The sequence below is a fragment of the Helicoverpa zea genome, chromosome 18 (assembly GCF_022581195.2).
Source record: "Helicoverpa zea isolate HzStark_Cry1AcR chromosome 18, ilHelZeax1.1, whole genome shotgun sequence".
Taxonomy (NCBI): domain Eukaryota; kingdom Metazoa; phylum Arthropoda; class Insecta; order Lepidoptera; family Noctuidae; genus Helicoverpa; species Helicoverpa zea.
The window spans coordinates 7562881-7799553 of record NC_061469.1 but is presented as its reverse complement, the minus strand read 5'-3'; the positions used below and the strand labels follow the sequence as shown (position 1 = coordinate 7799553).

At 37.5% G+C, this 236673-nt stretch overlaps 13 protein-coding genes and 1 non-coding gene across 27 annotated transcripts; 9 read left to right on the top strand and 5 right to left on the bottom strand.

The window, feature by feature from the left end:
* Window positions 1-9659: 9659 nt before the first annotated feature.
* On the top strand, window positions 9660-24936 carry LOC124638764 (epidermal retinol dehydrogenase 2). 2 transcript variants are annotated; one of them, XM_047175845.1, is made up of 7 exons: window positions 9660-9756; window positions 21022-21301; window positions 22189-22304; window positions 22567-22686; window positions 22957-23118; window positions 23377-23576; window positions 24660-24936. In XM_047175845.1, the coding sequence occupies exons 1-7, from the start codon at window positions 9742-9744 to the stop codon at window positions 24760-24762; spliced, it is 996 nt and encodes a 331-aa protein (XP_047031801.1). In that variant the 5' UTR covers window positions 9660-9741; the 3' UTR covers window positions 24763-24936. The 2 variants fall into 2 exon arrangements, with proteins under 2 accessions (XP_047031801.1, XP_047031803.1); XM_047175847.1 differs by lacking the exon at window positions 9660-9756 and adding an exon at window positions 17155-17294.
* LOC124638763 (chitinase domain-containing protein 1) lies at window positions 24928-27843 on the bottom strand. The gene is made up of 6 exons (XM_047175844.1): window positions 27114-27843; window positions 26836-27016; window positions 26473-26679; window positions 26097-26258; window positions 25582-25819; window positions 24928-25178 (listed from the first exon to the last, which is right to left on the bottom strand). The coding sequence occupies exons 1-6, from the start codon at window positions 27366-27368 to the stop codon at window positions 25037-25039; spliced, it is 1185 nt and encodes a 394-aa protein (XP_047031800.1). The 5' UTR covers window positions 27369-27843; the 3' UTR covers window positions 24928-25036.
* A 303-nt stretch (window positions 27844-28146) lies between these two features.
* LOC124638761 (chitin deacetylase 1) lies at window positions 28147-39822 on the top strand. Of its 3 annotated transcripts, XM_047175841.1 has the most exons (11): window positions 28147-28645; window positions 28932-29107; window positions 29198-29270; window positions 35567-35739; window positions 36308-36444; window positions 36638-36763; window positions 36844-37052; window positions 37142-37261; window positions 37495-37652; window positions 38776-39020; window positions 39211-39822. In XM_047175841.1, the coding sequence occupies exons 2-11, from the start codon at window positions 28966-28968 to the stop codon at window positions 39487-39489; spliced, it is 1662 nt and encodes a 553-aa protein (XP_047031797.1). In that variant the 5' UTR covers window positions 28147-28645; window positions 28932-28965; the 3' UTR covers window positions 39490-39822. The 3 variants fall into 3 exon arrangements, with proteins under 3 accessions (XP_047031797.1, XP_047031798.1, XP_047031799.1); XM_047175842.1 differs by lacking the exon at window positions 28147-28645 and having other exon boundaries at window positions 28752-29107; XM_047175843.1 differs by lacking the exons at window positions 28147-28645; window positions 28932-29107; window positions 29198-29270 and adding an exon at window positions 29574-30226.
* On the top strand, window positions 28210-28312 carry Trnaq-cug. Its single transcript has one exon. It is a non-coding gene; the product is annotated as a tRNA-Gln (tRNA).
* Window positions 39818-40798, bottom strand: LOC124638765 (U6 snRNA-associated Sm-like protein LSm7). The gene is made up of 3 exons (XM_047175848.1): window positions 40538-40798; window positions 40264-40447; window positions 39818-40026 (listed from the first exon to the last, which is right to left on the bottom strand). The coding sequence occupies exons 1-3, from the start codon at window positions 40568-40570 to the stop codon at window positions 39887-39889; spliced, it is 357 nt and encodes a 118-aa protein (XP_047031804.1). The 5' UTR covers window positions 40571-40798; the 3' UTR covers window positions 39818-39886.
* Window positions 40799-40877: 79 nt separating this feature from the next.
* Window positions 40878-51514, top strand: LOC124638967 (protein brunelleschi). 2 transcript variants are annotated; one of them, XR_006985424.1, is made up of 19 exons: window positions 40878-41243; window positions 41442-41532; window positions 42460-42684; window positions 43004-43302; window positions 43537-43707; window positions 43796-44431; window positions 44615-44779; window positions 45143-45303; window positions 45657-45894; window positions 46237-46730; window positions 46935-47242; window positions 47341-47422; window positions 47497-47621; window positions 47898-48070; window positions 49549-49746; window positions 50049-50256; window positions 50535-51094; window positions 51130-51147; window positions 51297-51514. XR_006985424.1 is itself a non-coding variant. In XM_047176150.1 (17 exons), the coding sequence occupies exons 1-17, from the start codon at window positions 41054-41056 to the stop codon at window positions 50767-50769; spliced, it is 3999 nt and encodes a 1332-aa protein (XP_047032106.1). In that variant the 5' UTR covers window positions 40878-41053; the 3' UTR covers window positions 50770-51147. The 2 variants fall into 2 exon arrangements, 1 of the variants encoding a protein (XP_047032106.1); XM_047176150.1 differs by lacking the exon at window positions 51297-51514 and having other exon boundaries at window positions 50535-51147.
* Window positions 51515-52069: 555 nt separating this feature from the next.
* LOC124639136 lies at window positions 52070-53601 on the top strand. Its single transcript, XM_047176371.1, has 4 exons — window positions 52070-52293; window positions 52409-52613; window positions 52750-52920; window positions 53296-53601. The coding sequence occupies exons 1-4, from the start codon at window positions 52205-52207 to the stop codon at window positions 53599-53601; spliced, it is 771 nt and encodes a 256-aa protein (XP_047032327.1). The 5' UTR covers window positions 52070-52204.
* A 14696-nt stretch (window positions 53602-68297) lies between these two features.
* On the bottom strand, window positions 68298-71262 carry LOC124638956 (ATP-dependent DNA helicase PIF1). The gene is made up of 3 exons (XM_047176135.1): window positions 70404-71262; window positions 69587-69750; window positions 68298-69475 (listed from the first exon to the last, which is right to left on the bottom strand). Exons 1-3 carry the CDS (start codon window positions 71152-71154, stop codon window positions 68480-68482), a joined length of 1911 nt encoding a protein of 636 aa, XP_047032091.1. The 5' UTR covers window positions 71155-71262; the 3' UTR covers window positions 68298-68479.
* A 10545-nt stretch (window positions 71263-81807) lies between these two features.
* On the top strand, window positions 81808-83152 carry LOC124638670 (pancreas transcription factor 1 subunit alpha-like). Its single transcript, XM_047175673.1, has one exon. The coding sequence runs from the start codon at window positions 81939-81941 to the stop codon at window positions 82752-82754; it is 816 nt and encodes a 271-aa protein (XP_047031629.1). The 5' UTR covers window positions 81808-81938; the 3' UTR covers window positions 82755-83152.
* Window positions 82987-109672, bottom strand: LOC124638668 (zinc finger protein 431-like). 3 transcript variants are annotated; one of them, XM_047175670.1, is made up of 15 exons: window positions 109158-109672; window positions 107466-107723; window positions 107060-107214; window positions 101722-101908; window positions 92700-92819; window positions 91681-91821; window positions 91362-91448; window positions 90975-91080; window positions 90108-90330; window positions 88775-88880; window positions 87819-87939; window positions 86598-86756; window positions 86067-86238; window positions 85203-85268; window positions 82987-84803 (listed from the first exon to the last, which is right to left on the bottom strand). In XM_047175670.1, the coding sequence occupies exons 1-15, from the start codon at window positions 109429-109431 to the stop codon at window positions 84762-84764; spliced, it is 2217 nt and encodes a 738-aa protein (XP_047031626.1). In that variant the 5' UTR covers window positions 109432-109672; the 3' UTR covers window positions 82987-84761. The 3 variants fall into 3 exon arrangements, with proteins under 3 accessions (XP_047031626.1, XP_047031628.1, XP_047031627.1); XM_047175672.1 differs by lacking the exon at window positions 91681-91821; XM_047175671.1 differs by lacking the exon at window positions 92700-92819.
* A 3411-nt stretch (window positions 109673-113083) lies between these two features.
* On the top strand, window positions 113084-114823 carry LOC124639006 (transcriptional adapter 3). Its single transcript, XM_047176215.1, has one exon. The coding sequence runs from the start codon at window positions 113345-113347 to the stop codon at window positions 114731-114733; it is 1389 nt and encodes a 462-aa protein (XP_047032171.1). The 5' UTR covers window positions 113084-113344; the 3' UTR covers window positions 114734-114823.
* An 882-nt stretch (window positions 114824-115705) lies between these two features.
* LOC124638690 lies at window positions 115706-123259 on the top strand. 4 transcript variants are annotated; one of them, XM_047175706.1, is made up of 18 exons: window positions 115706-115914; window positions 115985-116073; window positions 116187-116230; window positions 116321-116503; window positions 116584-116678; window positions 116798-116916; window positions 117019-117447; window positions 117666-118091; window positions 118300-118422; window positions 118744-118788; window positions 118866-119504; window positions 119775-119918; window positions 120095-120281; window positions 120509-120869; window positions 121336-121501; window positions 121740-121935; window positions 122404-122536; window positions 122673-123259. In XM_047175706.1, exons 1-18 carry the CDS (start codon window positions 115805-115807, stop codon window positions 122805-122807), a joined length of 3624 nt encoding a protein of 1207 aa, XP_047031662.1. In that variant the 5' UTR covers window positions 115706-115804; the 3' UTR covers window positions 122808-123259. The 4 variants fall into 4 exon arrangements, with proteins under 4 accessions (XP_047031662.1, XP_047031663.1, XP_047031661.1 ...); XM_047175707.1 differs by having other exon boundaries at window positions 115707-115914; window positions 115985-116031; window positions 119772-119918; XM_047175705.1 differs by having other exon boundaries at window positions 115707-115914; window positions 119772-119918.
* LOC124638691 (protein gustavus) lies at window positions 123251-186051 on the bottom strand. 5 transcript variants are annotated; one of them, XM_047175711.1, is made up of 7 exons: window positions 174526-174674; window positions 173874-174087; window positions 127855-128047; window positions 127167-127288; window positions 126631-126892; window positions 126170-126425; window positions 123251-125870 (listed from the first exon to the last, which is right to left on the bottom strand). In XM_047175711.1, the coding sequence occupies exons 2-7, from the start codon at window positions 173939-173941 to the stop codon at window positions 125734-125736; spliced, it is 1038 nt and encodes a 345-aa protein (XP_047031667.1). In that variant the 5' UTR covers window positions 173942-174087; window positions 174526-174674; the 3' UTR covers window positions 123251-125733. The 5 variants fall into 5 exon arrangements, with proteins under 5 accessions (XP_047031667.1, XP_047031666.1, XP_047031670.1 ...); XM_047175710.1 differs by having other exon boundaries at window positions 173874-174155; window positions 174526-174669; XM_047175714.1 differs by lacking the exons at window positions 173874-174087; window positions 174526-174674 and adding an exon at window positions 185778-186051.
* LOC124638692 (histone-lysine N-methyltransferase SETMAR-like) lies at window positions 146353-147238 on the top strand. Its single transcript, XM_047175715.1, has one exon. The coding sequence runs from the start codon at window positions 146355-146357 to the stop codon at window positions 147168-147170; it is 816 nt and encodes a 271-aa protein (XP_047031671.1). The 5' UTR covers window positions 146353-146354; the 3' UTR covers window positions 147171-147238.
* Window positions 186052-236673: the final 50622 nt, after the last annotated feature.

Here is a 236673-nt window from a genome sequence, read left to right as displayed (position 1 = left end):
AGTACAGTTATTTTTACAGTATTTTCTAATCAAGATAGTGTTTAAATAAAATTCTCTCAACAGGTTCACAATAGCTGTGTTAATTGGCACGCTAAACTTACGACATTTTATTAACATCTGTGTTCTGCATAAAAATGCGTGGGTGAAATAGTAGCCTCTTGGTTAACTGTAATATGATTTCGACAACGAATGGAATATTATTTGTTTTGAAGGCTTCAAGAGTTTCGGCGTATGAAGGTGTAAGTAAACCCTTTCTCTTTGTTGAGAGATCACTTAGGCCTATTTGTGAAGAGAAAGTATTAAATAAAAATGTTTTTATTTTTACTATCCTTACAACGATATGGGTGCATGGCTTTAACGATGGCGCTGTATCTACTACCTACAATAGATAGAATGTTAGTTATCAATAATATTTTCCGTGTTTATTGAATAGTTATTGCATTGCTTTTATCAATTTAAGGTTTACTGTTTTGTTTTCTTAGATTTTATGTCTGACTGCGATAGGTATTCTATATACGGTTGTTAACCTCTGCCATCATTCTACGTATAGTTACTGGCGTTAATAGTTGTGGTGTGGCAGATATAATGATTTTCTGAGTAAGTAACTGAAATTAATTGCTCTCGTGTACGTACACGACATTAGTACAGTTAGCTGTTTTACGAGTAAGTTGTGTTATAGGTACCTACTTACACTACTTTTTAGGGTTCCGTAGCCAAAATGGCAAAAACGGAACCCTTATAGTTTCGTCATGTCCGTCTGTCCGTCTGTCCGTCTGTCCGTCTGTCACAGCCGATTTACTCGGAAACTATAAGTACTACAGTGATGAAATTTGATGGGAATATGTGTTGTATGAACCGCTACAAAAATATGACACTAAATAGTAAAAAAAAGAATTGGGGGTGGGGCCCCCCATACATGTAACTGAGGGATGAAATTTTTTTTTTCGATGTACATACCCGTGTGGGGTATCAATGGAAAGGTCTTTTAAAATGATATAAAGTTTTCTAAAAAACATTTTTCTTAAAGTGAACGGTTTTTTTTAGTATGAGACCGGTCTACGCAAGTCCAATGCTGTCGAAATTAAAACTGGATACATAGTTGATACAAATCTGGTTCAATATTAACTGACTGTCAATGTAAAAGAATTTAACTACATAGGTAGGAACTTATAGGTATGTTTTGTACACCTACGCACAACGGCTGTTTTTTTTTTCTTTATATTTTCGTAATAAAAGATTTTGCTTAGAATTATACTTCGGCCGTTCAGAGAATGCGTTCCTGACACCTATCAGTTAGTCACGACTAGTGATGGGCACAACATAACACTGAGTTCGTTACCGTTCCTTCAAAATGAACCGCCGCATTATTTTAAGATTATTTTCGTTTTAAATTGGCGGAATCATTTGTTTTATATTTTAGTTATTTAAGTGGAAACCAAAAAAAGGTAATATTCATATAATAAAATTGTTTTATTTATTCTTTGTTACAAGTACATTGAATTGAATGTGCGAACAGAATATTAATCAGACTCCGATTTGCTTGAGGAGGTGGTGTCTTCATCATCATCTTCGCCTACATGTATAATTATATTATTATCAATAACAGAATCAATCCTGATATCTCGGTCTAACAAAAGCCGGGTAATCAAATAAAAACAGATCGAAAACACTTGAAAAACGTGGTCTATGCGCACGAAACGACAACGGACGACTGTTTTAGCGTCACAAAATGGCGGCCCATAACGCCATTTGGGGTTACCATTTTTAATCTAAGTATAAAAATGCGGTTTGGTCATAGTTTTATTTTTATATTTCATAAAAGTAAAAAGAAAATCAAAAGGTATTATTTTATATTATAACTGTATAAGAACAGATTACGATACTTGCCTGTTATTTTTAGCACAGCACTACAAAATATAAACCGCTGACATAACCTTGTAATAGCGCAGTATAGATTTAGAAAAATATTGTTTACCAAGTTATTTGACACTCAGTTTGGCACAAAATTATAACATTCATTGATTATTGATATAATAATGTTGTTTTAATGCTCCTCAATTGTTAAAACGGTAAACAACCAGCAAAAATATTTTTATCGTAACTGCAACGCCATTGCAAAGTTACGTCGTCAGTTCAATCGCGACGTGTCAGGAACGCATTCTCTGAATGGCCGAACTATAGCTTCTTCCATTGGTTGACGCTACTGACTTCCTCGATAATTGGGCTACCCAAAAAAAACTAAAGGAGTTTTCCAATCGGACCAGTGGCTCCTGGATTAGTGCTGTAACCTAAGGTTTAAAGCTCTACTTCAGCGTGCAGGAACTCTAATAGGTAAGTATTATATGGATTACCATAAAAACCAATCTCTCGAGCGTACCTATAAGCTGATTGTGAAAAATCTTTAACCCATGGAAAAGTCATTCCCATTTCCCAGGTTCCTTCCTATAAGCAATATTGCTAGCGTGACAAACCTGATTCAAGAGAGTCATTAAGTTGTCTTTCTTTACTCGCAGTGCTCATTAGAGAGACAAAAGCTCACGCCAATTGATGTTCAATCAAGCTTTTTCTACAGCAGTTTAATTAGTTTTATTTTTATTTAATTAGTTCAGTAAAATGAAAATTTTATTGAATACTTCTTTATAACGATATTATATAAATATCTTAGAAAAATAATCTAAAATACATGCGTATTGAGGAAACATCAGCAACAATAAAAAAATACGGTTCTTCATTAAAAAAAATATTTGAGTGATTATTAAGTTCATTAAGTAATGAATGACGCTTTTGTAAACCTAATTGATATTTTAGCTAATTCCCAAGGTAGGCTCCTAATATGTAAATGCGTTTTGTTTTTTGTACATTATAATAGTAGGCGGATATTCGCAAGGTTTTTTATTGCCATTTAATAGATATTTTTTTACAAGTTGACCTCGCTTGAGGGCAGTATTATAAAAATAGCTGAGCCTATGAAGATACTTACTATGTACTATTGTTGTGCCCCGTTGTTTCACCCGCTAATGATCCCGTGGTTCTCGGCGAGCCCAAATACATAGTTACCTGGACAGCTTCTAAGGGGGATGCATAGGATATTCGTGATTCGTGTACCTGTACTCTCGAAAAAAACAACCGTCAGTTAAATCATTGAATTGTTTGAAAGAGCACCCCCTACAAACAAACTCTCCTGCTCTACATGCTATCTATTTAATTGACGCACAACCTGATAAGTATACGAATTAAAATAACAACAAGTCCTTTCAACATTACCTACATTAATATCACGGAGGCCTTCATCAATAAGGCTATTGATTGGTGATGGTTTCTATCTTTTGACTGGCCTGACATAGGAAGCCATAGACAGAACAGACGACTAATATCCGTTCAGCCTTTCGGAAGCTGACGAAATGTGCATGTGCAAGGCCTTATCTGTATATTATGTAAATGTAGATACCTATTTTTTTAAGAAATTGATTAAGAAATATTTAGGTATTATGTAGGTATTATTTTGCTGTCGCAAAGGTTTTCCACTCGAAGGGTATCAACATAGTATATATTTGCGACACGTAATAAACAACACATATTTTTTCTAGAAATGTCGAGGCAAGTATGTATGTAAATAAGCAATTAGACGGAGGTACAAAAAATATATTTATGTAAGTTATTTACCTGCCTACCTATAAGATATTTCTTGAGCCCAAAAAAATAACCTTTAATCTCTATGTAAATAAGATATTAAGTTTAAAATTAATAACAAGAACTGGTTTTATCTCAATAATTCTTATTTAAACTAGTGTTCGACCGCGACTTTGTCCGTATGGCTTTATACTTACAGGTACTTAGTTATTTCTATGCGTCAAAGCATTACAAACAAACTGACTTTCGCATTCACGAGTATGTATAAAAAGTATATTAGCAATGATGGATGATTAAGATAGTGGTTTGGAGTTAAAAAAATATCAGGCATCACTAACACTGTCATATATATATATATATGTTTTTGATTTTTTGCCTCCAGATATCCCAGAACCATTAATTGGTTCCATAAGTAAAGACTCATAAGTAAAGACCCATGTCCTTTTTTGAAGTCGGTTAAAAAAAAGATGATAGCAATACTGAGAGCACAAACATACAAAATTTTATAAGATTTCTCAGTACCTGCTTAGGGTCTGCAATTAGTACCTGCAAAGACATTAAACATATATTAAATGTCTTTGAATCAGTGAATGAGAAATAAAAGATTTTTGCAAGAATCATTCGCTACTTACAGATATAAATATAACTTTGATTAAACATTATCAAGTTATTCATAATTTACTTAGGTAAGCAGCGCCACCTATACTTTACAAGGAGAACTTCACCAGTCTCCACTTGCGCCAGTAACTCGCTCCACTAAGCTACTACACTATCACTTAACTACAACTTGTTCCAGTAACGAACCTACGTCTAGCCGCTAGGGGGCAGCACTATGAGATTAAAACCTTGTTTGGTAGGTACTCTTATAATATTTGAATCTTTGAATGCCAAGCATTGGGAATTCTACAAGGTACGACTACAATACTTAAAGATGTAATTTGAAAATCTCCAATTTGTAACTGTTTTTGGCGGTCAAAATCGCACTCAGATTTTCTAAAAAGAAAGTCATAATACACAGTTGTTTTAAGAAAACTGAAATTCAAGTTGTCGGTGAAAACGGGACTCTATGGGACAAAAAATCTGATGACCTCTTCGAAGTTACGCCATACTTAGTTACTTGAAATCCACTTTCCGCATCAACATACCATGGACACATTACTGTTTTATTCTCGTAATTCCTTTCTCTTGAGTGACTCATACATTTGAACGTCTTTCCAGTTCTGAAGCTGGTGAACATTAATGAAACATTAAAAAGCAGTTGATGATTCCTTTGGCGCCAGGAAGAGAAAGGTCTGGGTCATAAGTGGATAATATACTTAATCATATTCTTGTATTTGAAATATTGTTATTTAATAATTGAACAAACACTTATTTCAAAACACAGTCTACGCTGATACTGCGTTTACACCAAGAACTCTAGCATTTCGTCACAACGTCACTAAAAACAATGCCCAAAAACTAGACAGGTAGTCTAAGTTTAACCTTACAATTATAATTTTCCTGCAACAATTCGACCAGTTTTTAAGCCTACCTCAAAATTTTAAATAACTGTAAGCAAATAATAGCGAATTCGGTAAACAGGAAAACATTTATTTCCTCCGTTTTACCAAGTATTGTGACAATTAAGGACACGGATGTAGGATTCGCGAACTCGTAAACCCAATTTTAACACAACTGCACAATTTAACCTCCTTCGTAATGTTTGGTTATTATGGGCCATTGCCATGTCATGTCCTATTATCATTTCATAGAAGGAAGAAGACACTGTTACTATTCCGGGTACTTAGGGTGGATTAATGATTTCAGAATTATTCTAAGGCCAAAACTCAAGGCATGTTGGTTTAGAAGAAATAACTCATGTACGAAGGGTTTCAAACATACTTGCTTGAGAAGCGACCTCAAAAACTTCGTCACCTTCGCAAATGTAGGCATCTGTGGAAAATATCTCAATGACGGTAAATTATAATATTTATAATGCAATCTACAGGCTGCATTCAGTAATCATAGATTATTACATTGTATGACTTCAAAAACTACCATTTCGAATAATGATGTATTTAGTTGCAATGTAATGAGCTTGTGTGTCTGTCTTGAATAAGACATTCAAAAGGCTAGAACAGGCCAGGCAGTTGATGGAAGTTGATAGTTTAAAGTAGGATAACTGGGCAAGTAGACACCTCTCTAACAATAGTCTGATATACCTGAGTCATGGTTGAACAACATCATCATCTTTCATTGTCATGAATTCGCTGTTGGACATAGACTCTACTTTTATCCGCCATGCGCCAGTCGATTACTCCGGATACTCACATACGCATAATGTAATGATGGCAACATACGCTATCTGATGCTATTATGCATGTGATGTAAGAAAATATAAATACAACCAGTGTCGAAATAGATGTTTTATTTAATATGATCTATAAATAAACATCTGAAACCTTGAATAGTGCTCTAATCTGCACTACTTTCAAACTGCATTACCTGCATTTTGTTACGAAATTTTTATATTAGTTAGTGAATACTAGATTTTGTGCATTATTTATCAAAGTCAGCCATTCACTTGAAATAGGTGTACGAAGCTAATTTTTAGACTCACAAAAACATAAATATTTATGGGTCACCATATTTCAGCGAGCTTCGTCTGAGCGTTTGTTGTTTTCATAATGAAGTGGTGTGCAATTGTTAGCTAGTTTACATAACATAACACTGTGCTGACTGTGACAAAATTGCTGTGGCTAATACTTATGTTTTCCCATGTAATTTGTGGCACGAAGGTAACTCTTTGTAGTTGCTTGAAAGGCTATTTCAAAGTTACTGAGTTTCTTAGAAATTATTCTTTAAGGAAAAATAAAAATAAATAAATAATGGAGTTGTCATCAAGAAGTCAGAAAACCCCTTTGTCTCGAATTTTGAGGTAGATAAGCAGTACCAGTTCCGACATTAAAATTTTGTATTATGTTGCAAGCGCATACGATTGTCTGGATCATAAACCAGAATGACAAACGCAAAATTCTGCAGACCTTTGAATGAAAACCACAAATGTTGTGGTGTAAATTTTATTGCCTTTTTATACTTACTTACACCTAGGTACATATGAGTGCTTGATACTGGCGATCAAGATACAAGCCGCACAGTTTGAAGGCATTATAGTGGCGCGTGCGGCCTCAGGTAATGAGAATTCTACTGCTTCTGAATACAAATACACTGCTTCGGTGTTTGCTGTCCACTCCATACAAAATGTAACTCAGAAAAACTAAGTTTATCACGGACAGACTGGTCATTGAAATGATTATGTTTTCAGTACTTGGTTAATTTGATTTCAATTCATTTTTGTCAGGTACTTACATTTCCATTGTAAGATAAATGATCTAATTTTCAAAATTATCCTTTAATATAGAAATGAAGCTTATCAACTAATTAGAGTTTCGTGTAACTGTGCGTTCATTAAGAAATCTATATACATATAATAAATCTGTAAAAAAACTGTGTCTGTACATTGAATATATTTAAAAAATAATAATTGGGTGGGGTTTAGAAACAGTAATGGAGCACAAATCCAAAAAAAAAATTCTGTCTGTTTGTCTGTATGTCTGTATGTCTGTATGTCTGTATGTCTGTTTGTTTGTACACGCTAATCTTCGGAACTACTGAACGGATTTCAATGATTTTTTCTTTGTTGTATCAGTATTAAGCCTGGTCAACATATAGGCTATAATATATCTTCGAAACTTGAAGACCTGATGCAGAACTCCAACAGACCAACAAAACTATAAGAGATATAAAAATGGTGCCATGGCAAAAATTGTTTCATGTGATGAGCATTTTTAGTTGAGATAATAAATTTGAAGATCTGGAACACCTGATGTGGAACCCCAAGAGCCCAGCTTCTCTGTACCATATACAGGTATGGCGTTTTAGCAAAAGTTGTTCAATTTGATAAGCACTTTCTATTGACTTATACAAATTGAAGATCTAAAACACCTGATGTGGAACTCCAGGTGCCCAGCTAGACTATAGCATATAGAGGTATGACGTTTTAGCAAAAGTTGTTCAATCTGATAAGCACTCTCTGTTGACTTATACAAATTGAAGGTGTAAAACACCTGATGTGGAACTCCAGGAGTCCAGCTAGACTATAGCATATGAAGATATGACGTTTTAGCAAAAGTGGTTCAATCTGATAAGCACTCTCTATTGATGTATAAACATCGAAGATCTGGAACACCTGATATGAAACTTCAAGAGCAATACTACACTTGAAATGTATAGAAATGAATGTTATGAAATAGGTATGGTGAATCCTATCCTAAAATAATGGACACGTATTTTTCTTTTCTCTCTCTCTCACAAACAAATAATAACGAAGATACAACAACGCTTCGTTAAGTCACTGCTTAGTACAAATTTTACATACTTAGACGTGGCGTCACGAGCCCTCACTCTCCGACTTTGTTGCGTTATATCTCATTATTATTTTGTATGTCTCTTCCAGACCTCGGGACTACAGAGTTCCGAATTTTTGGGAGGCAAACGTGGGGCCGAAGCCAACACGCTGAAGCCCTTTTGAGACAACTTTAATGAAATGGTGACACAATACCGTCGATTATCCCTTTATACACTATAGAAATGAACCCAAGGACATTCACCGGTGGACGTCGTTAAAAAAAAGACAATCCCCGGTTCTGTGCTAAACTATTGCTAACTATTGAGGGAAACTACTTGGGCTATTTGTGATGGGATGTTAGTGGATGTCAATGGTACATGTAAAAATGGCAGGTGGAGACTCGCCACCTCACTTACTGGGCCCCCGGGAACCTGAAGCGTGAGGATACCTCGGCGGACTTTAAACACAGATTACGCGCTCCCTGTGCTTACCATGAGGCACCTACCCTCCGAGCAGGGCTACTAATCCTGCTCTAGCGACTCCACTCTGGACGGCCAAGCCAAGCCAGAGGCGTGAGACCTACCCCCGTCATGGTTCACTCCGACCGGCCGGAGATGGGGGATACTCTCCCTGGAGAACTCAGCATATAGTATAGCCCCGCGGGGTTGCTACTCCCCGTCATCAGCCTCAGATGTCCTGCGGTGCCTATATCTCATTATTATTGTCGTTATTATCTCAAGAGCCTTTGTCCCAATTATGTTATGGTCGACTTCCAGTCACGATGCAACTGAGTACCAGTGTTTTACAAGGAGCGACTGCCTATCTGACCTCCACAACCTGGTTACCCGCTCAACCCAACATACCTTGGTAAGACTTACTGGCTTCTGACTACCCATAACGACTGCCAAGAATGTTCAATGACAGCCGGACGGAACCTACAGTTTAACATCCCCTCCAAATAACGGTTATTGGTATCCAAAATATACGTAGAAAGTACATACGAACTTAGAAAAGTTGCATTGGCAGGCACTTGCCAGACCTGGAATCAAAGACGCACGCTCATACTTGAGAGATTGGTTCTCTACCCACTAAACCACCACGACTTCCACTAAGTCACCACGACTTTGTCATCTATTTAATGTTTTTTTACGTAATAATACGTGTAACATTTTTGCCACATAACTTAAATGCAGACTTATTAGAATCACTACTTTTATCCCTATGATCACGCCTATTGCGGTTCAGTTCTCAGCGTTTTGTTTAGTCCAATTTAATTAAATATATGGAACGTTTCTAATGTTTATCCGTATTCCGTTGTTTTCAAGTCAACGGGCCCTTAAAATTCAATATCAGACGGTTCAGATCTTTGATTTTGCTGACCCCGTAGTCGCTGGCATAAGGGACAGGATCCGCGTACGAAGTCGCGGGCAGAAGCTAGTTACTAATAAATCTCCTATCATTATTCTCATAATAGTGCAATTTTTGTGTAGCTTTAGAACATATGTATGGACTCGTCCACCAAACAATATGCCCTTAATCCATTGTTCGATGTCTCGGGGACGAATGCTATTAGTATTGAAGACACATAGGCAACAATCTAGTGGGCACTTTAGTACACTGTGTCTGTGTTAAAAGTCTATCGATTGGCACCAGAGTTTATCGTCTATCGAGAGTGAAACTTGACACACATTCTTTTCACGCGTATCTGTGGTTTATTGACACAAATGGCGATGAACCTAGTAAGTGCTTCCTGGTTGTTTATGTGATTTTTTATTCTGAAGATTTTTTTGTTATCATGACTGTAAACAGAACTAAAAATAATTCCAATTCTATTTTTAAGAAACTTAAGTTTAAAAAGTGAATGGCTCATTAACGTTTTCACGTCTATATATGTAAATACTGGTGGTGGTACCTAAGCAAATCGATCTGCTCGCTCACGGGCATTAAGGTTGAAAAGCCATACAAGTCCTCAATAGTAGGACAATGTCATAGGTGCCAGCTGTATGGTCACAGCCAAGGCAATTGTTTCGCCCCTCACAGGTGCGTTAAGTGCCTAGGGGCCCATTCCACGGCGGACTGCCCCCGCCCCAAAGATGTCACGCAATGCACGGAGCCTCCAAGCTGCGTGCTTTGCGGCCAAGCGGGTCACCCCGCCAATTACAGGGGCTGCCCGAAAGCCCCCAAGTTAGCCCAAAGGAGGCTCGCCAAACGCCACAGCGCGCGGCAACAGAGGGAGAGTCCTTCTGTGAAGACCTCCCAACCCCCCCCCGCCAGACTCAGCCCACAGAGACCGTCTCCATGGAACGCTCTCAATCACCAGGGAGCCTTCCCCTCCCTGCGCCCCACTGCAACCCCATCCATCCCGGGGTTAATGGACACCGCTGTCCCTCCCCCAGTTGCAGTAACAACTCCAACCTTGGTCGAGCGGAGAACCACCCCCGCCCCGACCCCCATTGCACAAGCCCCAGGCCCAGTGCGCAATTCCCCTGCCCCCCCCAACGGGGAACGGGCAATAGATGTTATTTTCAACGCCTACAGAGCGTTTTTCACCCCTGCCGCCGATCGCATGGCGGCGGAAGTCAAGGCCGCGGGCAACAATGCCCAAAAACTCCTCGAAATTCTGGGTAGATACCCAGACATAGAACGGGCCCTAGGGGCACTTAATTACGACTAATATGGATAGGTTCCATACAAGGTCGTGTTTCAAACCGCGTTCCCTAAAATTGGCCTACTTCAATGCAAATAGCATGAATGACAAGAAGGAGGAGATCGCAAACTTCCTTTGCGATCACCAAATTGACGTCTTCCTTATCCAGGAAACCTTTCTCAAACCTCATAACCGCGACCCCAGAATTGCTAACTACAGTCTAGTGCGCAATGATCGGTCGCGCGGCCCAGGCGGAGGCACTCTTGTCTACTACAAGAATTCTCTGCACTGCATTCGATTAGACCCACCAGTCCTAGAATCAACTCTAGAAGTATCTCTATGCCGGCTAGGCATGACGAACCACCCGCCAGTGACAATTGTCTCTGCGTACATGGCTCCAAAAAAAATGGGGGAAACGGAAAATCACTCCCTTCTCATAAAGGACCTCACCACTCTCTTCGGCCTGAGCAACTCTGTTATCATAGCAGGAGACCTCAACGCCAAACACCCTGCCTGGAACAGCAGACTATCAAACCCCAGAGGTAAAGTCATTTTCAACCATAGCGGTATACTCCACTTTGATCCGATAGCCCCAATGGAGCACACTCACTTCCCTCATCTAACGACGCATCAACCTGACGTTCTTGACATAGCTCTACTCAAGAACATTAACCTCAGGCTGAAGCAAATCGAAACCATTCACGAGCTTACTTCAGACCACAGGCCAGTATTAGTACACCTAGAGTCTCGAACGGGCCTAGACCCGGACGCTCCAAATCCTACCAGGGTGGTAACTGACTGGAAGAAAGTAAGCGAAAAGCTGGAATCTACCACGTCACCCCACCTTGATAAAATCCCCGATAATATTAGCTCAGTCGCGGACACGACGGTCGCAATCGACTCGCTAACAGAGCACGTGCAATCCATAATTGAGGATTGCTCACGGGAAGTCCCAGAGTTGAGTGATCAACGATGGAAACTGCCCGCCGACGTACGTGAATTGTTAACCGAGAAGAATGCAGCCACACGTGCCTACAGCGCCTTTCCCTGCGAGGAGAACAAAACCCACATGCGTAGATTGCAGCGTGCTGTAAAGACACGCATTGCGGAGTTACGTTCGAGCCGCTGGGACAAGACGTTGAGCGAACTTGAGCCTAATCACCTCGCCTTTTGGCAACTCCAAAGGAAGTTACGTTCCGTCGAGGACTATAACATTCCTCCCATCACCAGACCCGACAAAAGCATCGCCTTCGAAGATGACGAGAAAGCGGAATGCCTAGCCAACAGCCTAGAGTCCCAATGCTCTCCCAGCTCACAACCCTTCGACCAGCGCCACCTCGAAAAGGTGAACGCAGAGGTCGAACGTAGAGCAGCCCTCCCACCCATTGATGACCCAGATGACCCCCTACCCCCCGTCACTGTAGACGAGGTAGAGGACATCATCAAAAACCTTCAGCCGAGGAAAGCTCCCGGCAGGGACGGAATCACGAACAAAGTCATCAAACTTCTCCCCGCCCAAATGATTGTTCTATTGGTAGCCATCTTCAATGGCGCCTTGAACAATAACATCTTTCCCCAAGCCTGGAAAGAAGCCACAGTCATCGGCATACCCAAACCAGGCAAACCTAAATCGGAGCCTTCGAGCTACAGACCGATCAGCCTCCTCACCTCTCTCGGCAAAATCTATGAGAGACTTATTCATAAGCGTCTCAAAGATTATGTCGAGAGAAAGAGCCTTATTCCTAACGAGCAGTTTGGATTTAGAAACCAACACTCGTGTGTCCACCAAGTGCACCGTATCGTTGAGGACGTAAGCGTTGGGTTCCAACGTAAACTCCCAACGGGGGTGCTCTTCTTTGACATAGCGAAAGCCTTCGACAAGGTCTGGCACAATGGCTTAATATATAAGCTATACCAACTAGGAGTGCCGGATCGTCTCGTACTCATCCTGCGAGACTTTCTATCGAACCGCACCTTTCGTTACCGCATCGGCAAGTCACTATCTGACCCACACCCGATCACAGCGGGAGTCCCTCAGGGCTCTGTCATCTCCCCACTCGCCTTCTCGCTGTACACGAGCGATATTCCCAAGTCCCAAAAAGTAAAACTCGCACTCTTCGCTGATGACACGGCCATATACTATACAGGCCGTGACATTAAAACCATCGCCCGAACCCTCCAGGAGGCAGTCAATAACTTAGCTGACTGGTTCTGGAAGTGGAGAATCGAAGTGAACCCGGACAAAAGCCAGGCGGTGCTGTTCAGTAGACCACGCCACAAGCCTGGCACTCCCCCCCCTGTCACCATGAACGGCAAGCCTATCCCTTGGAAAGAGCAAGCCAAATATCTAGGAGTAATCCTAGATAAACATCTCACGTTCGCTCCACACATCAAAGCGGCCCGCGGCAGAGCCGCCTTCGCTATGAGCCGCCTCTACTTCCTGACCAATGCGTCAAGTAAGTTAGCTCTTAAAGCTAAACTGCGCCTTTACACAGGTGTGATCCGTCCCATCATGACGTATGCGGGAGCCATCTTTGCCCACGCAAAACCCTGCTTCATCCACAGAATGCAGACCCTGCAGAACAAGTATTTCCGTAGAATAACCGGTGCGCCCTTCTACGTTCGTAACGAAATGTTACACGTCGATCTTAAAGTGCCTACCGTGGCGCAATTTCTCAAACGCCTTACCAAGCGTGACTTCGACGGTGCAGTCAAGCACCGCAACCCACTGATCGTATCGGCCGTCCAATACGAACCTTCGCGGATGAGTAAACTCCGCCGGCCAAGGCACACCCTGACCCTTCCTGACGACCCCATCACAGTGCTCCAAGAGAGCCGTAGGGACACTAGCACTCTCAGGAAACACAGACACATCCGAAAACTTCCGAAACCTCGCCGCCGAGGTACGCGTACGCGTAGAAAGTCAAACTCCCCCCCCGACCCTTGCTTAGCCAGCCCGCGTAGCTGAGCGTTAAAGTTAAAACGCCCCTTAAACATGATCCAGCCTGTCCCTTTGCTGTAGTCAGCGACGCCCTAAGCCGAGGCTCGTACCCCACAGGGGGTGCCCTTAGCGCAGTCGCTTAGTTTGTAAGCTTTTTTGCCCCTGGCTGGAGGCCTTAAGCTCTAGGCATCCACAGGGATTTGACCGGTTAAGCAGTAAACAGCCTCCTAGGCTGAACTGCGAGATGCCATTCACAAAAAAAAAAAATGGTACCTAAGCAGCTCAAATGAAACATTTGACATTTTTGTTTTTATTTTATTTTTTTTATTTTTTAAGCCTTATGCTAGACACTTTATACATATACAATTCATAAAATATCAATTTACATTATGCAATTCACATTAAAATTTCACATTATACATTTCATAATTTCATTTTTCATACATTAATGTCTTGTTCCATTTTTGATAGTCTGCTTGCAAGGTGGCAAAGGCCTCCTCCAATCTTTTCCATTCTGGTCTTACCATGGCTACTCTCCCCCAAGTTATCCCCGCTACTTTCCTAATATCATCATCCCATCTTGTCTGAGGTTTGCCTCTGTTTCTTTTTCCGTTTCTTGGGTACCATTGAGTTGTTAATTTACTCCATTTATCTTTCCCGCGGATCATGTGGCCTGCCCATTTCCACTTTTGTCTTTTTATTTTGAGAGATATGTCTTGGACCTTCGTCTTACTTCTGGTGTTACTATTTCTTACTTTGTCTGTTCTTTTGAGTCCTAACATACTTCTTTCCATGGCATGTTGACATACGGAGAGTTTGCTTTCTATGTTTTTTGTCAATGCCCATGTTTCACTTCCATATGTCAATACTGGAAGGATGCATGTGTTGAACAGTATGCTTTTAGTTGTAATGTGTACGTTCTTATCTTTCATTAATTCTTTTAGACTCCAGTACTTCTTCCAACTATTAAGAACTCTTCTTTCGACCTCTCTTTTCGTGTTGTCTTTAGGTGATATTAGTTGACCAAGATAAATGTATTCATCAACATAAGAGATTTCTGTGCGTCCTACTATAATAGAGTCTTTGTTACCATTGGTCATGATTTTTGTCTTCTCTGGGTTTAAGTTTAGTCCGGCCGTTGAACTTTCTGATGCTAGATCGTTTATCATCTTGTTTAGGTCATCTGATGTTTTGGCAAATAACACAATATCATCTGCGAATCGTAAGTGTGTTAGTGTGTAACCATTAATATTTAAACCCAGGTCTCCCCAGTCAAGGTTTCTAAAGATTGACTCTAGTACAGCTAGAAAAAGCGTTGGAGAGAGGGGGTCCCCTTGTCTTACACCTTTTTGGATTTGAAACATATTTCCCTTCTTTTCCAATTGGATACACGCCGAACTGTGTCTATAAATGTTTCTAATAACCCTTATATATTTGTGTTCGACACCCTGCTCTTTTAAGGCTTCCCAGATTTTACAGTGTATCAAAGAATCAAAAGCTTTGCTATAATCTATGAAAGCTATATAATAAGTAAGCTGATATTCAGAGTATTTTTCTATAATTTGTCTTACAGTGTGGATGTGGTCCAATACAGAGAAGCCTTTACGGAATCCTGCTTGTTCAATTGGCTGATGTTCGTCCAGTTTACTTGCTATCCTATTCAAGATAATCTTTGCGAAGATTTTATAAATATTAGACATTAGGCTAATGGGCCGATAGTTTGCCATGTCGCAGTGATTCCCTTTCTTAAACAGGAGGATTACTTGAGATTCAGTCCATTGTTTTGGTATCCTTTCGGTGTCAATTACGTGATTGAAAATTTCTGTAAGAATTGGCACAATTGTCGATTTCGTTTGTTTGAGTATTTCGTTGTTAATGCCATCTGGACCTGGTGCTTTATTGTTTTTTTGCGTATCAATAGCTTTTTCCGTTTCCTCTGGTAAAATACTCGGTATAGTTTCGTTCTCTGGTAGGTCTATTTCTTCAATTGTATTGTTTTTGTATAGCTCACTGTAATACTCTGTAGCAATCGTGAGGATTTCCTTTCTGCTCCTTTTTTCAGTTCTTCTTCTATTTTCCATCTTCACAATCCATTCTGTTTTGTTTGTTAATTCTTTGTACGCCTTCTTTATGCCTCCTGTCTGTCTAATATGTCTCTCTATTGTTTCCAACCTTCGCTGCCTTCTATCTTTCTTTAAGCTTTCTCTGATATCCTTACTGAGTTCCGCTATTTTCTTTCTGTAATCTGTAGTTTTCGTACTCATTAGAGATACTTTTTGGTTCAGGAGATCAGTGGTCTTTTTTGTCAACCAATTCTTGTGGTTTTCCTTTTTGGTGTTATGTACTTTGGTGATGTTTGTGATTGTATTTTCTAGCCAGTTATATTTTTCTTGTATATCAGAATGTTTTGTTTCTATTTCATATTCGTTAAGTTTTAGATGTAGTGCGTTAGCTATTTCCTCGACTTGGAATTTGTTAAGATTTATATTTGTTGGGTTCAATTTCGGTCTGTTTCTTTTTGGTGTCGATAGGTTCAGTTTAGTTCTTACCATGCGGTGATTGGTATTGAAGTTTAGCTGGTTAATGACATCTATGTTTGGAAAATATTTGGGTTTATTGGTCATTATGAAGTCTATTTGGTTTTTTGACTTGCCATCAGGTGACAACCATGTCCACATCCTGTTTTTATTTTTCTTGAACATAGAGTTTAGTATGGTCAGGTTGTTTTCTGTTGCAAAGTCTACAAGTCGTTGTCCATTTTTGCTTCTAGGTTTTGTAGAGTATGTGTAAATACCTATACTTGTTTCTTCGCCCTGTTTCCTTTTTCCAATCTGGCCATTAAAATCGCCCATCACAATAATATTTTTATGAGCATATGTCTGCTAACAAAAATGTCTGCAATGAAGCATTGCAGACATTTTTGTTAGTTAATTTTAATTAGAAATAAGAGGAAATAAGATGTTTTCTTTCTAGTCGGATAAAGATTATCAGTCTAAAGTGAACATTGCAGGGCAAAGGATGATGATGATTAAATAAATAATTAATTATCCGCAATTACGATAATTACGAATTTTGTTCGAAAATATCCAGCTGTCAACTATACATATGTATATCCTTTGAATGATTTCTTACTTCCATATTTTTATCTAGGTATCTGAATCTTCCCTTCTATAAAACAAATTGCTTACATGCATTTTTTTCCATTTTAGTAAGGTAAATTTTTAAAATGCTGTTACCTGAGGTAACAAGAAGAGTTCCAAGGCCTTGACCGACAAACCCTTAGGCTCTATCGGTCAACGCTTTCTTCTTAGATGTAAACTTTCACAAAGATAGTCTCACATTATTTACATATCATTAACAAACGTGTAAGTACAATACCAGACATGGAAAAACCCATTATGTCATTTCAAAATTAGAAAAATGTGTGAAGATAACCTATTACCTAAAGCCGTGTTGTGCCTTGACTCTCAATGTTGACCAAAAGTAACCTAGAAATGCTTGTATGCACTTATTTGATCGTCACACGGTTAGGAAAAGCGGTGGATTTACCGTTATCGGAGAAAGCCGCAGAGTAGAGCAGCGCAGTCAGTGGTCGGCGGTCGCACGCGCATACACGCACGCAGCGCGGGAATTTTGTGTTCGAATTTTAAGTTGTGTTCTGTAGATTCTGTGGATTTTATATTAAAAAGGTATGGTGTTCTATTTATTTTTGTTTTTAGTGTGAGAAAATTATTTTAACATTATTTTCTTTTTTACCGAAGGTGATTTCATTTATTTATTTATAACAATTTTTGCACAAATAGTACAACGGCGGACTTAACGCCTTAGGCGTTTTCTCCCAGTCTACCTTTGGGTGGTGGGGAAATAGCAGTGGTAGGTGCAGTTTTTAATATAATCTACATGCAAAGAAAAAAATATATATATAGAATATATGGACAATAATACATAAACATAACATATATACATACATGCATGCCATGAGAGACAAAGGAATAAAAAAAAAATTATGGGGACCAAAACAAAGTAATAAGTATTAAATAAAAAAATAAGGTTCTATCAAAATAAATTAATTAGGACCTACTTTACGCACTCGAATAAAAATCCCCTTTAATTTATCAATCCCTTACCAAATTCGTTCAACATTTTATGCTGACAGCGTAAACGTAACAAATACCTAAACAAAACTCATATTCGTATTACAATGATGGACTAAATATTCATCAAAGAAACCGTTTTATAGTTTTCTATGCTAATATCTAGAAATCCAGTGTTGCTAATAGGTATCCCTAGTGTGATTAGGTACCGCTCAATGTTTATCCAATATCTCGATATCGACAAAAAGATGTAAACAGAAACATGATGGCTCAAGATAGTTACAGCACTAATCAATACCATAATCGTAAGGTGTTCTAGTATTTAGTGTCACTTACAAACGATAGTGGTAGAATTCATGCGGAAACAATGTTGTTTATAAGCTAAATAGGTTTGCAAAAACTATACTCACAGCATTTTTTCCATAATTAGAAAGGAGTTGTTTTCACAGAGGTAGGTATTGGTGTATTTTTTTTCATAAATCATATTGTATGTGTACTGCTACTTAATCCAAGCTTTACCTAAACAGTAGGTAGGTCTCCTTTTTAGATAAAACTTATAAAACTTAAATTGCAACAAAATTAGGAACAAACAATATGTTGCACACTAAGATTTTTCAAGCATAAAATAAAACATATTAAAATAGCTATAGCTAAACATACCTCTATATATGAACAAACAGAAAGTCTGTCGCGTGTTTCACACCAATACTTATTAATAAATAAACTTAGCAATATGTTAGCGAAACAACTTTCTTAAATCTATCTACTTTCTCAACGCACCTAGTTCTTATTTGTTTATTTGGTATAGGTACTATACAAAAAATCTGACCTTCTTCAAAGCTTTAAGTCTTCATCGTAATTTTAAATTAGGTCTTGATTTCTGATACATCAGAGAACCTACTTTCGAACTCAAACGGAACTTTCAATTAGTCAAAGCTCATTTAAAAACCTTTATTTTGATATAATCCTATTGAAAGAAATGTTAGCAGATATGGTATGATCACCTTATTTACATACATAACGTGGGTGCCTAGAAATGAAAGAAATATTCACAAAATAGTTTTAATTTTAAAATATAAGTAACTGAGGTAATTACTTAATTGCTTCATTACCTTTGCATCCAATATCGACATTGTTTTACCTAAGTTAAATAAAACTAACTACGAGTTACGACAGAAACCTAAGTGTCCACCAAACAGCTAGCCTAGATCTTTTACATCAATAAAACATGGTATCAGGTTGTTATTCAATCCGCGTAGCCAACCACTTCTCGCTTGCCAAGATCATTCACGGCCTAATAAGCTTAAGAATTGTATATCTAGGGACTTAAATGCAATAAAGGAATCAACAAAGTAAATTCGACTAGAGAAACAAACATTAAAACTCAACTTCTTTCAAGCGGCTAGCATGTTTACCCCAAAACTTGTTTTGGATGGTCGATTTTACGAGCACACATTTCTACGAGCAAATAAAAATTTAATTGAGTGAAACCAATCCAATATTTGGATTCTACAGCTACTTTGCCTTTTATGCTTTACGTTACTATGTCTTAGTAATTATATTCATATTTCTTTTTCTTCCACTAACAATTCTATCTTTAGTCCATTAGTGTTGATGTGCAACATTGTTATTTAGACACGCAACCTATTAAATGTTGCACCATCATAATTTAAGCCATCACTCTTCACATACAACAGTTTGTCTTGACTCTTTACAACGCTCGAGTGGAAACTTTTCAAAGTGTATGTTACTCTCCTTTGACCCCTCAAGAACTGCAATAGATAGCCACTCATAAATCCAATGAGGTAATTGAGATGACCTTAACAAATTGTAATATGCATCGAACACTTTATTTTTAAGTGCAATAATGTAATTCTCTAATCTATTTTTAAGCTCCGATTTTCGAAAGGTCGATGAACGTAACCAGTTTTAAACGTTGCTCTTGGCTGCATAAATAGGTAGGTACTTTGCTGTCGTGCCTAAATGCTAATAAGGCCCTATAAAGTGTATCCAACACAATAAACCATTGCGCAAACGTCGATAAAGCTCATTACGCATGTCCCCAATGGCAGCCATCGTCCCCAACGGGTGTTATAGAAATCTGTCAATTACACGAAGCACTGCAGCGCTGCGACGGCGCACAAACCGCAACAGAAGCAGTACCTACCTCTATCCGCTCACTGTAATGACGGGGAATTAGCTTTGCGAAACTTTAAAGAAATTATCCGTCTGCTGTGGCGTGCGTTCTTTGAGCTATTATTATAATAGCTGAGATATGAGATTGTAATAAGTTGCAAGCTTCTTCATGCAGAAAGTTATGCGACTTCTTATTCTTAAAAACATTTTACGGTCGTATATTCTGCTAGAGTTTTAGGATAGAATACATAGCATTTAGGTGCATAAATCTACTGCAATTACAACTTTAACTTAAAATTTCTTATCACGTACTCCTATAGGTAGATGCGACAAGATCAGTAGGTACATTTACAAATAACCGCAAGAGCATCCAATCGAATCAAAGTATCACAAAGTAAGTTGCTTTACTGCAACTAGAAGTCTAGAACTCGTTCAGAATAACAATCATGCTTAGGTAATTAACAGAATATTATGTATCTCGCGAGGGATTTGCTATATGTACATATAGGCTAGCTGAATACTAATAAAAATGAACAGGATAATATAGAAATAGTTTAACGATTTTATTTAAATGTATTTATTGCAACACAATAGCCAATCATCAGGGACTACAATACCTTTGCAATGAATATAAATAGCTTCAAATTTGGCCCCGTGAGTGCTAATAGACATTATTGCACACAGGTATATCAGTCGTTACCACCCAAGTAGTTGACCAAATTGATTCGGTATTTAGTCACTAAGAAAGGAAAATACTTCATGTCGAAAATATTAAGGTACGTAATTAGTCAACAAAAATGCATATAATGCAATCAATACAGCTAAAATATAACCCATATTGACAGTCGGGTAAAAAAGATCATAGCCTCGACTCGGACTGCAAATGACTGTCGTCTATGTAGGTACTGGGTAATTTAAACCCTAGATTAGAATCAAGGGCGAGTGAATGTTACTATGTTGTCTCATATTAGTAGCAGGACAGGGCTCGAACATTTAGGTTGTAATTATGATAATAAAGCTAGACATGTACAGGTAGATACCGAAAATTATTCGGTGAAGAATGAAATTTAAGTGAGCCTCTCACTGTGCAGATTCCCGGTTCCTTCCCCATTCTCTCTACCATCTTTCGGATAAAATACGAGGTTAATAGTTTCATAATGTTCTCACAACACTTATCTTGTTACAGGACCTCAAAATGTTAGAGGGAACGAAAATCAACTCTCCGTCACAAATGGCGAGCGTTTTCGACATCGCCAAGGACACAGTGCTGTTCCTCGTATTATCCTGTTACTACATCTTGGAATCCATGTTTTGGACCCTAGTTCCCAATGCCATAAGACCTATGAAGAGCCTCAGAGGGGACGTGGTCTTGGTAACGGGAGGTGGCGGCGGTGTTGGTCGCCAATTAGCCATGAAGTTGGCCAGGCTTGGCGCCAAGGTTGTCGTTTGGGACATAAGCAAAGAAGGTTAGTTCGCTGGGCAATTTAGCCTCCTTTTAAGGTTCGGTAGGTCGGCTGACAACCTTAGACTCGTTTCGTGTAAGGTGTAGCCCGCTGACTGGGACTGCGTTCATTGGTTTGGTAAATTCATAGATCAGGATATCATCTGAATAGAAATGCGGTTATTTTAGTTACAACATATTCGTGATAGTAATAATAGTAATATAATCAGAGTGGAGTCGCTAGAGTAGGGTTAGCAGCCCGCTCGGAGGGTAGGTGCCTCGTGGTAAGTGGCGAGTGGGCCGGTGATGCTGGACCCACAGGGAGCGCGTGATCTGCGTTTAAAGTCCGCCGAGGTATCCTCACCCTTCAGCCGCTCATGTCCCTGTTGCCCTCTTGTTGCTATTCAGTGATTGATTCCCGGGGGCCCAGTAAGTGAGTTGGCGAGTCTCCACCTGCCATTTTTACGTGTGCAAACATTGTTATCGGCAGGTGTCATAGTTCCTATAGTTATCCCCATTCCCAGTCTATTAGCATCCCATCCCAATAGCCCTAATAGTTTTATTCCATATTTAGCAATAGTTTAGCACAGAACCGGGGATTATCCTTGGGTACATTTCTATAGTGTATACAGGTATAATCGTCGGTTTTGTGTCACCATTTCATTAAAGTTGTCTCAAAAGGGCTTCAGCGTGTTGGCTTCGGCCCCACGTTCACCTCCCAAAAATCCGGGACTCTATAGTCCCGAGGTCTGGAAGAGACATACATTTATAGTAATATAATAAAAAGTATTACCTGAGCACTTTCACTAATTTTACTACAGGCAGGCAAAACTAGTAAATATTACTTAACTGGTCGTAAACACAATAAATCTAACTATAAATCAATTAAAAATATTGAATTAAAATACGCAGGTTTGCAAAAGACGTGCGCTGCGGTTCTCGACGAAGGCTACGAAATCGCGAGCTACGTTGTAGACCTAGCTGATCGTAGCGCTGTCTACGCCGCCGCGGAAAAAGTTAAGAAAGAGGTAACTTTAAAAATTGTACTTTAAATCTTAAAAAGATAATGCACAATGTTCGTTAGATAAATAATAATAATTGTAATAAGTTTGTCATTCTGTACCTATGTTATGTATGTAGGTACTAGGTCCCCGTATATTGAGGTATATTTTGTAGGTTAGTTACTGTTACTGCCTTTTTATCGTCCCACTGCTGGGCACAGGCCTCCTCTCACATGGAGAAGGATTTTGTAGGTACCTCAAATAAATTCTATCCCTTATTTGATTCCAGGTTGGCAAAGTAGATGTATTGATCAACAACGCAGGCACAGTGTTCGGAGAGACACTGCTGGATTTATCTGACTCAGCCATAGAAACTACATACAAAGTTAACATACTATCACATTATTGGGTAATTATTTTACTACTACATACGATTATTTTTTATTGAAAAATAGTATCTAGGCACCTACTTACCTACCTAGAACGTCGTAGTCGAAGTTGCGTATCAATTTTACATTTCATCGGTAAAAGCTTCTATGTACGAAAACATCTATCGACGTTGTGATAGGAATGGATAACACTAAGGAAAAAATATTTTGAACGACTTCCAAAATATGTCAAGGTATGTACCTAAGTATGTCAGATATATCAGTCATTAATGAACATACTTACATTTCAGACAGTGAAAGCCTTCCTACCCGACATGATCAGCTCAGGCAAGGGGCACATAGTGACGGTGGGCTCGGTAGCCGGCCTGCTGGGCACCTACCGCTGCACAGACTACAGCGCCACCAAGTTCGCGACCGTCGGCTTTCATGAGAGCCTGTACACTGAGTTGAGGGTATGTTGGTTTTATATGTAAGCATTTTGTAAAATGAGACTGGTTTTAAATAAAAATAAGACCTTTCTTTCGGCGTTCACATTCTTGTTTTGGCACCCAACACGGTACTTCACATTTTTGGCGTCCAACAGTAACTATGAAGGTGTTCTTTCGAAGTAGTGTCTTTTTTGAGACTTATAACTTTCCGTCCACCAGCCATGTCAAATTCCAGGCCAACTTTCTGTTTGCATATCCTGATTTCACATTGCATTTCCCCAGGCTCACGGCCACAACACGATCCATGCGACACTAGTGTGCCCGTACTACATAAACACAGGCATGTTCGACGGCGTCACCCCGAGGCTCATGCCTATGTTGGAGCCCGACTACGTGGCAGAAACAATGATAGACTCCATCAGGAAGAATGAGGTGAACTGTGTCATGCCAGGATCTGTGCGATACCTTCTGCCTCTTAAGTGGTTAGTATAAAATTGGCTAGAACTTAGTTATACCATTTTTTTATTTATAATCTGTTTTTTAAACAACTGATGACCGAGAGAGTTTATTAAAAATGCGAATATACTGCCCCTATCCGTATGATTAAAGGCTAACTTCTAATTCTAAGCTACTTCCCTACCAATTTTTAACCGACTTCCCAAAAAGGAGGAGGTTCTCAATTCGGCCGGTATGTTTTTTTTTTTTCTATGTATGTACATCGATTACTCCGAGATTTATAGACCGATTTACGTGATTCTTTTTTTGTTCGACGCGGAATAGCTGCCAGTTGGTCCCATAGTCATCAGGTCAGGATCTGATGATGGAAACCCTGAGAAATCGAGGGCAACCTTCGAAAGTTGTAGGCATACATAGGGTAAAAACTTGACACTCAGGTGTATACCTGAAAACACTTTTCATCAGTGAAGGTTTGGAGCTGACCTGATGATGGAGACCAGAGAAGGTCGAGGGAACTCGACAACTGAATATGTAAACTACCTCGTGTTTGGGCTTATATTATTTGTATTGACGAGACCTTTGCAACAGTGAAGGTTTGGAGCTGACCTGATGATGGAGACCAGAGAAGGTCGAGGGAACTCGACAACTGATTATGTAAAATACCTCGTATTTGGGCTTATATTCTTTGTATTGATGAGAACTTTCCACTTATATGGGTAGTGACAACTATTTATTCGTATCACTGAAAAGCTGTAAATAAAAAACTTTTTTACAAAAAAATTAAACCGACTTCCAAAAACACTAAAAAGTAAAAAAAAAACTAATTAGGTGCATCGGCCTAGAAGTCGGTGTCTAATGGATGTTACTAAGTTAATTTTGCCACCGACTTGTAGGCCGATGCACCTAATTAGTTTTTTTTTTACTTTTTAGTGTTTTTGGAAGTCGGTTTAATTTTTTTGTAAAAAAGTTTTTAGGTAAATTGGTTCAGCCGTACATAAATAGGTCCTAAGTCCTACTTTGTTCAATTTATACTTTTTCTAATGAATATTTTTGACTGCAAATTCCTACAATAAAAGAAAACTATATGGAATTGTATTTTATGATTTCAGCCTGCTCCCCGCGAAAATGTGCTGGGACCTGATGCACCGAGTCATGAAGGGGCCACAGTCTATGATGGAATTCAAGGGAAAGCCTAAAGCGGTATCCAGCTAGAACTGTACTTGTAGTTGCTCAATTTACTCTGTAAATAACGTTTACTATAATGGTTTACTTTTGTCGCTCCCCTGTCGATAGAGAGGACTGTTAGTTGAGATTAATTTATAAGACTGGATTTGCGTTCAGTAGAATTTAAGATAAGTTTTTTAGTAATAAAGAAAGTTTTAAACATATAAATATTTTATTGGTTTGTTTAATTAAAAAAACAATGATTCACGAATATCACAAACATAAATTGTGTATCGGTAAACTTAGATGGTAGGACACACAATCAGAAGAGATCGTAGAAGTAATCAAGGCCTTGCCCCAGTTCCCAGATGGCTATCCCAGTGCCGTACTCCCGCGCCATCTCAAGACGCTTCTGTATGGAGTATAATGTAGGATAGAATATCTTCTTTGTACCCTGCGATGTCCTAAAAGTGGAAAAAACAAAACATAAATAGGAACTTCGATTTTTTTATGAAACATAAAATTCAATCGTTAACAACCAGCTAATGGTGATTGTTAATCCGCAGCTATAAAAAAGTGACTAATCACAGCAAATTTCAATTTTACTATTTGAAATTGAAAGGTACTCAAACTGAGTTTCTGATAACGTGAAATGACAACGATAAAGGTTAACAGAAGTAGGCAGATTTGTTATTTTAATTGTGAAAGAATTTAAGACACTAGTACGCCTACCACATCTGATGACAGTGTAATAGTAGTCCTACATGAACACAAAGCTTTATTTATTTACTATTACATATAACAAATAAAATCTATTTATTTATTTTAGCTTTGATACATACAATCAAAAACTTTATATGTATTTACCTGATCTCCACATAATTCTCAGCTGTATTATTATTGTAGGACAATGCTTGGTTACTCTTAGCATTTTTCAGTAACTCTATGTATTCTGTGCCAACGATGGGCCCGCCACCATTGGCAGTATATGAGTTACCATAAAAGTTCAGTCCAATTAAGATCTTGGACCTCTTTGATGGATTCTCATCATTGTCTATGAGTTTTTCTATGCACAGCCTTACCCAATACAGTGGTGCATTAGGACCTGAAAATAAGGAATAAAGCTTAAAAACAATGATTGCATTTGTGAAAAATGATGACCAAGAGAATATTTTTACATTAGTTGGAGCCTGAAAATTCTGTAAATAGAACTTTGATAAGATTATAATTGATCCATTTGCTCTTTTCTCAACAATTACCCTAGACTCACACACTTATACATATACAGAAATCAAATAATACTAGCAGTAAGCATACTCAACACGATTCAAACATTTTCTTATTCCTATAAATATGTTAACCTACTATATATTGTAACTTGCCTGGCTTCTGAGGGGTTGAGAAGTCATAAGTCATAACAGACACGGCTTCCACATAAGGATAGATATCATTAAAGGCCTGTATGAAGAACTCATCAGTAGGATACCCTCTGTAGGGTGGGTAGACTAGAATTAGACTAAGATCCTCTTCACTCATCTCCAAACCTGAAATAAAGAGAGATATTTCAAGAACACTTACAAATACTACATACCAGAACAAAATTCTGTTTTAAATTTTTTTAAGTGTAGACAATATTTGTCTATTAATTCATTTATGGTAGGTAGACAGACAGTACTTTAATAAGTTTATGTCAACAATGTTGCACCACTGTGATCCTTAAGAATCCAGTATAACAGTAAAACAATTTGAACCCCTTACCAAACTGTTGTATAAACTTGACGGATTTATCAACATATTTCCCAATCTGTGACAGTACTTCTAGAACCACTCCGTCAAACTTCCACTGCTTGCAGGCTTTCTTTACCTCATCAATGAGAGCTTTCTGCTCTGTGAGGGACGAGGGCTCCATGAAGAATGCTTTCAGATCCGATGGCTGCCAATTTTCAAAGAGTATTCTTGGCAATACTAGAATTAAAAAAAAAGAAAGAAGATTGGTGAAACCTTTTTGATTTGTTGTCAGTTTATAAGTCTGGCATGAAAAGCAGCAAATGGCACAGAATTTTAGCCATGTTCAAGTTGTATATAGATGAAGAAATAACAATACAAAAAAATTATACATACATTTTAAATTAGTAGTCAAGCCTTTCTGTTTGACAGACTTCATCCAGGCATGGTCAACATCATGAAGGCCTGATATGATGTAAATGTTGGGGGACTGACGCCTGATTTGCAGCCATACTGGAGACACATAGTTGAACTTGGGAGCCCAAGTCTTGGCAACATCATAGCCTTTGTTATTCCACTGTAACATAGTGATAATGATGTTGCTTATTACATGAACTAATATACAGCCTCGGATAATATATGACACATTATAGTAAATTCTTTGTTATACTTACGGGAGTAACGTAACCCAAAACAGTGTTCCTGAAGTTGCGCGAATTTACGTCCTGGTGATAGGTGGCATGATATTTTATTATATCTTTCACTAAAGGCGTTTCATTCACTAACTTGCGATCTAATACATTATTCTTCCTAGCACCTTCCTGCGGTTTTACTCCCTTTTGTCCCTTCTTATCAGAGGGTGGCGATAATGTAGCCAGACAGACATTTAAAAGAAATATTATCTGCAATACTGTTTTAATACATCTCATTTTTCCTATTTAGATCACGGTTGAAGTAATTTTATCATATAATTCAGAGGAAATTGTAATTTACCACTTTTCACAACAATACATTACATTCGCCGGCTAAAGTTTAGAGTTGTCAAATACCAATGAATGTTGTTATAATATCGATTTTTTCTTTTTGACGTCTCTGCTGACAACGCATAGAGTTCCGAAACAAAAAAAACTTACTTGTAGGCACGTCACTAATTATCTTAGAGCATTTAACCAGCTGGCACCGCTCTAGGAGCACAAATCTCCTTGCGAAAAAGCGATTTTACGAGCAGGTGACGAAGTATGTCAACAAAAGCATATAAACTTGTACGTACGAATGTGAACGGCATGCGCTCTCTCTCGTACTTTTGGGGGTAAATTATATTCACACTCCCGATTTGCCGGTATAAATATAGATATCGATAACAGCACTATTATGTGATTTAACTTAGAAATGCTCGCATCCCTACTCATGACAACAGCAGACAGATAAAATAACAAAGACGTGGTCTTATCCACAGATAATTTAATCATACTGACGAACAGTTCAAGTGAATAAACCTGACTTGTTATAACAATAAGGCCTGCTTATTGACTTCAAAGCACGGCCCATCAACCAAAATTTACATTGCCACAATCTCCACAAGATGTTATAGGTGAAACAAACCAGGATGACAAAGTTTCTCCAACATATTTTTGAATAGTCAGAAAGTTACGGAGAACTAGCCCGTAGGCAGCTAATTCCTAAAATTAAAAACAAATTAATTCCTCTAGAATATCAAGTCTTTTTATTTTTTATTCGTTACGACTGTTTGTTAACTAGTTGCCAACAGGCGGTCCCATGGTGTAATGCTGCTAATAAAGGATTGAGTATTGAGTATTGGTTAGCACTTTGGACTCTGAATCCAACGATCCGAGTTCAAATCTCGGTGGGACCTATTTTTGTTTTCGAGCTTTAGCTGTAACTGTAACTGTATTTTAACATATAGATCAAAACTGGAACTAACTTATTGAAAGCCTTTTGATAGTTGAATACTAAATAAATAGGCTACAAAAGAAATAGAGCAAAAATATCGAGAAAAAATATCTTGTTGTGAACTTCGAAATACCTACTATAACAAGTCAAAGTCAAAATTTTGTTCAAATTACAATTACTACGCTTATTAAATAACCTCATTTTCACGTCAGTTCGTAAATTCTATTTTCGGGATACTGGACTTTCTCAGAATGTGCGTGCTTAGTCATATCGGCTGCTGTGCTGCGTGTCACAGGTTCGATTCCCATACGGAACAATTAACATTACTTATTCCGAGTCTGGATGCTATGTGCATGCAGTATGCGTGTGTGATGCATGATTCGGGAACTAAACTTATTACTTATTGATTTTATACTTCTAAGAAAAAAAAATATTTTATTTTTTATTTTTAATTTGTATGACCAGAAGTATGAAAATATAAAGAGCTTTGGTCCATATTTTGGACAGACAAAGTAGAAAAACATGCTTGACGGACATACCTACCCACAAAAAGTTGTTTTATTTTTGTTTCTTTTTTGCAGCGCTCAGTTCTGCGTCTACAAAAGAAAGTAAGCAATGTTCTCGAGTGACGATGTATCAGTTGTTGATAAGTCTCTGACTCAGTGCTTCCTCGGACACCGGGCTTACAACATGGCTCGACTCGCGCCGCAGCTTTCACGACTAATCATAACTTTCGTCGTAACTTATTTGTTTTTAGGTAAAGTTAATATTTGCGGTTCTGAGCGCTATCTACTCAAATATCATCTTATCAAAAAAAGTATTTTTTGAAAATATGGTAATGTTACAGGAGTGCATGGAAAACATAGAAGCAAAAGAAGTTTAACGGATGTTAAGTGCCTGGAAAATGGAAGGTTTTACAGGTAAGTTTTGTGCTATAATTTCAAACTTCGACCGCTTTTTCAAATATTTTGATTTACTGAATGCAATGCGCCTACTCCATTAACTCCTACCTAGTCAAGCTGAGCTAAATCCTATTCTACAAAAAAGAATCCATGAAATAAATATTAGTTTATACATACAGTACATACTATAAAACTCGAACGCGGGGTAGATGACACTAGTTTGTTTGTCTGTAGCGGCAAAAGAATAGGTAGGTATATACTTACCTGTGACAACTGTCTCAATGACACAGATAGGTACATCAGATACAGCCTGGGACTTCATAGCTAAACAAGCAATAGTAGATACTTATTCCATTTAAGTCTCCGGACTCTGTTTTTCAGTTAGTAAATTGAGATTTATTTGCCTACCGTACCGAGAAACTTTTGGAAAATTAGCTAACGATTGTAAGACGATATCTACTAATGGAAGCGGCCCTTATTTCTGTTTGTTCTTCTAATCTAAATGTCGAAAAATAAGAAAACTGTTGTTATATAGTCAAGTTCTGTATCCTATAACTTTATGACCATAAGCGAAAAATTAAAAGCGAAAGTTTTGTTCGAAATGTTGCCGCAAAAGTCTAAATGTAAAAAGATCTCGCTCGATATCTTATGTGTGGGGCACAAAATTACGTAATTCTATATGTATTTGAAGCTATTCTTTATAGGTCTCTAAACACCTGTCGGTAAAACATGTTTTGTAATAAACACTAAAGGCTTACAATGCAATAAATTGTGTAATCTCATTCACATACATACACCTAAGTAAAAGCTATAGAAAAAATTATTCCCAAGTTATGTGATACCGTCTAAGGTGAACTTTTACTTGTGTTCATACATCTTCACTACTATTCGTATCTAAGTAGTAGAGCAATTAAAAAATCTTCCCACGAAAGTCGACAAACGGAGAACACATGATGATCAAGTCACAATGGAAGGTAAATTCATCCATAGACGACGAGTGACATCTTCCATTGACTTACTATCGGCTGTCTTTTGGAGCACCAAGCTATAGGTCCACCTGCCAACATTATTATGAACCCTGTTGTACTTCGTCTGGTCTCTGTACAACCTGCATAATCTGAGTCACAATATGCATGCAATCTTGTAATATCTTTCCCAGCATTATACAAAATCCCTTTATCTCTCGTTCCATTCAAGTACTTCAACACCTTCTTTACTGCTAATATGTCTTGCCTTGATGGATTTTCTACCTTTTTACTTGCTTCATTCACAGCTTGACTGATATCTGGTCTTGACCTGGTTGACAAATACAATAATCCACCAACTAGTTCTCTGTATGGGAAATTTGACGTAGCCACCTTAGATTCATTTTCCTTTCCCACAATGCATGGAGTATCTGCAGCTTTGGAATCATACATATTATATTTTCTAAGTAATTTTTCTGTATAATTCTGCTGATGCAACAAGATGCCTTGTTCTGATCTTTTTATTTCAAAACCTATATAGTTTTGAGGTTGTTCATATGTTTTTAAGATAAATTCTTTTTCCAATTGATGCAAGATCTGTAATAACTTTTCCTTGTCTTTTGATATGGCCAAACCGTCATCAACATATATAGCCAATATTATAGTTTTGTCTTCATTAAAAAACACACACTGATCCGACTTTGAAGCTCTCAGTCCAAGTTTCCTTAAAGTTTCTGTAAATCTTTTATTCCATGTCATTGGTGCCTGTTTTAGCCCATATAGTCCTTTCTTTAAATGACAAATTTTATTAGGCTGTCTTTCATATCCTTCAGGAATATACATAAATATGTCTTCCTTTAACTCGCCATACAAAAATGCTGTTTTCACATCAAAAGTTATCATTTCATATTCCTTTGAAGCAGCAATTGCTATTAATGATTTTATTGCTGATTGACTTACTACTGGACTATATATTTCTTGATAGTCAATGCTTTGCTGTTCGAAGCCTCTTGCTACAAGTCTTGCTTTGTAAGTACCATTTTCTTTTATACAAAATACCCATTTACTTGACAATATCTTGTGTCCTTTTGCTCTTCCTACATCAACTATTTCCCATGTATTGTTACTTTCCAATGATTCCTTCTCCGAATTTATGGCCTTCTCCCAATTATTCTTTTCAGCAGACTTCATAACTTCATCATACGTAAGTAATACATAATCTTGCAGGTAAGCTGGTTTTTTCCGTTGTCGTTTTGTATTTATAGTTTCTATAGTTTCTATCTCTGCAGTATTACTTTCTTTATTTTCATCATTTTCTACTTCATCAATAATATCTGGGATGTTATCTTCTATTACATTACTTTGTTGTTCTAACTCTTCTATTTCATAATAACTGTCATCACTTTCTTCTTCTTGATTTATTTCTTCTTCATTATTACCTGGTATTATTTCTGTTATCACCGAACTTCCTGTTTCTTCATATTTTTCTCCAATTTTCTTATTATTATTAATTATAACAATATCCCTTGCTATTTCAATTCTTCTTTCTTCTTTATTCCACAATCTATATCCATTATTAGTATATCCAATCATGATTAACTTTTTGCTTCTTGGATCTAGTTTCTTAATATTCGAATGTAATTGTTTAGCATATACTATTGAACCAAACTTGCATATATTAGATATATTAGGCCTTTTACCATGCCACATCTCATAAGGTGTCTTATTCTTCAAAGATTCACTTGGTAATCTATTTATAATATAAGTAGAACAGTATACAGCTTCACCCCACATTTCTTTATCTAACCCTGAATCAAATAGTAATGCTCTGGTTTTATCTAATAATGTTCGATTTAGTCTTTCTGCTTTACCATTTAGTTGTGGTGAGTATGGTACTGTATAATCTAGTTTTATTCCCTTTTCAGTACACCATTTTTTAAAATCATTGCTTGTGTATTCACCTCCATTATCGCATCTTATGGTAGATACCTTTTCTGTTCTCTCTCTTTCTGTTTCTTCTATATAATGTTTTAAATTTTCTTTAACTTCATTTTTATATTTAAGCAAGTATATTTTTGTAAAATGAGTATAATCATCCATGACGGTTAAAACATAACTATAGCCATCATACGTTTTGTTTTCGAACGGTCCACATACATCAGTATGTAATAATTGAAGTGGTCTACTGGCTCTGTTTCTTACTGTGTTAAATGGAAGTCTTGTTTGTTTAGCTTGTGTACAGATTTCACATTCGTCTATTTGCCTTAATCCATTTATTTTTATTCCATCTGCCACATCTGGTAATATATCTAGTATTTTCTTTCCTGGATGTCCAAGTCTTTGATGCCATTCTAAGGCAGTGCCATTTTCTTTCATTAACAGTGTTTTTTCTTGCATATTATTATCATCCAAATTAATTTTATATAAACCGTTTTCTTTTTTTCCTGTTAATATTAATTCTGACTCCTTATATATTTTTACATTATCTTTGGTAAATATAACCACTCCTTGATTGTTTGTAACTGCATTAACCGATAATAAATTTTGTGATAAGTCAGGAACAAGCAGGGTATTATTAAGAGTACATTTTTTTCCAATGACTTTACCAGTCCCTTTCACCTCTATTGTTTCTTCATTTGCAGTCAAAACAGATGATGGTTTGCATTCAAAAAATTTTAGTATGTCTACATTTTTGGTCATGTGTGCAGTACACCCAGAGTCTACAACAAATTCTTTCAGTTTTGGTTCTTGAATTTCACCGTTTGTAAAAAATGCCTTTTCTATTCTTTTGTTACTTTTTTCTTCATTCTCATTCTTATTTTTGAAAAAACAATTTTCTTCTCTGTGATTAATTTTTTTACAGATTGAGCACTGTTTATTTTTAAACTTACAGTCTTTATCTTCATGGTTGTCCCTTTTGCAGATACTACAGGCTCTACAGTCTTTCTTCATGTGCCCTGTTTTGTTACATTTGAAACATTTTATTGCATTAAACTTTTTCTTTGATGTAGATGAAGATGTAGCTTGAAATGCTAGCTGCTTGTCACTTTCTTTTGCTTTCAACATTCGATTTTCTTCAGCCAGAAGTCTGTTTGTTAAATTTTGAAGGGTTTTCTTATCGTCTGCCATGCATTCCCAAGAAGTTATAAAATAGTTTAAATTATTTGGTAAACAGCTTAGTATTTTGGATATGACCATTTCATCATCTATTTTTGTTCCTAGCTGATTTATACGAAATTGTAAATTTTCTATTTCACTTATTAATTGGGAAAGCGATTGACTCTCTTGTTTCTTATATGTGAAAAACTCTTGTAATAATGCATCTTTGTTTCTTTGCTCAGAACCTTCGAATATTTCACATAATTTTACGTACATTTCACGTGCACTGTTACAATTAATTATGTGACCTTTTAGTTTCTTATCAATACTGCTTATGATAATTCTTTGCACCTGAGCATCTTTGATACTAAAGTCACTTTTCTTGTCATCTTCTTTTGTTTGTGCAATTGTTTTTGCAAGATTTGCCGCTTTTAAGTGTATATTGAATTCAAATTTCCACAATAAAAATGTTTCCGCATCTTTTAATTTTTCTATCTGTATTATCTCAGGTTTTTCCATTTTTTAGTTTTTCACCGTTTTTTATTTTCTTCCTTGTTATTACTGTTTTTTAGTTTTTTTTTCACTTGTTTTTTATGTTGGGTTTTTCATTACCCAATCCCGGTTTTTAATTTTTTCTTCTCGGGCGTTCTGGGCCCATAACCTATTGTAGGTATTCAAACTTCTGGTATTCTTGAAAGTCTTTATTAATAGTTAAAGAAATACAATCACATTTTGTTAGGAATTATAACATTGTTCTCACTGGTTTTTACATCATGACAATTCACACCACAGTCATTCTTTTTTTTCATAGACTAACAACCCTACATTTTTTAAATGTCATAGACTATAAATTCCTAACAGACATAACAACGCCATTTAGAAATATGAACACCACTGCCGTAGCGAATAAAATCCCTATCATTGCCAAGATAAGTTGTAAGTCAGTGATTTTGCTTGTATGCAAACCAAACACCACTACGGTATCGATAGGAAGTTTGACAACTTTGTCAGGTGGTTTCCCACTAGAACTTCCACCCGGCTTGTTCTCTGTAATCTCATCATTAGTTTTATCTTCTGTTGGCTCATTACCTTTGCTTTTGGACACACTTTTGATGTTTTCAGCCCTTATTCTAAGTTTTTTCATCAATGTAACACAATCTATTTTACACATATTGGCGTCAATTTGTACCCCACCACTGTCCTCCACCTGTGCTTTTGTCCGTTGGGGTTTATTTTGTGTATCATCTTCAGGCGTATAACCTTCCTCTTTATTAAGATTTTTGTCAGACATATCTAAACAGCAGAGAAAAGCATAACAATATTGCTGTGAATTTTGGGGTCTGTTGAACTGTAATGTCAATGTAACAATGTTTATGGTTGGTGAAGAGTAATGTAACGAGAGTTTAACCAAGGCGCAGGCGTAACCAAGAAGGACGATAGTAGGTGCTCAAGGGGTGTACCTTCTAACGAATTCTTATATATCATCATATTATAAAGCTGTCCTACCTATGTTTCAATAGGCGTAGAGATAATATTTATGATTGTGTGCAGATACACACTCGCATTTTGAGACACTCCTATCCTGTTCATCTTACTTGTGGAGGTTCTCCATAAATCTCCATAATAATTATCATCACAATTGTATCATCATCATGTACATCATTCATAAACATACAAAAAGGAGCGTTGCCCTACGTTTTTTTCCGTATCCTGTAGTCGATAACTAACTAAACTTTGACTAAGTACTTACTTAGTCACTTGTGATGTGATCCAATTCTAACTAACCTATTTTTTCTACTACATCATTAAATCGTAATACTAGACGATTTATACCGGGGAAACGGATACACTCAACTTTTTATCAGTTCCTAATGAAAATTGCATGATATGCACTGCTTCCTCTTTCTTCCGTAACGAGACTTGGAATATGAAACTTCAATAATGAGCGCGTGTGCGCTGCGTGCAGACATAATATTACAGAAGGATGATTTTTCCGCGATTTTCGTTGCGCGGGCGACGACCCCGGGCCACTTTCGCCGCAACCTTGACTCAGGCCCGTACGCTCGTATCAGCATTACCATTTCCTACTTCGAGTCTCGAGAAATTCACTTTCGCTATGCATTAAATCTGTATGACACACACCGAAATGAATTATGTATTTATTTGTTTACATCGAATGATGCGATGTGCTTTGTTGGTCTGTTATTTTCCAGTTTTTCGTAACTTGTTATCCTTACCCATGTTATTCAGGAACCCAGATAGAGCTGAGGACAAAATGTGGACAATAGACGAGTGTGCTAAATACTACCTGTGTTTGGACGGCGACGTGTTCGAGTTCCACTGCTCGCCCGGCTTAATGTTCGATGTCAACAGGCAACTGTGTGATATGCAACAGAATGTACACAATTGCGATCTCACTACGGGTTAGTAAACCAACAAATTCTTGAGTTTTCTGCATACTGAGGAACTGCTCCTATAATCTTCACCAGATTTCATATGTCGCCAGAACAATCAAATGAGTCTTCCAAAAAGAAACCCAATAAATATACCTACAAAAAAAACATCATTTAATTAGTTGATATAGAAAAGATACTATCATAAGTAATGTATGTAAAAACAGCTAGCTAGAATTATAATTGTTCATTTATGTAAATAGACACAAAGCGGGAAGACATAGTCCATTTAGGTAATTGCGAAATAGTCAGGAATGCCGGTTAAACAACTCACCTTTTCAGAAGTACTTCGGCTCGCTGCTGGCCTTTTCTTAGGTCTATACTAGGCAGAATGACCCGTGTTCGATAGATGTAGCTATGGATTACCCATAGCTACTACCTAGTCGTGATGTAAGAAATACGACAGTATTATAAAACGCTAAAAGTAACGGCAGAGTAAGTTTACCTACCCACTTATATGCGTGCTAGTAGGTAGGAGCATCCATCAAAGAAACATTATGACAATTAACCATTTGTTCTTTGGAATTGTTTATTTCAGAAACCAGGATCCCGAAGCCACTCCTAGACATGGCCGACTGTGCCAATGACACACACATTGGCTGTTCAAACGGCGACTGCATTCCCGCCGAATATTTCTGCGACGGTTCCATCGACTGCACGGACGCATCAGATGAAGTAATTACCTGCCTACATCTAAACTGAAACAAACTTAATTTCACAAGTATTCGCTACATTATGACTTGCAAATTGCCACCGTAAGCTGAATCGTTTTCTAATCGCCACCTTAATTCATGCTTTCACAGTGGCGTTAATGCCGTGTCATTAATCATAATTCTAGTTTTCTCTCAATTTATGTAATGCTGTTTAGGGCTGGTGCGACGTGAATTATGATCCTAATGCTGCGGAGCCATGTGACCCTACAGTGTGCGTCCTGCCTGATTGCTTTTGCTCGAAGCAAGGCAATGTTATCCCCGGAAACCTTGTTCCTAGTCAGGTAACAGTCCAAATCCTTCTTGAAAAAGCTAAAAACGTCTACATCATTATCAATTATTAAGAAGTTTATTATATTCACAGACTCCGCAAATGATCACACTAACATTCGATGGCGCAGTAAACCACGAAAATTGGGATGCTTACACGAAACACATATTTACCCCAGAACGAAAGAACCCTAACGGTTGTCCAATTAAAGCGACATTCTTCGTTTCACATCCGTATACAAATTACAGACACGTACAAAAGCTGTGGAATGACGGCCATGAGATTGCAGTAAACTCAATAACGTAAGTCGTAACGAATGTCAATAGAAATCTTTAGCACACCTATGTAACCACGATGTAATAATATATAATGACGGTTCCAAATGTTGTAGTCGTCGCGGTCCGGAAGATTGGTGGTCGAAGAATGCCACCGTTGAAGACTGGTTCGACGAAATGGTTGGTGAAGCGAATATGATTAACAGATTCAGCAGAGTTCATATGGAGGATTTCAGGTACATGCATAAAAAGCTTTTCAGTAAACATATTTTGCTGATATAGGAAAAGATTAGAGAAGTTAGGAGCTTGAAGAAGATCTAGATCAGATGTCGAACATTGACATCATTACGTCTATCGCTTACGGATAAATTGCACGTCAGTGTTACTAACCTCGTTAACGATTACTATACCTAGTTGTTACAAATCACCGATAACCATACCAATATGTATTTACTCTTTCATTTGACAGGGGCATGAGGGTGCCTTTCCTTTCAGTGGGTTGGAACCGACAATTCCTGATGATGCAGGAGTTTGGCTTCGTATACGACGCTACAGTCGTAGCCCCGCTGGCTGATCCTCCATTTTGGCCATACACACTTGACTACAAGATGCCACATCAGTGTACTGGTAAGATTCACGAACTGATGATAGAGCGGTTGGAAGCCTTTTGCACCGTTAAGGTAGAAAGAAGGTGTTTAGTTTAGTATGTGTGAAATAAAGATGTTTAGTATGTGCTAATTGCATTTTTAAAACCCACTATTTAACGATCATTCATCTCAGCACCTCGTAACTAGAGCGTGTGAGTGGTTAAGTAAGATGTTATGAGCTGTGATTGTCGATGACGACGGACGCGCACGCGCACCAGACGAGGAGAGATTGCGTTCTGCGCGCTATTGTTTGCGACAGTACGCATAACTACCTGGAATGCGGAATTACTGTTTTAAGAATCACGTTTCAATCAAATTAAGAGCTAGTAATGTTTATTTTAATAGTATTTAATTTTTTATTGGGCACGGGCTCTGTTAGTCATCTAGCTTAGGTAATTTCTCAACTAGGTACCTAAGTATGCACTTAGACAGGTTCATAAAAAATATGACCATGGAATTTCACTGCTCCTCTATTCTGACAAAATCATAACATTGTGGCTTGTGGTCATTTAAAAAAATATATAGATACACCTATCCGAGCCGATACAGTGACACTTAAATTGGAAACCAGTTGGTGGTGGCTCCAATGGGGACTGTCATGCTATCGTGACCTGTTTAATTACTGCACCATACATTTTAACGAAACTATCTTGTCTGTACAAATGACAATAGCATCTATAGGGAAACGACTGAACTGAACATTCAAACAGCTACAATGTGAACGATCTATATCTTCACGCAAGTTTTTTGCTGCGGGGTCAATATATTGACAAGAATCAAGTAGTGGAAGAGTTTGTATAGGTAGGCGATAATTGGTGTGGGGAACACGAACATGATAATTATGATCATGTTACGGATAATACCGAGATTGGCGATAGGCATTTGTTGAACGCGTTAATAGAAAATAAAGTTTTGAGCGTTACCAATCTTTACCTAATTAAAATGATAGATAGACTTGATTTTTAAGCGAGATGCCTCCATTTCACCTACAGCCTACTTTATAATAAGATAGACTTCATTAGAAATTGCAGATATTATTGTCGTAGCATATGGCCACCGGGGCTTTGACGATTCGATTAAAACCTTCATCTTTATATTTCCAGGGAACAACCAGTACTGCCCAACGCGTAGCTACGCAGGCATATGGGAGATGGTGATCAATCCTCTTTCGAACGGCGATCATACGTGTGCCACACTGGAGTATTGCCCATCCACTCTCACTGGTGAAGATGTGTACAACATTTTGGTGAACAACTTCAAACGACACTACTTGAAGAACAGAGCACCTTACGGAATTCATTTGAGCTCTACGTGGTTCAAAAATAATGAATATTTACTTGCTTTCAAGGTAAAAAGAACAAATGTATTCCACAGTTATTTTCACGATTAAGTGTTCGACGATTTTGGCGATTCTTTTTTAGTATTGGGATACTTTTTTAGTATAGTTAGTTTTTTTAATAACGATTAATTGAATTTCCAATAAATAATTGCAATACTGCATACTTAGCATACTCAGTAATCTGCAATTATTATTTCAGAAATTCCTGAGTGAGTTATTGAAAGTACCAGACGTGTATTTTGTAACATACAAAGAACTGATTGATTGGATTAAGAGGCCCACTCCTGCTATTCAGTTGAAGAAATTCCAGCCTTGGCAGTGCAAGGAGCGTCTCATTGAAGAGTCTGAAATCGCGTGTGTTAAGCCTAACACATGCAAACTGTCTTCTAAAGTGTTGGAACATGACAAATACATGATCACATGTACTGAATGTCCAAAGAGCTATCCCTGGATAAGAAACGAATTTGGATTTGATTGATATTCTGCAAATAAATAATTTATTCATAATTTTACAGTTACCAGCTTAATTGAGAGTTATTTGAGGGGACCTGACTTTTCAGTAATGTTATTTATTTAAGTTTTTTTATTAAAAATTATGATTTTTTGAGCTTATACGATTAAGCTTAATGACTCTAGCATTCCTTATGTGGATAATGTTATCTCTATAAGAACTCAAATATACTTAATCTGACAGTGATATCTTTAAGTTACAATTTATTTATGTGACAGAAATATAAAGTGTATTTGTGCAATAATTTATTAAGTAGCGTAGTAAAATGATCTTTTGTCTTTAATAAAAAAGGAAATTGTTTTAATATTGTTTACTTAATTTATAATTACACCTTAAACATAAATTGACAGTTAGTTTAAATGTTTTACCCTTCCTGGGTGATGAAGGGGTTAGGTATAGCTTCCATGCCGTCCATGGGACATATTAGAACAACTGAGGTCCCTCGGCAAACCACCAGGCCTAGTGCTCTGGTATCATCCAATAGTTTGTATGGGTCATCAGGATCTGTAATGAAAAGATGATTTATTTTAACAACGGAAGTAACTTAGCTCTTTACTCTGTCAGCGAGTTATATTAGAAATAAGTTTGATGACTAGTAAATATTACATACTGACGAATGGAAGCCTATAAGATCTATGGTTAATATTGTATACATAATTTATTATTGCAAGGGTATCTGGTATTAAGGGTTGTAACAGGCAACAAAAACTTTAATCAGAAAAAATAATAGTGACTATTTACCTCTTAGAAACTCTGTAGTATTGTCCAATACAAGATTCAAAAGAGGATCGTATCCCTTCAGAATTCCCGCCGCCTCGCGACCGCCAGCGAATTTTACACGAATGCTCTTCTCTAAGTATTTACTTAAATCTAGGATGGACTCCTTCCTTCTCTTCTCTTTATTGTCTCCCGCACCCTGAGAAGACTGGAATTTCCAAAAAATCAAAACATCACTTAGCGAACTTCACTCCAACCCATATGATTATTTCAAGCCAATTAGAAAAAAAAACTGTACCTTTCCTTTGTCGCCTCCTTCCTTTGAAGCCATTGTACTATATTTTAGCTAGCCTAATTATGTTTTCAAAGTAAATTCTATTATTTCGGTGTTTCAAAACAATACTACATTACATTAAACACAACTTTGAGTGAGGTTAGTTGATATACGTTTAGAAATTGCAACTAGTAGCCTCTTGCTGTCAAGTTGGAAATGCTACTCAGCTACTTTCACCAATGTATCGGTTTTGGGTTTTCGAACGGTACGTCAAAGGCAGCTGTCGTCTGACAATGTCAAAGTCCAGTACAAATATTGACATTGTCTGTCAGATTTTTTTGTCAGTCAATCAGTCAATGTCAAATACGCCTCCCGTTTAGGAAAGTCGCGACGTAAACAAATTAAAAAATTCAACAGAATAATAAATAATTCGTGATAATAAACACAGATTATAGTGGATCATTTTGTTTATCGGCGATGGATAGTGCATTTGTAGTAAGACCACTTAAATATCGTGATTGATAAGCAAATGAGATATCAATGCGCTCTTCGGTGAGCTACATTCTGTCTCACGCGCCAGGCGAGTCGGTGATGTCGCACCCTGACTACTCGCAGCATGCCCAGCACCATGCGTGCCTGCTGGTGCTCGTCAAAGGCATCGGCGGCATGCTCAAGAACTTCAACAAGCTCTGGGAGAGAATACAAAGGGTCAATAATATTAAAGTAACTGGTAAGCATCTAACGGCATTTAAGCCCGTTTGTAATACACCAATTAATTTGTATCACTTACTGTCTGAAAGTAAGAATACTAATAAAGACTTGCAATTGAGAAATTCACGCCATTACTCATTGGCTGTCATAAATTCTCAGAGTAATTAAATTGTCTTTGATGTAATACAAAGTATTCATATAAATCATTTGATTGTAGATTCTACTGGCCAAGTAAGAGATATATGGGTGAGATATGTCCGTGACTACCCAGTGGAAAACAATGATTGGGGTGACTTTCAAACTCACAGGTAATTATCATTTCACCCTTTTTTACAAACTTCTGATACATTTAAAGCACAATTTTATTGATTTTCTATTGCGTTTACTCTGTGAATTGTTATTTTATCATTATTTTATTGTAACTTAATCTATCTAAAGTGAAAAAAGGAATTTCAAAACCTTATAATAAAGAATCCTAATAAAAAGAAACTGCTACCACTAACACTAACACAAAAGGTGTTAATAAATTTCCTACTTTATACTCAAAAAAACAGCCAATTAGGTAACCAATTTCACCAATTGGTGTTGGGCAAATTGCTGGTAACAGCTATAAATATTAATGTCTTAATTTGCTAATGAGCTTACACTGTTTGTAAACATTATGAAATTAATATGCTTAATTAGGAAATAATAAAAATGATTTATTAGCTGTTACATGAACTTACATTTAATTTATTGTGTAGAATAATAAAATCTGTATTTCCTGGATTTAAAACTTTTTTGTATAATTAATAACCAACCTTATAAGGCAGAAAAAACCACAATTATGAAATCAAAATAAAGTTTCATGTGACCTACTTACTGAATGATAATTATCATTCATTCGCCCTACTCTAGCTACTAACGCCTCAGGTCAATAGCCATTGCCAAATCATGATTATACATACACCAGGACTTCATGCTACCAATATACCAATTTAAATAAAATCGATTTTCAACTTTATCTCCAATGGTGTAAAGTTCAGTGTTGATTGGGAAAATTTTATAGATTTGATTAGCTTGATGTGCTAGTGTCTACATAAGACAGTTTTTATTGAATGAAATAAAATAACAGGAAGGAAGTTTTTCTACACACTAATGCCGCTTTAATTACCAGTAGTAATTAAAAGTAATTATAGTTATAATTGTCAGTTTTATTCCCAGCCGCTACTTAAATTTTTACTTCCACTTTTCAGGCGATTGCTAGGCCTCATAACACTGAGTAAATTCACCAACCAAGTGGAGTTGAATGAAGTATGCAGGGTCCATGAGTCTCTCAAAGTGAAGTACTCTAACACCCTGTTTGACTCCCGTGCCTTCATGTTTGGGCCGGTCAGCAATATGAAGAAACCGGAACAAGAACCTGAGACTTACAGTTACTATGAAGAGGAAAGGCCTCTGAAAGATGGGATGAGTGATAGGTGAGGTATTTTGTAAAAATACAGCAGAGATTATTCTCCATAAAGTCAATCTCTGCTACCAACCATTTTGTATTAATATACAATTGATTTACACCATCATTTGGAAAATTACAGCTATTATTCTCTAATACCTTCATACTATTATTAAGATAAATAATAATAATTAAGTAGTCATACATCAACCATAAAATATACTTTTATTTTGACAATGACTCACATTACATCAAATCTAGTTAAGCCATATAGTGTGTTTATAAAACTACCTAATAGACTTAGATGGAACATTTTTAAAATAGTCAACATTTTTTGTCCATTACAGAGCATCCATACCCAGTGAACAAGCAGACAGCCTATCCTCTTTAGAAAGCTTTCCTCAATCCACTTCCTCGAACTCCTCATATCCTCTGCAAGAAGAAAACTTCACAATTCCCTCAAACTTCAAGACTCATGCCATGTTCCATGGTGAGAATGACCCAGTGCCAGACCTGGAACAGAATGTGGCTGATCTCATCAACTCACTGTTCTGGGTTGTGGAGTCCAAGAGGTTGGAAAGGTCTAAGGAGAAATTGGAAAAAGTGTCGTTATTGTTAGCGCCTTTTGAGAAGAAGGATTTTGTTGGTGAGCAATTTATCATGTTCACTATTCTAATATTTATAATAGTCTAACTTAAATATAGGTATAAAATGCTTTTTCAGTTCTAATACAATTTTGTCGCTTTTCTACTATGTCAAATGGACTATAATATCAGTAAAAAAAGATTACTATAATATATAATTTCTTTTACGAAACTATTGTATGTACTGACAAATAAACTATTTACTTTATTTTATTTCTTCTAATTTATAACTCCAGGTCTCGACATGGAGTCCCGTAACAACAAGAAGCGTTGCATGGGCCGCGTCACCAAGAACCTGGCAGATCTGACGTTGCAGGCCGGCTTGGTGGCTGAAAGTCTGTGCCTGTACAACTCCTCCGCTGAACTATTGAAGACTGACTGGCTTTGGTTGGCCGCAGCTAAAGAAGGTAAATACAAAAACATTTTTTTTTCGAAAACATTCCATCAACCTGTTAGTAAACTTACGTTAATTTATTTTATCTTCGCTTGTTTCAGGCCTCTGTACCGCCTCAGCAATACTCCTATACCCAAACCTCCGCAATCCCACCCCTCTACACAGAAACGCGAGTCTCCAAGAAAACTCGCCTAACAAGGCAAAACAGCTATCCTTATTCCAACCAACGTCAGACGCCTTCAGAAAGTTAAAACTCACTTCGTCTCCACTACGTACATCGAAAACTTCTAGTCCAGTCAATCCACCCAGTGAACTAACCCCTACTTCATCTGACAGTGTCGAAACTTCTTCTCGACAGTCAGAAACTGACAATGCAGACTCCGAATCTCTTGCGTCTTCAAGCGATATTGAGTACCAAAGCCACAAGTCGTTCTTAGGTCCTGATCTCCCTTCTATTCCTCGACAACCCCCTTCTCAGATCAACAATCAATATTTGCTGAATGGTGAAGAAATTGCGGAAAGGTACCGCGAAGCTATAATGGACTACAGTAAATATAAGAATGCTGGTGTAATTGAGACTGAAGCATGTTTTAAGGCAGCCCGCATTGCTGTGGAGCAAGCCAATAGTTTGCACGCGTCCAGTTTTCTGCAAAACGTCATATTTATTAACTTGACTTTGAGTGAACAAGAGAAGATACAGCGGTTCGAAACTCTGGCGGAACTTTATAAAGAGATTGGTGAGTGATTACAGCATAGCAAAATTCCATCCTTAACAGTACAATTCAAAACATGAAATAAAACTGCTTTTCTTTGTGCAACTAGGAGCAAAAAAATCCTGTTTGACGTAAAGTTTCCTCTTAAAACAGCTAAGCTATATGGAGGAACAATTATTCAAATATTATTATTATTTCCTTCTTCAGGCTTTCACCGTAAGGCGGGTTTCTGCCAGCGCTTAGCCGCGACCCGCCAAGTCAGCCCGAACAACCCGAGCCCAGACTGGCAGAAGTGTTATTACCTGATGCTGCACAGCTTCCCAGGGTATAAGCTTAGCTTGGATCCTAACTATGTTATACAGTATCAAGTTGGTGAGTTGATTTTTGTTCTTATTTAGTTCCCTTTGAGTAGGAAATCCCCCCCCCACCCCCCCTATCCAAACCTTTCATCAAGACGACCTATTTAAAAAAGTAAACGACATTCAAAGTGATTTATGAATAGAGTTCAAACTTTTTTCCCCCTCAGTTTTACTTCGGCGTAGTCTTATAGTGTTGTATATTCTCGTAGTTATATAAAATGTATTCTTACATCTTGAAATTACGCTAAGTAGTGGCTTTCATTTGAAGAACAAATGTTTTTATTTGCGACATAACTTTAATCTCCTAAAACCCTTAAAACTATAACTAGGTACAGAACAAAAACAAAATAATCAATATCAATTTCGTCGAACCAAGGTTGGCCGGCCCTTCAAATCCAGTTGCTCCAAGAGTTGGTAGTGGCCTCCCGTCGCATGGGGCACCCGGCGCTGGCCACCAGACACATGACCTTCCTACTGCAGACCATGTGGCCTCATCTCAGTAGGCAGGAGCATCGGGAACTCGCTATACAGTTGCAGGTAACATTAAGGCTAGCTAAATAGGAATTGTATATTACTTGTATGGGGCTAATGTCAAAATTACATCCATGTAAACAAATCAACTAATTGATAGTATATTGGGAAAGGCCGTTAAAGTGTTAAGTGAGAACGAAAAGAACACTCATGGCTTCTGCTTTGAAGGAATTTCTTAATATAATCCAATCTTCGCATATTTTAGTCACCTTCAAAATGTTTGCCCTAATTTTGCCATTTTACATTATTTTCCTGGAGGTCAGGGATAGTACTGAGAAAATATTTTGAATTCATTGCCAAACCCTCATCTACCAATTTTTACACGTACAAAATGATTCAAAATACACTTCAATTCTCAGGCGTTATCAGCCCAATGCGAAGGTGGTCCAGTCCCCCTAGTGCTGGAGACAGGGGAGGTGATTCCCCCCGCGAACCTGACGCACGTGCCGCAATGCTCGTGGTTCAGCGCGAGGCCGCTCCCGCCGGCGCGGGCGCCGCACCTGAGGCAGGCCAAGCCAACACACGGACCCTTCATATTTACGCCTATACACTTTGGCAGTTTGGAAAGGAATGCGAAGAAGGATGAGGGGAAAATGGGTAAGAGTTGTGTTACTTTTTTTATGTGTGCAATCGTACTGTGATACTCAATTCTTTGTTAGCATTCCATATATCGTAAAGACGGTTTATATACTATGATGTAGAAACAAAATGGACCCTATAAGCTATAAGCACAGCTAGGGCATAAGATATTTATATCGTGATTGCAAATGATATAACGCTCGCTTGTTCTTTAAAGATTGCTTGATTTGAAATGAATAATCATCCATCTTCACAGATACTAGACAATCTCGTAAGGCCTAGTTTAGTAAGAAATAGGACATAATTCTATTTATTTTCAGTGTCCTATTGAATAAATTAATATTTCACTTTATTTTCCAGAATACCTCTGGGTAGAAGACGACATATGCGAAGTCCAAATGAAGCTAACAAATCCTCTACCATTCGAACTGAAAGTATCAAACATGAGGCTTCTAACATCAGGCGTAGTATTCGAGTCCCTCCCCGAAACTATTATCCTTCCCCCCGACTCGCCCACAACTGTCAACCTTCACGGAACACCAAAAGAAGTGGGCGAGTTACAAATACTTGGATATTCAACCCATACCCTAGGTGTAAAGTCTAATTGTCGCCTAAAAAATATGCCTACTCCGCATAAATTCCCCGCTTCGTATACCATTGAGGTGATACCAAGTCTACCTACAATAACTATTGAAACGATTGTAACCCCCTCTGGTAATTCTAGCGGGTTGAATATAGAAAATGTTGGCAGCACCACGAATATATCCCTGTTTAATGGTGAAAGTACGGACTGTTCGATCAATATTACGAATACTAGTAACGTGCCGATTGAACATCTTGAGTTAGCTATACAGGTAAGAACTTCGATTTTTCTCTTATTATATTTCACTAACATAGTTAGAGATTAAGATTGCTGGCTGTTACTCAGTCACGGTGAACGATTAAAATGTAATATTTAACACAACAAAACTATTTATTGCGTCAGAGCCTTACCTATAATAAATATTTATCGAATACTTTTCAGTTATATTATTTAACCCTCAAATATTTTCTTCCAGTCAAACATGGACAGCCAGCTCCAATCAAAAGTGTTCCAATATTCAAACGAGGACATACAGTCTCTCCTACCCATCGCGCCAAACGCCACAGCTACAATAGCCATTAAATTGTACGGCGAGGCAGATTTCCTCGACCTGGGGGGAGTTGGAGGGGAGAATTTGTTCCCCAATAGCTTGAACTCGAATTACCCCTCAAGGGTGGGGTCGCCGGTACCAAATGCTCAGACTTCATTGCCCACACAAAGCTCTAATCCGCACACGTCTTTGAGTAGTGGCCTTATACCCAATAGGACTTCTGGAAGTTTCAGGTAACTTATGTTAATGGAAATTAGTCTTGTGTGATATAAAATTGTTTTTACTTTGACCAGGTTTTCATGTTTTGAGTCTATGTTATATTGTGTTTTAGATCAACAAACTCACATACAACGAGTTGGTCGGCACCCATTTCTGTTATGTCACCTTCTAGAGGACGCCAAATAGAAACTCAGGTATTTTGTTGTTAACTTTATTTATTCAATTATAATAAAAAATGAACCGTATTGATTAATTGTCATTTTTTCAGTTAATAATCAGGTATTCAGGCGGTGAAGGCAAAGATATGCATTGCCGTCAATCAACGCTTCAGATCAATTTGGAACTGCTGCCGAGCGTTTCTATAACTCACTGGGACGTTTTGCCAGCAGAAATGTAAGTAAAACATATATGTAATTTAATCAAGCTAATCAAGCAACATATTTTATTATGTAATGCTTTGTTACGTCCCTAGTGTCAACAATATATGTGCATTTATTTTTTGGCAACACCAGATAAAGTGTCAACTATTTTAGTCAGTGTTACCATTAAAAAACGTCATAAACTACCATTTCAGGATAAAATTTCAACGTTTTTCTTCGGCAGTTTTTATTCCGATTCTTTTGCTAACAAAAAATACTTGATTATTATTTTTCTTATATGTAAAACCAGCCCATCCCAACTGTACCTGGTGCTGGACGTGACAAACCTGACATCAGAGGAGATGGACTTCCACTACGCGCCGAGTAAACACATCCTCATTGAGAGCAAGGAGTCCTGTCGTGTGCCCGTACCCTTAGACCGCTGTCCTTTTAATACTACGCCTAGCAAGACGACTGATGAAGGTAATTTTTAACCCCCGACGCAAAAACGACGGGGTGTTATAAGTTTGACGTGTCTGTGTGTGTGTGTGTGTGTGTGTGTGTGTGTGTGTGTGTGTGTGTGTGTGTATGTGGCATCGTAGCTCCCAAACGGATGATCCGATTGTAATGCGGTTTTTTTTGTTTAAAAGGTATGTCAGTCGGGAGTGTTCTTAGCTATGTTTGGTGGAAATCGGTTCAGGTCTTCAAGGTCATCAGCTCGTTTGCTAGATGTGATAGGAATGTTACACGATCAGTTTACTTGCAAGTATATGTGGGATCTGAAATTTGAAACACTAATATCTTTTGGAACCACTGAGCTGGTCTGCTGTTAGGGCACGAAGGTAGGAGACGTAACCCTGAACTGCCTTTTAGTAAACCCATCGAGTTTGGGCTCGTTGAATTTGTCTTGACAAGTTCTCTTCATGTTTCTGATTGACGAGAACCTGATGCTGGAAATGGGATGTGGCGGATGAAACCCTGAAATGCCGGAATGAAACGGATAAACCGATTTATATTTTTGCTGAAAATCTAGAATGTCCAAATGTTTCTCAATCTGTGCAATTCTCCCAGAGCCAGTTTGTCATGAGGATTGTTAAACAGCTTCCTTTGGCCAAGATCGCATATAGCGACCCCATCTTAAGATAAAATAAATTAAATGAAAGAAGGAAAAATTAAGGAGCTCCTTTAAAAAGCATGAAATAAAATTAAATTATAAATTTAAAAAAAACCCCCGACCCAAAAAAGTACGCAATAATTATGACAAAAGGTTAAAAACGCTAAACCCTATAAAAAGCAAAAAATAACTTTTAACACTACGTAAACTAAATTTTGACGTGTCGGGGGACCGCTTTTTACCTTCATAAATACTTACATAAATCAAATGATACCTACCTAATTACAACATTCGTTATAAAAAAAAAAAAAACACGTATCTAAAGTAATGAATTAGAGCGGTCCCCCGACACGAAAAAATTTAGTTTACGTAGTGTTAAAAGTTATTTTTTGCTTTTTATAGGGTTTAGCGTTTTTAACCTTTTGTCATAATTATTGCGTACTTTTTTGGGTCGGGGTTTTTTTTTAATTTATAATTTATAATTAAAACATACTGAGTATAGACGTTTTATCTCATAAAAGCAGAGGAGCTATGCTTGTATGTGTAATGAGAAGGGAATGTCCCTATTCTGATTTAGGTCGTGTAATCAAATAATAAATAAATAAAAATAAACATGTTTATCGTCTTTGTATGACTCGGCGTCTCGGCTATTACTGAGCGCTCTTGTAAAATTATGTGTAGAGAGATGAGAGACGGCTACGAAAGGGCATGAACCTGTCAGAAATGAAGACACGCTTCCTTCTTATTTCATTGTTATTTTTAACTTCTATATGTATAAGAAACATATACTTTTCCTTTATTACCTTAACATTGACCAATACCGTCTAACTTTTACTCACGTCCACAGATCTCGTAGAATCCAAATCAACGAACACAGGCACATCAACAAACAGCTTGGAGCTGATGTGTTCGGAGCACATCACGAACAACACAGCACTGCGCTGGCATCTCATGCAGTCTGACACTCAGGGCAAAGCCTCCGTGAAGGGCATCACCTTGTCGCAAGCCATGATGGACATTGTCCGGATGTCGCCTTTGAATTGGGGTAATTATGCCTAATAAATATAAACTTTAAGGTCTGTAGTTCCTCAAATATGGTACGACATAACTAATCTATTCGCATCTAAATTCCTTTTCGGATATCCAGCTGCAATGGTCTCAAAATGAAAAAAAAAATACAATCAACGTTGAACCCTATACTCTAAAAATGAAGTTCAAAATCGATTAATGATTGTAGCAGCTTTCATTTATGCCGTCTTTACCATAAAAGCCTGCAACCAGATTTACTTTGTCCACATCATCAACTTCTGTCTTTATTAATATTCTTCTAACTTGTATCCTCAACAGAAGTAAGCGTAAACAGCCAATGTATAAAGCCGCAAGAGGAATACAACTGCACAGCCGGCGAGTGTCTGTCCCTCGGCGTGGCTGTGTGGAACCATCTGTCGCGACCTTTGCACAAGCTCTGTCTATCAGTGCAGTTCTACCAGGATTATAACAATGGAGTGCTCAGCTACAAGCTTGACAACCGCGTCGCTACCGCTGGGAATAATAAGTATGTATACTGTATTGTGACGTCACATACCGTCCTGTGGATGGTCTTTTCTCTTCTAGTAAAACCTGCCCAACTGTGTTAACGTTGCCTGTACGAATGTGTAAATAATTTCTACCTGAGAATTTTGAGGCAAAATATGAGTATTGGATAAAATTTTAAGATGTTCTTGCTTTTTAGACATTATACCGCAATATCCGTAATACATAATGTATCAAGTCACGCAAGCCCGATAAGGTCACTAACAGCCTTATAACAAAACATCAACTTACCATTTCCAGAGTGGTACTCACAACGTTACCAGAATCAGCGAAAGCATACCACGAATGCACCGTGGTGTTCTTAACCCCTGGTGAATACAAGATCGACATCCAGTGCTCCACAACAGAACCTATATTAGACGAAGTTTCCCTCATAAAGGAAACTGATCACCCATCCATTATACAGCCGTGTGCCGGCGAAGTTAGTCACATTTGGCGGTTCATACCACCCGTAGCTATAAGCGTTACTGATTAAATATAACAGTTATTATTTATTGGACGTAGTTACGGACGTAGGAAATATTGAATATTAAACCCGACTGCACCACTGCGCTAAATTGTAGTTGTACAATAAAACATAGTGAAGTACATTTATTAAAAACTTATTTAATGCAGAGTATTATGTTTTGCTATATATTAGCGACAGTTGTGCAATCCGGACTGCTTAAACTAAATTGTAATAGGTACATACATGCTAGACTTTTTTTTAATAAATCGTGCTAATTTACGAAAGCTTTTTCAAACTGAAACTGTTAGTCTAAAAAGTATTATGTAGCTTTGGTAAATAATTACATTTTGTTTGTTTGTGTAATTTCATTTCTATACAATGTTACACAAGCTAATAAATAAAGCTTTACCGTCTTACCACAAAAACTTTTAAACGTCAGTTTATGCCTTGTCTAAAAAAATGTCAAATTATGACGTTGACATACGGTTCATTTTGCAGCCAAAATTTTTTTAGACAAGTGTAAAACAGGGGTTTAAGTTTTTGTAGTAAGGCCATTAATGTTTAACATTAATTTGATCCTTGCTGTAACGGGCTTATATCTGCTGTCGCTGGATATTGCAATAAAATCATTTCTAAAGCCTAAGCAAGTCTCAAGTTAAGAGTAACAACGTCTTATAGTATCTGTTAACTCTTTAAACTTATTTATGAATGTATTACTCTCTATTTAAAAACTCATTTACTGTCAAAAAAATATATATTTTATATTATTTCATGACTCCCTTTTATTTCTATCCAACTTGTTCAAGATGTGTTTGCTGCAGTTCTCGTCAAATAAAATAACGTCATTCTCGAAGTTAGCTACTATCTATAATAGTGAAGTGATCATAATCTCATCAACACAAGCGCAACAGAGAAAATTCATAATCTTGTTACTGTGGGTGTTTGTGTGTGGAAGAAGAAAGGCAACAGTTCAGGCTGTATGATTAGCCAACACAAGAACTTTTTGCTTAAAAACAAGTTGCGAAAAAAATACGAGATCGCCATTAGAATTAAAAATAAACGAAATTATATTCTTAAATTAATATAAAGCATCGCTTTAAGTTTTAGTTAAACTGCCAGACTTGATTTTATTGATCATATTTTTATTTACAAATAGATTTTTGTTGAAGAACTCATAACACTTTACTTATTAATCATTCAATCTATTATTACCATTATAACTAATTAATGTCTTGTTTATTTTTTATTCTTCAAACATAAATAATATCAACAAGAGTTGGTAGCACTGCTGAGTTGCTATTAGAGATTGTTATGTCATGTCAGTGTCAATGTCAATTAATAATCTGTCACTTGTGTGTATTCAAGAAAGCATCGCAAATCGGTTTTTATTTTTGGTAAAACAGTGCTATTAACGATTACCTTCGAAGTTATTTGAATTAATACCGCAAGATCAACCACTGATATGCCGATGGCTGTGTCAGCGACTCATTGCGTCATTGAAAATTGCCGAACAACGATACTGAATAAACCGCCGGGAGTTTCGTTTCATTCGTAAGTTTAAATACCTACCTCACGCACTATACGAATTTGAGTACATCACTTATCATGTAAACAAAATGTAAATAATGTAATTCTGGATACCCTCTAACCCTGTATTGTTCTACAGATGCCCATCAAACAATGAAATGAGAAAACGATGGCTGAGAGTTTTAAAAAATAAGTGTACTATGCTGGACTGGTACAGGAGCCAGATATGCTCAAAACATTTCGAGTCCAAATGCTTTGATTCTAATAAAAAACTTAGAGAGAATGCTGTACCAACTGTTTTTGCGCCTGTTTTCCCAAGAATTGCACCAAAGCCTCCAGTCAAAGTAAGTCAAAAAATCAAATCATTTCAAAAATCAAGCCTCTGTGTTATTATACAATGCACATATTATTTATAAGTAGGCACTGGTCTGTTTCTAGTACTTATAATTATCTATATTATGCATTATTTTGTATGTTTAGTCACAGAATAAAAACTCGAAACTAGACACAGTAAATACACCATCAAGCAAAACAACTACCAAAGAGAAACCATCACACTCACAAAAAGATAAAAAGGAGTTGACTAATAAAAACAAAAAATCTGGGTTTATATCCCGTGTCCCTTGGAACTATGAGGCAGAGCCACAATATGTAAGTTTACAGAAATGCTCTCACTGTGTTAGCATTTACTATTAATGAGTGTGAACTATACTTTAGTCATTAATGTTACCTAATAAACATAGTTCTTAGTATGTCAACTAGTCAGTTAACCACCTTTACCTATTGTAATTTGCATCATAATTTGTGTCATTTATTCTTCCATTTTGAGCAGTTTATGTGCATTGCATGGAGCTTACAGTGTTTACATAGGCTAAAACCTAAGCAGCGTTAGGTTTTAACAACTTTAGAGCTTTATTGTGTATTTATTCTGTGATGTAGTTCATAAAATGTTATGTCATATTAAAATATGTATTCCGCATGTGTTAGGGAAAGTTGTAGTCATTTATACTTTCTATTTGTTTCCAGGGTGTGGAGCTGCCAAGATCCCGAGTAGACAGATTATTGAACAAGCTCAGTCAAGCTGAACTAACAGCTAATATAAAGATCAACATGAACAAACTGAAGGAGCCCTCTGACCTAGACCTATATGTTACTGATGACCTCAGATGTCGCCCTGAGGCGCCAAAAGAAGCAGCTCTTTGGCTCATGATTAAAAAGCAAGAAAATTTAAACAACAGGCTCATGGATCTGGTTGTTCAAACTAAGAAACATGTGGAAATCCTTCAGAATCATTCAGAGACAGCCAAGACTTCTAAACTAGAGAATGAATGAAATCGTTGGATTTTTGTACAATCTGAACCTGGCAAGTGTCATGTAACTTGTAATGATAAAGACATAAGTTCTGACGTTATTTTGTTTGGTACTGGTATCTTGTCTTTGCCTAGAAACTGTAAGGCTTTTTACAAGACGTTGCAATTCGCCGCTGTTGGCGAAACAGTTATTGGAAATGTAACCAATAAAATATCAAATTTCAACATCTTACAAGATGATTGTTGTGAGCGATCTAAGTTAAATAAAACTCTAGAACGATTACCTTACTCAAAGTTAAATAACTTAGATAATCTTGATTCTCTGCTGCAAGCCAGTATTCACTTGAACTCTTTTGAAGAAGAGATCAATAAGATAGAAAATCCATCTCATTTTCAAATGTATAGCACTCACTATTTGTCTTTTAGTTTATGCATCTCGATGTTAACCTTATTTTACATTTTATATAAGAGTCGTAAGTTACTTTGTCGTACTAATGCCCCATGTTGCATTCAAATATTTAACCAATGTCATAACACAAAAAATAACTCGGTTCCAACCTCTCAAACTGTATTTCATGGTGATACAATAGCACCCGTCAATAAGGACGAGTCAGAGTCTATAGAGGAGTTACGAGTGACGCCAACCCCTATTAAAAGGAATATTCTGTTTGGCAAGACTCATGATAATTAATTTGTAATGAATGCACATGGTTTGTAATTAAGTAATAATTTTCTTTCTTTTCATATTGTCATCTTGATTTATCTAGATTTTAATAATTGCTCTTATTAATCAATAATGTTTAATTGTTTAAATACTTTTATTGTTAACTCTAATCTGGATTTCCTTGCATCCTAAATAATGATAAATGTAGTTAATAATTATTATTTTTTAGTAACTTTTCTATCCTTAACAGTTGTATTGATGTCTTTTGAAATTAGTTGTTATTTTTGGTGTTTTAAATATGTTTCTTTTGTTTATTGTAATGTCCGACGTAAATCCACTTAAGCATACGCGATTTAGCATACATCAATCCTGACATCTCTCATCACTTTGAGATGTGATGATCGATCTTAACGGGGGGGTTGTTATATCGAAATAACCCCTGTTACCAATATAAAATTAAATTGCTGAGTTTCCCATTGCATTGACGTCAATGCAATAGGAAACCGATGTTATTTTAATTAGCGATAATAATATTTCTTCAGTTTTGGATTGGACTTCCGTCGGGTAACTTTCTTTCTATTTTCTTGTGATTCTAATTATTTTTCAATACATTTTTTATTTTAGCCAATTAAATAGTTTTTTTTAAAAACCATTTTCCGACCCACTCCGTAACAGTTCCTAGTGCTATGATAGCATATAATTCAAATATACATAGTACCACAGGTTACTCACCCCTGGAATTGCTTTTCGGGTTCAAACCCTACTTACCCTCAAGCATCGATACTCTTGATACAAACACCTATACGGATTACATCCGAGCCCTTAATCACCGACTATACTACAGTCGTCAGAAGGCTCTCCAAAATATTCAATCCTCAAAAGAGAAATCAAAAACTTATTATGATTCTCGTACGAAACCATTGTCCTATAAAACAGGAGACATGGTATATGTCCGTTGCCATCACAAGCAAAATAAGGCCTTATCCCCTGTGTGGAAAGGCCCTTTCAAAATAATAAAACTAAATGGCAACCATTCTGTTACGCTGCTTATTAATCGTAAACACGTACGTCACCACTACGACGAAATCAAGCCGGCCGGTGACGCAACAGTAGTAACGTAATACATGAGCGTTTCATTGTTATTTCAGATCGACGCTGTCATCGCCGATCACATGCGAATACGTTTCTTCTATCGTCAGCAGTCCTGGCGTCTACTTTGATAAGCTTCTAGACATTAAGTTTACTAATAGTGATTGGAATGTTATAGCATATGTTGATATAGGTCATGTACAACCTAATTTAGATAAGGTTGAATTTTTATTTGAAAAGCTCAATGTATTCTGCAACTCGTTAGCTTCTTCTAAGATACAGTCCGACTGTATCAATTCGTTGTCCGCTCTAAAAAATCGTCATATTCTTAACGTTAGTAAGTTTTCTTCCGTATCTTATTTATTGGTCGACGAAAAACCCCATATGCGTTTTAAAAGAGGTCTCATGGACTTCGGTGGCTCTCTCCTTAAAACTATTTTTGGCACTTTGGATTCTGAAGACGCGGTGAGATTTTCGAAAGCCATAGACGAAGTACAAACTGATGAGAAACGTCTCGCTCATCTCATGAAAGATAACATTCACGTAATTAAGTCGACCATATCATATTTCAATAACACGATATCTAAGGTCAACGAAAACGAAAACCACATTTTAAGGAACATGGAAACAATCCATAAAATACTAGAAACTGTTGTGAATAGTAACAACAAGCTAGAAATTAAATCTGAATTAAGTTCCTTATTAAATTCATTAGAGTCTATTATAATGACTTTGTCTTTTGATATCGAAGATATTAACAATGCCATTCTATTCGCAAAACTCAACGTGTTGCATCCCACTGTACTCAGTCCACACCAATTGTACAGTGAGTTAGATAAGCATAGGAATAATCTTCCTAGCCATTATGAACTTCCCGTTCCTTTAACGCTACAAAATATACACAATCTTATTGACATTTCACAACTTGTGTGCTTTTTCCATTTAAATAAGGTAATTATTGTTGTCAAGATCCCTCTCGTATTACCTCAGGTGTATGACCTGTATAGGATCATTCCCCTACCTGTTCCCTACGATATGTTGAAACCAGATACCTACGTTCTTATCGAGCCAACTAGCTCATATGTAGCAATCACAGCTGATCGCATGTTTTATTCACTTATCGCAGACATAGACAAGTGCAAGTTAATAAGTGATAAGTGTTACGTGTGTGTGTTAACTAATGTGTTTTCAGCAATCGCTAACCCTACGTGTGAAACGATTCTCTTAAGTGATGTGATTAACAAACTTCCTGACATTTGTGTTACAAAACTCATTCACGGTTCAATTGATCTATTTCATAAGTTAACTTTAAATCGTTGGATTTTTGTACAATCTGAACCTGGCAAGTGTCATGTAACTTGTAATGATAAAGACATAAGTTCTGACGTTATTTTGTTTGGTACTGGTATCTTGTCTTTGCCTAGAAACTGTAAGGCTTTTTACAAGACGTTGCAATTCGCCGCTGTTGGCGAAACAGTTATTGGAAATGTAACCAATAAAATATCAAATTTCAACATCTTACAAGATGATTGTTGTGAGCGATCTAAGTTAAATAAAACTCTAGAACGATTACCTTACTCAAAGTTAAATAACTTAGATAATCTTGATTCTCTGCTGCAAGCCAGTATTCACTTGAACTCTTTTGAAGAAGAGATCAATAAGATAGAAAATCCATCTCATTTTCAAATGTATAGCACTCACTATTTGTCTTTTAGTTTATGCATCTCGATGTTAACCTTATTTTACATTTTATATAAGAGTCGTAAGTTACTTTGTCGTACTAATGCCCCATGTTGCATTCAAATATTTAACCAATGTCATAACACAAAAAATAACTCGGTTCCAACCTCTCAAACTGTATTTCATGGTGATACAATAGCACCCGTCAATAAGGACGAGTCAGAGTCTATAGAGGAGTTACGAGTGACGCCAACCCCTATTAAAAGGAATATTCTGTTTGGCAAGACTCATGATAATTAATTTGTAATGAATGCACATGGTTTGTAATTAAGTAATAATTTTCTTTCTTTTCATATTGTCATCTTGATTTATCTAGATTTTAATAATTGCTCTTATTAATCAATAATGTTTAATTGTTTAAATACTTTTATTGTTAACTCTAATCTGGATTTCCTTGCATCCTAAATAATGATAAATGTAGTTAATAATTATTATTTTTTAGTAACTTTTCTATCCTTAACAGTTGTATTGATGTCTTTTGAAATTAGTTGTTATTTTTGGTGTTTTAAATATGTTTCTTTTGTTTATTGTAATGTCCGACGTAAATCCACTTAAGCATACGCGATTTAGCATACATCAATCCTGACATCTCTCATCACTTTGAGATGTGATGATCGATCTTAACGGGGGGGTTGTTATATCGAAATAACCCCTGTTACCAATATAAAATTAAATTGCTGAGTTTCCCATTGCATTGACGTCAATGCAATAGGAAACCGATGTTATTTTAATTAGCGATAATAATATTTCTTCAGTTTTGGATTGGACTTCCGTCGGGTAACTTTCTTTCTATTTTCTTGTGATTCTAATTATTTTTCAATACATTTTTTATTTTAGCCAATTAAATAGTTTTTTTTAAAAACCATTTTCCGACCCACTCCGTAACAGTGGTGTCAGAAGTGGGATACCAGTGTTGATATCGCCGTAATCGTTCCACTGGTATTCCATAACGGGTCGTGTGTGTCCTGAAAACTGAAAAGTTATCGTGTGTGAACTTCACGTTGCCGACGAGATAATCCAGCTCCGGGGTGTCTATATTTTCTCTAAGTGAAATCACACCTCGACAAACTCAGTGCCATCTCCAAAGACGAGTCGCGACAGTAAGCCTTACGAGTGTCCTGCGTAAGCCTGCCGATCGTCCCGAATTTCCAAATTCCATCTCCCAGAGCTCAATATACGCGAGCTCTGTCACCTTGATATCGCCGCAAGGAGCCGGTGATCGCCCTTGCCGCCCTGCCACGCGGAGCTGCCGCGTGGTGCTGCCACGTGTACGCGTTGTGCACGCGCGTGTGCCGTACATCGCCACCCCGCTGTTCCTGACGTTCCTGCTGCTGCTGGCCGCGACTTATCGCGCCGCAGTCCTCCTGTTCCAGTAATCGTGCTAATTCAGTGCCAGAAAATGCGTATCGAATTCTTCGTGTTCCTGTGTCTGTGAGTAGAACATATTATTTTGCTGTTATCGCTACAATATTCTTAATTCTTATTAGGTATTTTTATTACCTAGGGTATCACATATCGTAAACCTTATTCTATCATAATTATACGTGCTACTCGTCTACCTTTATAGTTTCCTTTCAAGTTCATAATGTCTACGGAAACAGCCGAAAATTCCTCTTCTAAGAAAATGTCGTTGAGCGAACAGTTTCCCATCAAGGTGCTCTGTGATTTTATTAGCCCTTATAAGGGAGAGCGCGAAACTCTTACCGCCTTTCTCACCAACTGCCAAAATGCCTTAGATTTAGCATCACCAAGTCAAATAGTTTTATTAAATAAATATATTCTATCACGCCTTGAAGGTAAAGCTCAGATTGCGTGCTCTAATAAAATATTTTCGGATTTTAATCAGTTGAAATGTTTTCTTAAGCAAAATTTCGGTGAGAGGAAGCATTATAATCATTTGTTGCTAGACTTACAATCGTGCAGGCAAACAACAAACGAAACTGTTGCGCAATTTGCCCTGCGTGTAGAAAGCTGCCTCACCGATCTTCAATCAGAAATTTATAATTCTGAATCCCTAAAGAAGGACATATCCGGTCGCATCGCTATGACCGAAGATTTGGCATTATTTACTTTTAGTTTAGGATTAAATCCACGACTGAGTAATAATGTCAGATGTAGGAACCCAAAATCACTTAATGATGCTATCAACGTGGCTCTCGAGGAGGAAAAGATACAAAACCTCCTGTATAAAACATCTATTAAGCCTAAATGTAGGATCTGTGGTAAACCCGGGCACTCGGATGCTGAATGCCGGGAGAAACAAAAGCGCACAGGTCCACCATTTACTCCTTCGGGGCCTCAACCATCAACATCATTTTATAACTCGGGGTCTCAACTTTTCTGCAAATATTGCAAAAACAGAGGTCACGATATTACTCAATGCCGCAAAAGAAAATATAATAGTGAACGGCGTAATACGTTTAATTCCGAGAATCGCGACCGTCCAGCTGCGATGCATCATGTTACATTCGAGCCGCCGACATCGTCGGCGCCGTCACCGACACCTTATTATGTTCCTTGTGAGAACGGTGACGACCCTGAAAACTCTTTAAACTAACACCACGGATTACGAAAATGTGCCGTCGTTATCCGGATAATTTAGGCACTCGTACCTTTATAAATAAATCGCATAAAAACGATATCTCATCTCAACACGCTCTCTCGAGAGTCCCTGAATCGTTGAGTCAAAAACGTATTTCATCTCAGCATGCTCCAAAGAGAGTCCCTGTTTCGCTGAGTCATTCTACTATTTCATCTCGACACGCTCCTCCGAGAGTCCCTGTTTCGTCGAGTCCAAATTCTATTTCATCTCAGCATGCTCCAAAGAGAGTCCCTGTTTCGCTGAGTCGTTCCACTGTTTCATCTCAACACACTCTTCCAAGAGCCTCTGAATCGTTGAGTCTAAAACCAAATTCATCTCAGCACGCTCCAAAAGGAGTCCCTGTTTCGCTGAGTCAAAACTATGTCTCATCTCGACACATTCCACAGAGAACCGCTGTTTCGTCGAGTCAAAATACCATTTCATCTCAACAAGCTCCTATTAGAGCCCCTGTATCGTTGAGTCCAAAATTTCCTTCTCATAATGAGTCCGCTATGCCGCATTATCCTAAAGAGGAAATTAAAATCAATCCCGAAATTCCTGTCTACGAGGTATCTTCATACTCTAAAAAGGTGTCATTGCCTCACGTATATGTGAGTACTTCCCTTTCCATTCATCCGTTGCGCCTTCTTATCGACACGGGAGCGAGTATTACTTTGGTCAAACTGTCAAGTTTAACTAAAGCGCCTGAGCTATCTCGTGAAATAGCTAAGATAAAAGGTTTTAATAATGTTAGCACCTATTCAGAAACTTTAGGCACGTGTCAGATATATTTTACATTGAATAATAATCGCCACGAGTTTAAGTTCCATGTAGTTGACGATAACATTAACCTAGAGTATGACGGTATCATTGGCAGCGACTTTTTAAATCATTTCAAAGCCAATATTGACTATACCTCACAATCAGTTCATATATGCGGACAGAGCCTGGACATAAACTATATTCAACCGACTTACGTCATTCCCGCACGTTCCGAAGCGGTCATCGAATGCGCAGTATCTAATTACTCACCTGAACATTATAAAAATAATGAGGGCCTATTATTAGATCATTCTATAAGCGAAGGCATTTATATCGCAAATTGTCTTGTTACTATAAAGCCTAATAAAAGGATTAACGTAACCGTTTTAAATACTACTAACTCTGATATCCAAGTTCGAGACTTTAAAGTCCAGTTAACGCCTCTTGAATATGATACTGCCACAGATATAAACGAATCCGTCAATGCTTTATCCTATTCAGAATCTGACAGACCTCAAAAGGTATTGAATCTAATACGTTGTTCTCATCTAAACTCCGAAGAAAAGGAGGCACTGCTAGAATGTTGTTCTGAGTACACAGATATTTTCCATTTAGAGGGCGAACCTCTATCATTTACGAACGCGATCGAGCACTCTATAGATTCGGGTGATTCAGCCCCTATTCACGTAAAGTCGTACCGTTTTCCTGAGTGCCACAAGGAAGAAGTGGACTCACAAATCCGCAAGATGCTCGATCAAAATATTATACGTCCGTCAGCGTCACCTTGGAGCGCCCCTGTTTGGGTAGTTCCCAAGAAGATGGACGCTTCAGGTAAAAAGAAATGGCGTATAGTAATAGACTATCGCCGTCTGAATGACGTCACTGTCTCTGAGAGTTACCCTTTGCCGCTTATTACTGATATATTAGATCAGTTAGGCCACTCAAAATATTTCAGCACATTAGATCTCTCCAGTGGCTTTCATCAGATCAGAATGAACTCCCAAGATGCACAAAAAACGGGGTTCTCAATAAACACTAATTCTAGCAGTACAGGGCATTACGAATTCTTGCGGATGCCTTTTGGGCTTAAAAACGCCCCTTCGACCTTCCAGAAATTAATGAACACTGTCCTTTCTGGTCTCCAAGGTCTCCATGCATATGTTTATCTTGATGACGTCATAATCTATAGTAGTAACTTGACATCTCATATGGACAAAATCAGGTTAGTCTTTGACCGCATCCGAAAGTTCAATTTAAAACTCCAACCTGACAAGTGTGAGTTTTTGCGACGCGAGGTCGCTTATCTTGGGCATATAATCACCGACAAAGGTGTATGTCCGAATCCCGAAAAGGTCAAGGCCGTTTCTCAATTCCCCACTCCTAAGAATCCGAAGGATATAAAATCGTTTCTAGGGCTAGTCGGCTACTATCGTCGTTTTATTAATAACTTCTCCAAGATCACTAAACCCCTGACTGCCCTTCTGAAAAAAGATGCCACATTTCAATGGTCGAACAGCCAAGAACAAGCGTTCACCACCCTCAAGGATAAATTAACTTCAGCGCCTCTGCTTCAGTATCCTGATTTTACACAACCCTTTCTTTTAACAACCGATGCCTCTAATTATGCGATAGGCGCTGTACTCTCTCAGGGCGCAATCGGGTCCGACAAACCCGTCTCGTACGCTTCGCGCACCCTTAATAAAGCCGAGGGCAACTATTCGACTATCGAAAAGGAGCTCCTAGCAATCTTATTTGGCGTGAAAACATTCCGCCCTTATTTGTATGGCCGTAAATTTAAGATAATTACAGACCACAAGCCTCTAGTGTGGCTTTTCAATGTCAAAGATCCAGGATCTAGACTCGTTAGATGGCGTCTTAAACTCGAAGAGTACGATTATGAAATCGTTTATAAAAAGGGTAAATTAAATGCAAACGCCGACGCTTTATCTCGTTTCCCCGTAAATGTATTAGAAAATAACGAAAGCTCCGATTCAGTTATCTGCAATCCGGCATCGACTTCTAACAACGAGGAAGACGCACGTAATTCACCATCCATATCAGAAACTTACGAGCAGTTTCTTAAAATTATAAAACAGCCTGATGTGTCATTCGACACCGTCATCCAGGAACATAACGAGTCATTGATGAAAGCAAAGTGTAAGCTTATTGCTTATCCGACGTCCATTGACTTAGATGAATCCGTGCCATACTGCAAGGATATCATGGACGCCTCCACTAGTGAACCTAAAATTTGCGACATAGAACGCGAATTAAACACTTACTATTCCACATCTAATGATAATCATTTATTTACACATTTATTTCTAAAACTTAACCACTATGATGAAATGAGTTACAAGGACATATTTAACCTCCTTCGTGATTATAGAGAAATGATAAAGTATTGGTATATGGAAGAAAAAGAATTCGCTATATCAGACTTTACAGATCCTTACACAAAATTATCTTACACAAAACTTTATAATATTTTATCATTTCTATTTCATAACACTAATATTAAAGTAAACATCTATCGTAATTCTATACGTTATCCGACCCCTGACGAGGTCAAAAGCATTCTTAGAGATAATCATGATTCACCTCTAGCTGGCCACCCGGGTATATCGCGCATGTTTGATAGAATCAAAACCCAATTCTGGTGGAAAAACATGCGGCAAGACATCGAAGATTATGTGAAAAATTGCCGCTCTTGCCAAATAAATAAACCTCTAAGACAAACGAATAAGGCCCCTATGATTATAACATCTACAGCATCTCGGCCTAACGAAAAACTTTATCTCGATTTAGTCGGTCCGCTTCCTGAAACACATGAACACAAATATAAGTTCTTACTTACCTTACAAGATGACTTGACTAAATTTTCTCAGGCTTATCCTATGCAATCTTGTTCCGCTGAAGAAACAGCGAAATCTTTAGTTCTATTCATATCCCATATGGGGATTCCTAAATTAATAATATCCGATCAAGGCACCAATTTCTGCTCTGATGTCTTCAAACAACTTGAGAAGTTGTTCAGCATCAAACATGTGTTCGCATCTCCTTACCACCCTCAGACATGTGGTAGCCTTGAACGAAGTCATTCTACTCTAAAGGAATACCTTAGATCATATATCGGTGAGAACCAACATACCTGGGACCTCTAACTCACTTCCGTACATTTGAAAATTTTATATTGGTAACTCCTTTTGTCATAATTATTGCGTACTTTTTTGGGTCGGGGTTTTTTTTTAATTTATAATTTATAATTAAAACATACTGAGTATAGACGTTTTATCTCATAAAAGCAGAGGAGCTATGCTTGTATGTGTAATGAGAAGGGAATGTCCCTATTCTGATTTAGGTCGTGTAATCAAATAATAAATAAATAAAAATAAACATGTTTATCGTCTTTGTATGACTCGGCGTCTCGGCTATTACTGAGCGCTCTTGTAAAATTATGTGTAGAGAGATGAGAGACGGCTACGAAAGGGCATGAACCTGTCAGAAATGAAGACACGCTTCCTTCTTATTTCATTGTTATTTTTAACTTCTATATGTATAAGAAACATATACTTTTCCTTTATTACCTTAACATTGACCAATACCGTCTAACTTTTACTCACGTCCACAGATCTCGTAGAATCCAAATCAACGAACACAGGCACATCAACAAACAGCTTGGAGCTGATGTGTTCGGAGCACATCACGAACAACACAGCACTGCGCTGGCATCTCATGCAGTCTGACACTCAGGGCAAAGCCTCCGTGAAGGGCATCACCTTGTCGCAAGCCATGATGGACATTGTCCGGATGTCGCCTTTGAATTGGGGTAATTATGCCTAATAAATATAAACTTTAAGGTCTGTAGTTCCTCAAATATGGTACGACATAACTAATCTATTCGCATCTAAATTCCTTTTCGGATATCCAGCTGCAATGGTCTCAAAATGAAAAAAAAAATACAATCAACGTTGAACCCTATACTCTAAAAATGAAGTTCAAAATCGATTAATGATTGTAGCAGCTTTCATTTATGCCGTCTTTACCATAAAAGCCTGCAACCAGATTTACTTTGTCCACATCATCAACTTCTGTCTTTATTAATATTCTTCTAACTTGTATCCTCAACAGAAGTAAGCGTAAACAGCCAATGTATAAAGCCGCAAGAGGAATACAACTGCACAGCCGGCGAGTGTCTGTCCCTCGGCGTGGCTGTGTGGAACCATCTGTCGCGACCTTTGCACAAGCTCTGTCTATCAGTGCAGTTCTACCAGGATTATAACAATGGAGTGCTCAGCTACAAGCTTGACAACCGCGTCGCTACCGCTGGGAATAATAAGTATGTATACTGTATTGTGACGTCACATACCGTCCTGTGGATGGTCTTTTCTCTTCTAGTAAAACCTGCCCAACTGTGTTAACGTTGCCTGTACGAATGTGTAAATAATTTCTACCTGAGAATTTTGAGGCAAAATATGAGTATTGGATAAAATTTTAAGATGTTCTTGCTTTTTAGACATTATACCGCAATATCCGTAATACATAATGTATCAAGTCACGCAAGCCCGATAAGGTCACTAACAGCCTTATAACAAAACATCAACTTACCATTTCCAGAGTGGTACTCACAACGTTACCAGAATCAGCGAAAGCATACCACGAATGCACCGTGGTGTTCTTAACCCCTGGTGAATACAAGATCGACATCCAGTGCTCCACAACAGAACCTATATTAGACGAAGTTTCCCTCATAAAGGAAACTGATCACCCATCCATTATACAGCCGTGTGCCGGCGAAGTTAGTCACATTTGGCGGTTCATACCACCCGTAGCTATAAGCGTTACTGATTAAATATAACAGTTATTATTTATTGGACGTAGTTACGGACGTAGGAAATATTGAATATTAAACCCGACTGCACCACTGCGCTAAATTGTAGTTGTACAATAAAACATAGTGAAGTACATTTATTAAAAACTTATTTAATGCAGAGTATTATGTTTTGCTATATATTAGCGACAGTTGTGCAATCCGGACTGCTTAAACTAAATTGTAATAGGTACATACATGCTAGACTTTTTTTTAATAAATCGTGCTAATTTACGAAAGCTTTTTCAAACTGAAACTGTTAGTCTAAAAAGTATTATGTAGCTTTGGTAAATAATTACATTTTGTTTGTTTGTGTAATTTCATTTCTATACAATGTTACACAAGCTAATAAATAAAGCTTTACCGTCTTACCACAAAAACTTTTAAACGTCAGTTTATGCCTTGTCTAAAAAAATGTCAAATTATGACGTTGACATACGGTTCATTTTGCAGCCAAAATTTTTTTAGACAAGTGTAAAACAGGGGTTTAAGTTTTTGTAGTAAGGCCATTAATGTTTAACATTAATTTGATCCTTGCTGTAACGGGCTTATATCTGCTGTCGCTGGATATTGCAATAAAATCATTTCTAAAGCCTAAGCAAGTCTCAAGTTAAGAGTAACAACGTCTTATAGTATCTGTTAACTCTTTAAACTTATTTATGAATGTATTACTCTCTATTTAAAAACTCATTTACTGTCAAAAAAATATATATTTTATATTATTTCATGACTCCCTTTTATTTCTATCCAACTTGTTCAAGATGTGTTTGCTGCAGTTCTCGTCAAATAAAATAACGTCATTCTCGAAGTTAGCTACTATCTATAATAGTGAAGTGATCATAATCTCATCAACACAAGCGCAACAGAGAAAATTCATAATCTTGTTACTGTGGGTGTTTGTGTGTGGAAGAAGAAAGGCAACAGTTCAGGCTGTATGATTAGCCAACACAAGAACTTTTTGCTTAAAAACAAGTTGCGAAAAAAATACGAGATCGCCATTAGAATTAAAAATAAACGAAATTATATTCTTAAATTAATATAAAGCATCGCTTTAAGTTTTAGTTAAACTGCCAGACTTGATTTTATTGATCATATTTTTATTTACAAATAGATTTTTGTTGAAGAACTCATAACACTTTACTTATTAATCATTCAATCTATTATTACCATTATAACTAATTAATGTCTTGTTTATTTTTTATTCTTCAAACATAAATAATATCAACAAGAGTTGGTAGCACTGCTGAGTTGCTATTAGAGATTGTTATGTCATGTCAGTGTCAATGTCAATTAATAATCTGTCACTTGTGTGTATTCAAGAAAGCATCGCAAATCGGTTTTTATTTTTGGTAAAACAGTGCTATTAACGATTACCTTCGAAGTTATTTGAATTAATACCGCAAGATCAACCACTGATATGCCGATGGCTGTGTCAGCGACTCATTGCGTCATTGAAAATTGCCGAACAACGATACTGAATAAACCGCCGGGAGTTTCGTTTCATTCGTAAGTTTAAATACCTACCTCACGCACTATACGAATTTGAGTACATCACTTATCATGTAAACAAAATGTAAATAATGTAATTCTGGATACCCTCTAACCCTGTATTGTTCTACAGATGCCCATCAAACAATGAAATGAGAAAACGATGGCTGAGAGTTTTAAAAAATAAGTGTACTATGCTGGACTGGTACAGGAGCCAGATATGCTCAAAACATTTCGAGTCCAAATGCTTTGATTCTAATAAAAAACTTAGAGAGAATGCTGTACCAACTGTTTTTGCGCCTGTTTTCCCAAGAATTGCACCAAAGCCTCCAGTCAAAGTAAGTCAAAAAATCAAATCATTTCAAAAATCAAGCCTCTGTGTTATTATACAATGCACATATTATTTATAAGTAGGCACTGGTCTGTTTCTAGTACTTATAATTATCTATATTATGCATTATTTTGTATGTTTAGTCACAGAATAAAAACTCGAAACTAGACACAGTAAATACACCATCAAGCAAAACAACTACCAAAGAGAAACCATCACACTCACAAAAAGATAAAAAGGAGTTGACTAATAAAAACAAAAAATCTGGGTTTATATCCCGTGTCCCTTGGAACTATGAGGCAGAGCCACAATATGTAAGTTTACAGAAATGCTCTCACTGTGTTAGCATTTACTATTAATGAGTGTGAACTATACTTTAGTCATTAATGTTACCTAATAAACATAGTTCTTAGTATGTCAACTAGTCAGTTAACCACCTTTACCTATTGTAATTTGCATCATAATTTGTGTCATTTATTCTTCCATTTTGAGCAGTTTATGTGCATTGCATGGAGCTTACAGTGTTTACATAGGCTAAAACCTAAGCAGCGTTAGGTTTTAACAACTTTAGAGCTTTATTGTGTATTTATTCTGTGATGTAGTTCATAAAATGTTATGTCATATTAAAATATGTATTCCGCATGTGTTAGGGAAAGTTGTAGTCATTTATACTTTCTATTTGTTTCCAGGGTGTGGAGCTGCCAAGATCCCGAGTAGACAGATTATTGAACAAGCTCAGTCAAGCTGAACTAACAGCTAATATAAAGATCAACATGAACAAACTGAAGGAGCCCTCTGACCTAGACCTATATGTTACTGATGACCTCAGATGTCGCCCTGAGGCGCCAAAAGAAGCAGCTCTTTGGCTCATGATTAAAAAGCAAGAAAATTTAAACAACAGGCTCATGGATCTGGTTGTTCAAACTAAGAAACATGTGGAAATCCTTCAGAATCATTCAGAGACAGCCAAGACTTCTAAACTAGAGAATGAGCAAACCATTGAGTCTCTCAAGTATGTAGTGAAATGTCTTCAAGAGAAACATGCCACACTTGAAGAACAAATTGAAATCCTGACATGTGTTGAATCCAGATAGTCTCGTGACTAAATTATTCTTCTAGAATTTAATGACCTAATAGTTTTAATAGTGTAATTTAAGCAATTTATTTTCACTTACTAAGCTAAATAAAACAGATTTTAAAATAATAATGCTTTTATTTGAAAATTAAATATACGTACAAAGTTATGAATAAAATTAAATATATTCAATGGTGATTGAATACATTCAGTCTCATTAGTAAAAGGATCATGATTATTAATTAAATTAATTATAAGTATTGACAATAAATAAACATTTTGCTACTTTGTATTTACTTATTATTTACGCCTTAATTGTTTTTCTAAAATTTCTCTTAATTTTAATTTCTTATTTGTCTTATCAGTCAGTGGTCTTCCAAGGGGAATTATTTCCATATGTTGCAAACGGCGCCTAAACCTTTGGTAGAATTCTAAAACATTTGGGTCAGCCCACACGTGACGCGAATCGAAGTCAAGAACCCTGAGAGTATCTAGACTTTGGGCTCTGCTTAGGGCTACATAGGCTTGGCCAGCTTCGAATATTTTGGACAATGACATTTCCACACAATCTAATGTCAAACCCTGAGATTTGTGTATAGAAAACGCCCAAGCCAGATTCAAAGGCACTTGTCTGCGACAAAGCAAAGATCCATTAGAGTTTTTTACAAACCAGCGTTCAGTTCTTGCTGTATACTCTTTTTTATTTTTAAATCTTACGACAGGGAAACCTTCCTCAAATCTCACGACTACCCCTCTAGCCCCGTTTACTAAGCCTGCATTTACATTAATATTTTTTAGCAGCATCACTTGAGCTCCTATTTTTAGCAGAAGTTTTGCAGGAGCAATAGTCTGCATGTCAAGCTGTTTTGTAGCATTATCACTGTCTTGTGAAGAGAAGAGCTTTTCTTCACCATCTAAATCATTCAATTTGGATTCATTTATCATTTTGGAGTCATTAGTATGAGAACACAACCTAGTTGCCAAAATACCATCACTCTCAATTTTCTGCCTAGATGTACCAGTAAGGCGGTCACTAATTTCTTTGGTAACTCTACCAATCCTAATACTGTTTAGAATAGAAATGAATTCAGAATCTTTTTGCCTATGAACTTGCTTCAGCTCAAAACAAAGTTCTATACATTTATCCCAGCAGGGTGACTGGAAGCAAAATCTTTTGCCTGTCTTGGCTTTATCAACAACAGGAGGTAACTGCAGAAAATCACCACACAGTATAAGTTGTATTCCACCAAAGGGTTTGTCATTTTTCCGAACATGTCTTGCTACTGCTTCCAATTTCTGTAAAGGACAGAAAATGTATTTATTGAAATGAGCATATGTTTGAAATTACATTGAAAAATTGATATCTAATAATAAAGTACACACATACACATAAAAAACTAGATTTACCTCAAAAAACCCTCCATCAACCATAGATATTTCATCTATAATGAGATGTTTACATTTCCTCCACTTCTGTGCCACTAATGGTAACTTCATGGCTTTCTCACAGAGATGTTCTAAGGTGCCGCTGCCATCTCCAATTCCAGCAAACGCATGGAGAGTTGTACCACCTGAAATCAATTAGTGAATTAACATTTGAACAGGCCCTCAGGGGTTCCATGGAAAATTCAAGATTTCCATATGGTAAATCGTTTCACTTATGAAAATATTAAATTATTATTCATTTTCAATTAAATTGTTTTAAAAAATCCGTTTAGGCACCATGTAGTTGGGTACCACTCGGGAGTGTAAGTACGAGTTCGTGACAAGTGGCGGAGGAAGGCCACGGTAGCAGATAATTTAATTCCGTTTCTTACAAATTGTAGATTAACTTAATACCTCCAGGTCTTCGGCAATTGGCAAAAGTAGGTAGCGAGTCGTCCAAAAATCATCCCATTTTTTGGGCTTATTCCATCGCCAGGATTACCTATACGTTTTCATACATTTGACAGGACGTGAAATGACACGGCATACAAGTATTTCCAGTGGCAATTTTTACCATGAATCAAAGTGTGACATTATTTCCAATTTTTGCAACTATGTGAATCCGAAAATTACGCGCTCGCTACACTCACGACTCCATGTTACATGTGATGCTGAAAAATGGTTAAACGAAAAGGGTTCCAAAGCCAAAACAATTCGGGAACCGCTGCTTTAAGTGACCAAAAAAATGATTGAAGAGAAAGTATAGATAGAGTAGGAATATTTGAATATTGGCACCTACCTACATGGCAAGCGGCTACACCAGTTGAGGCAGTAGGAACAGTGACATCTGGTGGTAAGGCTGCCACGATTCTCTTCAGGAGAAAACTCTTGCCTGTCCCTGCAGATCCAGTAAAAAATATGTTTTTCCCTCCAAGGCAGGCCTCCAACACTCTCTGCTGCTCCGGATTCAATGAACTTGTAGTGGTCAGTGGTGATGGGGAGTATAACTTCTTAGGAGCAGGACCGCGAGCTCCGTCCTCCATTTTACGCTTCTTTGAAGGAGGAGAAGGAGTTGTCAGAGTAGACTTAGGAATGCTTTTCTTAGCATTATTAACGTCAGCTACAGTGATTGGACTTATTTCTTCAAAAGCTTGAGCTTTCCCACTCAATAGCTTAGACCTCATAGTTTGTTTTGAAGGTGTCGTGTTGGCACCTTTTTCTTTATCTCCAGTCATTTTAATAAATATTGTTCTCAAAAAGCCCACGAGGTTAGTTGGCGGTGCATTCGATATGAACAAAGTGCAACCAGCATCTTGAAATTTAACGCTAGCCTTGCCTTCTGCCATGAATTTTTTGAACACGTTTATTCCTTTCAATGCTAGCCTGATAGCTGCATGTTTCTCACTTGTAATCTCCATAAACATTTCACGAAATTCATTTCGTATCAATCGAAGTGAAGCAGTTTTATAGCTTACTTTCCTTGTCACAGAACCTTGAGTAATCCATTCCAGAGTCACCGCACAACTTAAAAACGAATCTCCACCCTCCATTGTAATATTAGCTGCGCTTTTAATACATAAATTAATAATATTGATGCAAGTAAAACAAAAGGCGCGTAACGAAAAACTTCCTAAACAAACTTCACTGACAGTAAGATGACAGTTGATTTGAACTTTTGACAGAGCGTGTCATTGCATTGCAGTGCAGTGCACCAACATTCAGAAAAATTAAGGTATTTTGGGTACTTGTCTTTTTATTTAGTATACAAAAAAAAACTAGTTACATCTCTACCTTTAGTTTAGGGGATAAAGTGAAATGTTTATAAAAAAAATGATAGGGTCCCGTTTTACTCTTTGAGTACAGGGTACGGAACCCTAAAAAGGATATAGAATGGAATGGAATAAGACAGAAGTCTGCCCACAGTCGGGAATACCGGGAGGAGTGCATAAGTTTTTGATGATTTCCTACCTACCTTGAACTAAGGTAAAAATTCTATATTGTGCCTGTATTTTTTTATTTTAGAACCTAACCTTTTATAAGATGATATACTTAAGTAAGCGTGATTAAAAAGAAATAAATTAAACCTTTTTACAGTTGTTTCTGCTTAGGTAGGTACTCTACTCTTCTTGAGCGTATGCAACAGCAAGAGTTCCTATCAGAAAAGAAAAACGATTCAATGGACACAATTTTCTTTTCTAGTTAGAATAAAAATAGCAATCCAATTAGTTTAGGTATATACTAATAGGAACTATTGCATTTTCCGTCCATTTACTTATTTATGTACCCACACATTGTTATAGAACCCAATCCATTTATGCATTAGGTTGCCTACCTACCTACCCGGATATTTTAAATGTGGATTCTGTATTTTTACTGTCGGTACTTATAAAATAAAAAGAAAATATGCCTCCAGCCTACCTACTGTATTCATTGGCAAATCCGCCACTGATATACCTACATTGAGGCCACTGTGCAGAAATCGGTTCATCCTGCCTGACATGACGCAACCGCGTAGCAGACGCCCGCCGCCGCCGCCCGACAAGAGAATTTCATTACACATGCTATATTTCAAAAGCCTACTGTGACATTAACCATTGCTCGATGCCAAGCGATATGAGGTCATCAGTCAATCTCTTTGTAGTTTCGCTGAATTACACTGCACTTCACTTTCCACAGTCGCTAACAAAGCGATCTTAAAGTTAAGCAAATAAGAATCAAAGTTCCAAATCAACCTATTGGCACAGTACCTAAGAGTCTTCGTTTTACTGAAAATATTGAGACGTTCTTGATCTTATGGCGTAGTTAATAAATTATATGCAGTTATTATAACGGCTTCGCAAGTTACCTACTGGTTTAAAAGTGGCTGGTCATTAAGGATGTTTAGTATAGATTTGGTCCCTAAATAATGCGTATTAAAATAAAATGATGCGTCGATATCGCGTGGCACTGAACACTGAGATGAGACAGTGGCGTTACTTTAATGCCAACGGAAGCCGCCACTAAACGTATCAACGCCATTAAAATTCAAAGTAAACATGATGATTTTCGCAATCATTTCAAGATATTTACCGCTGATAGAAATAAAGCCAAAAGGCATCTCCGTCTCGTTAAAGATGATGACAAAAGTTTATGCTTACCTACGTATTGAAAATTCAACTTTCTCAGAAGAATGGTTATTAGAAAATTTTATTTGTATTTTAGTAGTCATAAGTTGACGTAAGCCATAAAATGCCGATAAAAATTAGTTTTATGGTCTATTTCTCATGCATAATAATTAAAATGTTACGGTCCAATTCTGTCCATGGGGTCTTAGGCCAAACCAAAAGTAGGTAGGACTTCCGTCTGGGTGGGACAAATTCAGAGAAAAATTTGCAAACATGTAGGTATGATAGGTATTTGTCGAGTTCGAATTAAAAAAAAAAAAAAAACATTGTAAGAATTATTATAATTTGGGAAGAATTTAACTAAAGGCCTGTCCTGCCTGTTAAGTAATGTAGGGAAGTGATGGACCATACAGATATGTAGTTTGTCTGTACAGCGCATCATTTCACAACTATAAAACAGACATTAAACATAGGCAGCTTTTAGTTCGTCCGCGGCTGACAGCATGACATGACATGCACAAGGAATCGATACAGGAAACAAGCCGCTCGCATATAACCCAGAATTAGCAATGTCCCCGTCACATCTGCCGACAAACGGCCACGTCGTAAACGGAACTGTATTACGAAAATTGTTTTAGCTAATGCGTCTGTTATTATAACACCTTTCCACGCGGAGCCAATAACATTTTATGGAATAACAACACTTCATACATACATATTTGCTTTCGAAGTTTCAATCACTTCAGAGATAGATTTGTGTTTTTGGAGATCTATAGAAGTTTTGTGCCGTCATGATCATCATCATAATCGTTAAGCTTTTTTTGTCTTGATCTTCCTCATTTAGGAAAGTACCAATAGGATAGATTGGATAAATTCATTTATAAAGTAATTAAGTAGGTACTTACTTTACTTATGTGAAAACATCTTTGATGTTAGGATAGATTTTTGCTATTAGGTAAGGAAGTTGCCCAAATAGGAAACGATTTCAAATAAAATAAAGAGTCATAATTTTACACTATGTTAACCTATGAGTAACAAGATAATACAGATAAATCAACTCATGCCTTACAGTCTTCACAGTTTATTAACTATATACTTAGGTACTTGATTAAGTTCATTTTCGTGCAACTTATCTATTAGATAAGTCGCACACTATTTAACATAGGCAGTCAACTGCGCCGACTTTTTTGAAAGATGTGTAGACATTAGGCAAACTGACTGTGATAAATTCATACATGACAGTCTAATCAGCAAAATATACTATTCAGACATTTTTTTAAATGTTGGCCTACAGCGAATACATTTAAAACGCATTCGTAAACTAGACATATCTATTTACATAGCAATAAATCATTTGTATAATTGAAAAAATAAATTCTGGCTTCATAAGACACTCCGATTCCACAACAGTAATGAAATGTTTATTTACGACTAGCTTCTGCCCGCGACTTCGTACGCGGATCCTGTCCCTTATACCAGCGACTACGGGGTTAGCAAAATCAAAGATCTGAATCGTCTGATGTTGAATTTAAAGGGCCCGTTGACGGGAAAACAACGGAATACGCAAAATCATTCGAAACGTTCTATATATTTAACTTTTGTACGTCAACGGCAAAAGCACAGCAGACTAAACAAAACGCTAAGAACTAAAGCGCAATAGGCGTGACCATAGGGATAAAAGTAGTGATTCTGATTAGTCCGCATTTAAGTGGTTTTTCTGAACGGACCCTTAAATAACAAAGTAGTGGTGACCTAGTGTTTAGAGAACCAATCTCTCAAGTATGAGTGTGTGACTGCGATTACAGGTCTGGCAAGTACTTGCTAATGCAACTTTTCTTAGTTCGTATGTACTTTCTTAGAATATTTTGGACACCAATGACCGGTTTTTGGAGGAGCTGTCATTTCTAGTGTGTCCCGGCTGTCAATGAACATCCTTGGCAGTCGTTATGGGCAGTCAGAAGCCAGTAAGTGTGACCAGTTTTACCAAGAGGTATTGGGTTGAGCGGGTAACCGGGTTGTGGAGGTCCGATAGGCAGTCGTTTCTTGTCGTTTCTTGTTGTGTACTCAGTTGCATCGAAGCCGACCTTAACATAGTTGGGGAAAAGGCCCTTGAAGTAATAACAATAATAACAATGAGATTTAACGCAACAAAGTCGGAGAGCTCGTGATGTCACGTCTATGTAAAATTTGTGCTAAGAAGTGACTTAATACAAAATTCAAGCGTTTTGTATCTTCCTTGTTCTTTGTTTGTGAAAGAAAAAAAAACAATACTTGTCCATTATTTTAGGGTTATCTAAAAGACGGACTATTACTTTCTTTGATTCACCATGCTTATTTTGTATAATTTGTATCAGTAAACGTGTCCGACTCGCGAGACAATGAGTAGCATATTCTTTACTTGAGAAGTTCTCTAGACATATGGATGTAGATGCGTAAATATGCCAATGACGGAAGCGCGCTTCGCGATCCGATGAGATTTCCTCGGAGCAAGTAGCAGACTGATGTTCTCGAACAGCATCAAGTCCTTCCAAACGCTCTTCGGTATATCTTTGGGATCTTATGATTCTCTCCTTAAGAACATTGGAAAAGATTCGACCCATGGTAATGGTTTTATTGTGAAGAAGATACCTGATCAATTAAAATCTAGCTGACTGCCCCCTCGCCCCCCGCGGTACTGAGTAGGCTACCCTGTCACGAAGATAAATGAAAAAGAATACAACACTCAAATAGCATTAAAACTCGAACATTCATTCTATAAAGTTTTGTAGTAAAAGAGTAAAATTGACGATGATATACCATCACCATTGAAAGTCTGTCCTAAACTATTACCGCCTTCACTGCTTGGAGGTACTTCCAGCTTATTATATCACTATACAGTGAAATTAGAGATAGCTTTCATTTCCACATCAGTTGTTTCTGATCTTCGATTCTCATAAGTCAACAGAAAATATACATCAGATCGAACAACTTTTGCTAAAACGTCATTTCAAGTGTAGTAGGGCACTTGGAGTTCAACTTGAGATGTTTTAGATCTTCGATTTTTGTAAGTCAACAGAGAGTGCTCATCAGATTGAACAACTTTTGCTAAAACGGTATTCCTATGTATGCTATTGTGTAACTGGGCTCTTGAAGTTCCACATCAGGTGTTCCAGATCTTCAATTTTTATAAGTCAATAGAGAGTGCTTATCAGATAGAACAACTTTTGCTAAAACGTCATACCCGTATATGCTACAGAGTAGCTGGGCTCTTGGGGTTCCACACCAGGTGTTTTAGATCTTCATTTTTTATAAGTCAACAGAGAGTGCTTATCAGATAGAACAACTTTTGCTAAAACGTCATACCCGTATATGCTACAGTGTAGCTGGGCTCTTGGGGTTCCACATCAGGTGTTCCAGATCTTCAAATTTATTCTCTCAACCGAGAATGCTCATCACGTGGAACAATTTTTGCCATGGCACCATTTTTGTATCTCTTATAGTTTTGTTGATCTGTTGCAGTTCTGCACCAGGTCTTCAAGTTTTGAAGATAAATTATAGCCTATATGTTGCCCAGACATTATACCGATACAACAAAGAAAAAATCATTGAAATCCGTCCAGTAGTTCCGAAGATTAGCGTGTACAAACAAACAGACATACAGACATACAGACATACAGACATACAGACAAACAGACAGATTTTTTTTTTTGGATTTGTGCTCGATTACTGTTTCTGAACTCCACTCAATTATAATTTTTTTATTATATTCAATGTACAGACAAAGTTTTTTTACAGATTTATTATATGTATAGATAGTAAAACAAAAACGCGATGTTTAGATTTGTTCATGTGTAATTAGTTGGCAGGGTTCCGAGTAGGTAGGAATGCACGGGGTTGCGTTACAGGCATATGCTGGAACAAAACAATTCGTGTGAAAGCCGGACAATGCCGGGGTGTGGTACGGTTAGCCACATATTGCCGTCTTCATTATGCACGGGGTATTTCATAATATCGCAGCTTTATGTTACTTTTGGGAACCAAAGCCGTAGGTATTTGGAGGGACTATCAGGGGGGCATCAAGTATTGATATAAAGATGACATTAAAATAACACCAAGTCATTCAACAATTAAAAGCACAACTAATTGAACAACTTTTAAGATGTCTTAGCAAATCTAGGGAACAGAAAATCTAAATCCTAATCTTGCAATTCCTGAAGAATGAGAATCCTAGCTGCATAGGTATTAGCAAAGTGATCTTTCTGAAAACACTATAGTTATACAATAAAAACATAATTTTATTATTTATAAGAATTGTCCTGAATGCGCGTGAGTTTGGAGTCGTTACCGAGGGCGGCGGGCGGCGGCGACGCGAGGAGATCGCCACACATGCGACGCATCTGTGCGCTGGAGGTGTACCCTTCCAACCTTAGCTATAGTGCAGCTTGTTTTAATTTTCATATTTTGTTCTAGAATATTTCGAACATTTATACGGATGTTGAGAGCTTACTGGCTTTTTTGAAGATCCAATTTATAAGTAACAGTCAACATATTTTTTGGGGTAAGGTTTTTGGAACGTTAGAACAAAAAAAAACGAAATTGAATTCTAAGATATACATAGGTACCTACCTCCTTACCTAAATATTGTGTTGGTTAGCCTATTGTTTTATGTCGCAGGTGTTCACACAATGTGTTAAGATCATTAGCGGATTAGCAAAACACAATAATGAAAGTTCTCGAAGTCTGAACTTTGCTAAATACCCAAGCCGGCTAAAGTTTGACAATGAAACAATGACATTTAGTCAAGTTCCAACTAGTTAGCAATACCTAACCATTTATCCGATGCAGGTGTGCAACGACGATTAAAGATGAATTTGCCGAATTTCGCACTAACAGACAATGGGCTCGTTATCAGTGTGCGCAGGTACTGCTGAAACTAGACTATAGATCGGGCACACGTGTGACGTATTTTCTTCTAAGCGCAGCTGTGGAGGCCTCCGCAGATGTTTTATGGCGCTGAACATTTCCAAGACGCTTTATTATTTATTACGATATTGCCGTTTAGAGCCTAATCTTCGTTTTTATTATCCAGAGAAACAATGGTCATCACTGGCCAGTACTATTTTTGGCATACGGTCTGCAGATGGGGTAACTCCGCGTGGGAAAGAATTATTTTCACTTTATTATTATTACCTACTTGTAATTTTGTCGGCTCCGGCTCACATGTTTCCTAGTTATAAAATTCCCAGTCTCAATAAAAAATATTAATCTTTATGTAAAGAAAACTATTGAGGTTGTACAATTAAATTATTGACCAGAGGCAAATGGTGTGATACGGATTATTGTAATACCTATTGTATTTTCTAGATTTAGGACCTAGGTGAGCTCATTCATACTAAGTGTTTTGTATGGCTTCACCGCAATCAGTTTTGGTAATTTTGCAAATCAACTGATCTCTCTGAAACTTCAGTACGCACGCGGACCCACCAGAGCGCCGCAAGTTTTCCCACAAGTGTTTACCACTCAAGTAGGTACTCTCTTCGTTATCTAAAGCAGGTGTCACTTACCAACAAAAAAACGTAGAAAATAAACCTCAGCGCCACCACAGCCGTAAAACTCTTAACTAAATAAACTCGCGAACGCGTTAATCTGCTTTAGTTAAAACATCTGTAGCCGGCAACTAGGGGATGACGTTCTATCATTATCCTGAATTAAGGGATGATGAATAAGGCAGGATAAGGTACCTACCTATCTGAATAAATAGAAAACTTTTACACAGGTATCACGCGTATAATATCAATACAATGAGGCTTAGCTAATCCTAAGGTACCTAGATTAGGTACGTACCTACCTGATTTGCAACTGAATTATTAAATCCGATTAAATACAAGCATTAAGTCAGATGTTGCAGCTTTATTCTATAAGTAGGGATACCATGAACATTATTAGGTCTAATTAGCTTTTCTGGGAAATGTTTTTAGGTGTATAATTGTGAACTAATTTCGCCAAAACATTATTTTAATTACAAACCTTAATTTTATTTTATTTTATCCATATAAACTTATTACTCTTGAAAGTGTGAGAATGCGCGTCGGTTGATCTCTGCTTAAATGACTGATAGTTGGAATCCTGGAATACCTACACTTTTTTTTTTTTATCTATGGATGACACGCCTTTTCGCGCGGTAAACCGCCATTTTCATTCATGCTCCGCCTTGCGTAGGTACTACTACTATGATCTCTTATCGGTGCTATCTTTTTCGTGAGAACTTTCAGATAACGGTAAGTGTAGGTACTTCGGCTTGTGAATGAAACTATCTTGCTCATTAGGGAATCCCATGGGCCGACACCAGATGCTGACTTGATTCATCTTGGGAAAAGACGAACCGGTATCTTTCGAAAAATATTTCTAACAAAAACAGTTCAGGTATTTTTTATGTTTTGCCTTGAAATGAATTGCGACACATGTTTTATTGCTTTGTTTAAATATAGTTAAAGAACAATAAAGGACATCACTAGAACTTTAGGGCAATATTGTCTGGATAAATGTAATGTTAACCTTAGGTAAACGTTTAGATAGCGGCTAAGAAGAAGTAAGTAGGTCTTAATCATTTCAGGGGCGGTAACTTACAATAAGAAAAATATAGATGTGTTCAAAGAGGAGAAATAGGTAGGCGATAATGAGTTCTCTTTCCGCGTTGGTGTCTGAACCTATAACTTAACCTAATTATACAGATTAGACATAAGATCATACATAATAATACTTTGACTCATCAATAGGCCTCTGAAAGTTGAAGTGCCTAAGTTGAAAGAGCGGTTTTACCCCGGATATTGAGTTTCGAACAAACCATACCTACCTATCTATTAATTATGTGTTTACTAAAACGTTACCTTTTCCACACTTTAATTAGCATGTAAGAGCAACAAAGAAAATAATCGTTGGAACGTACCTACGCCTAACAGTTTTATCCGTCACTGCCTATATTAAATCATGGGAGTAAAATGCATTTATCTTTGTAATAACTTGTTATATTTAGAGTTTGGATAATGAAGCTATTAATATTTTGTCGGGTAGGTACGTCACCAGTGTGGTAACTATTCCCGAAATATATTAAAACTCAGTCAACGGCTCGCGTCTCTTCCCGCCTTTTCGTCCTTTTGACAGTTGAAATTCAAAATTACCTATGTACGGAATAATTCGAATTCATTAGGCCAGTATAAATTTATCCATGTTTTATAAAGAAAATTGTTTTTTTATTAACTAAAAATTAGTATTTATTATTACCTACCGTATATGTATGAAGAAGACAGACAAAAATTAAACGCTTAAGATGTTAAAGTAGGTACCTACAATGTTTAATGTTTTTTTTTATAATGCCTAAGCTCTGACAGCTTCAAGATAATAATTATAATAGGCTGATGATTCAGAAAACATCCGCTCACAAATCCGCAAATTTTTCATCGCCATAATAAAGTTTTCAGTACCTAGGTATGTAGGTACACAACGAAGTTGTAATTTCGAGCTTTAATTCAGTAACGATATAGGCAAAGAAAACCTAAAAATACAAATGTTAATGGATTTATTATGTGTCATAATTAAATGGAAGAATGAAAGGGAACACCTACTGCCAGAACCAGAAAATCCAGGGGACCGATTCTCCTAATTTTACTTAAGCAACATACGATTCCCGTTCGACTGCGATCCAATCCCGACTCGATTACGATTGAAACGTATGTGGCATTCCGCTATTTTTTCTTTGAAATAAACGTTTTGTTTGCAAATGATTAACTATTGCAATATGATTATAGAGAAAACTACCGTATAGACCAAAATCACCAAAATAGCAGACCAATCGCACACCAATCAAATGTCAATCGAATACGATTGGTCTTTTATTAGTAGCAGAATGCCCGATATGGTAAAAACTGCTGTTACGATCATATTGCGATTCGATTTTTATTCGATTTTGACATTATTAACTTTGGAAAATCGGGCCCCAGAATGATTTGATGACGATGGAATGATCGACATTTAAAATGTAGCATTAAAATCCAAAGCATTACAAACAATTAGCGCAGCCGTTTATTTCAAATTGAGAAGACAATAATTTTAGATCTCTCTCTTCAAGTTTATATAGATCTCTAATACTTGCCAGTCAATCACTATAATTAGAAATGACGGTTATTTACGGTGAATTGACATCGCAGTTTCAGTGCCATAATGAAATCGGATAAACTAGAAATCTACCACCATATTTTGTAGATTATTGAAAATCATAAAATAAAAGCTTTGAACTCTGCTTTATTTTCGCCAAAATTATAACAGGAATACCTACACATCTACTTCTCGAGAGTATGAGCCAAAACATGGCACTTAAACAACCATGGTCGGCCTTTCACAGTCCACTTATGAACAAAGGCGCCACAAACTTTGATAAAAAAATATTCGATAATCTATCCTGTGTTTGATAAAGAGCAATCCCGAATGTCAGCTTCACCTAACACTGTGCAGGCTCCCTCACCATACCTATCCGAGCTAGCGAGATAGATAAATAAATTAAATATTTATGATATACCGAAGGCATCGCCTGCCATGGCCGTGGGACCGATCCTGGGAGCATTGCGTCATGGATATTTTTAGTAGCGGCGGGACGACGCGTCACAAAAAATCCTTACAGGGAAGGGTGGCGCCATATATCAAGCCATCAAGTTTTAGGATTGCAGCTACAATATTTAGGTGCCAACTGTTGATTAGAAAACTGCGAAGATACAACTTATTTGAAGACTTTTGTCATCAATGAAAATTATTACAATGTATACGAAACCTTCGATTACAAATAAGTTCTTTGGTAAATTTCAGAACATTGACTTGCTAATATAATGATACTGTGTAACTGAAGCATCGCGGCCCTCACAGGATGCGCGATCACCGATGCGATCGGTTATGGCGACCGAACACCATACATATACCTATGTATGCAGTAAATACAGTCCGGAGATGATGGACAAGATAAACAGAAAGCGATCAACACATCTTGCTATTGCCGTCTCTGTCTCGCGCAGGGCGGCGGGAGGGGCCGCCGCGCTGGGAGGCGCGGTGGAGATGGTTATTTTTTTGTATCTTGTCAATGAAGGGACGGGTAGGGGCGGCGCCGGCGCGGGCGCAGGACTCAGTCCGCGGCTGCAGTCTCGCTGCGCTTATCACACGCACATGTTTGTTCGGAACGCGCGAAACGATCCTCCAACTTACGCATTATGAACTACGAAAGTTGTGAAAATGCAACAGTGCCTATAAAACGCGAGGAAGATCTTGAGTACCCGGAAGATGACGACCACTACTACGGTTACGTGCCAGTAGAAATTGAGAGACACACGGAGGTTGCGGGATTCGCACCTTCCTCACCGACGCACCTCATGGACCTCAGCAATGGCTCCGAGCGGCCTATGCAACAGCACCATTGGCCTTCAAACGTCGTGTTTGATGGAGAAGACAGAGACTACCAACAGGCGCCTTATACAAACTTTGAACAGGAATTCATTGATCAGCGGCAAAGACAAATTCCCAGAAGTTACTATTTTGATGATTCCAATTCGCAAGATCGGGACCGAAGCTTTAACGAATCAGCTGAAATGCCAAAGATGGGTGACGTTGTTTACCGAGGGTCAGACGACCGAAGAGATGAAACAGAAGAACAAAGAAGATCGAGGTCGAAAAGATGGAAGTCTTCTACTCGAAAGAAGACGCAATCATTCGAAGAGATGCAGATACAGCGCTTGATGGCTAACGTGAGGGAACGACAGAGGACACAGAGCTTGAACGAAGCGTTCGCGAGCTTGCGACAGATCATACCGTCGTTGCCGAGCGACAAGTTGTCGAAGATACAAACTCTGCAGCTAGCGACGCAATACATAGAATTCTTGTATCAAATCCTGTCGAACAGCGACTCGGCGGGCAGCAGCGACGCCAGCAGCGACGCGGACAGCGAGCACGGCAAGTACCTCGCGCAGGACAAGCTCAGCTACGCCTTCTCCGTCTGGAGGATGGAGGGAGAGTGGAACGGACAGACGTGATCAATGTTCTGTTAGTGACGTTATCGCATAGTGAAAACGAAAAGACGCTTATCTTATTCCATACTGTTACGATTGATTATGTGTTAAGTGAGGTGTAAGTGATGAACGAATTAGATTATAAACAAAAGAAATTGAATATGTGATAGTTAATTAAGTAAGTACCTAGACATTAGAGACTAAACGAAAATATAAATTGTAGATAATTTATACGTCTAAAAACAAAGACAACAAGTAGTATTAAAGATTTATTTGATTATAAATACATAAATGTAGAGGCAACAAAACATACAGCTGTATACCAAAAATTTGAATAACAATGTGCCATTTCTAGTATTACGTAGGACATCTTTACCTACTGTTGATTATACTTCCAATAAAAATGATTATATTAAAAATAATATCGCATTTTCATTTTATATATACCGTACGAAGAGTACTAGGGTTTTACATTTTAACTGCTTTATCTACATTGACAGATTTTTTTGATAACTTTATACTTCCACTCCTGTTACAAAATTAAATACAAATACACTTCATGGTTCTTTAATATTCATACAAAATATTTGTTTTAACACGCACTGAACATCATTTAAATAATATAATAATTGTGCGCATTTCTGACAACTTCACAACTCATACAATATTGTCACAATTATTTATTTACACACATATATTTACATAAAAAAGAAACTTAAGAAAAAGGTAGAAAAGTTGGATATTATTGGTATCATTAGGAATTATAATTGGCAGAATATTTTATGAAGAAATATTTGAGAATTGCTTTTAAGAAGATATTTTAAATATTAGATAAAGATCATATTGTTAAAATGGCTTTTTTATATTAAGGTAGTCTAATATGAGGTCAACTATTCAAAAACCTACAGTCTAAGTCCATTAAACCTAATGAAAGAATTTCATAACATTCGTTGGTCAGTAAAGCTACCAGATAGATGGAAAAAAGTTTTCTATACAATGGAAAAACCGCTTTATTTGTACAGGGAATTATATTTTTGAAACTCTGATCGCTATAATTACTCTATGTTATTATTGCATTATGTATCACGAAATGCTTTGACATTACTGCATTTTAGAGTGAATATCTGGACCATTGCATTTTTTTTAATAGAGATTATGAGCATAATCTATGGCCTATTACTTTTTTTTTTACTGGGGGTCATTTTTTTATTGGTTATTTGATATTCAAAGCAGTTATAAGTCCTGAAAGTGTAAAGATTAGTTTAATCTTCTTTAAAAGCCGACACTTCTATACAATTTCTGAAACTGTAGACCAAGTCAGGTCTAATCAAATTTAAAAAAAACAATGATCCAAATAAACACCGTTTCACAATACAAACTAGCTGAATAAATCACGACTTAGATGATTCATTACACTCTACAAGCACCTGAAGTGTCATTGTTTTTCTGCTATTTTTGCTGAAAATTTGCTTAAATATTAACATATTTAATAACCTCATTGTATCTAAGGCTTCTCAAAGGAACTTTTGCTGTTACTTTGTAAATTGAATTCGAAGTTAATTGGAGTAAATGCGCCACCTCCCGTTATTGCCACATTATAGCAAAATTACAGTAGCAACATTAACTAAGGTTGCTGGGGAGTTTGTTGCGCCACTTCTTCTTCCCAGCAAAAACACATAGGAAGTGGTGAAGGTTGGGCGTTTTGGGGGCTGTCTTTTGTAGATTTCTGACGTTCGGAAAGTGCTGTCTTGCAGCTTAATTTGAATAAATGACTTTTGATTTTGATTTAGTTCTAGCTTGACTACAAAGTAGTTTTCAAACACATCCTTTGTACTTGAAGCGTTTTTTTTCTGTTTTCTAGCAATTCATTAAAGTCACATGGTACATAAATAGGGCATGTGATTGCTATAATTTTCGTATTCTTTCAATAGAAATTCGTCAAAAATAGATGAAACACAATAACACCACAAATCTAGAATATTTTGAAACTCAAACTAGTTATTTACAGTCTATCCACATTATAACGGAGATTTAAGGAACAATCATCTCGTTGGAACTAATACCCAGGTCGATCTGAAAATAAAAATGAATTGTTAGCTAACTAATTAGAATAATTCTTTATCGACAGAAAAGAACCGTCGCATTAACCCGTATTTATCGATAAGAACATTAAGTTTTAAATCTCTCCTCAGAAACGTAGTTCAAAAATAAGAGGATAAAATCGTCAACTGATTGTTCTACGATGTTGTATTAGCGGCCAAACCTACTTCTCGCTATTTCTAATCAATCATACAATGAAATTGTAAGTTTTTTTAATCCTTAAAATCGTCAGATGTCTCAAAGAATCCGAACGCTCGTGACTGTTCGTTTTGGTAATGCCCACCGAACGAATGTGAACTAGAAGCAAGCGCCTGATCTACCTGCATTATAAAATCTTCGATTATCTTTCTTTACTCAGTGGTTAATACTTACTTCATGCGTCAAATCTTTGTTAAGTGGATCTGTATCGGCGGTACTCCAATCTTCTTCCGTAGGAATCTGTAAAAAATATTACTGCTATCGTTATCGGCACGAATCTTGAGCTCTGACCTATATCTGCGCAGAAGTAATTTATTGGGTCCCTTTTGTGGTATGAAGTGAGGGGGCGCGGGTGCGGGAGTGGGCTAAAGCGATGATTGGCCCGCAGCGCATCGCGTCATAGCCGTCACTCGGGATTGGTTCTTTGCTAATAAATCACTTCTGCGCAGATGTAGGTCAGAGCTCAAGATTCGTGCCGATAACTATAAAACAATAATGTTCTTTATCTGTTCTTTTTAAGTAGCCGTAGAAACACATTCTACATTCAAATATTCATCAAAAAAATTGGGTTAGGCGACAATAATTTTAAAGAAAATTGTTGTCTATTATAGAATTAGTGAGAAGATCACTTGCTATCCAGTGGGCGCCCTAAGCCTAAAGCACTGGTACTTAGCTACATCCGTTTAGACTGGAAGGCTAGAAGGAGGATATAATATTAGTAAGTCAAAAGTCAAAAGTCAAGTCAAAAGTCAAAATCATTTATTAAAATAGGCTAATACGATTAGCACTTTTTAACGTCAAGATTTTACAAGAATGACAGCACCCCCAAAACGCCCCCCTTTCACCACTTCCTAGTGTTATGGCTGGAAAGAAGAAGCGGTGAAGAACAAACTTCCCAGCAACACAGCTGTCTATACAATTTAATTATTATTAATTTATTTTACAATTATACAATTCAATTTTATCAATTGTTAATTTAAAACACAGAAAGGTCAAGTTAAGGTCTTTATCAAGTTAAGGTCTTTATAATAAACTCACGGTTTGCGTAGGCGAGGGCGGCGGCTCCTGCTTGTGCGCCTGCTTCATGTGGTCCTTGAGGGCGAAGGCCCGCGCGTAGCTGGCGCCGCACAGCTCGCACGAGAACTTCAAATTGTTCTGTCGCGCGTGCGTCTCTGTGTGCACTCGCACCGCGTACAAGGACGCGAATGGCCTGGCCAAGGGGAATATGAATAATATGAGTTTTCTTTATATGTAAAAAGGAAAAGAATGCTACTAAGATAAGGGTTGAAATATGAATGTGGCGTCAATTAACAGTCTCTCTTAAAATGAAGGTATGAGAGCTAAGAGAGACGAATAGCAGAAAAACTGCATCAATCCCAAATATATAGGCTGAAAAAAAATCGACAAAAACTAAACAAGAATGTACATCTTTTTAACAAATTTGACGTTACAAAGCCACTTAATCTCTATGTAAATGAACTTCTAAAACAGGAATAATACCGTTTGAATTGTTATTAAAATCATATAAAAATGATGGCAGACGCATAACTTATCTCCAATTGAACTCACCTATTACAATGTTGGCACTGAAACGGTTTGGTATGAGAGTTCCTGTGTCCGGCCAGTTGTACCGACGTCTTGAACGCTTTGGGGCAGTAGGGACACTTGTAGGCGCGTACCTCTGAGTGAGTCAGCATATGATGGTTGTACACGCTGTGTGCTTTGAACCTGTGCCATAGAAAGAAATACAGTTTACAATAGTATAGAACTTACGGTATACATATTGACAGCATTTTCCAAACTTGCAAAAATAAACCTACTGCCGTGCCTACACTGTCTATCACCTGTCTATCACTCGAAAGTTTGTAGGATGTTGGTTTCTCCTTTTATATACGGGAAGGGAGTTGACGGAAGCTACTTATATAAAATAAATTGAACCAAACAAATGGCTCAAAATCAATGCTTAATATCAACTTTAAAGTAAAATGGCCCACAATTAACGCTCAAGATAAGATCAGATCAGAACTTTTGAATATCACTCGAATAATTTCTCCTTGAAATAAAGACTATTTTTGCGCACATCTCGCGTTAAGTGTCGAAGTAGTTCGTGGAATAGTGGCGTGATAAATAACTACAAAGCTTCCGCCACACAGGTGTACAAACCGCGCTCTACATTCGCTGTCAAATGAACGCATTTTCATTGATGTATATACCGCTGTGACGCAGATAGGGAAAATTATTTTTCCAAAACCCGCCATCAGATAGGATTTGAGATTAAATAATTTGTATTTTAGCAGGTTAGCAACCCTTGGCGCAGATCTTATAATGACGAGTTGCTCCGTGTTTCGAAAGGCACGTCAATCATTCAGTCATTTACACATCTTTGACAGAGGTTACAGGTGTAAGTCTGAAAACCAGTCATAACAAGGTTACTAAGGTTTATCTGGTTATATGTTATCGTCTCACCCAGGTCACTGGACTAAGGAGGTCAGATAGGCAGTCACTTCGTGTAAAACACCGGTCTGCCTATAAATAGTTGGGTAAATACTAGGCAGAGATATTTTCTTTATTTAATTATGGGTGCGTCTACACGGTGCGTGTAGGAGCAAGTTAACATGCGCAAGTGACCCTCGCAACGCAACAGAGCATGCGGGTGGGTATTTTTCTATGGTACATGCGCGAATCGCCGGACCCGCCCGTTTTTAAAATGCCTCAACATGTGCAAGCTATTTGCACCGCGTAGATGCACCCTATCTAACTAATGGAAAAAATATTTGCATTGGAACTGACCTCTTCCCGCACTGCTGGCAGGCGTAGGGGCGGGCGCCGGTGTGGGTCCGCATGTGCAGCGTGAGGCAGTACGACACGCGGAACGACTTGCCGCAGATCTCGCACGAGTGCGGCTTCTCTCCTACACACAACACAATATACACGTCACTTTATATTACTGGCTACAGCCCGCGGTTTCACCCGCGTCCCGATATCACTGTTTCCCGTAGCCGGATGTTGACGAAAACTTAAACGGTACAGCCATTCTTGAGTTTGAAATGACTACTAACACGAGTTTCTTTTATATATTTATAAAGATTCGATATTTTATTCCCGAAAACCTCATAATAGGTATCATGTGGAAAGCTCGTTTAGCATGTTAGTTCAACATCATCATCCTCCGAGCCTTTTCCCAACTATGTTGGGGTCGGCTTCCAGTCTTACCAGATTCAGCTGAGTACCAGTGCTTTACAAGAAGCGCCTATCTGACCTCTTCAACCCAGTTACCCGGGCAACCAGATACCCCTTGTTGGATCAACAAATTATGTGAAAAAAAAAAACAGCTGTTTCATACTTTATTGCCCGATAGAATTCTATTTTGTATGAAACAGCAGATTTTTTCGCTTATTTTGTTGATCTACGGTGCTAAACGAGCTTGCTATTGCGAGGTCTTTGGGATAAAAAAGTAACGGAGGGCACATCTAATGGCGGATTAGAACTTTTTTTTCTAAGCCTTCCTATGTAAAAAGGAAAGCGGAGAGGTGAAAATATTGGGAGTTGCAATAGAAGGTGGTGATAATCACCAAACATGAAAGATGATCTAGAATCACATGTGGGTGATCTCAATAGGGATGATACTTATTTCTCAAGAAGGTGAATTATATCAATATTTTGATGTTTTAAGTTTAGCTCAATAATAATTTGGCAACCGACTCCAACCAAAAACACAGTCTTAGTGAAAAAACTACATTTCATACCTGTATGTATCCTTTCGTGTTTAACTTTTTCGTGAGGCCTAGCAAACCTTCGGTTACAATATATACAGTTGTATGGTAAGTTCTTATCCTGTTTGTTCACTGGTGCCTGTAAATATGTTAAAGTTTATGACATGTGACAAATGGTGACGTCAAGGTACATACGTAGGGGAGTGTAAACAAGGGATATTCAATAGGTAATATAGGTGGAGTATGTAAGCGAGTATATACGGGCAGCAGATAAGGGATTACGTACATGGGGAGAATACATGAGGAAGTAAATTAAGGAGTCCCCTTATACGTCTATTTCCCTTAAGAGAGAACGTAATACAAACGGGAGTTTATAGGAGGCGTACATACAGGGAGTATATAACTGAGTAAACCGGGAAAGTATTTAAGGAAGTCAAAGGGTAGTACATTGGGGTATATACAGGGTGTGTCGTTCACAATCACATTAAATCCTATCGCATATACTTTATGATATTCAAAGGCGAATTGTAAAAAAAATAACCTAATCCATTCAGTGGTTTAACCACAGGAGTCATTTTTCGTTTTTATAATTCACAACATCATGTGTAAAGCAGAGATAAAGTTAGGAGTATCAAATGTTTTGATCAGTTGACAGCTGTCAGTTTTCAAGGGAGAATTTCAGTTGTTTGTAATAACTGACTTTTATATGGTGTTCTAATTTTCGCACATTTTTATTCTATTTACCTTGTTCGAAAAACCTTTTTTTTTATTTTTACGTATTTTTCTTTTTTCTTTGTTTAAATCGACATATATTAACCAGTATATGAACGCATTTCATTTAATGTGATTGTGAACGACACACCCGATATACAACATGTAACTTAATTAACGCACATCCTGAAATTAGTTTGTTCAGAATCGTTTACTGAATCGATTTATATCATTTTTAATATAGGTAATTTTTTATCCCAAAAATAATTAAAACTGCGGAAATTATTGTCATATTAACCCTGTACAGTCAAAACAAATTCAAATAGACCGTAACTCAAAGTAATAAGACTTCGTGTATTGTCGGCTTTTTCCGTAGTTTCGTTGTTGTGTCGAGTCGAGCAGCGCGCGGCGCGATATTTGCGTGCGTAGTAGTATGACCAAAAAGTTCTCCAAGAATTGGTATAACTAATTTAGTAAATAACAATGCATATACATGTTAAATTAAAAATTCAGTGTATGTATTATGATTATAACAAAATATTCTAATTGGGGTGTTTGAGGGCGTGCGTTAATTACGTTACATGTTGTATAGGGGGCGCATATAACATATGTGTAGGTACATGGGAATACAATTTATGATTTTACAAAAACTTACCTTATCAATATTATGTATATTAGCGTGCATTTCGAGATACTCTGTAGAAGTGAACTTCTTGTTACAGATTCCACAGTTTATTTTAGCGGAAGACTTGTGTGAATTCTGGTGTATGTGTTTGTAGTCCATGGGAAATACTTTGTCGCATATCGGACATATGTATTGGCGGTCGCTAACTTGTGAACCGTCTGTGTTCTCCACTGGAAACTCTATGGGACGAGATCTGTTCGGTAAGTAGAAAATATGGTTTTAACATTATCAAAGCAAATTTAAAATGTACACAGGTTTAGGTAAACTTAGTCTTCTAGAACTCAAATTGCTTGAAATATGTACTTTTGTTTGTACATATGGCTCATTTAAACATCATCATTAGGTCAATGTAAATACCATGTACCATTTTAATTTTGACATTTTAATCTCATATTTTTTTGTTTGTGATTCTACATGATCTTCGGATATTATTATTGTATGTATCAATACATACAAACTGTAATACCTACCATTCCATGAGAAGGTACTTTAGAATCGACTAATACAATCAGTCCTATTTATATTTTTGATGTTTATAAGTCCTTGTAAAGGCCTGAATGAAATTAATGATTTGTCTTTGACTTTCATCTTTGGCGGTCATTACCGGTAGAGAGCAGTGTTGGGTTGAAGAGGCCATTTTGTTTGTCATATAGGCTCCATGTAAAAAACTGCGGTACTCAGTTCATTCAATTAGACTGAAGCCAACTCCAATATAGTTGGGAACGACTAGGTAGATGGTATGATTGCTGAAGATTACATTTCATTTTAGTTGCCTCAGTAGATGGCGCTGCTGTCTGATATCAATATAAATTAAAAGAAATAATAGTTTGTACTTACTTAACAGGATCGTGCATCCGTTTGTGTAGTTTCAAAGACTTGTTGGTTGGGAATACGGTATTGCAAATATCACATTCATATACAACAGGTTCAGTAGGTACATTACCTTGAACAAAAATGATGTTACAAGAAAAACATAGATTTTCTATACTAAATATTATTAAGAGAACAGACTGGGCTGTAGGTTTCTATTTCATTTTAGGTGCTTATACATTTATGAGTTATTGAAATTAAAGATTTATATTCTTTAAATTTGCAATTATTGCGTTAATATTTTATCCATATACATAATTAAATGTTTGCTCATTGAAAGAAAAAGTACCTAATAATAAATGAACAACAAACTAATTTAACTAAGTATTTAAAAAGTATCCTTATAGTACTCACCTGATTTCATTTTGTGTACTTTCATATGCGCACACAGTGATTTTGAATTTTCATACGCCACGGGACAATACAGGCAAGGATATTTCACTAGAAGAAAACATGATATACTCATCATTGTGAAATTTATAATATATTATGTTTAACATTATTTGAGCCGATTTTAATGCTGTTTACATGTTGAAGTAATCTATTCAATCAATTCTCAATAATTCTGATTCAATTCTGATTAATTCGTATTAATCAGTTAAGAAACTTCATGTTAAGGTGAGAGTGTAGTTAAGGCCTACATACATACATAAATATCATGTATAGTACTTACATACTTTACAGGGATGGACTTTGAACTCTTCTAAATTCGTGACAGATATATCACAGGCTAAGCATTGATACATTTTGATTGCAAACCCACTCTCCGTTGGTACTTCTCTAACGATAACTTTGTGATACGGACCGCTTTTATCTATACATAAAAATATATATTTATCTTTAAATTCTAAATTTGATTTTTCAATTCTACTACTACTTATTGATAATTTATGCATGCATTTAGGCATAGAGTACACTTATTAGGTAAAACTCACTTAGGTCTGTTATTGTGTCTGATATACCAAAATACATCATGAGAGGCATGAAAAATAAATTGTTCTTAGTGATTCTTTAAGATTATTGAGTGTAAAGTATAATGATATCAGACTTGAACATATTCAAACACCAAATTAATTAATATTTTCCTTAATAATAGCATCATAATATTATACAAGTAATATCAAGTAGTATCAAATTAGTCATGGTTTTCTAATCTTACCGATAGGTGGGTCTGTAAGCATGAACAAACAACATTTTTTATAGTATTTTTATTAAGGAGCCTACACTTAATTCTTATTACCGCATTTCTAGATCTACTAATCAAATAAGCAAAACAAAGGCGGTTAGAAGAATACCAAGGTTTGAAGTTCCAACCGCAACTATTTAGATAATTATTAAAAAAAATAGGGTAAAGTAGAGAAGTCAGTTGACGGGAGCGAAGCCGCGGGCAAAAGCTAGTAATATTATATATGCGAAAGTAACTCTGTCTGTCTGTCTTTTCTTCACGCCCAAAGTACTGAACCGTTTTGAGTTAAATTTGGTACAGACAGTTCGGAACTTGAGAAAGGACATAGGATAGTATTTATTACAAAAATAAAAATAAACCGGACATACAGTGCCATCTATTGTTCAAACCAAAAATCTGCCGGAAGTCACTATTCCACGCGAAATCGCGGGCAAAAGCTAGTCAAAAATAAAATTTATTCTTTCATCTAATGTCCTTATACTGTTATTTCATGATGAGTGTTTTACCTTTTCCATCAGTTTTCATGGCATCTTTGATGACGCTGTCGCATATTTTGTCCACCTGCATGACTCGCTTCGTGATGAACCGCTTTCCCTTTTTCTCCATTTTTATGGTCTCCATTTGATCTGAACATTTAATATTTACGGAAATTATTTACTTGTTCGCTGGTAAGGTTAGTGGAGAAAATTTATGATATAGGATATCAGATTTTTTCTTATTTTTTAAGACTCAAAACGAAATTTACGTAAAATGAAGCTCAAACGTACGTAACATATTGTTGGTTGCAAATGCAAAAACAAGGGGATATACGTAGGTAGTCTTAGATTTTTTTCCATGTTTTCAAGACGAAAACACAGAAAAATCCACTGTCGTTGTATAATTTTTAGTTTGAAAAAAAAAAACGCGGTATTAAAATTGTAAGATCGACGTCCGAGAGCTGTTTTTTTCGGCTGCCTGGTGCCCCAGGCCTGATGCCCTAAGCAATTGCTTAGTTTGAGTATGGGCTAACCCAGGACTATTTAGGTTACTCTTAGCCTACTTGAAATAAAAAGTTATGTGTAATGTATGTTATTGCAATATTTATCCAAAAGTAGGTGGATTTTCTGCAATCAGCGCGGTGCATTTTTGCACCTACATATTTTTTTCTGTAGGACAAGTCAGATGGATATGAATGATCCGGACCCCCGAAACCCTCCCCCCCCTCTCCTCTTATACACGTCCATACCCGAACCCATCTTTTCAGAAAAAATCTTAGCAGCTCGAAATTGAGGAAAGTATAGCGACATCTCTCGGGGAATTAGGTTACTAATTTGTTACACATCGTTTTCAACTTTCTGAGCAATTATTTCCGAAAAAAACCATTCATATTATTTTTAACAATACTTATCCAACAATACCTATATCACACGTTAGGGTTGGAACGAAAAAAAAATTGCTCCTCACTTTACGAGTAGAGGGGACTCTAAAAAAAAACACTTTTTTTCGCACTCTGCCTGTTTGACATGCATTTCTCTAAGATTAAGTGCGGAAAGACGGACGGACAGACATGGCGAAACTATAAAAGTTCCTAGTTTACTACGGAACCCTAAAAAGCTATTTTATACCTAAAAAGATTAGAAGGAACAAGAGTTTTACCAAAATTAGGCAAATTTTTGTATCACTAAACTTGTAGCATAAGGCAAATACATATTTTTCAAATTAACCATGTGATTGGTTCAATCAACATTATTTAAGAATCTCATAAAAAATAATTGGCTAAAAATTCAACTCATTAGCGCTAGGAGCAATAAAAATTGCAATTATTATAGCTAGCATTCTCAAAGTGAACTTGACTTTTGACCATGGAACTCTATTTTACGAAAAACTTTTTTATCATAAGTGAGTATCTCTATCTATTTTGTTATTTCATCATCATCTAGCCATTGTCCAGCTATCGTGGAGTCGGCTGCTTGAGAAGAGGCAGTCGACTGTCGATCTAAACTTAGTTACGAGTGGCAAACATTCAATGAGTTATACACTCTTTTGCAAAAAAAGCGGGCACCTATGCGAAATCTTGGTTTTAAGGACTTCAAGTGTATTTCATATTAGTATTATTTAATAGCTGTAGTGTGTTACTAGCATCAAAAGGGTTAGCCAAGCATGCGTAACAGTGTATTCTAAATTTAAATTTTGTAGAATTTGCTAAGAAACCGGTTAAACCTTGTTTTGGACTAATTGCTGGTTCGTGGGAGTTTTGAAAAGTTTTTGACATGATTATCAGAAAACTGATAATGCAGTTTAATGAGTTAAGTGATTAAAGCTTTAAGGCGTCGTCCTAATTGGCAGCGATCGCGCGATGGCGCGATGCGTTTTTCATCTCACGATTTCACTTGCGAGGTTCCGAGGTTCAAATAGAACACTCTGATGAAATCTGTATGTTTGAACTTATCGAACGACGAGAACGCATCGTGTCATAGTACAATCGCTGTCAATTAGGACGACGTCTTAGATGAAAAACGCATCGCGCCATCGCGCGATCGCTGCCAATTAGGACGACGCCTAAGTCTTCTCATAATTTTCCGAATGGTTAATTTAACATTTATCACAAAATTTGGTATTTTTTGAATGTCAAAGTCTGATAGGAGACGAGTTGTGAACGGCACTGCTAACTTTAAATTGGTTTTGTCGCAGCCCAAGGCACTAATATTCCTCTAAATTGTGTTTATTTATGAGAAAGGGATATTTTAAACCGTAAGGGTACAATATCTAAACAATAGAACGCTTTACACAAAAATACCGAAACTCTATACATTGCCATCGATCACCAGCAAAAACCATTTAGAACAGGTGAAAATTTTATCAAATACGCATAGTTTTTCTAAAATGTTTTTATTGAATAATAAATTTATAAGATAGATATCTTTGTAAACGCTTTTGTTTGATAGTGTCTCCACAAACGTGCGCGATTCTGTCTTAGAAAAATTTGTCATGTCTTGTCAAGTTGTGCTCTTAAAAATAAAACAAATATTATAGAAATCTAACGACTTTTAATTAAAATATTGCCGAATCCCAATAGGTTATGGGCCCAGGCACATAACTAGGCATATATTTTAATTATTAGTTCGTTAAGAGCAAGGATTATTTCCGATATAAAAGTGACCGTAAAATGGAGGTTTCAAACGGAATGAAAATCGAGAAGTTTGATGGAAGAAATTTCAAACAATGGAAATTTCAAGTGAAATGCGCATTAAGAGCGAAGGGATTAAATATAGAGAAGGCAAGACCTTTAGAAGCCGGTTCGCAAGTGCAGTGGGATAAAGATGATGGTATGGCCATGTTTATCTTAACCTCTTCGATGGATTTAAACCAGATATCGTTAATAGAAAACTGCGAAACCGCAAAACAAGTGATGACAAAACTAGAAGCTATCTATGAACAGAAGTCAGAATACAACAAGATGTTAATTCATGAGCAGTTTTATCAATACTCGTATAGTGCCAGTGACACGATGGCACAGCACGTGTCAAAGGTTGAAAGTTTGGCAAAGCAGCTGCGAGAGACGGGTGAGAAAATAAGTGACACCGCCATTATGACGAAGATTCTAAGCACGTTGCCATCAACGTATCGTTCTCTTAGACAAGCATGGTTGTCACTCGATGAAGATCGTCAGACCATACAAACTCTTACGTCGCGTTTAGTTGACGAAGAAGCCAGCCTAGCCAATGAATCGAGTAGTGAAAACGCGTTAGTTACGTCAAAAAGAAATTTTAAACCTAGAAATGAGGACAAACAAAAGACGTCAGAACCAACGTCAGAACAAAGAACTCACAGATTCGTGTGCTACAATTGTAACAAAAGGGGTCATTTCGCAAGAGAATGCAGGATGCCTAAGAAAAGGTACAATGAGAAGAAAACCAACAACATGGCGTTCAGCGCAGAAGGTTGCTCATCTGAACATGATGAAGACGCATGGATTTTAGATAGTGGAGCATCGAAGCATATGACCTACAGGAGAGAATACTTCTGCGAGTTGAACGAATCTCAATGCAACAATTCCGTTAAATTGGGCAACAAGCAGAGTATAAAGGTATGTGGCGAAGGAACTGTATTAATAGATAAGAAGGTTAATGGTACATGGGAGAGATGTAGACTTGAGCATGTGTTGTATGTACCTGATTTACGAAGAAATCTGTTTTCTGAAGGTGCAGCTACTAGAAGAGGATATGTCATAGTGAAGAACAATAAGAATGCTATGATAATGAAGAGCAATGTTGTTGTTATGTGTGCACAGTTGCAAGAGAACAATTTATATGAATTGGATATAAAAACAATCAAACAAGAATATTGTAATGTTGTGCAAACGGATATAAAAGTTTGGCATGAAAGATTAGGACACTTAAATGTCAAGGAACTTCAAAATATGTCAAAGAATGGTGTGATTCCAGTTACATTGAGCGGTGATCAGAATTTTGTTTGTGAAGCATGTCAATATGGAAAGCAAGCAAGACGCCCCTTCTTGAAATCTACCCGAGGTCCAACACAACCTGGTGAAATTGTGTACAGCGATGTGTGCGGTCCTATAGAAGAACCTTCTGTATCGGGTATGAAGTACTTTGTGTTGTTCAAAGATGGAGCTACAAGCTATCGCCATGTTTACTTTATGAAGCATAAGAGTGAAGTATTTCAATGCTTTCTGAAGTACAATGCCATTGTGAAGAATAGATTTCAGCGTGATTTGCAGATACTACATACAGATAATGGTACTGAATATGTAAACCAAGAATTCACATCTTTTTTGGAGAGTAAAGGGATAACGCATGAACGTACTGCGCCGTATACTCCACAACAGAACGGGAGAGCAGAAAGAGAGATGCGTTCTATCATGGAATCTGCAAGAACAATGTTATATGCAAAGGATATTCCTTTAAACTTGTGGGCAGAAGCTGTTAACTGTGCGGTATATTTGTTGAATAGAAATACATCAAGCCAGACGGGAGATGTTACGCCATTTGAACTGTGGCATGGAGTGAAGCCTAACTTACAACATATTAGAATATTTGGATCAATTGGTTATGTACATGTTCCAAAGGAAAAGCGAAAGAAGCTTGCCAAGAAAAGTGTGAAGATGTTGTTAGTTGGATATGACCACGACAATTATAGAATGTATGATCAAAATACCAAGAAGATTACAATATCACGAGATGTTAAGTTTGATGAATGTAGTATGCTGGAAGAAAGAAAAAGATATGTAGAAATGACAGTTGAACAAGAAGAAAAAGAACATTCTACAGTATCTACCCCGCTAAATGAAACCCAAACTCAAAATGTTGAACCTGAAGAAATATCATCAGATGAAAGTATGAAGAGTTTAGAAGATATGGATGAAAGTTATGTTCCTCCAAGAGGTATAAATTTGATGCAGGAAGAACCAAGAACCATCTCATTACGTCCTCGTCGAGACAAAAGATTAGAAGCAAATTTCACAGAATATGAACTTCCAAACAGTTATGAAGAAGCTATGAAAAGTCCAAATTCTCATCTGTGGAAGAAAGCTGTAGCTGAAGAGCTTCAATCACATGAAGAAAATCAGACATGGATACTGACCGACAAAAGTGAAAAGAAGCCTGTATCGTGCAAATGGGTGTTTGCTATAAAGAAGAATAGAGATGGAGAAATAGTACGATACAAAGCACGACTGTGTGCACGAGGGTTCACACAAGTCAAGGGCTTGGACTATAATGAGACCTTTTCCCCCACAAGCAGGTACGACTCGATTAGGGTGCTGCTGAGCATCGCTGCTAGAGACGAGCTTCACATCGAGCAGTTTGATGTGAAGACGGCCTTCTTGTACGGTGAGCTCTCTGAGGACATATACATGGAGGTGCCAGAGGGATTGGAAACTCAGCCTTCCAAAGTCTGTAAGTTGATTAAATCTATATATGGTCTTAAACAATCGTCGAGATGTTGGAATGAGAAGTTTAGTTCTTTTCTAACTAGTTATGGTTTCCAACCGTGTCCGTCTGATAATTGTGTTTTTGTAGGATGTTTTAACGATGTCAAAGTAATATTAGTTATTTATGTTGATGACGGATTATTATTATCGAAAAGTAAAGATGTTTTGTCAGATATATTAAATGGTCTTAAACAAAAGTTTGATATTAAGATTTTAGAATGTAATTCATTTATTGGTATGGAAATAACTAGAGAAAAAGATTGTATAAGTATTAGTCAGAAACAGTATATTAAAACGATAATAAATAAATTTAATATGTTTGATGCTAAGAGTAGTAGTACTCCTGCTGATGTAAATGTACATTTGTCTAAGAATACAAGTAAAGAGTCTGTTAATTTCCCATATAGAGAAGCAGTGGGAGCTTTGCTATTCTTGTCGTCTGTTTCTAGACCTGACATAGCTTATGCTGTCAATGTTGTTAGTAGGTATGTTAATGACCCAGGTCCTTCACATGTTGTAGCTGTGAAAAGAATCTTGCGCTATCTAATTAATTCTAAAGATATGTGTATTGTTTATAAAGGTAATGGTGAATTAGTTGGGTACTCAGATTCTGATTTTGCAGGTGACTTGGACACTAGGAAGTCTAATACTGGTTATATATTTTTGATGAATGGAGGTCCTGTCACTTGGTCTAGTCGTAGACAAAGTACTGTAGCATTATCCACAACTGAGTCTGAGTACATGGCGGCAAGTGAAGCTGCTAAAGAAATATTATGGCTTAGACAATTTCTGTGTGACATCAAAGAACCACAAGAGTCAATTATTTTAAATGTTGATAACCAGAGTGCAATTAAGTTGATTAACAACCCTGTATTTCATAGAAGAAGTAAGCACATAGATATTAAATATAATTTTGTTAGAGAAAATGTGGCAAAGAATGTTGTTGTTATTAAATATGTTGAGAGTTCAAATCAGTTGGCTGATTTCTTAACTAAAGCTTTGCCAGTACAAAAATTTAATACAATTAGAGATAAGGTTTTGAGAATTGTGTAATATGGTTAGTGTTTGTTAATTAATTAAAAGTTTTGTTTCTAGAGAAAAGTTTTAAGTTGTAGTAACTTATAGTGATGAGTGTAGCCTATAAGTTGTAAGTTGTTTTTGAGATATGTGCCTGATAAATTGTAACGTCTACCTTATAAATTTAAGTGGGAGTATTGAATAATAAATTTATAAGATAGATATCTTTGTAAACGCTTTTGTTTGATAGTGTCTCCACAAACGTGCGCGATTCTGTCTTAGAAAAATTTGTCATGTCTTGTCAAGTTGTGCTCTTAAAAATAAAACAAATATTATAGAAATCTAACGACTTTTAATTAAAATATTGCCGAATCCCAATAGTTTTGATGTAACAGAAAGGTACAGTAATCACTAATTAAATCTGCATTATCAATTTTCTAAAAATCACGTCAAAAACTTTTCAAAACGCCCACGAACTTTCTACCAGCAATTAGTCCAAAACAAGGTTTAAGCGGTTTCTTAGCAAATTCTACAAAATTTAAATTTAGAATACACTCTCATGCATGCTTGGCTAACCCTTTTGATGCTTGTAACATACTACAGCTATTAAAACCAATACACGTGAAGTCCTTAAAACCAAGATTTCGCATAGGTGCCCGCTTTTTTTGCAAAACAGTTTATTTTGTTATCATTTTTATTTTAAATATTCTTTAAGCGATATCAGCCCTTAACGTGACTCGAAAAGTCAAGAGTCAGGAGGTCATTTGCACACGTCTTTGGTAAAACGTTTTCTTAACTTTCTTTCAGCTATTGGCGTACTTTACTGCGTATCTTTAGTTACACAGGAAGATTTTAACATCTTCTTCAACAAACATACCTGGGACCCAATAGCTTTGGATGAAGTTGAAGTGAATGCAAAATGCACTAACTGCCCATACGTATACTTCCCTATCTGTGCCGATGATAACAAAACATACATTAATGAATGTAAATTGAAGTGTAAAAATAAGAATAAGCGTAATAAATCACAACAGGCTAACTTTGTTAGAACTGGACCTTGTGAAGTTTTTCCTATAGAAGAGGATAAATAAAACTATACTTTTATCCTCAGTTTATTTTTTAACCGTAGGGTCCGTATATATAATATTTAACTTTATAATATGATTATAGATAGTTGAATAACATATTATTTTTTGTTTATCTTTACATATAAGAAATCTGTAAAGGTTATTTTGTATATTGAATATTTTGAAAAAAAAAAATAGCCAGCATGTTAAAGGATAACCAACAGAACCCATTTCTATGATTTTGGATGTTTTGTCTGTTTATCTATTTGTTTGTGCACGCATCACGTGAAATCTGCGAATTCAATGTAGACAACGTATATAAAAAAAAAGTTGATTAAAAATACTGGAGTTGATTCTAGATACAAATTTCTAATTTAACGCGAACGAAGTCACAGGTAGAAGCTAGTCTATACTAATATTATACAGAGGATAATTTTTGGAATCGATTCAGGGAGTAATTTTTGGAATCGCTGGTCGGATTTTCAAAATTCATTCAATGATAGGTAGATTAGCTAAACAATGTTTCTGAGTGCCATCCAAACTAATATAATATTAGACAGACAGACAGAGTTACTTTCGCATTTATAATATTAGTTTTGATAAATCTGTCTTTTCTTCACGCCTAAACTACTGAACCGATTTGTGTGAAATTTGGTACAGACATCGTTTGGAACTTGAGAAAGGACATAGGAGATTTTATGACGAAAAATAAAAAATCCGGACATACAGCGCCATCTATTGGTCAATTCGGCATAAATTCCGTACTATAAATGTCGAGCTGTTCCTATGCTCCGTAGATAGATAGCTTAGATCGCGCAATGATGTCGTTACACGTGTTCGGTTCATGTTATTGCATTAAATCGTCGAAACTCATCGGAAAAATGTAAATAAATAAATGTACAATAACAACAACTTAGTATAAAGAAAATGCTCTAACGGAGTATATATAATTCTATTAGTACTATATGCCGAGTTGTCCTTATGCTCGATAGATGGAGCTGATCGCGCAATGGTGTCAATCGTTACGCGAGTTCCGTTCATCAAAATCAGTACAATGATGGGAAAATAAGGGAAAAATAACATTTTCGTCTTTTTCGATCGGCAATTTAATGCCCTAAGTGAGTAAATTTAAATCTCTTAAATTCAAACGCAACGATCATTATGTTGAGTTTTGAAGAGTTCCCTATCTTCCACATTTTATTTTTGAAGAGATCCCGCGAGATTGGGAACTATGTGGGTAAAACCAAAAATCTGCCGGAAGTCACTATTCCACGCAAACGAAATCGTGGGCAAAAGCTAGTGGGCTATATTTTATCCCGGTACGGGCAGTAGTTCCCACGGGACGCGGGTGCAACCGCGGGAAAAGGGCTAGTCATTAAATAAATACATATTTACTTGTAGTGATTTTAATGAAAATGCGAAACAGTAACTTTTAAGTTTAACCATTGAAGAGTTCATATAAAAAACATTCAAATATGCATTGTAGATAAATATTACATATGATTAACCCACCTGACACCTGATCTGGTGTTATGAATTGAGAATCCGTTTTGAATTCAAGTGGTTCCTCCACAATATCACCGGTATCGGTGATTACTCGACGAGGGACATGCTTGTCAGACAACAACGTTGACTCGTCTTGGTCTGTAGGCTCAAATTCTATGGGAACCGTGTTGTTTTGATGATCTTCTATAGGCTCCTGAAATTGAAGTTGTTGTTTTAAGAGTCAAACTAATTTCAAAATGGCTCTTTAAGAAGTTGTGGTGGCCTTATGGGTAATGGTAATGTACCAACCTCTCAAGTATGAGCGTGAGGGTTGGATTCATGATCAGGCAAGTACCAATGCAACTGTTCTAAGTTTGTGTGTAGGTACTTTCAAGTATATCTTGGACATCAATGACTGGGTTTCAAAGGGCACGTTAAACCGTAGGTTCCGGCTGTCATTACGGGTCGTCAGAAGCCAGTATATCTGAAACCAGTCTTACCAAGGGGTACTGGGTTGAGGAGGTCAGATAGGCAGCCCATCCTTGTAGATCAACACTTGAATCAATCAGTGCCGTAACTAGGGCGGTGCCAGCGGTGCCCAGGCACAGGGCGCAGACCCTGGAGGGGCGCAGAAATGACCAGACCAGTATCCAGTTTTATTTCATGCATGGTAGTTAGTAGGTACATTTTGTTTTATTGCGAATATGGTGTAGACGCGCCCTCTGTACTATCTATATCTATATGGCATTTTTCAAGCGATCTTGAAACAACAACACTTGTAAAGGTGGTTTTATAATTGTCTGATGTGTCGTGACGTGACGCGTCAGAACGGTATCGGTTTCATACATTTAGTACTAGCTAGTGCCCGCGACTTCGTCTGCGCAGGATTAGTATTTCGAACAATATGTTTATAAATTGTAGCCAGTAGCGGCTTTAGGGTGGGGCGCGGTTGGGCGACGGCCCAGAGCGCCGGACATAAGGGGCGCCCCCAACCAATCCTTGATCAGAATTTTACTCCTATTTTTGTTTTAATTTTCATCAAAGATCGCAGCTTACAAGAACTGTATCCAAATGTATGGATAGCATCAGGGCCGCCTTAACCTATGGTGCATGGTGTGCGAATAACCCGGGCGCCGCGGGCTCAGCGGCGCCGCGGTACGCTCCTGGACCCAGAAATTTCAATTAAATTAATGTATTGTCATACAATGCCGGGCGCGTTAGATACAATACTTTTATGTCCCAAAACTCAAAAATTTTCGCGCTCGCTTCGCTCGCGGCTTCTTTACGCTTACGTTTTTTTCACATATAGCTACTTTGAATTTAATGTCCCAATACTCAAAAAAATTCGCGCTCCCTTCGCTAGCAGCTTCCATTATATATATTAAGTCGCCTTTTATTAAATATGTTAAGGACTTTTAGTGATCCAAATCTCAAGAAAGCTTTTTCGGGCTTGCTTCACTTTATAGTTGTTTTTATTTTTCAACATTTTTTTGTCTACCCTAGCAAAAAGGTAGCGTCGTTTTTAAGTCCTTTTATTAATTAGAAAGTAACTTCTAGTTTCTATTTATGGTACTACTTTAAGTCCCAAAATTTTAATTCATAGGCGCCAACACCAACAAAGAGTTATCTACGTTTGGGCAACATTTTAAGTCATTTTTGTTTTGAGTTCTAAAATATAACAAAAAATTTCGCGCTCGCTTCGCGCGCGCAATCAGAACCTGTGTTCCCGTGTTTTTGCATTCACCAACCAGCAATAACTTGTGTACGATTGGGCTACATTTTAGGTAATTTTTGCTTGGACTTGTGAACTATGAAAAAAAAATTCGCGCTCGCTTCGCTCGCGCAATCGGTAACTACATATATTATGTAGTGTTGCCCAAATGCAAGAACAAGACGAGACTTAGCCAGTCTTGGTCTTGGTCTTGCGCCAATACACCTGGTCTTGGTCTTGGTCTTGGTCTTGCGCTCCCAGTCTTGGTCTTGGTCTTGGTCTTGCAGCAAGAGTCTTGCAAGTCTTGCAAATACCTATTAGTCTATTACTATTTATTAAAGTTTACTTTAAATCTTAGAAAAACGTATTAGAATTGGAACATTGTGAGCTTGAATTAACATAGCCATAGTAAACATCAAGCAGATTATTAAATAACTGAAGATTTGATAAGAAATTCGAAAAATCAACTGACCTACATGTCGTTTTCCATGGAAGTAACTGTTTCTTAATAAACATTTATGATTTATAAGCTTACATTTGCTAAAACATGTAAAAAAACAAATTAATTACAATAACTTGACTGTATTTTAAAGAACAATACTTATCTGTCTAGAAAGAGATTGAACCCTCGACTTATAAGAAATTTAATAAAAGAGTTTTACGATTTATCATTTATTTTTTACATATAAGTGAATGTTTTGGAGTACATCTATACTAATATTATAAAGCTGAAGAGTTCGTTTGTATGTTTGATGACAGAAGTTTTAAAATAAATAAATAAGTCCTGAACGTCACATACCTCCAAAGTTACTATTCCTCGTGGACGAAGTCGCGGGCACAGCTAGGAAATACTTACTCTCATCATCTCTCTCAGAGATATTCGGGCTGGTAAGTAATACAAAACTCTTATCGCAGGCTTTTTATTTTATTAGTAGGTAAGTACCTACGCTTTTTATATTATTTTATTAGTTTTGTAGAATTAATTCCAATTAAGAAAAAAAAAGAAAACACTTAATTCCAATTCTTCCTTCATACTTTTACGGGCTTAGGACCGTCAGAAACATTTTTCGTAATAAAACCGAAACAAAGTGATGTAAGTTGACAATGACGTATTATCAGGCCTCTGTCACTCTCTGTACTTGCGCGCGATAAATGCCTACCGCTCGCTGGGTTACCGGCAGCCCCACGCGGCTCAGGGCGCACAACAGTCACACGCGCCGCGCGCAACACAATATTTTTATTTCGTGCGGGTTGATCACTCCTCGGTTGCGTAACATTATTAGATTGTTAGGCGCAGCGTACAATTTTCTTGCTACCCTTAAATTGTCACCAGCTATTGCGCGCGTACCATTTGTAGGTACTCTATATTCGAGTAGCGACGGTTCCTATCACTCATCATGCAAGACGTTTTAAAACCTATTTTTAAGTAAAAGGCGGCATTTATCAAAGTCCACGTGGACTCTTTGAAAAGTGCCGTCGTCGTCTTTGGCGGTGCCGTCGTGCCGCTCGTGGAATGAATCTCATTGGATGACAGTCCACGTGGACTGTGCTAGATTGGCTTACGATATTTTGTCTCGTAAAAAATGGAGATGGAACGATCACTCGACTCGAGCGCTGGGAAGGTACCTACTTTCTACCGTTTGATACGTAAACATTATTAACAGAATGTTTCTTATTTCTAATGTATTAATTATTTTTCTTTGCACCTATTATCTTAATTAATGCTGTAAAAATAATAATCGTGCCTAGTGGTATTTTATGTCGGATACATTGAGTGGACCACCTTTGTAAGACGACTAAAAAGTCGCGGTGTATTTAAAAGTGGCTACAATATTTATTAAACGGGTGATATTTGAACACTTTTTTGCTATTTTTTCTTGTAAAAACTTAAGAAATATAATGACTAAATGTACAATAATAGTACCTAAGTAATTAGTTTAAAACCATATAAGTAATCAATATTATAATATATACTTACTAGAATGAATTAATATGACATCTACTACCTATCCTTACCATTTTATCCTAATCATAATACTACTTGCTTGATCAGTATATTGTATTCATTTTCATTCTAAGCACTCTGAAACTTATTTATTCTTTGGAACACCTGTATGTACTCTACTGGGAAATTATTTTGCATGAGTATACGTATTACGTACGCCCTATGGCGGCAATCAAATAGTGTCAAATGTTATGACTTCGGCGTGGCGGCAACGATTGTTGTAGATTTCAAAAGAAGCCGCCGGCGCGTGTATCATAACCATGTACTTCCGAAAAGCGGCAAATTTCTTTGAGAAGTAAGTACAAAACCTTTGATGCCGCATTATCAAAGTGCCGATGGTTAAAACATAACTAGGCATGCACTCAGTTTGATTTTAATAGATATTTTTTTATTCGCTATGTTTATGGTATTAGTCGTAATGCGCATAGGTCCAGTTTTTCATATTCTTTGATACAGTTTTTAGCGTCTCATAGAATTCCTAAGCGTACCTACCTATACACCGAACTGTTACACCTAACTACTCAGTGAAATAGCGCTAAGTCCTAGCTGCAAGACGCAAGAGTCTTGCAGGCTAAGTCTTGTTCTTGCTCAAGTCTTGCACGGTCAGTCTTGGTCTTGGTCTTGCTAAAAATACGCGGTCTTGTTCTTGGTCTCGGTCTTGCAAAAACGCAAGAACAAGACCAAGACTGCAAGACCAAGACTGAATTTGGGCAACACTAATATTATGTCTCTGTTTTTCGTATGGGTTTGAATTGCAGTTGGGGGCGCCGTAGAAATCTCGCCCAGGGCGCTAGTAGAATTAAAGCCGGCACTGATTGTAGCCTATGTGTTATTCTGATGTATAAGCTATATTATTGTAAAGTTTCATTAAAATCCATTCAGTAGTTTTTGCGTGAAAGAGTAACAAACACCCATCCATCCATGTATACAAACTTTCGCGTTTATAATATTAGTAGGATGGTAACGTTCACACTAGTGCGTAACGTGTTGTGTTGTGATGGCTTATGTATGGAACCGATACAGTTCTGACGCGTCACGTCACGACACATCAGACAAATATAAATCCACCTTGTCTTGCTCGCAATATTACATACACAAACAAAAGTACCTATACCGTAACTATGAGACAATTTCTGTCTATATTCATTTGGAGGGCGCCACTTCTAACTTAGAAATTCTAAGCAAATCTGTCAATCTAGCTGAGGAGATGTACATATAGTTCACGTTACGCTATCATTGCTGTCAGCCACATTCATTGGTCCTCCCTTTATCTTTGATTTTATTCATTAACTACGCGTGCGGCGTTACTGACGCACTGGCGTGCGAGAGATAGATTTTGAATAAACAATTTTTATCTTAAAGAAATCTACTAAGTACCTATACCTTCGTAAACAAAAAATAGATAGATTTATTTTTATGCACATTTGTCCACTTTATTGTCAGAGCCTGGTTAGAGCACTTTTCAAGGGCGCAGTTTTGAAAGCTCGCACCGGGCGCATAAAAGGCTAGTTACGGCACTGGAATCAATCAACACATCAATTTTTTTGTACCACAACTCATCATATTTATGTTCTGAAAATCCGTGCGTGAATAAGATGTAGGTACAATTCTGGAATATTTGTGTATAATATTGTATTTGCTTCACCTACCTCTACAACAACATCCTGATCATTATGATAGTTTTGTATGTGGTCTATGACAGACGTGAAGGACACCTTGCAAGTGTTACAGCTGTAGATCTCTTCCTGATTGTCTTCCAGTATTGCGTCTGTTGCTATTGATGACTCTGATTCTATTTTCATATCTGGAGTTGAGAGAGGAAATATTGCTAATACTTGCATGCTCTGGGTATATTTCATACACTAGAATCTAGATTCTTAGAATGAATAATATGTATGTGCATTTGCATGGGGGTGGGAGGGTGTCACATGCATGTGATGCATGAAAGTAGCACTAGTCCGAGCTTCGATTTATTGTCTCGCAGAATTAACGCTACACATTTTTAATGGATTTCTGCAAAGTAATGCCTGATTCAATAATTTTTCTTTTTTTTACCTTTAATAGTGGTTAGAGATATAGTGCCATCATCATTTCGTTTAGTAACAACAGTGCTTTCAGCACTTAAGCCTGAATCCGGTGTGATGATCATGTATCGACTTTCTCCATTTTCCTTCACCAACCTCAGTTCCCCAGTTTGAAGGCATGGTTTAATTGGTTTACCAAACAGATCCACATACATTTTGTTATCCTCATTGCTTTCTGCTGGAATCTCTTGAACATTTGCAGTATCAAAATTATCATTATCACTGACATCTGAAAAAAAAAATGTTTCACTTCTATATACAATATGTTGTTTCACAATATGATTAAAAAATTTGTATCAAAAACAAATTTTGAAATGTTGTCTATTGGGTTTAAGGTTGTTTAATCTAAATCTATATTTTTATGAGAAAAAGTTCATTTCCAGTAGTTGGGTACCATGAGGAGCTTGTTGTGTGGATTTTTTATTTTATTGATTTTTTATTTAAGCTTTATTTGTCTTCATAACAGTACATTTGTTTATAGAATTTTACATTTTTATCATTTATTTGTTACTGTTACGTAGTCCCTCTAAGGTAAAAGCCTCCTCCAATTTAAGCCACTGGTCCCGGTCCTTGGCAGTTAGCATCGACTCATCTCCTGCTATACTCTTGATGTCATCTACTCATCGCTTTCTTGGTCGACCTTTGCTCCTCTTACCTATATGGCCTTCCCACTTTGTAGTAGTATAGGTCCATCTTCTGTCCTGGTATCTAGCTATGTGTCCTGCCCATTTCCATTTTTGTCTAAGACGTTCAACATCCTGTGTTGTAGAGCGACTGTTATTTTTGTTCTATCTTGAATGTCTGTATTCCGTGTTTTCTGGATTTTCATTAATTTTAGGATGCTTCTCTCCATGGCATGTTGGCAGGACTGAATTTTGTTTTTCACCTTTTCTGTGTAAACCCAGGTCTGGCTTGCATAAGTTAGGCTTGGGAGAACGCATGATTCCATTATTATTTTTTTTCATCTGTAGACTATATTTCCCCTTAAGGATTTCCTTTTGTGACCAGTATTTCCTCCATGCTATATTTATTCTTCTATCTATTTCATTTTCATTGCAATTTGATTCGAAAGAAATCTGTTTTCCTAAATATACATAGTCTTTTACATATTCTATGGGTTTGCCTTCTATTTCTATTGTTTCATGGAGCTGTTAGTCATAATTTTGGTTTTCTATGCATTTATTTCTAGTCCCACTTTCTTACTTTCGATGTTCAGGCTATGTAGCAGGTTCTTTAGTTCTGTTGCAGATTTGCTGAAAAGAACTGTCATCCGCAAATTGCAGGTGTGTTAGCCTTGTGTTGAGTACCCATATGCTTTTGTTTTTCCACTCTAGGTTCTGAATAAAGATTGTACTAGACTGTTGTGTGGATAAAGATAAGCAATTCATGGTGTCTAAAGTTGGGCATGGAATTTTGAAAATGATTACAGTTGTTGCATCAAGGCAAGTCTGACTGCTACTTGCAACACGTAGGTACCTAATGGATTATCTGGATAATTGGGTCGGTGGCCTACTAGGTCAGATAGGCAGCTGCTCTATGTAATACATTGGTACCCAGCCACATCCTATTGTATATTCAGACTGAATATCGACCACATTCATAGTTGTGTATCTAAAGGATAGGCAAATTATAATATGTATTGTAATAAAACCTAATTTCTTACCTCTCTCAAGAACTCTAATTTCAGAATTTTCTATGACTGTAGTTTGATTATTAGTATTGTCATTATCTCTCTGTTCAAATTTGTGTTCATTATTATCTGGCTGGCATTTGTCCTGAGATAGATGCTCTACAAGCTGAGCTAATGAGGTGCATTTGCATACACAAACGGGACAATATGTATTTTCTAAAGCATTCGTTAGATGGTAGAGGAGAGTTTGTTTAGAACTAAAACTTTTATTCCAACAAACTGGACAATCAAGAGGTTGACCACACATTTTACTGAAATTACTTGTTACTTCTATTTAAAAGCCAGAGGCGTGTTCACACGCCAAACATTTCTGTTAAGAAAACAGGCAATATTTTGTAAACATATCACTTTTGTTCAATCATATAAAATTGCTACATTCAGTTTGTAACTAAATTCTCAACACAAAATCATATTAATCAGAAGAACTTCACACCCATTTCTTAAACGTGAACACTGAACAAAGCACCGAGCCACCATTTTTGTCAAGTTGACAGTAGACATGGGTGATAAATAACGTCACAGTGAAAAAATCACCGTGATCTGCCACCTGAGAGTATCACAGTGACATTTTGTATAATATCGTCGTTCCAAAATAACGTTGTTTCTTTCCGTTACATATACTCCGTCTCACTCCCGGTCTCCCGTCACTGCGATGGTTAATGTTAAATATGGAACGAGAATAAATCGGAACGTGTCCGCCCGCGCCCCGCCCCCGCGCCGCGACCGTTCGGAGATAGTCGTATACTTTCGTAAAAAACGATTACCGATGCAAATCTATAGATGCGTGAGCGTGACCTCGAACTTTGACAGTCAGTTGACTCTGTTTACTCTTGGTAATTTGTAATGTTTGTGTACCTATAAATTTGGCGCCATTTTTTTTCTTTCGTTTAAATTCGTTTTCTTTCCGCGTTTATGCAAAGTAGGTACGACGTGCAATGTTAGTACTTAGTTTGTTCGTGTATATTCGTTGTACATAATTATAACAATAATAGTGAATAGTTCAGTGAATTTAGTGTAAATATAGAATAAGAATTGGTCTCTGCCATTATGGCGGACTCACGCAAAATGAAGACTAGCAATTTATGGAATTGTTTTGAAGATTTTGGAGACAGTGTAAATAAGATCGCAATTTGTAAGTTATGTAAAGTTAAGTACAGCTACAAATCTTCAACTTCCAATTTAAAAAAACACTTGGAGCGAAAACATCCAACTGTACAGTTTGTTTCTACAAAACAGCAGTCAGTTCAATCTGTTCCTGTTGCACCAACTACGTCAGAATCAAACCTGCAATCACCGTCGGACTCTACGATGGCTTCCACCTCCAGCGCAAATGTGCAGCAACAACAAAATTCAAATGTGCCAACTACGTCAATGTCCAATTCTGATATTATGACAAATTGTATAATTAATCCCACCATACAAAATGTGAATTCCCGTACAGTATTACAGAATCAGACTATGACTAAATATCTAAAAAGAAAACTTACACCAAACGAAAAAAAAAGGTTAGATGACCTGTTGATGCTGCTATTTATTTATGATTATCAGCCTTTTTCGATCGTCGAAGATAGAGGATTTAAGGCCTTTGTTGAAGGACTGAATCCCTCGTACACCTTACCGAACAGGAAAGTACTGTCAAACAATTATCTACCCGCACTTTACGAGACATGTTTGACAGAAACCAAAGAGAAAGTTGAGCGTGAAGCTCTTAGTGTCTGTTTAACTTCAGACATTTGGACTTCATGCAACAACGATGCTTATTTAGGACTCACAGCCCACTATATTGATGAGGAGTTTAATTTGAATTCAGTCTTATTAGAATGCGCACCTCTGAGTGGTTCACATACGGCCGAAAATATCAAAGAAAATGTACTACGTATTGTTCAAAATTTTAAATTGAAAGACAAAGTTCTAATCGTTGTCACAGACAACGCTAGTAACATGAAATCTGCTGTCGAAAAAATGGGCTATAGGCATTTCGGTTGTTATGCCCATTCTATAAATCTTGTAGTGAAAAGTTGTACCACTGAAAGCACTGCAAATGAAACCATATCCAGAGCAATCACGAAAGTGAAAAGTATTGTAGCACACTACAAACGTAGTGCAAAAGCAACTGAAAAGTTGTTGGTATACCAAAAGCAAAATAATATTGAAATCCCAAAAAAGGTACTTCAGGATGTATCAACTAGGTGGAATTCGACGTTAAAGATGTCACAACGCTTTGTGGATTTGGAAGAAGCTATTAAAGCTACAATGGCTTTGACCGACGAGGAATGGGATACCTTGTCAGCCGAAGAATGGCGTATATGTCGCGAGTTATGCACTGTACTCAAGCCTTTTGAACAGATAACTGAAGCGATGAGCGGGGAAAAATACGTATCCGGGAGTCAAATACTCATTTTAACTAGAGGTCTGATTTCGGCACTGAATAAAATGCTTCAGGTTACTGAAGACCCAATGGAAGAAGATTTTTCGGACAGTCTTCACGAAATAACTAAAAACCTAATAAGTTCTTTGAGATCGGAGACTGAAAGAAGATTCGCTAATATCGAGGCTAGTAAGACGATTGGTGTTTCGACAGTGCTAGATCCACGATTTAAACTACATGTGTTTAAAAACCAGGTTTACGCAACTGATATTAAAAAAACAGTAATTGACCTGGTCACTGCCAATATAAATAAAAATTTGCCAGTTCAGCAAAGAGAAGATGTGGAAGCCTCTGAAGAACCCGTATCAAAAAGAAATAAGTTTGATATTTGGGACGAATATGATACCATAGTTAACACAGTGCGCCCTGAAGGTACACCTAGATCGCAGGCAGTGCTGGAAGTACAGAGATACCTAGAGTTACCTGTTATAGGAAGACAGCAAGATCCATTAGAATGGTGGAAGACTTTCAAGCATAGCTTTCCTAATTTAGCAGTTTTGGCCAGAAGTAAATTAAATTTTATGGCTACTTCTGTACCCTGTGAGAGGCTCTTTTCTAAAGCAGGAAGTATTATGAACGAGAGACGTACAAGGCTTGGCATTAGAAAAATGCAACAGCTTTTATTTTTAAATTCTAATTATAAAACCAAATAAAAATTTAAAATAAAGGTATATAATACCTAGTAAATATGTAAATAATGTACATATAAAATCAATGTAAATAGTTGATCAAAATATAAAACACGCCGCTTAGTTTTCAAAATTATGCGACAGTCCTAAGCCTGTGTGAAGTGTGAAGGATATTTTGATCAAATCAACTGTAAGTACTACAGGCGATAGTTTTTATTGATAATAGCGAATAAGTGAATTAATTATCAAATCGTGTAAGTCACGTTACAAAACGTTCTAAATATCTATTTCCTAATACCTGTCCGACGTGATCGACGTGACAAAGTCACGGTGATTTTTCACAGTGAAATTTTTGTAACTGGAACAACAGTCACAGTGAATGAAAAATAACGACTTTGCCCATGTCTAGTTGACAGATAATTACGCAGTTTTCGTAGTGTGTAAAGTTAGTTTCCACTCAAATGTAAATGATTATAGGTGCTAAAGAATTCCGTAGCCAACTAATGATATAGTCACGAGTCAAACACTTAAAATACAAACTGAGCATGTTAGTTAATTTAATTATAAAACATATAAATCGATAAATTGACTGTTAATATAAATCATGCAAACAGTCTTCATAAATACTTTTTTTAGTATTGTTACTGCAAAAAAAGCAGATAGTTGATCACATTGACATGTAGATCAATACTATTTGACTATTTGTTTGGAGAAACGTAAAAACTGAATTAATAAACTTTATAAGTAACGCATTTCTGTCAGTTCGTATCTTTCCATAAATACAACAATGCGAAATTTTATGTTTTGCTAATAATTTTCATGCCATTTGTCATTAAATTGTATGGTAACATTTATAACAAACATTGTCAAAGAAAGAAATACGCCATTTTGTCGTGGTAGTTTTTTAATCGTAGTGATTTTTTTTATTCGTGTTAATTATTTCTCCAACAGTGCAAATAAGCTAATTCTACTCATATCTGACCATCATACAGTGCCTAACTATAGTGAAAAGTGTGTCGAACAATTTTGTTTTAATAACAGGACGTTATCGCTTGTTATGATTGTGTGCAAGTGTTTTCGCGGGTAAATTTGATTTAGACAACATGTTGGGGAAGAGAATGCACCATAACAGCAAGGGGAGGCTAGCTAGCAAAGGCCACGATAATGGCAAACCCTCAAGTCCAGGCATTTCACCTTACAACAAGCCTGCAAAAATACCAGGTGCCGTATCTGCCGGTAAAACCAAGGTGGACTTGTGCCCAATACCCTATATTAAGATTCAAGATAATGCTGTGCACCTGCCGCGCTTCACCGCTATCGCAGCTAGGTCTGCTGATGAACCCATTGGGATGGATGAGTTAGACTCCCTACAGTTAGAGCTTGAGTCTCTCTTGGGTAATACAGCTCTTCGCATAAGATATTTCCAGTCGGAAATTGAAAGTATTGATACAAATGAATCTAAAAGAGAAAAGAAAGGAAAAGCTGCTGGGAAACAGTTGCAGTACCCTGTTAAAAGAAAATTTCCTGATGACAAAATAGTGAAAACAAATAGCACTAAATTATCAAACCAGCCGAAAGTGCCTAAATTCAAAAACATGTCCAATGCTTCCTCTGGGGGATCTCATAACTATACAAATGATATTGCTAATTCAGATAATTCAGTAAAGCTAGAATTGTCACAGTTTGCACTGCCAAAGAATAATATTCCGTACAAATTCTGGAGTTCTGTGGATCCTTATTGTGCACCTGTAACTTTGGATGACATCAAGTTTCTGGAATCATTGCTGGCTCAGAGCAGCAACACAACACTGCCACCCATACCACCACTTGGCCGTCACTATTCTGAAGTTTGGGCTGATGAGCATCTGGCAGAGGATCAGAATGCTTCTAATCCTAATAAACAGAAATCATCTATGTCGCCTGAAGCTTCCAGCATTCGTAAAAAACTTGACAAATCAAATGACAACTTGATTAGTGGCCCTTTGACACAACGGTTGGTTTCAGCACTCATGGAAGAGAATCTAATGAATTATGAAGTGCCTGATATTAAAGTAAAGCAGACAACAAATGCCAAAACTAGTTATAAGAATTCCCTTACTTTAGAAAAATGCCTTAGAAAAGAGTTAGTGGAGCAAGGTATATTGGATCCAGAAGATTTGCCACCACTGACCAACCCAGCTGATGATGAGATACTGGCAGAAATCAAAAAATGCCAGACTGAGTTGACAGCAGTTAAAAAAGACAATTGTCGCAATCTGAAACATCTCATTGGGCTGTGTAAACAAGAAATGATTAGACTGAATCTTAAGAAACAGCTAGATCAAGTTGATATGGAGTGTATTGATATTTATAAGAAAATGGTTGCCGCCAAACAGAAAAAGCGACCCATCACTAAGAAAGAAAAAGAAGATGCATGGAGAGCTATTAATGAACAGATCAGGCTAAACAAAGAAATAAATGCGTTACCTTTAACTGGTCCAAATTCAAGCTAAATTATGTTATCATTTTAAGTATTTCTTGGGGTAGTTTAAGATTGTTATAGGTACCTATTATTTAGAAATAAATAACATTAATGATTAAAACTGCCTTTATTATTTCTCAAATCTATTTATAAGCTAAATATTTCAGAGATTTAAATTCTTAAGTTAAATGGTGCACCATTTAAAAGGCGAGAGAGCATCGAAAAGCATGCGCGCGCATCATTCGTAGACCGTATGTCAAGGTAGTTAAGGTTTATATTAAATTGTTGTCGACGCGCTTCCAGCGGTATGCGCTGGGCCTTTACCATTAAAAATAGGAAATCCTCGCTAAATATCTTTGCACATCTTAATAATATTATATCTACACACTGTACAGTCTATAGTCAAAATACGTTAGTCATCATCATCATCCTCCGAGCCTTTTCCCAATCATGTTGGGGTCAGCTTCCAGTCTAACCGGATTCAGCTGAGTACCAGTGCTTTACAAGAAGCGACTGCCTATCTGACCTCCTCAACCCAGTTACCCTGGCAACCCGATGCCCCTTGGTTAGACTGGTGTCAGACTTACTGGCTTCTGACTACCCGTAACGACTGCCAAGGATGTTCAATGACAGCCGGGACCTACAGTTTAACGTGCCATCCGAAACACAGTCAATGGTGTCTAAGATATACCTAGAAAGTACAGACAAACTTATAAAAGTTGCATTGGTACTTGCCTGACTTGGGATCGATATATAGGTAGTTAATTTTATTGACCTTCTAGCTAGAGGGTCCTTAAGATCGCGGTTGTCACAATGCGTTTTTATTCCCTCCGTAGCAGGGGAAAAGCATTAGACGAGGGTTATGCAGCAGTATGCTGCGTAATTCAATATAGCAAAGTATGTTGTGTCCAAGATCATTAGATGTCGAAACCGTCTATTTACCGCAAGCGTATCTGAAAAGCCTAGATGTCAAAATTGGCTTTGTTATTAAAAATAATGACGTTTCGAAATATTTGAAAAGTAACGAAAGTACTTGAAGACATCGAAATACCAAAACCAAATAAGAAATTGTTTTAAAGCTTATAGTGTTGTGAATGTGAAGATGGATAATCCACTGACGCCAAACAAAATACAAAGGCTAATACATTTGGCTGAAGATAAATCGTTTAATATGCCGAGACGCCTACTGCTCACTGATGATGACTTGAAACGGTATGTTTTTGTCATGGTTTTGGATTTAAAATACTGACCAGCTGATTCAAAAAATATTTTTTTATTGTAGTTTGGCTTCAAATCAAGCATCCATGAACAGATCGAACATCAATAATTGTGAGTCTTCTTCTGGCATTTTGGATTTAGAAAGAGTTGAAGGTAACTAAGAAAGTAGTTAAAATATTGAGAAGATTGACTGTAATCATTGTAGTTTGAATGATTAGCTTTTCAGTACATAATCGTATAGTAATACTTTATTGCAATGTTTTTAGGCTTTGGGGAGTCTGGAATGGGAGACTTTTCTCTTAGCAAATCTGTAAGTAAAACTTTCAAATGCATTATGTTGTCTCTTCAAGTTTTATGCAGTAATTACAGTTTAAAACTAATTTTATGATACCTATTTCAGACAGCATTCAATCCTGGTGAAATGACTGGTAGATCAACAGGGGCTGATGACTTCAAGGCAATGCCTTTGGGGCGCCATTCCATAGCTTTAGAAAGTCTCACCAGCCAAATGGATAAGCAGACTTCTGAGATTCAAGATATTATGAGACATTCCATTGCTACTAATTATTCTTTTCATTCCAAGGTAAATGTTATAAAAATTAACATTTCATGAAATAAGCAGTGGTAATTGGCCAAAAGATAAATTGTAATTATGTCTTTCAGAGAGATCTCACAGCTGATGAAGCATCATTGATAGTGCGTGAAGCACCACTACCTGTTCCAAGCAGCACGCATACAAACTTTGCTGAAAGCATGTCGTAAGTGTCATGATTTTTTTTTGCAAAAAATAAATGTCTCTCTTTCTCTTAATAAGAACAGGCTTCTAACTCTATGAATCTTGTTAGTTGACAGCATATTAATAGGTATCTCATTTCAGGATGAACAACTCAAACTTATCAGTTGGTGCATATTTTAAGAACAGATGTCCAGAGTTTGGCAAACTACTTAGCAAAACAGATAGTCCAGACAGGTCTTATATGCCCAGCATTACTGAAGGTGAGCTACTTACATTATTCAGAAATATAGACAAAAACCCCACATGATCTATTTAATTGCAACATTGTTTCCTAGATCCATTATAATTCTTCTTTCCCACAGTGTCCGGTGCCCACTCAAACTCAGTATTATCAGATAAGAACCCAGGTCACAAAATTGACCACACATTAGACTGTGTTCCCGTTCGACAGCCACGCAACATAATGGACAGTTTCCCAGAAACACAAAATAATGTTCAGACACAAGCGGAAAGTACCTTTACATTGCCAAAATCAGAGATATCAAATGAACCATCAGGTAGCAGTGCTCCTGAAAGACAAAATCCATTTTTCATGAGCCAAGTGCCGGATAAACCGAAGTATGTTCAAATGTCTTTAAACTCGGTTTCGCCACAAAAGAATATTCCGGTACCTGCTCGGGAAACTGATTTGCTTCTAAAGAATTTGCAAGCTTCCCTGAGATTGGTTAGTGAAGATACTGAAGGTTCCGTCAAGAATTCTTTGAGTATTTCTAGAATTGCTGATTATCTTGGTAAGTGTTTATAAATGGCTTTAGTCTTAAAGATTTAGCACTTCATCCATTAGTAATTGGTCAATACAAAAACTTTATCAAACTCCCAAAATAACATGTAAACACATACTTTTAGGAGTATGTTTATGAATGTACGCCTTTATCGCGTCGCAGTTGCATAGGTTTTTTCCGTTCAAGATTACCTACTTCTTATGTAACAATTACTTACGATTTTACAGGCAAGCAATCCAATGTGAGTGTAACGGACATGCTGCAACTAAACAACAGAAAGAAACAAATGAACCAGAAACAACCCCTCTCAGAGCTACACATGAATGTTCTAGAACCAAAAAAGAATAACAAGGAGTTTCAAGTCACAAATTTAAAGGACACACTAAAGACTGAGACAGCTAGCTCATCCGGGACTGTACATACTGTCATATCACAGGACAAATATAAACTACATACAGAGACAGAAGCCCCAGTAGTAGTAGTTACTCAAAATTTACAGACTAATGAGCAATTAATTGAAATTGATGATACCAAGTCTAAGAAAAGTGCGAGATCTAAGTCTCCTTCAAGCAAGAGTCATTCCACTTTGAGCACAGTTCATGAGAACTTTACAAGTTTCAAATCTGCTGACAGTCCTTTACATACAAGCAAAGGTATATTATGTTTTGTATTTTGGGGAGCTGACAGACTTGTGTAATTATTGTGAAAATAATTCCAAAGCACACAAATCTATCTAAAACGATTTTCGAGTCTGTATCTCCCAAAATGTTACTGTGTGTATATATGAGCACTATATATTTTTCCTATATATGTATAATCGGGTATGATTGGTTGTAGTAACTTTCTAGTGTAAATTTTCAGGCGAGGCCAATACATCACAATATGTTCCTTCCCCAAATACAGTATATAAAGAGTTAGATAAGTCTGTAGATTGGCACGAAGTAATGCAACAGAAACGTTTGAAACAGGAGGGCTTAGCTAAAGGTTTGTGGGCCTCGCTTCATTCACCATTCTCTGGGAATAACAAAATACTAATAATTCATTTTACTAATAATCAAAATTTGATGGTGTTCTGCTGCGGTTATTCTGTGAGCCCGACTCGGAAATAGTTGAGTCTACTCAGTATTTAACCAGCAGGCATATTATTATAACTAATATATTCACATCTCATATTGATCTTATAATACTTTCATTATGTATCATGTTTTCTGCACAATACTTTCGTTACCAAGCATTTATGTATTTTATAAAACACGTAATTTATGAAATATATATTCTAATTATGAATTGTTTATCCTATTTTAGAGCAATGGGTAGATATAGCGGCTACTGCTGCCGATGGATATGTTGGTAAGTGACATAAAACTGTCCTCAGATTATTTCTTTCTTTACTCATTATATTCTAATTAAACTGTCGCTCGTTTCAGGCGTCACTTGCGCGATAGTAATAACAGTGACAACATTATCAGATAGTTGGCTAACTGCTAAACTACAATTCGAAGATTTGCCAAACGATGGCAGAGACCTTACAATCGAACTACCACGGATGCCTCTGCTGTTATCTCCAGGGAAATCTGAAAAAATAACCCTATACATTACTTCCAACGTGGAACTGAACACTACATTGAATTTTACCATGTACTTGAAAGATGCGTCCATTGACGGAGATATTGAGCAGACAGGAGATGTTGCAGTTAACATTGTAATGCCTGTGATCCAAGCTATGTCTTGCGACGGCGTTAATAAGATCACGTTCCCCCCTGTTCAAGAGAACAGCTCTCTCATGAAATCCTTTGTGCTCATAAGCGATTGTCCTACCGATCTGCAGTTGGTATTGTCGGTCGTTGAAGGCGACAGTATTTTTGCTATCAAGAGTGTCCAAGAGATAAAGAAAGCTGATGTGAACAAGGTGCTGATGGACCGCCAAGGGTCTGGTGATGATGGACAGCAACAAGGGAAGAATAAGAGCAAAGGAATAAACAAGCAGCTTTGTAGGTTGACCAGTGGCAATGCTATTAGAGTTACTGTGAAGTTTAATGCGCCAAAGTTACAGGATATTCAAATAGGTATGTACGATTTTTATTTTATTTTATATTATACACTAGCTTCTGCCAGCGGATTCACCCGCATCCCGTAGGAACCTCTGCACGAACCCGGATAAAAAGTAGCCTATAGCCTTCCTCGATAAATGGGCTATCTAACACTGAAAGAATTGTTCAAATCGGACCAGTAGTTCCTGAGATTAGCGCGTTCAAACAAACAAACAAACTTTTCAGCTTTATAATATTAGTATAGATTAAATAACTATTTTAAATTGTTATGTTTATTTACAGCAGACTCAATAGTGACATTCAACGGACTGATGAGCGTGAATCTATTAGGAGTGAACACTGTACTGAGGAAGGTAGATCTGATTGGTGTCGTTGGAACTGTGAATCTTGTGATGAAGCCAGCAGTTGATAAGCTGCAATTGTCTAATGGTAAGTTTGCTATTTGAACATATCAAATCAGCTTTTCTTGTGTTTGGGATGGAATAAGCTAGAGAAGAATTTGTGAGAAAGGAAATGAGTGTAAGGATCTTAAATTAGAACCTAATAAACATGTAATAATTTTAACAATTGTCAGTTAATCACCATCGATTTTCATCTTTTTACAGAACCAATAAACATAGATTTATTCAACAATGGCTCAATTTCCGGCATCTGGATAGTGAAGTTCAAAACGAACTCCCCTACAGACATTTTTCCATTCAAGATAGCGCCGTCTAAGTTCGAGATCCGGCCTGGTACGGGCAAGACTGTTAGCCTGATGTATACCGGCCCAGGAGAAGGGGTTTGTGAAGCGTGAGTAGCCTTAAATCTATCTTTTATCATTATTTTCTTTTATTTATTTTCTTGTAAAATCAACTGTAATTGTTCCTTGTTGTTCTTCCATATATCAATTATTTGTTTACTGCGCTTCTTCTGTGATGTTGAAAACCTTCACTACAATAAAAAAATATAATTATCAATCGTTAATGTCGTATCTGTGATACAAACATCTTGATTTTAATTTCACTCATTTTTTACAGCACTCTAATTTTCGAAGACATCACATCTGGAAACAAGACAACGCTAGAAATATGTGGAGGTGCAGAGAAGCCGAAATCTTTCCCTATAAAGACGAACTACTGTTCAATGTCTTGGGTCCGCGCCGGTCGTAAGGAACTGAGCTTGAAGAATGCTACGAACAAGAAGGTTTACGTGCGATGTCAGATTATTGGCGAAGGGTTTGCAGTAGATTTACCCAGGGAGTCGAGAGGCATATACTGCGTGCCTTTCGGGCCGTGCGAGTGTCGCCCGCTACCCATCGTGTTCGCGCCAACCTCTAATGCACCTCATAAAGCGACTCTACATTTAGTGTATGAAAAGAACAATGATTATTCTAGAAAGGTAAGAATTTGAGGGCTTATCACAGAAAGTAATTTAGAGAGCCCCGTTTACAATGATTATCTAACTGTTATTAATTCGTCAAGTATTTGTTTAGCGTCTGCGCTCAGCAATTCTGCATAGTGTACTCAATGAATAGTCGTAGATATCAATATTTTTTTTTCGTCCAGTACTTTTTTATTTTGTCTCCTTCCATTATTCCTACTAATATTATAAATGCGAAAGTAATTCTGTCTGTCTGTTACGCTTTCACGTCTAAACCACTTAACTGATTTTAATAAAAATTGGCACAGAGATAGAGTTGACCTTGAGAAAGAACATAGAATAGTTTTTGTCCCGGACTTTTGAAGAATTCTCTTGGAAACGCGATATAACCGAATTCTACGCGAGCGAAACCGCGGGCGGAAGCTAGTATTCCATATAAGAATATGTAGTAGGAAGATGTAAATTGTTGGTATTTGTTCCTTAGATCTTGCTGTACGGTTGCGCGAGCGGCGACTCGCTGCGCTGGTCGGGGCTGGTGACGTACGGCGACACGGCGCTGGTCCGCGCAGTCAGCCGCATGCCTATCAACTTGGAGCTCTACAACAAATCTACCACGCCGGCTTTTGTTTGCGCTAGAGTGCATTTTAATCGTGAGTAATTTGTTTCTTTTTGAATTTTTGGTAAATATGTATTTGACTTGTTACTGTTATATATGATTAGGGTTCATTTACTCAACGTTCGCAGACATATTTTAAGACCTTACCCAAGCGAAGTAGTATCACTTGAGGAAATAGGACTTCCTCACCATAACCGCCTGCCTAGACAACTTCATAAGTTGGTATTTAAAAGACCTCGCGAATGATCGTTAATTAAGTCTGTATGTTCCAGTGCAATACATGTGCATATCATCGAGCGCGGAGCTGTCGGGCGCGCGGCACGTGGTGCGGGGCCGGGCGCGGCACGCGCTGGCGCTGCGCGTGGCGTGGCCGCGCGTGGAGCGTCGCGCGCGGCGGGCGGGCGCCGCGTCGCTCGCCACGCTCACGCTCCTCACTGGCGCCGAGTACACACGACGCAGGATACTCAAGTACGTACTCATTTATATATCACCTTGTTGGTTGACTTTTTTCTAATAGTCAAAATCATCAAATGACCCCTCCCGCTGGGGGTTAGCAGTGGTGAGAGAGTGTCAGACTTTTACCAACTAAAAATCTATCGTGTACCTTCGTATGCCTTTTATGTACGAGGGCCGCTGTAACTCTTTCGAACAACAGTCTAACTAGATGCAGCTGAGTATTGCTTATCTAAAATATGCTCATATGACATGCTCATTGCCTCATCGTACCGCATTTTACGTCATATTGTAAAACTTCTATGCGTAAAATTAATAGTGAGCGTCATTTCATTGAGCGATTGTTTCACGTAGAACTGCTCGCATGGGCTACATTCAATCTTTCAGATAATAACTTTTATATTTCAAGCTTCTGTCTGTGACTTAATACCTGTCAGCAATTTATGTTGAATACAATATTTTATCAACTATCTTATTTGGCAGGATCATCCGTGACGAATCAAATGGGGAGCTGGATACTTCCCTTTTACCAGATCACCTGAAAGTATTAACAGACAAGTTTGAGGGAGAAGAAGAATCTATGGATGCTCAAATAGCGGACTTCAAAGAAACTAAGGTATGTTGTACAAGTATATTATAGTACATACGACACTTAATATTTTGCGATTCCTACTCATTTAAAAGTTTAAACTTTCAGTTTCTATTTAATCGTCATTTCACACTGACTTTATCAATATAAAAATTTCTCGCAGGCGTCACTGAACGAACTCATAGGCGGGCTGCAGGAACTGACTGCTCAAATAGATCTTCCACAAGACTTCGCAGAGGAAAACACCATTATCATCACTGATGATACAGTAGTTGAACATCACACTCTTTGTGATTGAACTATAATATTGATATCACGATCTTTTATGTACTTACTCGTGAGGAAGCAGAACTTTATGACGCTTCATTGCCAAACACGTGTCGCACGTCACAAAGCGAAATGGTTAGATAAGTTTTAATGAAGTATTAATAACAAGCGTAAAAGGTCACTGAATTATGTCTCTTTGACCTCTGTATAGTATTAGTCTCGTAAATTGAAGGACTATGCTAATGTTTTCCTGAAGTGCCGTGAGTCCTGGGAAAGTGCGTTGTTTTAAGTTTTTAATTGCTTAGTTGGGTATGTTATGTTATTCAGTATTTAATTATTAGTATATTATTATGTAATTTCTTGAACAAATATCTGATCTGAATTACTATAAGTCCGTCCTAAAAGGCCTTCAAGATTCAAGTTATTGTGATATATTCAGAAAAGTATGATTGTGTAATAATAATAAAAAAACTATTTAATTTATATCATTTATTATTTTCTTAACCATATTTATTATTCCAATCGTTTTTCCTATTTTTTTTAATCATTGTATCTAAGAGATTCGACTGTCAATTGCAGTTATCCGTTAGAAATGACCTTTTAAAAATATTGCCTACAACTTATAAAACTAAAATGCATTTCCACTTACAATAAAGTCATTAAACACCGCAAAAATGATAAACTTTAATATATACAGGACTAAATTTGACGATTCATAGAATTCACATGGTTATTTGTTGCTAATAATTATACTAATCTTTTGCAGTAAACCCCTTACGTTGAGGATGTAGATAGAAGCGGGAGACAGAGTAATAACATTATCCACATAAAACAATTCAAATCGGGTGTTCAAATAGGAAAGTGTTGGTCCTTTCTAGAGGTTTACCATAAAAGACTCAACAATACATCGAGCTTGGTGTATTTTATATTATCATGATTATATTTCTCTTACACAACGAAAAAATATGTGTGTACGCTGTGGACTCGCGCGTGGAGTTCGCGCGGCCTCGCATCCGCACAACTACTCACATACAACACCGCGGCACATTCACACTCCTCGCATTTGGCAGTTTATCATAGTCATTCTCACACCTGTCAATATTCACATAAAACTCTTGCAACTAACATTAAAATGCAACGCGACGCCGCGCCGCGCATATATACCGACTTTACTGTGAAATGTACAATATTCATATAAGACGGAGATAAAATGTGAATATTAACTTCATATAAAAGTGAGCTCCACTTGGGATGTCTACCTTGCCGTACAATCTACATATGAAAAAATCTTATTAAAATGGAAGTACTTACACATTTTTATAAAGGTTACGATACAACTAATTGGATCAAAATGGCTGACAAATTGTTTATAGTGCTTTGAAAAATACTATTTTCATGATTTCATGGAATTACACCTATAAGTCTAATAGTCGCAAAATAAGACATAGTGGAGACACGATTCGCAAAATACGCAGTCTAAATAACCTATAAATCAAATAAAATTGCTCCAAAATATTACAGCTAAGTATTCCTGGTGACACATTTGTTGTGGTTGCGATGCGTCGTATAATATATACAATACACACTCACACATTTTTACAATAGGAATTAAAAACATTAAACTAAAAGTAAACCAGTCGCTTAATGAGCTATAAAATAGATTGCCAACGATACACTGGCCTAGCACGGGCCGCTACCGACACGGCCCGCCGTAATGCTATTGTTATAACAACAATCACATCTCTATCATATATTAGTAATTGCCGAGGCTCGTGAGTTATTATAATTTGCAGTTGTTCATTCTAAATTATTTAATAACAAGTCAAATACGATTCTCTGCTGAGAACAGAGGTGTTCCCAGCAGAGAACGTACTCGTAAGAGATCAATATGGCTTTATTCGTGTGGCTTGCATTAAAGTTGAACAATGTTAATTAACACAGGTTTTGGCATTATTTAATGCCACATCTATCTTATAAATATTATCGTATATAATAATTGTCCACTTTAGTTGGTAACAGAACTACCATGGTCGCCCACCATAAGCTTCCCGGAACAGAATGAGTCACAGCTCACAAACCCGTCACCACTACTAACTGAGGTTCCAATAAAAAATCCAACGAATTTATTAATGTGAAAAGTATAATGCATTGAATTCAGAGAAATGTATGCTGATTTCAATTTGTCATTAAAGTAAAATTATCACAGATAACGTTAAAATAAAAGTAGGGGTATTCGCGCTGGATTCGTTGCGGGGGGTGCCAAAACAATTTTAACTAAATCTAAAGATTACAGATTTTGTGTGTGCTTATAATAAATTACATTTGTATGTATTGAGTGCTGCTATCGCGATCGGCATCGAGTAGCGATGGACTTAAAGTTCTTTGTTAGATTCGGTTTAGTTTCGCCGCAACCGCACATAAGTATATACTGTTTGTTCACTCGACGCTCACCGCGACACTTCGCCACTAAAAGCTAACATGTCAGAATTAATTCAGAGTTCATCTATAGAGTTCTATCTTCTGGTGTTACACTCGTAGATCGGACGAAACCGTGCATATATATTCTAATGGAGGCTTGACATTAATTTTCTTCGTGTATTTATTTGTACCCCTCGTATGATGCATATGGAAGTTAATGACCGCTACCCGTAAAGGTCGAGTACTCGGGCAGACAAGGGACTAGTATCCGTGAGGACTCGTTACAGCGGGTGTCGTCACATTGCAGCACAAAAGAAATTCGTTCATGATCCACTCGTATGTCGTTCTGCAGTCGGTACTCGTGGCACGTTAGGCCCTTCGCACACGGCGCGTATCGTAAGCGTAGGTACGCGTCAGGCGACACCAACACGAGCACGCACATCTCCAAACGAGTCCACGCAGGAAGCGTCGCTGGCGCTAGGGTTCGTGCGCGGAGTGTTGGTGCGGGCGGCGCGTGGGCGCGGGCTGGCGCGCGGCGGCTAGGGCGCGCGGTACAGCAGGTAGGCGGTGAGCGCGGGCGGCAGCGCCAGGCGCGACGCGGCGGCGCGCAGGCGCGGCCTGCCCACGCGCTGCCGGATCACGCGCCGGCACAGCTCCATCAGCGGCAGCGGCTCCGCTGCAACAACACGTCGCGAGTTCATCATAAAGCTGAGGAGGCTCACTTCCTAATCTTCAATCTCACGACCAGACTGCTTTTATATTGGGCTAACCCGGCAAGTGAATTGAAGAGATCTGATAGGCCATTACCCACTCCATGTAAAACAATGGTACTCTAATTTGGCCGGAGTAAAAACTGCCTCGACATATGTATTTGGTATAAGGCTAGGCAGTAAGAATGGATGATTAATTTCCCAACAATAACCCATTTGTTCATACCACTAGACAATCAATAAAAAACTTAGATGGTACACTCACGATCGAGTCCTCCGATGTACTTCATGGTGATCTCTGCATGTCCCCACACGGCGGACACGATGGGGTAGAGCGTCTTGCCGCGCAGCCCCCGCGCCGCCACGCCGAGGTAGCGTCCGTCGGCGCAGAACGCCAGCGTGCCTTCGTCCATGTCGAGCACCACCAACAACCGGTCCGGCACTAAGAACTGTTCGTCTGGCCGCAACAGCGCCGGGTACGTCGTACCGCTGCCGACTGTGCCTTTCACATTGTGGTATATCTGGAATGTGATAAGTCACATTAATGAGATAGCCAACAATTTTTGGAAGTGATCGAGTGTAACCTTACAATCTGGGGGTGAAAATTATTCAATAAAAAAAAAAAACATTCTAAGGTTTAAATATTACTGTGACGATCAGGGTGCTCCTGTGAAAGAAGCCATAGCAAAAAAAGACATTCGTCTTTCTCTTTTACGTTAAACACACCTTATTTCTTCCCAAATCCCATCCCCAACTCTGGTCAGTCGCGCCAACTAGGCTCTGGTAGCCGACAGAATGTAAGGGTGCGTGTGCAGTGGCGACGCCGACCACCGCGTGCGTCCCCCGCTGGCGAGCCGGCCACACCACCTCCCAGCAGTGCAGGCCGCGCGAGTACCCCACCCGGCCTCGGATGCAGTCTGTGCTTTGGGCCACTGGGTGCCGGTGGAACGTTAGAGCGTCCTCTTCTTTTACGAATATGTTTAGTGATCTGAAACATAGTAATGGAGTATGTTAGTTACAGATTTCAAGGATTTGGGAATCAGTTTTTTGTGTGAACAGTATAAAACGAGAGAAGTAGGTAAGAGTTACTCCTCAAGAAGCATTGGGAGTTACATTGGGCATTTGTGGAGACCCGGATGGTTAAACCCAAATCATAGCCTTTTCTTGTGATCTTCCAGCGGTGGCGGTGGATTTTTAAATAGATAGTGTTTGACTTTTAAATAGATTGACAGAAAGTGTTTGTTGGTATATAGTTATATTACCTGTCATCTGGGTTCCACGCATGTTTGAGCTGCAGCTCTGGATGCGCGGGAGGCGCGTCTAGCAACGCGTCGAGGCGCGCGGGCCGCGGCGGCTCGGGCGCCAGCTCGCGCGCAACTACCGCCTGCAGAAACATAACAAATATTCTTAAACATTTTAGGGTGAAGATCGAATATAGGGAATACATTAAAGATGAAGGGCTCAATGGTGGCCTACGGTCCCATCAGTGAATTTACAGGAGCCAATTTTTTTAATAGCGGATAACAAATTATGTATTTCACGTAGTATGCAAGAATAGGACGCAGTATATTAGTTATTTGTTGTTGGTCTTAGAATGAAATACGAGTATGTATCAATATTTCCAGACAGAAAAGTTGCCCTAAAATTAGAGCTAGCAACTGGAAAAGCATTAATATTTGGCACGTGTTCATTTTGACAGTCCAATCAGGTCTGTCCAGCAGTTTGGACTGTCATATAATTTCTATTCTACTGCATGTAGTTCAAGCGAATCTGGGAGAAGAACAGGAAAAACGCTAGTCATGTATTGTCATCAGAATTCAGAGAGGGTGCAAAATTTCATCCTACTCGAATAAGACCGGGAAGTGGACCAAATTAAGATTCCAAGATTTTCTTACATACATAGTTACAAGTGAATCTGATATAAGCGTGTGAAAAAGGCTTGAGTTCTACCTTGAATGGCGCCGTGCACTCGCGCGACACCGACTTGACTCCGCCGGACAGCTTTTGCCCCATGTTCATGCCCCTACAGCGAGTGCGGGCGCGCTTGGGCAGCGCCTTGAGGCCGCCGCGCCGCGCCTCCTCCGCGCCGCCGCCGCCGCCGCCCCCGCCGCCGCCCCTCACTGAGCGCACCCCGCTCTTGTACCTGGAACAAAAGAATACTCGATAAGATACATGGACTTGAAAAACATTTTCTTGAGACTAAAATGATGGCTTTTAAATCGCATAGGTGTCAATTTTCATGTATGAAATGGCATGCAATGGATAGTACAGTCAGTGCAATTTATCTTTCTGCTAGCAGAAAATACTTTAAAATGTTCGTATAATTACTGAACAATAATTTTAAAATATTAAATAACAGCGTGAACTATGACAGTGCACTTCCCACTTTATTAAGACGTAACTAACGACTTCGTATTAATCATTCAGTACATTAACACAAACAGTGAAGCAATCACTTCCTGGCGGACGGATCCAGCAATAGATCGTCATACAAATGTATTGTCAAAGTTGAGGAAACCGGTTCCTCAGTGACCGGTGAGTGGTGGTGTCGTCACAGCAGATGCCGGGCGTCGGCGGAGTACCCGCGCATCTTATGTAACGCCGGCCGTCTAACCGTGAAAGTCACCACTCAAAAGCCAAGGTTAACACGGCCGTGGAACCTCGTTCTAACACATGCGAATGTTCTATGATCGCTTCTTGTTAATACATTTAATTGCTGTTTATTTTACCTCAGTCGTGATGTCATGTAATTGCTTGGTTATTCTTTAATTATACACGCAGTATTTAACATTACTTAGTTTGCAAAGGACCACCAAATATTAGCCACATTGCTAGAACTTAGCAAATGGTCACGCGCTGCTGATTCGTACATAGAGCAGTGACAATTGAGGATGATGTCATCGAAGGACGCTATTGCTGTTGTAATATCAACTGGTAAGTATTAACAACAATATTATTAATAACACGAGGTATGACTATAGCCATGGGGCTCATTATCGTCCTGTGTATGTATAGTAGGCATTGCTCAACGTTACCAGATCGTGAGTCAACGATTAAACAGTCCGTGGCACCGCGTGGTCATGTCCTAGAGCGGTCACAGGGCTGGCGGCTCGCATGCGGTTTGGTGTACGAACTATGTAGGATGGGAAGGGACGCCTAGAAGTACGCAAGCTACAAGGCCGTCTGCCTTTCCGTCGCCTAGAGTGGCTGTATGACAAAAGCGGGAAGTGAAAGGCAGTGAATGCGTCCCCTCACGTCGCGCCGCCTCTTGTCTACGTACGAAAACCGTTGTTTGGCAGAATGCTATTAAATATTGCGTGGATATAGACCCTGTTATTATTTCAAATATAAAAAAAAAATAATTATAACAGCAACGGATGAGATCTTGAACAATAATTGAAAACTCGAAGAATTTAAAGCGAAACCTTTAAATTTTTTGTTGAAGACTAGTTATGCTGTGTCCAATCACTTAATGATAAATTAAGAATACACAGGGGTATATTGAATTCATGCCGACTCATGTAGTAACCAACATGAAAGGCAAGTGCGCCATATTTAGCAGAGCATCTGTTAATATTTGACCGATAGCGGGAGATAATCTGGCCAGTTCACGTGGCGGACAGTAAACAAACAGAGAGGACACGTGACCGGCCGATCTCTGACATCTAGCACCACGTGCTAGCTATCGTCCAAACGGATGTCCATTTGCAACCCTAAAATAGTCCCACCCACATTAGTATTAGGACGATACCTTCGCTGAATTAAAGGTATTATATCCTATCTCAGAATAAAAAGTTTTCTGAATTATAACATGGCCGTCGGTCGGTCAAATAACTAAAATACATGCAGTGTCTACTTAGAATTACTGCAACTTTATACCAGCTAGTTGACGCATGCATATTCTCACGGACGATTTGTTAATAAAATCATGTGCTACTGAAATAGCTGTGATATCACTTTGCAATTGGAACGTCAGCCGGCATCGTGGGAAAACGTCAACCGGCCGCTTCGGGGGGTACCTATGCCAAGAGCTGCAGAAGTCTGTAGACTTTTCAAAACTCGTGAATAAGCGTTGCCGGGTGTGGTCACATGCAACATAACCGTTCACGCTCGGTGAGAGGTGAATGGAACATTGAAAGAGAACGTTGCTAGGCCGACAACATTAGCGTGTGCCAACGCGCGCGAACAATGAACTAGCCGAGTGACGTACGCTCTGTGTTACTATTGTTAATATTAAATCCTTTGCTTGATCTGCACCATTCATGATTGTCAGAACTTGCAGTCGATTGCTCTGCGTTTACCTCACCCGTAACTGCTAGCAAAAGCCTGCTTACACACTTTGCTATTGCTATACAGACAATAACGCAGTAAGGTAAGCATTTCCCGAGCCAATAGCATCATTCTCTAGCTAGATTTATTGTAAACCGAAATGTGAAACTCCTCGTTTGACCGTCGGTTGGTCGTTCCAAAGTCCAAATGCCTTATTCAGCAAAGCTTTAGAATGGTGTTTTTGGATCTAATGATGACAAATCAAGGCCAAAAACTAATGAATTTGCCGACTGACCCGTGCAAACACTTTGCCAACGTTCGTTTCCTACGGCGATATCCGATTCTGGTCCACTCTCTTTTGTGATGTTACGGATCTTTGTTTTAACTCCCATCCAATGAGCAATTATTTTAAGGTTTAATTTTTATGTTTGTATCTTATAAAATGCGCATTCTGCCGAAATATGTATTTACATAAGTATGCAATTTCAATCAACATGATTTATCGTCCACATTATTTCCGATGTCATATTTAGATATTTACTTTGTGTACGATCCATCATCTTATGGCAGTTCTATGGCATGCAAGCGTGACAAGTCTAAATAAATTACTAATAACAACTTTATCCCACAAAATCACTGTCAACGACCGTAACATAGTCTTAACGAAAGACATACACACGTACAAATGGCCTCAGATTTACGCAGAATAGCAAACACATTAGCTAAGACGGATTCTCTGCTCACGAATCATTGAAGCAAAACGTAATTAAATGGTATTATGTAGTTAAACAACCTCGCAAGTACATACCTGAATATTAATGTAATTGGATATATGTATTATTTAATGAAGGTTGTTTACTGCATAAAAATATAAGCTGGTATCGGGGGTGTGTCTTTTTAAAAACAAATGATTTAAATTAGCCTTTTTCAAACGTGGGAGTGACACAGTCAGGATTTTATCCAGATTAATGGTTTCATTTACAACCGACTTTCCAAAAAGGTTTTGAATGTATGTTACGCAAATACTGTGGTGGAAGCCCTAACTAATTTATTTATTACTAGCTTTCCGCCCGCGGCTTCGCCCGCGTGGAATTCGGTTATATTGCGGTATAAATCACAACTATAAGAAAACTTCTCATTCCCACGGAAAAATCTAAGAAGCGCGATGTAACGCTGGATACGATTAGTTGTTAAACCAAAACTGAATGGTACACTATATTATACGTTTTCCCTTGTGGAGCAAAAACATGCAGATTTTGGGCACTGGAAACCCAGGAACACGCTACATAGAGCTGACCATGCGAAAAACAATGTTTTTCTAAGTGTACTCCAGCAACCCTTAGAGTTTGGCCTTGTGCTTTATTAATGGTCATTGCAAATGAAACCCTTATAGGAAATTGTAGTCTTTTAAATTGAAATGGGAGGTCTGTTGGAATTGGGTTAGCAGCGGTGAGGGAGTGTCAGACTCTTACGCGGTGTCCTGCGTGAGCGACGAACGCGACGCGACGCGACGCTGCGAACGCGACGAACGCGATCAACTCAAAGGAATTCCCTACATGCGGCCTATGTGACAGTCTGCGGCGAGACGCGACGTAACGCGTACTTGTTTTGAGGGCGACCAGACGCGACACCGCGAACTATTCAGAAGCGTTGATTGTTGTGGGACAAAAAAAAACATAAATATTAAAGAAATCGTTTATTAGTACAAACAAGTTGGAAGATTGTTGCTGTCTGTACTTTAAATATGAACTTTCAAGCAAAATTGTAACACAACTTCTCCATGATTTGAGAAGTAATGACCAAAATCACGTAGGACATCTGTCGCGTATAGCATCGCGTCGCATTACGTCGCGTCGTGTTGCGTCGCGTCGCGTCGCGTTCGTCGCTCACGCAGGACACCGCGTTACCGACTAAAATCGTAGTGTTCCGTTCTAGGCCTTTTATATACCAGGGCCGCAGTATCTCTTTCGAACAACCCGCAGCCCCGGCTGGCCCTGGCCCTACTGGGCCCCACTGATTTCAAAACACCTTAAGACTAATTCGCGGCGAACCTTAACACCGCGATACAGAAAAGCACAACGCCATCTATCGAGCTATCGGGAAGCTCGCGATTGAACAATGAGCTACAGGTTAAAGCGCGAGATATCATTGCACTTCTTACGTATTTTAAAAACACATCGTTACCACGTTTTAAAAACACCCAGCGCCATCTATCGCATACCTCAAGAACTAAATAACTTAACTAATACTTATACCAATTAGTAATTCGTTGAATTATAGTTATTTCAGGATAACGCGGTGTCCTGCGTGAGCGACGAACGCGACGCGACGCGACGCAACACGACGCGACGTAATGCGACGCGATGCTATACGCGACAGATGTCCTACGTGATTTTGGTCATTACTTCTCAAATCATGGAGAAGTTGTGTTACAATTTTGCTTGAAAGTTCATATTTAAAGTACAGACAGCAACAATCTTCCAACTTGTTTGTACTAATAAACGATTTCTTTAATATTTATGTTTTTTTTGTCCCACAACAATCAACGCTTCTGAATAGTTCGCGGTGTCGCGTCTGGTCGCCCTCAAAACAAGTACGCGTTACGTCGCGTCTCGCCGCAGACTGTCACATAGGCCGCATGTAGGGAATTCCTTTGAGTTGATCGCGTTCGTCGCGTTCGCAGCGTCGCGTCGCGTCGCGTTCGTCGCTCACGCAGGACACCGCGTAAGTAGATGTAAAAAGAACAGTTAAGACGATAAAACAAATTGTACGTCATCCCTCGGGAATTCCTCATTTTGGAGGATTCATTATCGTATCATTTAGCTTCTAAATTTATATGTTCATATTCGTTTGCAATATATAAGTAGATGTAAAAAAAAAACAGTTTAGACGATTAAACAAATTGTACATCATCCCTCGGGAATTCCTCATTTTCGGGGATTCATTATCGTATCATTTAGCTTCTAAAGGACAATGGGCAGATTGGTATACCCCACCAATAGCAATGTCATATATATCATTGGATAGGCCTTTTTATGTAGAACAATATTTACTATGACAGCTTTGCTGAAATGTTTGTCCGTTCTGAGATATAGATCAAAAACTGTGCAAAAGTTAGAACTAAGTAATCTATTGATAACTCAAGTTTTTAAAGGAAAATCTAAGAACTATAGTTCGGCCATTCAGAGAATGCGTTCCTGACACGTCGCGATTGAACTGACGACGTAACTACATTCATTGATTATTGATATAATAATGTTGTTTTAATGCTCCTCAATTGTTAAAACGGTAAACAACCAGCAAAAATATTTTTATCGTAACTGCAACGCCATTGCAAAGTTACGTCGTCAGTTCAATCGCGACGTGTCAGGAACGCATTCTCTGAATGGCCGAACTATACTAAGTGTAAGTCTTGTATGAAAGAAAATCAGATTACAGTATTGATTAGCATCAGTTTTAAGATTGTTTGTAATCTATATCTCAGAACGGACAAACAATAGAACAAAGCTGTCATAGTAAATGTTGTTCCAGTTAAAAAGACCTATCCAATGATATTTATGACTTTCCTATTGGTGCGGTTTCTCACTACGCCCAACATCCAGTTGGTACAATAAAAGGTTGAAATGCTACATAATAGTAACAATTATGGATCCTAACGGGCACAGTAGTACTTACAAGACTTAAAGTTATTAGTACTTAGATTTTCCTTTAAAAACTTGAGGTATCAATAGATTACTTAGTTCTAACTTTAGCACAGTTTTTGATCTATATCTCAGAACGGACAAACATTTCAGCAAAGCTGTTATAGTAAATCTTGTCCTACATAAAAAGGCCTATCCAATGATATATATGACATTCCTATTGGTGGGGTATACCAGGTCCCATATATTTGTGCCCATTGTCCTTTACATGTTTATATTCGTTTGCAATATATTACCTTGTTTTAAACGACACACAGCGCCATCTACAATCCATCCATCAAGCAAACAATATTTTTGTTTTCCCTCGGGAATATCTATTTTTTTCGGGATAAAAAGTACCCTATTATTTAATCCGGACTTCTAACTTTACGTCTGCAAAATTTCAAAGCAATCGGTTCAGTAGTTACGGCGTGAAAGCGGAACAAACAAACAAACAAACAAACAAACTCACTTTCCGATTTATAATATTAGTAAGGAAGTAAGGATGAAGGTGTGTATGTTTTACATTACAGTACATTGCCGCAAAGTCGAGTCAGGTTTGGATAATGGAAACCCTGAGAAATCGAGGACAACCTTCGAAAATTGGAGGCACAAATCACTAAAACTGTTCTTAAAGAAAAATAGTCAGATCAAACCAAAGACAAGAAAGGTAAATACAAGCCGTAACGCGAAAAAGTGAGGAAACGAGATTGATCAGCTGTGTTTATAAAACTCGACACAATGCAGTTTTAAAATTATGAAGAAGACTGTCTGGATATAAGATGGCACTTGAAATCACATTCGCATGTTTCGTTAAATGATTAAGGAGCATCAGAAAGATATGTTACTGCTTTATGATAACAACGCATATGAGATGAGCAGAGCCTGTACGTTTATCAAGTGGGTACGTTCTATAATAATAGCCCTCCCAATTTTCAGAGATTCAATACTGAAAGGATATAGGCATTATAGCAGTACTTACTGGCGACAGAAATCAATCGATACACAAGTATTAAATAAAACCCTGATTGCTGACATTTTAATTTGTAACGCAAACAAAAGTGTCATCTACATGCGAAATTGAAACGTTGGTCCGAAACTGAATTGAATTCTGAACCGACGGGTGGATTAATTGTTAATTGAATCACAGCATGTACATTTATTATTTAAGCGAATTTAAAACGATACAATGTCAGACTTTACTTAATTGCTGAAGTAAAGAGGACGCTTATCATAAATGAGTTATTCTTCTCGCTTAGTTCAGATAAGTTTGGAATGGTTGCGGCGCAGAAACAATAAATTGCCTACATAATACGTGTGTGTTAAAATCAAGGCTCGACGGCTTCATAAACACGCTTTAACATTTCTCGTGACAGTTGTAGAAAGCGACGACTTCGATACTGGGGTCATCTTACGAAAGAGTGGTGACTCTTTCGTCGGTCTTTCGTCGGTGGAACGATGTCGTGCCATCTGGAGGTATGCGCTTAATTTCCAACGTGGCCTTTACTTATTATTTTATTTTTAACAGCAATAATTTGAGTAAACCTACTTTCCAGCTCTCGAAGAGTCAGTATCTCGTAAATATAGAAATTCAGTATTTTACTTATAAAATATGTATAGCAAAATTGTCAGGGCAAAGAAATCTTTTAGCATATAAGCTTCGTGGGTAGGTACACTCATGTTGGATATAAATCTTAAGTTATTGGTATTTTTGTATGAATATGTATTGTATAAAATTGGTATAAATATGGGATTAGTAAACCAAATAAGATAAAACGAGTACGAGTAACAGTTGACGTATAAAAAATTTAAGCCCTAACCTAAAAACGCTATCCGTCACCTTGCTAAGTGATTTTTCTACTTGAGTTGGTTTTGTCTCTTGGCTCCGATAAACTATCTCTGGTTTAAATAACAATTAAATAATCGCTAGGGCGTGTCGGTGCAACCTTGTATCGGTTGCCGCGTTGCAACAGGGCCTTGTGTCAAGGAAAAACCTACTTAGCGGTTTCCCTGGCCCTGAATTGAGATAACTTTTTTTGGATATTTTTCTATAGAATGCACGGATGTTAAGAAATTCTAACGCCGAATGTAAAAGTGATGTAGGAACTGGGTTTTGTTGGTGGTGAAGTTTTTGTGACACTTTGAGTGTGTGTTGTTATGTATGATCGGGAGTGTATGCCGTCGCGGTACATTAGTCGACAAGTCGTATGATATAAGAGGTGTTGAATAACGATAGTGGTGGGTGATGATTACATAACGAGGCGGTGTGACGAGGCGCGTGCATGCTGCGGTGCACTGCGCCGCTCCTCGTGTCAAGGATGCCTTGACTCAGCCATATTATAATGAAGATATTGTGCCATGGTCACACATATCACCTAAGATTATTGTCTATAAATTATTTTGTTTCTATTTATGTACGTTAGGAAACAAAATAACAGGAAACCAGTTCCTGATCAAAGAGTTTATAACCTTATGACTTTAAGCCACTGACGTGCACGAAGTGGTTAGTCACGTAAACAACAAACAGGTAAAATTAGAACATTTATGTATAGGCACATGGGGAATCCAGTTATATAAACGTCATGCCACAAGCCGCTTAAGATTCCACGAATACAGAAATATCGTTTATACGCATTAACGTGATGATAACGATGATGGTCAATTATTGATTTTAGAAATCTGGTTATTAAGGTTGTGATTGACGCTGATATTGTTAGTTCATTAAGTGGGAGTGCGTTTTGTCGTGTCGAGCGCATGCGCAGCAGTCGAGGGCCTTGACTGCAATGCGCGCGCGCCGTAGCGTGTCAAGGGAGCGCTGCTTTCGCTGCCACACCTGCACCCGGCCTATACAGACATGACGGAGAAAAAACCTAATAAGGCAATTAAAATAAATGTTCAACTCAACACCAATTTCATCAGCTCTGCTGTATAACTGCTTTTGCTGTACACTGATTAGGTCAGAGGTCATTCTTGTAGAACACACATGATGGGCGTTTAGAGAAGGACAAAACTCAGCAAATAAGGAACCTAACAAGGATAACCGAATCTGGGTCATTGAATATTAGCTCAGCATTTGTACACAATGGCTTATAACAATATGGTGAAGGCAAGAACAATTTAAACAAGGCCTTCTCCAAGCAGTTGTGTAGGCCTTAACTTGTCATGTGAATTACCTGTGCTGAGCAATGAGCATCACTGCAGAAGAACGTAACTAGATTAGTCAATTACAACAGCATTTAAAATACTTCGACGAGACTAATATTGAACTGAGCTACGCCAAAGTACCTTGTTTACTTTGCTAAGAAAGTAAAATGAATGGGAACACTCAATTACGTTAAATCACAACGCGAGAAGATTTCGATTTTCAGTCCAATCGTGCGAACTAAACAGGGGCTGGTGTAAATAAATCTGAAACCCAAATTGGAGGCGAGACCCGGAGTATAAAGAAGTATCGTGCGAAGACAAAGCCGAGCAATCTTCTAAGTGGTCTGGAAGGCCGGCGCGGAACAAAGCCACCCTACACCCCGCCAGCGCCGCGACGCCGCCCCCCACAGATAAGCACACCCTCCGCTTTTAAATGCCTTTAGCACCACCGAATGAGTCCCCGTCTAAGGAATCCAATGAGAAACTTAGCAATATCTTCTTTGGGAACATCTCTAATGTATATCTAATGAGTAATGAATAACTTAATATTAAGTTGAAATGTATAAATCTGTGCTGGCGGAACGTTTATTAAAGAGCTTTGAGTAAAAATAGAATGTAGAATTGCAGATACAAACATTGTCAACAGTCTAGTAACCATTAAACATAGATAAGTAGTTGTACCCATTAAAGTTTATAATCAGTTCATGATCAATATTAAAGTATTCGTGTGCTTCGATTCTAGTATAAATGCAAGCAGCGCAATTTTTGTGCAACAGCCACCAGAGTTCTCGCGCTTTTACTTTTCAACTTCGTATTCAAAAACTATGCCGCTCGTAGTAATGCTTTACATAACAGGTTTTCGAATTAACCTGTCGAATGTTTTGATAACATGTTTCTATGTATGTCACATTCTCAAAAGCTAGGAGTACTAATTTTGTGTACTTAAGAAAATGTACTAAATAAAGAAGCTCGAAATACTCTTGGTGAAGTTTTGAATAAACAATATTAAATTGGATATGCTTGATAGATAAAGTATAAATATCAATATGCCTCTTATAAAATAAAGAGCACTTTCGTACAGCACAGTTAAAACATTCTCAAAAATGTAAGTAGAACCTAAAACGAAATGAAGCTGTAACAAGTTAGTTGCAGTTGTACAACTTAATGCTACACTTCGTCCAGTTCCTTCACTCTAAGCTAAAAATTTAAAACGTTTTGGGCTGGCACATAAAACTGGTAGGAAAGCTTTTCAAGTGGTGTGCGCAAATAAGCGAGTCTTTGAGTTAGAGGCACATTATACTCGTGCCTCAGGAATGTTACAAGCCTCGTCTGTGTCTGAGCCACTGGCGACCGCAATTTTCGGTTGAGGGATTATTTAAAAAGGACTATTTTTTTGTAAGCATTTATCACTTTGAATACATTTTTATACTTTGTTAGATCCTATATTTGTGATTACGATTACGAAAAATTAAAAGAATAAATAATAACTTTTCTTAAATTTGTTTCTCAGTTCAATCTGGTGATTGAAATTATGTGACAATCATAAGAAAAAGACCTGCTTGCTCTGCAAATAAGGCAGATTTATATAGATGGTCAATAAGAGTAAATTAGTTTTTACAGTAAATTCAGTGAAATTCCAGCAACTTGGAGAGTGCCGAGCCTGGGGTGAGGGGTGCGGCGACGTGAATTATTCATATTCTCGTACCTCAACCGTCAACTCGTCAGCCCGCGACACTACCCTTCAGGAAGAGCAACCTTCTACGTTCTAAAGTATTTTAACATCCCCGTAATTAAGGGTACGACGAATGTTTCTACTTGTTAAACAAATACGAATAAGTAATGCAGTTGCTAAAGCTTTTAAAATTGCTGAGGGATACATACGTACTGCTGATCTTGTTGAATAACTTATCATTTATTTCTGAATGAAATAATACTTGATAAAAAAATTGTTGGTATCAAAATAAGATCTCAAAATCCATGTGCTACAAACTATGACTATGAGAGACTATGAGAGACAAAGCATATCAAAATAAAAACGAGGTCTTGCAAAAAATATCTGCAAATTAGTTTATAGTGAAGTTGTTACTAACTCGAAGGAACACGTGAAGTTCTTACTTAAATATGGTGTGGGCAGGAAACAACGTTATTTGCTAAGCAAATCGCGTCAACGAAGCGTGACCCAAGTTGATGACGAGGATTCTGTCGCTTCCGTGAACACTAATGCCATCCAACTTGTATTATTTTTCATAATAAATAAGAACAGTAATAAGAAGTTAATCTTTGCAGGTAAAGTTGTGGACTTGCCACATAATTCAAATGAAATGGTAACACAAGTGAAGATAGCAAACGAACAGCTCAGAGCGGTGGAACAAAAAACAGATTGTTTCATTTTGTTTTTCTGTGGAAGGATCAACAATGCCGTCTCGGCTTGCTGGAAACCGGTATGAGGCGCGGTGGTGGCCGGATCAAACGCCTCGCGGGTATCGACCATAACTTCAATGTCACTCCCGATACATTTCTACTTCAATAATACTGATAAACTACACCTTGAGGTAATGCCTTCGCTCTTAAAAATACAATAGCTTACCATTAGCTCAATAACTTAGTACGTATTTCAACAGCTGCTTCCGCATAATGAGTACACACGAAATTAAATACAACATAGTCATCAGTCATGTCTATATTTTTTACATTTGTGTTGTTTGACAGTGCGTTTAATTAATTGTAAACAAAGGTCTTAAATCAGTGGAATCGTTTCGAATTGAACAGATAACGACAATAATCAGTTCCTACTGTGCTAGTGTCGTAAATATAGTTGCTGTAATGAGGAAAATCTATACTCGAACTATTTCGTTATCGAGTTGTCAACATAGATGATGAAAGTGTAATAATAATAATGTTGAGCTTTTACTGAACAAATAACAGATTGATCTCGCATCTACGTAAAGAATTTTCATTTCCTAGTGTAGTGAATAGAATGTGTGTACCGAATCGAATGACAATCACTTGTCCATGCAAAATGGATAAACCGGGAGCGTGCAAAACGAAAATAATAAAAAAAGCACAGGGATATACAGTATGAGCTAAAACGTTATAAATAATAGAGAGCACAAAAGGCAATGGATAAATTGTGTGGCGTGCGTATGTGCTGCATGGGGCTGCGAGTGGGGTCAACGACACGCACCCCGGCTCGCAGTGGGGCACACAGGACGTGAGTCACTGCTGGGGTTACCAGCTGCTGTCGGCAAAAACTACCCTCCTGGCTTGCCTGTTATGCGGCCGTACGCTAAGCTTTATTATTGTACTAATTAAACTACGTCATTTTGTTGGCACGCTTACTCTACTTTCATTTAGTTGGAGGACGAAACACAATTGTTTATCATTTTTACTGAACCGTAAAAATAATGAATATTGTCTTTGAACTTAACCCAGAGCTCAGTTAGGCTGATATGGAGTACAATGCAGCAGTTACGGAACAATCGAAGGTGTCCACTTCTCAGTTAATGTCTGATTGACACGCGTGTGAAGTTGTTGCTATTTCTATATGAGCAGCTTAAAGTTGAAGTTAATGTTGTGCGGAATTTGATTTTGTCACCGGTTTGGTTCGCGACTACGCATGAGGCTATACGTAATATCGATTGTGATGTTGGGAGTGAAAGCGGCAACATATGCGCCGGCCTCATTCGCTTTATGAAGTGTGGATCTCGGCACCATATGGTACAGGCAGCTGAATGAACTCAAACATTTCAATATAATGTAGGTGAAACGCTTTACAGTATTGTTATATCGCAGATTGACTGTGGTAACTTTTATAAGTTATTTAAGTAATCCCCTTCAGTTTTAATATCGCTGAGAGAAGACGGAAAGAGTTTTATTCTAGGTTGAATACAAAAATGTGGATGCGTTATACATTGTGAATGAAACGCAGCGCCTACAAAGGGCGAGGGACTAGACAACCGTCCTTCACCTAGGGCTCGCTGGGCATCGATCCTGACTCTGCTCAAACCAGTATTTATAAATATTACTCGACAGTGAAAGTCACTTCGCTTTGCGAATTAAGTGTACCAGTCCGCTGGACGTTTCTGACGTACATCTTTGAGCAACAGAAGGACAATGCACCTAAACTTTATACGTATTTGTTTGCTAACACAATACATTGTGTGCTGCAGATTTATTATGAAGCGTGTCAGTTGCGTGACTCACGTCGTTAACTACCAAACTTTAAAGGCGGAAACTCGCTTAGCAAATGACGTAATAACTATTGTAGTTATTCATTATAATAAGATCGACGTGAGAACAATCGCTACAAGGAGAAGGCAAGCATTAGGCGGTCTCTACTCGGCATTGCTAGAGTTCCCATGATAAAGAATAGTAGTTGGGTGAAGGCATCATGCCGCGAGGCGTCAATAACCTCGTCGGTACGGATCGTGGAGGTTGCAATAAATACGACATCGTCGGCGCTGGCCTGGTCAAGAGCCTTTCAAGGCCGGGAGGCGAGGCGGGGAGTGCGCCCGCGCCCCACATCTGCGCCTGGGCCGAACTACTCTTACCCTGTCGCATTCCACCAGAAATGAGGCGTTCTCGCAACGGACCTTATAATGGTGGAACTGTTTGGCCTGTGTTGCCGCAATCTTTCAAATTAGGACTTTACAGGTTTCTTAACAGTTCTCACAAAAAATTGGTACAGTCAAGCAATGTCGTATCATGCAATGAAAGGCCAAAGTTTTTTGATTCATCTCAACTGAATAGAAAATTGACAAGCTTGGTGCGTTCAGGGTACAGAGTCAGAGGAAAATCGTGACCGCCAATTTCTTACACATTACGTGTGCTCGGGTCGCTGGTTTCGTAACTTAGTTGCCAAGGTCACACAACACTAATGACTTTGTACTTGAAATTTCGATGTTCAACTTAAGTGCAAATATTGCAATCGCAGTGAAAATCCTTAACATCACCAATTTCCATAGCTTCCCACGACGATTTCGCATGTATGTTACAGCACTGAACTATGGCTTAGTACTCAAAGCCGTTTTAACAGGTATAGAAACACATGAGATAAAAACACAAACACTTCAACAATCCGACTCGACAGGTAGAACGCGTTGAAAAGAGACGGACAGACGTCACTCGTAGGATTCAACTTCAACAAAGGATCGGTGAATCGGTCGTGACGGGAAGCGTGGTACGGCGATGCGAACTCACCGCAGCTCGAGGAAACGCGCGGCCCTTGTTCTCCTGTCACAGGACATGTCGTATATGAACGGGTTCACTGCTTAAACCACTTCACCAACGAGATGTAGAAACCATAGTTGCGAACAGCGCGCCAGCGTCCGCGCACCACGAACACTACCAGCGGCGGCGAGAGAACGCGCGCACTGAACCACGTTCGGCTTGCGCGAGCTACCTGCCGTTTCCGCGGCGCGGTGAAGCGGAGGTGCGCATCGCGGCGCACGCGCAGGTATACGTGCCGCGGCCGGGGGGCAGCCACTCTCCTAAGCTTAGGGCCCCGCCGCTCGCCAGGGCTCGTTCCCCGTCAAAACAATCCCGTCCCCACCCCCACCCTGCCGAGCCATAAAAGAATCCGATAGCTACAATAAAATTGAGGCCACGTTCCAGTACTGGAAGCAACAAGGGAAAGATTTGACCTATACTTTTACTAGAAACATTCAATTTAATCGCTCTATAGGTATAAAAAACGCTGAGTTACAATATTTGTTCTTAGGACGATTTTATAATAACCGCCCCTAAAAGTTACTATTAGTTTGTGTTAGACACTATTCATTAATAATATGTTAAGTAAGATAAATTATATACCATTGAATTTAATTAACACGTGGTTCTAATTGGAAATTGCAGTGCGTGCAGTTCATTCATTCACAATCTTAGAGAAACTTTAAGTAAAGAGTAAAGTTATGGATTCGTCCTAATTTACATGTGAATATTGCTTGTTCAAATATGAGTCATTTCAGAAGACTTGACCAACTTTCACCAGTACTCGTGCAACAACAATTAACCGGACGAAATGTACATAATGTAGGCCCCAATGACCCTTTGTTGGGCTTGTCTGCCGTTCTTAAAAATAGTATACAAGGATACGTGGCTTTTAATATAAAGACTAGATTTTAATTTTAGCAAATTAAATGCACCGCTAAACGTGTAGTTTCGTAAGTCTAGAGTTTTAAACAGTTGAGAATATGCAAATAGCTTTTCCCTTTGTCTGGACAAAAGAACTGTTCACAACTCGCATTAGTGCCAGCAAAGAAGTGCAGGATCCCATTAGGGATATTTTAATAATGGTCTTTTAAATAGGGGCCAAAACGCGATCATGAATAATGAAAGTTGAAAAATGTTTTGTAGAGAGTAACTCGAGTCGTTGACGGGAGTTACCTGGCCGTATTTTGAAACAGAAGGGCACACCTGCGATTGTGACCTGACGTCACAAAGTTCCTTCACCTGTCTGTCGGCCGGCTATTCATCTTGTCCCCTGCCACTCTGATAGCTACTTAGGCTAAGTAAAGAACGATGCCAGCCATCGAACTGGCCAATGTAAAGGATTTTTGCTTATTTAGTTATTCACTACGCGTTTCATGTTAAAATTTTAGACATGGCTTGGGCTTATGTTATTAACATACACTGTTATTAAAATTATTTTTCAAGTAAACCGACGTTTAACTACTATTTCAATAGTTTCATTTTACAGTACCAATCATCATTAACGAGCCAGTTAAGTGATGATTTTTCCTTGTATGAACAGGTTTATGCTTAATAATTATATGGGAATAATTCTCTTACAATCAAGCTCCATTGTGTATCTTTATAAAATACGTAATTATTCTTCCTGGTAGTTGCATAGTCTAATTTCGTCATAGCAGAATTTATTAATATAATCGTATTAAACAGTAAGGGATAACCAGAATTTAATTAACCAGTAGACTAACTGGATGACACATTTGTTTCAACATAAGCAGTTACAAAACAGACGAACTATTGCAGCTTGTTAAATTGGACACAATAATAAATATGCTAACGATGACTTGAGGAAAACAAATATATGTACTAAGTTTTATTGATGAATCTAGTTCTGAATTTAAGGATTCAATTTATCTTTTCTTTAGATATAGAGGTATTATTCTCTAATTCTCCTTAGGCACAAGTATGGGTGTATAAGTCCAACAGAACATAATATATATCTACGTTATCCACATACTGAACTTTCAAGATCCAAAATTTCCTTCATCTATAATATAATATATTTTAAGATTTTAAGTAATATTTATTACATAGTAAATATTGAAAATGATATCGTCAACGTAAAGCAAATCAAAATATTGTTTATTCGACACAAAATTGCATTTTCTTTCGGGTTTATGCCTTTGTCACTAATTACTATAGATTTCATCACCATTACTTCATTGCTTATTTATTGTGTCCAAATGCTATATGTAACGAGGACCTTATTATCCGTATGATATACAGGATGACGCATCTAACTGTTGCTGCTACACAAAAGAAACTAAACAAATAATGACCGTAAGAAAATATGGTAGTGGCAGGAAAATCAATCAACAAACCCTTTTGCTTACGGTTACGTGCAAGTGAACAAAGGCAAACGAGGACTAAGATACATAAAAGATCAAACACATCCAACGTTATATTCCATATTTTTTGGATTAGTCGCTATTTGCTGTTGAAGCATTTTTTTCTGTTATAGTTACGACAGTTGGCACATTAAAAGCTTATACGTTAGAATCCACGGCAGCTGTTGGCTACGTACATTGCACATCATTCAATATGATCCACTATACTCTATAACCACTCCACTCACAGCAATAAATTGATCTCTAAACTAATCCGGATGCGATGGAAACGATTTCAAATAACCCTTTTAATCGTCGAATTGCGATTTCATCGCGTTTCAATCAAAATTTGTGACTCGGATACAGGAGTTGAGGGTCAGATGAATATTTTTAAAGCTACAAATTATGATCTATTCTATATGCATTGTATAAAACCGAACTAAAATTAACTAAAAAAACACGAACTGTTAGTGAATATCTTCGAACTGAGAGTTATCGTGGTGCCAGATAAAAATCAAACTCTTTCGACAATGCAGGAAATGACGGAACCGCTCATTCACTATTATTAAAGCAAAGATGAATAAAATATTTTCCCCTTGTTGTTATTCAGGATATTCAATTGTATTGAGCTTCTTAGGCGCCATCTATGCAATCCAAGAGTTTCTAATTTTACTACACGACTATTTCATAAAAAAATATTTTGATAGAAACCCAAGCAGTATTTTTTCAGAGAAAAACAGGAATTATTTGCACACACCTTTGCAATTTATTTCAGAACTTGATTCGGACTACCTGATTCATGTATTACGATACGACCAAAACCTTACGACATTCAGAATCAAGACATTTCAGGTGAGTTATGAGTTTTGTTCAGTTTCCTAATCCTTTATTTCCACAAAGAAATTCTGATAATTTACGAGCTTAAAATGTTTAAACACTAACCGTCTTACCACAAAAACTTTTTAACGTCAGTTTAAGACTTGTCTAAAAAAATGTCAAATTATGACGTTGACATATGGTTCATTTTGGAGCCACATTTTTTTTAGACAAGTGTAAAACAGTTGCTAAAGTTTTTGTAGTAAGGCCATAACAATACAAATCGCATGCATGTAAAGCGCTGTGAATTTCCGAGCGTTTCTTTGGTGCTTGGGTTGTTTCCGCGGCTCGGCTACAAAACGGGACGTGAATTCCCACCGGAATCTAGAAACGACCCTCTTGTTTTTTCATCACTACCGAAATATCATTGTTGCCTCGCTCCCCGTTGTTCTCGGCGTAATTTAGTTTATTGTACACAAGTCAGAAACTGAGAGGAGGCGCGTAGACAACAATTTCACATTTAAAAAAGATGAGGAAATTTTCAGGATAGCTACGAGGGCGGGTCAGTAAGTCCGTGACTTTTTGAATTTCTGACCTCTTTACTGAAAAAGCAACACTACTCCTGTCAACAGGCATCTGTCAGTTGACTCCTGTCAAAATTTGAACTTGCTGCGTTAGTTAGATTGTGTTTTACAGCTATCTAGATCAGACCACCCAGTAATCTGACGAAAAAATGGAAAAAAGTGAATTTCGTGTGCTCATTAAGCATTATTTTTTGCGAAAAAAAACCATTACCGAAACCAAGGCTAAGCTTGATAAATATTATGGGGACTCTGCACCATCGATTTCAATGGTAAAAAAGTGGTTTACTGAATTTCGTTGTGGCCGTACAAGCACTGAAGATGCCGAACGTCCTGGACGCCCAGTTGAAGTCTCTTCACCCGAAACAATCAAAAAAATTCACGGTATGGTGTTGGCCGACCGAAGATTGAAAGTGCAAGAGATTGTAGAAGCCATAGGGATCTCGCATGGCTCAGTGGTTTCAATTTTGAACGATCACTTGGGCATGAGAAAGCTTTCCGCAAGATGGGTGCCGCGTTTGCTCACAGTCGACCACAAACGCAATCGTGTAAGAACTTCACAGGAAGGTTTGGCGTTGTTTAATCGCAATATGGAGGAGTTTTTGCGCCGTTTTGTGACAGTGGACGAAACGTGGATCCATCACAACACACCAGAGACCAAACAACAGTCAAAACAGTGGGTTTCTAAGGGTGAATCGGCACCAAAGAAGGCCAAGGTGGGTTTGTCGGCCAATAAAGTTATGGCGACTGTTTTTTGGGATGCACGCGGGATAATCCACATTGACTACCTTCAAAAGGGAAGAACAATCAATGGGGAATATTATGCCACCTTATTGGACCGCTTCAATGACGATTTGAAAAAAAACCGACCTCATTTGGCCAAGAAAAAAGTTCTTTTCCACCAAGACAATGCAAGGGTGCACACATGTGCAGTTGCCATGGCAAAAATCAATGAATTGGGCTATGAATTGCTCCCTCATCCGCCCTATTCTCCAGATTTGGCTCCGAGTGACTACTTCTTGTTCCCAAACCTGAAGAAATGGCTTGGTGGAAAAAGATTTGACTCCAATGATGAAGTCATCTCGCAAACAAGGGCTTATTTTGAGGACCTCGACAAATCCTATTTTTTGGAAGGGATAAAAAAATTGGAGAAGCGTTGGACAAAGTGTATAGAGCTCAAGGGGGACTACGTTGAAAAATAAAATGATTTATTTATCAAAAAATCTGTGTTTTATTCCAAAAGTCACGGACTTATTGACCCGCCCTCGTACTTGTCTTTATCTAGATGAAAATGATATTAGTTACCTACTTTATTTTTAGTAAATCAAGTCAGACTTAAATATCATTCAGATGGCTTTAATGTTCAGAAGTTTAGGTACTGGGGCGAGAGATGAATGTTGTAGCAACTATTAAAGTAATCTGTGGTTGTAGTTTAAAATAGTGATACAAAAATGCTTGATTCTTATGTGCAGATTATTTAGAAGGACTTTGGCAAAACAATGCGTAGAATGGTGTAGAAGAAAAGGCGGAAAAGGTGTTCGCAAACGCAGCAATTCAACCAGTGTGAAAATGCACATTACATTACACACAAAGCCCAAATCGATAGCTTTGATGTTTATTGATATCGAAAATACACTAAATGCGACCAACACAATGAAATGATAGTTATAGTTATAATTTACGGCGCTGCTAGTACGAGCACTACATTTAAACATGTTCATGTTTTCTGAAGAGTCTGTTAGGTCCATCGGTTGGCTACAAGTTGTTCATGGGCACATTCAGATCGTGGTCTAAAGAAGCAAACATATCCCATTACAAGGCAACAGCATCATAAATCAAGTGTTATCCAAGCTACGATTTTATTTTCGTTACAGGCACAGAAATTAAGAAAACGATTTGAAAATTTCTTTCACTGTTGGAAGCATGCACAGGCTGTTTTTAACCGGATATGGGAAGAAGTACCAGGCCGCGGTTGGATGGTAGATTTTGCATAAACGACCTCAAATCAGTGAACAGCAGTCGCAAAATTTCATGCAACAAAAAATGTTTAATTTTGTTTCCTCGCGTAATCATTAGGTTCTTTAGCAGACGTTTGTTTCCAGCAGTTATGTTTGGAACATAAAGGTTCATACCTTCATAGTATGCAGTAGGTACGTACATAGCAGGTTAGGTACGTAATAAAAAAGCTAAATGCACGCGAAGCCGCCATTAGGAAATGGGCGCCGCCGCAGCGAACAGACGATAACGATTTCACTAGGCGGCCATAGTGAATGGAGAAAATTGCGCTTTTCAGCGAAATGAAAGCCCGCTACCGTTTCAGAATTCCTGCTAGATAAAAAAGATATTATAAATTTTCGGTTCCGCCTCTCTTTTGATATTTTGTGCATCCACGCTCGCAATAAATCCCCGAACTGCAACTAAAACTGAATATTTTTTATTGTTTTTATAAATCTCATGAGAGGATTTTATTACTGGTTCGCTCACGGATGAACGAATTGTCGAAATTTGAAACATTATTTGGAGTATTTTCGAATAAAAGTTCCAGCAAAATACCGCATATACGTGGCTTTTATTAAATCTGAAGCAATTGTTAATTTGTTCTTAATTACACTGAACAGTTTGGCTTCCACTGTACATTCAAGCTGATCTCTTGGCTTGCCAAACTACAATTACAGATGTAACGGCAGAGGCAGGTGTAACCGACTTGCTTACGCTTACAACTTAAGGACTCGGAAATTTTGCCTTTTAAAACCATGTTAAGCGTGAACTATGTAGTTCCGAATTATGCTGTCCCACTTTTACTGAACACACTACAACTTTTATAGGCTTATTCGTGCATGATGTTTATTAACTTAGTAATCCATCAAAAGGCGTTCAAGTGGGCCCAATCAAGGCGCTTTTTCCTAAAGCCTTTTAAAAATTATTTTCTTTTTGCTTTAGCACCATGGTAAATTAGGTATAGGTTTTTATAAGCGTAGATAGTTTTTTTACATTAATATCTAAGTACGCAAGGAAAATAGGTAAGCTAGTTTTTCTGACTATACCGGTCTGAATTTATAAATTGTACAGTTTCTTTTCAATACATTTATTTTTGCGGATATACCATCCCGCTTTTCCTACAATGTAGAAATTACAAGCAAGCAATATACTTTGGTATTTTATCCAATCGCTTATTATGTGGACTATTTCAAGCACAAGTTTTTAGGTATTTTTTTCACGTTACGTTCATAAACGTTAGAAGGTAATGTTTAACTATAATTACAATTCACGCTGACTATCAGTATACATACATAGAACATCTCTCATCTCGAAAAGAAATGTCTTAAAGGCCATAGGTTACATTTCATAGCACTTTAAACGCGTTACTTATACATTTCAGTCACAGTTCAGATGACGACAAGTTGGCTTCCTTAATTCCATTTAAACGTGTTTCCTTTCCTCTTCCGTTCGGTTTTCTACCCGTATCTGAGTTAGACCCAGCCACGTCTCGATTAAATGCGATCTGATTATATTACGTTAGTAAAAATCTCAGCTACATTCAGGGACTCTGGGACTTGACGTCTTCCTTGGATGCAGTTTGCTCACACCTTCAGGGATTTTATAGAAGACGGTATTGAATATCCTTTCAACGTTATAAATTGAATTACTTTCCATTGCACAATCACTAGAAATGTTAAATATAGTTATTAACTACGAACAAATATATCAAGCAAGCGTGCTTTATCATAATTTAGTATTGAGGTTACAACTATTACTAATGAAGCTTGTCATTAGTATTAATGGCCACTGAAGTCATTGGTGAAAAATATTTCACTTTGCGGTTGACAAGTTCATTTAGTTCCATTAAGTTTTGCGGTTTCCCTTGCTAAAATGTAAATGCGTATCTGTGTTAACTTGAGTAGCGAAGTTTTTCTAGGCGCAGACGAACAAATGACCGATCGGCGGAAGTTGGGCGACATTGTGCCTTCAACACCACAACTAGGAAGAGGAAGAGATGCGTCTTACGCAATAAAGGTCGTCGCGAATACGCAAAAAACTTACTTTGTTGACAAAATTCGTACGATCTCGTCCTCAAATCAGCATTAGCTGTCGATTTCTGTATAAATAAATATTTTAATCGTTGTTATCAATAGTATACGCACAGAGACTGAATTGTAAAGTGTTTTTTATAGTTGTCTATTTCAAAATGTTGTATTAGATATTTTCTTGGGTTTTCCCATTTTCAATTGACCATTTAGTCACAACTAATTAATTTATCAAACTAACAGTTGGGTGTATTGGCAGAGATCGTTAAAATTCAACACAAGTGTGTATTGCGTCGCGCCGTACGTTTATTCGACGCTTGTTTGTTTCTGTCAAGTTGGCTAACAATAGGCACAGTGTTCCCACTGAGGTTACAAACGAATTTCACATCTGTCGATAGAGGATTTGCCAAAAGCCGGGCTCTCTAACGAAGCGATGCTTGTTTGAAGCATCGAACGTGTATCCCGATTCGATTCGAGATTTTTATCAACATTCAGAGTTCTAAATCCCTTTTTAAGTAACAGATGTCTGGTTGTTCGATTATGGTTTTATTGTTTTCGTTTAAAATGGTAAGTGAAAATGGAAATTTTTGACTAACCGATTATATTATAATTGATCTTATTAGTTTATCAACAACGCACGCACACTGTGCATTAAGATAAACATTGTAAATTCTAATCAATTACGTACTTGCGATGCGTAATTATAAACACAAAGTCTTCAACTTCATGTTTCGCTTACTTATCGATTAAAGTTTGAGAAGCAAAGCGGTTTACTAGAACTTGCGAGTTGGAACGGTAACGTTGGATCGGGGGTCGATGAGGGATAGTTTCAAGTTCCGAGTGTGGATCGCGTACAAACATTAAAACTTGCCGTTAACCACTCGGAAACTGCAAAATTAACTATGTATAATGAGTGAGACGGTAGGACAGATAGACGTTAATCTAAGGCAGTGGTTCCCAAACTTATTTTGTCTACTGCCCACTTTGAGAATAAATATTTTTTTAGCGCCCCCCATTTTTTCACTTATTTAAAAACCACTATAACTTCGAATTAAATTAATTAATTATTGTGACCTATACCTGTTTATTAACGGAGAGTTCTAAAAGAAACTTTTACTATAACCCGCAACTTGAAACCTGAGCGCAGGTAGGTAACATACCGCGGCGCTTAGGTCTCAAGTTGACTCTTACAGTGGCGGCGTAGCATCGGGTGGGACCCGGGGCGGACTACCTATTGAGCACCCCCCAAAAAAACGACAAAATATGGTGCAATGTGGTCATTCATGGTGCTTTTTGCCTGGTTTAACATAAAGAAACCGGAGACAGATCACTGCAAACTTTTGAAGCGCTAGCGAAGCGAGCCCGTAATTTTTGAGTTTTGGGACATAATAGAACCCAAACATGTTTAACAAAAAACAGTCACAAGTGAAAAAGCCGCGAGCGCAGCGAGCGCGAAATTTTTGATTTTTTGAAGAGTAAAGTACCAAAACAAGTTAAAAAAAACCGCGCAAATTGTTTAGTTTTGGGGCACAAAAGTACCTCAACAAGTGTGAAAAAAAAACACTAACGAATTAATTTAAGTAAACCGGGAAAAAACATAAATAAACGAGAAAGAGAGGGGTGACAGCCGGACTGGCACCCCTCCAATGCCGCCTCGACGTCATGCCTTGTTTGCGCATGCACTGTTGTAGTTTTTTAGTTTAAAATTTGAATAATGAAGTGAACCTAGGCTTTACAGATTAGAATGGCACCCTCAGTGACTTGTCTCTTCTGCCCGTGCCATCCTGGTCGTACAACTTGAACCAGCCGACTGATACAGGAATTCACAATTCGGGTTATTTAACAAAAACTTGTTAAAACATGATAGATATCTACGAGTACTAATAACTATCAAAATGCGAAAGTGTGTCTGTTGCCTTTTTATTTGTTTGTTTGTATCTACTTTAATTACGAAACGGAGCGACCGATTGACATTGACATGATTTTTATGTTTTCTATATTCAGTAAAATAGGACAGATATATGAACTACGTGGAGAGAAATATAGAACCGAGTCTGAGCAATCTTGTAATTCATATTAGTTGATGTTCACAAGTCGTTGTCTAAGAGGCCTCCTAGCTAAATAAAATTACAAATCACCCCCCAGGCCTCTACACAACGCCCCTATTTTCTTTCTGGGTCTCTTACCGCCCCCCTTGAGACCTGCAGCGCCCACAAGGGGGCGTTATCGCCCACTTTGGGAAACACTGATCTAAGGCATGATAAACTTGGGATTCTATACACAAACACTCTTAGTGCGCCATGCATAATTTATTACTTGTCGGCAGTTACGTAGTATTGTTGCCTTGATACCGGTATCGAATATCTGCTAAGCATTGAGCCTTGAAATCGTATATATATACAATAATGAGATATATTCTCTTGTATATCAGTGCTAAAATGTCTAAATACAAGCTGTTGATCTGCATCCGTGCCATAGTCAAGGAGGTTAAAATTAAATACGTAAATAATCGATTTGAATTACGGTAGGTGGGAAAAAGCTAATATGCGCTGCTTTTTTTGATGTTGTAATTTCATGGTATTTCAGAATTTAGCCCACGGTTAAACACAAATCATAACAGAATTGCCCCGCGGCCACAGTGTGTGCGTGATGGCAGCTATGTGTGCGTAGACAGAGAAAACTAATGTCTACGTGTGTGCGTGAGTGTCGATGTGTGAGTGTCTTATCTACGACATGACAGCGCGAGCGCGCGAGCGAGCGAGACCGAGTGATACGCGATAGCAATCATTTTACCTAAAGTTTCGAAAATCACCTTCATTATTGTCATTAACTTCGTTTTACTTTACTTACTAATTTTTGAGCATAAATTTAACACAGATATCTTATTAACTACAGTAATAAGCAATACTAGTGCGCGAAAGAAAGTTCACTAACATGTTAACAGCTGATTGATAAAATGTTCGTTTTGCTTTATCTTTCAGCATAAAGTTTTCGCAGTGATTTAGTTTTTATTTTTGAATTAAATTGGTTAATAATTAGAAATTTTGCTTCCTTCTTAACGGTCTTAGGACCTTGGAACACGGAAATCTTATTAATGACGTAATACTAGTGCGCTAAAGGAAAGTTCACTGACCTGTTAACAGCTGATTGATAACATTTTCGGTTTGCTTTAACATTCAGCGTAAAGATTTCGTAGTAATTTTGTTTTTACTTTTCGATTAAATTGGTGAAAGATGTGTTAGTTAAGTGTAGGCACGAGGTGATTCTTTCGGCTCGTAGGTATTATTGGCGTGGTTAAGAAATCAACTTATTTACACTAATAAAATTGATTAAGCTGACTACGTATTTACAAAATGTACAAATAAATAAATTACCTAGTTTAGTTACCCGGAGGTACTGTTCAAAGCTGTCACCTTCACACTCTTGGCACAATCGAGCACGACGAAGTAGCTGGTTGTCCTTCAGCTAACATAACACTATCACATTCGTTTTTAATGTGTCGAAAGCACTAAGTTAACGGTCCTAGCACATAAGTCTGTCACATGACCAGCATGACCCTCCGTGATGAGGGTTCCCGGTCGGTAAACATTTCCCGGAACATAGGTAGGTATGTACGGCTGTCATTGCACATCCTTGGCAGTCGTAACGGGTAGTCAGAAGCCAGTAAGTCTGACACCAGTCTAACCAAGGGGTATCGGGTTGCCCGGGTAACTGGGTTGAGGAGGTCAGATAGGCAGTCGCTTCTTGTAAAGCACTGGTACTCAGCTGAATCCGGTTAGACTGGAAGCCGACCCCAACATGATTGGGAAAAGGCTCGGAGGATGGATGGCTGTTAGTACACTGTTGTCACTGATCGCATACAGGCGGACCATCGCCACCAACTCGTGTTCGTGTAGTTTTCCGTCATCTCGCACTTTGTACCTACACGTCGCGGAATTCAAAGCGCACGTACGCAGCAGCGGCGGCGACATCAAACACACTGCTTGCCGTCGGCGCTTGTTTGTTCCGGCTTCAAGGGCACGCGGGGAGCGGCGAGGCGAGTGTGTGGGAGTACTCGCACTGTGATTGGGTGAATTTGGGTAGGCTGGATGATCTACGATTTTTATTGAACGATCGTTGCGTATGCTTTGTGCATGTATCGTTTGCGTTTGTGTGAGTGCGCAGCGCGGTAGTAAGGCTAGTAACACACGCGCCGAATTAAAGTACGGCTGGGTTACACTGACGGATATACGTAAATAAGAAAAAAACATGAAAAAATTACCTACCCATTTTTTCGTTGATTTGGGTCGAGAATCATTAGCATATTTACGTCCTTGACTATGGCACGGATGCAAATCAACAGCTTGTATAGCAATATCATGATACTGCTAATATATTTCAATGTAAAGAGCAATCACTTAGCTACAGCGCATGTTAAAAAGGACTACAACTTAATAAGTTAAATGAGGTTCGCTTGAAAATCGTGGCCAGAATAAACTTGTTTCGCTTAACTTTGTTAGCGTGAATTTCACAATATCAAAGGAAAATAACAGCAAACAAGCCAGATCAGGTTAGTAACGGTTAGGTAAAAGTAAAAAAGTACGTGTGCGCCATAACAATAGGTAATATTTGACAAAACATCGGCTATTCTTACACAAATGGTGATTTGTACACGCGAATAAAATACCAGCAAACATTTCTCTTTGTTTACTGGAGAACGTCGATTTGGGAAAACAGAGCAGACGAATAATACGTACACGTAGGTGGTGCAAAATCTCTCTGGTGCCGTGAGCACACCCCCCTGTATTTGTTTCTTGTCACAGCGTACGTGGCCTCATTACTCGATACATTGTATGCTTTGCTGGCTGATATCCACCCGGTATGCGGACCTTACGCCTGCACAGTTTTAGGCAATGTTTAATATGCGTAAAACCTTGCTCATTCGACACCACAAGGTGAGACAGAAGGTAGCTTCTTTAAAAGATAAAAATCACGTCTTGCTCGAAAGAAAAATAATACAACTTGAAAACCACGAGATGTTTCAATGTCACGATGTATAAAAGAATGACCACTGAGTGCAATCAAACGTTATCAAACAAAGGCATGATTTATAGTTACAAACTTCATTATTTCATGTTTTATCAACGATCGCAAGACTTTCCTGTTTATTTAATGATGTTTTTCTTAACTTATAAAATATTAAGTGGAAAAATTAATGTCGATATGACTTGCTTGATTCGCAAACGAGTGGTGGGTGCAATGTGGCTCGATAAACATGTACAGTCAAATGAAAAAATACATCGATATCATTTATCCATGTCTTAAAAAAATATTTAAATATACTGGTGGCCAACAACCAGCCTAGAAATCACATATAGTGTTTATATTTTTTAAATTAATATTTCCAATTATAATAAAAACTAGCTTTCCGCCCGCGGCTTCGCCCGCGTGGAATTCGGTTCACCCCTCCCGCTGTGGGTTAGCAGCGGTGAGGGAGTGTCAGACTCTTACTGACTAAAATCGTCGTGTTCCGTCCTAGGCCTTTTATATACCAGGGCCGCGGTACCTCTTTCGAACAACCCGCAGCCGCGGCTGGCCCTGGCGCTACTGGGCCCCACTGATTTCAAAACAGACTAATTCGCGGCGAACCTTAACACCACGATACAGAAAAGCACAACGCCATCTATCGAGCTATCGGGAAGCTCGCGATTGAACAATGAGCTACAGGTTAAAGCGCGAGATATCATTGCACTTCTTACGTATCTTAAAAAAAACAACGTCACCACGTTTTAAAAAGCTATCATTCCACTTCTTATGTATTTTAAAAACACATCGTTACCACGTTTTAAAAACACCCAGCGCCATCTATCGCATACCTCAAGAACGAAATAACTTAACTAATACTTATACCAATTAGTAATTCGTTGAATTATAGTTAATTCAGGATAAGTAGATGTAAAAAAAACAGTTAAGACGATAAAACAAATCGTACGTCATCCCTCGGGAATTCCTCATTTTCGAGGATTCATTATCGTATCATTTAGCTTCTAAATTTATATGTTCATATTCGTTTGCAATATATAAGTAGATGTAAAAAAAAACAGTTTAGACGATTAAACAAATTGTACATCATCCCTCGGGAATTCCTCATTTTCGGGGATTCATTATCGTATCATTTAGCTTCTAAATTTACATGTTTATATTCGTTTGCAATATATTACCTTGTTTTAAACGACACACAGCGCCATCTACAATCCATCCATCAAGCAAACAATATTTTTGTTTTCCCTCGGGAATATCTATTTTTTTCGGGATAAAAAGTACCCTATTATTTAATCCGGACTTCTAACTTTACGTCTGCAAAATTTCAAAGCAATCGGTTCAGTAGTTACGGCGTGAAAGCGGAACAAACAAACAAACAAACAAACAAACTCACTTTCCGATTTATAATATTAGTAAGGATGGCCTTGAAACTCAACTATTTTGTGTATATATTTTTGACGTGACTGTACTGTTTCTCCATACACGATAATACCAAGGCTTTCCACTTTCGGATACTAACTACGCTTAGGTCGCGACACGGCATTCGTATTGATACACAAATTTTGGCTCACGATAATCTCTGGTAAGCGTACTGTATTTTACTTATTAAAGTAGGTTGAATGTATTATGTTTATGTCATATGACGTTCACTGCTGAACATAGGCCCATTATTTGTATATACCTAACATAAATACATAAAGATCATATTAAAATTTCAAAACAGTTAAGTGATATTTAAGCGTATACAAGTTAAATGACAACTTTCAAAACGTGTGCCAAACAAGAATTTCATTGCCGAAGTATTAATAAAAATATGCAAAATTAAGTTGAGAAGTGGTTTGTATAAAAACATGTCTTCATAGTACGTGGCGGATCGATAAAATTGGAAATAAAAACGTCACTACGGCCAGGCGAGCTGGGGTCACATACGACGTATAACATCCGCGCTGATAAGAGATAAGGGAAGCGGTCAACCCGTGCGTATATCTTGGATATGCCGTCTGTTATTACTTATTAGTACTGTTTACGACATCAGCTCATTGATAACGTTGTTGCTTTATGTATAGCGTAATAGAGTAAGAGTGACGGTAAACAAAGATCAACTTTTAATAGGTAACCCCCATTGCGTGCAGTGGGAAGATTTCTCGTTCGAACTACATTCTAATTGCTTAAAGCCTTTCAAAGTACTAAGTAGATGGTGGATCTATTTAGTTGTTTTATCTAGAAGGATGACACCTAATACTTCCAGGGTATCTTTATTGCTACCAAGTCTCCCCCACAGAATGCTAAAATGACCCACTTAGCAGGACGTCAATCTCAATCACCAAAGCGAACATTGGTGATCACGATGGAGTGTGTGTGATAGCCAATCCATTGGTATAATCCCCAATCAGTATTTTACGGTACTTTACGACTGTAGGCTGGCATAACCTTCCTCAGCAATGTCACAAAAAGGACCATAAGCGTGCAAAGCCGCAGGCGAACCAAAACTACATACAATAAACAACGATCATGGTACTTTTTAAATCACGAAAATTCGTTCAAGGCTTACAACTAGACTTGTAACGTTTGAATAAATCTTACAAGGAATAATTTAATACGTAATAAGTTTTAATGAAGCCTCTAAAATCGGCCCGGGAAAGTAAGATACGCCAAGTGGATATAAAAGTTAGGAGGGTCCAGCAATTGATACGGGATACGTTCGAAGAGATTGCTGAACCTAATAATATAGCACGTCCCTTTTAAAAAGTAAGTAGTGGCTCCTATCTCCGGATCAGCTATTTATATTCATAAAATTCTTGCTACTTTCGTTACCAAATGCTCAGCTATTAATACGCAAGCCCATAGAAAACATGGTGAATATATACTAGAAGTTTAACCAGTATACATAGGTTCTACTTACGTACAAAGACCGCCACGAAGCAAAACAATGCATATGAAGCCTAATTGTTTTTTAAACTGTACACAACGTCAACATACTCCAGTAGAAACAAGGCAACACTGCTCTGTGTGTTTCGATTCCATTATCAGCAACACCAAGAGATATCACAACAGAAAGTGATTCCACGATATGCACTGAACTATAAATAATGTTTATGTGTAGGTATATAAAGTGCAACACTAAATATTGTAAATACACGTGCTCGGTGCAACGCGCCGAAACCAACTGGGACGGGTGACGATCTATTATACCGGTGCGCGTGCACAGGCTCTCGGTCCATTTCCCCCACGCAACTCACTCCGTTAGATGTTTGCCGTATCGATAGTGTAGAATGCTATTACTTCACGTACTTACACACTGAACACATTGCTCTAAACGGGACATGTAAATTACCGGACTGCTTTTGGGAGGCTTTCAATGTGGCCTTCAAAACGGACTACGCAATTTTTGAGCCTTTCAATTTTTTAAATTCCAATGTACCTAAATTTCAGCTGACACAGGTAATAAATATAGCGAATATTATCTTCTCGCATAATTAAGGCACTTGGGACTTTACTTAAGGTGGGAAATAAAGAAAATTGGCCACTTGTTACATCTTATCAGTAATGGGTATCACAAAAGCAATTACGACAGCACGAACGTGATGGTAATGGGCACTTGAATTATGAACTAGATACGACCAGAACAATTATGGGTTTCGAAGGAATTGACAAAGTGCCTATTAATTCCCAGGCAAATACTAAATTTTGTCAGTAGATATTGTATCTAGCAAGTAGAATAAAATCGAACACTGGTTGAGTAAGTGGTGCACAAATGATTGCAGTTTCCATGATGTATGTCAAGGTATAAGAAAGTGCAGATGCAGTGCAGATTTCCCGTTATGCATTTAAGTTTTTCCACGCAGTCGTGATATCTGTGCGACGTACGTACAGCAAGGCCGTTATTCACCGGTGTCGGGACAAGTATACTTATCGTCGCATTCCCTGACATTGCATTAAGTTCTCGAGTTTTTGAAAGCTTTCTCATTGGTACCTACTTCTAGCCGTTGTAACTACAAAATCTTATAGAACCACACAAAGTCAGGTTTCGTTTTTAATGAAGTTATTAATATTTCATCGCATTACATATGCGTATATCTCCCTATAGATGAGTTTTATTGAAGTTAACGTTGAAGGCAACCTTGGCCCCTCTCTGGTGTTTGAATAATAGAATCTGTAAGTTAGTGAGTGTCGTAACTCAGTTGGACGAACTTGGAGCATACAAAATGCTGTGTTGTAATTTTTGACATTATAGCAAACTTTGTTTATAAATACATTTTCGGCTTAGAGGTGACACCTCTCACAACTTATAACGGAGTTGTGATTGCATAATTAGCTGGCAAAAAAGATACCGTTTTATTGCTTTTATTATCTTGGTTGTACATTCTGCATTCTATCATTATACTGTCCATCTACCACATAAGTAAAATAATGTTTCTCTTAGTTGCGTCAAGTGCATTTCAGGACCTACATAGGAGTTACGAGGTAATGTTTAGATTGTCTTACGATTCTCATCCACATGTGCCACCAGTGACACGTGTTAATATGATCTCGGCATAATTACCTGGAACAAAACAAACCAAGAATGTAAGAATAAAAACTTAAAACAGCACAAGGTATGAGGTAATTATTCGTTAGCATGTGATAACTTATGAAATAACAAATAGCAAGAATTTATTATACAATGCGATATCTAAGTCAGTATCTCCACTTTAAAGAATTCAAGGTAAACATAATTATACGTAATTAATATAGCTCAAATAAAGTTGCGTTTTCCTACGTCAGAGCACACAACACAACAATAGTTGGCTAACAATATGAAGAAAATTTGAGTTGGTTGATCCTTCTTTTGTACATATTCGTATCGTAAATAGGATCTGATAAGGCTTCTGTTGCGCTGGCAGACGGGCTTTATGTTGAGCATACGATCAAAGTAGGGCGGCGTGCGACGATGCCAATAACGTCACTATGAATACTGGAGTTGACATCCTTCGCGTCCCGTCTATCATAAGTTTTCAGCGACACGTTTCTTAATAACGTCATTTTAAAATAAACAGTTTATTGATACACAAAGTTTATACAACAAAGGCAGCATACGTAATGTTTTAAAAACAAAAGTAATATAGCATCGTCATTCACCCTGGATCTGAGGACTTCATAACCTTCACGCATAAAAACAGATAACGCATAACAATAATTGCATAATGCTAAAACCCAAACGTGTTTCACTAAGGAGGTCAAGTTCTAGAACCGCTTTGCCTCGTAATTAACGGCTAGTAGCTTATTTCTCGTAAATTCATAATTTTATGATAATATGCTCTTGGTTTAAACGCTGCCACTGATTTATAAATTAAGATCTGTGTACAAAATAAACATTAAACACATTAGATATTTATTATAAAAATGTCGGTCTTACGTCAACATTGCGAAATGTCCACTAAAAGTCGAATGTGAATAAGGAATGGAGAGCCAAACCTGCGGCTTCGACCTCGCGGGTGACTAACGAGTAGATGAGGCGGTAAGGTAATAGTCAGTAACGTTTGCCGCCAGCGAATGGAGCAAGGTTAGCAGTCAAGTGTACGTTTGAGGGTCACTGGAAATATTACGTATGATACGGAACGTCCACCTCGGAGCTCATGCACACCACCTCATTGTGGCCGTCAACATTAGGCTTACATAAAGGCGTTACGCATTACTCTGAGATATGATACGTATCTACATCAAGTTTAATATGTTTGGTTGCGGTTAACACAGTCGGTCTCTCCTGAACATAATACGCCCTGTTCATTACAAATGATAGGCTAGTAATACGGTCATTGTGATATCAATAGCATTAACTACGATGCCGATGAATTGACGTTCGTTACGTTTGATTATTTTCCTATTAATGACACAACCTGAAAGAAGAACGATTACCTTAAGCATAAATCATTCCGTCTTGCGACTGGGTACAGTGTGGACGTGCTGTTGCTGCTCTGTTGTTAAAATTCTGCGATTGGCTGTTTGACGTGAGATTCATTTCTCGTTTACTCCTTCGAGTTCCTGAGGACTGATCCCACCCAGTGGGCGGTCCTAGAGTGAGATAAGTGATTTGAGGCACTTCGACTTCAAGCTGGTCCCACCTGGTTTTGAACCCGCGACACCGGATTTGTTGGACGGCCGTCCCACCACCGAGCCACCAAGGTTAGTTCTACCGCACCTTAATCAACGGCTGCACTTAGCGCCCCACCATTACACTGCTGCGTCATACGTCCTTCACTGCGTAGCGCCTACACATTGCTTAATAGCAATCTTACCTTTTGTTGCTACATTGCTTTTTGCTGCTCTCGGGAAACGTAATGAAGCGAACACCAACAAAACCAATATTACGATATGAACAATCGCTCTCTGAACCTGACCTAGCAAAGGCAGAAGGAAGTGAGACGAATATCCGTACAGATCGTAAGCGAAAGCAACCGGAATGCGAACTTTCTTTAAAAATTGCGGATGTTCATAACGAAGTGTTAAAATCCATTGATCAATTGAAAAGTAGCTTAGATACCAACTTGTTAACGATCAATAACAACATAAACATAATAAAGAGTGATCTAGAAACATATATGAAAGAAACAAAAAAGGAAATTGACTATCTTCGCACCGAAAATATCTCTATAAAGCAAACTCTTTCTAACATGTTTGAAGAGATAACTGGCGTCAAAACATCAGCTCAGTTTATTTCGGATAAATATGATGAATTTCAAAATAGACTCACTCGCCTGGAAGAAAATGTCTCGCAACAAAGCACAATAAAGGTACTTGAAGCTAAAATTGACAACCTCGAACAACAAGCCAGGCAGTGCAACGTAGAGTTATCTAATGTTCCTGAACGTCGTGAAGAAAATTTATTTACATTATTAGATAACCTGGGAAAAAAACTTAACCTTACAATACCTCGAGACGAAATAACCACCGTGCATCGTGTCCCCCATGCTACTTCCAATGAAAGACCGAAAAACATAATAGCGAAGTTCAAATCCCGCAGCCTTCGAGACAACGTACTTAGCGCCTGTCGTCTGAACAAAGGCATCACTTCTACAGATTTAGGCATCGCAGGTATATCTCGAACCATTTATGTTAACGAGCATCTTACACTGCACAAAAAGCAACTACTAAGGGAAACTCGCGAATTAGCGAAGAAACACGCATACAAGTTCGTATGGGTCAAACACTCCACCATTCTCGTAAGGCGCAGTGAAACATCCCCAATCGTTGCCATTAAAAGTAAAACCGATCTATGTAAAATTAGATCAGACATTTAATTCCGTGTTCTGGTGACTTTCTTTTTCTAATAAAACTCAGTATTATAAGTTACAATAATGGCTACGAAGATAAATAACTTAAGTCTATACTACCAAAATGTTAGGGGTATGCGCACGAAACTAAACCTTCTATACATGAATGTCTTATCTAATTGTTATGATGTCATTATCCTCACAGAAACTTGGTTAATCCCCACTATAAATAACAATGAATTCATTGACAGTAGGTATGTTGTGTTTCGATGTGATCGTAATAGAAAGGCAACTAACAAATCTGATGGCGGCGGTGTTTTAGTAGCTATATTGCGAGAATATAACCCTGCCAGTGTGGCACTTCCGTTGCATTCATCTCTAGAAAAACACCTGGAACAAGTTGTCGTCGCAATCCCGAACAACAACAACAATACTCATACACTTATAAGTGCTGTATACTTACCCAACAACGTACCATTAGCAACCTATGATCTATATTTTGATAATATGTCTATATTAATTAATTCAATGAATTTTGAATACTTGTTTTGTTTGGGCGATTATAATATACCAACTGCAAACTGGATAAAGTCGGATCCTACGTATGAGTTCTTAACATGTAGAGGCACGTCTTCTATTTGTGATCGTTTAAAACATTTTATGACAGTTAATGATATTAAGCAATATAATCATGTAACTAACTCACTTGGCCGTATTCTCGATCTTATAATGTCTAATACAACTTGCTGCGTTATTAAGCCTAATCAAGAATTACTCCAGGCTGATAACTACCATCCTCCATTCTACGCTCTGCTCTCATTAAATATTAATCTTAAGTTCCTACGACCTTCACACATTCCTAAATTTAACTTTCGAAAGGCTGACTATAATCTTATAAACAAAGATTTAGAAGAAATAGACTGGGATCACGTACTAAAAAACGAATCTGCTGATAAATGCGTAGATATCTTCTATAACTACATACACGGCATTACTAAAAACAGAGTTCCTGTATCTGCACCAAAAAACTTGAAATTTCCCGTCTGGTTCTCAAAAGCACTTATACACATTTTCAATGATAAGAAAAAAGCCTGGCTTAAGTGGAAAAAGTACAATAATCTTTCCGACTACGAGGTGTTCTCTTTATATAGAGCCCGTTTTAAAACAGAATGTGAAAAATGCTATCGCATATATATTGGAGGTATAGAAGATAGTATTCCTAAAAACTTGAAACACTTTTGGTCGTACATTGCTAATCGTCAGGGTAGAACTGGTATTCCTTCTCATATGTACTATAAAAATGAAACATCAAATGATCCGCTCAAAATTTGTAACCTTTTTTCTAATTTTTTTCAATCCGTCTATGAACCTTCTAGTTTAACACAACAATGGAGCCCAGCTCCGGAACAAATCAAAAATAATAACACCACTTTCCATACCATACAATTTAGTCTTGACCTGATTCGTACACATCTAAAGATGTTAGATATAACGAAAGGTGCCGGTCCTGATGGTATTCCGCCATGCTTTCTGAAATGGACAGCGGATGCAATATGTAAACCGTTATATATCATATTTAATAAGTGCCTGAGTACTGGTTCATTCCCCCCCATTTGGAAAAAGGCTAATATCGTGCCAATCCACAAAAGTGGCTCAAAGCAAAACGTTGAGAATTATCGACCTATCTCGCTTCTTTGTACCCTTGCTAAACTATTCGAAAAGCTTGTTCATTGCAAATTATATCCCTTTCTACAACACAGCCTAATTTCTGAACAACACGGTTTTGTGAGACAAAAATCGACTATTACTAACCTAATGATATTTACCAACTACCTGTTTAAAAATATGGACAGCAGAGCTCAAACGGACACTGTTTACACAGATTTTAAGAAGGCCTTTGACAGAGTGGACCACGAAATACTGCTAAACAAAATTGCTTACAACGGTATCAGGGGCAATTTACTTCGTTGGTTTCAGTCATACATTACCAATCGCAGTCAAACTGTTGTGAGTAACGGATACCTGTCTGACTCTTTCTCAGCTACTTCCGGAGTCCCTCAGGGATCGATACTGGGACCTTTGTTATTTATTCTGTACATAAATGACATTGGTAAATGCTTTCACAATAGTAAATTTCTCTTGTACGCCGATGATCTCAAAATCTTTAAAACAATTGCAACAGTTGATGACTGTCATCAGCTCCAGGATGACTTAAATAGACTATCCAATTATTGTGAAACTAATAAATTAAAGCTCAGCGTCCCTAAATGTAAAATTATCACTTTTACTAAAAAGAAAAACAAAATTTGTTGCGATTATTTTCTTGGTAACGAGAGCCTTACTAGAGAAGCTGAAATGTGCGACCTCGGTGTATTACTCGATAGTAAATTACACCTAGACCTACATATCAAGAAAATAATTGCTAAAGCTTACCAAATGTATAACTTAGTCATAAGATCCTCTAAAGATTTCAAACGCCCAGCTACCTACTTGTATCTCTTTAATGCTTTGGTTAGGCCTCAAGTGGAATATGCTTGTATAATATGGGACCCCCATTACATAAAATACAGTAAAGAAATAGAGAAAGTTCAGCGCAAATTTCTTCGAACAATGCAGTATAAGTGTCATTTGCACCGTCTTTCATATGAGAATTCGTTACAAAGATTCAAATTATTAACATTGCATTCAAGGCGGCTGGTACTTCAAGCTATGATGCTTCATGGTCTAGTACACAACATGTTTGACTGTTCGGAACTGGTCAATAATTTATCGTATATCGTACCCAGAACGGTAATAAGAAGAGAAGCTCGTGCGTACCCGGTGTTTGCTACGACTACTAGTCGAACAAACGCGGGCGCACGTGCACCTCTCCGTAGGTTAGTGAACAACTTTAATAAATACTTTCATAGAATAGATATTTTCGCCCTGACACGACAAGAATTCAAGAGAAACATTGTTAGAACATTAAATACTAACCCCCCATTAGTTTAAGTTTAGTTTAAGTTTATATAATGAAGTAGTATCGCAGACACCCCCAACCTGTACCCTTTTCTTAACCTAGTAACATGTGGAAACGTAGTGAATTGTGCTTTAATTACTTTAAATTTAAAACTAGCTGTAAGATTTTATTGCACAATTGTTTGTTTTCCCAATAAATAAAATAAAATAAAATAAAAATAAAGCCGGAGGTAGCCGGGTCGATGTAGGATCATGATAGCAGGTTAAAGATTGCTCATCCAACAGTTTACCATGTTGCATGTCCTACATATTACCTGCTATTTGACTACGTATTTTTAGAACTGGTAAAACTTAGTTGTGAGCCGAAATTCACAAAAACGTAGCGTGATTCAATTTCTTAGTACAGCAAGCATGCCTGCCTAAATTTAGATCCGTGCATACGGTCAGATATCTTATAAATGTACAGATTAATCATATCTCGGGATAAAACAAGTTCTTCGCTGCTTAGGGAATATTAATCACAAAAGGGATCCTTGTAGCGTATCTCGTTTCGCCCAAAACCTTCGCAGCAGTTTATTCGACCTCAGAGGGTGCTGTCGCGTCGACAAAGATATTTTGGCAATTCGATATCTTTAGTCCCCTGGGGTTAAGAAGGATTTTGATCTTTCGTCTCGTGTTAAAGATTGTTTAATCGTTGGCTTTAATCAACGCAGCTTCGCCATTAATTAAATTAAATTTTAAAAGGCTGCTCAAGTCAGGGCCTAGGAATTTCTTAAAATATTTTGTCAAGTTCTATCGCCATTGCCGCTATTAGATTTACAATTGTTTTACCTTTGGGCAAATAGATTGTATTTATAAGGGTGGTAATTTTGAGCACGTTACACGGTCTCCCAGTCGATAGAGTTCTGTGTCCTTGCGGTGAGGGTGAAGATACAACGGGACTATTTATCACGCGGTAGGATGTCAGATAAGCGGCAGGGTTTGAGCGCGCGGGGGAGACCGACATCGATCCACACAGCTGATCGCCTCCATTACACTCAGCAAATTATGTTTAGTCGTGCGTATTAGGACACGATTCATGTTTATTTCATTAGAATGCTTCAGGTGTCTATTATAGTAAGATATTATGATAATCATTTTGAGTATTCTTGAACTTGATAAGATTGAGGACGGAATGGATGCCTCCATCCTATTAAGATCAAAGATTGGTTATGAATAGAGGAGAGCTGAATGGCCGATGAGGTTCTGGTGGGTCTAAGTGCCGAGTGGAGTTGTCGTGGCACGCCGTTGAAACGCTTCACCGACCGTCTGTGTACACTTGGGCAGACGTTGCGCGCGCACACCGATCAATACGCCTCGGCTGCGACGGGTTCGCACCACGCGGCCTCTTCTCTAAATTCGTGTGCTTATTTTTTGCGATGCAGCCGAATGGTTTTAATGGAACTTCGATTAAAAATGTAAAAGCAGAAATAATAACAATTATATACCTACTGACTGGCTTGTGCCGTAGACAGTTTACATTATTAGTTAGCTAACTCGTTTACACGAAAAGTTTGTGAACATAGTGGAGGTAGTTGGCGAATAGGTTTCCATCCAAGTCATGCCATACTGAACATAATGTTGTGTGTCTGCTATAAAACTGTAGGTGTAGTTATAGCATACAGCTTAATGGTAACAGTGTATAAGTAGGAGCCAAATCGATAGCCCTACTTAGCTAGTCCGTGTATCCACACCTTGTACGTAACTTATGGGCAATTCGCTTTAGTTTTAACTACTTTGCACGTTTGGACTTTACAACTTAGCAAAGCGGGCTTTTTGCGCTTATGGATTGAGAACAAGTACTAACTGACATATGGGCTTTCGTAAATTGCATTATTTTTAAATTCTATTTGGCATTGCCTTTTCGAGTTTTCAGTGACTTTGAAGAATATGCTTTCATGTAAGCACACTGACTTAGGAAGCGACAATAGGTGAGTGCAGTGTAAAGTATCACAATGACGGGCTGGGTGGGCGGTGCACGGGTTGATTGAACCCCATTGTCAGTCCCCAGGTACCAGCGAATGCCTTCACCTTCACGCACTGTTCCTCAATGAAAGGCAAACTTTTATGGAGGGCCGACAATGCACTTTCGGCGACTGAATGGCGGCTAAACCCTACCGGTGAATGCAAATTTAAAAGCATCGTTTCCTGTACCATAATTTAAGAGAGTTCTTTAAACTTCCTTGCAGTTTGAAAGTACGAGAGTTACTGAATGGTTTCTTCAAGCTGAACATGGATTCTATTATACGATGCAATATTCAAGCTTGGGATGAGTGAGACTTTAGGCGTGTGAGACGCGCAAAATATGAATATTTTAGTGAGTTAATACAGTATCCAAGTTGGAGAGCACCGTGTGTCGTGTTGCCGGTGCACACGTGTTGTCGCAGTTAAATATAACCGGCAGTTCAACGCACGAGGGGGCGCGACGCGTCCGGTTAACCTACAACTACTGCATTCACGGGTGTTATGGGGAAATAACTGAAACAGACACCAGCGCAAGATACTGCCATGTGCACAATGCACATACCATTTCGGAAAAAATAATTAGTAGGTACGTCACTAGTGACTTGCATATGAGATTTTATTGTGGGAAGATACTTACTTTATGTAAATTGATCGAAATAATTAAAACACATAACGTACCTGAATAAAACCGGATAAATAAATTTTGTTGGCTAATAATACAAGTTAATAACAGCAACTTCCTTGAGATAAACATAACTATTGAACCAATCATAAACACATTACAAATTCGATTCGATCATTTACTAAATATATTAGTAAGCGATCAAAAGCAACAAGTTAGTGAAGTATTCGAATTACTCAGTAGTAATTATGGTTGGCCGACGGTGGTACGTCAGGTAGGTACTACATTTGAAAAACAAAGTTACGGTGGTAGGTCCTAGTATGTCCGTGGGCAAGGTAACAGAATGAAACAATGATTTCATTACGTAACTTTCTGCAACTATCTGCCCATTAGCAACCATTTCTGTCAAGTTATTGCATCGTTAAGAATTATGTGTAATTGTGTCTGGTTGAAAACTGAAGCTAATCAAATAGGTTTCCCTTTGTTTGTAACAGAACTGTATATTGACACAAGCGGTGTAGGAGCGCGGGTTAGTGCAACACCATTGAACTAAGCTAAGCGAGAACAAATGCATCGTCAGTGGACGTTGCACAATGTCTGTCTAGAACGCGTTGTCCGACTGAATGCTTACTTGTACACAGTTGAGAAAACTGATGCTGCAACAACAAAGACAGACACTTTACGGAAGAGTGAACACTGACGATGGCAATAAGTATAAAACCGGACTTAAATTGCATTACAAAAGTTAATCTGAACTGAGATTAACTGTGACATCGGAATGGGCGTTAAAATCAAGTGGATACGATTACTATTGACTTTTGGTAATCAAATTCCGCTAATTAAATACGTTCGTGTGCTGCGACTGTTAACATTTTATAACCTTGTACAGTCCGCTGCCTAACTACGAAGCAAAAATACATGAGCGACAATAAAAAAAACACTATAGTTGTACTTTTGTTTCACGAAATCCCCAAGAGGCCCTTTATATTCTGTGAAATAAGGATTCAACCTCGAAATGAGAGACAATAAGCTGAAAATTGGCTTAGACCTTTCTTTCTTCTTTGGTATAATATTAAACTGCATTTATTTTTCTTTTTACATTATTAACATAGCCAGCATGTAATGTCTTGGTGTTTGTTAAATAAAGTTACATATAAATTCCAATAATTCTGAAAATCTTATCATAAAACATGTATTCTATTCCACATCCGATATAGGAACCATTTATTTTATACCAATTAAGTATACTTTCAATTCTCTGTTTTTGGTGATTGTTAGGTTAATACAGTGAACATCTTAGCAATAATCTAATTCTCAAACTAATACTAGGGACCTATTTCTGGCTATCCATTCTAAGAATAGAGTGGCCGTTTTCCATATCAAATAATCGCTAGGTTCTAAGTATGCTTTGTTCAGTCACAACATTTACTAATCGGAAAATTCTCAGAACCAATCGTACTTACTGTCTTAACAGTGATTTTCCATGGGAATAATTCTCAATGCTCTTAATAATTTCAAAATCTATTAAAAAAGGGATTTCCGAGGAACTATACATTATATTTTCAGTTATTTCTAAGTAGTAGAAGTGAATTTATTTAAGTAAGTCACAGGGTAGGTAGCGTGCAAGACGTGGCATGTGAATAACCGCAAATTACTTTTGAGGCTTGCGTCGAAAAATAGACAAAGAGGTTCACACGGCCTTGCCGGCGTGTGCCGCGCTGCCAGAAGGCTGACGAACGCGGAAATGCCTAACGAACTGCCGCCTACCAACTTTACGAATTAAGTGGTTCCATGATGACGCTCGGCTTCGAGCCTTCAACACTCCACAACCCTAAGTACCTTGAATTTAACTAGTTTATTTTTTAATAATACCTTTCCTGTAGTTATGCCAAATGTGTCAAATGCACTGCGATTTACAATTTATTAGTTATTCGCGTGCATGGAAAATTAATACACACGATAAGAGCTCGATTGAGACGTACTATGACGTCAATTTTCTCGGACGATAAGTTTGAAATTTATAAAAGTAAGTTATCGACATAACCTCATAACACTGATGACTTAATTTGTAAGGTTACGATAACAGGCTCTTGTATTCAGTTCATAATAAAGTGTTTTTTTTAGAAAACTTGTGGGTGCAATGCAATAACGTTTTCCTGATGGTTTCTCATTTAACACACGGAAAGCAATCAGTATTATCTCTGTGCCGTGGTATTGATAAAACAATTGAACAGCAGCCACATCCTTATTACGTGTGGTACATTGCGTCCGTGACAGTATTTAATATAAATTTTTGCTAATTACATATCATCACGTTTGTATGATTCGTTCGTACTTGGTCAGGCGTATGAACATTGTTATGTTGAAACAATAGTATAATTTTGTTTGCCGCTGTCGGAAACTAGAACCATAACTTTAAATAGTTTACTGTATACTTTTTAATAATATTGTTATGTTTATAGTTGTAGGCACTATTTATTTGGATGATTTTGCCAAAAATTATCTATGCTAGACAGATTAAAATCGCGGTAGCATATTATCCGATTTGGTGCGGAAGATCGAATACGAAATTGAGGTATCATCGAATCGATTATCTGTCATCGTTACTTAAGTCTACTATGTAATGCCAGTCAGCAACTAAATAAAGTACATTGACCTCGAGACTTGACGAAGTACATGTTTATGCCATCAAAATATTTTAGTGATGCATTAGGTACTATAAAAACATAGTTATTTTATTTGTTTATAATTACTTTGAAAAGGTAAAAATGTGACGTTGTCGTAATCTTTGGAACCACTGAATCCATTGAAAAAGGGAATAGACTAGATTAGAATAGATATTAATTGCGAGTGGCTCTACGAGTATTTTATCCGTAGGTATCAGCAAGTAGCATAGCTGGGACACGAATGGCAATAAAACAAATAGAACACTATTTCCGATGCAGAATTAAAAAAAAATATTCCACAGATCCCCACAATAATGGTCATATGCAGATAAAAGAAGATTTCACTTGGGTCAGCATTTTGCACTTGTTAGCAAATATCATTACATTTTGACCACCACAGGCCGGTGGTCACCGAACACGGTGATTACGACAACGCTCCCCAGGACCGTTCATATTGACGATCCGCGGGGGAGGCTTGTGCTCACCGGTGGACATTCACGATTTACGAGCTGTTATATGGGATGTTAGACCGGTGGTTTATACGTCAATTACTCTTCGTACACCCATAAAGCGATATTGGAATAGTAATTTGTCATTAAAACAAAAACTTTTCCACGGAAGTGACAATATAATATTGGAACAGATGGATTTGCATGTTCTACATTACGAACAATACAAATAATTTTCGTCAATTTGTCAATAACAAGCTCGTCACCGTATTATGCTTCCAAAGCTAGTGATTATTAGTGGGCGTTCACACAGAGGAGGCCCGTTCGAGTAGCTCTCTGGCACTCGCCACACATGTTTACATACCCACACCGGTACACTGAACTCGGATAAATTGTCGGCGGTTCGTGGAAACGGGACAAGTGCGGACGCCCGGTCCTTTCGTCCGCGTCTGCTGTTTGTGACTGTACTCAAACCGCGCATACCAATACCAAAACCAGTTCATTGACTATAGCTACGGCTGGTGCTAATTGTACACAACTGACACACACATACAAAAACAAAAATATAAAACCGTTCACCTGAGTAAGAGTACGGTTGGAAAATTTATTTAATCCGGTTTCTTGCACGCACTTTTCTTTTTCAAAGCCAAAACTTGGTATGAAGGCATCAAGATTACTTCTATTATATTAATTTTTCCAAGCGATTACCCGGTCAAAAAGTAGATTATTTCACTACAGAGGGTTTGCTTGTAAAGCGCGGCCAAAGTTGCGTGATACCCAGTCTTTACGAACTGTTCCATGGCAAATTACTAAAGATCAGCTAAACTTGATAGACCTATATACATTTATCGATTGTAAACTTGTACATTAAGACTGTTTAACATAATTTATTTTTGTTTTCTGCGATGAAATACGACAAGTCCTTCCACGTCATATTTCAGAAGTTACACAGAATGAAAGCCTTATTTCAGCAAGAAGTTTTAATGTCTTTATTACATTTCCTTATGATAATCATAAATCATTATTTTTAAATACTTTAAAAGCTACGTTATGTCCAAGTAAGTAGAATGAGTAATATTTGTGAAAACAATAGTTAAGCAATTCTACAGTTTAGAGTTTTAGTCTCGAGTCTCTAAAGTTTAGAATCTCGAAGAGTAAGCTAAGTTTCTTTGGTAACAATATCTATCAATGGCTGCGAGACTCGGCTGTCAAGTAAATGCCATATTTTCACGAGATTGCGAGCACCGAGAGCGTTGTAGACGCGACAACTCCTGGGGGAGCGGAGATAGATTGCCATTGTACAGCTGATACCACAGAGAAGAGGTTAAAGTATGTGCTTGTATTTATCTACTCTGTGTAAGTATGCACTATGCAGCCTGATATTTTATCGGGGCATGGCACTGTGTAAAATGGTATAAAATGACATGTGAACTAAGCTCAACTGTCCGCAGTATCATAACATTTTGCCACCAACATGGGTGTCTCCGATTTCGTCGTGAGGCCGTGAGCGTCAAACGACGCGGGTGGTACGCTCGGCTGAATATAAACGTTCCATAAACGTTACGTGGCTACTAGAATTCACTGTAAGCCTGAGAACATATGAATAAAGGAGCAACTACATTATAGCCGTAGGATAGTTTTGTTGTCAGCGTATATTTGTTGCTCGCCGTGTGGCTTTTGGGAAAGAATTTTCTTGAAATGCCTGTTCGAAGAGAATAACAAACCATTCTTTTGTGCACCACAATGCTTCATAAATGTTTCAAATTCTAAATAGTGAATGGTTATGGCAGTATTCTTTTGATGTATGGAAAGATGAAATTCCAAGCTAAAAAGGCCCTTGGTTGCTGGCATTGTAGATACATTTTGCTGCCATACTTAACTTCTATGTAGTAAAAAGAAAATTTATTAGCAATTGTTGTTACACAAATGCTTCATGAGTGATATGGCGGTTGCGTGCTCAGGCTCCACTAGTCATATCGTCCCATGTTCAATTTAATCGCAAAACAGATATCCTTTAATAGCTGCTCCATACCTGGTTCAGTTTTATTGTTGATCTAGCAACTGTTGATGACATCATGCATGTTATTGTTTTTATATTGATCGTTCAACAAAATGTTTGTTAATGATATAACGATGCAATTATCAACACACGTTTCGTCCGAATGCCTTTTCAACGTTGTGGCATCCAGAGCAAGATAATTATGAACAGTAAGAAACGCCTGAGCGTTATGTACATATGTATCAGGCATGTGTTTATCAGTGCATACTGCTATTTATAAAATACAGAAGACAATCAACAAACAATAATTTAATATTGAGATATAATGCCATGATTTACGTGTGTATTTTAAGTGTACAATGACAGTACATAGCTGTGCATAATTACTTTTATGCGTTCGTAGTGAATGGGTCCCTATGCTCCCTACAGTTAGGGGAGACCCTAGTTCAGCTGCCGCCGTTAGCGGGCTGTTCCCAATTATTGTGATGTTAATCAATATCTACAAGCTTTTATAATATCATAGCACCACCACGCTTATCAGTGTCATCCCTGAAACTGCTACATAGACACAATATGGTGATTCTACTTATACTAACGTATATGAGGTTGAAACCAACCAAATGATTTGTAAGGTTCTCAAATCGGTGACTAAAAGTTATAAGAAAAATCTAGACAATGTTTGTTCTTAGCGATTAAGGCCTCTCGTCAATCGATTGACGTAAACACATGGAAGTAACTAATTGAGGATGGGTTCTTTAACTCATTATCATACCTCGTTTATACATATATCATGCCCATCGTGGATAATATTATGCAAACTTTACATATTTATTGGTGGGCCAGAAGCACTTATTAGGCATGCTGATTGGGTAGGTATGACAAGATAATACGATAATGATGTAAATTTTACCTAGTTAGGTCAAGAGCAGCTGGCATTCCAGCCGGCACGAACCACCAGGGCGGCAGCGGCGTGCACATCCGCTGCGGGCGCGGCGGGACCCTCAGGCGACCATGCAGCACACTGCACGCTCACAGTCCACAACGCACCAGTTTCACATTCACCACACAAAAACTAAACGCGCCAATGTCAACGCAGTGTCATGGTTCAGCGCGCCTTAATTGACCTGAATACAGATAACGGTGACGCAAAACAGTTTGCCAACACAGGATTACGACCGACAGTCTCGATGATCTTCAAGTTTTCCGGATAGTGAAACAGAGGAAAAAATTAATTGTGCCCCGTATCGCTCAATTAATCAATCGAGGAAATACGCGAAGAAGGAAATGAGAGACACTGTTGCAACTACTGCTACGAGAGACCGTTTGCTATGGATTGTAGAAGCGCCCAGCACGCCATCCAAAGAGCAAAGTAATAAAAATATTAAAGCTATAAAAGGGCAGAATTGAGAGCGACCGGGTTTTTCAACAAACTTTAGGGGAGTCAATAATTAGAGGGAGCGATTGGCTGAGTGATGTCAATAAGGGTTGTTATGGCTGCAACGTAAGGGTCGATAAACTTTTTGTTTCGGACGAAATTTTGATAAATAGAAATAGGGATATACCTATTAATGAAGTTCTTGGATTTGTGGAGTTAAAACAGCTTGATAGATATAGGGATGGTATCGAAGGAAAGTGTAATAGTTTATGTCGCGTGCGACGTCGATGTGCGGGCGCGTGGAAGCGCGAGGCGATCGGTCTGTGTGTCGCTCGGTGTGGCACTGACGTCTGCCGGCGGTCGCCTCTGGCTCCGCGTACATACTAGAGAGAAACGCGGCGACGCTCGCCCGCCCCCGCGCCACTGAGAGCGCCTTGTTCTTAAGCCGCCCCATCATAGCGCAGTTTGCCCTACCATCTCTCCCTCAACTTAGAGGATGTGACGCTAAACTCATGATTACTTTATTCAAAAGTTTTTGAAAGTTTCTAGATTTTTTGATAACTCGTGAATGTTAGTTGGTTTTAGTTTAGAGGGCCTTAGACTTTCGGTCAATTAAAATTGTTAATTTTATTTAGCTGAAGTTTGTTTTTTCGAACGCGCTTCTTTAAAAACTTTTAGTCTTCGATTGCCCACTTATTTATTATTCAGATCGACAACATTTAAAGAATTTTAAATAACGCAAGTTTAGATAATTAAGATTTCATCACAACATTGTTTAAAAGCGAGGTAAGTTTGTGTCTCATGCTCTCGCAGTAATTTGGATGAACCAATTGAGATGAATTTAGCTTAGCAACAATTGCCACGTGGTACTTTACCACTCAGGTACCCATTGTTACTATTCGTACTAGACATATAATTCCAGAGGAGGAATAAATTATGTAATGTCTTAACTCTTTCCATTTATGCCATGATCAGTAGTGACTTGAAATAGGTCATCTTGAATGATGATCAGGGGTTCAAAACATAAGATTTGCTAAGCGGATTCCTATTTACCACCCCTGGCACGTACTGGTGACATTGGCTATAAACCATTCCGATATCGGACGTCGAGGAACCGAGCCGTTCACAGAAATAATAGTTCTGCCCAAATGGCAAAGAAAACCCTGGTTTTTATGGGTAAATGCGCGGTTGATGTATTTAGCCGATTGAACTTAAGCTGACTAGATATCTCTCTGATCACGTTTCATGACTTAGAATCGTGGTCATCGCTAGATGGTCCGTATATTGCATATGTGTGGATTATGTGTCGCCTTCGGTTTCTGTTTCGATTGTTTATGTTTATGTAGAATTTGGTTGACGCTGACGCTGGTCTCTAGTGTTTTCCAGAATCCCACCTCCTTTCTCAAATAGGATAAAGGATCGTATAGAGCCATGCTTTCGCCTTTAGCTGTTCACGGAATGACACATTGGTCAGTTTAAAAGACCACAAGATTCGCAGCATTCGCCTCCAGCAAAAAAAAATTAATGCAATCTCTGCCCGTGTGATGATTAGATGGTTACTTAGAACACAGAAAGATTGGAAGAACATTAATATGATTTTTTTCCATGCGAATATTTCTTGGTATTTTGAATTAACATTTATTTATTTAAATTCTGTACCGCGTTAGAATTGGTTCATTGTATTTCTACTTTTACCAAAATGCAACATTCCAAAGCTACAAAAAATACTTGAGATGAATTTTCATATTTATTTGATAAAAAGAAAAACCTGTCGAATTACGTGTTTCGTTTGCGTGATGTCTGACTGAATAGACTATGATATGATAACAATAATACGTATACGCACATTTCATATACAAATCAATAGTCATTTGAAGTCATCTGACAAACCGTTGCTACTATTTTAACGCTTTAAAAGAAATGCATACAAAAGATTCAAGTTGAAATCCACCCCTTGATACTGCTTGGTATACTAATTAAATAAATAACAATAAAACATAAGTTATCATGATGTCACATTCACATGCCAAAGATCATAACGTTCAGGTGATTAATTAAATCAAACACGGGTTCAACATACATAATTATTCAATTAATTCGAGTATTACCTCCATAAATAGCGCACTATCAATGTTTATAAAACAATTTTAATGTAGAAATATAAATTTTCAGCCCAAAATAACTACAATAATGATCTAGCTGCACGCGGCTGCATAATGATTTATGATAATGACAACATAAATAAAAATGGTAAATAGTTAAAGGGAATCGCCGCGGCTAATCAATACGTATGTATTTATTACTCTTGATGAATAGAATCGGAAAACGCAACTGAATTTGAAAGTTTCAAAGAGATAAATGATTCAGTTAAAAGGTCTATTATTATGTAAATTGTAAGTTTGTAATCGTTGACGCCCGTTTGCAATCGTAATCAGTGCTAATTAAATATTATTTATTAGATACTGGGAACCGCCCTGAGTAAGTCAAGGATTGTTAGATAAGTACGAAACTTATCGTGCATCACGTTAAACATTGGCGAGCTGATAATGATAGCGAACTATCCTGGGAAACAAATTAATGGATTGCGATCGAGATATTTCTTTATTTTCATTGTTATCAATGCTACTGTCCCTTTGACACAATCTTTAATCTGTTTAAGGCAGTTCTCAGCTCATAAAATCACAGGCAAGGACCATGCAATCAAGTATTGAATAATGTTTAATTAAACACATTACTTGAATAGGTAAAATAATATTTAATATCACCTTTAGTATTATATAATATCATCAAGTAGGTACTGATAAATTATTTCCCATTGTTTAGGACAAAGTAATTGACAGCTCTGCTACTTATAAGCGATGAGCAAGCGAACTGTCACTTGAGTAACATCTAGGTAACAAATTATTATAGTTCAGGTTCAGGGCGTACCTACAGGAATGTGTTACAAGATATAGAATACCTACGAGAAAAGCAAGGAAAATGATCATCTAGACACACGGCAGTGTGTCCGCCAAGTTCGAGCAAAAAAAGCGACACACCGGCCGTGGGTTATATTACACGAACCATTTCGGGCCAAATTCGAACACCCTATAACTCAAAATCTATTTTGTTCACGCATATCAAATTTCAAGTATCTGTTGAGACCCCCTCACGTATCTAAAATACAAAATTTCATTAATATACCTATTGTAGGTCTTGAGATATTGACGTCAGAAAATCGCTATTTTTACTATACACTCACTGACTGACTGACTGACTGACTGACTGACTGACTGACTGACTCACTCATCAAAAACCTAGACCACTTCCAATGGTCGTATTGACTTGAAATTTGGCATGGAGGTAGGTCTTTATGTCAAGGTAAAGGGAAAAATCTGAAAATGGTCAAGTGTGAGTCGGTTTTAAAATAATGAAGGTGTTTTATACCCCTAAGGAACTAAAACGAACTAAATTAATCTATATTTATATAATGTATCTTCGAATGGTCGTACCGATCTGAAATTCATTACAAAGGTTTGTATTTAGTCAAAGTAAAGTAAAAATCTGAAAACGGCCAAGTGTGAGTCACTTTCGAAAATAACGAATGTGTAACTTTGATCCACAAACATAATACAAGGTGTTGATTTGCATTTGTGCCATACTTCAGGAGGAGGACATAAAATACGTAAATAATCGATTTGAATTACAGTAGACGGGAAATAGCTAATATGCGCTACTTTTTTTGTCATTTTTATGTCGTAGTATTTCAGAAGTAACCCAATTTTATGAATGAAAATTATGAATGATCGTTGCGTATGCTTTGTGTTTGCGTTTGTTTGAGGGCGCAGCACGGTTTTAAGGCCAGTAACACACGCGCCAAGTTCAAAATACGGCTAGATGACATTGAGGGAATTCGGAAAAAAAAATAATAAAAAAAATTACCTGCCAATTTTTTTGTTGATTTGGGTCGAGAATCAGTAGCATAATTACGTCATTGAATATGGCACGGATGCAAATCAACAGCTTGTATATGATAACATGTCATGTCAGTCAGTTGGTAAATCTAGTTCATTTCTTTGTAAGAAGCGTGCGTATTAAAAAATCTGAAAGATAGAATAAATGAGTCATTTCCTTAACTAACTTAGTCATATGAAAAAAACCATTGTCTGTAAAGTCGTTTTACTGACGATAGTTGAACGTGACAACGTGAGTAGCTGCCGATTGTGCCTCTTTGTCGCTCGCTGCGTGCTCTCGCTTGCACTTCAAGCCTTAAACGGAACGCCTCAGAGCGAGGTAACGCCGCATGAGTCATGTTTTTTCGTGCGTGCAGCCGGCTCCATCGATTTATAAGACGTTGTCACGTCAAAAAATAAAATAAACAACCTTACAAAAATAAATGAAATCCCACCCAAAACATAAATGTGAAAGACTGCCAAGTTCGATAATATGGGAACGCTTCGCCTATAAAAGAAGTGAGATCTGAATAAGTACCAAGTTCCATACACATACCTCAGTTAAAAATAGTTACTTTTTAATGATGTTACTTGGCAAGTTTTAATAGAAAATTAAATACTTGATTCATTGCATTTAGTAGGTTTATAACAAGGTGTGTGAAAACTTGCCAAGTAGCATCATTAAAAAGTAACTATTTTTAACTGAGGTATGTGTATGGAACTTGGTACTTATTCAGATCTCACTTCTTTTATAGGCGAAGCGTTCCCATATTATCGAACTTGGCAGTCTTTCACATTTATGTTTTGGGTGGGATTTATATACGACCTAATCAGGCTTTACGGTAGTTCTAAAAATAGTTTTGACAGCTAGATGTTTTTTTAAATCGACATATTTAAGCACTCTTTAAGAGTCCAAATGAATAGATTACTAACCCAATAAATATTTACTGTTTACTTTAATTAGAAGTCAATATTATAAACTACGGTACTTATTTTTATTACCTACGTTTTAAATTGGACTGAGGTCTCAACCAAAATTGGCGATATTTTCCTCAAACGTTTACGGTGAGGCAAGCGAATGGAGGAAAATGTTGGCGAAAAATTTAGTTACGCTTAGTTTTGCGAAACTGCGAGAGTAGGCAGCCTTTATTGTCTTCTCTTCCTTTAGTATAAATATTTTGAAAGTTTTCTTCGAACGATTTATCACGTGCCGAATTTACCATTTTTGCATTCATAACTTTGGGTACCTTCATCTCCAATTTTGGAACCATAACCTAACTTTATAGTACGAAAACAACATAAAACCTTCACATTCTATCTGAACTACATATCAAAGTAGTTTTATCTAGCAGTGAAGTGTGTATTTAATTTGTACTGATGTTATTTCCCACGACGCACCCAACATTATCTGTCACTCAACTCTAATGAGGTCGTGATAAAGAAACACTTACTTTTGATAATTTTGGAGAATAGTGGCGTTTCGTCTACTAGCGACGCTTGGAAATAAACGCAGCGTTGGTCCTTTGGGGTGCAGAGATTTCGGGAACGCGTATTGATTTTTTGATGCGGAGGGTTAAATGAAAGTAGAGCTCGCATTGTCCGATTCCGATGATGGTAACGTAGCTCTTCGCTTATAAGCAATAATGTAATTGCTCTAATATATTTATTATACAAAAGCTTAAATAAAATAAGGGACTTTAAGAGTAATTCTATGAACCGATTCCTGAACACCTAGATTTTCGTTGTCAAGAAAAGAAAAAAGCAGAGTTATTTTTGCAACGACAAGATAAGAATAGCTTTGAACGTGAAACTTTTCTTACTTTCATGGGAAAGAAACGCACATCTAACATACAAGACAGGAACTACACGATGTACAAAACTTGTTTACTGTTCCATACTTGTTTTGCACGAGTTTCGTTTGACTTCGCGAAATATAAATGAAAATATAAAGTTTTTGGTTACACACACAATATACAGTGCATGGTTGTGTAACAAAAATACCAAGCAATTTGATAAGAGACCTGATGGCACACAAAGACGATGCCATACGAAATTCAGAACAGCAATTGTCGATCTGGTTTATAAAGCGAACACATCAACAAAATGTCGTAGAAAGCGTGGCTTTCACGTAAACGCAGGAGGCAGCGGCGGATACGATATGACATATGGTATAACCGCGTTGTTGACCTTTCGCACGATGTGAACGTTGATGAAATACACAATGCAGTTGACACAAGGTGAAATTTTGTACGAAGTGAATGGCTCGGCTTAAAGTAAGGATGCCTGCTGAGGACACGTTGACCTGTGAAACCTTGATTGCGTTCCCTCTGCACTGTTGCCCAATCCAACTGCTAATGACTGCTTAATCACAGCTTTAACCTTAGATAAAAATTAACATGGCAATGGTAACAAAATAATTTATCTGAAACGGTTATTTCTTTGCGAATTGTTAGACTTTACTGACCTAAGTCGAGCCAGAGGCTTTCAGCGACGTTTAACTAAATTAAAATAATTGGATTTTTATGTTGCCCATTTGCGAGCTTACGTTATGATAGTAATATATTTTTATAGATTAAAACGGTATAACAACAATTTGATAAAGAAAATGTACGTGAAAATGTATGAAGATACGTCACGTAGGCAGCTTCACAACCTCGACTGTTATTTAGCCTTCAAGTCTTCTTACCGTTTGAGTGTCGCGAGGTAGCATTGCGAAAGTTGACAGCACCGTACGTGAGCAGATTGTAGAGGATTCACATTCTTGTTCTGTCGCCTTCGCTTTGCATTTCAGTTCCCACTCTAATACGAATTTGCCGCTACGTTAAATTGGGGATTTAATTAAATAACGTTATAAAAGTTTTTATTAAGGCACTCAATCGAGCCAGAGTGCTATATTACCCATTATGGTAGCTGCCACTTGCGACTCCTTTAACGATAGTTGGATGGAACATTAAAGTATATTGAATACGGTAAGCTCTAAAGAGAGATAGCCAGTGGCAATAGCAGTTAATGTCGCTCTGACGATATCATAAGAAGCAGTCGTGCGCAGATCATAATTAAGTACATAGCGTCCAGACAGTTGGCGTTGTTAATGGGTTCGGTAGTAACAATGCAATATTACGACCCACTCAGGGTTCCTACACAAATAGCAAATTATATCCATACACGTCAAACAAATGGGCGCTAGAACAACAAGGTTGCGGTAAGTAGATGGCGTAACTGCAGACGAGAATACGTACTGACGTCGCTGAGATACTGTAAGCACTAAGAATTGTCTGTACAACCCTGAAGATTATTCTGTAATATGACTGCTCGATCATCTTCATCTAGAATTGCAACCGAGGAGGAAAACCTTGGAAACTTCTACAGTCGTAAAATTAATTTGTGAATTGAATTGGAAAGTGATATTGTTGTTTTTATTGCATGAAATTAGCTCCTTACAAAATGCGACCTTAGTATAGAACAAATCATGCCCAGGTGGAACATGGCGTTGGGCAACGATTAATCTTCGTCCAAACGGCAACGTGATAGGCTTAATGCTTGTAGAAATCGTGTTGCGGAATCTTATTAAATATCTACACCTCAGTGGAGTTATTGTTCACCACTCATTGTTATAATTAGTCATTAATAATCTGTCTTGTCAGCGTTGGTTGTATGATTAATAAATCGAGATATTAAACACCAGCTGGCCGCACTCAGAAACAATAGGTTTTTCTCGCGTTACTGCCACAGATACAGATGTTGGCATTACGTACATAACAGAAGTAATAAAACTATTCATATTCAAATTGAAAACATAGTTAAATATGATAATACCAATGTTATATAATTAATGCAAAGTTGCAATTACGATACTCTGTAGAAACTTAACAAGTTGTAGAACTTACTGACAAAACTACTCATTAACAAATGTGTAATTATGTGGTTGCTGGATTCCACGCATTAATGAACATAATACTTGATCAATTTGTAGTTAATTTATGTTTATATTACCTACTTAAATGTCAAGTAGTTTTATAGTTGTTTGTAGTAAATATTGAATATCTTCGCCGCCAATCTTCCGTGTATAAACCGGCTAAAAGTTATGACCAGTAACATGTTTACCGTAAAACTTAGGGAGTAGGTACCATCTCGAGAGCGGGATAATAAAGTTAATGATCGGAATGTACCTAAGCAGTATAAATAGAACGGGGTCATCGTCACGTCGTGTCACTCTACTATTCTGTTGGGTACGCAATTATTTTAGTGGACAATTGTTCAAGTGGTTATTTCAGGACTTGGGTGAACGGCCTAGACAAACTCAAGGTTTAGAACAGCTCGGACCAGCTGAGTGGTGAACCGGCGAGCAGTTCAAGGGCGCCGGGTGAATGCCACCAGGCAGGTTTTTTACCATCGAAACCCGCTTACGTGACGACTGGTCTTATCGAAGCCGGATGAACATTGAGCGTTGCTAATAACTAACGACTTCACGATGATGTTAGCCGCAGCCTCATGTTCACTACCAACATTTGGATGAATTCACTTCGCGTGTTATCGTACCTGCATTGCATGCATAACGAAACACGAAAATTACCACCGATAAAAGAACCAACGTCACTCAGCGCTGCTCATAAGCCTTATACAAAATTAATGCACCCATATTTGGGCAATTTCAAATCTCGTTTGGCCTCTTCCATTGTAGGGGAGGTGGGCCTTTACTTAATTTGAATAACGTATGAGATTCCGGTGTGAGCGGTGTTGCAATGATAACGTGTAACAGCCGTCTAAACACAAAACACTTTACGACGATACTTTTACACCATAGACATTTTCTCTCGTGATCCTCGAGAAAAATAAAAAAAAGGAATTCTCGGTAAAAGATAACAAGTTACACCTGCGGGGAGCCCGTATAACTAGCTATAACTAGGTAAGAGCGTAAAACCTTTGTTCTTTCTCGTCCGTGGCCCGACTCTACGAAAAATTATCTTTTTACTTTTTTGCTGAGTCGCTCCCGGAGCGGTGCGGACCGCCGCGGTTCAGGTAGACTGCTGAATATAATAAACGTTTATTCTATATGTACACATTTAGGCAACATTTGGAGAATGTCTTTATGAGTTACTGCCGAACTGCAACTGCCATGTTTTGTTTGTCGAAATAAATGAATGCCTTTGGATTTTGTGATCTTCTTAGTCGTAAAATAGAATGTAAATAACAACATTAATTGATTTCTAAAGTGTCTACAGTAGCAATAGATTCGCCGTAGTCATTTTAATATCACGCAATTAAAAACCTCTTAGAGCGTGATTGGATTTCATTAGCATTTTATTGGAAACTATCGTCTCCAAGGGACTCTTGGAAATAAGATAAAGAAAAAGACCTCTTTCTCAAGAATATGATTTCACGAAAGACGTTTCATGTATTAGATATAACATCTAGATTATATTTCAGAACTACGCAATATTGTTATCAGACTAGCTAAGTGAAAAAAATTGGTAAAATTAAGTGAGATAAAAAGCTTAAAATGCTTTTAATGACTAACAGCCAGTTTCTTCATCAAAAGTTAAAGCCAAAGTAAAAGTCAAAGTAATGTCTAAAGTAAAAGTAACGGTCAAATTCAATTTTTCTATTAGTTTTGCTGTCACTTTAGCCTTGAAAAAACGAATTTGACCGTTACTTTTACTTTAGACATTAACTTTTGATGAAGAAACTGGCCGTTAACCTTTTATATGTTCTAGACTAAAAATAACATTATAAGTAACAAAATCTATAAACATTATAAGTATCTACCAAATTTTGACCTACTTCAAATGTACTGAATCCTTACTTGGTGAACTTTTTATATAACCTATGTATCTTTTCATGTAAATTAGAATCTAAGGTACTTAGTACCAGACATTAATCAATCAACATTATAAGAATTATTGCCCACTTAATGAAATACAGATAATAATTTTAATTTCTTTGTTACATAGTGGAAATAAAAAAACACAGAAAAAAATGTCTGTAAAGCTACAATCTGAAATTGGAATGAAAACCAGCTAGAATTCCAGAATTTTGTGTAAAGTAATTCATAAATATTTAACAGCTACTACTTACCATATTCCATTAAATATTTAGAAGGTAAAGAGGCTTATATTTGAGATATTACCTGAAATAAAAAGGAAAACAAGATTTAGTTTGTACAAAATAAAATTTGGAAGTTTTTGCCATTAGGTTGGTTCACAAAAGCCGTACTGTTTAGTTATAATATGCATACATAGAGGCTGCAGAATGGAAATATATAGTATTTACCTTGCATGAATTCACAATACCAACTAATATGAATAATTCCATTTATCCGTAATCTTTACATCTAAGAATAAGATGAAAGAGATTCAAAGTTCACGTGAGTCAATAGGTGTGGCACAGATTTAAACCTAAAGATAAAAAACTATGTCTGTGAGCTTACTCAGAGGGAATACCCGGGCATAGTATGACTATATTTAATAGTGCTATAGTTTCCTGCATGGTTGTGGTTACATTTTAATTAAATAAGGTACTTTGTATAGTGTGCAAGGTGTGATGTTGTTCTAAAATAACTATTCAAATGAATTTGGGTGTTCTACAATTAGTTGTAATATTTATAAATTATATAAAGATGGGAATTTAGAGCTGTGGGTACCTCCACATTTGTCACACGGGGACAAGTTTGTAATAATTTTTGACTATTATGTTTTACTTAATAGCTTTTATTTTTGCAGTTACAAATTATACAAAAAATGATTCTCTCTAAATAAATTTATGAATGAATGAAGGGGTTTAAATTAAGGGTGGGTGTTAGTTGGATAGGGTGAGTTGTTTGCTGGTTATAAGCGATGTTCTCTGAGTAGTATGCCACTGTTTGTTTGTCTGTCTGTTTTCTGAGTTAGTTCTAGTTTATGATTGTTGATCATCATTTGACTGTAATAACTTTACTTTGTTAAGTAATGTGCATAAAGACACGGAAACCCATCTGTGTTGAAAAAATGCTAAGTATGGAAAGATAAAAAAAAAACAATGAACATAAAAATTATATTTCAGTGTTGATATAGTCAACACTTGGTTATTTGAAGGAAATTCAAATTAATAAGAACAATGAATAAGTGTTTAAGAAACTCGAATGGTGCGAGTGACGCCTGTTTACTTTAGTTTATTATACAGCTGGTTCCAAACATACACATTTACCTACATAAGCACCACATTACATGCAGTCTCAAATATTCCTTTAATTATAAATTCACGCAAATGTAGCCGCATTTAGTCTCTGCAAGCTTCGAAATACCTAATTGAAGCCGACAGGTTACGTTTAATGATTATCGACCCATGTGGCCAGCGTAGGAGAACAGCTTTAAACTTTATAGTAAACTAAAGTACCCAAACACCAAGTTAAAATTTGCAGTCAGTCTCCCATTGCAACTGTAAATTTGAAGCTCGTATGCAGCTGTGGCATCGATTTCCGTTTTTTCTTTCCCAGCCAAGCGTCGCTAGAAACAATGAAAACATTTTTTACCTTCGTTTTCGTGACTCCACGGTGCCGCTTTAGTTTCCCAGCGCTGAATACTATATTTATTCACAGCACTTATCATCACAATACTATAAATAGTTTAATTACTAATTCTACCATCAAACTTTTAAAATAATCGTAATTAATTTGAATAACATAAAATACACAAGCTATGGAAAATACAAGCTAGGGTTCGGGACATGACACAAATCACAAAACAAACCAATAGAAAAAGAGAAAAAAACAAAACGCACGACGCGCATGCGTCTCTTGTGCACTGTCGGTAAAGCAGTCAAATATTATTTTTAACGTCAATAAGAGGGCTGCACTCTTGTTTTCACCATGATCATTTTGTGTGGAAAACTGACTAAGAAAAATAGATCGAAATAATGTTTTTACATTAAAAATTATTATTTTGGTTAGCATGCATCGAAAAATGCATTAATATTAAACAAAACCAAAGTCATTGTGTAATGTTTGTCTAATAAATTATGCTAATTCGATTATTCCGTAATGTTTTGAATGAAAAGCATTAAAAATGTACCTATTTCTATTCCTATTGACACTAGATTTTGTCTAAAAATTAATACGTGTGCCAATCTTTGTAATAGATATAGTTGCTGGGCCAGCCTAGACTTTCCTAAGTCGTCTAAAAATGTCTGAAGTTGATTATTGATCAACAGGGAAAAAAATCGACTAAATTGTTTTGTCATCACTAGTCGGTGCAACAGATTTTATAGCGACATCTATGTAAAATTCAATAAAACATCTTGTGTACTTAGTGATTATAAGTTTTGGCGCTAGATGTCACTTTAATCAGAAAGATTTGATTCTCATTTTATGGGGTGGTATGTTTATCTTTTGTTTATCATAGCAATGGTGTTGAGTTCATATTTGTAGGAGCAGTTGGGTCTAGATGTCACTGTTCTCAATTCTTATTTTTGTCTTCATAAATGAAATGCAATTCATTTCACTGTTAGGCGATAATCACACTGCGTCGTGCGGGTTTTTCACGCACTCACGCGCGTAGGTGCGTTTTGTAAATTCACGCACAGCGAGTTCCATTTTCAAATATACACGTCACGCCCATTCAAAATCACGTGCGGCATTGCGGGATTCAGTGTGCCATACCTTGCGTCTCGCCCCGCACCTACGCGCGGGGGTGCGTGTTTCTCCGCATGTATGTGCGTGATCCGCATGAACGCGCGTGGATGCATTTTCAGTGTGTTGGACTATGCGTGTTTTCCATACAAACGGAGATATTTCCATACAACGGAAAAAAACGCATCCACGCACTACGCTGCATCATGCGGGGCAGTGTGATAATCGCCTTAGGTGATCTTCACACTGCCCCGCATCACGCTGCATCTTGTGTGTCGACGCACCTACGCGCGTTCCTGCGGGAGTGCAGATCTGCATCATCGTGCGGGTTTTTCACGCACTCACGCGCGTAGGTGCGTTTTGTAAATTCACGCACAGCGAGTTCCATTTTCAAATATACACGTCACGCCCATTCAAAATCACGCGCGGCATTGCGGGATTCACTGTGCCATACCTTGCGTCTCGCCCCGCACCTACGCGCGGGGGTGCGTGTTTCTCCGCATGTATGTGCGTGATCCGCATGAACGCGCGTGGATGCATTTTCAGTGTGTTGGACTGTGCGTGTTTTCCATACAAACGGAGATATTTCCATACAACGGAAAAAAACGCATCCACGCACTACGCTGCATCATGCGGGGCAGTGTGATAATCGCCTTATGTGTATGTATCGAACACATATCGAACACAGGTCAAGAATAATTGACATAATGGGACATCATTATAAGTACCTAAGTAAGTACATAGATATTTTCCCAATAGAGTTTCAAACAATATCCTGACATCGAAAACGATGATTAACTGTGTCTCCATTTCAACAATGAATTTACGACTTCCTGAGATAAAACGCAGTCAATAATAAAACAATAAGGTGAACTCTATTTCACGGTGTATTATCTTGGGCTGAGAATCTAAGAGACAGGTCTTAAAGGCGACGCGCCCATTCTCCACACTCGTTAGTGACAGATTTAGAAATCTGACCCTATTGCAATATCCTAAGCTTATACAGTTATGCGAAATGACTGCGTCATATGCCGTTTCGATAGTTATTTTTTTTTGTCAGCTTTCCTGGGAATTGGAAAATGTAAGCTATATAAATCTATCCCTCAAATACATAACAAATGAAGCTTTAGAGATGACTTGATGATGGAGACGAGAGAAAGTCGAGGGAACACTGCAACGGTATGTACCTATTAACTGTATCGTGTTTGGGCTTATATTATTCACATTGATTACAGACAACTGTGCTTGCCACTAAAAACTGCAAGGAAGGTGCATCTAGAAGTCGGTGGCATTGGTATAATAAATAGGTATTGCTGTATCATCTAGACATCGAGGCTTTCCAGTTGCTTATCAGTGTTTTTAGAAGTAGTATTTTTTTTAATTGTAATAGGTAGTGTTGATATCTTGGACCACAAAGACTGAGGTGTAGGAACATTTCTTGAGGAAACCTGTACCTTAAAGTCAGAAATCTCCAATCCGTTTTTAGCAAGCTTGGTGATTAACGCTTATTCATTCCCTGCATTAGAAAAGGCCAGTAGAATGATAAGGCTTGTTACACATTCAAAATGCATTTTAATAATTTCCCTGTCCCGTGCATGAGTCATATTATGTGATACACACCGATTGTTTAACTATTGTTTCTGAATCGTGGACAGTGAAGTGCTTAAGCATATGAAAACTCGTTGTACCAATAATTGGTAAGAATAAAAATCATCATCATCCTCCTGTCTTGATGAAAATTATATTTGCCAGCTCGCACAGCGTGTCTTCCTTTTCCATACTTCTCTGCCTGACATCATCTCGTAAGTGACATGCTTTCTAGCCATAAATAGGTATCGAACAATCAGTTGGTAACATGAAATCATCAAAGAGACTAAAAAAAATAAAGATTTCGTAAAAGTACCTATATCTTACAGTCTACAACTCCATCAGCGAAGTAGGTTACCAAAATCCCCGTGTCGTTTCGCCTTTTTAAATTGCCTTCATTTTGTCGGCACGTCAAAGGAGGAAAGGCCTCGGGAGGCAGCCTCGTGCCTCGAGTAGCCCTATTAGGTCCAGCCTCTTACCTTTGACGAGGCTCAGAGGCTTAACGTGTCTTTGAGATAAGAATTGGGTCGACTTTTCTTAGGAACATCAAAGGTAAGGTAAATATGTTGTAAAGGAATTATATATTGTTGGAGTACCTAATCATGGTTATGTGATTGGTAACGTTCGTGTATTATTTACTTGGGGTTTTTAACATTCAATTAGCCGTGATGTTTTGTATTCATCTACTGTTCAGTCAGTTTGTGTGTAAGTAGCCATTTGCCAAGCTTACAAACTTACAAAATAGTTAAGCTTAGGTACCTATTTATTTTTAAAGAAGGTTTTTTTTGTGTAATGGAGCTGTTGTGAATTTCATATAATTAAAGGCACCTATGTATTCAATATCTTTGATGTCTGAATTTTATTCAAACCCACGTATTATGTTTCTAATGTTTCAGTTTGCAATATTTTGTAGAAAGCTAAACTGAAGTGACTTATTAGTTTGTGAAAGCGCATACATGTAGCATACATACAGGGCGTCATAACAAGCTAATTACTTAAATGTTAACAAACATCGGCTCTGATGGTCTTGGATGACCTGGATACGAGCGGAGGCTGGCGGGAGCGGCCGGGGGTGGGTGCAAATCGATGTGTTGCCATGGCAACCGCGACGTCTGCCGAGGAGCCTGCGCTCTACTGTCCCTTTCTGTCTCGCCTTGATATCATATCACATGCTCCCTACAAGAAAACGACCTTAAGCACCGCTGAGCCACAATCAGTTATCAACTGTATCGTACTAATTTTAAGGTGGAGAATGGCAGAGACCGAATCATATCAGGTGACTTTACGTGCTTGAAAGCACATCTTCGTACGATATAATATAAGGAAGAATTCCTCTCGACTCAATAAAGTCAAATACACCAGTCGTGATCTTGCAAATGCAATCTTCCGAGTTCACCATTAGGTGTGATCTCGTACTTTCATGATATAATGTGTTTTAGCTACCTATGTCTGCGGTGACACTCAGTGGGTGGCTTAACAAGATATTTGGGGTTTGTTTCGAGTCTGTTAACATCTGGCCCCCTTAATTTACGGGAAGGGTAAAATCTGTTCTTAAGGTGTAGTAATTAATAATTTATTTTTGTTCACGAGGGCTGAATTGCGGGATTGAATTTGTCGCTATCAAATCTCAGGTTTGTTCAAGGAATTTCGTTTGATGGTATTATTTTGTATGAGAATAGGAAATATTAATGGAATGCTTTGTTGACTTACACGTGTGTCGTATAAGAATTCGAGATTTGTAGAACAAAATAATGTTTCGTATGAATTATTATTGACTCGATTAATTTAACTCTTCCTAAGTAATAAGAAATGGAAAGGGTTTAATATCGCTAAGGCTTCTGAGGATGGAGATTGCGCAAGTTAAGGAAACAAACAATTGTAATGAATTTATGAACTTATTTTGTTTGATAAGTTGAACAGGAAAGGTCTATCAGAGAAAAGCTTAACTAGAAACAGTAAAGATCCGCCCGAGAAGTACTCGTAAATAGAAAACAGAAAAGAGTTTGTATGTTCACGATATTTCAGGACGGATTGATGTTTGTGGCTCTGTCCTTATGATTAAATTAATATTACTTACTAAGGTAATTTGCCTAAGCTACATGTACAACTATGTCAATGCAGGTAGGTAGGAGGGACTTACATGATATATCAAAAAACATTAATCTTAAATCAATAGAAGAGAAATCACGATAGAATTTTAAAACATTAAACAGACCATAGTGCAACTCTCACGGCAAAAAAAAAAAACACTAGCGTTTCATGTAGAATGCAAAATGCATTTTAATTTTTATAATTTCCTTAATATCAAAGTGGAGGGAAGAAAGAAAATTCACCCACCCCACTACGAACATGACACAATTCCTTGCTATGTTACGTTACGTTTATCAAACAGATCCTAAGCGGTTATTCTTTTGAATATGCATGGCGTCGCGGCGTAAACATTAATAAACATTAATCATTCATAAAAAAGACAAAGCGACCTCTGAGTTACGTATCTAACATCGACCTTACGGTATCATTAAAAGGTAGGTGGCCGACGCTCCTAATGACTGTTCAGGGTTGTGCTGGCCTGGCGTTGTCATTTGTTTCAAGAATTTCGTAACGAAGGCTGTCCTTTTCAGAAGCCTTAACAACTTCGTTAAAAAGTCCTGGACTTTTTAAACTAACTGTGGTGTTTTTGAGATAGCTTGGGCATATGATAAAGATTTTTTACGAAGTTACTCGTCCTGAAATGCTAAATCTTTGCTCATCAAATTCTTTCTATCTATGTTGTTACTGACTGCTGCCTGCTTCAAATATCTTCTTGGACTGAAACAAATGACGACGAAAACCATATAATTAAGGCTCCTTTTCGTTGTTTACTATTAATTCTTTTGTGTTTGCGCCTATCCTTGCGCACAGCCGGACAGCCCTCACGGCTACTCGTGTGACACGGAACACGCTAATATTTATGTAAATTGCGGAGAATATGATTAGTCCGCGTCGCCTCCCCCGCTGATAATCATATTTACGGCTTCTACCCCCCTTTTCCCCCAATCTCCCCCCTCACCCCAGTGGGGGGGTGCCTGCGTCCTCGAAGTTCTTCAGACTCGTGCCTATCAGGCTTGGTTATGGTTTGTGTGCAGGTGGAGTTATTATAGATGTCTGCTTAGATAACTGGTGACACGCAGCCGTAATAGAAATGTTTGGGGTGCTTTCATTATGTTTTAGTGGTTTTCTTAGAGGCTTAGTGGTTAATACTATATTTCATTCCGGCAGTGTTTTTATGGACTGTTATTTCCTTTTAATTTCCCACGACAGACTGGAATTGCTTCTCAGCACATGAAGTCTGGTTTTTAGAAGAGTTGAGCATATCTTTCCAATAATAAGTAGATACCTAAGAAACAAGATCCTACTAAGTTTTTCTTAGTAAGTTGATGGCATGGAACTGTATTTTTATACAAACTACTTACCCTATACTGACTTAACGATGACGATAAGTTATCTTGGGTCACGATGATTCTACATTTTAAGTAATCATGGTCCAAATGTTGGTTTTTTTATTCAATAAAAAAATTAAGATTTTCCTCAAAGCCGTAGATAATCTCAGATTATGTAGAATTTAATCAATTTCCTGGAACACGTAATGTTACCACCAATAAAGCCAATTAACGATGTGTATCATTAATTAAGTACCTGCCTGTCAGGTAAGGACCCATGTTTGAAGTAAGTACTATGCAGACGTTATGCAGACCAATTGAAGTGAAACGCTGGCTGCGGTTGGTCCGTGGATGGGTGAACACCTTGACAGTGTAGTGTGTAAGTTTCCTAATATGTAAACAGCCTTATTTTAAATGCATAATCAACAATATTGTTTTATATTCACCAATATCTTGTTTACTGAAAAAACCGAACCTTGGGACTACACAGACGTTTTATTTAGTCTCCTATTCCAAAGTCCAGATCACATAACAACATGACGAGTTCCTCCGTTTTTCGATATGGCAAGGCAAGTATTTAAATAAATAAATAAATAAAAAAAATTGTCTGGCTGTCAGTTCTTCATTTTTGGCAGTTGTTACGTGTGGTCAGGATCTATAATGTGACAACCAGTCTTACTAAGAAGGTTCTTAGGGGTTGAGAAGGTAAGATAGGCAGTCGCTCCATGTAAAATATTTAGTTACTCAGCTGCATCCAGTTAGAGTGGCAGCCGACTCCAACATAGGTGGGAAATAATTCAGCAGATGATTGTTACATTTTAAATCTCCTACTAACGACCCATTAGCACTTATAAAAATCTCATTATCAGTCACATACCTACACAGTTTTTAAATGATAATTTCCAAACCACTATAAATGCAAAGTATAGGTATAGATAGGTTCAACGCTTATCCAAAATACCATTCATTATTTTTATCATACTTGTTATGAACTGGAATGATAATTTCAATGAATTAGTTGCGATGGATTTTCCAATCGTCACAACAAAGTTTCGGAATAACGGAATTACAGTAAAAAAAGATTAGGTGCCTACTGCTAATTAAATAAGATAACTGCTTATTCGTCAAATAACTAACATTCAATCTTTAGATCATTTTATTGATATAGGTTCACGTATTTCCTTCGCGATTATTTGCGATGTGACTGTAGATCAGAAATAAGAGTCAGTCCGACTAGCTATTACCTACCGATATGAAAGAATGACTGCTAAAGCCAGCTTATTTTAGCTTTTTTTAAATTTCATCTGCTTCCTATGGGGATACTTCCGGCACCCGGTAACATAAAGAACCCTGTACCTAATTCAGACGTACCTATAGGCAACATTATTGCTAAGTTTAATGAAAACCGTAGGTACAGTCTTATTCTTCACCTTCATAATTAGCAGATATTATGTGATAATATGATTTACAGAAAGCATAATCTCTAGAACCAACCAAAATACTCAGACGTTCCTAGTTCTAAAATCATCTCATGTACACTGTACCGAGGTACTTATAATCACGGCCATACTTGGGTGCTAACTACTAGCTAGCAGCTAACTCGTATGTCTGCTACACTCGGGAGAGCTAGGGGGAAGGGGGAAGGGAAGGGGAGGATAGGATGAGGCTTCCCCCACTGTCCGACGATAGTTCAGAGTTCTGACATACAGCTTGACTCGTCGAACTACGTCGATATGTAGGCGTGTTGATTATGAAAGGTAGGATTAGGTTAGTGAGTTTGATTATCTACTTTAATCGCAGAGAAGATAATAGGTAAAGTTGATACCGATTGCTTGGTATGAGGTTGTAGCCTATTTTAAGTGAAAACAAGTAAGCATTATTTGAATTTTCCAGTTGGAATTTGATATGTGCATATCAGGATTTTTGGAAAGTGAATGACATAGCCTCACATTTTGACTCTTTATCAATATCTACTTAAGCATCTCTAATTTAGACTTTGGCATGCACTAGTCACTAATCATTTACTTAGGTACTTAATCAAAAATGCAATCAACCAGGTATGAAAGTCATTTTTCATTTTTATTTTTCCATAAAGTCTCAAGATATTACCAAACTACTACTAGAAACAATTTTATTTTAAAAAGGAAATAAGGGTTACTGGTCAGCACCTGTAAAAAACAATAATTTGGCTTATTACGTCAAGTTACTTAATAATTTGAAACCTTTTTAGAAGAATTCTTCAGCAGTTACGCTTCATCAGAAATTAATAAACGCATTATGTTCGCTTAAATTATTCAGCAAAACAAAATATTTAACAGATGTAACTGTTTCAAAAGAAAATTATATGGAAGCCTTACAACGCGCTCCCCCTAGTGACTAAACTTAGATTTAATCAAAACATTACATAATGTTCCACCATTGTGTTTCGTAACTTCGACTAAGTAAACTTTTGAATCTTCCGAAGCTCGCATTTGCTACTACGAGCAGAAAGTTTTGTTATTTCGTGGAACAAGGGCGGAAAGATTAGGGAATACGTAATTGACGGTCGATTGATGTTGCGTTTCAGTTTCAGCTGAACTGCGGTGATAGTTTGTGTAAATACGCGGGTATAAAGTGTAACTAACACTTTGTTCATGTGTGAAGCATGAAGGCTCGGGCAAGGAGGCGTAGGCGGCGAGGCCGTGGGTGTTGTCGCGTAAGGGCCGCGCCGTGCCGGGTGACAGTAGGTGGTTAGCCGCGGCTCGCGCCGAGACAGCGCGGCCGGTCACTATCGTTTCCCGCGTGAAAATCGCTTTCCCCGCGGTCGCGGTGCGGTAGAGCACGTGAACGCAGTGTCCCGCCGACCGCTCGCGTGATACGCCGCGCTCTTCGCGCCGCAAACCGCACCTTACCCTTAGCATCCTGCAGGACCGGTGACGTACGCTCCCGGCGCCCGCCCGCGCGCCACTGCCGATCCTCTCCGAGCGAGCGCGCGCTATTCAACACGTTTTCCCGTACCATTTTAGAAAAACTTTTCCAATTACATTGTAGTGTGTCATCGATCGCAATTTAATTATTGAGGAGAGTGTCCTGTGCTGTCACTGCGGTGGCGATGCGGTCCAAAGCAGTGGCGAGGCGCCTCCACGCGCAAGGTGAGTTTCGATTTCTTGTCAACTTTTAAAGTTGTCTTTACTTTCACGGAAAATGTGTTTGAAATTGGTGTCACGTTCAGTTTATTTATGTACTGGTACATAGGTTGGAGGATGCGCAGTAGGTATGTACAGATAAGGACAGTGATGCGCTGAGCGCGGCTGCCGATTGGTCGGCGCCTCCCCCGCCAGACAAGATAGCGAGGGACATCCTCCGCGCGCCGCCATACAATTTCATGCTCTATTATAGTATAGTAGAGCTTACAATGCAATGCGTGGTGTTTGGAGGGATGTACCCTCCATTGTCATTTGTCATTGGATGAGCACGGAGGCTTTTCATTATTTACTTGTTTATATACAACAAGCGTGATGATAATCTTTTGTTTTTTAGGTACGGTTTTATATTTGGTGGTAATATTTAGTATGACTTATGACAAAGAGATTTTATAATTATGAAGTAATTTTATCATTACTTGTCAATAATACTAATTAATCATTATAAATAATTGATCTAGACGAAGATATGGAACAAAAGAAAGTCAGGAATGAAGCCTATCGCCATTAGAGCGATAACATAGTTACTCAGTATTAGATGCAACTAGGTGCATGTTATTGTTCGCACCAGATGAGTCAGGTGCCACTCCACAGATGTGTACCACTCGCTGGCAATCTAAGATGTTTGCTGAAAACTCTTTTGTTTTCACAACTTACCTACACGCCAGTTGGACATGTTTATTTATACTTATTTGAAGAGAAATGGGTTTTGAAAGGTGATTTAGATGTTAGCGCCTGATTTGTTGTTTGTATAGAGGAATTTTAATTTTAATCTAGGTGGATGAATGATAAATAAAAGTTTACTGGATACTTAATTGAAGAAATAAGGTTTACGATCTTTTAGACAATCGAATCTTTTATGTAAATATTTACATGACGTAAAAATAAACTTATTTATACATATATACAACTAGAAAAATTATAAAATGGCATCAAAAAGCTCCTCATCGCTGCCCACCGGGAGTGTACCCAAGAGGCTGGCAGCATTGCCACGTTGGATGGCAATGCTTAATTTTTGACCAAAATAAAAACCAGCCTTTGGGTCACTTGAAGTGTCAGCAAGTCGCTTTGCCAGATCTTTAAAAAGCAGATGAGCACTTGGACCCCACGGCCCGAGGGTTTCAACCCCAAACGGCTCAAAGGTATAGTTACCGACCAGGGTGCTATATTTGCGCCGTTTGAGGTTCTCTGCAGCCGCAGCAGCGGAACCAGCACATCGCAACCAAATGATAAATTAGATGATAAACGCAAGTCTTCAAATAATTCCTTCGAAATACGCATCAAAATATTAGAAATAGGTATAGGTACGTTTCAGATGAAAGCTTAAACATTTTCACATAGGAAAGATTTCTACCACAAACAATAAAATCAAAGAACGGTAGCATTTTCTTACTTAATTATAAATGCAAAGTATTTGTAAAGGTAATTAGTAATAATTTGTCTAATAAGGTAGCGAGCAGAATTAAATATTGTTTGTTATACAATTTTGATATCAGGAATGATAGGTTTATATTCACTTTGTCTTTCATAAAACAGTACCACCAATAAAATAGTAAGTACTTAAAACATGTTATTACTTGTGTGATCCCTCTGTTGGATAAGTCTAAGATTTGTCTACACACCATCTTATCATCTTATCCGTCGATCCCACTAGTCGGTAGTATGCGTCCATGTCATCCTGCCATCTCTTCAGGGGCCTACCACATCAATATTTTTTATTTATTTATTTACAATTTTTGTACACACATAATAAAAAAATAAGACAGGAAAGAAAGAATTTACAAAGGTAATGCTTATTTCTAAAGAAATCTCTTCCAGCATACTTGTGAAAAGAAAATAGGTAAGAATAAAAGAGATGTACACAGTGTGTAAAGAGCAATGGAGACAGAAATTAAAATGAAAGAAAGCAGCTGAAAATAGTATTATACTTACATAAACAATACGTAGGTAAATAATTAACATACATGTACTGAATAATATTATTTTTTTGAACTATTCGTCTAAAGAATGAAGAAGAAGAATGTTACTTGTGAGATGACGGCTGATAGAAGAGTATGGAAGAAAAAAACATGCTGCGCCGACCCCAAATAAAATTGGGATAAGGGCAGGAGGATGATGATGATGAGAACTATTCGTCTAAAAACTTCTTAATAGACTCGCTCTTGCTAGATCCGTGAAAAGCTACCAAAAGAATAGGTACTACTGTTTGTATATTTTCCGTATTGTCAACATTGAGCGTGCGTTATCAATGTAGGTATTCAGACAGCTATTTCCCAAACATTGGTTGCACAACCGCCAACCAATCTTCAGTTTTTACGATTAGGTTTATAGCGACTGTGTAGCCGTAGATAGCTGAATGTTAGTGTTGGCCCAAGGTTTTATATCTATAAAACATGTTGGTCTATTTATTTTGTATGTAAAGCAAAAGTAAATAAAGAAACTGTGGGCTCAATACCTATGTGTATTTTGTTTTTCATGATTTCAACCACGGAAGGTAGGTACTGAAAACTCTCTCAAAACATGGTTTAATGGTTGGTTGACCCCTCATCCATACAAATATCTTTTAATCATATTAGTGTACCTGTACCTGTGATGACGGTTGTCAATCATTACTCGCCAATTTTGACTGATTCATAATCATAATGGTCATGACTAAAGGACGTGAATAATACAAATTTTTAGTGTTCAGTTTCATGAACAGATCAAGCTAGACTTAAAAGAAACACTACTCACAGACAGTTCTCGTAGCCTTAATATACCTAAATATTCATGAAATTGTATTTTTCAGTTTCACTTAACTATTGCTACAATACAAAGTTTAATTTACTATAGTTCAGAAGAGACACGTTCAATAGAATAAAGAATCCACTGAAGCGGCTACAATTGCTACGAAACGGCTACTGATAAATATAATGGAGCTTCGTAGCTATCTATTGCTACGACGATGCTACGGACATAGATAACGTTAAATTGAGCGAGCGAACAAGCAAGCAATTTACTACAAACAAGTTACTTTCTTATAGACAGTATTACACTAATATTTGATGAGTTTTTAAAGGAATTTGAACAAACTTATTATATTTTTGACGTTCATAAGTGCTTGTAAAGGCCTGAATGAAATAAATTATTTGACTTTGACTTTGAATCAGCATGGAGAAAGTTGGCTTCTGTTATTAGTTTTGTTCATCATTCATAAATTAAAGCGTACTATTTATCATTAGTTTATGTACTCATTCAGAATTTGGAACGAATTTTCCTGCGAATATAAGGTTAAGTAAATTATAATCAAATCTAACAAAGGGGTATCTAAAATAATCCAAAACAAAAATTATGAATTTTGTATTTCAGCTACCATATTTGTCCAAACATTCAAGTACATAGGCCGGTACATAAGCTAGATATATTGTACGTTTGAACATAAAGATTATATTGATATGGCGTCCATATCTGAGTGTTTTTATCGTGTCATTAAAACGGAATGGTTTCGAAACGCTATCCGCACCACGGTTGCACTTTACACGCGTTTATAACGCATGAAAATATACACGATTTATGTTTCGGATTTACATATCCATTGGATTTTTTAATCGTCGTGTTATTATTGGGGTTATAAGGTTTCATATTTGGTCACTATATGCGGTTTTATAAACAACTAGCTTAGGGTGGGTAACTTCATACTCAAGAGTTTCTAAGTAATCTCAAATCTAGGATTTTGCCTCAGGTCGAGGTAAGTTTCTTGCCACCAAAGCAAGAAACTTACCTACCTCGATTTTCTGTCTTGAATTGGGTATTCTTATCATGATGACTATAAAAAGTGTGGAGGGCTCTGCTATCTCTCCTGTAAAACTCACAGTTATAACAAGCTTGATGAGTTTCAATTATTGGTCTGACTGATCTGCAGTGACTGTTGGTTTCGACACTCACTTATTTTTGTCAAAGAGGTCGTAAAAGGAGATATTTTGATTCTGTAATGAGGTTTAATTCAGCATTCTTGTCGATTCATTGTCGATTTCAGCAAAATAATAAATTGGTTTTACCTTTAACATTATAAATATTCATAACAATCAACAATGGTTGATTACACTAATGAGCTTAAAAATTTATCCTAGGACGTCATATTGACCAGTCAGCCAGCCAACAAGCCAAACAAGATTTACCCTTTTAATCAAAATAATAACAGTTTTATTACAATCTCGGCTCAATCCGACACCTTCATACGAACAGTATATATGTATTATATACATAAGAATATATAGGTGGTCGTTCAATATCTGGCCACGTCTTTACGACGCTCGTAAACGTGTGCCGAGCCAACGATCTTCTCCAAGTGTCGGGAAATTCGATCCCTGACCATTGCCCTTTGTGAGAGCGAGCTGATTGCCCAGCCCCGGGTAATTCGTTTGTATTCGATTCTACAATCGATGCTCTGCATGTAACGATTAACTTCTCGATACTGGGTCTTAGATGTTATCATGTCTGAGTGGTGCAATTTAAAACGTAGGATTACGAGCGCAGAGAAATCTATTTACAAGGATATCTTAACAAATGTGCTTATTTATTTAAGGGAGTATTGTAACTTACATAATGTTGTTAGAGTTCATAACATACAATGTCCAGGCTTTGTCTTACATTAGGTTGTGTGCCTAGGCTTCTAGTACATACTATTCAATAGCAGCAACAAACACATAAAGGTATTATTGTAAAGTAATATTACCTAATGTGGTGTAAATACACAATCACAATGGTTCCCTAAACAAACTTCCAGGGCTAGGAATTCGCTCCGCGTTCTGGACAATGGCGATATCTTCCATAAATAACCTGAACAATATTCAATAAGCACGACGGTTTATTCCTCCAGGAATAGTAGTCGTAAAGCTCGCAGACATACCTACGGACGGATCCTCGAATCACAATAACGCTGGAGCTCAGCAGAATCCATAATCTTATTTTTGTACCGCACCGCGAAGCGTGAATTTCGCAATTACGAGAATGTTAGTAAGCGCAGCGGAATATCAGCGCAAAGCTTTCTCCGATAGAGGTGAGAATCGCTCGGGGCGACTTTCTCAAAATAAACACTTCTTGTCTGTACACGTGCGAATGTCGACTTTATCTCGGAGACGGAGAGTTACGTGGCGGGAGCGGCCAGGTGGCGCATGAAAGCGGACTCTTTGCGATGGCATGAGGGCAGATTATGCGTCGCAGATGTTGCCGGGCGACATCCATTGTGTTCCCTCCTATAATTTTATCGAAGCTGATTTACGATCGATTGTTCGGCCGGTGGACAGTCGGCGAGGCGTGGTGTGCGTGCGCGCGCGCCGGTGTGCGTGCTCGTAACTTACCTGCAGATGGCGCTCGGATATGACGAGACCACTCGCCACAGAACGCCCTCGTAAATTAACAAACGACGTCTTGGACCGTGTTCTTTTCAGCTTTGTTTTACGCATGCCTTGTGTTACTTCCCAACTAGTGACGCATTTATTTATAATATTTCAGCTAATTAGGCTTGAAATATAAGAATTTCGTTGATTTTTTAAAATAAGAAACGCAATCATTATCTGCCTTATAGTTTGGTGCTGTCTTACCTTTTGGGTATGTACGGAACCATGAACACAAATCTTCTACATAAGTACTGGACCCTAAAACAAATGTTTAAGTATTTAAAATGTAATACTTACTTCTAAGGATTTTTATTTGACTTTTCCTTGAAGCAATAAAGTTTTCAAACAGGAAAACTTCTCTCTTACATCATCAACATCTTTGTTTACAGTAGATTTGAGTTTTGATAATTTTAAGAATTTAAACTAATTTGTGGGAAATTCATCTTTTTAACTTTAACGAATTAAGAAATCCATACACGAAAAATTCGGATTGTGTGTCCTACATACACACAATCCGAATTTTTCGTGTATCAATCTTGTGTGTGTGTTAATCTTGCTTGTTGAATGTTGTTAGCGTTTATCCCGTCTTGTGACGGGGTCCGCTTTCCGTATCTTCTTCTTCCACTTCGCTCTATCCTGGACATCTTCCTCTTTGAGTTCGCAGATTTCCATGTCTTTCTTTATTAGCTACAGATATCATGAAAAGAAAAGATCAGAAAGGACATAAAACACAGATACATAAACAAAAGAAGACAGACGAGTCCAAAGAGATGAAAATACACAAAAGAGTTAAGTATTTCTGGTAGGACAAAATAGTTTAATTGCATTTATGGAAAACTTTTCTATGAACAACAAGCAAAGCTTCCTTCAGTACAGATGTTTACACAAGCCAGGCGGCTGCTAATACCATGATAAAACGCTTTCGATAAAACAACCATTATGTATTTTACCTGCAAATTGTTTTCCGGCACAATTAAGATTGAGTTTCAATACTCAATAACATCGTGTTAAGCTGAAATAAGCTAGGTCTCAATGTGAGCGAGGAGCGATCATTTGATCTACGATATTTTTGCGGAAATAATAGATACATTGCCGTTGAGTGGTCTATCCAAAAAATATGCCGATTGAAGTGTGTAAGGTATGTGTGATAATTTGACTGTTTATGGTGAAAAAGTCATATAGTTAATAACATATATTTAATTTGGTTCAATGAGCCCTATTCTGATTTATAGTGATTTTATCCTTGTGTGTATGCTATTACATTAGGTGCCTGCCTTTAAAGCTGGGATCTTTCTTACGTAATTACGTAACACCTTGCTAACTTTTCTAAATGTTGTGTTGTGTTTCACACCATACAATAGAAGATCAAGGCATTTGGAAACAAGGACACACTTCTACGGCTTATTTTGTTCACAAAACACTTTTTTCTTAACAAAAAGAAATGATTCTTTCCCATTAATCTACAGTTACAGCCGAAAGTGTTAATTATTACGCAAAAAATAAACTTGATTTTAATTTATGGTTTACACAAAGGGAAAAATTATGAAATTTTATGTAATTGAATACAATTCCGTTGAAAACGGTAACTTTGAAATATTATTTAATTTTTGGTAAGAGTTGTATAATAAGACCAGTTGGCTACTTTAAATCTGTTTCAATTCTTTTTTGAATCAGGTGCATACAAATAGGTTTCGCTCTTTGCCGAATGTCGTGAATTGGTATTGATCCCCGCTAACATTAGGACCTCGCTTTACAAACGATTTGCGGGTCAAACGTATGTAAAACAAGAAATTATTAGGGAAAGGCGTTAACTTGAAGTCGTTAACATATTGACAGGCGTGTGTTGCCATAACAAATGTTTTGATTTCTTTCTGTTTTGATTCCTTCAGGTTTACAAGCATTACCTCATTGTGTCGACGTTTATGTATTACTTACAATTATAGTTGTGTATGGTTTTTTATGTTGCGGACATAAAAAATCTAATGACTTATGTGTGCAGGAACAGCTCCATTGTTATTTCTCTTATTGTTTGTATATGTAAAATTTTGAAGCTTAAAATAAGCATACAGAAAATATGCATGCTCACATTTTTACTATCTAGCAATATTTTCAATAATAAATATTACCTGGTTACAGGATAACTTACAAGTGTAGATGTTGTTAGGGATAAACCTGATTCTACCATATTAGATAGTTTTCACTGTTTTTCAATTCAGATTATAGCAACATAGCTGAGGTACTTAAAAACTATATTATTTTATGTTATCCATTTATTATTTCTACACATTTTTTTTATAATTGAATAAAAATAATTGTCTTTTAAAAGGCCTTTGATAATTCTTACAAAACCCATCATCACTGCACCTGTTTAAAAAACTCCTTCAAGACAACTATTAGCATAAACAAACTGCTGAGGAGAAATGTGGGCGAAGGCGAGTTATAATTAAACTAGAGTCAAGGAATCGAGGTCGGCAGCGTCGGGGCTTCGCTTTGTGGAGCAACCTTTCAATTAAGACCCCCGGGAAATGTGTTCCGGCACAGACTGAGGTATGAGGAAAAACTAAAGAAATAGCCTTCTTCTTTATAAGTGTGTATATGGTATTTTTTATATGTTTGTTTTGTGTTAAAGATGGTGGTTGCGGTGGTGGAAAAGATGGAAGGATTGTTAAAGGATAACGTTTTCTACGGTTAAGGAAGGCTTTTTGATATGAATGTTTAGGAAAAATGGCTGTGAATTCTATTTGGATTCTAATTGACTAAGGGTGTGGAAGGAACAGGATAAGGGGGAAGGATGAATTAATGATATTAATTAGCTATTAACTCGAAGTTTAGTAGGGTAGGTAATAGAAAATAGGAAACAGTAGATAACTACAGAAGAATGATTGCTGATTTTTCTCGAAGAAAAGTGCTGTAGTTCTTCTTTTAAATGTGTGGGTAAATGATGATGATGTGCGTTAAATTATTATAATATAAATTACTAATATAGTATAAGCTTAGTTACTATGACAAGTACATAATTTGCATAAATTCATTTTTTATTCTCTTCATTTTGTTTTTAAAAACGTTTATCTCTCGATAATTTCGTCAATTTAGTTAAAAAAAGAATTTTATGTCGAAATATCTAACTCACAGTTATACTAACTCACAGAGTACACATTGTAGTACTAAATTGATACGTTTTTATGGCATCCAGACAGATCGGGTTCCGGTTATAGTTCACAACAAAGCGTTAATTTGTTGAAGTCAGTTAACTTTATCTGTCCGCCGTCTGCTGTATATATCAGTATCTTGAATAGCCATTATTCACGATATTGATAAGTTTTATGTTAATTTTCTTTAATATCCTATGTTCATTTAAGTAAGTATCAGGGTTCATTATAGCTGTTATTTAATCAATAGGTATATAAGCAAAATAAGTCAATAGGTAGCAGGTTGTTGGAATTTTTAGTCTCTTTTTATCTTCAATGACGTAAAATGCCTAGTTCGCGTCGTTTCAGAGCGCGACTGAAACTGTAGGAAAAAGGTACTTAACTATAGCTTTATAAGATTTCATAGATAAATATAAGCCTTTATACGTTTATTTTTTTATTTTTTTCAATCAATGTAAATATTGTGTGAAAAAACTATATTTCTTCTGTGGTCTAAAAAAAAATGAATTGAACATGAATATTCGGATTTCATTACTCAGTAAGTAGATCAGTCTACATTACTTTGCGTACGGAACTCTTTGTTATGTTCATAAGCAAAGACAATAACTAATGTAGACTATAAACCAGTATCAGACGACTGACGTTCTTTTGATATCTAAATTAGATCGGTACCACACATTATCTCAAGAGATATAACTGCAGACTTGTAGGTACTTAAATCGGTAAGGTATGTACGCAGTACACATGTATCTCATTATATTGTAGTAATTTCAGTCAGCTGATAGAACGCTTTACTAAAATGTATTGTATAATGAAGTGTTTTATCCATGTTTAGGGAAAACTACTCTACGGAACCGAGTAAAAAGTAGTCTTCTTATGTCCTTTCTAGGGTCTGAGGTGGATTCAGTAATTTTGTTGCCAAACGCGACGGATAGACAGACTTTTGCGTTCATAACATTCCTAAGGGAAATCATAAATTATTATCGAATCATAAAACTTTTAAATCGTTTTAAATTTTTATTTAAATCGTTAAATTGTTTTGTGTTTAACTGAATATTAGCGAGACTAAAGAAGATCCACATCAAAACACGCAGACAGGATGTAATATTTATGAAATTACTTTTCCAGAAAATTCGATTCTTCGCAGTATTTTCTAGACACTCGGTAGTAATGAAACAAAGATATTTTATGACACATGGAGTATAACGTTTCTGATAAGCCGGGTGATCTCAACCAGATATGCGCATTTGTGAGTCATTGGCTGTTTCATGCTTTCAGCATCCGCGGAGTATGTATTATGACCATTGACTCATGATAGGATTGAAGTTGGAAATATTTCTATGTAATAGATATTACAGTTCATTTCACAGACTTGGTTTAATGTCAGATAGGCCCACGTTCCATGGTCGTGATTTTTTTGCACTTTGTCGCAATTCGAAAAGCAAGTTTAAACTTGTTTGTGTTAGGTTAGGTAAGGACTAGATAGTACATGATAATGGTTACGGATATGATAATAATTTTAATATCATCCTCGTAAGTGATAGTGTACAGCTGATAATCATGTGGTTTAAACAAAGATTCGGTGTCATCGTCAAGGCAAAGATAGATAAGATATGCGGATGCAATGATACTGTCTCAGATTAATCGTCTTTATCTGTTTATCTGACGCAACACCTGTCTAATAATCTTAAGTACGAGTACTTATATCTCATTTGGGAATTCCCTAAGATAGGTAAATTGTTTGGGTGAGCTGTCACAGTTATCTTTTTTGTAAATCGCTGTGACTACCGTAACTGCGTAGATGTGAATAATCAATGTTATCTATTTGAAATAAAGATGTTCATCATTTCACAGCGATATTTTAATTACTCTTTTGTGTTGATTTCAAGTGAATATTTATTTGCGTAACGAAAAATGCGTTCCTATTGTAATTTAAACCAGTATAATTTTAAAAGCTGACTGTAAGCCTTAATTTAATTCAGACAACAGCTTATGATGAAATCCAAATAATTTGGCAAATATTCATATGTTAAAATTATTTTGCATCTAGTGTTAAGCAGAAACTTCTTTTCAAGTTTATCAACGTCGATTGCTTATATAAACCTGCTCATATTCACTGCTTTCTCTGAGATATCACAATTTAATTGGGGGTCAATTTTAAACGCAGCCCCCAACTACCCAATCAATGTGGTGAGACCTTGACACCTAATGTTGCACTCAGTGGGATCCCGCATCCCGGGGCGCGATGGTCCATACACATTGATTGCCCCGGACTATTGCCACCAAGGGCAAACACTACTGTTATTGTTATGAAGGCGGAAGGAATATTGCTGAGCATTCATTTCAGGCTTTTAGATATAACCTTTGTATTTATTGTGTTTTGTTTCAAGGGTAAGGGTGTTTGCTCGGTATAGAGGGTTGCCACTTACCAGGAACTGATGTGATTGCAATTTGGAATAAATAATATCTTAGAAATGATAATACTTATTCAACTTGAAGACCTAAGGAGGTAGGAATGATATTAAGTTTTCAATGAAGGGGGCAATGTACATCCAGCTTATTATTGACGAATTAAAAGCATTATTGCAATTTAATTGGCGTGATTTATACTTAGCATAATAAATAGGAATCATTTTTTGTTCGCTTGTACTACAAGGCTCAGAACCTACTGAACTGATTTGAAAAGTTCTTTGACTGCTGGGAAGCTATGTATTTCATGCCCGAGTAACATAGGCTATATTTTATCCGGTTACGGGTAGTGCTTCCCACGGAACACGAATGAACGGTGGGAAAACAGCTAGCTTTTTTAAATTAAAATCATGTTCCGTAAACCTAAATTCTTAATCCTAGAACCTTTTTCACTATTTGTAAATACTTAGCTTAATCAAAGTGTGCGTTTAACAATAATTATGTAGTGGCTCTAGACATGCATCAGAGCATACTCAAAGTTTTATCTAAATCCCATAAAATACACAAAATTGCTTTTTATATTACCAAAGTCGCGAGCAAAGAGGACATTAGCCAGCTTCGACATACCGGTTCAAATTCGGCTTTCATGGTTAGAATTACTAAATAAAAATTAATGAAATAGCTGAATAAAAAGTAGGGTAGCCTTAATAGAAGGCCCTTATCAGCTCATAAAGAATTATGTCTAGAACATAAACGTTGTTATAATTACATCTGTGGCTGCGACCGTATGCTAGATAGTGGAAATAAATTTTCTTATTGGCTTTAAATATAGTAACACATTTCACAGGTACTTTTTCTCTACAAAACTAACTCTTTGCAAAAGTAGTAGCAAGTACTCACAACATGCAGAATATTTCACTTTAAACTGCTGTGACTGAAAAACTCTTAAGTAAAATTTAAAGTTAAGTATAGTTTTAGTATCTAAGGTTAAGAGACCTTTGCCTTTACTTTATCATTCCCAATAATGAGACGATGATGTCATTGACTACACTTTCGCTAAGCTGGTTCAATAAACATAATTTGAAAATCAATTTCAAGCTTCACAAAGTGCTGTAAGGCATTATTTTTTATTATTTTTTCCAAGTTTACAAGACATAATGAAGTAAACCTGATTGATCACGACTCTAAGGCCTTACAATAAGTTTCGTGTCTCAAGGCTATTATGATAATGATGTCGGCGCGACGCTCGGAAGCCAGATAGCATCGCATCGCGCGCACTGGACAATAACCCTTACCCAACAATCATTTATTATAATTACCATAAACTATAGTTTTATGAAGTTTTGCTTTTTCTTGCGAACTGTCATTTGGACTATCGTTGTTTGTGCTCTGCAAAGGTTCTGCAAAGTATGTATTTTTTCTGCAATTTCCGGTGAGTTCATTAAAAACGATATTTTTATTTAATTGAGGAAACATACACTATAAAATACTTATGTATTTATCCTTTTGTCGCTACATCCCCAATTTAGGCAAACATTATGCTTGTGTTATGTGTGTTGTGGAGTGGATTCATGTTAATATTGCAGTGAGTGAAAATCGAACTCACTACGTTCCAACTGCCAGACACTTTAACCATTGGGCTTTTTTCACATATTTGGAAAAAAGTTACACTACCCAAACGATTTGAAAAAACTATCATCGCAACTAGCTATTCCACTCGATAACGTTATCAGAGTGATAGATGATCTTGTGACGGGTCGCGCGTTCGATTCCCAGGTCGCTCCCATTGTCCGCGTGACGGATCGACGGCGCTAGTTAGATATACTGTCAACGACTGCTATCTGAGATGGAAGTGAGGATATACGTTTTATTCGAGTTTGATTTTTCTTGCAGTTTGGATGCTATTTTATGTAAAAAATTTGTAGTGGTGTAAACTTAACTTACCTTTAAAGATCTTAATACAATTTGCATATTGACAGCAATAGGGAGAATTTTTTAACAAGTTATGTTAGTTTTAAGTTGTATAAATTACTTAGATGAATGTCTTGAATTTAATTTTATTTACTTACCTTTAAATGTACCTAACCTACCAATAATTGTACGATCAATCAAGATAAGGTTAAAACTTAGTTTAATTTTAAATGTAAATTTAAGTTCAAGTGGTTGTTCATGTTAATTTAATAACAATAAAATATTCTATTCTTATTAAAAAAACCTGACAATCACAAAAAAAATAAAACTACCCTCGCAACAGTCTGCTATCAATTACCAAACAACCATTCTACGACCAAGGATGTGCTACGCAGCTACGGCGTAGCAACAGCTGTAGCGTGGAGATAACGTGAATATTTTATATTAATAGATCGCACGCGCCGCTTCACCTTGCATCATGGATCTATTCTTACTACTGATTAGTTTTGCTTCATTTGCAGTGACCGTCGCGTATTTGTGAGCTTGCTTGCTTTTACTTTGGTGAAGATCAATGACTACTGGCTTTGAGTGTACTAAAAATAAGTATAGGTATAGGTTATGAGTTTTGTCATTAAAATTAACCAAACATGGGGCTAATTTGTATTTGATTTCTATTCAACAATATTGTATCTTAAACTTTCATCTAAGTGTCGTTACACCAAGCCCTTTCGATGTAGATACCGCCATAAACAATCATTTTTATTATATCTTCAGGAAGGTTCAAGTTCCTATCAATAACCATTAACTGGCGCTGTAAAACGGGTTACTGGTACCACAAGCACCTCATTGAAACCTAAAATAGCTACTTTGTTATTAAATCGACAGTTCATCGGTAGTCATAATATGCATCGGCTTGACATTGAGACAAAACACGGCTGTTTATAATATCGAGCACGTACCCTATTACGGTCTCATTGTGTATTGTTGCTACTATTGCAAAGGATAGCGTTACGAACACGATACTTCGATCGATAGATAAGATTTCGGGCGCCATAAGAATAGGCCCACTGTTCGATTCTTGTTAGATTCCTAGAAGCTGTCTTTGATTGACTTAGTTTGACTTGAAGGTGTGATTGTTACGTTCTCCGAAGAACTTGATTTAAGAATATAATAAAGTAATGAATTTAGTGTGAATAAAGTCGAAGTTTCAATACTAAAAAGAAATTGACAGGGATACAATTGTATCAAATATGCTTAAGTAAAGTATTCTTCCTTCAGACGACAAATATGTGATTAAGTTTGTGTACTGCTGTACTTAGCGACATTTCTAAGATACTGCGAATTACAAAGAGAAAATATATCATTACTATCACAAATTCCCATCCTATACCAGAAAAAAAACACCGCCAACAAAACCATTTCAAGCCACTTAAAACATCTCCACACTCACAGAGTTAGACGAAATACACAAGATGTGGTAGCACACCGATCCGATTAGGTTAATTAGGTTAAAATTTATAATTGGCCACGCATACACGAGCACTGGATTTTTGTGCCGGTAGCAAGCATTAATGAGTACACATGATATTTCACGAGGTCGCTAATGTAGCCTAAGGGGTAGTTTTCAATGTTTCACTTCATTTTAGTGGTAAATTTAGGGTTTTTGAGACATAGTTTTGTGCTATTGCTTTAAGGGAGTACCTATTCGAAATGTATTCAATGCAATGATGACTTGATAAATTTTATGATTTCTTCAGTCCATAATCTATTCAGTTTCCTCTGTGAATAAAGGGTACGTAAAAGTAGAATAAAACGTTTCTAAAATGCTGTGTAGTATCTAAATAAAAACACGTATTGTGTGCGGTATGAAATCATGTGAAAAATGACTAATGAAGTAGCTAATTCTGGGTTAATGTTTTCCAAAAAACGTTTTTTCAATTCAATAACTTTCTTTACATCATATGAAACATTCTTCACTGAACTGCCTAGTTTATCACACATCCAGGTAATCCATAGACATAGATTTGAGTGAGACTGAGTGCATATCATACATCATACATGCAACATACTCTAGCCAGCGAATACCCAGCCTTACAGAGTAAATTGTAGGCAAACTGAGAGCAGTCGTGAAGAGGTTTTAATACATGTAGTCTTACAAATAGGTCAGGAGTACACGAGTGAATGCCATGCTGTGAATAACGGCTGTGCTGCACAACAGTTGCATTTTTCTCATGTATTTGTTGACATGTTTAAATTAAATAAATTCCTTTTATTTATTTAAAAGTTTTATTTGATAAAAACGCCTTCTTTTTTTTAAATGGATGACCTCTCTTGATTTATAATACCATAATACAATATACATACAATAAGTTTTGATAAAATATTTATAGAATTCAGTAGAGACCAATTACTGATCCACCAATTACTAAGTGTGAGCTAGACCTATTCATTATTACGTGTAAATTTTGATCTCTACAACAATCTAGAATAAAGGTTCGTTGATAAACCATACTTTATCTACTATGCCACTAAAGACTTCTTACGGACTCTAAACCCAAACAATTTCCACTAACAGTTGCACCTACTAAAAACAAAAACAAGGTACATACAACGCCCAATGAACCAATCAGAACATCTCACGAACTCACATAGCTTTCTATTTACATATTAATCTGAACAGCGATGGCGGTCCATCGTAAACATTTAATTGGTGATAAAAGCGTATAATTGGTCGCGGCTATCGACCGATCGCTAATGAAACTGAATTACTCTATTACTGCCTAACGATCTGTGCGAAACCTCTTATCTTTTGTACCGTGATTGTGTAACCAAGGATACCTATTAGTCTCCGGGTTTTGTATGAATTTTACTTGAGAGCACATACTCAGCTGAATCCGGTTAAACTGGAAGCCGACCCCAACATGTTGGGAAAAAGGCTCGGAGGATGACTTGAGAGGACATACTTTTCTAGATGTGTATGTAGGTATTTTGTAAGTATATCATAGACATAAATGACTGTGTTTCGGAGGGCACGTTAAACTGTAGGTCCCGGCTGTCATTTAACATCCTTGGCAGTCGTTACGGGAAGTCAGAAGCCGGTAAACCTGACACCAGTTTTAGCAAAGGGTTGCTAAGACTGGTGCGAAACTGGGTTGAGGAGGTCAGATAGGTAGTCACTCCTGAGTACACTGGTACTCAGCTGCATCCGGTTAGATTGGAAGCCAACGCCAACATAGTTGGGAAAAGGCTCGGGACATGATCAATGAAACATACTGGGAAACCCGTAGCAATTTTTTTTGATCCAGATGTCAATGCTGGATCATTTGAATGTACATGGTAGCTTGAAGTAGATGGCAGATTTTTTAACAATCAAATTATTTTCCGCCGTTGATTGGTTAAGCCAAGATAATATGGAAATAAGTACTTAATTAATGTCCTTAGAAATGCTGATTACATCGAAATGATTATCTTATGCCAAATAACTTAGTTATTCATTGCTATCGAATTTGTTGACTTCTAGGTAAAGTTATACTTAATACCTGTACAGGCTTTTCAAAGAGGTATTATAAAAACTTTGCTATAATTTGTGTAAACAATAGATTTTCCGGATTTCGCCTGAGACAACCTAATAAATGTACTATTTAGTCAAACACCATAATCCTTTAACCATACTTGAAAATACATAGAAGCAACCTTAGTTTAAGTACTTATTTTTCGCACAAAATATTATCGATAATGATACACCGAAAAAGACGTAGCCAACAAAATTCAAGTCGCTTGAAAACGTGCCCATACAAAAAGCGCTTTAAATGCTACCGTTAACATTCTAATGGTAGTTCCACATTATAAATAGCTTAAGTATTTTTGATAATAAGAGGTTATATCGTTATAAATGCTTATTAAGGCTGGGTAGGGCGTAGTCACGTCAATTAGTCGTAATCTGACTTCGTGACGTTTGACTTATGACGGGCCGATCTTCAAGCGTAGCCATTTGTGATCCGTATCAGAAAAATCGGGCCACAATAAATATGATCACGATATGTTCTTTAATCGTTTGTTATAGTTTAATGGCGTACATTTGTCATAGTGCCGCGACCTTGCGGCTAATGAAGTTAATTAAATTACACATTACCGCCTTCTTGTGGACTTTTGCTTAGATGTTATTTGTTTATTAGAAGTGTTCGAATTATCCACTTGGTTACTTTTTGAATTTATCTGTTTCAGACTTCGTTGAATGAAATGATTGCAAAAAAAATTGTTCGTTGTTAGGTACTCGTTTTAAATAGTTAAGCTATCAATTATTATTGATTTGCCGCAATATCAGGATATCATATTATTAACAGTTATGCAGCAGTATGCATTTTCCTTTCCGTTGGAATTTGAATTGAGAAACAAGTACATATTATATGTATAACGATAATAAGGATTAAATAATAAATGAAATCATACATTTGTTGCACGTATTTGGCTTGAATGCAATTACATAGTTAAAAAAAAACAAATGTTATATTTTTCAGTACTTACCTAACCCCCACATAATATTATGATCAAGACGACGTAGTTTAATAGCTCGAATTTGTCACCGCACATCGACCTTGATAGCCTACGGTAGTGTGTGTGAATAATGTGATTTAAATACTTTACCTTCACTGCGTGTGTGTGTGTGTACCTTATATAAATGTATGAGGAATGTAGATCTAGTTGCAATCGTAAAGAGTATTATGTCGGGAAATTATGCCTGTTGAACTATAAAAACGGATGGTTTAATTCCTCTTTGTTATTTGTATGTACTCGCTTTTATTATTATATTATGTGGCTAAGTTTGTTGGCTTGGAGACGGCTTTGTTGTACATGGAAGTCGTGTGAGTCTTGCTCGCTATTATCTTGACATGACGTGAATAATTGTCGTATAAACAAATGAAAATTATGTTCTATAAAATAATTCCCATTTTTTATATTGATAAAAATTTAAAGCAAAAGTATTTGAAGATGTATATTAATTATTTCAAGCAGCGAGTGGAATCAAACATGAAAACATTAAACGAAAACACTTTAAGCATGTAAATAAGTTTAAAAAAGTTCTGAATCTAAATATACTATCACCAAAAACAATAAATTAACACACCAAAAAAAGACAGACAAATTACCCCCTCGTTACAATAAACTATATCTTACTTTTTTCTAGTATTTAGCGCAGTCATAAAGTAGTCACAGCCCCAGGCCGCAATTAACTTTCAATTTGCACACATCAGCGTACAAACAAAGAAAGTAGCCATCTTGATACAGAGTATTTACATAGAGGGCTGGCTCCTTCTTCAAATAAGTGTTTAAGGTTCATTTAGATTTTATATCTTATTAGTGTCGAATTAATTGACTTTTAGTTTTGGTGGTAGCAAAGTGTTTTGATGGTGTTGAGTTGAATGTAGTGTAATCAAATCTACTCAGAGTAAACATAATGTAGACTGATCAGTGGGCTTTAGAAGGATGTCAAATGATGAATCAACATACACCAATGTATAAATCGTGTCTTGCATTTTTGTTAGTACTGTTTTAAATTGAAATTAAGATAAAAGGTGGTAGATATATGGATAAATATAGGGTGAGTTGGTAATTAAACAATAAAATGTTTTGAAAAGTGAATTTAATATTAAGCACCCTATTGTTTTATCAAGCATAGCTCAAAAGTAGTCAATTAATTCGAACAGACTTACACTTAAAGTTCTTCATCCCAAAAATAACCGCAACTTTTTCCGAAGATAAAAGAGCAACCTCTTTTGATAAATATTTCGGTAAATTTGAAAACAATTGCAGTTTCATCAGAGCTTTTTACAGGCTTCGTGAAGCCGTAGTCATTACTATAAAAATAACTAGCAAGGCTGAGTTGTTGATTAAGCGATAATTCTAAAGTTTCTTCAGCTACTTTTTATGTAGCGCGCAATAAAGTCTTGTACATTATTAGGTGGGTACTTGACAATGAGGTAAGTCTACTCGTAGCTGTGTTTATCAGTGTGTGCCGTACCTTAGGTTTCGTGAAAGAATTCGTCGGATTTCATCGTGCCCGAGTGGAAATGAGTGCTTGTTTATAAAGCGGTCCGACCGCTTTTTTCGATAATAGCTTCTACTGACAGTTTTTGAATCGGAATTTAATTCATTCTTTCGCAAAATGCGAGATATTTTCTTCAATTTGTTAAATATGTAGTCCATATCAAAATCCTTAGCGTATTACAAACAGACGAGAAGCGTCTTTGTATTGATTGTTATTGTAATTAATACCTCGCTCCAAGATGCGTCTTTAGCGCTACTTCAAATACATTTTCTCATCGATACCTACTCGATAAGAGTATCCCTATAACTTTGCATGATTAATGGGGAAGCCACATGACTCAGATATATCTGTGCGTTTGTATGTATGTCATGTAATTTACTGTGCCCTTATCTGATAACTATCTTTGTAGATAACGGGTTTTTGGTCAAATTTTTTCAGGTGTAAGATTTTGATGAATCAAAATTTTTATGATTAATTTATTGCACCTGTGTTACTATAATTAATACATTGAGAGCCTATATGAATCATGGATATATAGATACTCAGGTGTCGATAAGAATACGGATGTTTAGAGTTAACCATGATACAAACAAAAGATTATATAATTACTACTTAGTATTTATAAAATAATACATACATAGATTATGTACCTGATTGTAACAACGTACTTTCCGGAGATATTCATTCATTCATTTACCTATCTGCCGTATTAGGCTCGGCCTGTAATGGTAGATGTAAGGTTGTGTGTCTAAACAAATAAAAATAAAATTTAGTGTCTTCATTCTATTCTGAAGTCACTAAGCTATTAAAAATGAATATTGACTAGATATTTAGCTTAACAGTTCGCATGTCAGAAGCAGGAAGGCCGTGATCCACTTACCACGGTATCGGATTAGGAAGTCCGTTCTACAACCCCTGCAGCGTTCCCGACGGATTACTGTAATCGAAGTGATAGTTTTATTGGAACTGGTCGAGATTTGCTGTGAATGTTATGGGGGATTGATGAGGATGGAATGGGATTCAAGAAAATATTGTTTGAGGACTATGAATACTATTGGATGATAGTGGGGTCCTGAAATAGTAATGATTAATTAGCACTGAAAAAGTCTAGGACTAACATCTATGTTAGAAAAAGTATCTAATTTATTTTATTACCCTTGGAGTACTTTTTGTAGGTTTTTATTGTCCAAATGTAGATTCGACGACAGCAAAAAAACTACAACAATGCTCTTCGCTGAAATATTCATAATCAAAATCTAAGTCATTCTATAAAACCTAGGCGAAGTCATTAATAAGCGGCGGAGCTAGTCACGCATGTCGCCGACTCCAGCGCGTATCTTACCAGCGAACACATTTTCTTCATTAACTTGTCCGCCTCTTGCGTTTTTTCTATGCCGCAGTAAAGCTCTTTTCATATTAGAACATTCGCGTGTGTGCGGGCGTAAATCACTGGATTGTCACTGCGGTGGACTTATAATTTTATTGTCGGACGAAGGCGACACGACAACGCGGCCGTCACGCGACCGACGGCCGAACGCCTCCGCTCACACGACAACACACGGATCCCGGTTTTATTGTCCCCACTCTAATTATGGAGCTATTTACTATAAGATCTCACCTGAGATTACCGTCTAGACTTACAACAATCAGACTCGCTCTTTCGTGAGAGATTAATTATAATTGGACGCAATATAAAGTGGATGATTAAAATATTTTGATAGCTCGACCACTCACTCGAGTTGTACACAAAAATGTTGCCGATTCGAAATGTTGGTTCGTGCTTATGGAGATATCGCGTGAATGAATTAACAAGGTCCATTATAGATGGGCAGTTATAAAAATAACCATAACTTTACGTTTAGTTCTTGAACTCGAGATTTTTATAGTTCGTCCTTTACATTCTATGTACATGATTATCATGTAGGCTTAATTAGTACGTGCATTATAGCAAGACTGCAAATAGAATGACCTAGTTTTTCTCAAATCATTGTTATCCTACGGGGAGTACACATAGTGCCTTATAGTTGAACTTACGCAAACAATGATTGAATTTCCTTCGAGCATCGACAGCCACACAGACCTCACGTTACCGACCGCTGGAAAGTAGGTTGTCCACAGCGCCCCGCCCACCGCCGTAGTGCCATTATGCGACAGGATGTCGACCAGTCCCGTAATAGGTGTCATTACTGTGTCGTTCAGAAATTGCTTCACTATCGGAGGAGTTATCAGGCGGCTTTATAGGTCCAGATTACACGGTATGTACTTTTTTACAGGCGGCATATAAGTGGGCTTTGTGGGCCGCGCACCACCCATCGCTTATTGTTCATTACGTGTTTTAATTGGGTGTGGCTTAGCCTTTATAAAGTCTGAGCTTGTAATGATGTATAAAAATACTTTACATTTATTATGCGGCTCATTTGATGCCATCGTTGCTTTGTTTTCTTGGAAAACTTAGCCTATTTATGGATTTGAATATCCATGTGCGAACTTCTAATATTTGTGACTCATGATGACGCTATTCATTTTTCAATTAGCAGTGTAATCAAGTTTTGAAGGTGTTTACTGAAGTAGGCCCTGAAGGTGCATGATAGTTCTAGCAATGGCTCAACACCACTTAAGTACTAAACAATTGAATAACAAGAACAGTAAATGAAAACCCAACAAAATTCAATTTCAATTGAATTCCGTTATCTTGCACAATTTCACTGACAAATAGCACTCATTTTCGCGTTAATATATGCACCGTTTGAGCTCTAGCTATGATAATGAGTGTGGCGATGAATAACTGGCCAGGCCAGGCGGATATCCTCGGTCAGACATTACTGGCATACCGCGGCAACTGTCATGCGAGCTATGTCCTTATGGATTCCTTTGTTTTTGCTGTTTGTATGTCTGGAGGGAAAGTTTTGGAAAAATGATTGTGAAATACGTTGAAATATTTGGAAGGTTAGTATATGAAATGAAGGTTGATCTGTTCTATAGAGAGAATTCTATGTATATCGCTATAAATATTAAACAATTATTGTGAAACTACAACTTATTGAACTTATCAAGCAGAGAAGTATGTATGATATACAATGTATCTACAGACAAGATAATTGTCTGATATGTGCAAATTATGATTCGCTAGACTTTTCTTTATTGCAATTCCATAATGAAGATTTAATGAAAGCAATATAGAACCGTAATATACGATTTACATAAAGGGATTCTCTGAAAGGTGTTTGCAAGCATAGCTGAGAAGCCTTGTAGGTTTCACCACGCTGATTGCAATTAACCAAAAAAATATTAAAAATACAATCCTCATTAAACAAATCAAGGGGTTCCATTATAAGACAGACATAAGACTCACGAACGCCATGACTCAACGTAAACTCATTTTCATAATTTCCATAACAAAAATGTAGGTCGTTGACCCCGACGGGTGACATATTTGTTACCGCGTTTATGGTAAAAGAAATTATCATGGACTGCTAGGCTTTTGGGTGAAAAATAGACTTATTAGTGCCTGTAGTTAGTAGATAAAGTATTGAGATTAAGTTAATGTGTAGGTACCTGCTGAGTTAGATATTAACCTGGATATGTTTTGTACATTCCACTAATTAGAAAAAAGGAAACATTATTGAACTTTAAAAAATTTTTACAGCATAAAAGAAAAAAGGTAGAATTCCGTGGATCGCGGCTTTCGCAGCCGCGCGCGGCCAACGAATTTCGTGAGCCGCTCGCGGCCGTACGCATCTCAATATGGTCTAGCGCTTAATAACATCTATAGAATCTTAGTAAAATCAGAATTGAATTGTTTTTTATTTAGTCGGCAAAACTTCCTTTTGTTTTTCATCATCAACATCAAACATTTTCATAGGTTGACTATTGTCGCGCGCGGCCGACGACTGTCGTAGGCCGCGCGCGGCTGCGACAGCCGCGATCCACGGAATTCTACCTTTACCTAAACTTTAAATTATCTACAAGTAGGTACCTACACAATCGTAAGGGTGCGTCCACATCTGGCGAATGCGCCGCGAATGCGCAGCATGCGAGCTGTCCGCGAGCTGTCCCGCGCGCAGCTCGCGCGCGACCTAAGCGCCGCACGCGAGCGGCGCGCAAGCGGCGCGCGACGTCTGCCATCTTCGATAGTACTGAGCCAATATACGGAACTGTAAGGGCGAGAACTGATTGCACGCAGATCGCGCGCCGCTCGCGCGCTCTATACGAGCCTTGCGTGAGTTGCGCTAAAGAGGCGCACCGAACTATTGCAGTGACTGCACGCGCGCAGCTCGCGGACAGCTCGCGATCGGCTCGCGTGCTGCGCATTCGCGGCGCATTCGCCAGATGTGGACGCACCCTTAGAGATGCTCTCTTTTGTGAACATGTTTAGTGTCTGACTCTACGTTTTATTTTTGGCTTCGGAACCCTAAGAATATGACGAATGAGATATTTTAAAACCTTAAACGCCAAACATTGCATTATATTGCGGTAAAATTCATAGAAAGCTTATTCGACATGACATGTAACTGAAAAATGTAAGTTCATTAGACATGAGATCGCACTTTTGTTGAAATATTTGAACATTAGTTTTCAATCATTTAGGTACTTTAAACACAATTTCGTCATAATAAATGAATGAAAATAATAATTAATGACTAAACCAAACTGTCAAAGTTATTGTAGAGATTATGGGCACACTTAATATTTCGTAGATAAGATTGGTTTATCAGTGAATAAATCTCGCAGTACGATGACTGTGTTTTATTAGAATAGCCACTTAACGCCAATCGTGAGCTGTGAATTGTGATTATATAAACTTTCCTTGATGTACTCATGTTGCTAGAAGTGGCAAGGGTGCATTTATTACGTAAAATTGAGCGTAGTTGTTTTATATTGCAATTATGACAACCTTTGGGATTCTTCGTTCAGTTGCGTAGTACAGTCTATCAGAGGTTAACACATAAAGGTTATTGTAATAAAATTGTAAATCATTTTTAAAGTTTAAATAGAACTACTTTTAGGGATTTTATCGTAGTTTTATTTAAATGTCTAATATTCGCCTAAGTGTCAGAAATCAATACATTTTTAAAGTATTAGAAATAATTTGGACAAATTGTCTGCTTGTAGTTAAGCATGAAGTGGTGAGGTAAGTCTTGAACAGTTTTGTGTGAAGTACAATATTCAACAAAGATAACATGTGCCTATACATACGTACCTACGTGTTACCTACATACATACTGTACGTATGTAGGTACCTGTATGTATATTCTTTCAACCAAGGAAAACACAATATTTGATGGTAACTTCCAGCCCAAAGCTACATCATAAGCAATTTTATGTCATTTCCAGTCATCATAATTAATGTGTTGCGCCATTAGTTCATTTTAGGGGTAGATGATGTATCCAGATAGCGGGGTCAAGTGTCCCCCCGGGGGTCGAGATATCCATAATAGGGGGGTAATTTTGACCGCGCAGTCAGATCGAATATAACGATAACCGTGGCTTAGGGAAACAAGACAGGGTTTTATATGAAATTTTCAAGTCAGTAATTGACTTGAAGATAGTTATCACGACTTGGGTATTAAGTAATATTGACTTTTAATTATTTTGTTTGCGGTGTTTTGGGTTTATTAGTTTTGATTGTTGTGGTTATGGTGATGGGTGTTTCTGTAAATAATTTGGTAGAACAGCTGTATTCTTTTGAGGATTTAAAGCATCTCTGGTTTCTGGTATATCAGTTGTCTTTGTATTAGACACATGATGACGCATTTTGATTTAAGCATTAGAGAGAATTCTAAATACCTAACAAACAACTATTATAACATTTATTGTAGGTAATAAAATTATGCAATATTAACAAATACCATACGTAACTTAAACTTGATGTAGGTATATGCCAGAAATTTTATCAATACCTAAGAGTAGCGCATCAAAACTTCCAGGAATTGGAAACTCGACTAAAAGACCTTCACAGGTATTCCAAGAAGCTCGCCTTACAATTACTTATCACAGCTTTCAGGACGAAAACTCCACTAGGTTTCCTTCTAAGAAAACAACCTCAAGCGTCGACGAAACGTATGTTCGTAAGTATGGGCAACAAACCCTATGATATGATTTCCCACCCCTTAACAAGAAACTATCACGTAACACGAGTATTTGCTACAAGAGGGTAGTTTTTATAACGTCCGCCAGATGGCGCATGTCATTTACTGCAGCCCTACTGCGACCAACATAACTTGAACTCCCACATTACCAACGAACACAGCTAGAACGTGAGACTTTATTGCAATTCCGAGAGGGTGGGGAGGTCAAGATAAGCTGGTGATCTACTACAAGGTTAGGAGTCAAAAGGATCAGTTACGGTATAACATCAATTTCTGCAGCAACTTATTGATAGTGGGGCATAACAATATCATAATTCAAGTTTTCCCGAATGACATGATTTATTGAACGAATAGGTGTGTTTGGTCATGTATTGAAAGCTGTTATGAAGAAAAAGATATAGCATTAATCAAGACCGGGTCGGAGAGCATCGGCGCGCATTTTTCTTTTCACACAGACCGGAGCCGATCAGCTGCGCGAGCATTAAAGAGCATGCAAACGGAGCCAAACGTCAAGAAAAAATACACGGTCGGAGCCGGTCGGCTCCTCTTATTATTTCACATCGAGCGCATTCGAGTATTCTCAATGACAAAAGCAGTGCGCATGCAAAAATAAACCTTACTTCAAATACTAAGTACTCAACTTTCAACGTGTTAAGAATTTGCTCTGCTCTCCGACCCGGTCTATCTGAACGGACCCTAAGGCCTCTGCCTCGAATTTTGCGGGCAGCGGGGCGGCGGCGGCGGCGGCGCGGGAGCGGCAGGATCTTACGCGTATAATCAAATGGACCGGCCCTCGAATACAGCGGCGCGGGAGCGGCGCGGCGGCGGGCTACGTGCGGTGCGCTCCAGTCAAGCGGTGACCGCCCGCGTTGGGCGTCTGCATTGTAGGCATAGTGTTATACATTTTTTTTGTGACGTATCAAAATGTCTTCGGACGTGCAAGAGCTAATTATTTCGGCCATCTTTGAGAGGACACCCATATGGAACAGCAAACACAACAGAACACAACACTACACTGCTAATAGTGCCGCGCGATCTGCCCGCTAGTTTCGAGAACAGGTATGCGTTGTCCGCCCCGCTCCCGCGCCGCCGCCGCTGCCGCCCCGCTGCCCGCAAAATTCGAGGCAGAGGCCTAAAATGTTACCAATTTGAGACGGCTGTTGTAGTTCTAAAGCTAAGTAGTTAGGTACAAAATAAAAGCTCTGAAAAAATCCGTAAGATGATCAAGTTAGTTGGAGGAAACTTTAACTTTGTAATAAATCATACAATCATTGTTGCTGACGTGAGCTTGGGCACATCCAAATAAAATAATTCAATAGACTAATCTATTGGCTCCATCATTGTCATAACAACAAACAATCTTGTTGCGTTAGTAAACCTGACAGTGACATCACCATAAATAAAACGTAGTGTTTATATAATTGTATAATCATATCTAATAGACATGATAATTCACATTCTTCAATTAATAGAGGACCTAGTCATGCAAAGGCCGCGTGGTGAGTTCACCACATACAAATATTTGAGGAAATGTTTGATTAAAAATTTCCAAAACTAACTAAACTACGTGCGATATAGCAATCCGTTTTTTAAAAGATTTTATACATGCCACATTTTTATGAATTTATAAAATTTTGTGAATTGTTTAAAATTATGCACGGGAATAGCTGCCGGAATAAAATATAGGTACCTAATCACTGTTACTCTTGAAGAGTGAAACTTTCGAACAGTGAAATAATTTTTCAAATCAGATCAGTAGTTTCGGAGCCTTTACAAACAAACAATAAATGTTTTCTTTCTATTATATTACTATAGAAAACATAATACGAACATACTTATATCTATGTCTTCTTCTTAACCTTCTCGAAATGGATTCCATTAAGATGTAAATCCTTTTCAATTTAGAGTTCCGTATCCTTTGCAGAAAATCCTTTTCAGGCACGCTATCCTTAATGATACAACAGCGTGACTGTTAAGTATTATTGGTTTAGCTAACTTTACCAATATAGTCAGTTTCCTGTATGTAATAGTAAAAAGATACTCTCCATTATTTATGTATTGTAAAATAAGGATGCTGTAAAAATATTGTCATTCACGTTTCTTTGTTCTGGCACATCCAAAGTTATCTCGTATCTACAACATATTCACTTATTTTTCGTCCTAGAAATATCGCATTTCATATAACATTTAAAAAATAAACACGATATCCTTGGTATTACACCAACGTCTTATTAGAAGTTAATCGTCTTATGCCTACTTATCTAACTAGAAACCTGTAAAGTACATAATGGTAACTGTTAATTCTAATAGTTTGTAATGGAATATTCTGTTACTCAATAAATTATATCATAGGTCAAAGTATAACGATGAGTGACGCAATATGTTAGTATTAGAAAGGGGATAGTAGGCCTAATGAACTGGATGCGAGAAGCCGAAAATCGATCTCAGTGGCGTGCACTTGGAGAGGCCTATGTCCAGCAGTGGACTGCGATAGGCTGATGATGAGCAGGCCTTAGAAGTGATGTTTTACTTAGTTTGAAGGGCGAAACATTTCTTATTATTTATATTCTTTTACGTACACTTGTAAGTCAAAGATGTTGTGTTGAATATATGTAATAACCTTTGTACTTACATTTAGGAAAGGCGGTATTATGTTGAAGGATTATCAATATCAAAAGATTTACTAATGACTTCTCTGGAGATATTATTAACCAAACAGTTGTTACCATTTAAGCACAACATAACTCAGCATCATATTTAATTTAACGCCCTCAGAGTGGCTCAATGAAACACCACCGTTATTGCGTAGGTTTATACCCTTAATAACAATGAAAAACTCCCCAAAAGAAACGGGGGTCACTAACAACAAATAATAAACAACATCTCTTATATCACCGAGAGAGATTTTTTCAAGTTCTCCAATTTAGCCGCTCTGAGATTACATAAACAATTGCGGGCTGTGCTGTAATGGTGGCTTAACGGCCGGACGAGGCGGGGGTTAATTAAACAATAAATAGCCGTATAACCCCCCGCTCGCCGGCCTAACGATTATAATATTCAAAAGTCGCAGCTTTGAATTCGCATCACTCTCTGGTAATGTGTCAACGCGGCCCGAGGTGACCTATTCTATAAGCTTCTAAGTTTACTCTGCAAGGGTTTACGAACGCTAGATAAGTTATCCTGTGACATAATATTTGAAACACGCTTATCAGGAATGTGAAATATGATTCTAATAATACATAGCTAATATATAAAAAAGTACACTCACGTTAGAATTATAGTATAAAGTCGAATGCGTAGAATTGATATCGGCATACAATTGATAAGCCATATTTATCAGTACGCCGTTCAAGACAAGAGCTGGATAAAATACATTGAATTTGCGGTGACGCTAAGAATCATACGACACGGTATCACTCGGCGCGCGACTGCGTCCAGAATAGCCGCCGCCAGTCATTACGAGTCGCTCGTTAACGTTCTCTAATTGCATCGGGTTAATATAGACTTTGTTAAATAAAATCTCTCATCTACCCCCTCCACCTCTGCCCCTGTTCGCGCCTTTTTTCGTTATTTAGCACGCTGCAGATGCCCTTAATGACGCGTTTGAAACTTACGATGACACTTGGCGTCGCTCCGACCCAGGTCCGACGTTGGATGTTAATTGCACAAGGAATTAAAGAATTTCCGTTCTTCCTGGGAATCAATGGAACGGCCTATGTGTAGGGGAACGCAAATGTTTTGATTTTGTTCGCGAATGGGAGGTGCCGGTTGTGGTTTGTTATGTCATAAGAAGGGGCTCGGAGTAGGTATTCATCTGAATTTATTTGACTCTCTCTATGTTGTATGTACAGTCTTTAGTTATCTCATGCATACAAAGCGTATATGGTTAATTTATGCTGCCTTATCCTGAAAAGGTAGTAATTTTTGTGTGATGCAAACATACAACAAATATGCACCGCCATTTTTCTAATTGGAATCAATAAGAATGTGCTAATTCACTGTCTACAAATTCACAGCAGCCCTAATACCAATAAAACGTTCGCGAGCTTAAATTAAAATTACAATCGCAAATTCCTTCTAATTAAATTTTCGCCTTCAAACATCTTCCCCCAGTTTTTAACTTAACTGTCCAAGTTGGGACATAAACACTCTGAATATATATCCTAGCGTTTAATAAAGTTTATAATAATCACCGATGAGTTCAGGAGATTCGTTGAAAGTCGCAGTATGAGTGTAGTTGAGAAGTACGCGCCACGTGGTGGGAACATTACGCTCAGCAATTCGCGCACGATTAAAATTATCCTACTGGGTTATCGCCTAAGGGAGTGACGCCACAGACTCGAGTATAAGTAGAAATAACGCGAATTTCTTACATTGTTGTGTGTTTGCACCGGTTTCTGGATGTTGGGATGATTTATACCGGTTGGACGTCATTTGCTGCGACGTTTGTTGCTCAAATGTTTGAAAATTTTAGTTTATTTATATTCGGGTCGGGAATTTCTGTGGATGTTTAAAATGTTGTCTATGAAAATCTCTGCTCTGGTTTCCCGATTTGATTTTATTAAATGAAAAATTGCCTTTGATTTGCTGGATATGCTATATTACAAGGTTTTATATATTACATAGTTTAAAAACGAATACAAATAATTATATAAAGTTGTTAAAACCCAACTACAACTTACAGTATTCTAACAAGATTCTAACTCTTAGTAAATCATTGCATAAAGTCCAATTCAGTCTATTTCTGCATAGTTCTATAGTCAAGACGTTCAGCAAGACGGGCGTCAGTAAGGAACGGATGACGACGTGATTGGCTCTACTTAATTAATCCAAGGGCCCTCTAATTAATAACAATAATTCGGCGAGTTGTCGCAGATGACGTCACGCAACCAACAATCAACACTCGTCAGTCTTCATTCGAATAAAGTTTAATTGTTTTGGATAATTAGAACAATGGAGTCTGGGAAACTGGAACACAACCCGCCTCGGATGAAATAATATTATTTGTCGTGACAAATGTTATGTCAGACCTTCGCTTATTGTTTGAACTTTGCTATGAATCTGTTTTAGTCTTTCTTTTAGTTTGTTTTTAGAAGTTTTCTTTTTGGGAGGAATTATGAAATCATTTTTAATTATCGGGCAAAAATAATTGCTATCAGTTAGTCTTTTTATTTTTTTATAATAAATGGAAACGCTTTTATTTTCTCTTTATTACCTTTTTCTTTCTTTCTCAAAGTTTTGGTGGCTTTTTATCAAAGTTTGAGTAACGCTGATTATAAAATTGTTGTATTTCGCGTGTACATAATTAAGCCGAATATTGCGACGACGTGTCATGAATAAAAAAATCTGTAAGATTATTACGCGACTAGTTAAACAGCACCAATACTAACTGATATTCGATTTATAACTGTAAAATAATCGATTTATTCCACTTTGTGTACACACCTTAATAATAACAACACAATATTGCGTTACGAGTTATTTAGCTATGCATTCAGACATGGAAATTAAACAATGGAGTTGACAAGAGAAGCCGTAGCTGGGATATCTTCTGTTACGTCTCAATTATATGAACAAAAGTGGGAGCTTGTCTCAAGTAAATTGCGTATTTTAGCTTGATACCTGTAAAGTGTCCGAGGGCGCAGATCAAACGAACCTTTGTTTTATCTCTGTGTGACAGGGCGCGGGCGCCACATAGCGGGCTTCGCGTTTCTTTTGTGCCACTTGCAAATGTGTAGGTGACACAACTTTGTTGCTTATTTCTACTTATTTTCATCGTATTGTGAACAAAAACTTTCCGTTTCTTTGTGATGTTTTAGACATGTTTTTGGAATATACACCTCTGTTGATGTTTGGTTTTATTTGCTAATAACAATAGAAAATCAATCATCAAAGAGCTTTTAAGGTTTTTGAATGACATTATGTAGGTATTCTGAATGTTTCTGTTATTTGATTTGATAAAACGGTGTTTATACGATATATGCGTAATTCAAATATGTATTTGAAAATGGAACAAAGTTTTTGAAATTGGAATCTTTACTTTACGCCCAATATTTTTGTTTAATACTGTCTGACCAAATAGATTGACATTTACAGCCAGCATTAGAAACTATTTGCTATAGCAAATATGTTTTTAAGCACGTTCCTGTAATTTTATCACCATGTTACTATAGTAAATGGTTAACTAACTGACTAATAACGTTTGAACATTCATACCAATAACAGTGGTACTGTCGAAATGTGTTTAAATCCAGCAAACATTATGAAGTGGGCAAGTCTTAACAGATCAGGCAGTGTCGTAAAGTGCTGAGTTTATGACAGCTAACGACCATCGTGACGGCCGCGACGAAAACGCACGAACGATGACGGATCGTGTGTCTTCGCCTTTATGAGTGTAAAAAATGTTTTGAGATTTGTCGTTATTCAGTTTCGGGTTTGGACCACCAATGTTGTTTTAAATATCAATGTTTGTATTGAAATGTGGTGTGATAAGTTAATAAACTCTTTAAGTAGGTCCTTGGCAGAAGTGCTCTTGAAATCCAGTTTGGAGATATCTTTTGACAATTACAAACTTTAAACTTAAACTTTTATTTGTTAGAAAAATACATCAACACTATATTTTTTCCATAGAATCTTATAAGATTCCTTTCCGTAAAATAAGCCAATGCTTTATTTCATTATTTGAGGGATCTACAGGACAGCGACAATAATGATAACTTAATACAGAGATCCTCATAAAAAATCATACCACAAAAAAGCGATTTCTCGAAAACAATAAAAATGACAAATTATCTTTAGAAAAAAAGTAATGTTAACACCTCCACGCAGTAGTAATGGGGTCATTACAGATAATAGTTGGAGGCCATTTATTTCATATCTGTATTTGTTCATTCGCCCTCGTGGGACATGTGTAACTCAATAATATCATTGTGCGCGGGATTTGGTCCACAATTGCGTGAAATATTGTCATCAGTGGGGAGCTAGTGAGGGACATATGCTGCGGAACCCCACGGATGAACGGCCTAGGTATAGCGTCGGTTTTAGATGTAAACTTGTGAACTGTCGTAAGTTTTTAAAATAACGCATAATAAACAAGCTACTCTTATAAAATTATTCACAATATACATATTTACATTAATTGAAAATAAAATAAAATAAACTTATATATATATATACAACTTAAAACTAATACAGTGCATCAAAAAATTGCTCCTCATCGCTGTCACTGGGTAATGTACCCAAAAGACTGGCAGCATTGCCACGTTGGATGGCAATGCTGTCAGTGTCTTTTGGGTACATAAACGATCTGATACTAGCCGGGTATAAATGTGATAAGATAGAATTGAAATGCTTAAAAGGACTGTTGCGACTAGGATCTTCAAGATATAAGCTGTAGCCTAGTTTGAGGGTCACTGCCAAAACATTTTAACTCTTTTTGACATAAAATATTTTTAAAAGATAAAAAAAAAATACAATTAATTGACCTAATGGAAGTAAATCTCTTCAAATCGTCTTACTATTATGTCAGCATCATTACTCGAGACAGGCTCATCTCCCCAAATCGACAATATCTGTAGCGTCGCGTGGCGCGTAATCCCTTAACCCTCCGCCTACCGCGTCGCGTGAGAAGTGAATTAAATCGCCATGGGGTCCGATCGACCACTTAACGGATCGTGTCCGTGTCTTAGGATTGATAGTGCGAAGGAGGGTTGTTGAAAGTTAATTCGTGTTTGGTGTCACTGCAGTCGCTTTATTACGTGTAGAGGAAATGCAGTTTTCTTATGAAACTGCTGATCAGGGGGAACAAAGAATACGGATTGGTTAAGTTATTAAATGTATTTATTATTAATTCTTGATTTTTACTACAGTAAATCTTAGGTTAATTTTGTGAATTTAGGTAAAAGTTAATATATTGTTTTAAGTAATATACAAACAGGAATGATTATGTGCTTTTTGCCCACACAATAAACGAAACTAAAATATTATTCGAGTTTCATTTTATGATATGTTTGTATAGGAACGTGGGAGTTCAGTAAAACTTTCTTAATTGATCAATCTGTAACAAAATAATAAACCACGGAAAATCGACGGGAAATACTCAATTTGAGACATTGTCATAACTTTATTAATCTTTATTAGTACATCGGGCGTGAACAAAAGTGATAAATGTTCGGAAGTTATTGTTCTAAATAATCCTTTCAGTTTACAAAGACGACCCTCTGTCAGGGCGCAGAGTTAACCCTTAAATGGCGTTGTGCGAGGGTCGGCGCGACACGCGGACTGTCATATTCACAATATAGCTTCATAGTTTATTATAATATTTTCGTTCAATATTGCCCTCATTTCCCCTCAGTAGCTTTACACGTTCCACACTGGTGGAATCATGAAGCGGTCACTCTTATTACGACTTGATATCAAACTTATAAAGTTAGTTATAGTCGTTTTTTTTTGTAACATTTAACGCGTTCTTTAAAAACTTAAATAGTTCATATAATTGACCAGACAAGCGTTTAGAGCCTATTTACCTAATATTAAACAATGTTATATTAAATGCTTTAAGTCGTTAAAAGTTCATACCTGCCCATTCAGAATATTTTCTCTGAAATAAAGATTTGAAAGTGCTTTGGTTATTTAATAAACAAAATTCACCCCGTGCGAATACTCGAGCCCTTAGTTGATCCGCGATGACAATAAATCATGTAATTTGGTGACGAAATACGAATTCCGCATCCTGTGCCGTATTTAACTGCCATGGGTGGATTTGTACTGTTCATATGACAGCAACATGCGGTTATTACTAGAATTACAAGAATATGACAATTTATGCCCCGAAACATATTACATTTGGGGAGTTTACTCATATGATCAACTGCAAATCTCCTCGGTTAAGGGGCAAAATGGATTTGTCATATTCAGCAAAGGGCTGCACGCGAATCTACTTGAATATTCTGTTCGAATTCACATTTAACAAGCATTCCGCAGAAACTAGCGGTTGTGTTTACACATCAAGATTTCCTTCAGTAGTTTCTAGTGCGGCTATATCAGAACATAGGTAGTGGAAGTCATAACAGTGTATATGTAAGCCGATCGATGTGGCTGGAATGGGTACATACACAAGGCGGAACAATAGGCCAAGGCGTCGACACAATGGACAATGCCCGTACCTTCGATACGATAAATACACTCATCTAAACACTTGTCTGTGTGCGTGCGATGCCTATGTGTTTTATATTGCATAACGCTTGTCAAGTGTTTGTTTGGTTTCAACACTACTAACGGCCAGTTTCTTCATCAAAAGTTAAAGTTAAAGTTATGGCTAAAGTAATGTCTAAAGTAAAAGTAACGGTTAAATTCAATTTTTCTATTCGTTTTGCTGTCACTTTAGCCTTGAAAAAACGAATTTGACCGTAACTTTTACTTTAGACATTACTTTAACTTTAACTTTTGATGAAGAAACTGGCCGTGAGACGAAACATTTCTTTAGAAAGGCTTATACTGAAGTAGAAAATTTCTGTGCAAAGTTATGCAAATACGTTTCTTCTAGTCAGCTGGTTTATTTTGGGTAGCAAATTCATAAAACTATATTGGCTCACAGATGTCCGTAACGCTAAAGCTCGTATTATTGAAGGCGTGGTTCTGGTAGATAAGTAGATTTGTGACAGTATAGTAACGACACACATAAATTTGTTCGGACAAACACCGTTACGCGGCTTAGCTTCCTGGCAAACAAGGGCGGCGGGTCTCAATGATACCACCGCGCGTTTGAGGGTTACTCTTTATTAGCACCGAATATTGCTAAATAAATATCATAAAAATATTATTGGGTCGAATTTTAGGGATGGGCTACTGTTTGGTTCCTTGTATCATTATGCGTGTATTGTTATTGGCAAAAATAGCAAAATCAGCAAAAATCCTAATACGAATTTATAAGCACGATAAAAACATTAAGTAAGTTCCCTGACCCTCTTCCTAAGAAGTGACCTACGAACATCTGACACCGCACAGGAAGACTATCGTTGCATGCGCGTGCGCAGACCGGTGTGCGCTCACAATGCAGCGGAAGACGACGCCCTCGGCAGATGGCGCTCCAACTTGAAACTGGTTTCTAATAAACGCGGTATTATTGACCCCAGATTTGGGGGTCGTTATTCATAATGTTAAGATGCCACGTGTCTTAGAACTGCTTTTTAAGGTTAATCATCGCTTTAATAATTGTGCTACTGCATTGTGGTTCCGTTTTAATGAATATGCAGCATATTTATTTGTGAAACCATGTTTGACAAGTTTTTTTGCTGTCTTTATTTTAAGGGAGTTTGAACACAATTCACGGCATCGTAATTTAATCAAAGTAAATAACATACTTCTTCACACCACATCTGTAAAAGTTAACATTAACATGTCCTTAAGATGAGTTTTTATTTTTCATTTAATACCAGCTGTACGTAGGTTAGTTATAGTTTTCATTATCCGAAAGTCACCATTTTCCTCTACACTAATTATTGTATTTTTGGCCTTTCCCAGAAACAACACCATTATCGACTCTTACCTTGTGGCATGTCTGCATGCTAAACTAAGGATAAATAATACTAATTTCGGTCAGTCATAAGGCACGTGACATACCAGCGGCTTGCACACAGACAAACAAAGATAAGAACACGCGCCAATTCGAGTGGCGTAATGAATGTGCCCTAAAATAAACCGCCGTACAATACGAACATCTTGTATTACACGATTTTGTAAGGAGAGGAAGTGGGAGGCAGCTGGCTTCTTTTCTTCGATTCGTAATGATGGTTTAGTCTGTGTAGACTGGGCTTTGTTCCGGTCTCCTGTCGCGTGCCTGCCTGTATTATTTGACTAAGTAGGTGGAAAGGTGTTCGTGTAATGTACCGTTCGTCTCAAGATGTTTTGATTTGATAGTGAAGGAAGCAGAAGTCGCGTAATTATGACTATTATTACGCATTTTGTTAAGAATGGCGTAGCTCGCGACATCCTTGGCGGTTGCAGTTGCTTTGGGAGTACAGATGGCTGTTGATGAACGTTGATTAGATGGAATCTTGTTGGATTAAAGCGGATCTTGGTGGATAAAAGTAATAAGTGGTTAAAATGTATACAAGCTTTTCCTGCAACAATTATTACGAAGAAATGGGACAAGGGTCGCAGATAAATTTAAGAGAACGGAATAAAAAAACGCTAGTTAATATAACATATTACTTAAATACTGTATAATAATAAAAAATCATGATTCTTGTACAATTTAATTAATCTTCAGAAGCGTGAAAGTAATCTGTTCAGCAAAATCTTAATGATGTGTTGCAATCTATCAACTTACATAATGAACTAAATAACTTAGGTATTGTAGATAAGAGAGGGATACAATGGTAGGTACCTATTACCGATGTAGATTTTATTAAATGTTCTAAATTATTGTTATGACGATAATGAGATAAGGATAACAATATTTCAATGCGTTCCTGATACCATCTGTATCCGTGACTTTGCTTGTGTCATGTTCCATCACAAGTTTCATAATAAGTATTTTCATGCTAAGTTCATGATGGTTCAACTGATCTTTGAAAGTATGTGAAAAAAAAGAATCATCAGTGTTATTAGGTAAAATAAAAAAAACTTATAATTAATAGATACTTAATTAACATAGAACTGTGACACATATTTTTCTATACAGAAAGATGATGAGGCAAGTTTAATTGAACCTATTGGACTGAACCAACGGTCAAGCAACGTGGAGGCTACCGAGTTATCAGATATCGATAGCTGAACTACTTATACCTGCCGTTATAAAGATTTCTAGATTGTAAGTCTGGGTATAGAAGACTGATTCCAATAATTATGACTATTATAAAAACTTCTATACCTATATACAACTGGGCTATATTATTTCCAAAAATAAGTCTGCTTAGTGCTTACCTACTCTTATTGCTACATAGCTAAGAATCAGGTCACACACTGGTGGAAACGGTCACAACTAAGCTACTACATAGTATAGCGTAACTGTAGCGTAACATCAGTGTGCGACCTCAGAACTTCGCTGACCGAAACCCATCTTACTGAGGCCAGTTCCTTCTGGAGGGCCGCTATAACTCTAACTATCCCACAGCCTCGGCAGGCTTCGGCCTTAATGGGCATCGCTGCATTTGCTGAGTCCGTGAAACAAAACGAATCACCAACATGGGACCGTCATCGTTGAATGGAAAGACGGCGAGGTACCCTTAGGGGTGTCTACACGATGTACATGGTGTGCATATAGCTGAAGCAAGCACGCAACAGAGTAGTGTCGAGTCGCTAGTGTCACCGTGTAGAAGCACCCTTAGCTCACTGCTCATAGTGCTCATCTACCCGCATGTACCGTGTGGTGGCCGTGAGTCCTCTCTTGATACCGGATAAAGGAGTTCCGTTTCACTATACCAATTCCTAAGTAATAAAACTATTGCGAAATAATATAAAATTGTCGTTACAAAGAATCCGTTATCACGTTACTTGATAACGCCGTTAGCGTCACAGACAGATGATTGAGCTGGATAGGATAAGATTAAACGAAATATATTATTTAATCCAAGTCAGTGGTTTTATAAGTCACGAACGTTGATGATGCTGATATTGTGGTTATCGGCTCGTTTGGGAGTATCCAACGAAGAGGATATTATTCAATCTCGATAATTTATGTTAATAAAATCATTACTAGCCCTCTGAAATATTATGAAAAGAAAACTTTGCAAGTTCCCTCCTCCGAGAAAATGAAGTTAACTTCAAGTAATATAGTAGAATAGCTATTTGAATTAATTTTCATCTGGAAGAAACTCTAACTCGTGGCTAAGTCTATTTCAAGGGTTGATCGCTTGATGCGATCGCTTGATGGTTGGGTGACCGTCGCGTTGGGATATACACACGTGAGATGCGAAACGCATAAGAAAATCCGACTGGGAAGTTCCCCGATGTAAAAGCGCTGTAACGAACGAAAACCTATTTAACTGAAGAGTTTGTTTACCACACCATGAAAATCATCTGAATTGTCTCAAGGTTTACTCAAGCCATAAAGGTAATTATTATTTATTATCATTGTTTGTATATCACACTTGGAGTTTGTGGTATCGAAGATTTGAATAGTATCAGCACGTTTCGATAAACAAAGATTATGTGTAAGAAATAAATATTTTGCCACACCGATTGTGTTTTTATTTCAACTAAAATAAGAATGAACACAGATTACAGTATTGTGATAAAGTTGTGATAACACACAATTCGTTATAACTGATTAAAGAATTACTTACCTACCTATGTTAAATTCCAACTAAGCAGTGAAGAATAATTTTAAGGGATTACAAATATTTGTCAATATTTGTGCAAAACCCACCACATGTTTATTGATGCTACGCGTAGATACTATTGGTATCATATAAATCATTATCTATTGGAAATAGCATATTTTGATACGATTGAATTTGTTATCACAGATATAGGTAAAACCGAGCGGAAGTCGAACCTAAATTGAAAATATGATTACTTTAGGTAAAATATTAAACGTATCAGTTTTTCAGGTCGTTCAAAAAATGATTTTATTATTATTTTGTTTCCGAATACAACCTATTTTATTCAACAGTGGTGCTAGAATGTAAATCAATACAGAACGACTTCAGATATACTTTATTTTCGCAATGCTTACAGTCTGATATAAGTATTAGACAAGCCAATAGTTCCTATAAAGAAGCACCTTATCATAACGTAAGTTTAAGTATGTTTTCTTCGAAGATTTACGCAGAAATGTACCTTCAAGCGTACTTACACTTGATTGCCGTCAAACGGCCACAAATTCAGATTTCGGGTTGCTACGGAACAATTGTAAAGGGAAAACACAATAACAGTGAACAACCTTACGTTTCACAAAGGACGCTGACTTGTTGAAGCTCTAGTTTCTTAAGAACTAATTGAACTGGTTACAATTTCGTTTGGTTTTGATAACACAGTATTATATACAATAACAACACATCTTCTATTAGTGGTTGCATCATGTGGACTTCGAATCAAGGAAAAAAGTTTTACTTTGATAAATAAAGTTTGATTACGTGCGCGTACAATGTGTGCACAATTCAGCAATTCTTGTATGATCGGGAAACCATTTTTTGAGTAGAATCAGTAACACGCTTTAAACTTTCTTATTTAACAGCTCAAACTAAACTATTTAACCCACTGTCTATATTGCAAGCACTCATGTTGAATCGTTTAGGTGAGCCATTACGGTTGCAATTTAGTGTAATTATCCGCTAATATCCTGTAGGGAACCCTCTTCTGTGCTTGTCGGTGCCGGCACATCATTCGTAACTTTACAGATAATATGGGCTTAGCTATTGAACTTTATGCTCGTTGGTAGTACCATATACTATAGTTTATGTTATTTAAGGGTCAGTTCAAATATTTTTAAAAAATAATGTTTTTGTTTCAGGCGCCGAAGAAGATGGCGAACCATTAGCAAATGATGACAATACGGGTGAGTCATTATTTTTCTATCCTCACCGTTCTATCCATGTCACGAGGAATCTGCTTCCAAAATCTGAAAATGTGACACTATTCCCCTTTCTCCTTTCTAAGTATCTAGAATCTAGAGTCACTTTTATTTAAATCGGTACATAGTTTTGTCGTAATTCTCTCTAACTCCCTGGCTAAACTCTGAGAGACTCTACTTTCTAAAGGATCATTTATAATCTTCGGTAGCAAAATTCTTTCTGTAGATGTTCATATAGCTTACTATCTCTAATATTGCTCTTTGCGCTCTATGTACCTATTTGCACGCGAATATAGAGTGATACAGATGGAACCTGATATAAAATTCTTCCGCAAATTAACGTAATAGCCTGATAAAGTTTAACCAGTCATCGACACGATAGCAGAAATTATAATGGTCAGTGATTATTTCATAGAGTACGTCGTAGCATTATTAACCTTTATTCTTTTAGTAGAATAGAATTATTGTTACGCTTGAATGGACATATTGTTGTTGACCTTGGCATTCGGACTTTACACCATTACTAATATTATAGCAATACTAGCTTCCGTCCGCGGCTTCGCCCGCGTGGTGTGGTGATAAGGAGTATCCTATTTATTCATTCATTTTCATTATATTTTTTTCATTCTAGTACTTACCACCAAGATATGTGTACAAAGTTTCATGATGATCGGTTAATTAGTATTTGCGTGAAAGCGTAGCAAACAAACTGACTTTCGCGTTTATAGAGGTAATACTATATAATAGGATTATACTTCGATGCTGGTCTGTTTTTTTTGCTTTTGCGCTGAACCAAAATTCTCTCTTGCAGTTCAGTTTTGCTTGCTTGCATGTGGATACAGACACCTGGATAAAAAGTAGCCTTTTTTGACTAATTGGGTATCTAACACTGAAAGATTTTTTCTATTTAGTTAATTACTTCCTTGGATAAGCGGGTTAGAGTAAACGGAGCAAATTAAAAATCTCTTCGGCTTTATAATATTACTAGCTTCCTCCTGCAAGTTGATATAATGGTCGACTACAAAAAGCCCACAGCCTACCACAGCATACTACAACTTTGGAAGAAATAGTGGTAAAAAAAGCTTTAAGAATGAGCTCACACTTAATTACAAGAAATGATATGCGTTTTATAGACGAAGGAAATCGTGTATTGGTTACATACATACATCATCCATCCTCCGAGCCTTTTCCCAATCATGTTGGGGTCGGCTTCCAGTCTAACCGGATTCAGCTGAGTACCAGTGCTTTACAAGAAGCGACTGCCTATCTGACCTCCTCAACCCAGTTACCCGGGCAACCCGATACCCCTTGGTTAGAATGGTGTCAGACTTACTGGCTTCTGACTACCCGTAACGACTGCCAAAGATGTTCAATGACAGCCGGGACCTACAGTTTAACGTGCCATCCGAAACACAGCCAATGGTGTCTAAGATATACTTAGAAAGTACATACAAACATAGAAAAGTTGCATTGGTACTTGCCTGACCTGGGATCGAACCCGCGCCTTCATACTCGAGAGGTTGGTCCTTTACCCACTAGGCCACCACCAATTCATAGGTTACATACATACATATAGCTTCGTATATCTAAGCTATCACGCTAATGCGGTTAATATCACGCTAATCGATATATTATGTGATAACTCAGCACTGTATTGGCTAAATCATTAATTGCGATCTTATATTATATGCATGGGACTTATCAATAATAAATAAGTGCTAACGTAAATGATGATGTATACATATATGTACGTACATTATGTATCGTATTGTAGACATATCGCTAGTGCTAATCAAATATGGCCGCAAATGCAATTCGAATTGTTTAGTATGTGTATAATTTTACATTTTAGGAAGATCTAAAGTTTCTAAGTTTATCATAATATGCTCATTATTCACTCACATATTCATAATTTTAGATATACTCATATCTACGAGTATTATACATCTTAACAATACACACCTACTATAAAAGGATAGAATGTGCCAAGTAATTTTTTCTTTTTAGATAAGGTCTAGTTTGCCGTCAATTAAGTAACTTAGATGGTTTGCAGGTCGCCCTAAGTTAAAATTATTGAGTAATTGAGCTAAATAAACGATGTACCTGCTATTTATAA

Coding starts and splice junctions, on each gene's coding strand:
- LOC124638691 (XM_047175711.1), bottom strand. CDS start 173,941: ATGTGCACGCCGCTGCCGCCCTGGTGGTTCGTGCCGGCTGGAATGCCA. Junction 126,893..127,166: donor GCGTGGAACCCAGATGACAG/GTAATATAACTA, acceptor ACTATGTTTCAG/ATCACTAAACATATTCGTAA. Junction 125,871..126,169: donor GTACATCGGAGGACTCGATC/GTGAGTGTACCA, acceptor GTGTTGTTGCAG/CGGAGCCGCTGCCGCTGATG.
- LOC124639136 (XM_047176371.1), top strand. CDS start 52,205: ATGCCGATGGCTGTGTCAGCGACTCATTGCGTCATTGAAAATTGCCGA. Junction 52,614..52,749: donor CACCAAAGCCTCCAGTCAAA/GTAAGTCAAAAA, acceptor TTGTATGTTTAG/TCACAGAATAAAAACTCGAA. Junction 52,921..53,295: donor ATGAGGCAGAGCCACAATAT/GTAAGTTTACAG, acceptor ATTTGTTTCCAG/GGTGTGGAGCTGCCAAGATC.
- LOC124638764 (XM_047175845.1), top strand. Junction 22,305..22,566: donor CGGAAAAAGTTAAGAAAGAG/GTAACTTTAAAA, acceptor ATTTGATTCCAG/GTTGGCAAAGTAGATGTATT. Junction 23,577..24,659: donor TACCTTCTGCCTCTTAAGTG/GTTAGTATAAAA, acceptor TTATGATTTCAG/CCTGCTCCCCGCGAAAATGT.
- LOC124638763 (XM_047175844.1), bottom strand. CDS start 27,368: ATGAGATGTATTAAAACAGTATTGCAGATAATATTTCTTTTAAATGTC. Junction 27,017..27,113: donor TTTTGGGTTACGTTACTCCC/GTAAGTATAACA, acceptor ACTATGTTACAG/TGGAATAACAAAGGCTATGA. Junction 26,259..26,472: donor CAAGTTTATACAACAGTTTG/GTAAGGGGTTCA, acceptor TCTTTATTTCAG/GTTTGGAGATGAGTGAAGAG.
- LOC124638692 (XM_047175715.1), top strand. CDS start 146,355: ATGGTGTTGGCCGACCGAAGATTGAAAGTGCAAGAGATTGTAGAAGCC.
- LOC124638670 (XM_047175673.1), top strand. CDS start 81,939: ATGAACTACGAAAGTTGTGAAAATGCAACAGTGCCTATAAAACGCGAG.
- LOC124638690 (XM_047175705.1), top strand. CDS start 115,805: ATGGATAATCCACTGACGCCAAACAAAATACAAAGGCTAATACATTTG. Junction 118,423..118,743: donor ACAGGAGGGCTTAGCTAAAG/GTTTGTGGGCCT, acceptor ATCCTATTTTAG/AGCAATGGGTAGATATAGCG. Junction 122,537..122,672: donor CGGACTTCAAAGAAACTAAG/GTATGTTGTACA, acceptor AATTTCTCGCAG/GCGTCACTGAACGAACTCAT.
- LOC124638765 (XM_047175848.1), bottom strand. CDS start 40,570: ATGGCTTCAAAGGAAGGAGGCGACAAAGGAAAG. Junction 40,448..40,537: donor AAGGAGGCGACAAAGGAAAG/GTACAGTTTTTT, acceptor TGGAAATTCCAG/TCTTCTCAGGGTGCGGGAGA. Junction 40,027..40,263: donor TACTACAGAGTTTCTAAGAG/GTAAATAGTCAC, acceptor TTTTCATTACAG/ATCCTGATGACCCATACAAA.
- LOC124639006 (XM_047176215.1), top strand. CDS start 113,345: ATGTTGGGGAAGAGAATGCACCATAACAGCAAGGGGAGGCTAGCTAGC.
- LOC124638956 (XM_047176135.1), bottom strand. CDS start 71,154: ATGGAGGGTGGAGATTCGTTTTTAAGTTGTGCGGTGACTCTGGAATGG. Junction 69,751..70,403: donor TGTAGCCGCTTGCCATGTAG/GTAGGTGCCAAT, acceptor AATTGATTTCAG/GTGGTACAACTCTCCATGCG. Junction 69,476..69,586: donor TTGATGGAGGGTTTTTTGAG/GTAAATCTAGTT, acceptor TGTCCTTTACAG/AAATTGGAAGCAGTAGCAAG.
- LOC124638967 (XM_047176150.1), top strand. CDS start 41,054: ATGCGCTCTTCGGTGAGCTACATTCTGTCTCACGCGCCAGGCGAGTCG. Junction 43,303..43,536: donor TGAGAAGAAGGATTTTGTTG/GTGAGCAATTTA, acceptor TTATAACTCCAG/GTCTCGACATGGAGTCCCGT. Junction 47,423..47,496: donor GACGCCAAATAGAAACTCAG/GTATTTTGTTGT, acceptor TCATTTTTTCAG/TTAATAATCAGGTATTCAGG.
- LOC124638668 (XM_047175670.1), bottom strand. CDS start 109,431: ATGTGTGGTCAACCTCTTGATTGTCCAGTTTGTTGGAATAAAAGTTTT. Junction 107,215..107,465: donor ATCTCTAACCACTATTAAAG/GTAAAAAAAAGA, acceptor TCTCAACTCCAG/ATATGAAAATAGAATCAGAG. Junction 84,804..85,202: donor ACAAAGATTTGACGCATGAA/GTAAGTATTAAC, acceptor TTTTATTTTCAG/ATCGACCTGGGTATTAGTTC.
- LOC124638761 (XM_047175841.1), top strand. CDS start 28,966: ATGTTCTCGAGTGACGATGTATCAGTTGTTGATAAGTCTCTGACTCAG. Junction 35,740..36,307: donor CAATTGCGATCTCACTACGG/GTTAGTAAACCA, acceptor TGTTTATTTCAG/AAACCAGGATCCCGAAGCCA. Junction 39,021..39,210: donor AATATTTACTTGCTTTCAAG/GTAAAAAGAACA, acceptor TTATTATTTCAG/AAATTCCTGAGTGAGTTATT.